The 256,752-nt window shown below is 57.9% G+C and overlaps 2 protein-coding genes and 1 long non-coding RNA gene across 3 annotated transcripts; 1 reads left to right on the plus strand and 2 right to left on the minus strand.

The window, feature by feature from the left end:
• Positions 1 to 37,508: 37,508 nt before the first annotated feature.
• On the minus strand, positions 37,509 to 137,442 carry GTF2IRD1 (GTF2I repeat domain containing 1; the record flags this gene model as incomplete). The annotated part of the gene is made up of 29 exons (XM_080830411.1): positions 37,509 to 37,727; positions 39,069 to 39,205; positions 41,140 to 41,177; positions 42,312 to 42,504; positions 44,175 to 44,252; positions 62,397 to 62,425; positions 62,939 to 63,122; positions 66,471 to 66,554; positions 67,763 to 67,819; positions 68,036 to 68,085; positions 74,694 to 74,877; positions 75,559 to 75,624; positions 76,752 to 76,799; positions 82,537 to 82,626; positions 83,221 to 83,301; positions 83,776 to 83,813; positions 84,783 to 84,891; positions 85,684 to 85,709; positions 89,578 to 89,761; positions 93,752 to 93,835; positions 95,398 to 95,487; positions 96,475 to 96,782; positions 97,213 to 97,396; positions 98,923 to 99,078; positions 101,249 to 101,390; positions 103,584 to 103,712; positions 134,601 to 134,691; positions 135,970 to 136,650; positions 137,396 to 137,442. The coding sequence occupies 29 exons, from the start codon at positions 137,440 to 137,442 to the stop codon at positions 37,659 to 37,661; spliced, it is 3,657 nt and encodes a 1,218-aa protein (XP_080686537.1). The 3' UTR covers positions 37,509 to 37,658.
• A 25,221-nt stretch (positions 137,443 to 162,663) lies between these two features.
• On the minus strand, positions 162,664 to 231,187 carry CLIP2 (CAP-Gly domain containing linker protein 2). The gene is made up of 16 exons (XM_080830933.1): positions 231,026 to 231,187; positions 213,558 to 213,748; positions 199,370 to 199,935; positions 190,302 to 190,426; positions 188,644 to 188,857; positions 187,711 to 187,908; positions 186,713 to 186,816; positions 184,962 to 185,022; positions 175,827 to 176,762; positions 173,753 to 173,807; positions 171,614 to 171,697; positions 170,319 to 170,475; positions 168,301 to 168,460; positions 166,853 to 167,038; positions 166,507 to 166,569; positions 162,664 to 164,667 (listed from the first exon to the last, which is right to left on the minus strand). The coding sequence occupies exons 2-16, from the start codon at positions 213,679 to 213,681 to the stop codon at positions 164,656 to 164,658; spliced, it is 3,045 nt and encodes a 1,014-aa protein (XP_080687059.1). The 5' UTR covers positions 213,682 to 213,748; positions 231,026 to 231,187; the 3' UTR covers positions 162,664 to 164,655.
• A 3,685-nt stretch (positions 231,188 to 234,872) lies between these two features.
• On the plus strand, positions 234,873 to 237,579 carry LOC308359738. The gene is made up of 3 exons (XR_013968450.1): positions 234,873 to 234,998; positions 235,831 to 235,989; positions 236,916 to 237,579. It is a non-coding gene; the product is annotated as an uncharacterized lncRNA (long non-coding RNA).
• The last annotated feature ends 19,173 nt before the right edge of the window (positions 237,580 to 256,752 follow it).

The following is a 256,752-nucleotide window of genomic DNA, read 5'->3' on the forward strand; positions in this document are numbered from 1 at the left end:
TAACCAACTGGTGCCTCACCTCACTGATAGGTGCTGTGTTAATTGTGACTGTAGGGATGAGCCACTTTGAATACTGTGTCAGCCGGGCAGAGTTGTTTTTCCAGCATAGGATCAAATTGCTGTTTTGGGGGTTGGGCAACAAATGATTTGTGTTTAGGGGTGGAATCCTTTGTTAAATCGCACACAGCTTGCTGTGGTCAGAATCACATTCAGCATAACAAGAGGCCTATGGGAAGACTGATTTGCAGCTCTTGGATCCTGCTCACTTAAGACCCAAGCACATGGAGGCCAACAGGTGGCAGAATCTTGCATGTTAATTTATTTTAAATTATTTCAAATATTTCTTTTTATTTATTTGTTTGAGAGAGAGACAGCACACAAGCAGGAGGGGCAGAAGGAGAGGGAGAGGGAGTATCAAGCAGACTCCGGGCTGAGCACAGAGCCCAATGTGGGGCTTGATCCCAGTACCCTGAAATCATGACTTGAGTCGAAACCAAGAGTCAGATGCTGAACCAACTGTGCCATCCAGGTGCCCCCAAATATTTCTCTTTATAATGTTTTGTATGTTAAGATTTTATTTATTTATTTGACAGAGATCACAAGTAGGCAGAGAGGCAGGCAGAGAGAGAGGGGGAAGCGGCCTCCCCACTGAGCAGAGAGCCCAATGCGGGGCTCGATCCCAGGACCCTGGAATCATGACCTGAGCCGAAGGCAGAGGCTTTAACCCACTGAGCCACCCAGGTGCCCCTCTCTTTATAATGTTTAACCTAGTCTATGCAGTCTAGTAGATGAATGTCCATATAGTATGACACCATTCTACTGTATACCTGGGAGACAAAACCCAAGTCTAATGGGCCTTGGCCAGTCAAGAGATGAATTCTAGACCAACTGGTAGGAATGCATCTTCATATAGACTGAGTTCCCAGCCTTGTAGATTGCTTTTTTTTTTTTTTAAGATTTTATTTATTTATTCAACAGACAGAGATCACAAGTAGGCAGAGAGGCAGGCACAGAGGAGAGGAAGGGAAGCAGGCTCCCTGCTGAGCAGAGAGCCCAACCCGGGGCTCAATCCCAGGACCCTGGGACCGTGACCCGAGCCGAAGGCAGAGACCTCGACCCACTGAGCCACCCAGGCGTCCCTGTAGATTGCTTTTAAATACCAAGTGGTGTGGTAATATTGGAATGTCTTCAACAGTCTTGAAAGTTAATCACGTTCTCCCGAGATTTTTAATATTTGGTATCAGGAGTCTGCCTTCTCCTCTATCATGGGACCATTTATCGTGGACCCACCCTGGTTAGGAAACCCTGAGCTCCCATGCTGACAGAATCATGCTCGCATCACTTGGTCAAGGTTACCGTTGTTGAGAGATCATTTAGTGCTCTTTTTTAAAGATGCTCTTTTAAATCCAAACTGACTCATTTAATCTGTCTGTGACTCTGTCATGTATTTTTAAATTGCCCCAAACCATGATTCTGAGCAAAAGTTGAGAAGCTCTTGACATACTCATTTTCACGACACATCCGGTCTTCCTTTTTTTGATCTTCATTTTTAAGTAATCTCTGCACCCAATGTGGGGATTGAACTTAAAATTGTGAGATCAGAAGTCCCACGCTCTACTGACTGAGTCAGCCAGGGGCCCTAGTCTTCCTTAATATTTTATTTTTATTGAACCATAGTTGACACACAATTTACATTAGTTTCAGGAGCACATCCAGGCTTTTGATGGAAACTGAACAGAGGCCTTTTTTTTTTTCCCCCAACAATGGCACTTGATAGAAGCCCAGTATCTTCTGGGTCCAGTTTCTTGGTTTTCTGTATATCGCGAGAATGAGCCATAAAATATGTATCATTTGTAAGGCAGCAGTTTGCTCTCTCACATCAGCGCTCCCAGTTAGGATCTGTCCAAGTCAGTCCAGATCACGGGATTTGGGCCACAGTGACATTGTTAGCTTTTGGATGGGTATCTGCACTCTAGCGGATAAATCCTTTGTTATTACAAGGATGCTTATTTAACCGATTATAAAACACTGTTTTTGGACAGTTTTCCATTTGGATAATTTGAATATTTAGAAGGCTGGATCAGTGACCTTTTCCAGAACTCTTCCAAAAGCGGGGGGGGGGGGGTACTAAATCCCAGTTATAATTTATTCATAATAATTAATAATGTAGATGTGATATAAACAGACTTTCCAGCTCTTGCTGTGCCTTCATGCTAGCATCTGCCCTATGCAATACACCTAATATTCACGAAAAACTCATTGAAACAAACGGTTTCTTGGAGGGGGCTGGTTAACAGGATTTAGAGGAATATGGTTTTCTGTTTAGCATTATGTTCAGATGGATGTAATCATGTAACTTAATTTTTAACAAGTAAAATCTCTATAATATTTTCTCTGCCTCCCTCTGGGATTTGGGGGAATCAGATGATATGTAAACGAAAATACTTTAGAAACTCTAAGTTAAGTGTTCTATAAATATTGCATGGTATAATTTAGCCTTCCAAACATTATTTTTAAATGTGAACAACATGTGCATGTTTCTTTTCTGACTGAAGAAATCTATTGCTCATTTTTTAAAAAAGATTTTATCAATTTAGGGGCGCCTGGGTGGCTCAGTGGGTTAAGTCTCTGCCTTCAGCTCAGGTCATGATCTCAGGGTCCTGGGATCGAGTCCTGCATCGGGCTCCCTGCTCAGCGGGGAGCCTGCTTCTCCCTCTCTCTCTCTGCCTGCCTCTCTGCCTGCTTGTGATCTCTGTCTGTCAAATAAATAAATAAAATCTTTTTTTTTTAAGGATTTTATTTATTTGACAGAGATCATGAGGAGACAGAGAGGGAGCAGGGGTTGGAGGGGGAGGGGAGCAGGCTCCCCGCTGAGCAGAGAGACGGATTGGGGCTCGATCCCAGGACCCCGGGATTATGACCTGAGCCGAAGGCAGAGGCTTTAACCCACTGAGCCACCTAGGCGCCCCAATAAATAAAATCTTTTTAAAAATGCTTTATATTCTAATATCTGAGAAACTACATTTACAAGACTGACTCTTACCACCAGATTAGGGTGGGCCTGACTGATCAGATGATGGAAATAATAAAAAAACGAGTAATATAAGTAGCATGTCCTTCCAGAATATATATCTCTGTCAAAAATATTATAGAGGAGGGTCGCCTGGGTGGCTCAGTGGGTTAAGGCCTCTGCCTTCAGCTCAGGTCATGATCTCAGGGTCCTGGGATCGAGCCCCGCATTGGGCTCTCTGCTCTGCAGGGAGCCTGCTTCCTCCTCTCTCTGCCTGCCTCTCTGCCTACTTGTGATCTCTGTCAAATAAATAAATAAAATCTTTAAAAAAAAATATTATAGAGGAGGGCGCCTGGGTGGCTCAGTGGGTTGGGCCTCTGCCTTCGGCTCGGGTCATGATCTCAGGGTCCAGGGATCGAGTCCCGCATCGGGCTCTCTGCTCTACGGGGAGCCTGCTTCCTCCTCTCTCTCTCTCTGCCTGCCTCTCTGCCTACTTGTGATCTCTGTCTGTCAAATAAATAAAATAAAAAATATATATTTAAAAAAAATATTATAGAGGACTCAGAAACCTGAGTGTACAGTTGTCTGAAGGAAAGCTATTTCCAAACAAAATGCATAACGGAAGCCTGACTTTCATAACACTAAGAGAAGGAAAGTCTCGTTTACATGCTGAAAGCAAATCTCCCCATTCCTTCCTTTTTCTCTGTATGTTTCCAGTGTCAGTTTAACGTCAGTGGTCCAGATTCTTGAGTTTTTATCTGGGCATTTCACAAGCCTTCTCTCGTTTTCTGGTGACTCTTAACCACCCTTTTTTAACCCCCCTTTCATGACCTCGTGTTTATAATGATAATTAAAGTAGAGATCCTCTTGGAGAAATTTTCAACCAAGAATAAAGTGAATTTTTGAACAACAGATCAGAGAGGGAAAAAAGCCAGTGATAAGGAAACTGCTCAAAGATGAAATTAGCCACCATGGCATGGGTGTATCAAGTACTTTTTGTCTTCCCAACTGTGGGAAGGTGTTCAATCATCCTCTTCCTTCCCCCTGCACCTGGGGAGCATCCTGGCCAGGCTCTGGGTTGTACCTCGGGTCTCAGACGAACTTGATTTATTCCAGCAAACTGTGTGTTCCCGTCCCAAATGAATTCAGATTGGCCCTGAGATAATGGGGGAAGTGAGGGAACAAAAAGAACTGGTAAGGGGCGCCTGGGTGGCTAAGTGGGTTAAAGCCTCTGCCTTCGGCTCAGGTCATGATCTCAGGGTCCTGGGATCGAGCCCCACATCAGGCTCTCTGGTCAGCGGGGAGCCTATTTCCCTTCCTCTCTCTCTGCCTGCCTCTCTGCCTACTTGTGATCTCTGTCTGTCAAATAAATAAATAAAAATCTTAAAAAAAAAAAAAAAAGAACTGGTAAGAATCTGAGTATGTATGAAATTCCGGAAAGCTTGTGAGCCTGTCTCTGCTGTCTAGCTAAGACTGAGCCTTCCTTTCTTTGAAGCCATACCCGGTGCTCCCCTCTTAATTATCTCATGTGCTGACAAAACCCCCACTGTGGTAGGTGCTTAAAACCTCCCCATTTAGGAAGCCTGGGTGGCTCCAGGGGTCTGCCTTTGTCCTGGAATCCAGTCCCGCCTTGGGCTCCCAGCCGGGAGCCTGCTTCTCCCTCTGACCCTGCCCACTCTCATTCTCTTTTAAATAAATAAATCTTTTAAAAAAAAAAATCCCACATAATTTAAAAACATTAAAAAAAACCACAACTCCCCGTTTGCTAAAAAGGCTCAGAAAGGTTAAGGTACTTAGCCAAGGATACACAGATGGCAAAATCCAGACTTGGATCTAAATCGGCCTGTATCCAAGCCTGACTGTATCCGAGCTGCCTATCTGTAGGCTCCAGGCATCTCATCCAGGCAGACAGGATAAATGAAATCAAATACAAGGTATAGTCAGGTTGATGCCACCATGAGATCATACCAGAAGGTTAGAGACAGAGACAGGAAATTTTACATGGAGGAGGTCGCATTTGCAATGAATAGTAAAGGTGGATGGAATTCTTAAAAATAAAATAACCTGAGCATTAGCCTTCTAATGCCTAACAGCAAAATGATCACGTCGAAGGACCTGTGCACCTAAAACGTAGATACACACTGCCAGTTCGCCCTTCAGAAAGATTGCGCCACGGGACAGGACAGGGTATAAAAACGTCCATTTCCTCCACACCTGCCCAATTCCAGTGAAAAGGAGCATTCCTTCCCACCCCATCCCCCCGGTTCTGCTGCGCACCTTGATTTTGAACCACGTTGGGTGTCTTTTCATCTTTTTATTTGCCATTGTCATGTATGTTTCTGCAAAGGACATTCCTGGTTGCATCTTCTCCATTAAGTCCTTTGCTCCGCCCCCATCTTTCTCGCCTGTGCCAGTGCTATACAAAATGAAAGAAATGTGCGTTTCTCTCCTTAGGTGTGTTACAATATTTTCTCAGCTTGTCATTAGACCGTGACATTTTTTTTTTTTTTTTGGTGCGTTGTTGTGCTTAAGTTTTATGGTTGGTACAGTCGAATGTATCCATTTTCTGCCTTACGTGTTCAGTGTTAAAAATCAGTGGTGAGAAAAGCCTCCCCCACACCACGATGTGTACAGACATAGATAAATGCACACGGACATGCAGACACAGGCACGCATATGTACACAGACACCTACACACGTTCTCCCCAGGCAAGGTTTCTGCATTTCCACTCCCATCCGTCCCCGCTGTGTGCTTGACGGGCCGGACTCTCCATCGCACCCTGCCCGCAAGGCTGTCCCGCCCTCCGGGTGCGGGTCCCAGTCCCTTTCCCGGTTCTGCCCGCCTGCCCGCCAGGTGGGCCACGGGGCATCCCTCCCGCAGGGCCTGCGGGCTCGTCACTGCCCCTGCAGCCCCCGGGGGGTGGGGTGGGGGCAAGGTCGTCCAGGCGGGGCGGAAGTCCTGCCCCGCGGGTACCTGGACTCTGCCCTCCCCGCAGGCTCCCATCGCGGGCCACGGGGCCTCCTCCGAGCCCGGGAGCAGGCCTGTCCTGGGCGGTCCTGGAAACGCCAGCAGCACGTGGCCGCAGGAGAGCGGGTAGGGCACCTGCGTGGGGTGGGGAGGGGGGAGGTGGGAGGTGGGAGGTGGGAGGTGGCAGGTGGGAGGTGGCAGGTGGGAGGTGGCAGGTGGGAGGTGGGAGGTGGGAGGTGGGAGGTGGGAGGGTCCCCCCCCCCGCAAAGCAGCTGCATCCTACCCCCCCAAAGCAGCTGCATCCTCCCCCCCCCCACCCCAAGCAGTTGCATCCTCCGGGGGCGCCGTCAGCCAGAGCCGAGCCATCCCAAGGCGGGTTAGGGCTGTCCGTGGCCATACAGTTTGCAGGAGGACAGAAACAGCTCGGGCCGCGCCTGTCCGTCTTTAGAAACTGTGCCCAGGAGCCCCCTGTTCCGGTGTCCCAGCTCAGGCCCCCGCTGTTGCTCAGCACGCCGCGGGTTCGCGTCCCCAGCCCTCGCCCCGGTCCCGCGCCCCAGACAGCATCATCGACCCACAAAGCTGGAAAGGCTCCCCTTTTCCACGGTCTGTCCATCCAACTAGTCCGAAAGAAATGCTCACTTTGGTATGCATTTTGGTTCGGTTGTCAATAAAATACGTATAACATAAAACTCACTGCTGGAACCATTTTTAGGGGGACTGTTTGGGACATGAAGGACCCGCACAGTGGGGTGCAGCCGTCACAGCGAGCGGATTCCAGGACTTTAGCAGGACCCAAACACGAATTCTACCCTTAGGCGGTAACTCCCCATTTTCCTCTCCCTCCAGGGCCCCATAACTTCTGTTGTACTTTCTGCCTTTCCTAGATACATCATAAAAAGAGAATCGCACAGTATTTGCCCTTTTGTAACTGGCTGCTTTCCTCTAGCAAGTTTTCAGTGCTATTCGCTGATGCATATGCAACAGAAATTTCTTTTTATGGCTACTTTTCCGTTCTATATGTGTACTTATTTTGCGTGTCCATTCATCTGATGGGAGGCATTTCCACCTTTTGTCTATTGGGGATAATGCTGCTATGAGCATTCATGAACTGTCTTTTTGAGTATCTATTCGAGTTTCTGTTTCCTCTGCTTTTTCTTGTCTTTTTTTTTTTTTAAGATTTTTAGTCGTGGGGCGCCTGGGTGGCTCAGTGGTTAAAGCCGCTGCCTTCGGCTCGGGTCATGATCCCAGCGTCCTGGGATCGAGCCCCGCATCGGGCTCTCTGCTCAGCAGGGAGCCTGCTTCCTCCCTTCTCTCTCTGCCTGCCTCTCTGCCTACTTGTGATCTGTCTGTCAAATAAATAAATAAAATCTTTAAAAAAAAAAAAAAAAAGATTTTTAGTCGTCTCTACGCCCCATGTGGGGCTCGAACTCACAACCCAGAGACTGAGAGTAGCAGGCTCCCCTGTCTGAGCCAGTCAGGCACCCCTGTTTTCCTTTGGGATATAGTCCTAGGAGTAGAATTGCTGGATCATACAGTAATTTCATGTTGAACTTTTGCAGACGCCACCAGACTTTTTTTTTTTTAAGATTTTTATTTATTTATTATTTATTTATTTATTTATTTATTAAAGATTTTTATTTATTTGACGAGGAAGACACAGCGAGAGAGGGAACACAAGTAGGGGGAGTGGGAGAGGAAGAAGCAGGGAGCCCGATGCAGGGCTCAATCCCAGGACCCTGGGATCATGACCTGAGCTAAAAGCAGCCGCTTAATGACTGAGCCACCCAGGCATTTGGATTTTGATAGGGATTCTGTTGGATCCGTAGTCACTTCCAATCTACAGCTGTCAGAATGCCTTCCACAGAGTAGTAGTTTCTCACTTCGGGTAGTACTGTCATTGTGACAATAGTGACTGTTGTACTCCGCGATTGTAAATTATCCGTCCACTTGTTTAGGTCTTTAGTGAAGCTTTCAGTATGTAAAACTTTGCTCTCCTTAGTTAAGTTTATTTATTCCTAAGTGTTATATTCTTTTTCATGCTCTTGGAAATGGAATTGTTTTCTTAATTTCCTTTTTTTTAAAGATTTTATTTATTTGTATGAGAGAAAGAGAGTGCGCACAAGCTGGGGGGGGGGTGCGGGGCAGAGGGAGAGGGGCCAGCAGACTCCCGGCTGAACAGGAAGCCTGACACCACACTTGATCCCAGGACACTGAGATCACGACCTGAGCCCAAGGCAGAGGCTCAACCCACTGAGCCACGCAGGCACCCCTCTTTTCTTCATTTCCTTTTCAACTGGCTCATCGCTTAGTTTATAGAAACCCGAGTGATTTGGAACACCTGGGTGGCTCAGTCGGTTAAGCATCTGCCTTCGGCTCCCACATCGGGCTCCTTACTCAACAGGAAACCTGCTTCTCCCTCTGCCTGATTCTTTAGGACATCCTACATATAACATCATACTGTCCGTGAACTGGAATAATTTTACTTCTTCCTATTCAATTTTGATGCCTTTTTTTCTTCTTGCCTAATTCCTCAGACTAGGGCTTCTATGTGGAAAATAAATGGGGAATTAAATGGGGAAAGCATTTTGTTTTGTTTCTTTTTTAAGGTTTTTTTTTTTTTTTTAATCTTTAAGTACTCTCTACACCCAACATGGGCTCAAGCTCACGAGCCCAAGATCAAGAGTCACGTGCTCCACTGAGTGAGCCAGCCAGGTGCCCCAGCATCCTTGTTTTGTTCCCAATCTTAGGGGAAATGCTTTCAGTCTTTCACTGCTAACTATGACATTTTTGTGGGTTTTTCATCTATTGACTTCATCATGTGGAATAAGTCTCCTTGTATTCCTAGTTTGTTGAGTGTCGTTCCCATGAAACAGTGTTAGATTTTGTTAGATTGGGGCACCCGGGTGGCTCAGCCATTAAGCCTCTGCCTTCTGCTCAGGTCAAGATCCCAGAATCCTGGGATCGAGCCCCGCATCAGGCTCCCTGCTCAGCGCTCCCCCTGCTTGTGTTCCCTCTCTCCCTGTCTCTGTGTCAAATAAATAAAATCTTAAAAAAAAAAAAAAAAGATTTTGTTAAGATTATTTTTCTGCTCAATTGAGATGATCATGTAGCTGTTTCTCCTTCCTTCTGTTCATGAAATGTATTACATTGATTGATTTTCATATTTCAAAGTGAAACGCCACTTGGTTATAGTGCATAATCCTCTTAATGTGCTGCTGAATTCAGTTTGCTAGTATTTTGTTGAAGATTTTTGCATCTGTATTCATAAAGGATATTGACCTCATTTTCTCCTTCTTTCCTCCCTCCCTTCCTTCCTTTCTTCCTTTTTTTTAGAGAGAGAGCACGAGTGAGCACGAGGGGCGGGGGGGTGGGTGGGTGTGCAGAGGGAGAGGGAGAGAGAATCTTAAGCAGATTCCACACCCAGCACAGAAACTGTTGTGGCTCAGTCTCGTGACCCCGAGACCATGATCCCAGCTGAAATCAAGACTCAGACACTTAACCAACTGAGCCACCCAGGTGCCCCTATAGTTTTCTTCTCTTTTAGTGTCTTTGTCTGGCTTTGCTATCGTGGTAATGCTGGTCTCATATAGTGAGTTAGGAGGTGTTTTCTCCTCAATCGTTTTGAAGAGTTTCAGATGGATTCACGTTAATTTTTTTAAAGACTTAATTTATTTATGACAGAGAGATACCGAGGGAGGGGACACAAGCGCGCAAGGGAGCCGGAGAGGGAAAAGCAGGTACGTGTCTACACTAGTCCCCTCCGGTAACCACCAGACAAACCAAAGGGCACAACCTCAAAGTTTTGAAGGACAGCATTCCCCACTGCCCACCCTGCCACCCATCCAGCCTCTCCAGAAACACAGGCTGCTCTGCCCACAGTCATGGTGGGGACCGAGGACAAGGCAATAGCGGCTGCTTTGTGCACGCTGGTTATGAAACAGCAGCCTCTCCCTCGTCAAGCACTCCTCTGGCTGTCAAAGGGCTTGATCAGGCCCCAGAGTTCGGAAGTTCCCCCTCAACCCCCACCGTTGATTACAGTCATTCTTTTCAACTCAGTGTTTACTTCGGTGGAGGAGGGACTGACCCCCAGAGCTGCCTACTCAACCATTTTGTGTGACACCAGAATGGATCTATTTTTTTGGTCATAGGAATTTATTTTTTTTTTATGTTCTTGCCATTTTCATTGAAATATAATTGATGTACCATTGTGTAAGGTTAAGGCATACAACCTGATGATTTTTATGAAATCATCAGGTTATCATGATAAGGTGAAATGGTTATCGTCATCAATCCGTTAACACGTCGACCACTTCCCGTGGTTACCCTGTGTGTGTGTATGCGTAAGGAGAACAAAATGGATTTGTAAAATTAATGTACATACACCCATTTTTTTTTCGATTTTTTAAAATTTATTTTTTTTATAACTTTTCAGCATAACACTATTCATTGTTTATGCACCACACCCAGTGCTCCGTGCAATCCGTGCCCTCCCTAATACGCACCACCTGGCTCCCCCAACCTCCCACCCCCTGCCGCTTCAAAACCCTCAGGTTTAAATACACCCATTTTAAGAGTACAGTTCTTTGAGGTTTGACAAATACATGGTGACCATTGTCATCAAAATGTAGACCGTTTGTACCCCCCACAGTCTCACCTGTACTCCTTCTCATTTGATCCTGACCCCTTATTCCCAGCCCATGAATCCTTCCTACACCATAGATTAAAATCATCAATCTTGGGGCGCCTGGGTGGCTCAGTGGGTTGAGCCTCTGCCTTCCGCTCAGGTCATGATCTCAGGGTCCTGGGATCGAGCCCCGCATCGGGCTCTCTGCTCGGCAGGGAGCCTGCTTCACCCTCTCTCTCTGCCAGCCTCTCTGTCTTCTTGTGATCTCTGTCAAATAAATAAGTAAAATCTTTTTAAAAATCAGTGTTGGGGTGCCTAGGTGACACAGCTGGTTAAGCATCTGGCTCTTGGTTTCAGCTCAGTTAATGATCTCATGGGAGTGGGAGCAGGCTCCACATTGAGCTCTGTGCTCAACTCCAAGTTCGCTTGAGATTCTCTCTCTGTCTCCCTCTGCCCCCCACCTTGCCCTCACTCCCTTGCGGTCTCTCTCGCAAACAAACAAATAAATACAATTGTTTAAAAAAAAATCAGGATTCTGGAATTTTAAAAAAAAATTTATATATTTATCTGAGAGAGAGCACAAGAAGGGGGAGCAGCAGGCAGAGGGAGAGGGAGAAGCAAGTTCCCAGTTGAACAGGGAGCCTGACGTGGGGCTCGATCCCAGGACCCTGAGATCATGACCTGAGCCAAAGGCAGACAGTTAACCCTGAGCCACCCAGGCACCCCATGATTCTAATTTGTTGAGAGCAGAGATCTCATCTCTTCCCTTACTTGACCCACAGTCCTGGCCCAGGGTAAGTGCCTGTCACGTGACAATACCTGATAAACTATGAGTCAGCCATTTGTTCCCAATCAGAAACACAGGTCCCTTGTCACCAGATTTTCTGGATTCAGAGAAGTCAGAAATTTGGATTTTGGTAGAACTCTCCTGATGTTTAATCACCAAATAGAGTACAAAGTGAAAGAAAAAAGAAACAAAAGAGGAAGGCGTTTACCAATAAGCATTACTGATATCGGAACGATGCTAGTTCTTTAGCGTACAGAATGGGCTGGTTTCCTGGGATCTGGGATTTTCTGGGATCTGAAAATGATCCTGAAAATGGCCTCATTTACCAAAGTGGCATTCTTGGGTGTGTTCACGTACTCACATTTAACAGCTAAACATCATTTACTGAGCAAACAAAACAGTAACCAGCTAACTTAGAAATGAACTGTAGGAACATTTTTGTTTCCACATACCATGGAGGTGTTAATTTTTTTTTTTAAGATTTTATTTATTTATTTGACAGACAGAAATCACAAGTAGGGGGGCGCCTGGGTGGCTCAGTGGGTTAAGCCTCTGCCTTCGGCTCGGGTCATGATCCCAGCATCCTGGGATCGAGCCCCGCATCGGGCTCCCTGCTCAGCGGGGAGCCTGCTTCCTCCCTTCTCTCTCTGCCTACCTCTCTGCCTACTTGTGATCTGTCTGTCAAATAAATTTAAAAAAAAAATCTTAAAAAAAAAAAAAGAAATCACAAGTAGGCAGAGAGACTGGCAGAGAGAGAGGAGGAAGCAGGCTCCCCACCGAGCAGATAGCCCAATGCGGGGCTCGATCCCAGGACCCCAGGATCATGACCCGAGCCGATGGCAGAGGCTTTAACCCACTGAGCCACCCAGGTGCCCCTCATTTTTAAAAGGTATTTGCTTTCTAAAGAAATTTATAAGAACAAATTGAAACAATCACATTGGGCAAAATCCTAAGAAGTCCATCAATTAAAATAGCTCCGAGTAATAGCACTCAGCCATAAGAAGAATGAAATCACACCATTTGTGACCATATCCGTGAGCCCAGAGGGCATTATGCTAAGTGAAAGAAGTCATAGAAAGACAGACACCCTATGATCTGATTTACATATGGAACTGAGAAAAGAAAAGAGATGAACGAACAAATAGAGGCAGAAACAAACCTTTACAAAGAGAGAACAAACTGGTGGTGGGCAGAGGGCAGAGGGCGTGGAGAGATGGACAAAAGGGACGGAGGGGTGTGAGGTCCGGGCTTCCACGGATGAAATGGATAGGTCCCAGGGTTGAAGGGTACAGCGTAGGGAATATGGTTGACAGTGCGGTAATCGTGTCGGACGACAGGTGGGAGGTGGACTTGCCGTTGAACCTAGACCAGGGTGCAGAGTTGTAGAATCACTGTGTTCTTTTTTTTTAAGATTTTATTTATTTATTTGACAGAGAGATCACAAGTAGGCAGAGAGGCAGGCAGAGAGAGAGGAGGAAGCAGGCGCCCCACTGAGCAGAGAGCCCGATGCGGGGCTCGATCCCAGGACCCTGAGATCATGACCTGAGCCAAAGGCAGAGGCTTAACCCACTGAGCCACCCAGGCGCCCCTAGAATCACTGTGTTCTACGCCTGAAACGAATGCTCAATGAAATGAAAAAGAAATAACAACATAAAATAGATACAGGTAATCTTATAGATTACTGCAGAAGACCAGGTCCCAGATGTTGACTAACTGAAATGAAACACTGTTACATCTGTGTTAGGAGTTCAAGGAGTACAGTCCAGGGACTCTGCAACTCTGTGCGTCATGCTGGGCCCCCCACAAGCGTGGCTCCCATCTGTCCCCGTACAACACGATCACAATACCATTGATTATATTCCCTATGCTGTGCCTTTCGTCCCCGGGGACTTAGTTATTTTATAACTGGAATCTTGTACCTCCCCCTCCCTTCCACCCGGTTTGCCCATCTCCCCCCCATCTCCCTCCCAAACCACATTTTGTCTCATTGTAACTCTTTGCTGGCTTACAGAAGCTAAAGGGCAAATGATGAAAAGCCTCTCCTTTATTCTAGAAAGGGTGCTGAAATTTGGCTTTGTCCCATTAACTTTTTTATTCGTATATCCCAGGCAAGCAGACAAGAGCACAGACTAGTCAATAGCTTTATGAACTTTAACAGGGGCACCCCTGTGTGCTCACAACTCAGACCAGGACATAGGACAGTGACAATGTCCCAGAAGTTTCCCCACAACCCCCACTGTAATAACCACTGCCCTGATTTCCGTGACCACAGATACATTGTGTCTCTTTCTGAACTTTTTTTTAAGATTCCATTTGGGGGGCGCTTGGGTGGCTCAGTGGGTTAAGCCTCTGCCTTCGGCTCAGGTCACGATCTCAGGGTCCTGGGATCGAGCCCCATATTGGCTCTCTGCTCTGCAGGGAGTCTGCTTCCGCCTCTCACTCTGCCTGCTTCTCTGCCTACTTGTGATCTCTCTGTCTGTCAAATAAATAAATAAAATCTTAAAAAAGAAAGATTTTCTTTTTAAGTAATCTCTGCACCCGACGTTGGGCTCGAACTCACAACCCCGAGATCAAGAGTCATGCGGTCCACCCAGGCACCCTCCCCCCCCCCCCCGCTTTTTGAAGTTTACGTAAACAGAATTATGATGGGTGTACACTCCTCTGTGTCCTTTCTCTTCCCTCCATATTCTGTTTATCAGATTCCCCCGTGTTGTTATAAGGAGCAATAATTTGATTTCATCATACTTGGATGATAGGTTTAATTTTTTTTTTAAGATTTTATTTATTTATTTGACAGAGAGAGATCACAAGTAGGCAGAGAGGCAGGCAGAGAGAAGGGGGGGAGAAGCAGGCTCCCTGCTGAGCAGAGAGCCCAATGCGGGACTTGATCCCAGGACCCTGAGATCATGACCTAAGCTGAAGGCAGCGGCTTAACCCACTGAGCCACCCAGGCGCCCTGGGTTTAATTCTTTTAAAAGCATAAAGCAGAGCATAGGTACCGGTTTCCCAATGGCCCCGTTCGGGGTGGTACCACGGAGTAAGCGCAGTTCTATCTGTTGTACCAATAAACTGGAAAGGAGGAGAAAACCAGGCACACTTGGCCCCGAATCAAAGGTTATGCTTTGTTTTCAAGTCAAGTGAAATTATCTGCAAGCAATTTCCTCGCATGTTGCAGACAGACATAGGAAATTAAAGATTTTTTAAAAATCTGACTAGGAAAGTTGAGTCTCTCAAAATCAAGCTTCATGAAAGTGCACGGACAGAACTTCCAACAAATACTGGAGGAACATTGACTGCATTCCGGCCCCGTTCGAGGCACATCTCCAGAGCCGTTACGTTGATGCAAGGCAAAAGGCAAGCAGCGACGGCATAAACTTTGTTAATAAAATCAAAAGATTTGGGGCACCTGGGTGGCTCAGTGGGCTAAGGCTTCTGCCTTTGGCTCAGGTCATGATCCCAGGCTCCTGGGATCGAGCCGCGCATCGGGCTCTCCGCTCCGCGGAGAGCCTGCTTTCTCCTCTCTCTCTGCCTACTTGTGATCTCTTGTCTGTCAAATGAATAAATAAAATCTTTAAACAATAAAAGATAATAATAAAATAAAATAAAAAGATTTTTATAGCAGAATACAAAACGTAGCTGTGACTATAAGCCCAACGAGAAAGCTGTGAATCTGGGGCGTCCAGGTGGCTCAGTGGGTTAAGCATCTGCCTTCAGCTCAGGTTGTGATCTCAGGGTCCTGGGATCGAGCCCCATGTTGGGCTCCCTGCTCAGTGGGGAGTCTGCTTCTCCCTCTACCCCTCCCCCTTCTCTCTCTCTCTCAAATAAATAAAATCATTTAAAACAACGACAACCACCATGAATCCACTGGCTAAATTAATCCCCAGGGTCCCTAGCCGGCCGCCTTTGAGATGGGGTGTGCTGGAGTTCCCTGGGTTAGGTCCCTCCGAGGAGGCAGGGGAGAGGGGAGCTGCCGCTACACTTGCGGGTTCCTGCTGCTGCAGAGGGCAGAGTGGGGGAAGGGCCACCCGAACCCCTTCATTCATTCACTCATGTTTCCATTCGGTGGACGCTTCCCACTCCCCGTGAGCTGCTCTCCTCTATGAGCTCACGGAAGGCAGGGACTGAGCTCCGCTCTCCGTCCTTCTCGTGCCGCCTCCTGCCTTTGGGGTCTTCCGTATCATCACCTGAAGTCTCGGAGCCACAATTTCCTCATTTGCCTCCCAAGCTGGGGAGAATAACATTCATGGTATTAGGTTGTTGGAATGTACTTGCCGCACTTACGTAGGCAGGGCGTGATGCATAATGGGCATTCAGGGAAGGTGTAGGTGCCTTGGCGGGGTGCAGAGGGAAATCGGGCACCATGCCTGACCTCAAGGCAGTACGGACTGTGGGGGGACAGAAGAGTAACAGGTTATAATACAGTGAGGCTAGCCCCGCCGTAGGGAGAGCCCCGAGGCCATGGGGGAGGAGACACCCGAGTGGAGCTCTCAAGGATGCGTGGAAACTCCCCACCAAAGATGTGGGGGGCATTAAAAGCACGGAGAGGAGCAGGTCAAAGACAGGGAGGTGTGAAGGTACAGGGCTCACAGGGGGAACGGGAACTAGTTCGTGCTGGCCGGGCTCAGGACCAGGTGCAAAACAGGCTGGAGAGAGAGACGCTGGTCCGCTCACAATGGGTCTTCTGTGCCACCTAAGTCATTTGTGCTGGAGGCGTTGGTCAGGATGCCTGTCATTCCAGCCTCCCTTTCCAGGCCAAATGGAGCCACCCACTCGGGCAAGCTGGGTTAAGCTGCTTTTAAAAAAAAAAAAAAAAAACCAAACACACAAAAAAAAACCCCATTATTCAAGTACTTTATTTACACAGAAGAAAATGATTCCTCTTTCCGGGTTTCGTTCAAAGCGTTTTTGACCAATGTGTTTACCCACGCGGAACCCCCGCCATAACCAAGATCCAGAACATTTCCATCACCGACAAAGTGCCCTTGTGCCCCCTTGCTTTGGTTAATCCTCCCCCCACCCCGGCCCCCCGCCCAGCCCCTGTGATCTTTGATCTGTTTGCTCTCACTCGTTTGCCTGTCCCAGAATTTACTATCAAGGGACTCATCCAGTCCCTACTTTCTATGTAGGGCTTATTTCCCTGGCCCCCTCTAATGCTTTGGGGTTGGAGTCACAGAATTGTATGAGTTAGTATCGCATTCTTTCTTACTGCTGAGTCACATTCCGTTGCATGGATTTCTCTAGCCTCGATGATTTCTCCAGCCTCGATGAACATTGGGATTGTCTCCCCAGTGGGGTCATCATGGATAAAGTGGCTATGGTCGTAATACCAGTCTGTGTAAGGACGTGTTTTCACTTCTATGGGGTAAATGGTTAGAAATGGGATTGTGTAGGGGCCCTTGGGTGGCTCAGTGGGTTAAAGCCTCTGCCTTCGGCTCAGGTCATGATCTCAGGGTCCTGGGATCGGGCTCTCTGCTCGACGGGGAGCCTGCTTCCTCCTAGCTCTCTCTGCCTGCCTCTCTGCCTCCTTGTGATCTCTCTCTGTCAAATAAATAAGCAAAAAAAAAAAAAGAAATGGGATTGTGGGTTCTTAGGGTGGATGCTTGTTTCACTTTTAGGAAACCACAGACCGTGAGAGAAAAGGAGGAAACGGAGGGAAGGAGGGAGAGGGGGAGCGAGGCTCTCAGCCGACAGTCAGCCAGCTTCCCTTGGCTGGTGGGGGCTTATGGGGGGAAGGGGGGACATGGCAGGTGTCGCTCAGCCCCACACCCATATCTCTGGGCCACCATGGCCTCCCTGGCACCCTGAGAAAGTCCCTTCTTCCCCCGATGTGCGGGATATCACATCAGACCCCAGGACCCTCCATGAAAATGGGGTGGGTGCGACGAGGCCCTGGAAGGCTGAGGCCCCTGCAGGTTGGCAGGGGAGACGGTCTGGGCTGCTGGACTGAGCCCTTAGGGAACGGGCAAGGGGCTGTGTGGACAAGCAGTGAGTTGTGGGAGATCTGATGGCCCCAGGAGCCCCTGGCCTATGAGCCCACCCGCCAGGCCCCAGAAGTGGCCCACGGTCACACCTGGAGGCACTGGAGGCCAGTCCCTTGTAAGCCTTTATGGTCTAAAAAGGAAGGGTAGAGGGGCGCCTGGGTGGCTCAGTCAGGGAAGCTTCTGACTCTTGGTTTCGGCTCAGGTCATGATCTCAGGGTCGTGTCAGGCTCTGCGCTCAGTGGGGAGTCTGCTTTCTCCCTCTGCCCCACCCCCCTAAAATAAATGAATAAAATAAATCTTTAAAAAAAAAAAAAGAAAAGAAACGGTCGAGCTATCCAGACAAATTGCAGAGCAACAAAGGAGAGGGCCTTCCCCGCCTGCGTTCCGCATCTTAGGAACATGCGTGAAGCCACAGGTCGGGCCACCCATGTCCCCTGGCAGTGGGGGTCACCCCAGCTGCCCCGGCCTGCGCTGGGCCCCCCTCTGGCCCTGCAACCACCGGGGCGGCCAGCAACGCCTTCCACTGCAGAGCAGTTTCCAGAACATTTTGTCAAGTAAGAACACTGTGTTTGTCCGCGTGGAGACGGTAAGAAGTGCTCGCTGACGGGCTTCCTGCCGAAGTCCTTAGGGCACCTGCTCCCCGGCTCCTCCTGGACCCAGCCTACCTTGACCCTGGGCCAGGTTGGCATGGGAAGGGCAGATAACAGAGGGAGGCCCAGGATCAGAGCCAGACCTGCAGAACCAGACCAGGGTTTTGTGAAATTCCCAGGCCAGAGCTCCGAGCCCACAAGGCCCCTCTGCCTACACCTGGCCTGGGCTTGATCCCGGGCGGGGGGGTGGGGGGGGGGGCTCGTCCCTTTGCAACCGGTTTTCATGTCGGGTTTCAGTTCCAGGCTCCGTCCTGAGAAGCCTCCCGGCAGGCCCGTTCTTGTATAACTCGAAAGACCTTGACCCTTGCCAGTTGCCAAAAGCACACTTTTCTGTTCATCCAGGTGAAAAACGTGGGGCGGCAGTTTCGCTGAAGAGGCCCCCCGTGGCCCCCCCAGATGGACTTCGTTCCACGCAGCCCGGCTCTGTACAGCGTGTGTGTGGGTGAGTGTGTGTGAGTGTGTGTGAGTGTGTTTTGCACACTTCATCGTAAAGTTCAAACGTTCAGATCTTGCGTTCACTGGCTGTGCCTCCGGTGGGACGAAGGTGTGGTTGAAAACACCCTGCTACCGGGGGCACGGGGCCGGCTCTGTCACGGGAGCGTGCGACGCTTGATCTCCGGGGTCAGGCGTTCGAGCCCCACGTTGGGTGTAGAGATTACGTCAAGAAATAAACTTGAAAATGTTTTGCTTCCACAAAAAGACAAATGCTGTACGATTCCACTTTTTTGCAATCCTTAGAGCAGTCACGTTCCTGCAGACAGAAAGTAGAAGGGTAGTTGCCAGGACCTGAGGGAGGTGGAATGGGGAGTTATTTAATAAATATGGAGATTCACGGGCACCTGGGTGGCTCCGTTGGTTAAGCCTCTGCCTTCAGCTCAGGTCAGGACCCCAGGGTCCTGGGATCGAATCCCGCATCAGGCTACTTGCTCGGCGGGAACCTGCTTCTCCCTCTCCCTCTGCTGCTCCCCCCTGCTTGTGCTCTGACACATAAATAAATAAAATCTTTTTTATTTAAATAAATAAAATCTTTAAAAAAAAAATAGAATGGGCTATCGATGTGGTTAGGACAGTGTACAGAGGTGTTCCAGGCATGCCGTGTGGTCGTCCCAGGGGCTGTGTGGCCCCCAGTAGAGGAACACCTGTTCCCCAGCAGCCTGGGTTTTGCTCTTGGCCAGAAGCTGTTACTGTGGGCTGCTGCTCTCTGGTTTCCAAGGCTGTAGGAAGAGAGAATCTGTTTCAAAGAGGGGAAGTTTGGCGCACATTTATTTTTTTTAACCAAGACATATCAGGACCACACTTTACAAAAAAGCCTGGAAAGGGAAGCGGTATGAAAATTGTTTTGGTTTTAATACAGAATAATTTTTTTTTTAGACTTAGGACATATTTTTTAAAATGTTGAGTTCAGTTTAAATATATGCAGATACCTTCCAGAAAAAGGTAATATTACAGTAAATTTGTCTTGATCAGGCATCACGGAGAAAATTTCTGGAATAGTTGCATTTGGAGATTCTTATTTAATGAATGGCTTTGACTTAAAATTGATTTAACCAAGGGGCAAAGAAGAGAGAGAGAGAGAGAGAGAAGCAAATCCTAACAGACTCTTAAAGATGGAGAACAGAGGGTTGATGGAGGGATGTGGGTGGAGGGTGGGCTGGATGGGAGCTGGGTATTAAGGAGGGCACTTTTAAAAAGATTTTATTTATTTATTTGTCAGAAAGAGAGCATAAGCAGGGGGAGCAGCAGGCAGAGGGAGAAGCAGACTCCCCACTAAGCAGGGAGCCCGATGTGGGGCTCGATCCCAGGACCCTGGGATCCTGACCTGAGCCAAAGGCTCAGCTTAATGACTGAGCTACCCAGGCAGCTCTATGGAGGGCACAGGTGTTGCATTTTAAGTGATGACTCGCTGAGTTCTACTCCTGAAACCAATATCACACTGTATGTTAACTAACTAGAATTTAAATTAAAATTTGAGGGGCGCCTGGGTGGCTGAGTGGGTGAAGCGTCAGACTCTTGATCTCAGCCCAGGTCTTCATCTCAGGGTCGTGATTTCAAGCCCTGTGTTAGGCTCCTCTTTGGGAGAAAAAAAAAAAATTCTTTTTAAGATTTATTTATTTGGGGCACCTGGTGGCTCAGTGGGTTGAGCCTCTGCCTTGGGCTCAGATCACAGTCTCAGGGTCCTGGGATTGAGCCCTGCATCGGGCTCTCTGCTCAGCAGGGAGCCTGCTTCTCCCTCTCCCTCTGCCTGCCTCTCTGCCTACTTGTGATCGCTGTCAAATAAATAAATAAAATCTTTAAAAAAAAAAAAGATTTATTTACGTGAGAAGGAGCGTAAGAGGGAGAGAGAGAATCTGAAACAGACTCTGGGGCTGGATCTCATGATCCCGAGACACCACATGAGTTGAAACCAAGAGTCAGGCGCTTAACTGACTGAGCCACCCCAGTGCCCCCCCAAAATATTTTTTAAAACATTTTTTTGAAGAAAAAAAAACCTCAAGAGATCTGCAAAATATAAAAAACAAAACAAACTGATTTAACCAAAAACTGCTGATATTTTCATCAGAGGGGCTTTAGAACTAGGTCACAGCAAATAAAGTACTTAAAGTAGTAAAAAAACAAAAAAAAACCCAAAACCCAAACCCACCTGAATTGAAGCATTGTTTTGGGAAGCAACAGAGAAGACGGAAGGGAGGAAGACACTGCAGGGAGGCATTGGATAGTCATCTAGTGCCTTTGGTTATCTGGACATTAATTTCAGAAGTGTCCTTATAATTAGAGTAAATTAAAGATCTTGCAAATTACAGGTCACGGATCTCCACTTTCCCTGCTGAATGAGTGTGTAAAGACGCTCGTGAAAATGCTGCTCTAAGACCACTGATCTCAGTGAGATCCCACGCGATCTGCCAGACCCCACGGAATCTGCGAGGTTGAACTTGAAGCAACTGCTTCCCAGATCCACTTAAGCGAAATCTTGGGTTTCCTGGCCGGCAGCGGCCCTCGCAAGGAAACCACGTGACGGCTCCGGGTAAGGCAGAATCCCTTCAAGGGCATTCAGAGGGTTTAGAAGTGGCAGCCTCAAGTTCACACCCCACCCACGGGGACTGCGGCCATTGCCTCGGGCTGGAGGGAGGGCTCCGGGGTGATTCTGTTGTGCCACCAGGGAGGACGGCCCGCCAAAAAGGGATTGACAAGAGGATGAGGACTTTGATTTTTATTCCTCCGTCTTTCTGGGGTGGGAAACAGGCAAAGGGGAAAAAACAAAATTAAAAAGCCGGCAGGGAAACATATTTGGATGGCCTGGTAAAATATTTGGCTAACTCCCACTAATTTGGACATTCTCCCCTTTGCACTCTCGGATCCCGTGAATAGGTATTGTTGTCCTGCTTTCTAAGGTTGAAAAACACCGGCTCAGAGATCAGGTGAGGGCCCCCAGCTGCTAAGAGGCAGAGCCCGGGCTCAGCCTGGCCTTATCCATCTACCCCTTTGTTCCGGGACAGAAACAATTCTCTTCTGTGAATTCTAGTTTTTGTTCTCCGATGCACTTGAGCTAACTGGGCTCCTCTCTTACTCTTGTCTCCTACTCACAGGGTAAATTGGGATCGGTGCGGATTTCTGGGAAAATAGAAATTAACAGGGCGGCCAGCTCGAGAGCAGAGAGAGTAAGGGACACACTCGCTGGCGGGGGGAGCACGAAAAACTTCTAGATGCCAGAATCACTCACCTCTCGCTTCGCTTACCGTTGCTTGGCGGGGCTGACCTTGAACACAGCTTTCTGGTCACTGTGGTGGGAATCGCATTTTGCATCATTCATTACGACCGCTGGCTCGGAAATGACCTTGAGAGGTAGAAGGAAGCCTCTGTCCGCCTCCCGCGTGAGCTGGTAGAGAATAGGATGGAGAAAATTCCAGAGAAGAGCGACACTTGAAACCAGTTTTGCTCTGTAAATCGGGGAATTATTAAATCATGGCTTTTAGTCTAAGGTAAGCAAAGTTCACATGCATGAAAGAGATACCATTTTAATGGCCAAAAAAAAAGCCAAAAAACAAAAACAAACCCACCAACACCAAAAAACTTGAATTTTCAGCTGAGATCATTTTCCACGACTCCTTGAAGAGCTACTGCCACCTCATGGAAAATTTTTATAAACTCCCAGTTGAGGCAGGAATCCATGTTTGCTGTCTTAGGGGACCTTCTGCTTACGGCCGCGGTGTGATTTGCTCTCACACCAAAAAGCCCCTGGCAGTCTTTGGCCTGCAAACTGCAATTTTTACACCGTTCTGGGTCCATTTCAAAGTGGTTAGAATATCATAGACACATGTGATTAGAGATCAGTAAATAATACTTCTCTTAAAAATATTTTAGGGGATGGGACGCCTGGGTGGCTCAGTTGGTTGGGCAGCTGCCTTCGGCTCAGGTCATGATCCCAGGGTCCTGGGATCGAGTCCCACATCGGGCTCCTTGCTCAGCAGGGAGCCTGCTTCTCCCTCTGCCTCTGCCTGCCTCTCTGTCTGCCTGTGCTCACTCTCTCTGACAAATAAATAAAATAAAATCTTAAAAAAAAAAAAAAAAAATATTTTAGGGATTCTTGATCTGTGGTGGGGGAGGGGGATTGGGAGTTGGAGCCTGGAGTTGGGTGTATAGATTTCTTAAATAAATTTTTAAAAAACATTTTATTTATTTATTTGACAGTGAGAAAGGGAACACAAGCAATGGGAGTGGGAGAGAGAGAAGCAGGCTTCCCGCTGAGCAAGGAGCTGGACGCGGGGCTTGAACTCAGGACCCTGGGATCATGCCCTGAGCTGAAGGCGGACCCTTTAACGGACTAAGCCACCCAGGCGCCCCACTTAAATAAATTTTTTTTTTTTAAAGATTTTATTTGACAGAGAGAGATCAGAAGTAGGCAGAGCAGCAGATAGAGAGAGAGAGGGGGAAGCCTGAGCAGAGAGCCCGATGTGGGGCTCGATCCCAGGACCCTGGGATCATGACCTGAGCTGAAGGCAGAGGCTTAACCCACTGAGTCACCCAGGCGCCCCTTAAATAAATTTTTAAAAATATATGTTAAGTGTGACTTTTTTACATTTAAACTTAATTTTTTTTAATATTTCTGTTTTCAATTAAAAAATGTTATTTTGGTTGTAATTGAAATGAGCAGAGAGGGAGGACATAGTGATTAAGAAAATTGTTCTCTGTAGTTCTTCCTCCTTGTTCTTTTAAGGAGAGCACTTCTGTAACAAGCAGACCAAGGCTAACTTCCCAGAGACTCCAAACGACCTCCCCACTGTTGGGTTCTGGTGAACTTTTTTTTCAAGGCTCCGTGGAAACGTCCTTCTACACCTCCTGGTAGAGTGGACTGTTGCCCTCTCGGGGTCTGCAGGACTCTATGGCCACCTCCAGGGTCATACTTATCATTACCGTATTTCTTGTTACCGTATTTACTGCTGTGGCACTTTGCTTCTGTTGTGACGCTTTTGGAGAGGGAGCAAACAGCAGGAGAGCTCAGAGCTCCAGCTCCAGGTTCAGATCCACCTTGCATGAGTTTTCTCTGCTGCAAAAGGGAGAAAAAAGTATCACCTCTAAGGGATGTTAATGAGCTTTAAATGAGTTCATCTTCTTCAGGGGCTTAGGGCTGAGTTGGGCACCAAGGAGGGAGCACGTTTGACGTGTGACCTCCCACTGCTCTGCTCCTCAAGTAATTGCCCTCACACAGGTCTGTCTGTCCCACCAGACAGGCTTCTGCAGAGAAGGATGGTCCAATTCATCTCTGAAATCTCCTGTCCTTACAAAGAGTGTCAAGCATTGCTCAGTCGTGGTCGGTGAATGCAGGCATACACGAAGGAGACACACTAGTATCGTCACAGTAAAGATCTCAGCAGGGCGCCCGGGTGGTCCAGTAGGTTGGGCATCTGCCTTGGTCTCAGGTTGTGATCTCAGAGACCTGGGATGGAGTCCCGTTTCGGGGCTCCCTGCTCAGCAGGGAGTCTGCTTCTCTCTCTACCTCTGCCCCTCCCCCTGCTTGTGCTGTCTCACTCTCAAATAAACAAATACTCTTTAAATAAATAAATAAATAAATGTCATTCCACAAATGAAATTAAGAAAGCAATTCTACTTATAATAGCAACGAAAAGAATAAAATATTTAAGAATAAATTTTTTAAAGTGAAAACTATAAAACATCATTAAAGAAATTAAGGAAGACGTCAATAAAGACATCCCATGTTCATGGATTGGAAATTTCATATTGTTAAGATGGCAGTCCTCCCAAACGGATTTCTAGATTCAAAGTGTTCTCTGTCAAAATCCTAATTAGTTGTGTTTTTTTTTTTAATCCCCAGAAATTGAAAAGCTGATCCTAGGATTCATATGGAAATATAAGGGATCCAGGATAGCTAAAACAATCTTGAAAGAGGAGCGCAAAGTGGGAGGACTCACTGCTTCCTGACTGCAAAATTACTACAATGATGTAGTAATCAGTAGAGTGCAGTACAGGCATGAGGGTAGAGTGACAGATGAGTGGAAGAGAACTGAGCACCCAGGGGCCCCTGGCTAGCTCAGTCAGCAGAAGCTGTGACTCTTGCTCTCAGGGTTGTGAGTTCAAGCTCCACCTTGGGTGTGGTGCCTATTTAAAAGTAATTAATTATTAAGAACTGAGAGGCCAGATCCAAACTCTCACTTTTATGATCAGCTGATTTTTCAACGAGGGTGAGGGACCATTCAGTGGGAAACAAATGATCTTTTCCACAAATGCCCTTTTACAAGAGATCCCAGAGAGCTCCCTCCCAGCTTCCCTTGCATGAGACTAACAACAAGAAGCTGGCCTCAATGAGGAAGCAGGCGCTCACCAGACCCGAACCTGCCAGAGCCTTGATTTTGGACGTCCCAGCCTCCAGAACCATGAAAAATCAGTTTCAGTTGTTTATGTTCTACCTCATTTATGTTTTTGTTTTTGTTTTTCTAAATAGCAGCCTAAATGAACTAAGACCATATTTATAGTAACCCCAAAGTGGAAACACCCCCAATGCCCATCTGATAAATAGATTTTTTTTTAAGATTTTATTTATTTATTTGACAGACAGAGATCACAGGTAGGCAGAGAGGCAGGCAGAGAGAGAGGGGGAAGCAGGCTCCCTGCTGAGCAGAGAGCCTGACACGGGGCTCGATCCCAGGACCCTGAGATCATGACCTGAGCCAGTTGCAGATGCCTAACTGACTGAGCCACCCAGGCGCCCAGAGATTTTTTTTTTTTTTCAGTGTAATCTATCCATAGGAATCTACAGACTATTATTCAGTAATGAAAGGAAATAAAATACCGGAACACACTAGAACAGGCATGAACCTTGAGGACATTTTGCCAACCGAAGAAAGCCAGTCACGAAGGACCACGTATTATATGATAACGTTTAGGCAAAACACGTAGAGCGAGCGAATCCATAGAGACAGGAAGTTGACTAGTGGCTGCCTGGGACTTTGAGGACCGAACTGTGGCATGGCTGCTGGTGGGTACCAGGTTTCTTTCTGAGGCGATGACAACGTCGAAAAATTGATCGTGATGATAATTGCACAACTCTGGGAATATACTAAAAACCATTGGCTGGTATGGTTTAAATGGGTGAATTGTATCTCAATAAGCTGTTGTAAAAAGTAAATTATGGGGGCGCCTGGGCGGCTCAATCATTAAACATCTGCCTTCAGCTCAGGTCGATCGAGCCCCACATCGGGCTCCCTGCTGAGCGGGAAGCCTGATTCTCCCTCTCCCACTCCCCTTGCTTGTGTTCCCTCTCTCGCTGTCTTTCTGTGTCAGATAAACAAATGGAATCTTAAAAAAAAAATAAATTACGGTATGTAACTTGTTAGATGCTCATATGGCCATTTATTTATAAAAATTTAAACCGTAAAGAATATGTTCAGGGACACCTGACTGGCTCAGTGAGTAGAGCATGTGACTCTTGATCTTGGGATTGTAAGTTTGAGCCCCAAACTGGGTACAGAGATTACTTAAAAATAGAGTCTTTAGAAAAAAATAGAATCTTTTTTTTTTTTTTTTAATTTGACAGACAGAGATCACAAGTAGGCAGAGAGGCAGGCAGAGAGAGAGGAGAAAGCAGGCTCTCCACGGAGCAGAGAGCCCAATGCGGAGCTCGATCCCAGGACCCTGGGATCATGACCCGAGCCGAAGGCAGAGGCTTTAACCCACTGAGCCACCCAGGCACCCTGAAAAAAACAGAATCTTAAAAAAAAAGAATATATTCACAATATGACATTCTGTTGAAATAATAAGGATACGAAATTGTATCATATCAACTGAGTATATATGTAAAGGAGACACTGTTGGTACCTGCCCACCCTCCTTTTCCTCTTCTTCTGACCCAAATGACCATGTGACTCAGGGGACGCTGCCCCAGCTCTGAGGGTGATTGCTCTAAGTCAATGGCACGAATCCCACCTCTTAACCAGGTCTATACGGGTCCGTGTCCGTTAGCCTATGGCCTTCCCAGCGATGGCGTCCGGTTCGGGAGCGGGGCATGAAGCAAGTTGGCCCAGTCGGACTACAAGGAAGACTTTCAGTCCCTCCGGTGATCTCCCTGCCCTAAGGGGTCAATGAGATGCTCCACTTTCCAGAGAAGGCCTCTCGGGATGAAGTCCGGGTTTGGGTGGCCCTGGAGACGTCACCTGGGTCCTTTACAGAAAGTCATTGTTCTCCACCCACCCTAACATCTGGCCGCCTCAAGGTTTCCTGTCCCCTGGGGTCCCGAATAGCTTTCCTTCTATTTTAGCTTGTTTGAGCCAGGGTGGTTTCTGTTATCTGAGGAAAGCATCCTAACACAATGTGCATAGAAGAAAGAATGGAAGGAAATGTATAAAAATGGAGGCTGCCGTTAACTTTCGCTGGTGGGGTTATGAGGCCTTGAGATTTCTTTTGTATATTCTTCTGTGTTTTCAAGGTTTTCTAAAATTAGTATGGATTATGCTTTTTCTTTTTTCTTCTTCCTTATTATTACTATTTTTTTTGTATTACACTTTCAATCAGATAAGTACATTACATTTTTAAAAAGGAAAAGGCAGGGGCACCTGGGTGGCTCACTTGGGTTGTGATCTCGGGGTCCTGGGATCGAGCCCCGCATCGGGCTCTCTGCTCAGCGGGGAGCCTGCTTCCTCCTCTCTCTCTGCCTGTCTCTCTGCCTACTTGTGATCTCTCTCTCTCTGTCAAATAGATAAATAAAATCTTAAAAAAAAAAAAAAGGAAAAGACAAGGCACCCTGGTGGCTCAGTCAGTGAAACATCTGCCTTCAGCGCCGGTCATGATCCCGGGGTCCCCGGATGGAGCCGCACCCTGAGCAGGGGAGTCTGCATCTCCCTCTACCCCTAAGCCCCACCCCCGCCGGCTTGTACTGTCTCTCTCTCTCTCTCTGTCTCCCAAATAAATAAATAAATGAATAAAATCTTTCAATACAATATAGAAAAGTAAAAATTAAAAAAAAACAGACTGTCTTCTGTCTTGGGTGCTTACTTTCTCTCTCTCTCTCAGCTTTATTTATGTGAGAGCGAGAGAGAGAGAGCGAGTGAGCGAGCGAGCACGGAGGAAGTGTAACAGGAGAGGGAGAAAAGCAGGGGAGCCCGATGTGGGTCCCCATCTCAGAACCCCGAGATCATGACTTGAGCTGAAATCAAGAGTCAGATGTTTAACAGATTGAGCCGCCCAGGGGCCCCCCTCCTTTTCTTTCTTAAATCACTCTCTCGTGGGGGGAAGCTCGCTGCCACGTTGTAAGTGGCCCCTTGGTGAGGCCCAGGTGCCGGGAAGGTGAAGCCTGTAGCCACCGGCCACACGAGTGAGCTTGGAAGCTGATTCTCCCGCCCCATCCGGCAGATGACGCTGCCCAACCACAGCCCGAGGACAACCTCCTGGGGCGCTCCGATCCAGAAGCATCATCCATCCAGCGGCTCCCGGATTCTTGACCCTCAGAATCAATATCAGACAGTAAGTTAGTTTATTTATATATTTATTTTATTTTTTTGAAAAATAATCTCAGTTGTTCAGCGTCTGCCTTCGGCTCAGGTCATGGTTCCGGGGTCCTGGGTTCAAGCCCCGCATGGAGCTCCCTGCTGAGCAGGGAGCCTGCTTCCCTCCCTCTCCCACTCCCCCTGCTTGCATTCCCTTTCTCGCTCTGTCTCTCTCTGTCAAATAAATAAAATCTTTAAAAAAAAGAAAAAGAATCTCTATGCCAGTGTCGGGCTCGCACTCGTGACCCCGAGATCAAGAGCGGTATGCCCTACCAACTGAGCCAGCCAGGCGCCCGGGCCCCCGTGAGTTTATTATTCTAAGCTGTTAATTTTCAGGGTCATGGTTCCATGGCGATCGAGAGCAACGGAGATGCCACTCTTTTCGCTCAGTGAGCCACTCCGGGAAAATCTGAACTTGAGAACCAGAAATACCAGCATCAGTCGATGTATCTACAAGGGGCTTTACTGCCTCTGCCTTTGCTTTAGGAAAATATTGGGTATAATTAGAAAGGAGGGTGATGCCATTCTGTGGGACTGTTGTGCCCTTCTGGATAGGTCCCTAAGGTCGACCTATATGCGTGAATCTGGAAAGGTTCATGGCCCATCGAGTGGGGAGCAGAACGGTTGCAGAGTCCCACGTACGGCGTCTGTGGGAGGCGCTGCTAGAGGTGGCTCCCCAGCACCTCTCCTCCCCTTCCTCCTTATTGGCAGGCCGTGGTCCCAGCATCGAAACCAAACCGCAACTTCTCAGCTTCCTTTGCAGCCCCTGGCACAACCACGACAGCGTATTTCTGGCTAATGAGATAGAAGCGGAATCCCCAGGAAAGAAAGTTACCAGTTTTCTAGTAACATGTATACATTTTTTTAAAAAACATTTTAAACATTTTATTTGAGGGAGAGGAAGAGAGAGTGCGCGTGTGAGCGGGGGAGGGGCAGAGGGAGAGAATCCCAAGCAGACGCCGCGCTGAGCGTGGATCCCCATGGGGGGCTCGATCCCAGGACCCGGAGATCATGACCTGAGCTGAAGGCAGACGCTTAACCGACAGAGTCATCCAGGTGCCCCGATCCGTTTTCATTTAAAAGAAGAAAGGGAGGAAAGTCACGGGGTGTGTGTGTGTGTGTGTGTGTGTGTGTGTGTGTGTGTGTGAGATTACTTGTGTGAGCATAACGACGTTGAAGGATGCGTAACCAAGTGTTAACCCTGGAGAAGTTATGAAGCTTTTATTTTCACCCCGTTTATGTCGTTATAGCAAACATTTGTTAATTTGGTGACACATTATAATAGGGTCCACAAACCCTATAAAAAGAGAGGAAGAATCAAATACACTAATATCCACATAGGAGAGGAAGAAAGGCAAAGGGCACAGTGGCACAGCGTTCTGGAATTACCGGTCACCGCTCTGGCTCAAAGCAAGCGGGTCTTCAGGGACGAGCCGGGTACCGAGCCGCGTGCGGGGGTCCGGGAGCGGCCAGGCGGAGGAGATGTAACGACTGGGAGGGCTCTGCTGCGGGATCGAGCACTACCAGCTCCAGATTTGTTCCACAGGCCTTGGTGTGGAGGCCCAGCCACCCCGGAGATCCCCGGGACCCCACCGGGACCCGGGAGGCGCAGAGGGGCAGGTGCAGCCCGGCTGAGAAGGGAAGCAGCCCGAGGGAGCTGGGCTCTGGGATCCGGGGCCGGGGGATGCAAGGGGGGTGGGGTGGGGGCACGGCTATGGCCCCCGCAGCGCAGGTCCTGGGCTCCCCAGAAACGCGTCCTTGCTTTCAGGAGCAGGTGTCTGCTCCCTTCCCTGCTCTGGGGCACCTGGGCTTGTGGCCAGATCCCACCTTACAGGCGCTGAGCAGGGCCGCGGCACCTGGGAGCCCCGGGTTAGACCAAATCACAGTGTCCTGCAGCTGGCTGGGGACATGACATATGTCTTCCCAGTCGGTGGCTCTTTGCTTCCTAGTGCCGCTCTGTGCTGGGCCCCTGGGCAGCCCAGGGGCTGGGGGTTGGGGCAGCAGGGCTGCTGTCTTGGATCCGCCTGCCCACCCCCTCCCAACTGCCTCCCTGCACAATTTCCTCTCTTGCGGCCGCCAGGGGTTTCCTGTTCTCTCCGGCTGTCTGGGCAGCTTCCTCATTTCCCCTTGCAACATCGTGCAGCAGGTGTCTGGATGGCTCCCGCCCGCGGAAACTCCGGCCGCCAGGGACCCAGCCGATGAGCCTCCGGGCTCACACTAAGGTGTGCCACGGAGAGGGACAGCCGCTCAGCCAGGCCGGGCCCGGCCAGGTTCTGGACGCGGCAGAGGAGGGAAGCTGCCATTTCTTGAACTGGGTTATGACCCAGATAACACACGGAGCATATTTAGGCTTGAGAACTCTCTGTCGCTTATCGAAAATTTCCACTTAACGGAACATCCTGTATTTTTATTTGCTACATCTGGCCGCCCGATCCTAAGTGGCTCAGCTTTCAAAGTTCTAATCGTATTTTTCCAGAAAGGGAAGAGAGGGAGGAGAGGAGAGGAGAGGAAATAAGAAATTCCCCGTGGAAAGAGCCTGGGTGTGACTCACCAGCTGCCCCTCCCCACTGCGGGCCGGGGACAGGGGGCCCCGGGAGAGAGGGCAGAGCTGGAGGGGGCACTCGTGCCAGTCCTGGCTCCGCCACCAACTTCCTGTGGGTCACCCGGGGCCGGGGCTGGACCTCTCTGGGCTCCCAGGCTGGAGTCTGTGGCCTCCAGCGCTCACTGGTTCATCACAGTTGTCCCCAGTGCTTCCTCCGTGGGCCAGACCCAGGTCTGGGAGAGGAGCCGGACTCCTGGGCCCGCGAGCAGCTGGCTGGCAGGTGGCACGTGGAGGATATAGACGGGAAAATAGATCCCTGTGATCCAGGAAGATAGAATTTCCACTGCCCTCCTTCAAAGGGAGGGGTACTCCGTCCCCACTGGGCCCTGCACCTGCCGCCTTCTTCCCTTTTTTTTTTTTTTTAAGATTCTATTCATTTATGTGACAGAGACCAAGAGAGAGAGGGAACACAAGCCAGGGGACAGGGAGAGGGAGAAGCAGGCTTCCTGCCAAGCAGGGACCAGCACTATTTGTCCAAAGCATATTTCTTTTCTTTCCTTTTTTTTTTTTTTTTTTAAGATTGATTGGTTGATTTGGCAGAGAGAGACAGCGAGAGAGGGAACACAAGCAGGGGGAGTGGGAGAGGGAGAGGGAGCAGCAGGCTTTCCACCGAGCAGGGAGCCTGATGCGGGGCTCGATCCCAGGACCCCAGGATCGTGACCTGAGCCAAAGGCAGATGCTTAACCACTGAGCCACCCAGGCGCCGCGCCTTCTTCCTCTTCCTGGTGCCAGTGGCCGCTCCGGGGTCTGCGGGAGCTGGCTGCTGGTGGCCTCGGCTGTCACGGCACTTGCAGACCCAGCCATCCTCAACAGGAAGTCCTCCGCAAGGCAGCCCCCAGAGCGGTGAGGAGGGAGCTATGGGCTGTGAAGTGTTCTGGGGGACTTGCTTCCTCTGGACCAGTGGGTTGGGTTGGATCGAGGCAAGCCTGGGTCTCTCAGATGCCCACGTGTGTGCCCAGGGGCTTCACATCACCTGGTGGGCTCAGGATGACACAAGGTGACAGTCCGCTTTTTTCCAGCATGTGTGCGCGGTGGGGAAAAACGGAAGAAGGAATTTGATTTTGATGACTGGGGGCTAATCTAGAAGCCACCATTCTTCACGCAGCAGCCGGCATGCTTTAAAATAGAATTTGGGTGTGGAGGGGGGTTACCTGGGTGGCTCAGTCCGTTAAGTGGCCAACTCTTGGTTTTGGCTCAGGTCATGATCTCAGGGTCCTGGGATCAAGCCCCGCATCAGGCTCTCTGCTCAGCGGGGAGCCTGCTTCCTCCTCTCTCTCTGCCTGCCTCTCTGCCTACTTGTGATCTCTGTCTATCAAATAAATAAATAAAATCTTAAAAAAAAAACACACAAAAAACCCCACACAACATACCATTTACCATTTCAGTGTATAACTCAGTGGCATTAAGTACATTCCCGATGTTGTGTAACTATCACCACTATTTCTAGACCTTTCTCATCATCCCAAGCAGAAACTCTGTACCCAATGAACAGTAATTCTCCCCTTTTCCTCCTCCCCTCCCAGACTCTGGTAGCCTGTAATCTACTTATTGCCTTCCGTGAATTTGCCTGTTCTCAATACGTCATCCGAGTGGAACCATACCCTGTCTGTCCTTTTGTGTCTGCCTGCTTGCATGTAGCCTGTTTTCAGAGAGCTCCCGTGCCGTCGCAGGTGTCAGAGTGTCATTCCTTTTTATGGCTGAATCATATTCCACTGTGTGGCTAGACCACGTTTGTCTTATCCATCCGTCCGTGGGTGGACACTTGGGTTGGTTCTGCCTTCCGGCTACCGTGAATGATACTGCAAATGATCGTGGGTGTACAGAGATCTGCCGTTTGAGTCCCTGCTTCCAGGTCTGGAGCGTCCATACCTAGAGCGGAGTTGCTGGATGACAAGGGTCCACTCTGCTCTTCTCCATTACAACTATACTTCCCGGTCTACGCTTCGGGTCACCAGGTATGTGGGGTTTTTCCAAAACCAGGCCTAGGCATGAATGATTAAACCACAGACATTGGTCATTAACTCAATCTCTAGCCCTCTCTCTTCCCCGGGAGTCAGGATGGGGCCCTTGTTAGGGGCTTTCCAAAAGCCTCTTTAGTAACATAAAGTTGGGTGTGGTTGAAGATTGTTATGAAGATTATTATGAATAACAAAAGACACCCTTGTTGCGCTTATCAGAAGGTTCCAAGGGTTTTAGGTGCTGGTATCAGGCATACAGGTGAAATACATATTTTTTATTAGATGATAGGATCACATGGGGTCATATGACAATTCTGTCTGTTTCCCATAAGAGCTGCACCATCATTTTACATTCCCACCAGCCGTGGATGAAGGTTCCAGTTCCCCACATGCTCGCCAGCACATGTTATCCTGTTTTGTTTTGTTTTATTTTATTTTATTCTATTTTAATTTTTATAACAGCCATCCTGGTGCTAACCCATAACTAGGTTTGCCTCTTGGTGGGTGTCGAAGCCAAAAGACACTACTGAGCCAAAGAACAGGGAAAGGAAGGATTTTGCCTGCGGTTAGTAGAGGATACTGGGGCCATTTCCCAAAGTGGCATCTCCTCGAGCCACAGACAAACTGGGAAGTTTTAAGCGAGGGACGCATACAGATTCACACAGGGGCTTGCACCATAGGGGGTTCAGCATGGAATTAGGGCAAAAGTCATCGTAAGGTGGTCTGTCTGTCCTGCTGGAAGGCAGGAGGACCAGCAAGAGTCCGCATTGCCCATTCCGTGCCTCCATTTGACTTTCCTCCATTTGAGAAAGTCGAGAATGTGTGTCAGGTCATTCTTTACTTTTGAGTCAGCACTGCGAGCTCTACCACGGATTTATTGTCCCCGATATGATAAGGCTATCTCCAGGCGTGACAGTGGCTCTATTTTTACCTTCTGTTCCGTTAAAAATCACGATCTATCGGGCCTATTCTGTAATTTGCAGGAGGGGATGTTTCATTGAAAGGTAAGACAGGGGGCCCCTGGGTGGCTCAGTGGGTTAAGCCTCTGCCTTCGGCTCGGGTCATGATCTCAGGGTCTGGGGGTTGAGTCCCACATGGGGCTTTCTGCCCCGTGGGGAGCCTGCTCCCTCCTCTCTCCCTCTCTGCCTGCCTCTCTGCCTACTTGCGATCTCTGTCAAATAAATAAATAAAATCTTAAAAAAAAAAGAGAGAGAGAGAGAGGTAAAACAGGAAAGAGGCACCCCTCTGAGCTGGGAGGGACGGGAAGCCCTTTTGAAGAAGTAGAAGGACCCCCAACCCCATATGCAGTGGCCCCGAGGATGACCTCTGAGGAGCACGGGGCAGAGACCAAACCATGCAGAAAGTGTTAGGGCCATTGGGTCCTGTTTTAATCCCCACCTCAGCTTCTTCCCCATCCCCACTCGGTATCCTCAGACATCACCCAGGACATTGTGGACAAGAGCGGTGCGTCCGGAGACCCACCAGCCTCTAGCTATGCTCCCCCACCGACCTTGGGCCTCAGTTTCCCCACTGAAAAATCATTACTATTTTTCCAAAGACCGTTCCCCTTCCACTGGGCCACTGCATGAAGCATTACCAAAAAGCAAAAAAAAACAAAAAACAAAAAACAAAAAAACAACCCAAAACCAATCGTCTACTTTCCTCTCCATGTTTTCTCCTCTTCTCTGGCTGCACGAGGTGGCGGGAGGAGACTCTGTATCATGGGGTTCAGTGAACAAGCCTCAATCATTTTTTAACATTTATTTTTTGGGGGCGCCTGGGCGGTGCAGCGGGTTAAGCGCCTGGTTCTTGGTTTCGGTTCCAGTCCTGATCTCAGGTCGAGATGCTCCCTCCCTCTCCTGCTACCCCTCCCACGCGTGCTCTCTCTGTCTCTCTAAAATAAATAAATCTTGAAAACCCACAGAAATCTATTTTTATGTAATCTCTATGCCCAACATGGGGCTTAAACTCACAACCCTAAGGTTGAAAGTCAGACGCTCTAGGGACTGAGCCAACCAGGCACCCTATGAGTTTAGACTCCTTAAAAGAAGACCCTGTCCCCGGAGCTCAGGCTCACCCTGTTCTTTTCAGCGGAAGGGGTGCACCTGGGCGGCGAGGGAGGATGGCGGCTCGGAAGCAGGTGCCAGAGAGCTGCCCCTCCCTCCCCTCCCCTTCCGCCTCACCCTAGCTTTGTCCCTGCGCTGATTATTGCTTTATTACTGTTTTCAGTCAGTTATAATTCCAGCATTTTCTATAATCTTGATCTTTTCACTGATACCAGATTTTTGCACAAAGATTTGTATATAAAATGATTATGTACCCACCAGAATACATTCCCCGGCAATTACAGTGTTTAAGATGCAGCTCCTAACACTCCTTCGGCACATTCCTCATTTATTACTTTTGAAAATGTTTTGTTGATTTTTTTTTAAATTTTTTTTTTGGTGGATGTGTTTACAAATCCAATAACAATCCTCATTTAGAGTTGCAAAACACGAAGCCGTTTTGAACCCAGACAGATGGCAGCTAAATGAACTTTAATTAAAGAATGAGTGCTTTGAATCAAATCACTTTAAAAAGTACAGTGCGCGGAGCCTGGAGAGGCCGCATAAACAGCATCTGGGCTCTGCGGCAGGAAGCCGGCTGCCTGCGGGAGTAGGAAGGCGGCCCCGTCGGATCCGGCTGGGTGGGCACCGCGGGCACCGCGGGGCACGGGTGGGGGGCGGCCTCCAAACGTGCCCTCGGCCGGACACCCCGTCCAGAGCGTAAAGCTCCCGAGACGGGCAGGAACGGCCACAGGCCACCTCCTGGGTCAAGGGCCCTGCCTTGCGGGGGTGCGTGGGGCCCCCCCTCTGCTTTCGTGCAGTGGGGTCGGGCTCCAGGGCGCGGGGCCCCGCCGCACCACCCGCTCACCGCCGCGGCGGCGCAGCGGGAGCGCAGGCAGACAGATGGCGGAGGCTCCGCAGGCCGCGGCGCGCGCGTCCCCGGGCCCTCCCCGGGCGCCCCGCCCCCCGCGCCGCCGCCCGCCGGGCAGGAGCCACTTCCGGCCGCGGCCGCGGGGCTGGGCGGGGGCGGCGGCTGGTCTCTAGGCGACCGACAGGCGCCAGCCGGCCCGGGGTGGGCAGCGGGGGCGCCCGGGGGCGGGGGCCGGGCCCGGGGAGACGGGGGGCCCCGGCGGCGCCCGCTCCCGCTCGGTGGGAGGAGAGGCAGGGGAGGGGACGGAGGGGAAGGCCCGGGGCGCCGGGCGGGCGTGTGCGCTCGGTGCCCGGGCGGGCGGGGGCGGGAGGAGCGCCCGAGGCGCCTAATCCGGGGAGGCGGGATTAGAGGGCGGAGCCCGGCCTCCAGGCGCGGGGGCCGAGGGCCAGGTGGCCGCTGCCAGATTGTCTTGCATTTCAGAGTTTCTGCCTCCAGGGCGGTGGTGAATGTGTGTGTGTGGGGGGGGGCGCCCCAGCCCCGGTCCTGGAGAGGAAGGGGCAGGGGTCTGCGGGTGGGGTGGCCGGCCCTGGTGGGTCCCGGGGCCACCGCGATGGGAGAGGGAGATGGCGGCAGCAGCAGGGCGAGCAACGGTTTGGGCTCGGCGCGCCAAGCCTGCGGCTTCTGGCTTCTTGCATCTTTCCAGGAGGAAACAAGAGTCCGGAAGGCTGGGCCGGGGCCTTCCCTCCCAGGTCTGGGCACCTGGCTGACCCCACGTGTTGGCAGAAGCTCCTGGCCGGTTTTGATCGTGTAATTAGCTGAATCAGGACTCAGGCTCGTTCGAATCCTCGGTCGGCTTCTGGCCCTTGGCTAGACCCTGTGGTCCCCATGACCCCTCCGTGCCCCGGCGCTCCTGTCCAACTGACTTCCAAGTCCTGTTGGCTGACCTCCTTGCTCTCCACCTGGCTGGCACCCGGGCCAGCTCTTCGGGGAACAAGCACAGGAGCCTCCCCTGTGGTCTCCCAGCTTCTCCCCCACCCCCCCACCTCCCTCCAGGCTGCCTCCGACAGGCCCACAAGGCCTTGCACACTTCCAGAAGGCCGGTGGAAAAAGCAACGCAGGCTGTCCCCAGGGTGTCCGGCTCGGCCTGAAACAGCCAGGCTGCATTTCTGCCTCACTCACCGGCCCAGTGGGTCTCCCTGTGCGGGCACAGCCCTCATCCCACCTCCAGCCACTCCTCGTTCCTTGAACGCCCAAGGTCTCAGGCAGCCTCCCAGCCTTGGCACAGGCGGCTCTCCTAGATCACGGTCCTGTCCTCCCCGTCCCACTTTGCCCTGCCAACCCCAGCTGTGTTCTCGGAGTTCCCACTTCAGAAATGGTTCTAGATTGGGCGCTGCCCTGTCTTCCCAGGGCACCCTGCCTTCCCCACCCCGAGGGCATGGGGACGCTGCCCACTGTCAGGCCCTTTCTGACCTGTCCTCCTGCCTTTAGTCTTCCCCCTTTCTTCCTCCTCCTCCTCACCTGCCACCAAGGTGGCCTTGCTGAGACACAGCTGTGACCCGTCACCCTGCTCAGGTGCCCCACCCCTCTGGGTCCAACCCAGAGCCCCCTCTGCCAAGGTGCCTTCTTCCCAGCCATGGAAATTACAAGGCTTACTGGTCATCCTCAACACTTGAGCTGTCACCTCTCAGTCACCAAGACAGCCCCCTGCCACCCTGGGCACTCCCTGAGGCCAGGGGTCCGTCTGTCACCTGGCCTCCCGTGGCAGCTCATCTGGAGGCCGCGGGGCCCCAGCAGCAGAGAAATGAGAGAAGTCTGTCCCCAGACACCAGGACCCAGTGGTCAGGGACACCGCCTCTGCTCTGGCGGGCACCAGCTCTGGCAAGGAAGGGGGACCTTGGCAGGCCGTCTGAGCCGGGTTTCCTGACCTTGTCCCAGTGACAGCTGCACTTGTTAATTCCAAACGAGAACACGCAAAAGTTATGAGCAAGGGCCATGCTTTTTTTTTTTTTTTCTTTTTTTTACTTATTTAAAAAGGCCTTGGTGGCAGGAATATAGTGTAAAAATCATTGGAAAAACTAAAAGGCATCGATACATATCCGAATATACACTTTGTACATAAATTACATTTCCTTTAGTCTTTCTGAGTGAGGTCCTGATTCAGCACTGAGGTCTAGTAATTCAGAGGTCCCGGGAGCTGCACGTTCAGGCCGGCGTAGTCCACCATGTACATTGGCCACTGCTAGAGACAGGGGGACAAAGGGTCTGTGTTAGGACTCCGGGTGATGCAGAAAGACTGCCAGACCACTTAGCGATGCTTTCCGAAGGGCCTTGCCGGATGCTATTCATCTAGGCGGCAGCTGAAGGTCCAGAGAGGGGACATGACCTGTCCAAGGTCACACAGTTCACCAGTGGCCAGGGAGCCCGGGCTGTGGCCTTCCTCCCTGTTCCCACCTGTGTCCCAGGGGCTGTTTCTGTGGATCGGACGAAACTGCGGAGTGGCTCAGAACAGGTGGTCGGCCCTCCAGGCCGCCTCTGCTTGGCCCACAAGACCTTCCGCGCAAGGATCTGGGATGTGGGAAGAGCTAGGGACCCTGTGTAGGCACCCCTAGGTGGGGAGAAAGGGAATGCCAGAATTTTGGGGGGTTTTCCCCAGGAAGGGGTTAAAGGGAGGAACGGTCAAACGATAAATCCCCACATACTTTTCTAAGGTGTTCCGCTATTCTCCCCACTGGACTCAGGATTCCAAAGCTGGTATTTTGTTGTTGTTGTTTGTTTGTTTGTTTGTTTGTTTTAAAGATTTTATTTTATTTGACAGAGAGAGAGAGAGAGATCACAAGTAAGCAGAGAGGCAGGCAGAGAGAGAGAGGAGGAAGCAGGCTCCCTGCCGAGCGGAGAGCCCAATGCGGGGCTCGATCCCAGGACCCTGGGATCATGACCTGAGCTGAAGGCAGAGGCTTTAACCCACTGAGCCACCCAGGCACCCCTCAAAGCTGGTATTTTGAAGTCAGAGAGAACTCCCAAGCGTGTGTGCCCCTCGCGAGGTTTTCCTCTTGGAGGGGAGACAACCCCAGCCAAGCCCACGGTGGGACGGGAGGAGGAGGCGGCTGCGGGTGGCGTCCTCCATCCGCCGCTGACCGCAGCGAGGCCACAGTCAACCAGCGCTGACCCCCCGTTTGCCTCCTGCACGCCCTGCGGGTAACACCTGCGCCTCACAGGGCTGTGGTGAGGCCCCGGGGCCCGTGAGGGGAGCGCAGAGACGAACCCAGCCTCTGCCCGCCTGGGAACCGAGAGTCTGCTCGGGGTCCTGGTCTGGCACCACCCAGGGGAGTCCCCTACCCTCTCCTGGGGCTCCCGCCCACCCACCTGCCGATGGGGGTGTGACTTCCTGCCTGGGGCGGGGGCGTGAGCAGCCGGTGAAGGGTTGGGCTGTGTCTTGAGTAGATCAGGCGGATGCGTCTACTGCCCTGAGGCTGTGGAGCCCCACTCAGGGCCCAGCGTCCCCCTGCACCCCAAACGCACGCCCCAGAGGAGACAGCCATGCCCGTGTGCGGCGGGGAGGTCCGGATCGGTGCCACCTTACCACGAGTGAGATCTGGTTGGTGGACGCCACGGACTCCGGGTTAGAGGACGAGGAGGAGGAAGATGAGGAGGACGAGGAGAAGGAGTTCCCTTCTGAGACCCGCTTTCTCTTGCGCTTGGGAATGCTGCTGTCTTTGGCTGGTGGGAGAGAAGGGGCACTGGGTCTCGGCGTTGAACCCCTCTGGAGAACGCTTTTGTTTTCAGGTTTCAAGCCCCTTTCTCGGCATTCAAGGCTCCAGAACGCCCAGGCCCCTGAGGCCCATCCCTCCAACCTCCATCCTAACCAGGCCCCACAGCCCCTTGGTTCCCCTGCCTTTGCTAACACGAGCCTCACCCCCCGGGTATGTCTCCCCGAGTGGGCTCAGTTCAGGCCCAGGTCCCCCTTGTACCATCCCCGGACCATCCAGCCTTGGGTGGGGGGAGGGGCTGGCCTCCCCAGAACTCCCAGGGCCCAGTATCCCTCAATGAAGGGCTTGGCCTCTGGCCCTGGAGAAAGTCACTTCAAGTCACTTGGCCCTGTGCCTTCATTTCCTCTGTTAACTGTGGACCTGTGATGACTCCGACCTGAGACTGCTGGGACAGGTGACAGTTCACAGCAGGCAGGGCCCCCAGGGGGAAGAGACATCGGTTTACAGTCAGACGTCCCAGATTCCAATTCTCATTACTGCCGGCACTAGCTGTGTGACCCCGGGCAGATCGATTAACCTCTCTGAGCCAAATGGGGAAAACCGTGTGATGTGAGACTCAAAGAAGATTACTGTGTATCAAAGAGCCCAGCATCCAGCCCAGCACGGGGCAGGACTCAGCTGGGGTTCTGCTGCTGCAGAATGAAATTGGTAGGAATACACGAGACTTAGAAAATAGATTTGCAACCGCATGTCACACAAGGAGGGTTTGGTGCTAGGCTGAGCGGCCAGGCCACTGAGTAGAAACCAGCGGGGCCCTAATAACAGCATGAGGGCTGGCTGGGCCCAGGAGGTGGCTGTCTGTGCAGATGGTGAAGACAGATCAGCGGCTGGGGGTCTGTGACTAGGGCATAGACAGACCTCCTGGGAAAGAGAAGATGCTGGAGGCGGAAGGAGCTCAGGGAATGGGAATGGGCCAGAGTAGGAAGGCAGAGGCAGTGGCCCAGGGTCACAGCCAACCAGGGTCCCAGGAAGACCCTAAAGATGGCCATGGTGGGGCAGGGGGAGTGGTGGACGCAAGTCATGGCATCCGCCCTGGGAGCAGCATGTGGCCCCGGCTCTCCTCCGGGGCCGCCTGCATCTCTGCCTTGGACCTGGGAACAGCTCCCAAACCCGTCACCTCCCCTCCCGCGAGTCCGGTGCCACCGCGCCCGGCCCCTGTGAATAGCGTAGGCCAGAGGGAGGCTGGCTCCTGGCCGGGCTGTGCCACCCTAGGCTGTGGCGTTCGAGGGGGACCTGGACCCAGCTGGAGATGGGGCCTCGGGTCTCAGGCCAGGATGGGGGGCCCATGACAGTCCCCACGGGGCACCTGCTGGGCCTGCCGTTCGGATGGATGGCTCGAGGGGGCCGCCAAGGCCCCCACAGGGGTCTGCCAGGCTCTTTCCCCTCTCTGGGCCTCAGCTTTCCAGCAGCACACTGTGGCCAGAGGCGCGCCTCCCAGTCACCCCCGGGAACACAGCCCCGTTCCCGTAGTGCATCTTCTTAGGCGGGACCATCGTCTACTGGACGGTCTCCCAGCTTCCTGTCTGCTCAAGGGTTCTAGGGGAGTGTCTGGCGCAGATGTGTGTTCTGCAAATGCAGGAAGGATGGTGGGGTGCCCCCCACCCCCCAACCCGCAGCCAGTCTCGGCCACGCGGCTGCCTCCCCCTGCGGGTCACCTCCCCCGCGTCTGTCTCCTCCCCAGGGGGGTTCCATGATCCCACCAGCACTTCTCTCCCCACCCCACCCCCCGGCTCCAACCTGCCCGTCATTATCTCCAGTTCATATGACATGTTCAGCCGGGCTGTGGCTGGGCCGCCCCCGCCCCGGCGGGCACCTGCACCTCATCTGCCCTCAGACCCTGGTCCCCGAGAGGCAGAGAGGTGGCCTTTCCAGCCTCCGCCTTACCTGGCACCTTGGCGTCATTGCAGATTTCTGCAAAAGGTCTGAAAGAGAAAGAAATGAGGTGGCGGTTAGCAAAATGGGCTTTCCCCTCTTCCTTCCCACCTGCCCCCTGAAAAGAGGCGACACCTCTCACGAGAGGCGATGCTCCGGGTCTCAGGACCCCGAGATCAAGAGTCACATGCTCTACCGAGGGAGCCAGCCGGGTGCCCCACAACATTTTTCTTGTGATGAGGACTTTTAAGCAATTTCCAAATGTGCAATCAACTATTTTTTTTTTAAGATTTTATTTATTTATTTGACAGATAGAGATCACAAGTAGGCAGAGAGGCAGGCAGAGGGAGAGGAGGAAGCAGGCTCCCCGCTGAGCAGAGAGCCCGATGCGGGGCTCGATCCCAGGACCCTGAGATCATGACCCGAGCCGAAGGCAGAGGCTTTAACCCACCGAGCCACCCAGGCGCCCCTCAACTATTTTTAATTATAGCCATACAGCGACTATGTGGTAACTTATTTGTAGTCTTGACTTCTTCTGATTTTTAATTTTTTTAAGAAATAACTGACTTTTTTTTTTTTTTTAAAGATTTTATTTATTTCACACAGAGAGAGATTACAAGTAGGCAGAGAGGCAGGCAGAGAGAGAGGGAAGCAGGCTCCCTACTGAGCAGAGAGCCCGATGCGGGGCTCGATCCCAGGACCCTGAGATCATGACCTGAGCTGAAACCAAGAGTTGGATGCTGAAGCGACTGAGCTCCCCAGGCTCATCTGGAAGCTAGGAAGTGCGACCTCACTGGACCCTGAACCGGCCACCACCTTGGTCTCGGACTTCCCAGCCCCGCGGAACCGTGAGAACATGTGTCATACTGAGTTCCAGTGAGCTGGATGGAGTGAGAGAGCCTGGTTTGCCTCCCAGCTGATCCACCAGGACTTACCGCCGCCCTTTCCTCGCTCTGGGTAACGGTTTCCTTTCGTTGAAGATAAGAATGTTAAGCTACCTGTCTCCCGGATTCTGGGCAAGTAAGAGACATCTGTGCACCTGTCTGTCTCTGCGTCTCTTGTCCCCTGGCTGGGTCGGCTTTGGGAATCTCCCCACCCTTTCCCCCCACCGCCGTGGTCCCTGCCCTCTCTGCCCCCTCCACCCTGCCCTGGGGGCGGGGGGCGGCGGGGGGGGGGGCACTCACTGGAGCTGATTGATGATGACCATTCGCACGTGCTCGCGAGCCTTCAGGATCTTCTCCAGCCGGTGGATGTCGTACGTGTTGGGGTTCCGGAACGGGATGTCGTCGGGCAGGCCCGTGACCTCCACGGCGTCCGGGCTGTCCCGGATCAGTTTGTAAGGGACCAGCACCGGCCGGTTCAGGCCCAGGGCCTCGCCTACAAGACACGGTGGGTCAGCGCCAGGGGAAGGTGTCCCCCGTGGGAGGCCACGCCCTCCGAGGACAGGGCTGGATCCCGGCGTGGTCCAGCTCCGTGGCCACCGCACTACAGAGTTTAAAAAACCAATAAACGCACTTTTTAAAAATCTGCTTAGCAAAAGCCTAAATCTAATAACCAGCGCTGACAATGAAACGGGCACTTGAGCGCGCCCACCTGGTAAAACAGGTGTGTGTGCCCACGGTAGAATAACTACAAAGTCCTTCCTTGTTATTTATACTTATGTTAATCTATTATAAATTACTTGTGAATGATAGGACGGGGTGTCTTGGGTGTGTTTTCCAAGATTCTGAAGCGCGTACGAGGACGCGGAGGAAGTCAGGTTGGCCAACCGCTGGCGATCACAGGGCCTGGCTCTGGGTGACCGGGCGGGTCACCAGTGCCGTTCTCCCCGCCTTCATCCCTGTTTGAATTTTGATGTCACAATGACAAGTGACAGAGACGACCCCAACGACGGCCAGCAGAGTCGCTTGTCACTTTCAGGACGAAACCCCCAACTCCTCGGTCGGTAGCCTGCCTGCCCCACCCCGCGCATCGGGGCCTCCCCCAGCCTCCCTGCCGGTCCCCAGTCACCCAGCTGTCCCCGCCGCCCCGCAAGCTTTTCCTGGAACGCGTGTCCTCTCCTGACATTTGAGCATCAGCTAACGCATCCCATCCTCCCAGGGGCTTTTCCGCCCCATCCCCCCAGGCCCGGCGACCCTTTATCCCGCTACTGTTTTGTCTTCTCTGTTATCACTCTCTAAACTCGACTTAAAAATATTTTTCATTACTGTCTGTCTCCCTGCTACAGTGCAAAATGGAAATGATACTGAATTCATTACAAATAAAGCATCTAGCACAGCTTGGCACTCAGTGATCTAGAAATCTGGACTATAACCATATTATTATTATTGCTTTAAGAATTTATTTTATTTTATTTTTAAGAATTTACTTTTTAAGTATTCTCTACACCCAACACGGGGCTCGAACCTGCGACCCTGGACCGAGAGTCACATGCTCCCCCTACCCACTTAGCCAGCAAGGGGCACCCAGTAACCGTATTATTAACTGTCGCATCTGGGCTCTGCCCTGGCACCCTGGACGCCTTCCCCTGGCATGGCATGTCCCCAACCTACTCCATGACCACCTCCCTGCACAGATTCCGAGCCCCAGCATGGCAGGGATCGGACCCCTTGCCCCGGAGTCCTCACAGCTAAACGTGTGTTGGGCAGGTGCGCTCACCAGCACTTGGCCGTGGGCTGTGGCCTCTGCCCCACGACGAGCCCTAGAGCAGCAGAATCGCTGACCGCCACCACCGCCCTGGGCGCCCCAGACGGGCTCTTTCCCCTTCCTCTGACGGGGGATGTGAGGGGTCAGCTCCCATCAGTCGTGGACAGGGCAGCTGGCAGGGGCGGGTGGGCAGCCTGGAGGCGGCAGGGCTGGCTGTAGAGGGAGGAGGGGCCACCCAGGGAGGCCGCCCGCAGACCCAGCCCCACAGACCCAGCCCCACAGACCGGGCCCCGCAGACCCAGCCCCGCAGACCCGGCCCCGCAGACCCGGCCCGTAGACCCAGCCCCACAGACCGGGCCCCACAGACCCGGCCCCGCAGACCCCACTCCTCAGGCACTGACCGTATTTCTCGTTGAAGAGCTCCTTCACCTGCTCGCGGAGGATCACCTTCTCCCCGAGTCTGTTGGCGTCATCTTCATCTACGAGAGGAAGACAAGGGGGCCGTGAAGGTCGGCCCGGGCCAGCCCCTGGACGGGCTCCCGTGAGGCAACCCCCCGCCCCCGCCCACCGAGCTCAGTATCAAGCAGCCTTGTTTCTGGCTTCGGTCATCTGTTTTCCAATCCATCCGTCCCCCCGCCCGGAACAGCTTCCCCAGTGCGGCCCCCGTGTCTGGCCCGGAGCACTCTGAGGCCGGGGAGGCAGGGGACCTGCTCGGAGGAAGGAACTCCCAGCCTAGTGTGGGTGGTACACACTCGCAGCGCCTCAAGTGTGACGGGAGACCCAGGGCAGGAGTCAGGGTGCGCACCCCATCTGCAAATCCGGGCGGGCTCCCTGGAGGAGTGGGCTGTTGGAATCTGCTCTCGGAAGGCAGGCAGGGGACTTTGGATGGATGGATGGGGTGAGGTGGGGTGGGAAGAACTGGCCCAGGCCGGTCTGCTGGATGTGGCGGAGGCATGGGGTGCGGACAGGGGCATGGGCTAGACTGAGCTGGGCTGTCGGAAACTTGCCCTGACTGCCTGGGGGATCCTGAGCCAGAGGCTTCTGAGCAGGGGGGCTGCACGCGCTCCCCCCCCAGGGCAGACCTCCGTGGGCACCTGCTGTTGGACCCTCGGCTCCCCTCACCCCTGTTCTGGGTCTAAAGGAGCAGCTGGGAGAGTCCTGAGACGGGGCCCAGGGGGACTAGGCTGGGCTGGGGGACGTGGAGGATGGGGGTGGGACGCAAGGGTCCTGGGCTGGAGATCCAGGAGGGGTGCCCGAGCAGGCAGGGCCTCCAGCAGACAGGGGTGGGAGTAGAGAGCGGAGCGGAAGCAGGCAGGGAGCCAGGGCCTGGGAGATGCGGGGCAGAGCAGACAGAATGGGTTTGTGGAGAAAAACAATTCCTGTTTTAATCCGGAAAATCTCACAGAACTTAGTTCAAGTTCAGAGGCCAACGCAGGCGCTGCGCCTGGCGGGCCGGGCCTCCCTGCCCAGTCTGCCTGCTGTCCCCGCCACCCCGGCCTCCCGATGCCCCTCCCTCCCCCCACCACCCTGTGCCTTGTGCGGTCCCGGCCATGCCCACGCTCCAGACTCTGGAAGGAGATCTGCCATATCTCCGAGTTCCTGCATGTGTCTCTTCAACCATGACCTTCCAGCCACCTGGGTGCCCCTGAGACCCGGCAGACGTCAGGCATCCCAGATAACAACACCCTTTTCCTGTGTCCCCCCTCCCGGGGAGTCACGGTCCCATCAGTCGGGCCAAGGCACTGAACTCAGCCCCCCTGAGAGCCCCCTCCTCCCCACGTCCCCCCAACACGGCCTTTCCAGATAGTCTTTAGGACCTCACGGTGGCAAGAGTCAACGTGACCCTTCTCCAGGTCCTGAGTGGACAACCTGACAGACTCCTGGGCCCAAGGGCCACCCAGAGCCTAAGGAGGGGTGGGCAGACACTGTCCATCTCCCTCCTCCCCCCACCCCGGCATTCCCCTGGGGGCCAGGATTCCGCACAGACCCGGAGGCACCCATGGGGCAGGGAAGGATGGCCTGGATTCCCATCGGTGAGTGTCAGATGCTCTGCGGGCAGCTTTCCAGGGGCACGAGCACGGCCACCTCTCACCCCAGCTGAGGACACAGAGGCTCAGAGAGGTCAAGCAACTTCCCCAAGACCACCCAGCAGCTAAGTGCCGGGAATAGGCCACCTGTCTGACCGAGAGCCCTGGGTTCCCCGAGATCTCGGTTTCCCCGTTTGTAGACAGAAGGGCTGACGCTCAGGACGTTTCCTCTAAACCTCCCGTCCTGTCAGCTCACAGTCTGGAGTCTCCGTCTCCTTGGGGTCCCACAGAGCCGGCTGGACTGAAGGCAATGCACCGCCCCTCAAGGACGGGCCCTGGAAGCTGGGGTCACTGTGGCTGGGGACATCACTGTCTCCCGTGCACTCAGCTGTGTCTCCCCTACCCTGCCCCGTGGGGGTCGTGGGATGTCCCCTCTTGGTGCTTCGGCTCACTGTCTTGACACGGTATTGGTCTTGGCCAAAGATTTCATAAGACCACCCCATCTGGATTTAGCAGAGTCCAGGAAACAGCCCTGGTCTAGAGCAGGGGATGGGGAGGGACACTGGGTGACCAGTGACCCACTGGCCTTGATGACTACCAGTGCAGGGCATGCAGTGGGGGGATCCTAACCCAGCTGAGAATCAGGGAGGGCTTCCCAGAGGAGGTGGTGCTGCTGCTGGGTGTTCAGCACCTCCTACGGGCACAGCGCCAGGCCTCAGAAAGGGTGCCTCTTGGCCCCTCCCTGCTCTTTGTTTTTATTCATTTTTTAATTAAAAAAAATTTTTTTTGGTTTTTATTTAATTTGGAGGAAGGAAGTTCCATGTTTTCTTAAAGGGTACATTTTGGAGTGAAACAGGTGAGGATAATTCTGTCGCGGGCTGGAGTCATGGCGGGGAGCCCCTGCCCGGTCTGGATGCTCAGAGGAGACCGGAGGCAGTTCCTCGAGGAGTGTGGGCAAAGGAAACCACAGGTGGAGAGAGGCCCCCGCTGTGTCCCTGCTCCAGGCCCGAGGGGGAGAGCCAGGCTCCCTGCTGGCCTGGGTGGCCCAGGCAGGTGACCCTCCGGGTCCGCTGTGGGCAGGTCACGAGACACCTTTGTGACAGACCCAGGCTCCTGCGACCACGGCTGCACAGGTCGTACACTCACCATCGCGAGAGGCTGTGGCCAGGCCTGCTGGTCCCCAGGGACTGTCCCCAGGACTGGGGGTGGGGGGAGCAGCTGCCCTTGCTAGCCTGGGCTGGGAGAGGACAGGCCCCTGGGAACCGTCCCCTCTGAGTCAGGTCTGCATGCGGGCAACACAAAGACCGGGGAAACTGTCCCCGAGAACACGGGGTAGGGCGGCGAGCACAGCCACTGTGGGGCCGTGTGGGCCTCGGCCATAAACCCAGTCTGAAGGGCAACCCCTGTGCCCGGGAGGTAAGTGTTTACTCCACTATCGGCCCGCTGGGCTTCAAATCCTCTGTTATTAGCTTGTGACCTTGAACAATTCTCCAAACCACTGGATTTCCTCGTTTGGAAAGGTCTGGCACCAAACCTATTCTGGGGGGAACGGTCTGAGCTCCCCCGAACCCAGACCGGCTATAAAGGACGCCAGTGTCTGCAGACATTTCAGAACGTTCTCCACTTGGAGATGTCACGCTTAGCGACCCACGTGGAGTGTGGGTCCCCCCAGGGCACTGCCTGAATGCCTGCATCGGGGAGGAAGGGGGTCCCCAGGGCCTGTGACGGGGGGGGTCCCTGGCTGAGTAGGCAATCTTGGTTCTACCCCTAATGCTATGGTGATGTTTGGAACGTCACTCAACCTCTCTGGGCCTGTTTCCACATCCCTCAGCCGGGGAACCTTCGGGATCCCCTGATGCCACGTATAAAAGCCGAAGGCTCCGTCACCAGAATCAGGTTGTCGCTGACACTATTTGTAGATCAATGCTTCCGTTATCCTGGGGTATCAGGGAATTAAACTTCACATAGGAGACTTCCGGATAACGGATGCTTACTCTCTCCAGTCCCCCGGGTTTGTCGTACCCATTCTGGGCAGGCCACTTACTAAAATGCATCGAGTACCCCTTTCTTAGGTAGCACGCGGCGGGGCAGAGTGGGGCGGGGAGGACCAGAGGTCCCCCTCGGGATCTCCCGGGCCAGAAAGTGCTGCACCTGCCCCCGCAGAGCAGAGACCTGGACCCCCTCCACCCCTCTCCCCCCGCAGGGACCCCCTTCGAGGACAGGCTCACCCTGTCAGCGTTTCTGCCCCCTCCCCCACCCCGCTCATTCCAGCTTATTGGTCTCCGACACTCCGTCTGCCCCAGTAGTTCTCATCTGGCTGTTTCTAATCTGCCGTCTGTTAGCCTGAGGATTAACTGAATTTTGCCCGGGGGAAGAACGCAACCAGGCTTATTAAATCACCACCAAGCTAGGTGCACAATCAGAGACCAGCAGGCTCCGGGTGCCGACTGCAGGGGCCCCGCAGTGCTCTGCCCGGGAACAAAGTAAGAGAACCCCGAACACGGGGGCCTCCCCCCACCGGCTGGAGGTCCGCGGCTCGGCCTGATGTCTGTACACTGACCGTCGGGATCGTGCGGGGCCAGGAGGAGCCGCAAGGGACAGGCTGCTCAGCGGGGCACGACCCCCCCTCTCTGCCAGGCCTGGGCTGGGCGATGCAGGCATCAGGCAGACCCTCAAGAGAACAGAGGGGGATATCCACGGGGGTCCCCACGTTGACGGGACAGCTGCCCCCGCGTGCCCCCCGCCCGGGCCCTGCTGCTTGCACACCTCCCTTTCCTGGTTCCGGACCTTCACCAGAACGGGAAGGCACGCTCAGCTTCACCTGCTCACCCCTCTCAGCCCGGCGTGCAGGTGCCGCGGGAATTCCATTGGTGGCTCCGAGAGGCCACGCGTGCACGGCACTGGGGAGGGGCCCTCGCCCCCGTGCCCGCTCTCACAGACTCCCGAGAAACTTCTTACACGTGCCAAAGGAAATAGGGTCCAGAGGGCTAACGGCACTCGTATTAACGGAGCAGTGGACGCGAGCCGGGGTGGTGTCACACGTCAGTGTCGGTCACCTTACGTAAGGCCAAGCGAGGAAAGCGAGTCCAGACTTGACACACGAGGGCACACCTTGCTTATATAAGTAAAAAGTGGGGCGCCTGGCGGGGGGGTCTCAGTCAGTTAAGCAGCTGACTCTCGGTTTCGGCTCAGCTCGTGATCTTGGGGTCGTGAGATCGAGCCCCACGTCAGGCTCTGCGCTCAGTGCGGCATCTGCATGAAACTCTCCCTCCCTCACCCTCTCCTTCAGTCCCCTCCCGGCCCCTCTCTGAAAGAAATAAATACATCCTCAAAAAAGAAAAAACGGTAAAAAGCATGCAAAAGGAACAATTTTAGTTTCGGCAAATATTACACATCATAGAGCCCCTTCAGAGGTCAGCCCATGAGCCGTGAGCGAAACTTAGATACACTGGACGTTTTTCTTACACATACAGTCTGACGGGAAAGTTTAACTTAGAAACCCGGCACAGTAAAGAGATGAACAACGATGATGATAAAACCGAATTATAACAACGTACGTTATTGTAATGAAAGTCACGTGAACGTGGTCTTTTTCTGTGAACATCTAATTGTATCGTAGTTGCCCTTCTTGTGATGATGTAAGAGGATAAGACGCCCACCGGGGGAGGAGCAGCGAGGGGAGGGATGCAGACCGTTAGGCTACGGTTGCCTGGGGAACAGTGGTCGACCTCTGGACCACAGCTGACCGCGGGCGGCCGAACCGCGCAAAACAAATCCGCAGATCAGGGGAGCGGCTGTATTTGTTCCGGGGAGAGAGGAGGGCCGGATGAGGGAGCGCACGGGGGTGGGGGTGTGTTATCCACCCTGTTTTGTTTGTTTGTTTGTTTTAAATATTATTTATTTACTTATTTGACAGACAGAGATCACAAGTAGGCAGAGAGGCAGGCAGAGAGAGGAGGAAGCAGGCTCCCCGCAGAGGAGAGAGCCCGATGCGGGGCTCGATCCCAGGACCCTGAGATCGTGACCTGAGCCGAAGGCAGAGGCTTAACCCACTGAGCCACCCAGGGGCCCCTACCTGCCCTGTTTTAATTCTCGGATGGCAGCGGGCTCACGGGGTTCACTGCCGTATCTATGACCAAGCAGACACGTGAGCAGGAATCGGAATGAAAAGAATTAAAAAAAAAAAAGAATGTGTGCTACCTGCACTCTGGCATGTAAAAAACACTAGTGGAGGAACTCAAGACCTCTAAACAGAAAGCCTGCGGTTTAGTTAAGCGTATGCTATCGATCAAGGCTGAATTCTTAGGGTTGACAAAGGTACGCGGTTCTTCCGACCCCGTGTGGGTCAAAGGGTCTATCTGGGGAGTCTAGGCTATCTTTGCAACTCTTTGGTGATTAAAAATGATTTCAAAATAAAAAACTTAAGCAAACCATCGTCACGTGCAGGAATGACCAATGGCAGAGCGGGTCCCGGACCCGGGATCAGGACTGATCGGGTCAGTGCTTGAGGTCCAGTGGGGATGGGGACAAGCGAGGGAGGGAGGCAAGTCTTCTTCCCAGGGTCTCTCGGACAGGGCTCTGTGCTCACATCCTCCACCTCCCTTCCCTGGTTGGGTGCTCCCTGCCCCGCCCTGGAGCCCAGCTTTGTGACCTCTAACTGTACCAAAGGTCTTGAACAGAGGGCTCTCTGGCTGGAGCCTCCCCGGCCGGGGCTGGAAATTTGCCCTTCACGCCCCACGACAAGCTCGACCTCCAGCAGATGGTCCCATACTGAGGCTCGGAGGAGTCAAGGTGCTCCCCCAACATCACGAAGGCCACAAGGTCTGCGATCGGCAGCGCTAACACTAAAACCCCGTCTCTCTGACCCCTGGGTACCGCTTTCCCCTTGGAGAGCTGCCCAGCACCTTCTCAGGGGCCTTCGTACCAACTTGAACCTGCCAGCCAGGCTTGGCAAACACCGGGTCTTCCGGGATCCTGGCGCCAGCCGCGCCCATGGCCCTTCCCAAGGGAAATCACCTCTTTCTCCTTCCTCTCCCGTTCCTTCCTCCCAGGTCCCAGCTACGCGCGCCGGACATCACTGACGTCACTGACCCAAGGCCGGGCAGGCCCTGGGCTGACCTGGGGCTGGGACCAGCCAGGCATAGAATGCTGTGCCCTGAGCACCAGGAGCAGGACAACAGCGTCCCCCCTGGTAGAGACAGACAGATCGGGGCCCTCGGCTGCAGAAACCAGGACACAGGAACGCATTTCTGCGGCATCACCGGGGGTGCGGGGGCTGATTCCCAGGATGCGATCAGTGTTTGTACAACAGCAGCTCAGGCTGCAGCCAAACACAGGGGAACAGTCGTTCCCTGTCGCACGCACGCACGCTAAAACGTGTCGGCTCTCACCCGTGTGTCCAAGAGATTAAAGCCCTAGCGCCCGCGACGATGCCCAACGCCAAGCGACTGATAGAGAAATCAAGGTCTCGCGCGCGGCTGGGCACTGTTCTCACAGCTCCGCCTGGATCCATTCCCTTAATCCTTCCAACAACCCTCTGTGGCTGGCCCTGGGACTACCTCCGCTTTATAGACAGGGAAACTGAGGCACGGAGAGATTAGCTACTTGGCCCCGGTGACACAGCAAGTAAGTGGGGGCCAGGACTGGCCCCCGACTTCCAACCAGCTGGCATGAAGACAGAGTGCCCCAAAGCCAGGCTTGTGCTCGTGCTGACGGCTTGGTGGGGGAGGGAAGAAAGAGCACCCGTCTCCCCGTCTCTGCACCCCCAACCCCAAACCCACATTTCCGACTGCCTCTCGGAACGCCTTTGATTCTGCACGTCCCCGAGCAGCCTCTCCACGGCTCCCTCAAACCTGTCCCTCTTCTCTGGGCTTCCTTTCCTGGGGTCCCCCTCCTGGTCGCCCAGGAGAGACACCTCTGCTGCTTCCAACCCCGGAGCAGGCAGAGTCGTGGCCCCCCACAAGCTGTCCCCGTCCCAGTCCCCGGAAGCCTGGGACTACGTTTCTTTACACGACAGAAGACACTGGCTGCTTCGGGTAAAGATGTCGAGATGCGGAGGTCATGCTGAATTATCCACGTGGGCCCTAACTGTGATCATTAGAGTCCTATCAAGGAGGCAAGCAGGTCAAAGGCAGGAGGAGTTGGGCCAACAGAAGCAGAGGTCAGTGCGAGAGCTTCGGAGCTGGAGGAGGGCCGTTTCTAGAAGGTGGCGAAGACCAGAGCCTGCAGAGGACCTACCCATCGACTCATCTCGGGTTCCTTACCTCTGCAACTCTAATGGGGAAAAATACTCGTGTTGCTTTAAGCCACTACGTTGGGGTGATCCGGCCCAGCAGCCACAGGAAACCAGTGCCAACCCCATGTGTCCCCGTCATCCACCAATGCAGGCGGTCACCGCGATGGGCCACTTTCCCAGAGACACCTCTGGCAAGCCCAGCCCACGGCGAGTTAGGCCTCAGAGCTGCTGCTCTCACGGCAGGGAGAACTTCCTGCTTGGCCTCCCCAAGACCATTCTCGGCTCTGCAAGCCGCATGGATCGCTCCCGAGAGTCTAGGGGACCCCGTCCCGCCTTTGCTTGAAGGCTGCTCAGGACTCTGGTGTAGCTGTCCATGGGGCAAACCCCTCCTCCCTCCCCTGGCAACTGAGACCCTCTGCGGGGACCACTCTCCCTGTTCCCCAGCCCAGAGACGGCACACGGGGAACTCGGGGCTCCCCTACGTCACGGAGCGTGCAGGGGGGACCTTTATCTCCTCCCCCACCTTGCGTGGCATCTGTAATCCTGGGGCGGGGGGGCTGGGTCCTGCTTAGGAGCCACCACTGCTCGATCCCAGGACCCCGAGATCATGACCTGAGCCAAAATCAAGAGTCGGACGCTTAACTGACTGCACCTGCCCAGGGCGCCCCAAAAGTCAACATTCTCATCCAGCCTCCCGCAGTCTGCCTCCTCTCCCCACCTCATCTCCTACCACTTCCCCCACCTGCTTCCTCCGACACCCTGGCAGGTGACCCCAGGGCCTTTGCAGTCGTTCTCTCTGCCTGCACTGCCCTTCCCTGGTGCCCCCCCACCCCCAGCTCACAATCTCCCCCTTTGAGTACTTCCCAGATGTCCTCCCTGAGGGCCCACCACCTAGTTCATGTTGCAACCCCCTAAAAATAACCGCAACCTCCCCCCATCTGCTTCCCCGCCTCCCCTGAGCGCACATCTGACACACTTTTACACTTGGTGCGTGATTCTCCGCAGCCACACCAGAATGGCGGCTCCGTGAGGCAGGATTTTCTTTTTTTTAAACTCGTGTTGAGCAAAAGCCCCGCACCCAGCCCAGCGGAGTGCCCAGCACCTGAGCTCCCAAAGGGGGAATGTCCCTCTCCCTGTGCCTGCGGCTGGCTTCAGGATAGGGCTGCCTGTCCCCTACTCCCACCTCCTACCACGAGGCCTCTTTTGTCCCCAGAGCTGTCCTTAGCAGGCTGGGAAGACCGAGTCCCCCGGGTCAACCACGTGCGCTGAGCCCCCCACGTCTGTGGCCCAGAGACGCGTTTATCGGCCAGCGAGAACGTCTGTTCTGCACGCTGGGGCCCCGGGACCCTTGGAGCCCGTCTCAGTCCAGCCCCAATAAAGGCACTGGTTGTTCCTGTGAGCTTGGGTGGTCCCAGCATGGGAACCAGGTTCAGCGTGGTTTTCTGGAATGTTGCAGAAGAGTCTGAAGCCTCCCCCCTCCCTTGAGCTGGGGAGCCCTCAGCCTAAGGAGCTCTAGGAACCACGGGGTCCCCCTCCCCAACCGGCAGGGCTCCGGGAGGACAGGGGCTGGGGACCACTAGCCCAGTCAGGGGCGGGATGGGCTGTGGGGACCCAGCGGGGTCCTCACGGGCCAGGAAAGGGTAGGGGCCTCCCGACCCGCCAGTGTTCCGGCCTCCCCTGCGCCGCGGGGCCTGGAAGAAAGGAGGCAGCGGGCCAAGAGCGCGGGGGCCTGGCAGCCCCGCCGGGCGTCTGCCCACAAAGGCCTCCAGGCCCCGCCCTGCAGATGCCAGCTCTCCCCGGGAAGGCAGCAGGGAGGCTGTTCCTGGAGCCTAATTAACAAAGAAAAGCAGAGATAATTAAGTGGAGAAACATGTGGCTGGCGCTGGGACGGGGATATCTTTAGAAACGCGAGAAAGGACGGCTTTATTTTGAGCTCTCAAGAGTGGGACAGCATCGGAAGCAGGGAGAGGGGGTGTGGGGGCCCCAGGGAAGGGGCGGTGGAGCCCGAGGAGCAGGTGTGCGTGTGCGACCACTCCGAGGAGGAAATGACCCTTGGGGGGCTAAAGGGAGGGGGTAGGGGACCGCGGAGGGGTCTAGAGACCGGGGGTCACTCATCCACCATCACGCAGCTCAGAAGTGGTGGCACCGGTTCCTGAGGGGGCCGGAGGGGACTCTCCACTGCCTCCCGCTTTGTCCCCGTCCCCTTCCGTCCTGTGCTGAGAGCAGCCCCATGCTGGCCCCCTTCTCCAGGAAGCCCACTGGCATAGCACCTGCTGAGTGGCAGGAAGCCCCCCTTCCCCACCCGCAAACAGGACCCCAGCCCTCTGCGTGAGGGGCCCTCGGCCCACCCCGCCACCCCGCCGCCGCGCTTCTGGGGCCGAGCTGGGAGTGTGCTGGTGGGTCCAGCAGGCTGACTCGTTTCCCTCAGCGGAATGCGACCGAACACCACTGCTCCTTCTAACGGCAGAGTTTAGGGAGCAGATGGTGTGGGGACTTCCGAGATAGAGCGAGGACCCCCCCACCCCCAGCCCTTGGAAACTTCAGCCCTGCCCTGCAGGGGTGCTGGGGCTCCGGCCGCGGGGGACGTCAGCGGAAGAGCTTGCCAAGGCCGGGTCTGCAGGGTCTAGTCCACGCTGCAAAGCCAGGCCTTCCAGGCCCTCCACGCTCCGCCTGGCCGGCCTCTCCGCCTCGCGCCGCCTCCCGTGCGCCCCCCGGCCACGGGCCACCCGCTCCTCCCCTCCCTGCCCTGGCCGTCCGCGTGGGTCCTTCCCGCTTTACAAGTAGGGAAACCGAGGCCCAGGCAGGCAAACCTGACTTGCTGGAGTCACACAGGAAGTCGGCAGCTCTGCTCTGTCTCCGGGACCCGGAGCCCCTGCTCTGGTCGGGGCGGAGGGGGAGTGGGGAGGAGGGGGGCTGCTTCTTGGTTTCTGGCTGAGGGTCCCCTGGAGCCGGCAGGGAGGGCCGCACCGCTGGGGGGGGGGGGCAGGGACCGGAGCAGAGGACGTGGGCCTGGGTCCCCGGGACCCTGCTTTTGCCCAGAGGGCGCTGGGGTTGGGCGGCTGGGCCTGTCCCTCGCTCGTGGTTCTCGTGGTTCCCGAACACCAGAGCGGGGCCCTGCAGAAGCTGGGAGCTGGGAGGCCCCGGGAAGTGATGAGCTGGGTGACCGCCTTGCCTCCGAGCCCTTCCAGGGCTCCCTCTCACCAGGCAGGGGACGGTGAAGCCAAAGGCGGCTCCCGCTGGGACGTGGCGGCTCCCATCTCCACTCAAATGCCCCCGGTGACGGGGAGTTCACCACCCAACAAGGCGCCCCCCCACCCCGTTTTTGTCACTGCAATTTGAGAATAGTTCTAGAATGTTGTTTTCTTGATCCCTCTTGTGTCTCCCAGAAGGGCCGCTCTCAGCTCTTCTTACCAGCAAATTCTTCCACTTCCTCCTCCCACCCCCCCTCCCCCTCTCTCTGTTTCTTCGCAGGCTCTTCTCCTGCAAGGTCTCCCAGAGGTCACTGTGCCCCCGGGCCCATCTCTGCGGGCGACTCACTGGCCTGAGTGGTGGCGGCAACCGCCACCTCCGTGCAGACCGTGCCCAGCCCCGTCGCCGCCTTGCGCTAAAACACCGATCGGGTCCCACCAAGTGTGACAGGCCCCTGGATGTCTCCCGGGGCCGGAGACCCAGCCTCGGGCCTGGGTACCACCATCGCTCTTCCAGAACTTTTGGCCCGGCCTCCCTCCCACACTTCGGCCACCTCTAGATCCTAGCACCACCCACCTCTGGGGCCTGCCGCCTCCCGCCTGGGGTCAGCCTCCTCAGCCCTCTCCTGGCTTCACCACCCCAGTTTTGCTTTTCCAATCCACCCCTGGTGGGCGGCAGCCTGGTTACCACGGTAACCGTAAGACAATGTGAAGCTGATCCTATCATTTCGTTGACTCAGAAAGCAAGCCTCCAGGGCCACCAGATAGAGAGCCTGAATCACCGGCAAAATTTCTGGCCCAGGCCTTTTCTAATTCTGGCCTCACTCTTTGCCCCCACCCCGCCCCGCCCCCTGCCCCGCCCAATATTTCCTGCTGAGGCTCCACAAGAGCCCAGACCTGGGTATGACTTGGGCCGCGGGCGAACCCAGGCTGCCGCTTGCAGCCTCAGTGTGCTCAGCTGTGAAATGGGCATGACCACAGCATCAACCCGACGGGCTTGAGAAGGGCTCCTTGTGGCCGTGTGAGAGGCCTTTCCTAGGTCTCCAGGGGGAGAAGGGCTGGTCTTCGCCGCAGGTGGCACTGAGCTCATGGCCTGGGGCTCAGGGACACCCACCCGGCTCCCATCACATTTCCTGGGGAGCAACGCATAGACAGACGCACCTTCCAAGCCCCCGGCCCTCCGTGCCTCGACGGCCACGTCTGAACCTCTTGGTCACCCACAGTGGCAGCCCCTCCATGGCAGCCCACATCAGGATGGACGGGACTGTCCCCTCCCATCTTTCTAGCCGTTGCCTCTAGGAACTGACTCCACCAGTCTCATCCACACTGGGACCCACAGCGTCGCCCCATCACTTTCCTGTCTCCCTAGGGGGAGTCAGCAGGGGCTCGGGCACCAGCTCTCAGCTCCCCTCTTCCACCCCTATTTCTCGGGGGGAGGGGGGCAGCGGTGTCCCTCCTTTTGCCCCTCCCACCCCCATCACTCATTTCTCTAGAATCACGCTGTGGTTCTTCTTACCTCTAAAACCCACTTCTGTCCCACTGCAGCCAGCAGACCTGCCCCATCTCTCTCCTGCCCCTGGTGCGATCCATTTCTCTACTCTCCGTCCCTCCTGAGTCGGCCGCACCACCCAGGTCCCCTCCCTGGAATGGCTCCTAACCCCGCTGCCCACGACCTCTGGGGGTTGCTCAACCCCATGGGCCAGTCTCAAGTCTCCCGTACGTGACCTTGTACGCAGCATCTGGCTCAGGCACTCGGCTTCGGGCCGCCTGTCTCTCCTCATCTCTCCAACACCTGAGTGTGGGAGGGCCCAGGGCTCACCCTTGGGCTCCTCCAAACTGTCCACACTCATCCCCATGGTGATCCAGCTTCACGACCAAAACACACGGCCCGCGGAATCGTCCCCACCCGCATGTCTCCAGTAGGATGCTCTCTCTTTGCTTTACAGATCTGCCTGTCCAACCCGGCCACTTGGGTGTCTCATGTGCCTGACACACCCCGACCCCTCTCGTCCTCCAGCTGTTCAGGACAAAATCTTTGGCTCACACCCCACGCTCAACTGCATCAGCAATCCTGCTAGACTTACGTCCAAAGTATGTCCAGGGCCTCAGGGCCTTTGCACTGACGCCCTCCCTAGACGCTTCACCTGGGATTTCTACATGGCTCAGACCCTCATTTCTTTCAGGTCTTAACTCCCGCTGGCCTATCTAAAACTGTCCCTTTGACAATCCTACCTGTGTTGTATGTCCCCATGGCATTCGTCACTATCAAATACCACGCTCTTTGTTGTTATTTATCTTCCCCATTAGAAAATAAGCTCCACGAGGGCAGAGACTTTGTCTATTTTGCATTCCTAGATTCTGCTTGGCACAAGGCAGGCCATACACACATACATTTAATATACATACATATTTTATATATATACAAACATGTACCTTTATATATATATTTAAAGTTTGAGAGAGAGAGAAAGCACACAAGCAGGAGGCAGGAGCAGGAGAGGGAGAAGCAGACTCCCTGCTGAGCAGGGAGCTCGCCGCAGACCCCAAGATCATGACCTCAAAAGAAGGCAGTCGTGCGCCCTTATATATAATTTTTTTAAAGTAATATCTACATCCGACGTGGGGCTCAAACTCACAACCCCGAGACCAAGGGCCGCACGCTCTTCTGACAATATATTTTTGTTGTACGGATACATAAACCCAAAGGATTAATTAACTGTGAACCTGAAGGGTGAGAGGCAGGGCCCATGTTATGGATGCTGGCAGCCAGGAGGGGGCAGCAAAGAGCCACCCAGCGCGGCTGAAAGCCCGGGGAGGCACCGGCACAAGCTGTGTGACCTCTAGCAGGTTTCTTAACCTCTCTGAAACTCACGTTCTTCCTGTAAGATTGGTTACTGGGGGAGACCCCGTGTGCTGCTATGGGAAGGCTTTGTGACTGGCCGGATCATGCGCACGATGTAGAGGTCAGGTGTCCACAGTATGAGGAGCTGTCCAATGTCCCCGGCTGGGGGACGGGACAGTAACTATGACGCAGCCTGACCGGGGAATGTCATCAGGCGCTTTAAAAAACATCAGAAAGTGGTTGTTTCCAGCGTGTGTGTACGTAAATTCATAGAAAGAACAACAGCGAGATGTAAAGTTAATAAGCTTGGGAAAAATCTGGAAGAAATGTATCATCCTAAAAACGAACAGCCATCTGGGCACTTAGATTTCTGTATGTTCCAAACTTCCACCATGGACACATAGTCTGCATGTCCCTTCAGGTTTTTATGACCTCCTAGAATGTTCTGCGGTTGTTCCTACGCCAGCCCCCTGGGCGGAGGGCCTCTCCTTCCTGGGTCACCGCTGCTGCTTCCCAGCATTACCCCAAAGAGCCTCTGCTGCCGTGCTGGTGTCCACAGCCGGGGGCCCCTCTGGGTCTGGCTCCAGGCTCACCCAGATCCCCTCCACAGCAAACACGCCCGCTGGGCTCTGTGGGGACCGGTGGCCTGAGGCTCCTGGAGCACATCTGTGCCCGAGAGCTGGATGCCCTGGGCTTTGAGGGACTCCGAGCGACTCCTAGTGCCGTCCCCAGGCACCTGCGTCCCAGCCCCACGGGCCCAGCCTCCCTGCTTTAACGCAGTTCAAGCCCACCGAGGCAGCCAGCAGCTCCAACAGTGTGGACCTCTCCTGGCCTCACTCGCTACGGCTCCTGAGCTCACGCCTGGGTCACCCGGGCCCACTGAAGCAGGACTAGAGTTCACACGGGTTCGAGCGCAGGGCCCGGCCCCACCGCCCTCTGCAGCCCCAGGCCTCTCCACCAGGCCCCTCCAGCCAGCATGCCGACCCCCTAGGGGTCTGCCAAGAGGTGGGCCCACGGCTCCCCCCACCACCAGAGCCCCGAAATCCCACTCCCTGTCCTCTGAGACTCAGTCCAAGTCCATCATTAGCCAGGTGCCTTGCCAACACTCAGCAGGAGAAACGGCTACTAGACACTGGGGGGGAGACTGAGGCCCGGAGGGCAGATGTGATGTACCCAGTTGGGATAACGCTAAAGGCCTCTGGTATCATCTCTTTTGCCCCAGAACAAAGCTGGCTCAGGAATGGCCATACCCTCGCCCCACTCTGGCCCAGCCCACGAGTGTAGGAAGCATCATGAACGCCCCAGGTCTAACGACCCATTTATCTTTAAAGTGTCATTTTCTTTAGAATTCACTTGTCTCGGATGGTTCTTGTTAGGAAAGGCTTCTGTGGGAGCCTTTGCTAAATCACCTAGAAAATCCCAGAGCTAACCTTAACAGGCCTCCCCTTCCCAAGCCCCACAGCCCCGCACCTCCCCACCGCACCCGTGATCTGCCCTCCCCCACCGCCCGTCCCGCCCATGGACCAGGCCCTTCCCCAGTCACTGGTCTGCTCGCACTCAAACTCTCTGTGGTAGGAAGTGGCTACACGGGCGGGCTTCTTAGAAGGTTCCAGGCCCTGGGGGAGCCTCCACGGGGAGGAGCAAGGGGCATCTCTCCAACCTTCTGCATGGACAATTGTCCATGACGTCTTGTAGGCACCAATGGGGACACATGAGAGTCAAGACTTGGTGGCCCCGTGACCCTAACTCTTGGCACTGTGAAGCCTTCTGAAACCTGGACACCAGCCCAGGGAAAAGGGGAAGAAAATGGACTCCGATTCTCCCACTACGCAATGCGGCCCTTCCGTAGAAATCTGGTTTAATTTTACATGTCTTGCACTTGAGTTTCTGCTCCGTATTTCCGGAAGAGGACGGAAGGAACAGGAAAGTGTCTTGACGGCCCTGCTATGCCCAGGATAAGGCCTGTGTCTTTGCCATGACACGCCACATCCTCCAGGCCATGCTGGTTTCAACTCTGCCCCTGCCCCTGCCCCCAGCCACGGCCCTCGATGTCCCCTGTGTGCCTTCGCTTGGGCTGGGCCCTGCGTCTGTACCACATGCTGTTCTCCTCGTCTCCGAGGCCCAGCACAATGCCACCTCCTCCAGGAAGCCTTCCTAAACCCCAGGAACAACCGCTGCCACCGCCCCCCCCGGACTGAGCACTACCCGTCACTGCCAGCCCGGGCCGAATGATGCACCACCGTCTCACTCAAGCGTCAGGATGAAGCCCCCAGGACAGCAGGGGGAAAACAGCCCTCCACAGCCCGCCCGTCACTGCCCACCATTTACCCAATTCCGATCACGTAAGGAGGCAGGTACGCCTTTCCCCATCACACAGATGAGCAAGCAGAGGCTCGCGGATGTGAAATAAGGTGCCCAAGGTCACACGGTCAGTACGGGGGGTGGGGCAGGGATTTGAACTCAGGTCTGTCTGAACACCAGCCTGGGCTTTCCCACGGTCCACAGTCCACGCGGTCCACGTGCTGCCACCGGCCCCCAACCCACACCTGCCATTCATATGCCCTGGGCACCCGCGTCCGGTTCAGCCCACCTTCCTCCAGACTACGGCACCTGCCGACGTCCCGCCTCCCCCAGACACCTGAGCTCCCGCTCCGGTTCTCCCGGGGACCCCAGGAGCTGGTCTGTGTCAGGCTTCGGCGACTGTCTGCTGGAGGGCTTGGGGACAGGCTGTGACCTCTAGTGAGCTCTCGGAGGCCCCCGCGAGCCTGGACACCTTCCCCGCGCAGCGTGACACGTGGCATGAGTAAGCTGTCCCGGCCCTTCCCGGGGGCCACCCAGCCTGGGATGCCAGTGCCTGGAAAGGCGCCGGCGGGTCCATCCCTGGGCGCTGGGCCAAGGGCCACTTTCCCATCTCGTCTTCCAGGCAGCCTGCCACCCTCGTCCACACCACATGGGCAGAGAAAGCATTTCCCAGGGCTCTCTCCGTGCACGGAGGAGCCAGAGCACAGGCCGAGGGGTGGGTGGACAGGCTGAATGGCCCGGAGACGTCAGGAAGCTCCTCTAACTGCCAGTGGGCCACCGGGCTCCCTGGGCTCGAGAGACTTGTCAGCGGGATGGCCCAGCCCTGTGGTCTGCGGGAAGGTCGCCGGCGGACCTCTGCCCCGCCGTGTTCCTCCGCGAAGCCTGACTTTCCTCTGCTCGGCGGCTGCTGAGTTACGGACCACCCGCATCATGGGGCCCGCCTGCCTGCCCCGAGCCAGGCTTTGGACCCAACAGTCCCTTCAGTAGAGGTGGGCATCCGGGCGAGTCACTGATGTTCCCTTGGCCTCCGTTTCCTCCTCCGTAAAAAGGTCACAGGGCAAAGCCTTGTAGCTCAGGTCAGGTGTCAGAACTGAATTCCTTTCCTGCTCGGCAAGCTCCTTAACGATCGTGTCTGCCCTCCACCCCGGGGGCAGCTACATGCTCAGGCCCCCACGGGGACCCTGCCTTCTGGAAGGAGGGGCTGGGAGCACACAGACGCTCCGTGCATTTCTGCTCTCCCTCTGCATCTTCTGGGATGGGGCCTGGGCCTGGGCAAGGCCGCAAGGCTTCCCGTCTCTCCATGCACAGGCTCTGGGGTCAAGAATTCAGCACAGGCAGTGTCAGCCCTGGAGACCCTGCGCAGCCCAGAGGGCTCCCGAGGCAGTCATGTTGCCCCCGCAGGGACGGGGACAGTCTCTGCTCATTCAGGGTTTTCTGGTCTTTTTTTTTTTTGTAATCTCTATGTCCAACAGGGGGTTTGAACTCACAACCCCAAGATCAAGGGTCACGGGCTCTACCGACGGAGCCGGCCAGGGGCCCCTCTCCTTCAGGCCTTGGGAGGGCCAGGACACAGCCCACGGAGGAAATGGAGGCAGCGGCAGCCTTGAAAGGTGGCCAGGAGAGACAGCTCGCCACCTGAGGCCGGGGAAGCACTCACCCAAGTCTGGGGGTCCTTATGCAGAAACCCCTCCCTCTGCGATTACGAACCACCCGCCACTAAGCTCACCCCCACACTGAGGTCAACCAGGCCCCTTCATCAGGCGCGGAGGGCACGGACCCGGCCAGCCCCTCCCTCCCGCACCCTGGCCGGGTGAACACGCGAGTCACCGCGCCCCGCCGTCCCCCTTTTCTCGGCCCGAGGTTCCGGTGTGGCCTTCCTCCTCCCGCCTGGGGCCGGTGCCCAGAGGAGGTGGGAGAGCAGAAGGGCAGGGCCTGGCGTCCCCCAGGAAGCCGGGGCTCCGGCCTCTGGCCCCCAGCACGGCGGCCGGCCTCCCACGCCAAGCGGCCCCCCCACAGCCAGCGCCTCTTACCAGGCTTTGGGATGAGTCCTTGGAAAGGCCTGGAAGAGAAACGGAGATGGGAGTATCAGGGGGGAGCCTGGGCGCTCTGCAGACATGTCTGGGGCCCACACCACACGGGCTGCCTCGGGAGGGCATTTTAACAAGCTGCCTGGGGACTCGTTGCTCGGGCCGGACACGGTGACAGTGTGGCAGTGTGCTGTGCCGGAGGGTGACCGGGGCCTCCTGCTGGCTCCACGACCCCAGGCAAATCACTTGCCTCCCTGTCCTCCCCTCCAAAGCAGGCCGACCGCCTCTCCCAGGGGCTGGGAGGGCAGTGAGTGGGAGCTGCGGGCGGGTCGGGTAGGAGATGACAGGAAGGCCACCGCTCTGCTGTGGGGGCTGACGTGGGGTTCCCTGCACCCTGGCTGGCCTGCAGTCACCCTTCTGCACCCCCTCCCCCAACCCGGGACCCAGGGTGGCACCGGAGAGCAGAACGAGGCAGGACCAGATCATGTGAAAGGCTCAGGGCTCTGCTTCTACTGGTCTGGCCTCCTCACCCTTCCCCCGAGTACCTGGTGACCGTGAACTTGATCTTGTCAGCCACGGCGAGGATCCTCTCCAGGTTCTGGGAGCCAAAGGTGCAGGGCTTTCGAAATGGGATTCCCGGGGGGAGCCCCTCGATGATCACTGAGCCGGGGTTACTCTTGATCCGCTTGTAGGGGACCTGGACGGGGTACTTGATGCCCAGGGCCTCTCCTGCGGAAGATGGATGGAGTGTGTGTGGTCAGGAGCCAGAGCAGGCCTGGCGTGTGGACGCGGGGGTGCAAACGTGATGGGAAGGCGTGCGTGTGGGGTTGGGGCGGGTAAGCAGGCTGGCGTGTAGCCCCATGGGAAGGGACGATCGGTGCGGGGCTGGGAGTTAGGGGGCGGGTCGTGCAGGGGTGCCGAGTGTGTCCGGGTGGGCTGAGGAACAGGCAGGCACATGAGGCTTCAGCCACGGGGAGGACAGTGGCTCAGGTACCTTGGTATCTCCACGGGGAGGATGGGACCTGTGGGCGTGGCTGGCCCTTCCCTATAACGCCTGACCCTCCGTCGGCAACCCCGGGACCTGCCCCACCCGAGGGCAGACTGCATTCGGGGTCCCTCCTGGTCAGAGGGAAGGAACTCCCTGCCATCCGTCCAAGGGGCTCACTGAGCGCGCCATCCCCTGCGTTGGCAGGGGGGATGACGTGTCTTTTCTACGAGGACACGATGCAGAAATCTCCACCTGGCTCAGTGTGAGGAGCTGAGCCTTCTCTGGGCAAGGAACTGGTTTTTATCTCAAGGATACAGGGACTGGTAACACCGGGCTCATTTCCCTTTTTGCTCTGGCTCCCAGGAAACTCAGAGCCTCATCTGTCATCTGTATCCACCACTTACAGAATCTCGGTGGCTTCCTAGGATCCCTGACTTCTGGCCATCGTTCCAGCCTATTTTTGTTTTTTTCATTGAGATATAATTTCCATACCATAAAGCTGACCATTTTAAAGTGTATGATCCAGGGGTTTCCAGAGCACACACGAGGTTGTTCAAGTCTCACCACCAGCTAGTTCCAGGACACATTCATCACTCCGGGGAGAAACCCTGCGGCCATCAGCGGGCTCTCCCCGTCGCGCGTCCCCGAGCCCTGGCGACTGCTTCTACTCTATCCTGATGGATCTGCAGCCCGTTTTTAATTCTTTATCCTGACTGTGCTGCTGACAAGGTCATATGCGATGGCTACGAGATCCTTTTTGAGATGACAAAATAATTGGACACACAGGAAATTTTATACCCGTGATCCATCAAGGGGGGCAGCGCTGTCTCCACTTCTTACCTCTCTGCCGGCCCTTGCTATAATGACGGATGGCCTCCGTGTGGCCAAATCCAGCAGACACCCGCCCTTCTCTCGACACAGTTCGGCACAGATGACCACGCTCCCCTCCCTGAAGCCCTCTCCTTGATGTCCATGACCCTGTACTTTCCAGATTTCCACTCTTTCCGGTCACTCTGCTCCTGCCTAGACCTGACCTCTAAATACCAGGGCTCCTTGGCCTTGGTCTGGGTCCTTTTTTGCTGCTCTGCCCCCCTGGCCTAAACAGTCGACTGGATCCCCACTTGCCTATGGGTCTTGCAAGACATCCAAGATGGCACCCATCCTCCCCTGTCAGGCTTCCCCTCCTTGGTGAGGGCGCTGCCCCTTCTCTCGAGCTGACTGTGTGGGTGTCCACCTGTCAAGCCCATGCTCTAACCCTGCCTCTCTCCCTTGTCACCCTGATAGGTCCCGATCACCCAGTGAGCATGCGGTGTTTCCCTGCCATAGGGACTGGATGAGGAATGGGCATGTGACTCAGTGGGGGCCAATGAGAAACAAGGGAGGGGCTCAAGGAATTCCAGGAAAAAACCCCCTGCTCTCTGGAGAAAGCCTGTGAGAGAGCCAGCCCTCTCCTTCCTTCCTCAGGGTGTAGGTGGGATAGTGCAACCTGCTGTGGCCATTTTGCCACCAAAAGGGAAGCCAGCCTGAGACTGATGTCCATCCGGTGGAAAGACACCAAGGAGATCTTGGAACTGCTGGATCCAGCGGATCCTGAAGGCAGATCTACTGCTGGAATTTCCAGGCTGTGAGCTCTGGCCGATGATACTGCCCAGAGACAGCTGCACCAACATTCCTCCCAACCCACAGGCTCCTTTTAGTGTCATTGTCGACACTCCCTCATGGAGAAATGGACCTATGTCCCCTCCTCTTGACCCCAGGCAGGACTTCGTAATCACCTCCACCAAAAGAGGACTGTGGAGGCTCTCAAAGGCGACGGCTCCCCCCTGGCTGGCAAATCCAGCCACCTTGGAGTCGCTGGACTGGGGAGTCCACGTGGGGAGATGGCATGGAAACAGGGACAGAGGCCTGAGCAGCCCCGCTCATCCCGTGCCAGCTCTTTCCCCGGCCCAGCGGTCACACGTGAGCAAGGAGCTGTCAAGGTGACCCCAGCTTCAGTCACCTTCCAACTACGACCCCAGGCCAGACTCTGAAGGACAGCCACCCCGAACCGCTCCTAGACGCCTGACTCACGGACACCACGAGGAAGAATAATGGCCACTGTTCTTTAGGCGGCTCGGTCTGGCCAGGTCTGGTCTGTGGTCCTAGGAGCTGAGCCAGGAGCCAACCAACACCCTTGGCTGGGGCAGCCGGAGTGTTTGTTTTTGTTACTTGAGGCCATAAAGCACCTGAACCACATGGGCCTGTTTTCTTCAAGTCAAACTCAATGGGAGGCCTTGGGTCCCTCCACCGCCCTGCTCCCCACCAGCTGGGCACCTCCGACTCGACCTCTGTAGCCTGCGTCCGCTCCATCCATCGTCCTCCGGCACCCCTGCCGGGCTCCGGCCAGCCTGTCGTCGCTCGGGCTCTGAGCCGGTCGCCCAGCCCTGCCCTCTTGCCCCCGTTCACCTTCCTCGTGGGCAGCCAGGAAGACACTTTAAAACTAGAGTGCTTTCTGTCGCTTGAGTCCTCTCAACGAAACACAAAAGCGAGACCATCGTTCCTTCGAAGGGCCTAGGGGACGGGATCTGTGTCCTGGCCGCCTCTACAGGGCCCCGCGCCTCCAGCCCCACATCCCTACTTCAGCCTCCCCGCCCTTCCGAGGACAAGCCCCAGGGCCTTTGCACATGCTATTACCTTAGCTGGCCTGCCCTTCCTTCTCTGCGAGATGAACTCCTTACCCACCCTTCAGTTCTTTCTTTAAAGAGGCCTCCCTGGCTCCCTCCCTAATCCAAGTTAGTCTCTCCTGACCAGCTTTGCTCTTTTCCTGTGATATCGTAGAATAGGCCCTTGTCGTTATCAGATTCTGTGCGTAGTGACTGAAGATCTGTCTCACCTCCCTGGCCTACGGGGGCCCAAGAGGGCAGGGTCTCTGTTTCCTTCACTGCTGTTTCCCCAGTGTCTGGCACATAGTAGGCGCACAAGAAATGTCTGTGAATGAGTCACTGGTTTTCCCAGAAGTGACCACCGCTACGAGCAGGAAGTTCCCGCCTCTCCTCCCATGGCGGGCGGGCGGGCTGCCCTCCCCCCTGCCCGGGCACCCCGGGGCTCACCGTATTTCTTATTGAACAGATCCTGGACTTGCTCCCTCAGCGTGTTGGCGATGTCGATGCGTGACAGTCGAGCGTCATAATTTTCTGCAAAGGGAGAAACGATTCTGGGTCGGGCTGTTAAATTAAAAGGCACTTGGGGACTTTTAAGGGATGTGATTTTCTAAGGATGGGGAGGTCCCTCTCGGGCAGTTATCAGACCCTCAGAGTGGGCCCCTCAGAGTCCCTCAGAAGGAACATCTAGACGGAGACGTGTTTTCTGGAAGGACGCACACAGTTGTGCCAACAGCCATGAGTGGGGAAATGAAGTTAACTGTTGGCATTTGAAAACCACCAAAGCAGTACATAAGCCTGGGAGACGAGAGGCCCCACGAGCGGGGGGCAGGTTCTGGGGTTCTGGGGGGCCGGTGGGGAGGGCCACCCCAGGTCACTCCCTCAGCTGGGGGCACTGTCTAAGGAGCCCACGTGCCAGCCATGCCATGACCTCGAGAGACTGCAGCCTGGCACTGCCTGGGGACAGAGGAAGGGGAGGGAAGGGTCCCCAAGGCGGCTCGGGTGGGCAGGTGTGGTGAGGACCCCTGTCTGCTGTGAGGCCACGAGGAGCCGCGGGTGGGCCGGCAGCCAGGGGGTCCCTCACGGCAGCCACTGCCAGCTGCCCGGGAGGCAGCAGAGCGAGCGACAGGGCAGGGAGAGCCACCCCTCTGGGATCTGGGTACCACCTCTGGGCGCCCCGCTCTCTGGGCTGGCCCTTCCTGTCGCTGGTCTCGCTGACCTCTCTCCCTCTCCTCTGAGCCCCAGGGACCAGCTGGGGGCCACTGGGGAACGACCTGGCCTCGGGGACGCGTGGCCACCCCCTGGAGCTGTCCCCCCCCCGACGCGGACCTCCTGCTTCTGTCTCTCCTGCCTGCCCACCTGCCCTGCAAGCTTCTCCTACCTTCCATCCATCCTTCTCCCTGCCTCTCCGCCCTTCCTGGCCCAGCAACGTTCTCCTCCAGAGACCCCCCCCGCCCCGCGGGGCCCTCGCCCGCCTTTGGCGTCAGGCCTTCAGGAGACGCTGACGGCCCGATGCAGAGCGGGCCGGACGGACAGTGGGCCAAGTCCTGCGCCCCGCCGCCCCCCAGGCCCTCCTGGAGCCTCTTCCTCCTGGCCCACCTGCCAGCCGGCCTCATTCAGACCCCCAGGCCCCGGGGCCGGGGGCCAGCCCCTCCCCCGCCCCCAGTCTGGCCCTCCAAACCCAAGCCAGGTCGAGGTCATGGCGCTGGGACGGCTGACCCCATCCTGAGCTGCAACCTTACCTTGAAAACCCTGTCTCTTCAGGCTCTCGTCCACAAGAGGGTCCCCGGAATCCCTCTCTGGGGGCGGGGGAGGGGGAGAGAAGCCAGGGTGAGCAGCCAGCTCCGGGGACCCCCGGAGGGAGGTGGTATCTTTGGGTGGGGAAACCCGACAGGGAGGGCGGCGGGGGGCGCCGGGAGGCGGGACTAGGCTAGAGGAAGGATGAGGGATGGGGGCAGAACTGGGACCCCTCCCACAGCCGGCTGGCGCCTCGCCCGTGACCCTGCCCCGGGTACCTTGGCTGTCCGTGATGGGCTCTTTGACTCCCTCGGTGAGCAGCTCGGGCCTGGAAAACACCCCAGAAGGGACAATCGCTGAGGCCCCTCCAGGCCTCCCTGTATAGGCCCTCCCAGCTCTGGGGTCCCCCATCCCTTCCCTCCTCCACCTGAGCCCCCACACCTGTCCTGCAGACCCACGCCTGAGACTGGGGGGCTCTGAGGACCGAGCCCAGAGGGACGGCGGCCCGGCCCAGACCCAGGGGATGCTGCCCTCGGTTCTGGGAGCGCTGCCCACGGGGCCGGGGTGAAGCAGAGAAGCGGGCAGGGCCGACCACGTGGCAAGATCTCGGAGGGGCAGACATGGTTCGGGGTTTCTGGGGGACACCTCAGAGCTGTCATGTCACTCGGAGTCGGGACCTTGAGGACCAACCCCCGCTTTCCACTCACAGCTGTATCGTGAGGCCACACAAAGCCCTTCCCAGACGTCCGGTGCCCTCTTGACGTGCTGGAGGCGCGACCTCTTTCCATCGCCCCATTTACCGGGTGAGTAAGGTGAGTGGTGAGTTGAGAAGGTGAGTGAGGTGCCCAAGGCCACGCAACAGGAAAGGGCAGGGGTCCCTCAAGGCTTGGTCCGCTCCTGACTCGCACGGGGGACAGTGGGGATGCCAGTCTCTACTTTCTGGGCCTCAGTTTCCCCACAAGGAGAAGGGGGAGAGGGAGTGTGTGTGTGGAGGGTTCTACACGCAGTCTGAGGCCTTTCCCAGCTCCTGAGGCCGTGCTCCAGGCCGGGGCTGTGCCTCCTCCCTCCTCCCTCGGGCCCTGTGAGCCCAGCTCTGGGCAGATACCCAGGTGCCAGGTTCCTGCTGCCAGGAGAGGCACCAAGTCCTCATTCACTGGCCCCCTGGCCTGGGGGAGGCATATGCCCTGAGCGTCTGGCCTTTGGTCTCCCTTCTAGGCCCGCTCTCCTCTGCGCCACTGCTCGGCTACACCGTGACGGGGAGCTCATTACCTCTCCGGCAGCCTCACCCACAGACCCTAGTCCAGCACCCCTGTCCTGCGACACCCTTCAGGAGATCTGAAGGAGTGGTTCGGCTACCGGTCCCACTCCATCGTCCCCTGTCCGCCTTCCTCTGGCTGCGTGGCCCCCCCAATGCCCTCAACCTGCCACAGATTCCAGACCACGCCTCCCTCTCTTAGAGCGGACAGGCCTACCCTAGCTCGACAAGTCTGCGGGGAAACAGGGCACTTAGAGTCAATACTATGTAATAACGAGCTTCGTCCTGGTCCCTGTGTCCTGGGACATAACCTCTCACCTTTGGTATTTCTTGAGGGGCAGGAATATCCGAGTTCTTATTCCTGGTGGGACCCTGGGATCACACCTAAGTTTATGTTACTGAGGTGACTTGGGATTCTGGAACCCAGACCCTGCGATCAGAGGACTGGGGCTTTAAGTCACCTGATGTCCGCCCACCCTCCTGATTTCTGGGGTGGGGAGGGGGCCCCAGACGGAGCTCAGTCACACAGCCAATGACCCAAGCAAGCGTGAATCCCAGTAAAGACTGTGGGCACGGAAGCTCGGTGCTCGAGGGTGACATGTCCTGATACCGTGGGGACCTTGACTTCCACGTCTCTGTCTGGCTCGTCTTGATTACAGAATCCTTGATATAAAACTGTTAACGGTAATACAGCGCTTTCCTGAGTTCCGTGAAGTGTTTTAGCTAGTTACTGAGCCCCGGGAAGGATTCCGAGACCGCTGCTCAGAAGCGTGGGTGGCCCAGGGAACCCTGAACTTGCAGCCGGGGCCTGCTAACGCCCGGTGGTCGTTACCGGAACGCGCGGCAGCACCGCACGACCTCCACCTCCACCACGACCTCCCTGGGTAGCCATCCCCATCCGTGTGAATCCACGCATGATTTTCAACTTCCAAAGGGTTTCTTAACTTCAGATAACTGAATGAAAGCAAGGGCCCCTCCCCCCAGGAGGCACAGAAGATGAGGCTCAGTGGGTTAAGCCTCTGCCTTCGGCTCAGGTCATGATCCCAGGTCCTGGGATCGAGCCCCATATCAGGCTCTCTGCTCGTGGGGAGCCTGCTTCCTCCTCTCTCTCTCTCCCTGCCTCTCTGCCTGCTTGTGATCTCTCTCTGTCAAGTAAATAAAGAAAATGTTAAAAAAAAGAAAGAAAGAAAGAAAGAAAGAGTGACAATCAGGGAGTGATGTCTCCCGTAGGAGTTTCTCACACACATGAACACGCAGCTGACCGTTCAACACGGGTGTGAACTACGCGGGCCGACGTACAGGCATGGTTTCCTCGATACGGGACTGTAAATGCATTTTCTCTCCTTTATAGTTTCTTTTCACGTTTCCTTTTTCCTAGTTTACTCTATTGTAATAACACAGTACGTTACATACGTAATATATAAAAGACGTGTCAATCGACTGTGTTATCGGTAAGGCTTTTGGGCAACAGTAGGTTATCAGGAGTTAAGAGGGTTTTTTCCTTCTTTGAAGATTGATTTATTTATTTTAGAGAGAAGGGAAGGGGCAGAGGGAGAGAAGGAATCTCAAGCAGACCCACCATCAAGCGTGTAGCCCGACACGGGGCTCGATCCCAGGACTCCGGGATCATGACCGGAGCCGAAGGCAGACGCTCAACCCACTGAGCCCCCCAGGTGCCCCTACTCTGCTTACAGTAGACACACAATGTTACGTTCGTTTCAGGTCTAAGTAGCTAAGTTTGTGGGGAGTCAGAAGTTATACGTGAATTTTCAACTACAAAGGGGCTCGGGGGGGCAGCACTCCTAACCTCCATATGGTGCCAGGGTAGATTTTATTTATTTGTTTGACAGAGAAAGACACAATGAGACAGTGAACACAAGCAGGGGGAGAGGGAGAGGGAGAAGCAGGCTTCCCGCTGAGCAGGGAGCCTGATGTGGGGCTCGATCCCAGGACCCTGGGATCATGACCTGAGCCAAAGGCCGATGCTTAATGACTGAGCCACCCAGGCACCCTGGGTCAATTCTATATTTTTACAGGCTGAACTGTGTCTCCTCCAAATTTCATATGTCAAAGCCCTGACCTTGGAATGTGCCTATATCTGGAGATGGGGTCTTTAAACAGGTGGTTAAAATTCAATGAGGACAAGAGAGGGGCCCTCATTCCGGGCCGGGTGCCCTTCTAAGAAGGGGAGATTAGGTCCCATGGAAAGAGACACCAGGGATGTGTGCACACGGAGGAAAGGCCACTTAGGAGGCACGGTGAAGGGGACTGGCGTCGGGAGAGGCCAAACCTGCCAGCACTTTGACCCTGGACGTCCAGCCCCCAGAACGGTAAGAAATATGTTTCCGTTGTGTAAGCCGCTCCTATCCGTGACGCCTCGTTACAGAAGTCCCGTCAGGCCAGTATGCGCGTGCACATGTGTATATAGGAGATCGATGCATATCCCTATTGAAATGGAACTTACGTGCCGCAACATTCAGTCTCGAAGTACGCCCATCCCTGGTTTTCAGTACACTCAGGCAGTAGCGGATACAGCTGTGCTTCTACCTGATCCCAGAACACTTACGTCACCCCTGCCCAAAGGTGCCCTTCTCTAAAGTAGGATCAGTGATGAGCAGCTCTTTTGTGCCAAATATCCCTAACAGTATTTTCTGCTGGTTTTTATTTTATTTTTTTAATTAAAAATTTTTTAAGATTTTATTTATTTATTTGACAGACAGAGATCACAAGTAGTCAGAGAGGCAGGCGGGGGCAGGGCGGGGGGAGCAGGCTCCCCGCTGAGCAGAGATCCCGATGCGGGACTCGATCCCAGGACCCTGAGATCATGACCTGAGCTGAAGGCAGAGGCTTTAACCCACTGAGCCACCCAGGTGCCCCATAGTTTTTATTTTTTAAATTTAATTTCATTTTTCTGCTGGACTTTATTTTTTTTTTTAAAGATTCTATTTATTTATTTGACAGACAGAGATCACAAGTAGGCAGAGAGGCAGGCAGAGAGAAAAGAGGGGAAGCAGGCTCTCCGCTGAGCAGAGAGCCCGATGTGGGGCTCGATCCCTGGACCCTGGGATCATGACCTGAGCCGAAGGCAGAGGCTTAACCCGCTGAGCCACCCAGGCGCCCATCTGCTGGACTTTAAAATGAGAAATAACAAAATACACGAAGGGCCCAAATCTCTCAGAATCACCCAGCGAGGCCACTCCCTTCCCCCACCAAACACCGCGCCCGGCAAAGCTTATGCGTTTTCCTACGTGAGTCCTCGTCCTTGCCTGGCTTTCCGGAGGCTGGAGTCCGTGAAACTTACTCTTTAAAATGGATCTATTTTTAAAGACACGAGATCCTCATCCAGGCAACCACACGAATGAATCTCAAAAGCTAAGTGAGAGAAGCCAACTCAAAAGGCAGCAGCCGAATCACGGCACCTGTAGAACGTTCTGGAAAAGGCAAAGTGACGGCAGAAGAGAGATCGGCGGTCGCCAAGGCACACAAGGGAAGGTTTGGGGGGGACAGGGCTGTCCCGTATCTTTTCATCTTTTTTAAATTAAATTAAATTTTTACTGATTTATTTTAGATCATGTTATGTTAGTCACCATACAGTACATCCTGAGACTGGCCCGTATCTTCAGGGCGGTGGCGGTTATAGGAAGCATGAGCTCGTCAACGTTTAAACGGGTATGTATAACACCTAAAACCGGGGCGTTTTACTGAATGTCATTAAATAAATCCGATGTTAGGAAAAAAAAAAAAAAGCCATCTGGATGGGGTACTTCGAGCGTGCCCGGCCCTTCGCTGAGCCGTGACCTCCACTGTCACTCCGGGACGTGCTACGGCGCTTCCCGGTTATCAGCCCCTGAGAGCAAGCTGCCCAAGGTCACGGGGAAGAGCGCGAGGTCCGGACTCGGACCCAGGAGGCGGCCTCTCAAGTCCGCCGGAGAGTCCCCGGGCTAACCCGCCTCCCTTTCTTTTTTTTTTTTTTTTTTAAGATTTATTTATTTATTTATTTGACAGAGGTCACAAGTAGGCAGAGAGGCAGGCAGAGAGAGAGAGAGGAGGAAGCAGGCTTCCCGCTGAGCAGAGAGCCCGATGTGGGGCTCGATCCCAGGACCCTGAGATCATGACCTGAGCCGAAGGCAGAGGCTTTAACCCACTGAGCCACCCAGGCGCCCCCCCGCCTCCCTTTCTAAGTATAAAGTGGTGTGAAAAAAATGCTCGTGAGCACAGGAGAGGGAAGCTGTGCCTTCACTGAACGATGAGAGAAAGGTCAGCCCACGAGGCGATGCGTGACCTTGGCTCCTGCCGCCGGGCCGCCCGAGTGCTTCTGATTCTTGGTTTGGAGGACAGATGAGGCAGGCGGCCCCCAAGTGGCATGTCCCCCCTGAATCTGGATGTTCAGGACATTCCGCTCCCAACGTCCTGTCCCCGCCCCAACCTCTCCCATGAGCAGGGGGGTGAGTCCCATTATCCACTTGCCACCCCTGCTGTCCCCGGAAGGCCCCAGGCCCCGCAGGCACAACAGACATCTGACCCCACTCCAGATCGTGGCCTTCACCTGCACCCCCCCATCTCAGAGAATGGCATCACTGCCACCCCAGGTGCTCAGCCTCGACCCCGAGCCATTCAGAACCCCCTTTCTGGCACACCCCATATCCGATGTGTCAGCGAATTCTGACAGCCCATCTTCAGAACACTGCCTGAAAGTGACTTCTCACCGCGCCGCCAGCCTATCGCGGGGCCAGAGCAAAGCATCCTCCTTGGTCCTTGCTTCCGCCCTGCCCACAACCCCAAGGTCCCCTATCTCACAGCAGAAAAAAAAAAAAGACCAGATCATGTCATATTCTCCTTGGACTCTTTCAGTGAGTTCTCGTTAAATGTAAAATAAAATCCAAACTCTTGCAGCCAGGCCGAGACCCTCCGTGATCCGGCCCCTGCTCCCTCCTGGGCTTTACCACCCTTCCCTCGGTCACTGTGCACAGCCATACCAGTGTATCACGGGTCTTCAAACACGCAACCATGCCCTGCCCCAGGACCTTTGCACCTGCCCTTCCCTCTGCCTAAATGCTCTCTCACCAGATATCGATATGCCTCGTGATTAGATAGGTTCCTCCTGCCCCTCTCTGCTCCCAGACCCCAGGTTCTAGCATTTATCTCTCCCTGACATTATATGGTAGTCTTAGCCCACAAAACGGGCCAACTCAAGACATGTTAGCTGCGGGAAGGAACCCCAGGTGCATTATTTGAGTCTCTTGGAGCACCCTCGTCCTTGTTCCTCCTGGTGCAAACCAGGGCCCCGGGGGGACAGTGCCTGGCCCCACGCCCCATCACTCGCCATGAAGGTATGCCATGAATCTCCCAATTTGGGGGCCACTGCCATCAGCAGCACCCCGACGCCCCCGGCCCTGGATACCCACACACGCCCAGAGAACGTGCAGAACGGTCCAGGAGAGGAAGCCGGCGGGCAGATTCCCATTCCATGTGGAGACCAACGGGCGGGTTGCTTTGGGTCCGGCAGGCCCAGGCAGGGTCCGGGCAACCTCCCGCCGGCCCAACTGGGGCCAAACCCTACCTAACACCCCACTGCTCCAAAACACCAAAGAAGCCTGCCCCGAGGTGAAGACAGAGATGGTGCTCTGGCGCTCCTCCCCGGCGCTGGGCCCGCCCCCCACCGCGGACACGGCCAGGCTCACCTCTTGATGACGAACTGGATGCTGTTGCTCGCCTCCAGGATCTTGCGGAGCTTGGCGATCCCGAAGCAGTTGGGCCTGCGGAGGGAGATGCCTTCAGGCAGCCCCACCACAAACAGCTCCTCGGGGTACATCAGGAACTTGGAGTAGGGCACCTTGACGGGCTCCGAGATGCCAATGGCCTTGGCTGCGGAGACACGGCTGCTGTAGGGCCATCCGGGACTACGGGGGCCACAAGCCCCGGCTCCAGCCTCCCGCGTCTGTGCGGGGGTGGGGGTGGGGAAGCAGGTGCCAGGGCTCCCTCGAGAGTCAGTGCTGAGTTGACTCCCCCCAACCCTGAGAGGTGGGTACCGTGACCCCAGTCTGCGGGTAAGAGACCGGGAGTTTAGAGGGGATGGGACACGAGGACGCGAGCTTCGTGAGTTGGGAGAACGTGCGTGAAGCCTCCGGCCAGTGCCCAGCAAACCACTGGGGCCTAATAAACGAACAGCCTCCCCTGCCTGCCCCGCCCCCATCCTCTTTCCCGGACTCTCGAGTGGGAAAGGTCTTGCTGGTATGTGTCCTCCTGAGGACCCCAAAGGAGGGTGTCCGTGAGGGCAGAGGGACAGCTACGGCGGTGGACAGAACAGGTTCTCCAACCCGAGGCCAAGGCCGACTGCGAGTGGGCAGGTGGCAAAGGCCAGGGCCGCGTGGCAGGAGGAATGGTTTCCCTGGGTGTCCCTATCCCCTTCCCAGTGGGCCCTGGCCCGTCGGTCCCCTCCCTGCCTTGTCCCAGGGCAGGGAGCAGGGGGGACCCAAAGTCCCTCAGCAAACAGGGCCGCTGCAGGGAGAGTGCGCTGCCCCGGGCCCCGGCCGGCTCCTGGCTCACCGTATCGCGTGTTGAAAAGCAGTTCCACCTGCTTCCGCAAGGGCCGGATCACGTCACCGTGGCCGTCTGGAAGGCAAAAGGCAGCCTGCTGGGCCTCCCCGGGGGCAGCAGGACCCCGCTTCACAGCACATGTCCCAGCTCTGCCAGTGCCAAGAAGGACCCTGCATTGGGACCTTGGAATGGGGGAAGGCCGGGGCCGTGGTGGTAGCAGGAAAGCTATTTCCTCAGAAATGGCACCCCCAGACGGGTCCACAATTTCTGAACTCAGATGTCTGCTTCTAAAACCAGGTCTAGGGGCGCCTGGGTGGCTCAGTGGGTTAAGCCTCTGCCTTCAGCTCAGTCATGATCCCAGGGTCCTGGGATCGAGCCCCGCATCGGGCTCTCTGCTCAGCGGGGAGCCTGCTTCCTCCTCTCTCTCTCTCTCTGCCTGCCTGTGATCTCTGTCAAATAAATAAATAAAATCTTAAAAAAAAATAAAAAAAATAAAACCAGGTCTAAGGTATAAAGATTTGGAAGATTCTGCAGCCTAAGCGGAACCACAGATCTTTCGAAGTGTGTGTCATTCTAGACCGGCTCAGGAAGTGACTCAGCCAGTGGGTGAGCGGCAAGCCGGCACACTGAGTACGCTGCCACCAGGTGGCGGTGGACTTTTCAACCTCCCCCACACGGAGGTCAGGCCGGGTTGAGGGAAAGGACCCTTCTCTCCTCGCACACCCACTCCCATTCCATTCCGGGGGGCAGGTCCTCCCAAGAGGAAAGAGACCCATCCCCACTTGGACCTCTCTTCCTGCTCAACTCTCACTCAGCAGGAAGCGAAGGAGCGCTGTTCCTGAGAATGAGTAGGGCTGTTGGACACAAAGCCAATTTTGTGCTTTCCCGCCTCAATACAACTTGCTCGGACTCCAGACTTAAAACCTTTGTGAAGCTGTGCGTGTCTAAAAATAAAGATGGAAAATGCTCTGTATCTCCCTTACCAGAAAGAGCTGCGTGTGCCTCCGACCAGGTGTCTCCTCGTTCTAGAACACGGGTCTATAAACCTCCTCCCACTTTAGGCAGCCCACGGGACTCCCACCTCCAAATGGGGTGCTGGGGAGTGATGGCGTGGATAGAACCAGAAACAGTGGGGAAAGGAAGCGCGGGGGAGGGGAGGAGAGATGGGGTGATGGGGTAGAAGGAGGTGGACGGCGCCTCACCCTCCACAGGCCTCTCCTCGGGCCGCGGGTCCTCGCTGGGGCCTTTCTCTGAAAGAGAACAGAGGATGCCAGGAAGCCACGGGCATTGTCTCCCGGGCCCTGTGCTGCAAAGGTCAGGCCGAACCACTCTGGGGCAGAGCACAGCGGCCCCCTGGAGGGGGTCAGCGACCTTGATTCTGTACAGGCAGCCCACCCTCGTCTTCACACAAAGAAGCCAAGTTCAGAGCCACGCGTGCGAGCACGTTCGGTTCATACCCTCTGGAGACCAGACCCGTGTCGGTCGGTCCTTCTTTCCGGGTGCAAGGTTCTGCCCTCGACACGAGGGCACGCAGGGACAAGACAAAGCCCTATTCTCCTGCTGTGACACCAGATCGAACACGGACGGCCGGTCGGCAGGGATGCCGCAAAGAAAGACGGTTCGATACGGGGAGAGCAAACGGGGGCAGGGCCATGGAGCTACCCCAGGTCACGGGGTCCGCGGGGCTCTCTGATGCGATGGCACTGACTTTCGCCTGAGCTCAGAGCAACGGACCCATCCTTGTCCCCAGACAGCCGGGACGTGGCAGGTGAACAAGGAAGGGGACTACTGAAGCTGTGTGGGGGTTGGGCTCTGCTGGCCTGTTGTTAGGGGAGCAGAGGGAAGGCTTCCTGGAGGAGGGGAGCACCTGGGCTGGAGATGAAAGTCTAGGAAAAGCAGTGGGGGAGAGGGACGCAGGCGGGGAGGGAGGAGCAACGTGGGGGGCCGTGGCAACAGCCACGCTACACGGCCTCCCTCAGCAGCAGCCCTTTATGGCCAGGGCTGGGCCCAGGAAGGCCTCGAGCGCTGGTCAGCACTTGAAACCACCAGGAGGAGGGGGCTCTAACTGGGAAAGCTCGCTGGCACTGTGTCTAAGCACCTCCAAGGGCCTCTCTCAGCCCAGGACGTGCAGCCGAGCTAAACGGTGGCGGGACAGGTAGAGCCCAGGTCTGCCAGACTCCCGGCCGCCGGCCCGCACCCATGTGCTCTCCTGCTACCTCCTGGAGGGCGCAGGTGGGGACGAGGGGGACAAGGCACGGTCCCCTGTCCCAGGCAGGACGGTGCGCTGGAAGAAAGGTGCTGATCCCGGGAGAGCTGCCAGCAGTCCGAATTCGCTCTGGATGGAGGGAAAAATGAGCCTGCACCTGGGATCCCCAGACAAGCCTGAGGCTTGGGGCTCAGCATAGAAGGTGCTGCAAGGTTCTGGAGTACAGGAGAGGACCCGCCGAATCCAGGTATCCTCAGCCTCACGAAGGAGGGGCTTCTGTAGGGCTGGGGCCACTCCTGGGGGGGCTGTGACCCATGTGCTTTGGGGTCCCAAATTCCAAACGTGGGCAACCTGCCAGATTCTCCACCCAGACGCGGGGGCTGGGTTATTCACCGGCTCGCCACGGCCCCCATTTTCCACTGTGAGTAAGTGGCGACACCCTCCAGACATGATCGAGGGCACGCCAAGTATCCCTGTGCTCTAGAGATGTCCACGGCCTCTGGGAAGGGAGGGAGGAACAATGTGTGCAAAATCGTAGCCACATGCATCCGCACACATGCAGAAAAAGGACACGGGAAGGATGAAGGATGCGACACGGGCGGCGGCTCCAGGAGGGGGCAGGGAGTGCCTCCTGTTCAGGTCGCGGAGCCCTGCATCATTTATTCTATAATGCAGACGTGTCAGCAGAAAAAGCACACGCACGGACACACGGACACACACACACACACACACACACACGCCCCGTTCTAATCCACGGTGGTTCAGAATCTTTCCACTTTGTCTGTTTCGAGTGCGGTGCTGGGAAAGGCACCTCAGCGCGCAGTCAGCGAACCTGAGCTCCAGCCCAAGGCTGGGTACCACTGGGGAGGTGGACTGGCCAGACGGGACCTCAGGTTCCCACACTCTGTCACGCCAAAGAGGAGAAGCCATTCCCGTAGGTCTGCTGGTCCGCGGCCGCCCAGCCCCCTGCGGTCCGGACGGAAACGGACATGCACGATCCTCTCTAAGGGGCACTGCGACCTGGGCGGCCAGGCCCCTCTGTCGGCCCATCCCGAGCCTCGGGTCACCTGAACGCCCCCCACACCCCATTTCTCCACAGACTGTCAAGTCTGGTCCAGTCTAGCCCAACGAGAACAGTCTTTCTTCACGACCAAGGTATCAGAAGCCCATCCCGACCGAGGGGAGCAGACAAAAGAGAGACACGCCCCTTCACCTCCCAGAGCTCCCGTTCCAGCACTTTCTTCCCTCTTCCTACGCTTTCCACAGCTGCAAACAGAACAGCCCAGCGCCTTCACGGGCTCCCCCCTTGCTGCCGATTTTGGGGGGCTGCCGGCAGTCCGTCAGGGGGATGCCACCAACAGGTCCCCGTTCTTTGTTACCAGTGACATGGTTGCAAACTCCTCCGTGCAGAAGACGCTGTCCGGGTTTCAGATCATTTCCAAGGACCGGACCCCGGGGACTCCCAGGGGGTGCTTGTTCTGACACCTCGTCACGTTGACCAATTTCTGGAAAAAGCAACTTGGCACACTGCCTCCTCACCAGCACCAGAAGGGCATCCCTTTCCCAACACGCACACCAGAGGTCCCGCCCCATTCAGGGGTGCAGAAGTGTTCCCCTTTCCGCTCCCGAGGCTGTGCGTCGTCACGATGCCCGCTGTCTCTTCTGCATGCGATTATCCATCCGTGTTGCAGCGGACACTGGGTTGCCCCACTCGGGTCCCCTCCTGGGGCGACTCCCGTCCCACGACCGATCGAGGATATCCCAGGTCAACTCCGAACAACGCCAAGGGCCCATTCTGGCCGCGGAGTTTCCCACGGGGTCGGCAGCGGCTGTCGGTGCGGCCGGGTCATACCTCCGCCTCCCTCTGCGCCCCCCGCGCTCCCATCCCCTATTAGTTAAATGCTGAGCCCAAGGGCAGCCCCTAGGAACCCCCACCTGTTAAACGCCAGCTCCGAGTCTGTTCCCTGGGGAGCACTACCTATGCGACACGTGTCCTCGGGCTGTGAATTTTTCCTGTGGGTTCCAGGCCAGCGTTCTGGTCTCTGAGGGCCACGGGGAACGTCATTCCTGGGTGCACCGCCTGTCCTCTCCCGAGGCACCTGCTAGTGTGGGATCTTGCCGCCTGAACTTCCTTTCCCCGACTGACTCATCCATGTAACAGGAAGGACTGAGTCCCCTCCCGGGACACCGTGGGAAAGCTCTCCAGAGCAGGCTGGGGTCCCCGTGGCACCCCGCTTCTCCAGTGCCCGCGATCGGCCCCAGATCCTGGGGTCCCACGAGCCGACTAGGTCCTGATGAATGAGTCTCTTCTCACGGTTTGGTCATCCGTGTGGACACTGAATCCAGAACCGAACTCGGAACGGACACGGGCTCTGCCTGTCTGCAGTTTGAACAAACCCCCCTCCGGAAGTCGGTTTTCCACGGTCGTCGGCTCAGGCTCTGTCCCCCGCGACCTCTCCGGTGCTGCAGGTGGGGGACCACAGCCCGCAGACCCCACACATCGCCTCACTGAGCAGGACTCCCGGGTCCTCCTCCTGCTCTCTTGTTTCCAGAACATTCCCCCGACAAAGACAGGAGCGGACGAGGAGCAGAGATGTTCTGCTTTTACTCCACTGCCAATGAACACGGCGCCACTGGCCTGGGCTTGCAGAAAACCTTCCGTTTTTCCAGTCATGAGTCTATTTTTGGTGTGTGTGTGGGGGGGTATGGATTTCTCAAGTGCAGCAAAGGACGCAGAAGACTATTGCAATAAACACCCGGGAGCCCACCGGCCGGAAGGAGTGTGTTATTACTGTCTGGTCATTTCTGCACCTGATTTTTTAATGAAACATGAAACAACACTGTTTTGATGTTTCCAAACTTACATCAGTGTCATTCCTGCCCTTTTGCAGGTGCTTTTCACGCTGAACGTCCCGTTTCTGAGACCTCTTTGCCCTGTTTAATTTTACTGTTTTCAGGGTAATCTCTATGCCCACGTGGGGCTCGAACGCACGGCCCCGAGATCAGGAGTCCCACGCTCCACGAACTGAGCCAGCCAGGCGCCCCTGCGCTGGTCATTTAAATGCCACCTGCTGTATGCTTCTGAATGCTATGCCCGGGCACCCCTGCCTTTCGCTCCCAATCGGGCCCAGGCCGGCTATCGTGCACACGGGAAACAAACAGAAGCCAGTCCAGCCCCCTTCTTCGAGTTTCGTGGCCTGGCCCTGCCGGCGTCCTGTATTTGCAAAGCTCTCCAAATTTGAATTCTTTGAGTCCTAACGTCATTTTCTAGCCTCTCTGTGAACCTTGTGTCCCACACGTAACATACTATCCGTCTTCTGGATCACCAACTTCTAAGAAACTTCACCTAGGGGTGCCCGAGTGGCTGGGTCGGTTGCGCGCCCAACTCTTGATTTTCGGTTCAGATCAGGATCTCAGGGTCGTGGGATCGAGCCCCGTATCGGGCTCTGCGCTCAGCATGGAGTCTGCTTGAGATCCCTCTCTCCCTCTGCCCCTCCCTGCGTGCTTGTTCACGCTCTCTAATAATCTAATTTTTTTTTTTTTTTAAGATCTTACTTATTTGTTTGACAGCGAGGGAGGGAACACAAGCAGAGGGAGTGGGAGAGGGAGAAGCAGGTTTCCCACGGAGCAGGGAGCCCGACATCGGGCTCGATCCCAGAATCCTGCCTGAGCCACCCAGGCGCTGCTCAAAGAAATACTCCTTAAAAAAAAAAATAAAGACCTTTACCTAAAATTCTTACTTTTATTGTCCACAATAAATACAGAACATCTGTTGACAATGGCTGGAGATGGGAGCTGGGTGCATGAAAGCTACTGTTTTCAACTTTGCGTGTTTTTGAACATTTCCAAAATGAATTTAAAAACACAAGACCTAGAGAGGCCCACACCTCCTCTGCCGCTATCTACCTGCTGGGCCAGTCTTCTTGGCTAGGATGCTGCAATAGTCCGTTCCTGTCTTTGTCCTCTGTCCCCTGCGGTTTATCCTGAACTCCATGATCAGAGTAAACATGGTTAAAATGTCACTCATTAGCTCCAACCACCATCTACCCCATGAGGAGGCTTCTGTCTCTACGGAGTCAAGCCCCCATTCTTTCCTTTGACATACTTGCCCTGCATAACCCACACCATCACCTACCTGCCTCCCTGACCTCGCTCTCCCCACCTCACTCTGCGCCAGCCACCCCGGCCACCTTGCTTCTCTTCGGACATGCCAGGTACAACCCACCACAGGGCCTTTGCACATGCTATTCCTGCCACCCGCAAAGCTCTTTCCTGACATCCAATGGCTCCTACCACCTTCAGGTCTTTGCTCCAAAGTCACTTTCTCAGTGAGGTCCCCTCTGACCACCTAAGTCCTATCATAACAACTGTACCCCTGGCCCTCACACCTCCCCCTTCTGGCTTTGTGCCCCCCACTGCACTTACCACCCTGACTTCCTATTTCACCTCTTGATTTGCTTACTCTGTCTCCCTGCACTAGAAGCACATGGACCTTGGTTGTCTGGTATACTGCTCTGGCCCCAGCACCTCGGACAGGACCTCCTGGGACACAGTAGGTACTCAGTCAACAGTCACTGGATAACAGAACAAGTTAACGTGGGGGTTCCTGGGAAAGATGCCGAAGCTAAACTTCATATAAACCAAGGCCGACTTCAAGTTTCCAGAGAGGAACCCAGCCTGCGCGGGGAGTCAGGCACACACTGGGTTTTCCCTGGGGGTGTCCTGGCCTGCCCCTCTCCCTGTGACGCCCCCGGGATGTGGGACCCCAGCCCATTTCTTACCAGTCAGCATCTCCATCCCGTAACCAGAATCTTCTGAGGGCAGACGCCCAGGCATTGAGTCTGTCATCTCCTCGGAGGCGGGCGAAGGGTCTGGAGACAAAATGACACCAGCATCTTCTGCCTTTTCCGCCCCGTCATGGTGCCTTGGGGACCCCCAGCCCCACGTGCCCGCAGAGGGGGACCCTTCAGGAAGCCGTGCCCCCGGAACTCTGGGAGGACAGCTTTAGTGAACGGCTGTGTCAGAGGCCTGGCGGGGGCCCGAGGGGTGTGGGACCCCATACTAAGCCTCCAGGGACCACGTATACCCTGTTTTTCACAGATGTGGAGACTGAGGCTCAGGAACCTTCAGGTCTCACCCTCCTATTCCCACACCTCTTCCTCTCCTCCCTCCTGCCTTATAAATCCCAGGGGAGCCAGGCCTGAGAGCGGGCTGCGTGCGCAGGGGGCACCTTTAAAAAGGCTGGAGCCGAGAGACGGGATTGTCAGCGCAGAGGGGAGACCCAGCTGCGGAGAGGGCATGCCGGACCCACCGCTCTCGGGACTGACTAGAGACCCCTTCTTGGCCCCGGGGAGACAGAGGTGATAGCCCAGGAGGGGACACGGTGGTTCTGGCCAACCCGGGGGTGGGAGTTGCTGGGTTCCTGGGGGTCCACGTGGGGCACCCTTCAGACACCTGTCCCTTACCTGGGACGGTGACCTGAATAATATCTAGATCCTCTGGCTCAATTTTAATGGGCCTCAGCCCACTCAGCTCCCCAGAAGTTCCTGCGAGGAGGGAATGAGGGATCCAGTTAGGTGCAGGCATACGCTTGGCTGGGCAAAGCCAACCATGCTAGAACATTCTTCCGTCCGCAACTTATTAGTAACGCCCCAGGAAAAGTCATGCCGGCCCCCAGTTCCCCCCCCAGCCCAGGAGTGGAGGGTCATCAGGCAGGCCCTGAGTCCCACAGGGGGAAGCCACACTGGGAAACAGTGGTGATACCGGAATCCAGGTGTCCCGACTCCCCCACAATGCCACCCACACCCCACCTGGACCTCCAGCCCCCCGGTGAGCTCCCAGCATGCTCAGAGGCCTGGGGCGTGGGGGGCAGGGACGGACAGTGTAACTCATCAGTACTGCGGGCGCATGGTCTGAGCTGGCCTGCCTCCTCCCCAAGGCTGCTGGGAGGGGAGACGGGGGGTGCGGGTGGACGCCCTGTCACCCCGGGACACACACAGCGGGGTCCTGCTCCTCCTCACCTGGCCCACAGTCTTCAGAGACACCGTTCTTGTCTGACCTGTGGGAAGGAAGGAGGCTAAGAAACGACCCAGCATCAGCCCTAGCCCCCTCCTCCAGGCAGCCGGGAGCCCGCCGGGGCTGCCAGCTCCACGGCCCCCGCCCGGACCATGTTCACCCCCCTGGTCCCCACAGGACAGTCCTCCCTACGGGAAAGATGCCCAGGGTAGGGGTCTCCCAGGCCAGCAGTCACCCGCTGCCCCAGCCAAGATGCTCCGTATCCTGGGGTACACGGTCTGGGTGTCCGCCTTCCCCACCAGCTGGGAGCGCGTGAGGCCCGGCTTGGGCCAGAGTGGGAGCCCCACAGCTGAGCACAGTGCGGTGCAATCAGTGCTTGCTGGGGGCGGACTGAGAGCGGAGGGGGTACAGCCTGGACGGGTTACAGGAGCCTGGGAGGAAGGGTGGGGAGCAAAGGGGCGCAGGGCCCCCAGACGGATGATCCAATGAATTCATAGAACACTGTCGGGGAGGCCTGGGCTGGGCTTGGTGCTTCTGGAATGAACGAGCTGTCCCCAGCCCCCAGGAGCCCAGAGCCTGGGTGGGGGGCACTGGCGGACAGTGGTGACCAGGCCATGAGCTGAGCACAAAGCCTCGTCAACACGCAGGGCAGACACCCGACCTAGTCTGGGGGCCAGGGAAGGCCTCCGAGACACGAGGCAACATCTGGAGAGATCCTGAGAGGGGACAAGACCTCTCCAGGTGGAAAAAAAGTCAGCAGAGACTCTGTTCTCCTGTTCCTTCGGGTTCTCCTTGGCCCGCAGCGGGTGAGGACACAAGGGTGTGTATGTGCGGGGGGTCGGGGGGTGGGAGGGTGTCTGTGCGGAATGACCCTGTGCTTACACGGGGCGAGCGGGTGTCAGGAGCCGCTGGGCATGGCATCCTCCAGCCAGCCCCAGGCCCTGCTCCTCCCGCAGGTCACACCACCAGCCCCGAGTGGCGGAGGCAGTAGGCCGAGGGCAAGGGGCCTCACCGAGCAGTCCCGGGCAGCTCAAGGACGGCAGCACGCGAGATCTCTGCAGAGGTATCCTCTGGGGGGCTGGCTGGCTCCAGCTTCGTGGGGTCTTTGGTAAACTTGTTCCCTGGGTGGAGATGCGGGGGAGGGCAAGGTCAGAGCCAAGGGCCTCCGGCCTCCGTCCGCCTGCGGGGCCCCTGGACAGGGGCCTGTGGGAGGCTCTCGGGGTACGGTCTGGGCTCTGCCAAGCCAGGAATGGGTCCTGGGCGGAGAAGGAACGCAGGCCCCAGTGCCGGAGGAGGCCAGGGATCTAGAGGATTGCAGGACAAAGCGGCAGCCGGAAACGACTGTCCTGACCTCACGTTCACTAGGAACGCTGAGGGCGCCCTCGGAAAAGAGGCCAAGTTGCCCCCCAAGGCCGAACTACGCAGCCATTCTCTCACGTAATTATCCCAGGAACTCGGAGGAAGATGCGTCTTATTACCATCCCCATTTCACAGATGCGGAAACTGAGGCCCGGAGGACCCTGGCCGAGGTCACAAAGCTGGGTGGATGGAGGACCGGAACCGCGACCCAGGCACGTCACACCCCAAGACCTGTGCTCCCTTTGCTGCACCAGCCAGAGCCCAACTCTCCCTCCCGCGGGGGGGTGCTGCCCACGGCGGGGGCCCCCGAGCCCTGGGTGTGCGGCCAGGCCTCACCCCGGACTAGCTGGGCTTCGGGGAAAAGAGCAGAGCCCACTTCACAGCACGGCACGTTAGCTTTGTTATTCCCGAGGGGCTGTCCGCACCGGGGAGCTGGGGGCTGTGTGCCCCGCAGAGGCGAAAGCCACATCCAGGCGCCCTCCCCGCTCCAGGCTCCCGTCTGACAGCACGACTTACTCGGCCACTTCAGAATGGCCCGGCTGCTCCCCACATACCTGTGAAAATTCGCTCATCAAACATCCTGGGGAGAGAGGAGAGACTGGCGTGAGGGCAGTGCAGGCCTGGGGGCCCCCCAGGCTCGGGAACAGGCCCCCATGCCCCTCGGGGACGCTCACTTGAGTCCCACACACGGCTACCGCTACAGAGCTGGGTCCCGGGCCGGTCACACGTGGGGGCAGGAGACGGCATGTTCCAGAACAGCCAGGCACCCCAAACCACTTCTCCGCAGTCCCCGGCTGGTCCTGGAGGCTCCAGCCTGTTCATCATGGGGCCCCGGGGACTCTCTCCCAAGAAGCTCTCTGTTTTCTGTGCAAGCCAGGCCTGTTACCAGATCACAGCCGCTGGGGGGGAACGCACGGGACCCCGTCACACGTGTCTTGGAAGCCAACGGAGCCCAGTCAGGGAGGCCATCGGGCAAGTGGGCAACAGGGGAGCCCCCGAGGGCCATGCCATCAGCACGCAGACCGCGGACTGGAGGGATGGCTGGGGGCCTGTGGCCATTCGGGACCCCTGCATCGTCCTGCCAAGATGCCTGGAAGTCTGGGCCAGGAACGGGAGCGGGAGAGGGAAGGTCGGCGAGGAAGCTGGGGTCACCCACCCCTCCACCTCCGGGGGTCGCTCTGCGGCAGCCCCCCCGGACCGGCCTGGACTCAAGAACCAAATGGTGCCCAAGGCGGGCCCAGCGGGAAATGTAAAGGGGGCCACAGAGTCAGCGTGGGAGGCAGAGGTGGGGTCCCCTGCTGCTCCTGGGGGCCTCCGTTTATCCAGGGCCCCTGAGGCTGAGCAGCAGTCATGGGACCCACTCTGGGGAAAACCGACTTTCTCTCCGAGGCCCGCTTCCCCTGCGGGGGACGAGGAACCGCCGGCCTCGACTCTGGTTTTACGATCAAGTCACCTACGTATCAGCAAGCCCGAGGGCCAGGGGTCGGGACAGCGCGTGGTCTGCCTGGTTTCCTGGGGGACAGGGAGGTCTGACGTGGCTCCAGGCCTGTGACAGACGCCCTCACGGGCTGCCCGGCCCGGAAGGCCCATTTGACGGGCGCAGGCGGGGGTTTGCTGTCCCTCTCCTGACCCCACCCCAGGCTTCTAGAATCCCCTCCGGACACTCGTCCCCCTTAAGTCCTGCCTTAGCTAGAAGTTGCGTGTCCGCTCCTCGGGTGGAAACTTGGATCCTCTCGCTGGGGGCTGGTGCCCTGGTGGAACTGGGGTTTTGGGGGCCGGGCAGCTCGCCGGCCACTGCTGACAGTATCTTCAGGCCTCATCGAGCAGCTTCTCCCCTCGACCTCCCCCCAACCTCAGACACGTGGGTCGGGGCAGAGACTCCCCCCGCCGGCTGCTCCTAAGCCCTTCCTCCCGACTCATTTCTGCCTGGACCACCTCACAGGCTCGGCTGACCAGGCCGGGCCGAGTAACAGCCGAAAACATCTGGAGGACCCGGGACGGAGCAGCCGCTGTTCCGTGTGTGTCAGTCACGTCCAGTCCTCGGGTCTCCTCCCGTCAGCGGGGTGAGGCGTGGACAACCACGAGCCCCGTTTCACGGAGGCGGAAAGGGAGGCACAGAGCAGTTAAGTAACTTGCCCGAGGACACACAGCTGGAAAACGGAGGGCCAGGACTGGAACTCGGGCTGTCAACACTTTACCGGTCTTTTATCCACGAGGGGGAGGAGGTCAAGGGAAAGGACTCGTGTTTCCTGAGCATGAGGCGTGTTACGTCTGCCTCATTTTATGTCGAGAAAAACGGGGAGGGGGGCCACGTGGGCGTGAATACATCATTGTCCTTATTTTTACAAATGAGGGGACAGGCTCAGAAGAGAGGCGCTATTCAAGGTTATCATGCTGCCAATGACTTTAGGCCCAATCTGCCTGATGCCAAGGCCGCCTCCTCCAGGAAGCCCTACAGGCTTGCTGCTCAGATGCCTACTGACTCGACAACTGGAAATCTGCTGTCCTCTCATGCCCTGGACTCATCACAGGAGTGAAACCCTCGCCCCTCCCCACCACCAATGACTGGTAGTGGCCTCTGGGGACCGGTGGGGACTCTGCCTGCTGTTTGTGAAGTCCTCAGGAGAGCCCGGTGAAAGGCGGGGCCTGTAGGAGCCACGCGGCAAATACTAGTGAAGAATCAAGTACGGTACGGTTTAGACTGAGGGCGGTCAAGGTCAGCCATGGTGAGGACCCAAATACCACGTTCAGGCACATACGGGGACACCAAGGTGTCCCTGCAACTTTCTTCTCACCTAGGCCCCCTGTCCCCCCTCCCAAGAGTCAACTGAAGGAAACACACTTAGGCAGCACCAAGACAGAGTTAAGCTAGACAACAGTGGGCACTGCCTGACTACGGACTTCAGCTCACTCCAGAATGATCTGTCAAGTGGGACCCCACAGTCGGGGTCGTGAGGGCACAGGAGACGGCTCAGACAGCTCACTGCCACAAGGGAGCAGGCGAGAAGCTCCTCCTCCTGTCAGTGGGGACCCCCTTTCCCACCGCTATGTCCTCCCTGGGGAGCCCTTCCTGGCCAGGCTGACAACGCTCAGATCCCATCCCCGGAGCATCTCCAAGTCAGCATACCCCACGTGGACTTCCCACCGCACCCCTGCTTCCCCCGATCGTACGCTCAGACCCACGGGGTGATCCCGGCCTCCGTGCTCCCTTCCACACTCCCACATTCAGCCGGCAAACCCGGCTCAGCTCGGATTCCAGCCCAAATGCAGCCGCCTCCTTCCCTCCGCCCACCACACCAGTCCCCACCCATGCCAGGCCTCCTCCCGAGTCTCCCCACCCCTGGGGTTTGCTGCTCACCCCCCAACCTCTGCAGCCCCGCTCTGGCCTCCAGCAACCCCGCAGAGGTCCTTCCCATCACTGGAGAACAGTTCTGTGCTCTCGGAGCAGATCCCCAGCCCCTGCCCGGCCCAGGCTCCCGCAGCCCCGGGGAAGCAGCTGCGCATTCACTCGCCCCGCACGTACACACTGGGCATCTGCCGTATCCCGGGGGCCGCTCTGGGCCCTGGGGATTCAGCGATGAGACCAACACAGTCCTTGCCCTCGGTCCCGGCCGTTAGTCTAACGAGCACACACGTGAGCACACGACACGCCGGGAGCGCGCCCTCAGAGCTCCAGACACATGCCTGCGAGGGGGCCGGGGCGGCGCTGCCCGGAGGCAGGGGGCTGGCCACCCCTCCGTCTCTAAGCAATTAGGAGGAAGCGTCCCAGGCAGTCTGGGCATTTCCTGGAGACCCTGATGCTTCCTGGGTGGTAGGTCCAACCAGCAAACTCCCCTGTCGGAGTGGGGAGCAGAGGCTGGGGGATGGGCGGTAGCAGCCTCCCTCCTCCACGCTCACCCCCTCAACCAAACTCAACCAACATGGGGGGCTGCTGCTCCAGACTGCATCCTGTCTGCCCTCTCCCACCACCCACCCCTACACACCAGGGGAGCCGGCTGCCTGGGAGGGCGGGGAGGGCATCCAGCCACCAGCAGGTAGGGCAGCCCCGTGCGGGTGTGAAGGGGAGAGGCCGGCCCGCCCCACCTGAGCTCAGGCGAGCTCCTTTCCAATGGCAGTAAGTTTAAAGGCCTCAGGTCTTCATTAGGGGGAGGAAAACACCTCTCACAAACAACCAGTGGGGTGCCTGCTCGGGCCAGGCTCCGTGCCTCTGTTTCCCGATCAGGCCTCAGAAGGGGCCAGGAAGTGGGGGGACCCCGCACAGCTGCCAGGTTAAGGAGCCGGACGCCCCCTCCCAGACCCACCTGTTCTGTTGGCTGGGTCCGAACCCCTTCACTCCAGCCCTGTGCAGGTATCGCCTCCTGGGGGCCCCTGCCCCCTCCTCACCCCTGTCGTCCCCCCACCCAGACACCCCGGCACCCCAAGCTCGGGCCCCGCCCCCTACCCCGTACCTCTTAATGACGAAGTGGATGCTGTGTCGCTCCTCCAGGATCCGCTTCAGCTTGGGGACCCCGTAGGTGCAGGGGCGCTTAAAGGGGATCTTGTCTGGGATGCCCACGATCTCCACAGCCTCCGGGTCGCAGGCGATCTTCCTGTAGGGGACGGGGACCATGTGGTCCAGGCCCAGGGCTTCCGCTGGAAGGGCAACGGCAAGGCTGAGCGCGGGACGGAAGCGGCGGGACATGCGGGGCCCCGGGGCCGCGGGCTCCGTGCCCTTCCCCCGCCCCCTCCCCTGCACGGAGCCGGCCATGCAGCAGCACGTCGCTTCCTCTTGGAAACTGCCCACAGGCTCCCACCCCCCTCAGCGACAGCCAGAGTCCCACCTGGGCTTGTGAGGCCCCATGTGGCCGGGACGCCATCACCTCTGACCTGAGGTCCCTCCTTTCACCCCTCAGCTCACCCTGGTCTCTCCAGCCTCCCTGTTGCTTCCCTAACAGGCCAGACACACACCTGTCCCAGGGCCTTTGCACATGCATTTCCGGCTACTGAGACGCTCTTCTCCCAGCTCACCATTCACTTCTCTTCCTCCCCTTCCCCATTCAAGCATCCCCTCCAATGGCCCCTCATCAGCCGGCAATAGCCCTTCTATCTCTCTGGCGTACCCTGCTCTGTTTTCTATCCCCCATTTTATTGTGACCCAACACCATAAACATAATCATCTGTACGCTCGTCCACTGTCTGGAAGTCAGCTCCACGGGAGCAGGGGGCGGTCACTGCTCCACGCCTGGGATCCAGACAGGATGGGACACAGGCTAGCTGCTCCCTGCACCGCATGAGCGAAAAAAAGGCTGAAGGAAGCTTCTCGGCAGGAGCCCTCCGGCCCCCCAGATGTGCTCTTTCCTCCAGGGAGGTGTCTGGCTTTCCTCTCACTCATCACGGACAGAAACGAGACACTGACAACCTTGCCAACGGCAGTGTAGACAGAATCCGGGCTTAGAAAGTGGTGACTCGTTCCTTTCTTCCTTCCAGACACGGCCAGGTTTCCCCCTGCCTCGTCCCTCCCGATTCCCACAAGGGTCCCGCATCCCCGGGCCCCTCCCCATCCTGGCCTTGCTTCTCTGGCCACACGGCGCTTTGCCTGTGTCCCAGCGAGTGCCAGCCCCGAGCTGGCCTCCCCCGCGGCCACACCCTGGCCGGGACGGGGCAGAGCTGCCCAGGGCCCTCCCTGGCGCGCCGTCAAGACTGTTTTCCTGTTGATGCAGCCAGGTCTGCGTCGGCGGCTTTGGCAGCCGGATCCTACTGTGAAGCCACACTTAGCTCGTTGTCAAATTAAACCCTCGAAATCTCAACAGCTGTCAAACCACGTCTCCCCCCTCACCCCCCCAGCCCCAGCCCTAGCCGGCGAGCGACGGCTCCGGTGAGTCTGCGTGCTCTCGTCTCCACTCGGGCTCATGTCACTTGCTGGGCCTGCCTCTTCGGCCGCAAGGACGCCCGGTGGACAGAAGGTGACCCCGCCCGACCCCCAGCCTCTGCTCCCTGGGAAGGTGAAGTCACAGCCGCCAGGCGGGAGCCTCTGCCCCGCGTGGTCTCAACCTCCTCCCAGGTGACAGGGTTCTGGAGGCCTCCTGAAGGCGGCGGATCCCCCGTTTCTTCCCTGTTTTTCCCCCCCGCTGCACCCCCAGCCCCACTGCTGGCCCCTTCACCCAGAGCTGGTGACCAGAAGGGCAGATCTGGGAGCAGGATCCGTTAGTCTAGGGTCTGCGGGACGCCGCAGGCTGCCACACGAGGTCCTCACCCCCGGGGACGTCCCCAGGCCTCCTGGGGAACTTCCTTCTCCCCAGCACGGCTGCAGGGGGAGCTCTGGCCCAGGAAGGGGCAAGGCCTCAGCCGCTCCAAGTGCAGTGCTCCTCCCTGGATGGGGACGGGGCGAGGCCGGGGCTGGCATGGCGAAAGGCTCAGCGTTCTGGACGCATCCAGAGTACACAATAGGCAGGAAGGCTGGCGGCTGCTGTGCCAATTTGGCCGGGGCAGAATGCTCCCAAGGCAGCCGGAGGCAGCCCTCCCCAGATTCCCATCCAGCTCGCACCTGCCTAGACGAGAGGAGGAGGGGAGGAGTGGGTCCCTGGAGAGACCACATCAAAGGTAATCAAAGGTGCTCAGCCTATCCCAGACTCCTCACTAGGCCTCCGGAGCCTACATCCTGCTCAGCCCCACCCAACCCAGAAGGCGCAGCTTGCCAAAGCCCCACGGCGGCTCAAAGGGCACCTCCTCCAGGAAGCCATCCCTGACTCCTCAAGCCTGGGGAGACCTCGCTTTCTTCTGAGCTGCCCTGTCTTTCCGAGGGCCCCCACCCCTGCGTATTACTGTACACTACTCCGTCCTACTGCATGCGGCTGCACACACCCGTAGACACCTCTCCAGACACCTGCCAAGCACCTTGAGAACAGCGGCGGCCTCGGGGCCTGGCACAAGGTAGGGAGCGGAGCGTTTAAAATTCGTGACTGATAAGTGAGCGAATCAGTAAATGCGTGAGAAGAGAAAAGAGGGGAGGGGGCAGGTGTGACAGGTGACCTAAGAAGTCGCATGGTCTTCAGCGTTCCCAAACCCCCGGTTGTTTCCTTGAGTGACAGGACCGAGGAGAGAGCCTGTTTTTCCTAATAAGCCCCCTTCAACCCACCAGAATTTATGATAAGGAGGGGCGGGCCCCCAGCGCCCTCCGGATGGGGACCAGTTGCCGGGGCAACCAACCACCTGATGAGAGTGGGCACTTCCGGCCTCATCCTCTACCTCCTAGGAGGGGCAAAGACTGAGCTAATCGGGGGGGGGGAGGTATTTTAATCAATCCTGCCTATTTAATGGGACCTCTGTAAAAACCCTAAACGAGGGGCTTCAGAGAGCTTCTGGGTTGGTTGGCCCCTGTGCCAGGAGGGTGCACCCCAAACCCCCCCAGGACAGAAGCTCCGGTGCTCGAGACCCTTCTGGACCTCACCCTACGTGTCCCGTCATCTCCCTGCTCATCTGTATCCTTTATAATAAACTGCTAAGGACAGATAAAGCGTGTCCGGGTTCTAGCTGCTGTTCCAGCAGACCGTCTGAACCTGGGAGTGGGGTGTGAGTGTCGTGCGAACCGTGGATGTGGAGCCAAGTGGGACAGCAGTGCAAGTGCCCTGGGGTCATCTTGTGGGACTGAGTCCTTAACCTGCAGGCTCTGCGTCACTCTGGGAGGTCAGCGTCGTGACTGAACTGTAGAGGACACCCAGACAGAGCACTGCTTGCCGTGGAAAACGCCCTCTTCGGGTGTCAGAAGTATTAGAGAGAGGGTTTTCCTTTAGCAAGGCAGGAGGGGAGGGAGGAAGAGGAGGAGAGAGGAGAGAAAGACGGAAGGAGAGAGAAGGAAGAGAGGGGAGAGCCCCACCCTGTCCTTTCTGCTTCAGGTGAGGAGGCCAAGGCTAGAGGGGGAGGCAGCCGACTCCTCTTGGTCGCCTGGGGCAAGCGGGTGTGGACTCCCAGCACAGTGCTCTCCCAGACCATGCGTGTTCAGGGAGCTCCCAGGGTCCCTGCCCCTCCTCTCCGCTGGCAGGCCTGGGTGGCACCCGTCCCTGCCCTCCCTTCGCCCCACGGGCAGAGAGGGCTGACAGGCGCTCGGAGCCGGGCGCTGTCCTGGGTGCTGGGGACACACGAGGGGCCGGCGCCGACGCAGGAAGACACAGACGAGGCATGTCAAACGCGGGACACGTACAGGGAAGAGCCCACTGGGGCTCTGGGAGCCCCACGGCGCGGGCTGAGTCTCGAGGAACCAGTGGCAGTCTGCTCCCCGAACGTGCAAAGGGCACGCCAGGCAAGGGGGCCCCGGCACAAAGGCAAGGGGGGCAGGGAACGGCGCAGTCTACGGGGGACCTGCGAGTGTGAGGCCACGGCCACTCTCCTGGGTCTCCCCTGCAGGGTGTCACACCCCCCTCACCCCCCCACCCGCGACCTGCAGGTGAGTCCAGCTTGGGGCTCTGCCATCAGTCCCGCCCCCTGGAAAAGTCTAGAAGGGAAATATTGACACAACCGCCCCCTCCCCAGACGCCGGTACCAGCATATGGCTCCCGCTGTCATGTTAGGGAACACGAGTGATTGCCACGTAATGAGATGCTCAACACGCTGCCGGGGGCCACACGGCGGGCCGCGCCGCCCACTCACCATATCTGCTGTTGAACAGGATCTGCACGCACTCCCGGAGCGTGTTGATGTCCTCGGTTTCCTTTATGAAGGCGTCCCACTTCTCTATCAAAACACAGGAGGTACGAGTGAGGGCGGGTCCGGGCGCGGACGCCGCGGCCCCCGCTGCCTCCCCCTCCCCTCCCCCACGGGACCCTCCTAGCAGGGATCGGGCCCCGGAGACGGCCACCCTGGAGGCCCCCAGAGTCCCACAGAGGGGCTGAGCTCTTCTGTTCACTGCCACCTCAGACACCCAGCCTCCTCTGGTAGGCGACCCTGCCCAGATCCAGGAGGCTGAGGGCCTCCGCGCCGCCCCCCCGCCGCCGTCTTCTCTTGCCTCTGTCGGCCCCCGGGGTCGGTGCATACGATGCGGGCTCAGCCTGTCCCTCCTGGGTGTCCCCTGCCCCACACGGGCAGGGGGGCTGAGGGTGTGCTCCCTGAGAGGAGTCGCCCAGTCCTGCCCTCAAAGGCACTAACGCTCAGGGCTTGCACATCCGGGGTCTTCCCTGGCCTTGGCCCCGTGGCCTCCCTCAAACCCTCAGCTCTGCTGGTCTCTTCCCCAGACACAAAGCCTCTGCCTCCGTTTACTATTAATAACTAGAACCATCATTTGGTTCATTGTAACACCATTATAAATGCCCCCTTTAATTTATTTATTATTTTCATTTTTTAAGAGATTTTATTTATCTGTCAGAGAGCGAGCACAAGCAGGGGGAGCGGCAGGCAGAGGGGGGAGCAGGGTCCCCGCTGAGCAGGGAGCCCGATGCGGGGCTCAATCCCAGGACCCGGAGATCATGACCTGAGCCGAAGGCAGACATTTCACTCACTGACTGAGCCACCCAGGCGTCCCCCATCTTTAATTTGTTAAGGGCTTATCTGTCTTGAATACTTTATATATTACATCCCAGTTCATCCCTCATGGCGGCTTTGAAGCACAGACAGTATTCCCACCTCTCAGGCCGGAAAACCAGGCTCAGAGAGGCTGAGCATTTCGCCTGAGATCACCCAGCGAGCACCCAGCACGCGGCTGGTACCCCTCGCCCACTACGGCCTCCCGTGATGCTACTGCGCCAGGGATGGACCCCGTGTGGGGCCGTGGGGGTCTCCATTCTGATCTCAGGGGGTGACATCTTCTTAAAGAGCCTCTCATGGAAGGTGAGGCCGAGACCCCCACCATGTGTCACTGCTGGACAATCTCGCTTCATCCCTATCCACGAATCCCAAATAACGGGGTGGTACTTGTAAAACCTGTCCACATAGTTCTGTGGTCCTCCCGTCTTCAGGAGGTGGAGTTCAGATGGCCTTCAGCAGCCGCTGCCGGCACCCCGAGTCCAACCTCGTGGCACAGAAATCCTAAGCCAGAAGCGCCCAGCTAAGCTGTTCCCGAATTCCAGACCTGCCCAAACTACAACGTGTAAACGCCTGATGGTTTAAGCTAAGTCCTGGGGCAGTTTGTTACACAGCAACACCTAACTGTTACACTCTGGTTTCACTCCCAAGCCCCTGGTGCAGAGCCGTCCCTCCCTTCTCTCGCAAAGGCCCAGAGGACACATCTCCATTTCGGGAAGCAGCACCCTCAGCCCCGGACCCCCGCTCTGGTCACGGCACTGCTGTGGGCACCACCCTACCTGACTTGTCGTGGACGATGGAGAAGAGGATGCGCTTCGAGGCATGGACGTTCTGGATAAGAGGACCACCAGGCCCGGGGGGCTTCTGTCCTGGACAAGGGAGAGGAAAGGCACAGGTTCGAGGGGGGCCCCCCTGCCCCAATCTGGCCTGGGTGCAAAGATGCTGATTCCGGGGTAACAGTCTCATCTATCAAGGAGACCTCAGAGCTCTGACCTAGGGTCGTAAACTCAAGGCAAGTTCCCTGCCCGGAGGCCCGAGACATTCTTCGGCAGAGTCTGCTGTCCGAACGACAGATCAGGGAGGCCAGAGTCAGGACGCCCGACAACAGGCGGGGACCCCAGTTTAGGCGTGTAAGTCCCATCCCGCTGCTCAACTCACCGTTTGGCCGGGGGTGAGGAGGAGGGGACGGAAGTCCTTTTTTCTCCTTCTCCTAACAGTAAGTGCAACGTATAAGCACCTACTATGTACCAAGCACTGGGCTGTGCCTTAACACAGCAGCGGTCAAGCCCGAGCACCCGTTGGAGCCACTTGGCAGATTTAAATACACAGACGCTTGGGCCCCCAGCTGCCCCCAAAGCTTCAGATCTAGCAGGACGCCGGCAGGGCCTGGGAATGTGCATTTCTAATGTGCCCTGTCATTTGACCACGATTAATAACCTTGGGAGGGGTCCTGCTGGCATCTCGACTTTAAGGCCGAGGAAACAGAGGCTCAGGGAGGTAGAGATTTGCCGTGCGGCACGGCCACTAAGCAGAGGAGCCAGGATTGAACAGAAGTCTTCCTCACACCCAGCTGTCCCTTCTCTTATGCTTTCGGGACCCCTAATCCAGGCCAGGTCTGTCCCAGGTGCTTGTTAAATGCTTGCGACCGAGTCGCCCGTTTACTCCCTCCATAGGCTCCTCTGTAGGGGCCCCTCACACATCTCCTGGTCTCAGCCCCTTGTCCCGACATGCCTCCTTCCTCCTGGGGGGGGCCTGAGCACCCCCATCTGCCGAGGGAGGGTGTCTCCCCCACCCCACCCCCCGCAGGAGTGACCTCTGTGCCACCCCCCGGACACAGGGTCCCGGCAGCAGCTTACCACAGCAGTCGGGGAAGTCCTGGGCCCCAGAGGTCTTGGGCTCAGGCCCAGGCCGGCCAAGGCCCAGGTCGCTGGGGGCAAGTGGGCAGGCGGGCGCCTCCTGCTTGAGCTCTCTGGTGGTGTGGTTAGGGAGTGCGGGGCTGTACAGGAAGCTGGCCACGGAGGAGGTGGCGGTGGGGGGAAGGTCCTGGGGTGGCCCCTTGGGGGCTTGGCCGTGCAGGCCGCAGTCCCGAGAGCCCTTGGCTATCAGGGAGACACCGTTCAGCTCCACGAGGGCCTTCGAGTCCCGTCCGCCCTCCTCGAGCGGCCTGGGGGATGGAGAGGACACGGGTCAGCTTCCCTGACCCGTGGTGGCCCTCGGAACAACAGGACGGCCTGTGAGGTTCACCGTGGGGAGCCGGTCCCCATTCTACAGGCGGGGTGCAGACCCGGGGCAGGGATGTGATGTGGCCAGGGGCACAAGGCTGGGCCACTGGAGGGGCTGGGCCCTGCCCCTCGGCCCCTACCTCCCCCATACCCCCCACCCGGGGCGTCTGCCTCACCTCCATCGCCGGACTGGGAGTTTGCCAACTGGGGTCCCTCATGGGTGTCTGAAGTCCCCTCCCGTGACGGGGTAAGTGGCCTCAGGTGGCTAAGCCAGCATGGAAGCAGGTCAACCTCCCACCCCACCGCCCGTGCTGGCCCTCACGGTCCAGCAACCAGGCTCTGGGCCCACTTCAAGGCTGACCGCTCCCTCACCTCTTGAGTTTGAAGCGGATCCGGTGGCTGTGCTCCAGGATGGCCATGAGGGCCTTGGGGTCATAGTCGGCCGGCCTCCGGAAGGCCAGGCCCTCGGGCAGCCCCTGCACGGCCAGCAGCCCCGGCTCCCTGAGCAGCCTCTCGTAGGGCAGGGGTACCACGCTGGCCCTTCCCAGGGCCTCGCCTGTGGGGGAGGGGGTCGAGGAGAGGGTCTAGTATGAGAGGGCAGCCAGGCCGGGGTGGGGGCCAGGCGTGCCCCGGAGCTGGGGCCATGTGGAGTCCCTCCCTGGGGCGCCGGATTCCTGGGAAACTGGACCCCACGGGCCCCTTCCCTGCAAACTTCACACAGAACAAGACCCCGCAGGCCAAGCGGGGCAGGTGGGCGCTGGGGACGGGCCCCTCTGGGTGCCCTGAGGCCCGGGGCTCCCCCTCCCCGCCATGGCCGGGGTTCCCGGTCCTCTCTGGGTACCCGGGTGGAGGGGAGAGCGGGGCTCAGGGCCGCGGGCGGGAGCTCAGGAACAAACCCGGCAGAGAGCAAGGAGGGCGGCACGGAGACCGCAGCGGGGAGAGCCGCAGGGAGAAGGGAGGAGGAGAGGGAGGAGAGAAAACCTGAGAAAGAGGGGAAGCGGACAGGTAGGGATGAGGAAGGGCTGAGTGTAGGGGAGACTCACTGGGGACTGAGGGGGAGGGACAGCCAAGGGGCCGGGGCTCAGGAACACCTGTTGTCACTCCCACACTGCAGCCCTCCCGGAGCCAGAAAGAGGCCATTCACCTCAGATGCCGCCCGAGGTGGGCCACGGGGGTGGGCAGGGGCAGGGCAGAGCGGGCAGGGGTGTGGGGAGGGGGAGGGTTGAGGGCACGAACCCTGTAGCTGGCAAAGCCAACCACATGTGACAAGCCCTCCCCTCCCGGGGTGGCCAGCGTGCCCGCCCAGGGCCTCTGGGCCTCCGTCCCACCTGGGCCTGCCCTTTCTCCTGACAGCAGGAGATCGCTCAGACCTGTGCTCCACAGAACCAAAGGCTCCAGTACAAAAAGGAATAAAGCCAGAGCTGGGACCCTTAGGGACCAAAGGGACCTGCCCAAGGTCACCGGGAGGCCATGACGGCTACCACTGGACCAGAGATTACACAACTGGGCACTTCGGAGGGAGGCCAGGCCTGCCCACCTCCCCCAACCCCCAGAGGAAGGACTTGGCTAACGAGTTAAGTTAGCGCTCACCCAGTCATTCAACAAACACCTAGCCCCAGAGGGCACTGGGCCGGTGAGGGGTCAGAACACAGTGGGTCCCGAAAGGGGGCGCGAAGCCAGCAGCAGGGGCTTCCCAGAGCTGAGCCTTAGGGAACAATGCGGGGTCTGCCGGACCGAGGGGAAGGCAGTCCCGGGAGGCACAGCGGCGCAGAGGCGAGGTGTGAGACGGAGCCGGAGCGGGCCAGGGATGGGGAAGTGGCTTCGCGAGGCAGGGCGGCAGGGCTGGGGGGTGGGGCAGAGCCCAGCTGTGGCAGGGAGGGTGACGGGGAGCCCCCGAGGCCATGGTCAGAAGATGCCCTTGGTCACAGGACAGGTGGGTACAGCAGGGAGCTGGCGAGACCAGGCCAGGGCGGGCCCGGGGAGGTGTGGACGGCAGGGGGCCGGGAGGGGCCTGCTCCGAGGGACGGGGACTGGGGCTCCCACCCGCCTGGGGGCCCCAAATGGAATGAGGAAGGATCTTACTATAAAGAACATCAAACACCTCCTCTACCATCTTGCGCAGAAGGTACACGTCCGAGCCATGCTCCAGAGAAGCCCGAGGGATGCTCCGGCCGCCACCCTCGCCCCGCGACACCTTCTTGGGCTGCTCTGCCTCCGGCTCCTTCCAGGGGGCCCCGCCTGTGGGACACAGAGCAGCCGGGCCAGGATGAGCACCTGTCTTTCCCCCCTGCCCGGCAAGCTGAGGTGTCCCTGCCCCGTGCTGAACCCTGTGGCGGACACTCAACGTGGAGTGGAAATGAAGGAAGGAAGAAATGGATGAGGGATGAGTGAGCGGGCCCGGCCCCAACCCCTGCCCAGGGCCCAGGCTGGTCATCTGGGAGTTCCTGGAGCCTAACAGGGGGCTTGGGTCTCAGCCTGGTCACCTCTAACTCGCTGTGTGCCCTTGGGCAAGTCCCTACCCTCTCTGGGCCTCGGGGTGTCAGCTCTCACAGAAGACCAGCTGGCCCGGCTCAGAACTGGGGTTCAACCACTGCTGGTTCCACGCGTCCCTTTCCGTGCTCTGACACTGACGCCGCCTTAAATAGTCTGCTGCTCTGCCCCGTGAGGAGATGATGGGGACCCCACCAGGAGGCCAAGGGGGCTACAAAGAGGCAGGTTCGTGCCAGGCTGGGCCAGGGAGTGTCCGTGGACCCCTGGATAGGGAGATGCTGGAAACTTCATGGGAAAGGGGACGAGACAGGGGCCTGGAGGCCCCCTCGCAGCCGGGAGTCTGATTCCCTCCCGGGATCTGCGGAGCCTGAAATAAACCAGCCGAGCTCCCGGGGCTAAAAATAGTAGCTCTGCCGGGCTTGGGAAGCCAGGTGCACCTTCCCCGGCCCCTGCCTGGCAAACTGGGGGCCACAGAACCCTGCCACTGTCTATTCTACCCTGGGCCAGTCCCCTCCCACCCGTGGAGAGGGGACAGGCTCAGAGCTGAGTCGGGGTGGGGCTGGGGCGGCTGGGGAAACCTCTGGACCCCAGTGATGACCTGCCCGGTGCTGGGGGGCCAGCCTTCCCTGAAATGCCTGATCTAGGCTCCAGACCCTGGGTGCCCTCCCCTTTCACAGACAAGGAGGTTGAGGCCCAGTAGCCGGCAGGTGGCAGAACCAGGACAGAGCCCAGGGGACAGCCCCGAACCCTGTAGGACCTAACCCACCAAAAAAGTGAAGCTGACCCGCTCACCAGGGGCACGGATGGAAATTCAGGGCATGAGAAGCTGGCACAGCGTGGAGAGTAACCACAGGGGTTGGGGCGGTGTGGGGAGAGGGTTGGCGTCTAGGGGTGGAGGATGCAGATAGGGGCCCCGGGCGGGAGGAACGTGGACACGGAGGCTGGCCAGACATCTGCTGGCCAAGGAAAGGAGGGAGGGCCTCCCGGGTCTGGGGATAGCGGGCACGAGGCAGAGGGGAGAACGTGTACCGGTAAGCTGGCACTCAGCCCGGTGCCGCCTGCGGTCAGGGTGAGGGGTGCCGGAGGGGTGACGCAGACGGAGGGGCTGGGTTACGCGGGTCTACAGGCCCCGGCAGAGCGTTGAGGAGTTGGAGACTTCGGAGCGACCCCCTGCTTCGGGGCTCCCGACTCTCAGCTCTGAGTGCCACTCTCCTTTTCAAGTGACCAGGACCCCCCCCAACCCATCCCCGGCAGGGCTCCTGGCAGGCAGTAGGGTGGGGGGTGGGGAAGGATCCCACTGTACGCACCCCCCCCCCGATTCTGAAGGAGTGCGGCAGAAAGAGCACAGGTTTCAGAACAGAAGCCTGGCCTCCGTCACTTGTCACTTGGGGGCTCTGTCTCCCTGGGCACGCGGCTAATGCTCACTGTGCCTCAGTTTCTCCCTCGTACACTAGTGCGGCTTCCGGAACCTGCTGGGGAAGCAAACAGAGCACAAGGCCTCGCCCAAAGCGCTACTGATCACCACTAACCGCTCGTGCTACCGGTGTCCTCAGTCCCTTTGTCCCCAAGAGCCACCACGGGCCGCACACAGCCGGGGCTCAACAAGTGTCAGTTGAACAAGGACACTTGGGCACTGCGTCAGAGACGCACGGGAACTGGGCAACACTGGGCCTCAGTGTCCCCTTCTGTCAACGAGAGATGGACGTGTCTGGGTCTGGCCCACCCCGGGCTGGAGTCACCCGGTCTCTAGGGGCCGAGGGGCTGCTGGAGGAGTCACGCCCCGATGATGCCCCATTGGGAAGCCTGCACAGCCCCGGACACAGGGCACCCTGGCATTGCTCTGGGGACCCAGAGACACGCCAGAGCTCTCGCCCTCGGGGACCGCAGGCCCCACCCAATGGAGCCCCGGGGTACTCACGGCAGAACCTGAGGAAATCTGACTGCAGCTCCTTCCGTGCGTTCAGGAACATTCTCCCCTTCTCGGTGCCCACCACGAAGGCGCTCTCCTCGTGCACGGCGACACAGGCCACCTCTGCGTTCAGCTTGGACAGCGCTGAGCACTGCGGGAGGGAGCAGGGTGTGTGAGCCTGGGGGAGGTCCCCCCGCCACGGTTCTCAGTCGGAGTCTGCAGGGGGAAGGACTGAATGCCCCCCAACCCCCAAAGCTTGCCCAAGGTCAAGGGAGAAGTCATGTCAGGGAGCCCCGAGAAGAACAAAGACACAGGGCCTCGCCTTTCCCTCCTTCCAGGTCCTCCTAGCTCTAAGGGGGCTTCCTGCCTGGGACCGGCCCCAGCCCCAGGCACGACCCTGTCTTCCGTATTCACAAAGTCCTAAATGAGAAGGGTGGGGGCAGGAGAACCAAGGCTCGGGCAGATAAAGGTTTCAATCGCCCATCAGCCGCTTCTTGCTGTGGGACTGACGCATGTCCGTCCCCCCCTGGGCCCGATCTGCAGAACCGGGACCAGCAGCCCAGCTCCCTTTCAGTGGGCTTGGTTGTGGGGATTCAGCGAGGCCCGGCAGGCAGGAAGGATTCTCTAACCCGGGGCATCGCATGTGGGTCCACAAACAGAGAGGTCATTCCAGCAGCCCGAGTCGAGGGGTTGACAGGCCTGCTGCATGGGAAGCCTGAACACGGGGGCCTTGCAACCAAGACCACCAGCATTTCAGCCCTCCAGACCTGTCGGCAGAAGCTCTCTGCCTGCCAAGCTCCCAGCATGCACTCAGCACATAAGTGCTGGGTTTTATGTGAATTTGGTAGCGCTCGGCTGGCAGGCGGGAAGTCTGGCTTCTCATCCTAGTTCCGCTGCGGTGTGACCTAGGACAGGTTCCTCAACCTCTCTGGGCCATAATCACGCTCCCTAGCTCCAGCCCAGAGTCCCTGTGCGGAGGAAGCCGGGAACATCGTAGAGCCGACCGGCCTGTCCCCTGGGATCTCCTACAGTGAGGGGGTGTGTGATTTCCCGCTAAGATTAAAATAAAAACCTGCCGCTCACTTCCCCCGGGGCAGTGCTGCAGAACGTCACAAGCAAAGGAGACAGAGAGTCAGTCGCTCCCCACACCGGAGGGCCATCGGAGCTGGAGGAGATCCCTCCCTCCCTGTGTGTCACTCCCCAGGGAACCGGCCTCCCCGGAGGCACAGAGAACGGGGCTTGGAGGAAAGGCGGGAAGAGGGTCTGGCCCCACACCCCAACCCCAGAGGATGCCAGAGTCTAGTCGCTGCCGAGCGAGGGTCATTGCTGCCCTGGGCGTCCCTCAGGAAACCCAGAAAGGGACCCAAGGGGAGGGGAGCATGCCTTGTCCACAGGTCAGCTACGGGGGCATCGCTCCGCTGAGAAGCCTCTGTATCACCCTCTGGAGGACCGAGTCCAACAGAACTTTCTGGGAGGATGGAAAAGTTCTGTCGGGGCGCCTGGGCGGCTCGGTGGGCTCAGCATCTGCCTGTGGCTCAGGTCATGATCTCGGGGTTGGTCCTGGGATGGAACCCCGTGTCGGGCTTCCCCCTAGGTGGGGAGCCTGCTTCTCCCTCTGCCCTCTGCCCCTCCCCCCTGCTCGTGCCCTCTGTCTCTCCTTCTTTTTCTCTTTAAAAAAAAAAAAACAAACAAAAAACTGGTCGTGCTGTGTGACTCCAGGCAAGGTGCTGCCCTCTCTGAACTCAACTTCACCATCCTAACAGGCAGGGGTGCAGCTAACGGACGCCAGACAGCTTCCAACACCCGCCTACCCACTGTCCCAGAACCTTCCCCCAAGGAAAGGCTACAGTAAAAATGACATTATCATTTCCTCATCCGGGAGAAACCACTACCGGCTTCGGTACGTAGGCAATGGTGCCAAAGGGATTACAAGGCCCCATTCCTCTCTCCTGGCCCTGAGATGTCGTTACATCTCTCGCTGTAACATCGGGGGTGACAGCTTCCTCATGAGTCACTGACCACACAGGTCCTGTCCTCGGGGGGCCCTGCTGGGGGTCGGAGACCTGGGACCTTCCCAGGGATGGGACCGGAATGGCAAAAGGTGATGAAATGAGGACGAGGGGTGAGGGGACCAGGGGACCACGGGACCAGGGCCAGCGCTGATTTCCAGGGCTACATTTTCACATCCTTGGCCGCACCCAAGCTTCTCGCTGCCCCCCGCCCCCCATGTTGGCAGATGGGGACAGTGAAGGTCCCCCGAGGTGGGAGAGGTGGGACTCGAGCTCCCACGTCTGCTGACAAAGGCCGGGACTCCCACCCGTCCGGGGCAGACCAGGGCACTCACCATGGAATCTAACGCTGACACGAGGCTGGTGATGATCTCGTCCTTGCGGGTAAAGGCCGAGCTCCAGCGGTCGGGCCCGCAGCCGTTGGCGGGAATGTCGCAGCGCTTCCCCAACAAGGCCATGGTCACCTGGATGGAAGGAGGAAGCGGAGGTGGGCAGGTGCTCCCCGCAACCCCGCCAGGGCCCCAGACCCCTAGGGCCGCCTCTCCGTCCCAGGTGGGACGAATCAGGGGCTGGCCCCCCTTTCCCCGAGGGGTCACGTGCATGAAGGCGTTAGACCCCCGGCAGCCCTAGACGGGGAGAAGCCTGCACACAGCTCCGGACAAGCACGGGCGCACGCGGCAGGCAGCCGGGGAGTGTGGCCCGTGGCGTGTCCCCCAGATCTGCAACTCCAGGGCTGAGCCCAGTACCATGGCCAGTCTGCCTGGCCTACCTCGACTGCCAACTCTCCCCTGCACGTCGCTCTGGCCACGGCTCTCTCTCCCCCTCGCTCACACACCCTCCATGGCTCCCTACTCCCCACGTGAGCTCTGGACTCCGGCGCCTTGTCTAACTCGCCCTTCGCAGCCCACACTCGGGCCCCCCAAGCACACCCACGTCCTTCACGGTTCCCCAGCTGTGGGAGGTCCCACCCTCCGTGACCCGAGTGGTCTTCTGGCCCCTCTGTCGTGTGCCGACCGCCCACTCAGTTTTTAAAGGTCACCTCTGCTAGGAGGGTGCCCTCGACGGCCCCACCTCCTCCTGCCCCTTCCCGCCCTGCCTGGGCCAAGGGTCCTGGCTGGCCTCCCACCTGTCGCCAGGCTCCCCCGTCACAGCTTTCAAACAGGCTATGGTGGGCAAGGCCACTGCCCTGAGGCCCAGGAGCCCGTCTCAGAGGTTCAGAAAGACAATGGAGGCCACTTCATCTCAGGACAGGGTTTCCCCAAGACAGGACTTTGTCCCCCTGTCACGAGGCTCCTGGAGGACAGAGGTGCGCCCTCCCCTTGCTGGAATGCCCGCAGACTGGGGCCCAACGTCAGGGCTCCCCCAGGCAGGGGACAGGCCTACTGCCCGGGCACCACCTGGCCCGGGCCGTGCACCCATGAGATGAGACACAAAGGTCACCCTCCCCTGCTTCCAGTTCCGTCCTGGCCCTCCCCAGCAGAACCCCAGGGGTCAGGCCCAGGGGCTGCCCCAGTGCCAGAGCCTTCCTCCTGCCAATCCAAGCAAAGGGGAGGGCAGAGGGTGAAGACAGGGACCCTCAGTTGCCCTCTCGGGGTTCGGCTCCCCTAATGCCCTGTGCATGGACCCCAGGCCAGGTCAGGGGCACAAGCAGGGAGCAGGGCCACAGGCCTCAGAAGGAGCCTGGGGGTCCTGGCCTCCGGGCTTCCTGCAGACGGGGTCACCGGGCAGGCTGATGGTGCCAAAGCCGGAGCGTCTTCTACCACCGCAGCTGCCTGCACCCCCCAGCCTGGACCATAAGCTCTGCCACTCCCCTGGGTCCAGCTCAGGGCCCGCCGCGCACGACCACCCGTGAGTCATGAGACCGGCCATACGGAATGAGTGCCAGAGAGCATCACACACGACAAGGTAAGGAATGTCCCAGCTACAGCTGTGGGAACGTGCAGAGGCATTAGGAACGCAGTCGGGCCTGGCTCCCGCCTCCCGTCTGGCCCGAGTCTGCTATTTGGCTGTGAATAAATATCGATTTTAACAGCTGGTCGGTCAGCAGTCGGCCAACATGGGAATTGGGTTCGCTCCGAAATGTTTACAAAATGTATTTCTTCAACCGGGATGCAACTTTATGTCTGAAGTCCGTAGTATTAAGGGACGCAGAGAGCGTGACAGGCCACGTCGGGGACATCCTCACGGGAGCCGCAGGCAGCCGCTGGCCAGAGCCTGAGGCCTTGTGTGGTTTGAAACCCACTGGAGGGTCCCCTACGTGACCTGCTGCGAGGCTTGCCTGCCCGGGGCGCGCGAAGGCTCCTCCCCACCCTCCGGCCACCCCCTCGAGCCATTCCCAGAAAGACCTCAGCCCACCAGCCTCCTGGCCCAAATTGAATCAGGGCAAAGCTGCAGGCACCAGACAGCCCTGGCCTCCGGGTGGCCCCAGACAGCTGGTGGCTCCTTCCTGCAGAGTCCTAATCCACTTAGGAAGGAACGAGGGACTCAGGCAGGGAAGGACGGAGGGAGGGAGGGAAGGCGGGTTCCGTGTCCGGGGAAGGTGGGTGCACTTTGGGGAACGGGAGGGAGCAGACCCTCCTGCGAATGCCCGGGGCCTCTGGGAGAGGGGCAGGCTTCATGTGGCCGGAGGCACGAGAGCACGGGGCCCGGGAAGAAAACCACCCAATAAAGCCAACAAACAATTCAGAACAGAGAACAGGAAGATGAGAGCAGTAAACCAGGAGGCGAGGGGACAGCTCAAACAGGACAGCGTCCCCGGGGCCGGCGGTGGGGGTGCAGGGGGAGGGCGGTGAGGACAGGAGCCACGGCCGGAGCCCCCCCGTGCACCGCAGCCCAGAGGCCAGGCCTGGGCAAGGCCGGGGGTACCCAAGCCCTGCTCTGGGGCCCCCAGGGGAGGACACAGAACCGTCACATCGGGGAACAGGCAGCTGGTTCCTGAAGCAGGGGATAGGTCGGGAGGGACTGCCAGCCGCCCTCGGGCTCCTGGGTGGACAGGCCTGCAAGGGTCGGGAGGCAAGTAGCAAGCAACCTCTCCTCCCCGACAGATGTTTCTCCTGAGGCTGCCAGGGGGCCACCCACCTGGTTTACCTCCCACCTCCCGGCCACTCGCCCTGCTGGCACTGATCGCCAACCCCACCGCCAGCGCTGACCACCAACCCGACCACTGGCACTGACCGCCAACCCAACCGCCGACACTGACCTCTCATCCAACCGCCGGCAATGACCGCCAACCCGACCGCCGGCACTGACCGCTAACCCAACCTCTGGCACTGACCGCTAACCCAACCGCCGACACTGACCGCTAACCCAACCGCCGACACTGACCGCTAACCCAACTGCCGACACTGACCGCTAACCTGAATGCTGGCACTGAACGCTAACCCAACCGCCGACACTGACCGCCAACCCGGCCGCCGACACTGACCGCCAACCCGGCCGCCGACACTGACCGCCAACCCGGCCGCCGACACTGACTGCCAACCCGGCCGACACTGACCGCTAACCCAACTGCTGGCGGCTGCGGTTCTATCCTGGCCTCTCCTCTTCCCCGTCCAATTCTTGGCTTAACGTCACCTGGAGGCTGGTGACTCTAGCTTTCTCTCTCTCCTCGTCCTTGACCACCACCTCCTCCTCTTCAATGTCTAAGAGGCCTCTCGACCGGAGCAGGCCCCCCTAGTTCCCGCTCAGGCCGGCTCCTCCCCGGCCAGCCACTTGGGTGCTCGGGCTCCGACCGAGGCCTCGTCCCTGGCTCCCTTCTCCCCTGCTTCTAAAACGATGTGGGGAGAACGCCGCTCGTGCGGCTCCAGAAAGCAGCCAGATCTGCCCACCTCTCGTCACCACCAGGACCACCTCCCCATCCAGGCCACCATCCTTGCTCGCTCACGCCGTGGCCGGGCCTCCCTGCCCTTCTCTTGTCGCCACAGTCCCCTCCGGCCAAGAGCAGCCACATCAGTCTCACGCCCCTTACCTGGAAGAGTCCAGACGACAGCTCCCCAGCACAGGTGCTGGTGAGTGGGGCCCACCAGCCTTCTCTGGTCCATCTCCCCTCTGCGCCGGGCTCTGGCTCCATTCCCCTCTTGTCCCCCACGTGCCACCCGGGCTCCCCTCTCTGGCCACAATGACTGCGGTGCCCCCGTGCAGCGGGCTCTCCCAGGCCTGCCCCTCCTGCCGCCGCCGTCCCCGCTGTCCCAGCCCCCATCACGGCTCCCGGGCACACCATCCCCGACCGCATGGCAGGCCAATCCGCACGCCAGCTTCCCATCTCCTCCGCACAGAACCTGCTGCCGTGCGAAGGGACCGGTTCACAGGCTTCTCGCCCGACGTCCCCAGCAGGAATGGGAGCCCTGGGGGGCCGGGGCTGTGCCGCCTGCCAGGGTCACGGGGCGCCCACTGCCTTGAACGCCTGCTCGGGTTTTCACGGATGCGCAACAAATATTCGGGGAACCAGCCGGTGCGATGGGCGGCAGGAACCGGGACGGCCACAAGCTACACGCAGAGTGACAAGTTTGGGCTTGGAAGGCTCTCAAAAAACAAATTTTTTTTTTAAAAAGAGAGAGGCAGTGTGCAACATGGCAAGTGTGGCTGCTTTTGGATCACGGAGGAACAGTCCAGGAACTGAAAGCGACGGAGGGTGCTGGGTCAGGGGTCCTGGATGGGCGCCCCGCTGCGCGGCCCAGGACCCCAGCACCGGAGCCCGCGGACACCTGTCTGGGGTGGGTCACCAGCATGGGAGACGGGCTGGTTGGCTCCCGGGGGAAGGGACAGGACTTCCTTCTCCACAGAGATCTCAAGGAAAGAGGGGGGATGCCACTCTCTTGACCTGTCTGGAGACCAGATGTGGGCCAGGGTCTTGTTTCACGAAGCACTAAAAGGCAGAGCTGGAGCGGGTGAAGACGCCGGGTCCCCGGTCCGCGGGAACCCTCCTGTGTGACGTCAGCCCCGTCCCTCCGCACCTGTGAGTAAGAAGGCAGGTACCCCTGCTCGCTGCCCGAACCAGCCTCCAACTCCCAGCTTCCTGGGCCCCGCCCCCTAGAAGCCCGGAGGTGACAGGTCGGCGGCAGGGCCCGGGACACTGTATCTTCAAGTTCGGGGGCGGGGGGGGAGCCTGACACACAGCCAGGCACAGCTGGGAGGATCTCTGGGCACGGGTCCAGCCCCAGCATCCCGATTCCCGTTTTCGAGCAGCTCTCCTCTTCCTGCCCGCAGCCCACCTCCCCCCCACCTCCCCGGCTGGGGACTCCTTGCCCAGACAGCGGCAGCCTTGCTGGCTGCCGAGAGTTGGAGGCCAGCCCGGTATCTGAGCCAAAGATTAGCCAAGTGCTTGTGTGCCCGTCTGAGTCACTAGGGCCCCGACTCAGGGCAGACCTGTTCCCCAGTGGGAAGGCACCCATGGGGACCAGGCCCAGAGAGCCCACTCTCCAGCGACCCTGGACAGCACCTCAGCTGGGGTCTCGAATCCCAAATGCCGCACACTGGGCACTCCAGGCCAGCTGGGAGGCTCAGCGGGGGGTGTCCCTGTTCCTGTCCTTTCTGCCGCCCATGGGCTGCATGCCTGGGGAGACAGGTGCTGGCCCTGGCGGGTACCTGATCCCTACCAATGACATGTGGCCCAGCAGGACACGGGAACGGGGCTGATGGGATCAGAGGTGGGAGACGGGGGTGCGAGCGAAAAAAGCTGGGGCTGCAGAGGAAGCTGTCGGCCCAGACCATCTCAGACTCCCCTTCCCCGCCAGCACCTGGCTGGTCCCTCATCCAAGGGTTCAACCTCCTCCCTCCTCCCCTCCTTGCCCTGCTTTTACGGGCGGCTCCCTCCTCCTCTCCCAGGCTGAAGAGCGGGCCTCATGGCCACCAACCACGGCTGTCCACCGGGGTCCCCTTGGACACGACTGTCCCATTCATGAGCACCCTGACAGCTGGGACCTCTGTCCAGGGAGCGGGCAGGATGGAGGGGACTTCGCCCCTCCAAGGGTGAAGAAACCAAGACCCACGGGACCTTCCTGTTCCAAGGGAGTGACAACGGCAGGATGACCGGTGGGACATCTGATACAACCAGGCCTTTTTGCTCCTACTTAGGGCAAGACTCCTCGTTCTGAGGCACGGGGCTCACGGCCGAGGGCCGGGCGTGGTGAGACCCCCGGAGGCCAGCGGAGAGACTGAGGCAGAGCTTGGACGTTCGATGACAGGAGTCCAGGAGCCAGTCCTCCACACCGTGGGTCCCGGGGCTCAGGGTGACACGCAGAGGAGACCCAAAAGGGCCCAGGCCTCAATCGGCAAGTGCCAAGGAGGTGGGCTCAGCCAGCCGTCCAGGGACCTGGCTGCCCCTCTCCCTGCCAGGGGCTCAGCAGAGGTGAGTGAAAGAGGGAACGACATGGCCGTTTCCCAAGGACCCAGGCCTGGTGAACCCCGATGTCTGGCGAATCCCCCCAACCACCCTCACTTTTCAGAGCAGGACTTCGAGCCTCGAGCACCCTAACCGTAAACCCCCGAACCAGCATGTGGAAAAGGTGGGATCTCAGCCCAGATCACCCCGACGAACCGGGGTCCCTCCGGGATGCCAACCGATCAGCAGGCTTGGCCTGGCCGGCAGGGAAAGGGTAGCCCGCCCAGCACTTGGCTTCCTCGCCCATGGGGCCCAGGCGGGTGCAGGTCAGGAGACCCCAGGAGACCCTGTGGGCAGCGGGCCTGTCCCCCGAGCCCGGGGCCACCCCTGGCGAGTGCCTTTCCTGCCCAGGGACCTCACTGGGAATCCAGGGCCCGCCCCCCTCTCCCCCACACGTCTACTAAAGCCTGACACGTACGTGCTTAAGGAGGCGGGCGTGTCAGTGGGCATTTGTGCGCGTGTCCATGGAGCGCGCAGGTGTGACCGTACGTGCGTCCGAGACGGCAAGCGCCACGGTGGAAGGCATGGGGATGGGTGAGAAAGGGGAGAGCGTGTGCACGACCCACAAAGAACAAGAGCAGCCCCCCCCCCCCGCCACAGTGACAGCGCGTGGCCTGGCCCACCAGGCTGGGGAGGGTCCCTCGTCCCCACGGCTTTGGGACCGAACCATGAACCCAAGGCCGCCAGCTCTCCTAGGACCAGCATGCTAGGGAAGGGCGAGCTGGGAGCCACCCACGAGCTGGGTCTGCTCCGCCCCCTGCGTAGCAGGGGTCGGGGCACCCCTCCCTCCCTCCTTCCCTTCCGCACACTTGTTGATCCCTGAGGGCTACACCGGGTGTTCATGGGCCACCCAGCTGGGCTGCGCTGGGAGAGAGCACACCTCCACCTGGCCGTCGGCCGGGCCCTGGTCCCCAGGCAGGGAGCTCCGCAGAAGCGGAGGCCGGGGTACCTCTCAGGAGGTCTCAGGCAGGAGGCTTCCCGGGCCTCCCTTCACCCCAACCTGTTTATCCAATCCTCCTGGGGAGCCTGTCCCGGGCCAGGCAGACTTGGAAAGGACTCAGATGACCCTGCCGGTCCACAGAGAATGATCAGACCGTGAAATGAGGATAAGCGGGGAAGCGTGTCTGAGTTACAGAGCCTGACACCAGGGAGAGAGGTTCCTCGCATCTTCTGTTTCTCTAGCTCTGGGGAAACAGGGTTCTCTAAACCAGGGTTCTCTAAACCAGGTTTCCCGGAGCTGATGGATACGGAGATGGGCTTTGAAGGGTGAAGAGGAGTTCTCTGGGGGACACACATGGAAAGGTGGCTTCTGGGGGACAGCAGAGACACCTGGCTTGCGGATTCACAACCTTCACTCTGTAAGCAAAGGGAAGTGCTTGGTAGTACTCGCCCAGGGTTCGCTCTGCAGTGTCAATCCTAGCGTTAGAGTGGATGCTTGGTGGCCTCTGCGGAATGGAGCAAGGGACACAGGTGGGGGAGGGTAGTACCCGACAAGCCTATCTCTGACCCAGAGATGAGTGTGAGCCAACATGCTTACACGTTCACACACATGCACAGGTGTATACACAACTGTGGTCAGTGCAAGTCTTCCCGAGGCCAGTCCCCAGGCACGGTCACTCGTGAGTGTGGGGGAACCCTCACAGAGACTTCGCACAGAGAAGATGCCAGCCCAAGCCCGGGCAAGACAACCTGCTGGCACACAGACGAACAGGAAACACACCACAGTCCTGTCCAGCTGACCTGCCTCTGCCGCCGGCCTCACTGTCCTCCCTCAAGGGCCCCCCACCCCAGCCTGCAGGGCTCTAGACACGCCTGTCCTCTGGCTTCTGGAAGCCGACACCTCCATGTCCATTGTAAGAGACACCCTCCCCTTTTCCTGGCTTGCTCTTAGTGTCAACGTGTCAGGCACGTTGGTGCCTCTGATCCTGACCCCCCTGGCCAGCCCGCTGCCCCTTGGCTAGACACCCACAGCTCCTTCCTCCTGCCCTGCGACTCTCCCTCTGCCAGGACGCAGAGGCATCTGGGCCCCCATGAAACTTCCAGCTCTTGTGCGCCCCCCGGACCCGCCAAGAAGCAGTCGGGTACACAGAGCCGGGCCAGCAAAGGTGTTCGGTGGGGAGGGGCCGCTTACGCAGGTTTGAAAGAATCGGGTGGGGGAGGTGGACGGGATATTCTGGACAGGGAGCTGCACTAGCAAAGGCCCTGAGGCCCCAGCCAGCAGGGAGTGGTATGGGGTCCTCGTGGAGGCTGGAAGGGGAGCTGGGGCAGATCCCTGAGCCCTGACAACAGAGACCGAGGTCAGATTCTGAGACTGTCCGTGCTCCATCCCACCCTCAGCCCCCCCCAAGGGACAGCAGTTTGCAGGCCCACGAGGACACACTCCACTCAGAGCATGAATCTGCCCCCAGAACACCTCCTGGGTGCTCAGGGCCCTGGGGTCCATTGGGCAAAGAAATCCCCGTTCTGGGCCCCCGGGGTCCACTTCTCTGGTGTGTCCTCCCCTGTGGCTCTCAGTACAACAACAAATTACTGGACACATCTCCCCACAAGTGGAGGCATCCAGTTTCCCCCCTCTTGAACACGGGCCTTCATAACCCACTTCTAACCCACACACAGCGCTGGCATCGCCACCACGTGACCTCCGAGGCCCGGTCCCCAAAAGGCAGTGGGCTCCTGCCGGCCTCTCATTCCCTCCCCGAGACACTCGGCATGGGAGCTCTGAGCTGACACATCAGCGGTCCAGCGATCCCGAAGCCGCAGTGATAGATGGGGCAGGGGGCAGGGATCTAGAGATGCCTGGGGAGACCCAGCTCTTTCGTGGGCCAGCGGCCAGCAAGGAAGAAGTCTCTGAGAGAGCCCCAACCCCAGCCATCTTCTGATGGCCCGTGCAGGAGATCCTGAGCAAGAACCAGCAGGCCGAGGCCAGCCAAGCCCCAAACTGAGAGATTAAAGCAGGAAATGACTGCTGTTGCATAGTTCTGAGTCTGGGGCTACTTGTTACACGGCGATCGGTGACTGATACACGCCTGGGGCAGATTGTGCCGAGCAGGTGCACCTCCAATGGGCAGCTGTTTGGGAGGGTGGCTAGAGCCTGCAAAGATATTTGGGGTGTCCCATCTGTGGGTGCTGGGGTGCACTGGAGGGCCCCCCAGCGCCGACACAGCTGGGTCGGGCAGAGGAGCGGAACCCCCACGCACCTTCGTCTTCCTGGACAGCACGTACTATACGAGCCCGTGTCTGAGAACAGCTGCTCTAATTGCCCTTAGAGACTCGTGGGAGGCCCCAAAGTGGCCCTGAGAAGACACTCCTGCCCTAACCGCTACAGCCTCTGAATGTCACCTTATATGGAAAAGAATCCCTTTCACAGAGGCAGCGACCGAATGAATGACCGTGACACGGAGGGATTATCCTGGATTATCAAGGGGGGCCCTGAAAGCCATCACACGGATCCTCGCAAGGGGACGGGTTTGACACGCCGGGAGGAGGAGGTCACGTGAAGCAGAGTGCAGAGAATCTGCCGGCCTTGGGGAGCGGCGTGGCGCGGCCACAAGCCAAAGGATGCCAGCGGCCACAGGAGCCGGAAGAGGCAAGAGGAGGCGGATTCTCCCCGACAGCCCCCGGAGGGCGCCCGGCTCTGCTGACTCCTGGATGTCGAGCCGGCGGCCCCGATCTGCGTTCCGGCCTCCAGAACCGGAGAGAGTAAGTTTTGGTTGCTTTAAAGCACCATGTTTCTGCAATTTGTTACAGAAAATGAATCCTGGACACTGTCACGCCTCACACCCCCACTCCCGAGTCACGGTCCACGTCCTCAATCCCCTGGACCCACGTTCCTCAGCTCAGACCTCGCAAGAGCTCAGGCCTGGGTCTGCAGGGAAGTTCTCCGATCCCTTCCTCATCAGAAACCCCAGAACCACCCCTGGAAAGGGCTGGATTGCTCCGGATGCCAGGGGGACGCCTCTGATTCAAGTCTCAGTGCCCTAAGAACCAGCTGGGCTCAAGAGCTCGTTTAAAAAAAAAAAAAAATGCACTCAACCACGCAAAAGGCAAAGGCAAAAGCACACACCACCCAAACACGGCCCCCGCACCATCCGCCGCCATATGCTTGTGTTTCTGGAAAAAGAAGCTTGAGAGAACAAACAAAATTCTCCCCCGTGGGAGAATTTTCTCCTCCCCAGCAGCCCCCCTCCCCCCACTGGATACTTCCTCTCCTCTCCCGGGGGCTCCCCAGTGGGGATGGAGACACCCGGGGCCCTGAATTCCTGTCCCCTCCCACTGTTCACCATCACGGCGGCTGGCAGGGAAGACACCGGACCGAAGCCCCGAGTTCCACTTCTGTCTGCCAGGGAAGGATCCAGGCAGGGTGGCTGCAGTCTGGACCCTGAGCGCCATCCCCGGCCCTGGTCCCTTCTCCCTGCTAACAGAGCCCTCTCTGTGTCCTGGCATCTCACGGCAGGTGCCTGGGGCAGCGAATCTTGGTGATTCTCTACTGCTTAGATCCAGGCAATCCTGGTCCCTTACCTGGGGTTGCTTTCAAGAGAACCATATGACCCAATCCTGGCTACTCCGACTCGAGGGGCTCCTAGGGAAGTTCTCCTTGGTCTTCAAAAGTGACTGAAACCAGGGATGTCCTCCCTCTTCTGCCTGGGGCTCCCTCAACCATGGCAGCCACGTGGGGACCACAAGAGGAGCCCGCCCGGGAGGTGACGGGGAGGACATCCCGTGGAGGAACCTGGCCCTTCATGACTCGGAATCTGGGCTTCGGGTCAGACAGTCAATGTCCACATTGGTTAAGCCACCTTTTCTTTTTCTTCTTTTTTTAAAAAAGATTTTAAGTAATCTCTGAACCCAACGTGGGGCTCGAACTCACAACCCGAGATCAAGAGCCAGGCCCACTTAAGCGACATTTAACGGAGGTTTCTTTTCCCTGTGGCTGTCCACGCAGGTGAAAACTCACCACACTGGACACTGCACTTTTTTAAAGGTTAAAAACAAAGTGTCCCAGGAAGTCAGCATGTACTGGTTATAAAGTCACCTATTTACTTTTGTGGCCTGGTCTGTTTTATAACAGACCAGGATTCCCTTTCCAGGGACACCTGCATGGTTCAGTTAAGCGTCTGCCTTTGGCTCAGGTCATGATCTCAGGGTCCTGGGATGGCGCCCCGCATCGGGCTCTCTGCTCCGCGGGGAGTTGGCTTCTCCCTCTCCCTCTGCCTCTGCCTGCCGCTCCCCCTGCTTGTGCTCTCTCTCTGACAAATAAGTGAAAACTTAAAAAAAAGATTCCCTTTCCAATTGATGGGTAGAGAGCGCAGGTCCCGTTTGGTTCCCACGGCAAGAATCCAGGCGTCTGTAGCAGGCCCCCATGTGACCCTCTTCTCCCCTGCACATGGAGCAAGTGCCCGCTGCCCCTTTAGGCCGAAGGGACCAAAGTCACCACTCAGGACAGAGCACCAGAAGACAGGTGTCGGTCCCTCTGAACGGCTGAGCAGGTGCCCAGGGCTGGGCCACCCACACCCAGATATCTTGTTAATTTCCCTGAACCTTGCTCTTGTCATCTATAAAATAGGGCAACAGTACAGACCTACCACAGCGCACTGGTCGGGGGGCAGGTAAATAACATTAGTTGAAACAGACCGTTCGAGGCCAGAAGTCTCAGCTGGCTGCTGAATGAATGGACTCGGGCCCTGGGTAAGGACTAGAAGAGGTGACCTATCAGAAGCGTTCCCAGCTGGAGATCTTATAGCAGTGTTGGTGGTAATAAAATAATAGTTTCAAAGAGATATTTCTATACCCGTGTTCACTGCAGCGTTGTTTGCAATAACCAAAAGGTGGGAGGACACCCAACGTCCACTGATAGAGGAATGGGTATAGAAGATGTGGTCTTCGGGCGCCTGGGTGGCTCAGGGCGTTAAGCCTCTGCCTTCGGCTCAGGTCATGATCTCAGGGTCCTGGGATCGAGCCCCGCATTGGGCTCTCTGCTCAGCAGGGGAGCCTGCTTCCCCCTCTCTCTCTGCCTGCCTCTCTGCCTACTTGTGATCTCTGTCAAATAAATAAATAAAATCTTAAACAACAAAAAAAAAGAAAATATGGTCTAGACATACAACAGAATATTATTCAGAATATTTATTTTATTAATTTATTTCAGGGAGGGTGAGGAGCAGAGAGAGGAGACAAGCAGATACCACGCTGAGTGTGGAACCCAACACGGGGCTCGATCCCATGGCCCTGAGACCAGGACCTGAGCCGAAATCAAGAGTCAGATGCTCAACCGACTGAACCCCTCAGGTGCCCCCCGAGAATATTATTACTTTAAAGCAGGAAGGGAATTCTGGAATATTCTACAACATGGATGAACCTTAAGGACACCATGCCGAGGAAGATGAGCCGACGGCAGAAAGGCCGCTAGCGTATATTTCCACTTACGGGAGGTCCCTAGAGCAGTCGTATGCACACAGACAGGAAGGAGCATGGTGGGGGCCGGGGGCTCAGGGGGAGGGGGAGGGGGACTTTGTGTCTACTGGGGAGAGAGTACGGGCAGGTGAGAAAGTTCTGGAAATGGCTTGCATTGCAACGTCAATGTATCTCATGCTACTGGGCATGTGAGGACTGTTGTGATGGTCAATCCGATGGGATGGGTGTTTTACCCCAACTAAGTGAGAGCAGCCAATGACTGAGTGTTATCATGGGACCCCCCAACACTAGGTCTGGGGATGTGCATAGCCTCCCCAAGCCTTGAGCCCATGACAGGCTCTGAAGTCCCACACGAGCCCCAGGCTCACAGGCGTCACAGGACAGAAGTCATGGGGGGGGGGCGCCTGGGTGGCTCAGCGGGTTAAGCCTCTGCCTTCGGCTCGGGTCATGATCTCAGGGTCCTGGGATCAAGTCCCGCATCGGGCTCTCTGCTCACCGGGGAGCCTGCTTCCCTTCCTCTCTCTGCCTGCCTCTCTGCCTACTTGTGATCTCTTGTCAAATAAATAAAATCTTAAAAAAAAAAGAAGAAGAAGAAGTCACAGGGATACGGGCTTTGGTTCGACCCAAGGAAACACTTCCCAGCGGGGAGGGCTCTCCCCGGTGAGGGCAGAACAGACGGCCATGTGGGCACTGAGCTCCCCGTCCCTGGAGGTCTGCAAGGGGAAACTGCCCATTTATCAAGACCTTTTGAAGAAGGAGTGTGCACGTTTCTTGAAGGAGAGACTTCCACAAGTCACCTGGCAGGGAGTCACGGGGGCAGAGGTCAAGGACAGCTCACCTTTGCTTTGGGTAGAAACTGAGGCCAGACAGAAGGAGGACACAGCGAGAGGAAGCTCCAACCACTTCAGATAATAAGCTCTGGGCACTTCTAAAGACACAAAGTCAGGGGGTGCAGAGCTGGACGGGCCCCTTGCCCAACCACCTCCCTGTGCATGTGGGGAAACTGAGGCCGGCCCGCGCCCCAGATCTCCGGACACCCAGCGCATGTTCGTGCGGTAATGCGACGCACGGCCACGCCCCCCACCCCAACTGTGCGTAACTGCTATGCCGTTGCAAATTCTCTCCGATTCACTGGCATGGGTCCCTTCGGAAACACACTTGATTTCTTTGTACCTGGGGAACCACTGCAACGGTAGGCATCCTGGTTTTAGCACAGTGCCCACGTGCGCTGGCTTCCTGGGCCTTCGCCCCGGCCCCCGGTCCATTGAAAAAGACATCAGACACGAACACACCACAATGACACAGAGCAACACGGCCGAGTCCCTCCAGTGTGATGAAAGCACCCGGAAGCCCAAGGTCACACCGCAGGATTCCACTGATGTGCGGCTCAAACACATCTGAACTCCGGTGTTCGAAGTCAGGACGCTGGTCCTCTGGCTGGAAGGGCGTGAATGGGGCTTCTGGGGGCTGGGAACATTCTGTTCTCGATCTGGGTTGTGACTTGGGTAATTCGGTTTCTGAAAACTTCCCAAGCTGCTGACTTATAACGACTCGCTTTCCCACCCCCACCTCAATAAAAAAGTTTTAAAAAGACGTCAGACGCTGGGATCCCCGGGCAGGCAGCAGACACCAGCAGAGCTGGCCGTGACAGACCTCCAGAGGGGGAACTGGGTTCCCACCCCGGGACCAGCCCTTTCAGTCCCATCACTTTATCCTGAGAAAATTCTCGGCAACTCGGTGATTTATGTGCAAAGGCATCTCGTCAAAGCGTGTCACACATCCACAAGAACACACAGCACCCAACACACCAAAGGGAAGCAGGAGACCACCCAAGAGCCCCCAGGGGGCTGGAAGCAGTGTCGTGGGAGTCACGACCGGCCCCCGGGACACATGGACACCGCACAGGCCCTGCACGTTGCTGGGGGGGGGCTCCATGAGTGACCCACCTTCCCCGGGGCTGCTTTTTGGTCTTTTGCACGTTCTCTGAGCTAAGGACGTTATCACTTTTGCGCCGAGCAAGAAAGAAGAGGAGGCTCCCTCCTTACCGCCTCCCCACCCCTGGGGCAGGAAAAGCGGGCCCAGGGGCCTGGCAAAGGGCAGGCCCAGGGAAGCACATGCCTCCTGCCGCTTTCCTTAACGAGGGAGGCCTCCCGCCTTCTCTGAGGGGGAGCTGGGGGAAGGGGCAGCTCTGTGGCCCAGGCCGTGGGAAGCCGCCTCCTCTCGGTCCAAGGGTTCCAGAAGGTATGGCTTTATGTCTCCGAGGTAGAGAGGGGTTCGTGAAGCGGGGCAGACGCCTCCCGGACGGGGCTCCCCAGGGCCAGGCTGGGGCCAGGCCTGCGTACTGGGCACAAGACAACAAGGGGAGCCCCTGTGTGTCAGCCGTGTGTCTGCGCCCTGCAGAAGATGGGGTGCTGCGGGGGGGGACGGGGTGGCCGGGTGGCCCTGTGCCTGCCTCACCAGGAGGGGAGCCCGGGCTCCGGGGGACAGACGGCTCTCCGGGGTCAGGTTTCTGACCCGTTATTTAAAGCCCCGCTGCTGGCTCCTGGCAGGCGGGCAGGGGCAGCCGCCGCCTGCGTGACTAGGATGAGAAATCGCGATCCTGACTGGGGCCGCGTGCCTATGGCAACTGGCGTGGTGGCCTTGGAGACTAATCTCCAGGCTGCCAGGCCGCAGGGGCCTCCCCGGGCGGGGCCCCAGCTCCCTGCAGAGGCCCTTGGCTGGGAAGGAGGGGACCAAACCCTGTCCCAGCAGAGGACGGGGCATCTGATCTTGCAGGGTCACAGCCCAGGCCACAACCCCCCTCGTGGTCACACGCGTGGGATGTGGCCACCACACTTCGTTGGACACCCCATGACACCCACGGCAGGCGCTCCTGCCCTTGAGAGTCCCAGGTGGGGGAAGGGGGGGCTTGGACAACGACAATAAAATAGGCTATTAAGAAAAAAAAGATTAAAACACTGTGATACATCTTAATTGAAATGGCGGTTGGGGGGGTGTCTACGCAGGTAGAAACTCATCACGCTAGACACTTGCGATGTCCGCATTTTACAGTAAGTTACACGTCAGTTAAAGGTAAAAATAAGGAACTTGCAAGAAGCCCAGGCTAGCGCGTGGGGAAGACAGGGGAGGCTCCTTGGAAGAGGTGACACCTGAGCCGAGCAGGATGTCAGGCCACAGGGGAGCCGGGCCCAGGGAGGATGGCCACGCTGCCCACCCCCGACCCCGGCACCCCCGCCCAGGCAAGAGATGCTGAGCAAACACGGCGAGCCCCGTCTGAAGGCGTGCCAAATTACCGGCTGCCCAAGAAGCCCAAGCAGCAGCCCAGCCGCCCACGTGCGTCTCGGCTAGGCCTGACCGGGGTGCGGGGGGGCGGCCCCGTGTGGCTGGAAGGGCCGGGAAGGAGCAGGAAGTGGTGGGCAGAGAGCCAGCCTCTGCCATGGGCGCCAGGTCCGGCATTTCAGAAGGTTGTCACTGGGGGGGCAGGATCCATTGCAGAGTTTGGACCAAGGGCAAGATGTGGGCAGTTTTGCGGGGGGGGGGGGTCCTGGCAGGACTGGGCAGACGTGAACCCACACCCGGGGAGCGGGTAGTTCTGAAGCTTCTGCAGTGGTCCGGGCCAGAGATGGGCAGGTCTGAGGCCGAGGGCAGCAGCAGGACGGAGGAGAGGGGGTCTGTGACCAAGGGAAGGGCAGAGGTTTGTGTCAGCGTGGACAGCAGAGCCCCAAGGAGGGGCCACCTGGAGTGATGCCTAGGTTTCTGGTTCTGATGATGGGGTGGCTGATGGTGCTCCCGGCTCAGCAGGGAACAAAGGTGGGGGGGCCAAGAGGCAGCGTCTCGGTCAGGAGGGCCACCTGTAACCTGATCGGGGCTGGGGGCTAGGTGGGGGGCTCTGGGCTCAAGGCTTGAAATCTGAGAGGTGCGGGAGCAGCAGAGGCCCCGGAATAATGCAGAGGAGAAGTCAGAGGGCAAGTGAGGATGAGGGAATGTCAAAGATCTGGGCCTCTCCGCCCAGGCCCTCTGGTGGTCTAGGACGATGGAGGGTCCCTGCCCCACGGAGGCTTCCTTCCACTGGACAGGGAGGTGTGCACAGGACAGGAGAGGGAAACCACAGGCCAGCCCAGGGAGGGGGTGGTCTCACCCGCAGGACATGCCGACGCAGGCTGTGCTCCAGAACCACAGCACCCGCCCCACACATCCTTGCTTGGTGGACGAACAAGGAGCTCAGAGGAAGTCAGAGGGGGGACCGCAAAATGAAGCCACGCCAAACCAGACCATCCTGGGCCTCCACGGCCCTCCCCAGGCACTTCCAGCTCCACTACGTGGGGTCCCCCGGCCGCCCTGTCTGCCCCAGGCTGACCAGCGGCTTGTGACGTCAAGGGAGGCCGACATGTCATGCCTCAGTTTCCTCGTGAGCAAACCCGTGCCACCAACTCTGCTGCCTTCAGCATTTCGAGGACGGCACGCCGATGTGAGAGGAGCGTCGGGCACGGAGCCCGGAGACCACAGGCGCTCATTAAAGGCACGGCGGCGGTGCTGCTGTCCCGCCCTGACATCACTGGGTCCCGTGCACTCCGGGTGAGCTCACGCAGCCCGAATGACAGGCAGCACAGGGGTGCTTCTGTTCCTCCGCGGGAGGGGGCCCGGGGGCGGGGAACGCAGGCCCAGCACTGGGCTGGGAATCAGGGGACCCCGTCACCTGTCCCCCACCCCCGCCCTGCCCTGTTCGGGCTGACCCTTGGCCGTGCACGTAGTGAAAGCATGTATGGGTCCTTAAGCACCCAGAGCGCTTGGGGGCTGGGTGTCAGGAGATGGTGGGAAGGAGCCAGCACTGGGGTGGTGCCAGCCCCTGGGGCGATCGCGTCTCCCGAGAGCCCCTTTTGCCAGACGTAAACAGGCCTTCTGAGCAGGATGAGCAATGTGGATGGGGAGCATCAGGCCCTTTCTTGTCGGGAAGAGGCCGGGCGGAAAAAAGCTAATCACGGTGGGTGATCTAATCCCAGGGCTCTGGCTCCCAGGTTCCCACCCCAGCCAGCCAGCTCCCTCCCTCCCCCTGCAGCTGGCTAGCCCCTTAGCCCAGGCGGCCGGGGGTGCGGGCAGGGGTCCCAGGGAAGGCTGTGCCCTGCTGCAGGCTGGCGGGGGGCGGATTCTAACTCCAGACCCCACCCCAAAACAGGGCTCAACTGGCCCTTTGGCAATTTCTCCAAGGACCTTCTTATCCTCCACCCCAGGTGAAGGGACCATCCCACCCGCTCCCCTGGCATCTGGCCCCCACACCTGGGCACCCCACGGCAGTCATCACAGCTGCCCTGCCCCCAACCCCAATGCCCCCAGCCCCCATGCCCTCCGACCCCACACCTCTCGCTCCTGGCTCCTTTAAATCCCAACGCCGCAATCTGCAGGACTCCTTCCTCCCACGGTCCCCATTCCAGGAGCTCCCCTGCCAGTGCCAGTCCCGGGCCCGTGCATCCCCGGGGGCGAGGGCGGCATACCCATCTGTCGGACGCGGGGGCACCCACTCATCACACGGACCCATCGGGCACCTGTACGCCCCAGGCCCAATCCGTGCCCCGGAGCTCCCAGGTGGGGAAAGAGAAGCTGGAAGTTGTAAGTGGTGGTGGCCCTTAAGCGAGGAGGCTGCCCCCGTTCAGAGGTATTTGTCATATGTACCTGCTGCCTGGACCCCCTCCAGGCCCGTGGGCTGGCAGTGCGCATGCGTCACAGCTCCTGCCCACCTGCGGCCCGCCCTGCCCCAACCCTTCCACAAATACTTCAGTATCCATGCAAGCCCACCCGGTCTGTCCCAGGGGCATCCTACTGAAGTCCCCGCTGCCACCTGCTGGGTCGGGGGCTGGCTCACGTAATGACCTGGTCCCTGGGGGATGACCCACCTTATTTTGTGGCTGGAGGGTCTCGGACACAGACAAGAACACACAAGTGCACCCCCGGCTTCTATCACAGCTTTCACACTCCATCACATCGGTCGCCCCAGGATCCCCAGGAGAGAGGCAGGACAGGGCAGGGACCACCACCCCTCCCGCGCTGGACGTCGGAGGCACGGTGCGTAGGTGACCTTCCTGGGATTACACAAGAACCCCAGTGGCGGAGCAGGGCGCCGTGGCTATGTTCACGCCGTCTCCCTGGCCTCCCACCCCAAAGCCTACATGTTCATGTGTAAACACTCACTACGGCCCTGCTCTGTGCTCACCACTCCCTCACGTGGGCGAGGAGAGCCTGACCACCTCAATCCACCAGGGCAAGCCAGGCCCGCCAGGTGGTGGGATTCTGCAGAGCCCTCCTGGGGACGGGAAGAGTCTGGAGGAGCCCAGCCCCGGCCGCACCATCTAGAACCCGGAGACCCAGGACACAGCAGCCCCTCACCAAAGCCCAAGGGTGCAGGCCAGTCCTTGTGAGATCTGGGTCTAGTTGAGGCTCTGCCAACCCAGGGGCTGTGTGATGCTGGGCAACCTGCTTCCCCTCTCTGGGCCTCAGTCTCTGTCTCCAGTAAGGACGGACATCCACAGCGCCCTGCCGCTTCCTCCCGTACAGAGCAGCGGTGGGAGGTGAAAGCAAGGCCCAGCAGAGACTTTCTAGCTAACCCTACCTTGGCCTTGGGCGAAGCTGAGACGCCACGTCACGTTAGGCTCACGTCACCATCGGCAGCCACACGCCTGCCCAGTGCTGCGCCGTGAGCATCCTTTGAGGCCTCTGCAGCAAACCTAGAGCCCAGCGGCTTTCTTGCCGTTTGACAGGTGAAGATGGGGATGCTCAGAGAGGCTGAGTCACTTGCCCAAGGTCACACAGCCAGAAGAGTCAAAGCCAAGTCTGCCGGAAGGAGCAAAAGCGTACCCAACCCATGACAACACCCCAAAGCGGCACCCCCAGACCCCCCCCCCCCCCCCGCTGTCCTGCAACGGCACGCAGATACTCTCGGAGGGCCTACTTAACACAAACTCCTTTTCTGCCTCCCCCCGAGGGTGAGGAGCTTCAGGAAAGGGGCCAGGCTTCCTGTCTGGGGGCAGAGGCCTTCCGGGAGGCCCTGGGAGTCCTAAACCAGAAGGGACCCCAAAGTATGGAGACCTCATTTTCCGAGCCACAAACAGGGCTGAGGGCCCAGGAAAGGGTCCTGTGCTGCCAAGATCATGGGCCTTCCAAGACAGTGGGGTGGTTACAGACACAGGATGGCAGGATTCCAGGAACTGCCTGCCTGCAACACAGACCCCAGACCCTCAGGGTCACCCACCACCCATCTGCAGCAGCACAGAGCCCCACACGTGGGAGTAGGAGTCCCTGGTTTCCTGCCCCAAAAGGACCCCCATCGAAGCCTGGGATCAGAGAGCCCGTCCTCTTCCAAAGCTGTGGCCCCCGCAGAGGTGCGGCTGGGTGGGGAGGGGTCTCAGGCCTTACTCCTGGCATCCTCAAGTCCCCCTCCAAGGCAGCTGCTGGCTTTCCGAGGCCTGCAGCGTGAGAACCCTCCTCGTGGGGCGGACACAGCTCTGAGCTGGTTCTCTGAGGCGGGTGACATGTACCTGGCTAGGAGCCAGCTCCAGCTCTGTGTGGCAGGCCGACCTGCCTGTCCCCTCCCCCGGGCCCACCCTCCCAATAGCCTCCAGACCTCTCAGCCGTGCGTCGAGGGGGGGACATGGCCCACACAGCAGTGACTCAACATCAACGCCAGAAGAAACCTGGGGCCTGCCTCTCTGAGACCAGGCCCACCCACTGGAGGAGGGCCACCACCCACGACATCCCACCTGCTCCCTGTCAGGGTCTCCTGGGCTCTCTCCTTGAGAGGCCTGTCCCCACTGTCAGCCTCACCCTGCCAACCCCAAGGACCGGGGCTGCTGGATTTACCTGGACCCATAATGGGGCTTCAGGGTTACCCCGATGTCACGGGTTTCCAGGGCAGAAGCCAGCACCCCTGTCTGTTGCCTGTCCCTGGGGGCCACCGGCCAGTCCTATGCGTCACCGTTCCTCCTCCAGCCACCCTGTGCGACACTCCCTTCTCTCCTCATCTGCGGTGTCTTAGAGGCCCTGACCCATCCCCCAGCCCTGCCTCCAGCCACGCGCTGCCCCAAAGCCTCCCGCCAGCCGTCTGGCCTCGATGTGCCCGCCCAGTCTCCAGGAACCCGCAGACAAGGGAGGCTCCAGGCGCACCCCCCAGGAGGGCAAGGAGTCCCCGCCCAGGAGTCATGAGATGTGGTTTTGGATCCTGACTCTCATAATCCTGGAACTGGCCCAATGCCTTCCCAGCCCTGGCCTCCGCTCCCCCCTCCGAAAAGGAAAGGTCATTCCCCTCTTCCGAGGTCCCTTCCAGTTCTAATGGTTCGCGGATCTAAGGCGCAGGGCACGGCAGATGCCATCCAGGGGGCTCGTGAGCAGCAGAGGTAGAAGGGGGCCCTAATGAAGTCCCCGGCCCCAGCCCTGGACATAAGTTCCGTGAGCCAATCCGAAAGCCCCAGACCCAACAGGCACGTGGCTACGGAGGATCGGCACCCGCTGTCGTAGATGGCAGGGCTCACCCTGCATGGCGGTTGATGGGGAAAGGCCAGATCAGGCTCAGGTTGGCTTTCTGAAACTGAGCGGTAACATACACACACTGAAATTCACACTCTGGCAGAGTTGGGTGAGTTTTTACAGATGCGACCTCTTGTGACGGCCACCACGATCAAGACACAGGGCGGGCCCATCAGCGCCCCAAGTTCCTCCATGCCCCCCGTCAACCCGCCCCTACGCAACTCCGGGTCCCTTGGTTTTGCATTTTCCCAGCTGTCACGCAAACACCACGGGGCCTGGCCTTCTGGGTCTGCCGCCTTTCAGCACCCGCGCTGTGTGCTGCTTTGTAACGCTGACTCGTACCCCACAGGCTGAATTTGGGGTTTGCTTATCTACGCACCCCCGGCTGGACACAGTGTTCCCGCGTGGGGCAAAGATGAAGAAAGGCGCTTCCGATTTATTTCTCTTCTTCAGGTTCTTATGTAAACCTTAGTTTTTGTTTCCCTTGGGTAAATCCCGAGGACCAGAATTGCCGGGTCCTATGGCGAGCCGTATGTCTGAACTTCACAAACAGGTGCCCCCAAATCCACAGAGACACCAGCAGTGATTGCTAGAGGGCTGGGAGTGGGGGGGAGAGTGGGGAGGAACTGGTAATGGGTATGGGGTTTCTTTCGGGGGTGATAAAAGTTCTTCTGGAATGAGACAGTGGTGACAGTCGTACAACTTGTAACCGTACGAAAAACCACTGGGCAGAATACTTTAAGATGGTGAATTTTATTATGTGATTATATGTCCACGAAAATAATAAACAGACTGTTTTCCAAAAATGGCCATACCACCTTACGCTCCCACCAGCCGTGTCTGGGGTCTAGCCCAGGCCAGACATTCCATAGCTGGATGCACGGAGGGGAGGAGCAAAGGCCCCAAGGCAGAATCGAGTGAGCCCTGGGCTACAGGCCTCCTGGGCTAAGCAGAAAGGAGGTCTCTGGGGTGAGGGCACCCACTGCCCTCCACAAAGTGGGATCCCCGTAACCCCCAGATGGGCAGAGGTAACTCTGGGTCGCATAAGAGCCAAGCACCCATGATCTAAGTCGCTGCCCTAATTGTTGGGGGCGGGGGGTGCTCCATATCCCTCTTCATGCTCCTGGAGAAATGCAGATGTCCACACCAGTCTGGGCCATGAGGGGCAAAGAGGGGCAATGCCTGCCCACTGGCATTCCCAAACCCCTTCCTCCCCAAAAGGCATGTCTCTATCTTCCCAGTTCCCTTGTAGTTAGGCGGCACCTCAGGACCAAAGTCTGACCTGTGCAAAACTGGAGACGCCCCCGAGGAGAGCATGCGTGAAGGCAAAGCTTTGGAGAGAAGCACTCTGCCCTCACTCCTTCTCTCCATCTGGACCATGGGTGTGAGGGCCGGAAGGGATGCAGCCATTCTGTGACCAAGAGGCATATGCATAAGGACAAAATCCAACAAGCTAAATCAAAATCACATGAGAGAGCACTTCACCCTTCCTAGGACGGCTAGAATCAAAACGACAATACCAAGTGTTGGCAAGGACGCAGAGGAACCGGAACCCGCAGACACTGCCAGTGGGAATGAAAAACGGTGCAGCCACTTTGGAACGCAGCCGGGCAGTTGCTCAGTATGTTAAATGCCACACTGCCATCATAACCCAGCGAGTCCACTCACAGTTCAGCCAAGAGACCAGAGAGGACAGTTCACACAAAAGCTCGTACACAACCGCTGGCAGCAGCGCTATTCACAACAGCCAGAAAGGGAAACGACCCTGGTGTCCCTCAACCAATGAATGGAGAAGCAAGAGGTGGTCCAGCCTCACAAGGGAATATTATTCAGCCATAAAAAAGGAACAGATCTCTGACACCGGCCACAACACGGGTGAACCTCAAAAACGTGATGCAGAGGGAAAGGAGCCAGACACCGAGGCCACGTATCACGGTATTCCACGGACATAAACTGTCCAGAAGAGGCGAGTCTGCAGGGACAGAACGTGAGTCAGTGGTTGCCAGGGGTTGGGCGGGGGGAGCGGAGGGCTGACTCCTCCGTGGGTCAGGATTTCTTTTCCGGGTGATGAAATGCCCTGAAATGAGCGGTGGACAGCAGACGACTGGGAAAGCACACTTCAGCGCATGCTTCCAAGAAAATAATTTTTAAAGGCGCTTCGACAATCCAACAAGCTAAGGGCTCATTTCTGAGCCCCCATCCCAGCCTCCGGCTGCCTCGCCACGGGCTTTTCCTTGGGGTGGTGGGGGGATAAATAAAGCCCCCGTCAAAGCTGGCCAGGTGAGGTTTTTGATGACCTGGAGCCAAGCATGCTCCCAACCGGCAGCCGCGTCCCCCAGTGCCATCTGCCGGGACTCGAGGGGCTTTGCACACGGGCAGCACCCATGACCGGCTGGTGGTTGGGACTCAGCGAAACGCCAGGTTATTTCTCCTGGTCACCCCCGGCGGCCCCTGGAATGCCACACACACGTGCACACGCACATACACACCCACGTGCACACATACAAGCGTGTGTGTCTAAACAGCCCAGGGGATTAACTGTCCTGACGCTCCACAGTTGTGCTCCCTCCACACACACACACACACGCACACACCAGCTGCCCTTCGCAGAAGGGACCCCCCCCCCGCCAAGACTGGGCTGCACCCGGCCCCGGGAGACACAGTGTCGTCCCCTCCAGGGAGGTGGAGGAACACGGGACCAGGGCACGGACCCAACGGAGGGTGACAGACAAGTCCAAGGACGGCCGGAACACAGGGCGTGAGGAGGGCCGTGCTGGGGGACGTTCAGGGACTGCAGGAACCCAGAGGAGGGGCACCTGGCACAGCCCTGGAAAGGGGCACAGGGAAGGCTCCCAGAGAAAAGGGCCACCCGAGCCGAGACCCGCAAGTAACAATCGGCCTGATGAAACGGACAGGGAGCACCACATCTGTTCCCGGGAGGAGCACCAGCACACGGGCAAGCCAGACGGAAGCGCCGTATGTTCTAGAAACCCAGGGAAGCTCACGGGCTCCCACGGAAGCAGGCCAGGGCCTGGCCGTGCCCAGTATGGGAGTGAGGCAGCCAGAGGAAGGTCTGCCTGGACCCCACACAATGCCCCGAGCCGGGCCCCGCCAGGGAAAGGGTCACCTGGCCACAGCGCCATCACCGACACTCCTGCCTCTAGACCCATACGCTGTTGCGCCCCCCAAACCTGCACTTGCGATGCCCGTCCCAGACTACTCGTGGGTCCAAACCCCACCCATCCTCCAGGGGCCAGTGAAAAGTCACCTCTTACAGGCTGCCCTCAGGCATATCCCAAAGGGAAAGGAGGGCCCTCCAAAAACCCACCACAGGGCCGCTGGCCTGCATAGCCCCAGCCCCAGGGAGCGAACCAGGTCCACCTGGGTTTTCCCAGCTCACAGAAACAGAAACTGAGGCACGGCACGCTCCAGGCCCACGGGCAGAGGAGGTAAGAGCACAGCAGGGAAGGACGGCATCCGGCTGGTCTCTGGGCAGAGCCGGGGCCCCCAGAGAGCGAGACCCTGGGGTCATCATGTGACAAGGTGAGAAAACACTCTTGAACGGAAGGGTACCCGGCTTCCCCCAACCGATCATGCTGATCCTCCCCGGAGCACCACAACGCAGGGAGAAGCCCCCTCATTCGTTCTGTTGAGGCTCAGAGAGGTCAAGTCACTTGCCTGAGATCACACAGCAGGACCGCAGTCAGAACTGGGACTTGAACCCATGTCTACCTGGCTTCAAAGGCCCTGCCGGTTCCCTGGCGTCCCTGGTGGCAAGTAGGGAAGGCCTGAGGCAGGTAAAGGAGCCCCAAGGCGGGGCACTGGCCTCTGACCCGGGGCAAGGAAGAGCATCCATCCCTGGGATGTGCAGGAGCATGGACCAGGACCGGAGGGAGGAGGTGGTCAGCTCACCAGCCGGAAGCCAGGGCGCACGCACACCCCTTCTCAAACTGGGGAGGGGGCAACCACCCCTCTTCTCAAAGGCCCTAGCTCTCCCCACCTGGGCCTCTGCCAAAAGCCGGCACACCTGAAAAACCAGCTCCTGGATAAACACGAGAGAGACACCAGCCCGGCCCAGTTGTAAGACTCCCCTGGAGCCCGCGGGGACCACCTTGGAGCTGGGTGGGTGGGCGGGCAGGACCAGAGCCACCCAGGAGCACCGCGTCTGGGCCTCGCCCGCTCCAGTCCTCCCAGGCTTCCCACCAAGGACAGCCCAAGGGTCGGACTGAGGGGTGCAGGCCTCGAGACCAGGGGAGTCAGGGGCGGGCCGGGGGAGGGGGAGGGGCTCCTGGGAGCTGTCGAGCTCCCCAGGAAAAACAAATGATTTATTTACCAAAAACAAAGTTAAAACCCCTCCAGTCTCTCCAGACACCCATGCAGGCCACGTTCGCACCCCAGGGGCTCCCTCTCCTGCGGGGCGCACGTGCCCTGGGGGGCCGCCAAGCTCCTGGTGGGAGACGCCGCCGTTCATGCCGCCTACCCACAACCCCGCAAGGTACTGCCGTCCTCCCCCTTCTCAGATGGTCAAACCGAGGCTCAGCCGACTCGGCAGCTGTCCACCTCACACGCAGCGGACGCGCCGCAGAGCTGGAATCGGCCGGTCTAGAAGCTTCTGTGACCAACCGAAATCTCAGTGATGCCCACGGAAGTGTTCAGAACGGCCGCTGTCCATGCCGCGCGGACCACGGGCAGAGGTGGACGGCAAACGTCTTTACTTAGAACCCTAACAGGTAACGTGGCTACAAGTGGCCCTACTCCGGCTCCAAGAGGGACACAGGGAACAGGAGGCCTGCCTGTCCCCACCCCCTCCCAGTCAGCAGCCCCCCCCCCATGCCCTGCAGGGCTCCGTGGAGGCCCACCGGCTTGTGTGACCACAGCTGAGCCCCCCACTGGCCCCACTCTCCCGTTTACAGATGACCAAACCCAAGCAGATCAGACGTCACTTGCCTGACGTCACACAGCCCCCTTCTAGGGGACCCTAATCACGCTCCTGACTGGGACGCCGGCCTCAACGTCCCCTCCTGCCCACCTCCCCTCCCCGAACACGCCCTGGCCTTGCTTCAGGGAAACAGAGACGTTCTACCCCAAGCTAAAAGAATGCAGGAGTGGAGATCGGGGACACACGGCCAGGGAACCCGGACGCCCGGAGATGGGTGAGACACCACCGGGCCCAAACGGCTGCCCTCGCCCACCCCCCAGCTGTCCCCGGCCTCAGAGCATCATTGTCCCGGGAGCCCACCTGCACGGCAGAGGGCTGTGTGGATGGGAGCGCGGCCGCGGGCAGGCTGTAATTTCATCGGGGGCTCGCTGGCCGGCTGCGTCACCAGACCCGGAGGATGAAATTCTAGCTCGGCGGATAGAGGGGTGCACCTCTCCTGGCTCCGGGTTAGCTCTCAGTGGGGGTGGGGATGGGGCACAGGCCGTGCCTTTGCGAACATGAGCCAAAGGTGCCCCTGCCTCTGGGTTGGTCCCCGGTGGGGCTCTGCCAACCGGGTGTCCCTGACCCCCGCCACCGCCGCCACCACAGAGCAGGCAGAGCTATGAGGCACAGCCGAACGGTGGGACCTTAATCAGCCACCGAAAGGTTGACGAAGCCAGACTCAGGCTGCATTCTGTGTGACTGCATTTAGGTGACATTCTGGAAAATGCAAAAACTACAGGGACAGAAATGCACAGTGGTTAAAAAAAAGAGAGAGAGAAAGAAGGGCGCCTGGGTGGCTCCGTGGGTTAAGCCTCTGCCTTCGGCTCAGGTCATGATCCCAGGGGCCTGGGATCGAGCCCCGCATGGGGCTCCCGGCTCAGTGGGGAGTCTGCTTGTCCCTGTCCCTCTGCCTCTCCCGCTGCTGGTACTCACTCTCTCTATCTCAAATAGATAAATAAATAGAAAAAAGAAGAGAGAGAGAGAGAAAGGAAATAGAAAACACACAGTGGTTGCCAGGGGCAGGGGAAGGGTAGGAGGCTGACTGCAAAGGAGCTCGAGGGGACTTTCAGGAGTGATGGAATGTTCCACGTCTTGACAGGGGCCGGGCTGCCTGAATGCGGACAATGGTCAAACCCCTTGGAAAGCACACTTATTAAAACTTGGGCTTTTCCCTGGCTATCCCTCATCCCTCGACAAAACACAGAACAATGTGTGGGGTGAGCCCCTCCTACATGCGGGCCTGGGGCCAGATGCCAGGGCCTGAGACCCCACAGAGCTGGGGGGCAGGGGGGGCATCTGTAAGTTTCCCACTGGCTGGTGGAGTGACAGACAGACGGATGGACAGATAGGGACTCCCCTCTATACTGCTTCTGTCAGAAGCCAGAAAATGTACCTTGAACCCCCCACCACCCTTAGACCCCACCAGCAAACAGGCCTGGCGCCGTCCAGGAGAGAGGCCGCCTGAGGACTATCTCCAGCTTCTGGCCTCCAGCTATGGGCTCAGGTCCTCCATCCCCAACTACACACCCCTGCTGGGCACCTGCTGGGGCTGCCCAGGACCCCAAGCCCCTGAGCCAGGACCACTCACCTCTCTGGCTTCCTGCACCGTCTCTACTCCAGACCTGCACTGGGGTGATCCACATTTCCACGTTCCGGAAGGCCCCCCCCCCCATCCCAGCACCTGAGGCTCGGACAGGATGATGGGGATATCCTCCTCATTTTACGTGTGAGCACATATCCTGGACTTGGGGGCAGGGGACATGGCCCACAAGACCCTGCCCCTTACTTCCTGGCTATAGTCAGTCCACACTCCCAGGGCCTCAGCACGGTCCGGAGGCTGGTGTCATACCAACGAGGCAGCCCCCCAAGGGGACGGGCCCACATGCCTGTGACGCAACCCAGCAGAGACCCTCCCCCGCCAGCCCCCCACTGCCCGAGGCAGGATCTCCGAGCCTTGCAGGGGGAGAACATCAGACCAACGGCCTCCCGGTGCTCAGGGCTGGCTCGGCATACCTTGATTGCAAATCCTAACTTGGGTGTCTGATGCAGTGTACCCCACAACTTCCCTTCCCCCTCCTCCTCCTGCCATAGTGGCAGAGAAATCTCTGAAAACCAGGGCTTCCCAGACTGGGGATCCGAGTCCCCCCACGGCACCCAAGCCTAACAGGGGATCCGGTCTAGAGAAAGTCGACCAAGGAAACTAGATTCGGCGCTACCTGATTCGAACTCACCCAGACCATCCCCGGAGCTTTAGGTCCAGCCCTGACCCCCCAGCTCTAGGCCCAACCCCGCCCTGAGCCTCTCCCCAGCCCACAACGGTCCCATAGCTCAGAGGTCACGGCTGTAGGGTTCCCAGATAAAATACAAGACCCCGGCTCAGCTTCAGAGAAACAAACAAGTAAGTCTTCGGTGTAAGTTACATCCTCAATCCTGCATTATCCGTGGCTTATCCGAAATCCAAATTTAACCGGGCATCCCTATTTTTATTAGCCAGATCTGGCAACCAGAAGCAGGTGGTCCTGAAGGAGGGAGACAGGTGGGGGCACACATAGCTCTGGGTTGGCCGGGCCCAGCGCCGGACCCAGAGGAAGGGGGTCAGGAGCCAGAGCTCTGCCTGAGACACACCCCCCCCCACCCGTCCTCCCAAGCCCGGGAAGGGACAAAGTACAACCTCACTCAGTCACGCAGCAAGTCACCGTGAAGGAGGGCTCAGCCCCCCCGTAACCCTCTCCCCCGGGGCTCGTGCCCCTTGCCCATCATCAACCAGAACGCCCCGAGCACTGGGTGTGAAATGACAGAGCAAACTCCCTGCTGAGCACGAGAATCACACAGTCCCAGCCAGACACGCCTGCCAGTGAGGGCGCCAAGAGGGGGAGCCGCCCCCCCCCGGGGCCCCGCCTGGACACCCCCACCACCCACACACAGAAGTCGCCGCAGAATGGCGGGCATCTCACTGCCCTCAACCATTTTCATCTCTTCCTGCTGGGAATGTCCTTGCAGCTGCCCCAAGGGTCCACGTCTCCCGGAGCCCACACCCTTCCAGAAGGTTCCGCAAGCCCCTGGCCCCGAGTCCTGCTCCGCTCGCCAGTGTTTGCGAATTAACCTTGCAGGTCTCTTTCCCGGGGGGCCCCTTGAGGCCCCTGCAGGCCCGCGGGGCTGGGCACGCTTTCCTGCTTGTCCCACAGAACCCGGCTGTGAGGCACCACAGAGGTGCCCACAAACCGCCAAGAGACGGAGGACTGAGAGCAGCAGGACAGAGGACATCAAGGGAGCAGAGCCCCAGGCTCGTGGTGTGAGGGGAAGACACAGGCTGGGGTCATGGGGAGAGGGGGGGCCCCGGGAGGGTGCGGAGCAGGAAGCCCAGGGGAAGATCCTGGCGTTCTCCCCACTGCGGGGGGGGGGGCCTTCCCCGGAGACGGGGATTCAGGATCACAGGACGAGCTGCTCAGCCATGTGGGCCAAGGCCCTGAAGTCAGACTCCATTCATTCCCTCAAGCAGCCACTCGACAAGTACTTGGGGACCAGCCCCAGGACACCACGGAATCCAAAGCAAGCCTTGATCTCTGCCCTGTCCCTAGTGCACTTCGGGGACAGATGTGGAACTTTTGAGCAAGATCCCCACTGGGACAGGGGAAGGACAGGACATCATGGGGGGACACAGAGGTAGCACCTTGGCCGGCCCTGGGATTCCGGCCCGAGGACACGACAGCCAGTGAAGCCTTCACAGAGAGGAGACGAGAGGGACAAATCCTGCCACCCCTACCCCTCGCGCTAGCCCGGCTGGGCCATCAGAGGAAGTCCCCCACTCCCTCCGCAGAAAGATGGGAAGATCCTTCCAGGGAGGAGGAACAGCCCGTGCAAAGGCCGTTCAGGAAAACTGCGGGATTCAAGGAGCCAGTCGAGGAGCGGGGAGAGCTGGAGCCAAGGAACCCCAACCCGGGACGGGGATGGACCGGGAGATGTGGTCTGTGCCTCCAAGGTCACCCTTGGGATACGAACGCCCCAGGGCGTCATCACCCACCACGTCGCCGTGAGATCCTCACCTGGGGCTTCCAACAAGCCGACTGCCACCAAACTGTGCAGGCCCTGGCTGCTGGAGACAGGCTTCTAGAACAGCTGCCTCCGAGACCCCTATCATTACGCCTGCCTTCCCGACTATTTCCAAGCATTTAATGCTAACAACCGCCACCGTGTCGGCAGGCTAGCCTAGCTCTGGGAGACTGCCTTCAAAAAACAGATAAGAAGTATTTGCGATTAACGCGCTACACGGGAAATGACCCCTCCTCCAGCACCTAGAGAACAGTGCCCTTAAGTGGGTTAAGCCCGCCCCTACAACGCCGTCTTCCAAGACCCAGCTGCCCGACCTCCGGCCCCAGGTCTCCCGCAGTTTCAATGTGCGGGCAGCGAGTGGCCGCAGAGTTCCCACCCTTGCTTGGTTCCTCTGCAGGGGTCCTCTGGGACCCTCTGAGTCAGAGCCTCAACTTTCTAGGTCACTGGCGGAGCAGGCGAGGGAATGGGGTGTGGTCTTACGCCTCTCACATCCCAAAAGCAGGCCAGGGATTCCGACATCCTGTCACCTTGGAGCCCGGTCTGTCCCTTGGTCCAGCAGTCCCTGTTCAGAAGAGGTCAGAGCCTACCTCGCAGCCTCCTGAACCCCTTCCCGCCATGGGTGGCTTGTGATGGGCAGCGGACCACCCCCGTCGCTGCCTCCCCTGTACCCAGACCTTCCCCGCCAGCCACCACCAGCAGCCACCAGCCTCCCAGTCACTGCCACCTCCTGCTCCGAATAAATAATCGATGACCATGCCCTTTCCCTTTGGGAATGACGCTGCTGAAATAAATGGCTGCTTGGAAAGGCACCTCCCAAGCCCCGAGGACCGGGGCAGTGCCAAGAAGCACGCAGTCCCAGCCACGGGGCAACTAAATCCCGCAGGAGGAGGTCAGAGCAGCTTCTGGCCGCCCCTTCCTCCCCCTGCACACAAACGCCCACTCCTCTAGCTGTCCACGCCTGCCCCTCCCCGCCGCTCCTGGACCGGGGCAATCCCAGGGCAGTCCCACGCCCCACACCCCCAGTACCACACTCCATCCAAGGCGGACGCTTCCCCCGCGGGCTTGGCAGGGAGACCCCCTCACTTGGGCTGTGGTGGGGACACAGGAGCCTTCCACCCCAGGCCTGGTGTCCTGGGAGGCTGGGTCACACGGCCAGATGTCCAGGGCTCCAGCACTGCCAGGAGGGCAGAACTCTGGGCTGCAAAGTCCCCCCTCTGACCTGGGCCCAGGCCAGGGCATCGTTCCTCTCGCTGGCGGCAGGCCGGGGCTGGAGCCCAGGACAGGCATCAAGCCCATCCTTTCCAGGGACTCAGGATGGGGGGGTGGGGTGGGCATCAAGCACCCTGGGGCGCTCCACAGGCCTCCCTGCCCAAGTGCAGGAACTCGGAGACCACCCACATGCGGGGCACCCCCAACTTGCTCTCCTGGAAGCTCCGGGGCCCCCACGGCCGCCCTCTGAGACTCTTCCCCACCCTCCCCCAGAGGTTCAGCGGCCACCACTCAGGCCGGCCCCCTCCCGGGGGACCCCCGCCAGAAACCACTGTGCCGGGGCAGTCCGCGCAGTGTTGGACTCAGCCCGCGAGCGGGGGGCGCCGGCCAGGAGAAGGCCCAGCCCGAGGGAGGCAGAGGTGGGGGGGGCGGGGACCCGCGGCCTTCCCAGCCCCCCTCCGCTCCCACACTGGCACCCGCCGCCGCGGGCAGCACGACTGACCTCATTCGCCAACCGCAGCAGCCTGCGGGCGCCCGCCGCCCGCCCCGGGGCGCCCCCCACCTCCGGGAGGGCCGGGGGTGGGGGGGGTGACAGCTCCCGGCTCCCACCCCCTCCCGGCAGGTGGGGGCGGCCGGCCCTTCCCTCCCACCCCCACCCCCCCTCCCCCTCCCCGGCCCGAATTATAATCCCAGTCACGTGCCTCCCCGGGCACCCAAAAGCCGGACCCGGATTCTGGAACACCTTGAGGGGGAGGGGCGGGGGCCACGGGGGTGGGAGGAGAAGGGGAGAAGGGCCTGGGCGCCCGCCCCCCGCAAAAGTTTCTCCTACCTTGGAGGATCCCCAAGCGCTCCTGCCAGCGGCGCCCCGGCCCCGGCCCGCGGCCAGGACTCAGCCTCCTGCCGCTGCCTCCTTAATTAATCCGGGAGAATGGGGGAAGGCGCGGCGGAGGGAGGCGCGGCGCGGCGCGGCGCGGCGGGGGGGCGGGGGGCGCGGGCGCGGGGCGCCGGCCGGGGAGGGGCCGCGGCGGGGGCTCTCGGGCCGGCCGGGGGGCTGGCGCTCGGCGGCCCCCACCCCCGGCGCGGGCTGCGGCGGAGGGCGGGGCGCGGCGCGGGGAGCGGAGCCGAGAGCGGGAGCGCAGGGAGGCTCTTTGTTCTGTAATCCCAGTAAGATTGCCAGCCATTCGCCCCGGCCCTAATCCCAGCCCCGCGCAACACCACCCTCCATTGGCTGCCATTTACATACGGGATTAGCCCGCCCGGCCCGCCCCGCGCCCCGGCCTGGGCACCGCGGGGGGAGCGCCGCGCCCCCCGCCCCGCCCCCGGCGCCCCGAGCGCGCGCCGCCGCCCCAGCGCCCGCCGCCAGGGGGGCCTGCGGGAGGGGCGCCCGCGGCCTCGGCGCCCCCTGGCTGCCGGGCGACGCCCCTCCGCCTCCCCAGCGCCCGTCGGGGGCCGGATTAGGAAGCCGGGGCGCGGGAGGGGGCCCCCGGGCGCGGGGTCAAGGTCACCCGGCAGGGCGCGGGGAGGCCCCCCGGGAGCGGAGGCCGGCGCCCGGCGCGCTGGCGGCGGCGGCGGCGGCGGCTGGAGGACTGAAGGCGGCGGGCTGGTCACTCCCACCTTGCCCAGGTTAGCTTCCGGTGGCTGGTCCAGGCACCTCTCCCAGCCTTTGTCCCCGGGGATGGGAGGGAAGGCAGGGGCATGCCCAAGGTCGCCGTAGACCCAGCCGGAGGCTCCCAGGCCCATCTCGTCGGGGCAGCCCTCCTGCTGATCGCGGGACTCGGGCTTCGGCCACCCGCTTCCCTGCCGCACCAGCCGCCCTCCGGCATCCGGAGCGCACTCCCCATCCTCTCCAGAGCCAGGCATCCTAACTCGCCACGAGGAATGGTGCGCCACGTCCTGCGGCGGGCCCCTGCCATGCTGGGCACTCCTGGGAGGGGCAGAAGCCAGGCAAGGCCCCAACCCCAGGGAGCTCCTGGCCTAGATGGAGAGAGCCAAACAGAGACTGAGAATCTTCCAGGTCCCAGCAAAGCCCACGAGGTCCTTGCCCAGCCTCCTGCGACCCTGCTGGGCACACAGCCGGCCTTGGTAAAGGATAAACTTCGGGGACCAGGTCTAGCCCACAAGCCCATCAGACAGAGCTCCTTTGGGGCAGGGCAGGTCCACAGTGCACAGCCCGAAGCCAAGCCCAGAGGGGCTCGGGTGCCCCCCGAATGCCTTGCCCACAGCATTGGCCAGAGCAGTGGGGACTGGGAATGAGGCCATGATGCCCACCCCCACCCCCCACTGTCCTTTGCCCTCTTGGGCGTACCTCCCCAACCCCGCCATCACCAGGAGGCCTGCGGACACCTTGACAGGGTGTTGCGCGGCCTGCCTACGACCCACATCCCCACCTGCCCTCTGCTGGCCTTGGTGCGGTAGCATCACCGAGGTGGGGGAGCTAGGACCTAGAGACTGTGGGTTCAAATCCTGGCTCTTCTTCTTAGCGCCATGTGTCCTTGGGCGAGGTACTTCACCTCCCTGAACCTCCATTTCCCCCCCTTTTTTTGCAGCCTCTCAGTAAACCGCGGCGTGGCCCCTCGGTGGATGGTGGTGATGACATCACTGAGCCTGTGGGGGTGTCTTGTATCAGCCTCCTTATATGATGAAGGGAAGTGACTTGCTTAGGGACATACAGCATGGGCACGGCGTGGCTGGCCCTGTCTCCATAGCCCTGGTTCATCGCACTGGCCTACTGTGCCGCCCTCCATCCCACCTGCAGCCGCCCACCTGCAGGAGGTAAGGCGTGGCCTCCCTGCTGCCCGCTGGGGCACGCTGGTCCCCGGAAGGGCCAGCTGGTTGGGCTGTTGGTTTCTAGAGAGAATCCTTTCCAGACCCCAAGTCCTGGGGCAGAGAACCCAAAGCCTCTGCAGCCCGGGGCCACCACCCCCTTCCCCCTGGATCTGAGCCCTGGCGGGGTGGGAGCACCTTTGTGTGCTCAGTACTGCCCTCTGCAGGCAGAATCCAGAGCAGCAGTAAAGCGAGGAGAGTGTTGGGGGTCGGAGCTCCCTTCCAGCCTCTGGGGTGCTCTTCTAGTCCAGAAGCGCCAGCCTGAACCCCACCTTGCCCAGGCAGACTGGGGACAGTGTGGTGCAGTAGAAGGCTTGGCCCAGCGTGTCTAGGCCCCACCCCACTAGTGGGACGGCGGTAAGACACCCGGGCTTGACCTTCACCGTATCTTCCTGGCCAGTGGACTGACCTCTCTGCGCCTGAGCGTCCTCATCCATAATATGGAGACAAGATAGTCCTTTCTCTGTAGGATGACTGTGGGGGCTGAAGGACCTATGGCACGGGAGAAATGCTTGGTGTCGTGCCTGGTGCACAGTAGGAGCGCGACGAAGGGTGGTGCTCAATTTCTTAATCTGTCGACTTCATCTAGGGGCTAAGTCTCGGTCACCGTCTTTGCTTGAGCTGCCCCTCCTGAGGAGGTGAGAATTCTAAGCACAAGGTCATGGGCATTCCACTGTTGTCAAGTTCAATTCCTTCCCCTGGGAAGGGCAGCAGAAGCTCCCTCAGCTGGGAGGGGAGTTTGGAGGAGGAGTCCTTGCTGGTGGCTGCTCCCCACCTGTTGGGGCTTCTACCGGCTTTAAGAAGCCCATTTGCAGGCGCCTGGGTGGCTCAGTCGGTTAATCGTCTGCTTTTGGCTCAGGTCGTGATCCTGGGGTCCTGGGGTCGAGCCCCAGGTCAGGCTCCCTGCTCAGCTGGGAGTCTGCTTCCCCCTCTCCCTCTGCACCTCCACTTGCTGGTGCTCTTTCCGTCTCTCTCTCAAATAAATAAATGAGATCTTAAAAAAAAAAAAAAAGGCACATTTGCACGGGCCTTCCCTCTTCCCTCATCCTCCCTCAGGCCTGACTGCAACCCCCGTATTGCACAGACCTGGAAACAGCCTCTGCTCACTGCCTCCCCTTACCAACCTCGAAGCCAGAGGACTCCCTCCATCACAAAGCCTCTTCCGTGCTTGCCGTCTTCCCTAGGACCCTCCCAGCAGGTGGGCTTGCCAATCCCCATTTCACAGATGGGGATCAAGAATGCCAGGGATTTGTGGAAGTGAGTGTGTCCTTGGGGCATCCTGTATCCCCATCCATCCAGAGACTCCTTGGCAGGAGCTGGTCTCTCCCTCCTGGCCCAGTGTGTGTGCTCCACGGTCTCGAACCAGCAGACCGGCCAGCAGGGAGAGCTGCCCACAGGGACTCAGCCCCCGTGTCCCCCTGGGGTCGGGGCCCAGTCCTGGGTCCCTGACCTCCCGAGTGCATCATTTCCTTTTCCACCATTGTGATTCCACCTCTCCTGGCTCCTTGCTCCTTGGAGGTAAGACTCGAGGGGACAGAGGGAGGGACGGTCCCGCTGCCCCCAACAAGCTAACCCTTAGCTGGGGGCAAGCCTCCGGGGAACCTGGGACTAGGCTACCCTAGACGTGACCGCAGGGGCCAAGGGTGAGGACAGTGAGCCCAAGCACTTCCTCTTACAAGTAAGCAGCCCGATTATGGAGAAGGAAGGACGGACTCAGCAGCCCCACGGTGCGGGTCAGGGTGGACCTCAGGACTCCCGATCCCCAACCTGCCACGCCTTTGTGCCATCTCCGTGGCTTTCCTTTGCTTTTCAGGAAGTGATTTTCTCTGATAATTAGTATTCATCCTTTAAAAATAAGACTTGAACAGCTTCTGGAATGAGCTACCCCTGTTTCTCCTCAGAGACCGTCTCCTGTTCCGTCGTGGAAAGCAAAGGGAAAGTAAGATTCAGTGTATGGGAACGGGCTTTGGAGGCGGCCGGCTGGGTCCCTACAACAGGGGCAGACGAGGCGGGCGCAGAGTCTGGAACCTAGCTGGGGCGCTCAGGCAATGTGGGGCCACGTAGCCCCCGAGGGTAGGTGATGGGCTCATTGGGGGCGGGGTGGAGGGGCCTCCTGAGTCAGTGACCCAGACCCCCGCCCCCGCCACAGATGGGCCATTCTCCAGGCCGCCAGCAACTCCTTTCATTCCCAGATCTGTTTCCGTGGCCACTAAGGACAAAATCATTTCTTTCACTGGGGTGTCTGATCTGCAGAGGAACCTCTTAGAGTCCTCCGAGCCTTCGGGACCCAACAACATAAAGCCCTCGCTTTGGGATTTCGGGCCCCGCAGCCGGCCAGCCCAGCCGAGGCAGGAAGCAAGGAGGTCTGCCATCGGGGCACGGGCAGACCTGTGGCCTCCGCCTGCCTCCCGGGTCCCAGGGTTTGGCCCTGGCGAGTAGTCTAGGGCACCGCTGGCCCACAGAAGTCGAACGTGAGCCACAAAATGCACGCCACAGAGGGAATTTTAAATTTCCTAGTAGCTGCGTTTAAGAAAAAAAAAAAAAAGTGAAGAAGAAACAGGTGAAATTCACTTCAACGATAAATGTTATTCACCCCAGCCTTGTAGTCAATGTACGCAGTCCAAACGGTATTCGTTTCAACGCGTAATAGTATTTTCTTTTATATGGAAATATTTTCTATTTTGTAGTCCTTGCCTTAGACGAAGTCTCTGATATCCAGTGTCTGTAGTACACTTAGAACACTTTCCAGTTCGGCCGAGACAGACTTTTCAGATGTGGCTAGTGGCTAAGGGTCCCGTGGGAGCAACTTCTAGCTCAGCTCACTGCTGACTTTGGGGAGCCCGGGACTCAGTTTCCTCACCTTGGGAGCTTGTTAAAGGTGCAGGCCCAGGCCCTTCCAGGAGATGGGTTGGCTCGACCCTGGAGCGCTGGGAGGGAGGCCCGGGACTTGGCTCTACAGAACACAGTTCCTAGCTTTTTGGACACACTCAAGTTGAGGGGGTAGCGTTCAAATTCTGGGGCTCTCGATGCTGGCCCCTGAAATGGGAGGGTCTGGGAACCGCACTAAAGTGCCCTGTCTGTCCCGGGTGTCACGCAGACCTGGGGGCCCTGGGGCAGCTGCTGTGGCGTGTGCAGGAGTGAGCTGGACGGTATATCCACCTAAGCTGAGACCATGCCCCTGCCCCCCCCCACCGCCGTGGGGAATGGGGAACCCACTGGACGGTCCTCTCCGGCCTCCATGCCTAAGGCCCCCCTGGACCAGGGTCTCAGCGCTCCCTAAAATATTTCTCTCCTGTCCTGGGATTTTCTGGGATCCCAGGGCCCTCCTGCAGCCCCTCACCCCCAGGGGAAGAGTCCCCCCTTCCCCCTACCAGCCTGCCCTGCCCCTCACCCCACCAAGGAGGGGTCTGCCCAGACCTTGGAGTCAGAGCTTTTGCTCTTGCATCATGGAAGGAAGGCCGGGCTTGGCACGGTGTCCTGAACCTAGTGTCCTGCCTGCCTGCCCCCCACCCCGCCCCCAGCCAGGCCAGCCCCTCATCCTCTAGGTCTCAGCTTTCCCCACCTCCCTGGCTCCCAGAGCCCTAACGCACTCTTGAGTCCTCTGGTCGGTCGGTTTCACATGGGGTGAGTGATGACTTGATTCCCATTTGACTCACCCACTAAATTCAGGGGAGGGAGGAGGTGGGCCAGGGTTCGTCACGGTCCTCCATGTCCCCGGCCCCCAGGGCTGGCGCACAGAACAAACGTTTGCTGAGCGATCGGAGGAAGGAAGGAAGGAGTGGACGGACGCGGGCCTCCTCCGTCTGCCGTCAGGTGCACCGCCGAGCTCTGCTTTCTCGCCGGGTGTTCCCTCGTCTGTCGGTGGCCGCCTTTGTCGGCAGCTCTCTTGAGCAGGACCCCTGGCTCTGTGCACCTCCCTGCCTCGAGCCTCCTCTCCGTGGGGCCTCCTCCCCCGACTTTCCTCCGCGGGAATCTGTCAAGAACAGAGAGAGGCATGTAATTGAGTTGGGGCCGTCTCCATGGCTGCAACCCGGGAGAAACTAGAAGATCAATTTGGAAAGACTATCTCGGTAATAATTGCGCCTTAATAGTTTCTGCGAGGCCGAGCACGGCTTGGTGCGCGGCGGTCGGGACAATCCCGGGACCCTGGCGGGAAGAGCCCCCCCCCCCAGAGGCCCCCCGGGGATCCCTGGGCCGGGCTCTGGAGGAGACTTGGCCTTGGCCAGAAACAGGAGGGGAGTGGAAGCCGGGGTGGGGAGGGGGAGCGGGGGGCAGGCCAGTTTCTCTCTCACTCTCACACACGCACACGCACACGCACACCCACTCACACACACGCACACGCCTCCCAGAGGTCGCCCCGCCCCCGCTCTTCCTGGTACCCGCTGTGGCCCGCTCCTGTTTATAATTTATGCTTATGATCGGAATTATCAGCAATAATGATAACGTGATTATAATTGCCAAGCTGCCAGGCTCAATTGCAGCGCTGTTGGTAAATATTATGATAGAGAGTAGCGTGAGGTCACTGCCTCCCGGAGCTTGAGGGGTGGGGTGGGGGATGGGAGGGTCACGAGGGGTGGCGGGTCCCTCCCCGCCCCCCCCCCGCCCAAGCCCGCCCACCCTCTCCAGAGAACTTGGCGCTGCTTGACCCTTCACTCATCCATTCCCCCAACAGCCCTACCTGCTTGAATCGAACTGAAATCACTCCTTTGGGCCCCACTTGGAAGCAAGCACTTGGAAGCCCGTGGGGTGCGGGAGATGCCATCTGTCGCCCCACCAACAGAGGGCACTCCAAGGCGTGACTCCCAACGGGGAGGTGAGGAGGCCCGAGGACCGTCCCTTCACACCCAGGTTGGTGTGGCTGGTGACTAAGTCCTGCAGGAACTCAGAGGTGGCCCCGGGGGTCTTAGCGGGGGGCTAAGGGACAAGGCACACCGTTCCTGGGGGACAGGCGACGTTTCTGGCACCCAGAGGCCTTCCTTTCTGTTCAGGAGAAGCGAGTCTAGAGCCCAGGGTAGGAACAAGGATGGGGGCTGCCTTGGACGTAAAAAATGGCCCCTTCGAGAAACCCACTAAGATAACTCAAGGACGGGGGCGAGAGGTGCCCCGAGCAGCCGCCGGCCGGCCGCGCTGTGAGCTGAGCCGGCTGCATCCCCGTGGAACCAGGCCCTCCCTCAGCCTGTGCCCCCCCAGCCCCGGTGCCTGCTCCCGTCCGCTGTCGATGTGTTCAAGGATGTGTCCAGAAAGGCTCGTGGCGCTGAGAGCCAGACAAAGGCCATGAGCTAGGACAGCAATGCCCAAGGCGGTGAGGACGGGATCCACGGGCCCGCCCGTGGTGAGGAGAGGCTCAGCACCCCCATTTATAGCTGGGGGCTCCGAGGCCCCGAGAGTCTCCCCCAGGCTCACCGAGCAGCAGGTGGCGGGACAGGATCCCCCTGGGCCCGTGTGTGGCGGCTTCTGGGACAGGACCAAGTGGAGCCCCCGGCCCCCCGGTCCCTGACTTGCTGCATTATTCATAAGCCCGACATTCCCCCAGGGGTAAACATTCAGGAGGAGCGTTTCAAATCCACTTTCCTGCTCTGAAAATAAATAAATGAGCAGAGAATGCCAGCGCACTTGGACAGGTTCGGCGGAGCCCTGGGAAAGCTCACAGATGGCCTATTTCTGTCCCCCCTACCCCGCCCGGGGGCCCTTGAGTGGCAGGCCCAAAACCCACAAGGTGGGCCAGCCTAGTGTGGGCCAGATTCAGCTCCCATCTGTCCCCTTGGGACCAACCACCCCATCACCACCGAGGCATCACCTGCCAGGTTCCCTGAGGCTGCCGCCTGGGACCCCTCAAGATCTCAGAAGGGGAGTGTCCTTCAGGTGACAGAGTCGGGACTATCTGCTCCCCTAGGAGATTCCTCTCTCCAGTGGAGGGAGTCAGGAGTTGCTGTTCGACCCAGGCAAATCTCTGCCCCTCTCTGGGTTTTCATTTTTAAATGAGAGAGGTCCTTTTTTTCTTTTAAGATTTTATTTACTTATTTATTTATTTGACAAAGAGAAAGACACAGTGAGAGAGGGAACACAAGCAGGGGGAGCGGGAGAGGGAGAAACAGGCTTCCTGCCAAGCAGGGAGCCTGATTCAGGGCTCGATCCAAGGACCCCGGGATCATGACCTGAGCCGAAGGCTGACACTTAACCGACTGAGCCACCCAGGCGACCCCTCTAACATCCTAATGAATTCCCCTCAGCTGCATCCTAAATGGTGGCCATCTGCTCCAGAACCAAAGAGAACCAAGCGATCAAGAAGGAAGAGGTTGTTCAGCCCTAGTGGCTAAGAGTGCAAGTTCCAGAGCCATGGGGGGCTCAGTCCATTGAGTGTCTGCCTCCGGCTCAGGTCCTGATCCCCAGGGTCCTGGGATCGAGTCCCATATAGGGTTCCCCAGTCAGCGGGGAATCTGCTTTACCCTCTCCCTCCGACCCTATTTCTCCATTGAAATATATATACAAAAACTTTATTAAAAAATAATAAAAGGAATAAAGAGAACCACACTAGACACACTTCTCTTCCTCCTGGCCCTTGAATTGTTCACACCCAGGGCCCGGACCAGCTCTATAATTGCAAAGTGAAAACGGGGTGTGTTTTGTTCAAAAAGCAGGAAAGGGCGCCTGGGTGGCTCCGTGGGTTAAAGCCACTGCCTTCGGCTCCGGTCATGATCCCAGGGTCCTGGGATCGGGCCCCGCATCGGGCTCTCTGCTCAGCGGGGAGCCTGCTTCCCCTTCTCTCTCTCTGCCTGCCTCTCTGCCCACCTGTGATCTCTGTCTGTCAAATAAATAAATAAAATCTTTATAAAAAAGCAGGAAAAATGTGTCTTCAAAGGGATTAAAATAAACTCTTTTCTTTGTTCCAAGGTCTCCCACCAGATCATGGTTTCTTAACAATCTGCTACTGCATGTCATTCCAAGTAAAGCAGAATTAAAATTTATGATGGCCCCTTACCATCTCATCTTTACCGTTCTTTAGAATGCTCGAGATCAGGTTTTTTTTTTTTTTTAAGTTTTTATTTATCTAAGTCATCTCTGCACCCATCATGGGGCTCGAACTCACGACCCCGAGATCAAGAGTCGTATGCTCTTCCGACTGAGCCGGCCAGGTGCCCCTGAATACCAGTTTTAAGCAAAGCTATGAGAGCATCTGACCTCTACGTGGAAATCCCCGAATTTACGTAGTTTATATCACTCCTCGTACGTGCACATGCACAGGGGCCCCTCAGAAACACTGCGGGTTCAGTCCCCCACCACCGCAGTAAAGGGAACGTTGCCACGGAGCGAGTATGGCGATAGAGCCGGTCAAATGACTATTTTGGTTTCCCGGTGCACAGGAAAGTTACGTGCATTCAATACTGTAGTTTAAGTGCAATAGCGTTACGTCTCAACAAACGGGCATACCTTAATTTTAGAATACTTTATTGCTAAAAAAAAAAATGCTAAGCATTATCTGAGCTTTCAGTGACTCATAATACTGATCACAGATTGTCGTGACAAATATAATAACAATGAAAAAGTTCGAAATATTGTGGGAGACAGAGCCCCAAACTGACTCAACTCTATTTCAGGGTTTTGTTTTGTTTTTTTTAAGATTTTATTTATTTATTTGAGAGCGAGAGAGAGTGAGCATGAGCCGGGGGAGGGGCAGAGAGAGGGAAGGAGAGACTCTCCACCAGACGCCCCGCTGAGCGCAGAGCCCACGACCCTGAGATCATGACCGGAGCCGAAACCGAGAGTCGGCCGCTTAAAGACTGAGCCACCCAGGTGGCCTTCTATTTCATTTTTTGATACACACCCATTCAACCAACTGCCTCTGCCTCTGGCTTATGACATACAGGTGACCCTTGGATGCTCGCTGAGAAGGTCACTGCCTTCCTACTGTATTCAGAACAAGCTTGAACAGAACTCGCGGCCTCTCGAGGCTGTCCGCGGCCCCTGGATGGGACATGTGTGCCTTTTACTTGCTTCGACACTAGTTACCACCTGCAGCGCTGGCTCCTTTGGGTGACCAAAGGAGTCTGCTGTGACCCTGGGGGTCCTGCCCAGGCCTGCTTGGGGCCCCCCCATCCCAAAGCCAGTCAAAGCCATCACCTCCAGCTCCTCTCCCTGATTAATGGACCCATACTTCTGCTTCAGCTGCCCCCCAGCCTCCTAGCTCTTCATCCCACCCAGAAACCAGAGACCTGCCTCCCCACACCTGCTGCCCCCAAGCTGTGCAACCTTGAACAGGCGCCTCCCCTCTCTGAGCCTCTCTCTCTGGGTGACGGCGGCAGTACGGTGGGCTGCCCCGATTCCCCAGCGCAGGGGAGCAGTGGTCCTCCTGCCTGGCCCACCTCTGTCACACTGGAGACATTTAAGGGCACTTGCAGCGTTCACAGTCACCCAGCCTGGCCCCCTTCTTGGAGTGGGGGTGGAGGTGTTTGTGCAAAGTGCATGGGTTTCCTACGAGGTAGGAGTTTCTGCTGACACAGCTGTATTTGCAGCACGGGCATTGTCTTCGTATTTGGGTCAGACCTATTTTAACTCCGCTGGGACCAGAGCTGAGCTGAGACAGCCTTCTGGGGCTGACACAGAGAAGAAGTGGTTGGTTCAGCTCAGCTGGGCCACCGAGGGCCCATAGGGTCGGGGGGGTGGGGACGGCAGGGAGGAGGGAGGTGTGAAGAGACCCCACAAGGGGCAGAGAGCCTTGACCCCTAAACCCTGGCCCGTGTGGGGCCCCTTTGCCCTCTCCCTTCCTGAGAGACCCCCCGACACATACTTAGCTGGTGAGGAGGGGAGGGATCCCCGGATGGAGCCTCAGGGGACAGGGTTTACGTTCATCAACGGACAGATGTGACTGTCCTGCCTCGATGTCCCCACCTGTGTGATGACGGGCCACTTCGGTGATGCTAACCAACACGTCCAGTTTCTTGTGTCCATGCGGGTAAGAGGGGCCCTGACTTGGGGTGACTGGGTGGCTCAGTCGGTTAAGTGTCTGACCTCCCCTCCGGTCATGATCTCAGAGTCCTGGGATCGACTCCCGCATCGGGATCTGCGCTCAGCAGGGACTCTGCTTCCCCCTTTGCCAGCCGCTCCCCCTGCCTGTGCTCTCTGCCTCTCAAATAAATAAATAAAGTCTTAAAAAAAAAAAAAAAAAGAGCAGTCCTGTCTGGTGTCCTGGTGTAGTCGTCACTAGCTGTGTGACTTCTGTCCAGTTACAAAGCCTCTCTGTGCCTGAATGTCCACCCTGCAAGATAGGGATGAAAATAGGAGCGATCTCACGAGGGTGTTGGGAGTGGGGTGGCAGATGGTTCGTGAGAAGGGGCGGGTGGCCCCCGCCCGGCACTGGGTAACCGGGGGTGCTGGCGGTGGCTTCGCCTCCATGACCGGTCGTCCGGCCAGGGTGCCCCTCACCTCCCACCCCTCCTCAGCCCTGGCCCGAGCCTTGGAGACCCGGGCTCATTGACATTCCAACCACCGGGGTCCTTACCCGGCCTGAGCAAACCTAACCCGCATCTATCGCCCGATCTGGTAATTAATACCCTTGACGGTTTTTATGGGAATGAAGCGCGGCCTGCACATGACTTGCTTTTTAATTAATAAGCAGTCTCTCTCCCCACTCTCCTTCGCTCGCTGCTGTCCTTGAGGACAGGCTGGGGCGAGGGCCCTGGAGTCACCCCGGCCAGTTCAGCCAGCTACGGAGGGAGGGGTGAGTGGTTGAGCACAGGGAGATAACCCCGTAGCCGCCCCCCTGCCTAGGTCCCAAACATTCCCTGGGCCGGACAGGAGAGCCCGGGGGATGCCCCAGACGTGGACCCCGATTTATAGCCTGGGGTGGCCAGACCCTCAGGCACATGAGCTCCAGAGCAGGGGCTGGAGAAGTGTCTGAAAAGCAGAGCCAGAAACAACCAGCTTGGCCCAGAGGCTGCAGGAAAGTGGCCTGGAAAGATCTGGAAAGATGACGGAGCTCTCCTGAATGGAAAAGAGGAGACACCGGCTGTCCCAGGCAGTGGGAGTCGTCTGTGCAGATGCCCAGATCAGGGTGAGGCGGGAGCCCTGGGGAGCACTAGGGATGGGGTTGGGCAGCGGGGAGAGGCGAGGAACCAGGCGCGCCAGGTCTGGAGCGCGCAGGACTGAGACTTTTACCCTGGGGGCAAAGGGCAGCCACAGCAGGTTATATACAGAGGAGTGGCGGGGTCAGATCTGATATGTAGAACCATCGCCTGGGGGTCCACGGTGTGCAAGGGACTGGGGAGGTCCCGGGATGTGGACACCAGGGTCCAGGCTGAGGCTCTAAGGCCTGGCCACCATGCCAGGGTCCCGGCGGTCTGGACCTTCCCTACCATGGTGCCTGGAGGCGTCTTTCCAGCCCCAAACGGACCTCCTTGCACCTGCTGGGTTTTTTTTGTTTGTTTGTTTGTTTTTTTAATTTGAGAGAGAGAGAGATGGAGAGAACACAAGCAGGGAGGAGGGGCAGAGTGAGAGGGAGTGGGGAGCCGGATGCCGGCTTGATTCCAGGACCCTGGGATCATGACCTGAGCCAAAGGCAGACACTTAACTGAGCCCCCCAGGCGCCCACTCCTGCTAATTCTGACGCAGTCAAATGCGCATCTCTAAACTAGGCTCCTTAGTATAATTTCTCTCAATGAACATTTCCAAGGTGCCAAGACGATAGCACACACACAGCCCCAGGTGGGGACCCCCAGCTCAGTGCCCCCTGAAGCACCCTCCCCTCGTCCTAAGAGCTGGGCCTGGGGTGGGGACTGCAATGTACACGCACTTGGGTGGGCTCTTGGCTTCTCTGGCTCTCAGTTTCCCCATCTGAGAAGTGAGGCCGGGTGGTGTGATCCATATGGAGATTTGCTCACTTGTGGCTCCAAATTCACACATAGAGTCTCCTTTCCTCCTGGCAAAGGTGTGAGGGTAATGGGGATGATGAACCCATTTCACAGATGAGGAAAAGGAGACCAGAGAAAAGGAGGGATTTGCGGGGCGCCTGGGTGGCTCAGTGGGTTAAAGCCTCTGCCTTCGGCTCAGGTCATGATCCCAGGGTCCTGGGATCGAGCCCCGCATCGGGCTCTCTGCTCTGCAGGGAGCCTGCTTCCCTTCCTCTCTCTCTGCCTGCCTCTCTGCCTACTTGTGATCTGTCTGTCAAATAAATAAATAAAATCTTTAAAAAAAAAAAAAAAAGGAGGGATTTGCCTGTGGTCCCTCAGGGCTTCAGTGGTGGAATTAGACCTGGTGCTTTCATCTCACCGAGTGGGGTCTCCTGTGTGCTGTGGGCTTCCTCGGTATTTGGGGAGATCACACCCTAATGGGAAAACCTTGTAAGCAAAAGCGAGGCAGGTGAGCTACGGCCACCGTCTCTGAGGGCCGAGGCAGCCAGGAAACCTTTCCTTTCGTTCTCTGGGTCTCAGCTCCGATTTGCCTCCTCCAAGAAGTCTTCCCAGATCTCTGGCTCATCGGAGCTACTTCCTGCCCCACTCTCCACATTACCCGCTGTCACCTGAAGCTCTCCGGTGGTCCTCTTCTCCCAGGATGCTCCGGGGTCCTCGCTGGACCATGGCTTCACTGAGGGCGGGGATGGAGTCCCCTTCTTTCCCTGGCCTTCCTAACCCCCTCATTCCACCTGTGGCCTGGCTCGAGCCTGGACAATCAGGATCGGCCGATCCCGAATGCCTGCGTTTCTAGCACATGGCAGGACACTCCACGCCCGCTGGACGTGTGAATGAGCCACGTTCCCGGACGGCTGGGACCACGCTGTCTCCTCTTCTTCAGCCAAAGCTTCCCACCCCAGGATTTCCCTGGGTGGGGCTGAGTTTCCCGTCGGTGCTCAGTGAGGCCTTTGAGAATTTAGGTTGGTTTACTTCTCGTCTGCAAACAGAATCCTTGGGCATTTTCTGGAGCCCCTGCTCCGTGTACGGCATAGCGGCAGACCCTGGGCCCTGTAGAGGACGCAGATCTGCCCACCCCTGTCTGCTCAGAGCCCAGGGCTAGCTGGGGAGACTCCCAGCACAGCTGGGAAAAAAAAAATACCAGTTAATTAGAGAGAGAAAGAGAGAGGAGGACAGAGAGAGAGGGGGAGAGGGAGAGAAAAGAGGGAGACGGAGAGAGACACTGACGTCCGAACTGGACATCAGTGGTGGGAAAGGAGCAGGACACTGAGGGGCGGGAGCTGGTGACCCAGCCCCCAGCTGTCTCCCTCAGTGGGACAATCCTACGGTTCCCAGCTTTCAGAGGGCCCCTAACAAGACCAAACCCCCAAATTCACCTGCTCCCTGGTCCGTTCTTTTTTTTTTTTTTACTGACAGAGATCACAAGTAGGCAGAGAGGCAGGCAGAGAGAGGAGGGGAAGCAGGCTCCCCGCTGAGCAGAGAGCCCGATGCGGGGCTCGATCCCAGGACCCTGAGATCATGACCCAAGCCGAAGGCGGAGGCTTAACCCACTGAGCCACCCAGGCGCCCCAAATAAATAAAATCTTAAAAAGAAGTTTTAGATTTTTCCATTTAGTCGCACTTGTCAATATTTTCCTTTAACATTTATGCTTGCTGCACTTTGTTTCAGAAAAACTTTCTATGGCCAGTTTCTGTTGGTGGCCTCCAATATCCATTCTATTCTTCCTTTGTAACAGAATTTCACTTTTTTAGCCAGATGTATTGCCAATCCAGCTGAAAGATTACATTACTAGTCTCCTTTCCAGCTGGTTGTGGCCATCACACTGACATCTGGCCAATGAAATGTGGATGAAAATGTTTTGTGGGACTTTGCAGGACACGCGTCCCTCCCTTACCTTCCTCATTCTGCCATCCAGAAGGCAGATGTGGGGCCTCTGGCTGGCTTAGTTGGTAGAGCAGGCAATGCTTGATCTTAGGGTCGTGAGTTCAAGCCCCGTGCTGGGCGTGGAGAGTACTTAATTAAAAAAATTTAAAAAAAAAAAAAAGGAAGAGGAAAAAATTTAGGAGGCAAATGTGATGGCCGGAGCTCCAGCAGTCGTCTTGAATGTTGAGGTCATCTCAATAGGGAAGGAACATGCTGAGGATGGCAAGATATAGAACTGGAAGCTTCGGGGCGCCTGGGTGGCTCAGTTGGCTAAGCGGCTGTCTTCAGCTCGGGTCATGGTCCCAGAGTCCTGGGATCGAGCCCTGCATCGAGCCCCGCATCGGGCTCCCTGTTCAGCGGGAGGTCTGCCTCTCCCACTCCCTCTGCTTGTGTTCCCTCTCTTGCTGTGTCTCTCTCTGCCAAATAAATAAATAAAATCTTAAAAAAAAAAAGAACTGGAAGCTGCTGCTTCTTCTTCTTCTTCTTCTTCTTCTTCTTTTTTAAGAGAGAGTGAGTGCATAGGAAAAGGACAAAGGGAGAGGGAGAAAGAGAATCAGCCCCACAGGGGGCCTCAATGCCATGACCCCGAGATCATGACCTGAGCCAAAATCAAGAGTCAGCTGCTTAACCGACTAAGCTACCCTGGTGCCCCAGAAGCCTTGTTCTTGATATCACTGTGAATCGGTTACATTCCTGGTTTCATTTTGTTTTGTTTTATTACCTGCCCCAGCGTGATTATACCTGAGATAAAGATGATCACAAATGAGTTTACTTGAGCCACTGTGGCTCTGGGTTTTTCCAGTTGAATCCACCTCCCTAGCCTACATTTTTTTTTTAAGATTTTATTTATTTATTTATTTGAGAGAGACAGAGATCACAAGTAGGCAGAGAGAGAGGGGGAAGCAGGTTCCCTGCTGAGCAGGGAGCCCGATGTGGGGCTCGATCCCAGGACCCTGAGATCATGACCTGAGCTGAAGGTAGAGGCTTAACCCACTGAGCCACCCAGGTGCCCCTAGCCTACATTTTCTTTTAAAAGTTTACAACTTTACTTTTCCCACATAGTTCTTTAATTCATTGGGAGCCGGGTTTTGCGTATGTGGGAGGTGGAAATCTAATTTTATTTTTTTTCCATATGGACAGCTAATTGTCCTAGCATCGTTTATTAAACAGTCCCAAACAAAATAAAAGGTGTTTTGGAAGAAATTTAGTACGAGTTGCTCCGGACCTTTATAGAAAACGTTGTAAAGTTAACGTACATTTTAAAAACACTTAGATAAATGGAAAGTCATACCATGCTCACGGATGGAAAGATAATTCCTGGTGTGCCCAGCAGGCTCAGTCAGTTAAGTATCCGACTCTTGATCCTGGCTCAGGTCTTGATCTGGGGGTCATGAGATAGAGTCCTGTGCTGGGCTCTGTGCTGGGTGTGAAGCTTACTTAGAGAAAGGAAGAAAGAAAGAAAAGAGAAGATAATTCCTCCCAGAATGAATTTATAAATTCGATGCCATCCAACACAAATCCTGATGATGTAGGTTTTTCAAATTATATATGCAAAGATAAAATAAAAACAGGGCGCCTGGGTGGCTCAGTGGGTTAAGCCTCTGCCTTCGGCTCTGGTCATGATCTCAGGGTCCTGGGATCGAGCCCCGCGTCGGGCTCTCTGCTCAGCGGGGAGCCTGCTTCTCCCTCTCTCTCTTCCTGCCTCTCTGCCTACTTGTGATCTGTCTCTCCGTTTAAAAAAAAAAAAAATCTTAAAAAAAAATTAAACAAAAACAAGCTAGGAAGTTAGGGAAAATAGGACAGGAAAATAAGAGGCTGGCCAGAGGTGAGGGCTCGTGAATTTGTTAGAGGCGGGAGCCACACATTTCCCTTTGAAATTTCTGGCAACCAGTACACAGGGAAACAATCTGTTTTTATCTAAAGGATTAAAAAAAAAAAAAAAGAGGTACCTCGTCACCAGGTAAACACGACTGTTCCTGGGAGCGGTGGTGGGACCGGAGGAGGCCAACTAAGGGACACAGGGGGGTTTCTTTTTGGGGGAAATGTTCTAAGACCTAGCCATAATGGTTGAACACTCCGCAAATATGCGAAAAGCCATCGCATTGTGCACTTCAAGTGGGTGAGTTGTACAGCAGGCGAGTTATATCTCAAGAAAGCTGTTAAAAAAAATAAACGGGGAACAAAGAAGAGCTCCCAGTGAGGCATCCTAGATGTGTGGGTGGGAGCCATGTGGCTCGCTGGCAAACCCTCGGGGACGGACTGACTCTGCACCAGGCCCGGGGAACTCAGCGGGGGTGACTGGCTGAAAAATGAGTTATTACCTACACGTCTGTAAAAGGCTGGAGCATTTCCAAGCCTTGGGACCCCGGATCGAGGGTCTGATGGAGATAACGAACGACCGGGCCAGATCTGGTCCAGGCCCTTGGAAAGTCCTATCCTCGGCCTGAGGCAGAATGCTTCCTTTTTTTGTTTTAAAAAAAAAAAAAAATTTTTTTTTAAATTGAGGTATTACTTCCAGGAAAGTATATAATCATCCGTGTGCAGCATATTGGGTTTTATAAACTGAATGCTTCCATGTGACCAGCACCCAAGTGAAGAAATAGAATATGCCAGACCCCCCAGAGGTCCCCTTATACCTCCTGCTGGTCATTACCTTGGAAGCAGATCACCCTGTCTTCGATGACTGTTGTCTGTTTTATTCCTTATCCACGGGGAGCCCTCCAGGATGTGCTGTTTTAGCTGGCATCTTTCATTTTGTTTTTTTTTTTTTAAAGATTTGACTTAATTATTTGTCAGAGAGAGAGCATGAGCAGGGGGGACGGCAGGCAGAGGGAGAAGCAGGCTCACCTCCTCCCCCGCGGAGCAGCCCGATGCAGGACTCGATCCTAGGACCCCAGGATCATGACCTGAGTCGAAGGCAGTTGCTTGATGGACTGAACCACGCAGGCGCCCCGTGTCATCGACACTTTCGTTCTAATGGAAGAGTATTTTATTGTATTTATTTATTTATTTTTAAAAGACTTTATTTATGTATTTGACAGACAGAGATCACAAGTAGGCAGAGAGGCAGGCAGAGACAGAGAGGAGGAAGCAGGCTCTCTGTTGAGGAGAGCCTGATGCGGGGCTCGATCCCAGGACTCTGGGATCATGATCTGAGCTGAAGGCAGAGGCTTTAACCCACTGAGCCACCCACATGCCCCACAAGAGTATTTTAAAAAAGAAAACAAAAAACCTGTCACCCAGTTACTTAAAAAATAAATAAGGGGAAAAAATTTTTTTAATGGGCAAAAAAATAAATAAATAATTAAGTAAAAGAAAAGGAAAAACCCTATGACTTTTCTGTTCTTTATAGCTGGGGGTGAGGGTTGGAAAGTAGGTGAGTTAAGCCTGGAGGAGGGATGTTCTAGGGCATCCCGGTGACAGGGCGGGAAGTACTGGGGAGGGGTGTCCCACTGGCTGGCCTGAGCCATGAGCCCACATGGGAACCAATGCTGGCGCCCCCAAAGATGATCCCCGTTTGGGATGAACTCGACAGGAGTCCTGTGCTCCTTGACCCTCAGCCCGCTGGGAGGATCCTTGCACGTGTCTCGCAGGGACCCATGTGAATAGGGCCCCCTGGAGTTGGGCAGTATGATGACCCAGGTGTCACATGGTCTTCTGGAGGTCTTCAAGGAAATTGGCACGTCAGGGCGGCCTGACAGCAAGCTGGGCCAGGGGTAACCTGGCGGCGACACTTTCCTGTCCTGTCCTCCCTTGTGCCAGGTATCAGCACTGCAGCGTCTGATCCGACCAGCGTCCCGCTAGAGGGTGGTGGCACAGGACGGTGGCATGGGCTGGGCCTCCTGCCCAGCCTCCCCTCCAGGTTGGCATCACGCTAGTGGCAGACTCTGCCCTGTCTCCCAAGGTGTGGGTGTCAAAAGACCACAGATTCCAAGACATGCAGGTCTTTAAACAAAGCCCAGGTGGCATGAAGCTCTAGGCAGCCCCATGCTTGGGTACCAGATGCACCGAGGAGCCCGTGAGCCTCTTGAGATGAGGTTTTCGGGACAGGGCGGGGGAAAGCAGTTGAGAAAGGCAGGGAGATTCATGGGGCAGCCTGAGGGGCACCTGCATGGACAGTGAGGGGGATGAGCCCCATCCCACCCTCCCAGCCTCCTGGAGGGCACTGGGAGCCAGGGAAACAGCGGGTGAGAGTCTGGACCCAACCACGTGGCCTGGGCTCGCCACGCCTCCCGCCACTCACTCGCCAGCCGCGTGACTTGAGCAAATGCTCACCCTCCTTGGGTCTCATCTGCTCAGCTGTAAAAAGGGATTGGCGACAACCCTTGAACCTGATTGCACGGGGGCAGGGTGGGGGGCATTGAGATCCAGGCGGCTTTTTTTAGGCAAAGAGAAAAATTTCAGGTGAAAAGAACTCAAAGATAGGCCCAATACGTTGGCGACTGTGAAATAGAGTTGTGGGAGGTAAATGTCATCAAAGTCACAATCCGCACATACGAAGCTAAAATTTAAAACCAGGAAGTCGGGCTGAAAAGTTACCCTGAACGAGAGACAGGAGTTAAGAGGTTTAAAATAACGGCAAAATAAAGTGACAAAGTGAATGTGATTTAAGGGGGAGATCAAAGCCTAAAGTCCGAGATTAAAAGATTAAACATGTGAGCATAAAGATGTAAGGATTTAAGAAGATCCAGACGACCACCCACGAGTCGAACAGAGATTTTCCAGAGGACAGGACCGTGGATGAACCAACCCCAAGAATGGAGATACTAGGGATGTTTATCTTCTCAACAAGACGTGCACTTTCTTATTTATTTATTTATTTGGGGGAAGGAGAGGCGGAGAGAGAGGGAGAGAGAGAATCCCAAGAAGGTTCCATGCTCAGCACAGAGGCAACTCGGGGCTCGACCCCAGGACCCTGAGATCACCACCTGAGCCGACATCGAGTCGGACGCTTAACCCACTGAGCCACCCAGGCACCCCACAAGATGTAAACTTTGAAGAAGACTAAGAGAAAACCTACTTTAGGGGCGCCTGCATGGTCCAGTCGCGAAGCGTCTGCCTTCGACTCTGGTCGTGGTCCCAGGATTATGGGATCGAGCCCCACATCGGGTTCCCTACTCAGCAGGGAGCCTGCTTCTCCCTCTCCCACTCCTCCTGTTTGTGCTCCCTCTCTCACGGTCTCTCTCTCCGTGTCAAATAAATAAATAAAATCTTTAGGAGAAAAAAGAAGAGAAAATCTACTTTATAAGACACCATCGTCAAAAGCTCGGCGATCCCAGATATAGCTGGTCAAGTAAACTCAGATCGCAAATAAATGAGGACAAGCAGGTGACTTGGAAAGGGGCCACCAGAGGAAGAATTTTATTTATTTACGTCTTTATTTATTTTTAGTAGGCTCCAGGACCAACGTGGGGCTCGAACTCATGACCTCAACATTAAGAGACACACACTCTGCTGTCTGAGCTAGCCAGGTGCCCCCGGAAGGACATTTTTTTGTTTGTTTGTTTAAAGATTTTATTTATTTATTTGTCAGAGAGATAGAGTACAGGCAGGCAGCGTGGCAGGCAGAGTCAGAGGGAGAAGCAGGCTCCCTGCGGAGCAAGGAGCCTGATGTGGGACTCGATCCCAGGACGCTGGGATCATGACCTGAGCTGGAGGCAGACACTTAACCGACTGAGCCACCCAGGCATCTCAGGACATTTTTTTAAACCGGGGTTGAACCTGCCAAGGTTTGGAGCTCAGGGGAGTCAGCAAAGAGGAGGGCAACGTTGAAGATTTACGGTATCTGGGAGGGTTGATCCATCGGCCCACTGTTTATTTTTTTAAAGATTTTATTTATTGACTTGAGAGAGAGAGAGAGCAAGCATGAGCGGGGGCAGAGGTGGGCAGAGGGAGAGGCAGAAGCAGGCTCCCTGCCAAGCAGGGAGCCCAACGCGGGACTCCATCCCAGGACTCTGGGATCAGGACCTGAGCCGAAGGCAGACGCTTGATCAACTGAGCCACACAGGCGCCCCCCCCCAACAACTATTTATTGAGCACCTACTATGTTCCATGCACTGGGCTAGGAGTTAGGGCTGTGGGAGCTCACGGCCAGGCCTGTCCCCGGAGAGAGACAGGTGTTAGACAAGTTCCCTCCAAGGATGTCCCTTCAGACTGTGGTGTGCCCACGAGGGAGCAGAGGGAAGGCGGGGGGAGGAAAGGGTGTGTGTGGCGTCCCTTGGGATGACTCCTCGGAGGGTGTGGGGTCGGAGCCCGGATCTGAGAGCAGAGCCGAGAGAGGGGAGGAGGGTCCCCTGCGAGGGGGATGGCGGGCAGGAAGGGATGAGCATACGCAAGCTCAGGCGTGTTTATCCGGTGAGGACGAACGACGATGCTCCTGGTACGTTTCAGGCTCGTGACCTCTGGGAAATCGGAGGCGAATTTGTCCGTGCGGGTCAGAGGGCGGGAGGCCACCGCAGCTGGGAGAGGGAGCCTGTAAGGGGCGTCTGGGGCGTCTCGAGGGTGTTGGGGAAGCCCTGGAGACAGCAGGCCCTTCCCTCTGCTGGTTCGCTTGAGGGAAAGGGCAGAAAGTTTGCTCACGGTGCCAGAGAAGATTCTAGAACTTAGCTTCCTGGTTATTTGCCCCGTCCCAGGTTGCCTCCCGAATTTACTCAGGGCCCCAGACTTCAGTCTTAAGACATTTTCCAGCCACTCGTGGGGAGTAGGAGAGGGACCGGGATGAGGGCCCGGAGCTGGGGTTGGCGCCGGGGTGGGGTGGGGCAGTGGTGACAGAGCTTGGGGCAGAGACTCCAGGCTCAGGACGCAGCTCCGAGGATGGGGGCAGAGCCTGGAGTCCGGAGGGCAGATCGGTCCGGGATCCTGCAGGGGTGGGGTGGGGGGCACCGTAGCGGGAGGAAGGAGACTTTAAATCCCGGCCCACTGGGGTCCTGGTGATAGAATAAACACCCACCCCCTACCGTCCCAGATGGACACTCATAAAGAAGCCACATCTGGGCGTCCACGGGGTCAGAGAACTCTGGGCCTGTTGCTGAGGTATCTGGGTCCCCGTGGGGCTCTGGCTCGGGATCTGTGCCATCTTCGCCCGGAGCGTCCGGGGCGCCTCCCGGCCGCGGATGGGGCTTGGGAGGGCCGAGGGTGACACCTGGTGGCGAGCAGGCGGCACCACAGGTGCGAGGGCCAGACCGGGCTTGCACAAAGCTGCGTGGGGGTCCCGCTTTCTGGGTGAGGCGGGGGGCTTCGATCTCCTAACTGGGACTAGGGGTGCAGGTGGCACCCACCCTCCAGCTTCCTCCCAAGTTCCCTCAGGAGGAGAAGGCCAGGGCCTCTCGACCTACCTGGATGGGCGGAGCAGTGTCCCCAGGCAGGCAGAGCAAAGAGGGGGAGTGGGACCAGAGTGGCAACAACCCCGTGCGATGTATCTCATTGTCCCAATCCTACTGGAGATGGGAAGGCGGGGGCCCAGGGACTTTGGGGGCTCTGGTGAAGATCATAACCAGGTGAGTGGCTGGACTGGGAATTCAAACTCAGACGGTCTCACTCTCAAGCCCGCTCAGGTTCCTTTCGTGTCTCAGGGGGCCAGGGCCGTGTGCATCAGATGGAGGTGTTGTGGGGACCCCCGATCCCCGCAGCAATCCACAGCAGCTCACCCCTGCGCCTGGACACTGCTGTTCCAAGTTCTACTGAATCCGCCCAAAACGGGACCTACGGGGCCCCCCGACCCCATCCTAGGAGGAGTGACCCAGGGAAAGATGCTCAACTCAAAATTGTCGCCATTTCCCTCTGTGACCCCCCCCCCAGGCCTGGGGATTACACTCCCGACTTTACAGATAAGGAAACTGAGGCTTGGGGGGTTCCCCAAGTCCAAAGGCAGGTTAGGGCCAGCGTCAGAGGCGGAACCCCGGTCTCAGCTTCGTGGTGTGACTTTGCAAATGCGTCAAATGGGGAGCCCTGTGAGCTCTAAGGCACTGTTAGGTGACTCATGCACCATCAGGAATATAAAGGGGGCGGGGTGCCTAGGTGGCACCTGGGGGTGCTCTGGTGTCTGCTCTCGGCTCAGGTCATGATCTCAGGGTCCTGGGATGGAGCCTGGCGTCAGACTCCCTGCTCAGAGAAGAGCTCGCTTCTCCCTCTCCCTCTGCCCCTCTCTTTACTTCTGTGCTCTCTCTCTCTCACTTTCTCTCTCAAATGAATAAATAATATCTTAATTTATTTTTTTAAAATTTTATTTATTTATTTGAGAGACAGAGATCACAAGTAGGCAGAGAGGCAGGCGGAGAGAGAGGGGGAAGCAGGCTCCCCACTGAGCAGAGAGCCCGATGCGGGGCTCGATCCCAGGACCCTGAGACCATGACCTGGGCCAAAGGCAGAGGCTCAACCCACTGAGCCACCCAGGTGCCCCGTGAATAAATAATATCTTTAAAAAAAGAAGAAGACGAGGACGACGACCCCAGGGAGAACTTTTGCTGTCCTCGAAGTTGGGGGACACGACCCAACATTTTAAGTTCTGACTCGAGACTGTGTTTGTAATCAAAGTGACCTTGGAACTCTCTTACCTGTGAGAGCCCCTCGGGGCGGGGGGTGCCCCAGCTTTCGTGGAGAGTTGAAGAGGTTCTGTGACAAACTGGGAGACGAAAGTTAAGTCAGGATCGTATCCTGGGAGTCCTGCCTGGCTCTTGGTCTCGGGCGCTCTGCACGTGTAATCGAAGCTATGTGCAGGTTTCTTTTCATTTATAATGTTCGGGAGACAATGTTGGTATCTCACGTGCTTATCTTTCATCAATTCTGGAAATTTCTCAGCTGTTTCTTTGGATAATGCCTCCTGACAGGCGCCTGGCTGGCGCAGTCAGGGGAGGAGCAGACAGACGACTACTGATCTGGGGGTCATGAGTTCGAGCCCCACACTGGGTGTCAAGCCCACTAAAAAAAAATAAGATAAATCATGCCTCTCCACAATTCTGTTTTCTTCCGGAACCCAAGTAGACATGTATCAGCCTTTCTTCTTACTCTTTTCGTCTCTTGTTTATCTAACAAACATTCACTGAGTACTCTGCCAGGCGTGACTTGGCGGGTGATTTGGCAAATGTAAGCTCCGCCGGGGGCCTCCTTTTTCTTTTCTTTTCTTTTTTTTTTTAATATTTTTAACCACGGATTTAAGCGTTTTCCTTGAACTTTTCTATTTCATTTATTTATTTATTTAGATAGAGGGATGGGGAGGGGCAGAGAGAGAATCTTAAGCAGACGCCACGCCCGAGGTGGGACTTGAACTCACGACCCTGAGACCATGACCTGAGCCGAAGCCAGGAGTCAGATGCTTTACCCTCCTTCAGAGGTTTGCGCTGGTGCCTGGACTCTCCCAACAGCTGCTTGGTGCTAGGTTCTATGCGGTGATTGTATCCCTTTGTCTTTCCTGACCCCCTGGTCTGGAAGGTGCAGACGGACGGAAGGCAGGCTCTCTCTTTGTGCACTGGTTTGGTCCCATCTGGATTCCCAGCTGGAGACTGTGGGTGGGGGCCTCGTCCGCAGTGGGACCCTCAGTGTGCGGCTCCGCTCGGCCTCCTGCGGGGCTGCCGTTGTGCCAACCCACATCCCCCAACCCTCCGTGCAACTCCCCGAGACCTGAGGCAGGGACACGGCGGGTCAGTCAACGGGGACAGACCTCCCAGACCCTGGCGTCGGGTCGTCTGTCCGTCCCCTTGTATTAGCAATGCTATTCCCGACGCTCCTCTCTTCACGTGTCACCATGGGTAGAGCATACATTTCTCAACCCACCTGTGCATCCAGAGAAGACGGGATAAAGGCAAATGCTGTAGGATCTCACTTACATGCAGAATACATGTTTTTAAGATTTTTAAATTTTTTAAAGAATTTTTTTAAAAATTAAAAAAAATTTTTTAATTTTTTATTAAGAAACCCCTCATAGATACAGAGAACAGATGGGTGGTTGCCAGAGACGGGGGTGTTGGGGAAGGTCGGTGAAATGTGTGAACGGGGTCGAAAGGCACAGACTTCCAGTTATAATGTAAATAAGGACATCTGGGTGGCTCAGTGGGTTAAGCCTCTACCTTCGGCTCAAGTCATGATCTCAGGGTCCTGGGATCGAGCCCCGCATCAGGCTCTCTGCTCAGAGGGAGCCTGCTTCCCCCTCTCTCTAATGCCTGCGTCTCTGCCTACTTGTGATCTCTGTCTAATAAATAAATAAAATCTTAAAAAAATATTCAAAACACCCAAAACATTAAAAGGGATTGTATTTTATTTTTAAAGATTTATTTATTTATTTGACAAAGAGAGAGAGAACACAAGCAGGGGGAGTGGGAGAGGGAGAAGCAGGCTCCCCACTGAGCAGGAAGTCCGACCTGGGGCTAGATCCCAGGACCCTGGGATCAGGACCCAAGCTGAAGGCAGACGCCTAACGACCGAGCCACCCAGGCGCCCCAAAGAGATTATATTTTTAAAGAGCCCTTTACATAACACCAATTCAGTGACACCCACTGAAGTCTGTGGTGTTGACACATGCCTCTCCGGCTCGGTCCCCACCCCTGGCGAGCTCCAGCCTGCAAGAGTGCTGAGATCGGGGGGCTCCTTCAGGTCCATGGGAGCAGTCTGCGGACCCCTACGTTGGACCGTCGGGGGGCCCACCAAGAGGGTGGCTGGGGCCGCCACGTGCCTGCGGATGGAGAAAGGGGACCTCCCCGTCTCGGCCAGGAGAACGGGAGAAAGGACCAACGGAGACTTTAACCTAAGGGCTTCTCCTGGGGTCACATTGCGATCCGCTGTCACTCTCCCTGTGACAGTGTCTGTCTCTTCCCTTCTTCCATCCTCCCGGCACCAGCTCCTTCATCCTCCGGACCACGAACACACAGGGCCACGCCGACTGCTGGCTTGGAAGACGGGAGTGGGGTGGGGGCTTCGATCTTTTCTGACCACATCGTACGGTTTCCACTGCAGGCTACACGGGTCAAAGAAACGCTTTCCCCCGGGGGTCAGGGCGATGCATTTAGTGCCCTCGGTCACCACCTTATCAGTCAGGGACTGGGCGTCAGGGACAAGGAAAAGAAACCAGAAATCACAGTGGTGTTTGATCAGCCCCCAGAGAAAAAGAATCTTGTTTGCAGAAGCTCTTTGAATTTCAGAATGCTGGGAAGGGCAGAGCCCGTGTTCGAGGCAGCCAAAGCCCAGAGACCACGCGCTGTTGAGCTCTAACCCAGAACCGTCTCTTTCTCTCTCTCTTATTTTTTTTGTAAAGATTTTATTTATTTATTTGACAGAGAGATCACAAGTAGGCAGAGAGGCAGGCAGAGAGAGAGAGGGAAGCAGGCTCCCGGCTGAGCAGAGAGCCCGATGCGGGGCTCGATCCCAGGACCCTGAGATCACGACCTGAGCCGAAGGCAGAGGCTCGCCATTTATTCCCACCCCAGCCCCATTCTGCTGCCCCTCTGTCTGGGCTGAGTGTGCCCAGCGGCTGCCAGTCTGGGCTCTGGCTTGGGTTCAGCCTCCGGGAGGGGCAGCTGGAGGAGGGCAGAAGAGAGCCGGGATCATTGTCTCCCGATCCTTTCCGCCAGGTGTGGGGTCCTCCAGACAGCTCCAGTCCCAGGCACAGCGCCTTTGCTCTGCCCCTTTGGGGTAACAGTGGCTCCCAGAGTCCCCCGTGGGCTCCCTTAGCTCACCTGTGCCCACGGCCCCCTATCCCTAAACTCCTCACCCATGCACGGCCCCCACCGCCTCCTCCTTCTCTGCCGACACAGTACCTGGGAGCCAGCACGAAGCTTCCAGACGCATTCAGCTGTTAACCCCAAGAGCCTTGATGGGCTCCCAGGACAGCAATGTCAAGTGCGAAGCCCGTAAGATGACCACAGAGCTTGCAAACCCTTACCGTTCATTTGATCTCGAGAGAGCTGGCTGCAGGAGGTAGAATTCCCTCCCTGAGGTTGCAAGTGTTAGCGCAGAACTCACTGAACTCGTTTTAGTTATTCTGCACATCAGGGAGATGTAGATGTTTCATTTTCTTCTTGTGGGCCCCCTCCTTCTTCTAACAGAGTCAGGTCCGAACCCCCAGCCCTCTCCCGGCAGCCTTGCCCGGCCTGCCCCTCCCTGCCCGCTGTCTCTGGTCCTCGGACGGCCCCTGCTGGGTTCCTGCTCCTTGGACGGGGCCTGGTCCTGGTCTCTTCAAGCCAGGCCCTGTGAGGCCCTCATCAGCCCTTCACTACTGAGTAAGAATTAGCCGGCAACGAGCAGGAACGACACCCACTCCTGGCACGCCGCAGCGGGCACGCAGAGAAAAGCAGACAAGTGTCCTGGACGTCAGTCACAAGCTTTATTGTCTCGAGCACGGACTCGCCACACTTCAACAATTCCACTTCGGGGAGGACAAGGGTTGGGGAGGGCTTAGGGACGGGGCACAGGCTGAACCCACACTGGGCAGGGGGAGGCGCTCACAGGCAAAGGGCTTCTTGCCACCTGGGGGCAAATGCCCTGGGGGCTCAGCCCCTCCTGGTGTGGGCCTTTGGCTGTTAGTAGACTAATCGGTGCCTTCTGTAGGCGGGGCGAGCTGCCGGATTTTGCTGGAAAGAGTAGTCGTTAACTCCGGGTTAGGCCACTAAAGCGTCGCTTCTAGACTGTTGTTAATAAAACCGCATGCGAGAGCTACCGGAAGCCAACGGGGAGGTGGCGGGCCGACGGGACGATCTGGCTAACCGCCCCCCCCCCCAAGGATGGGCTGCATTTGGGCAGGAATGGGGGCCCCCTGGGTTGCTCTCAGGGCACAGACTGCATATCCGTCCTGGTGCGCGGCAGGAACGCCTCGATGGGCCGTCGGGCTTCCCCCTTGAGCTCCTGGGAGGGGAGGGCCCCAGAGTGAAAGCGCTCCCTGAGCTGGGGGAGGTGGAGGAGGGCCCGCTGCGGGGACACTGAGGCAAAGGCAGTAACCTACAGGCCCTCCAGTTGTAAAGGTTTTTCTACTGGCTTTTCCCACCACCCACAGGCCTGGAGTAACCCAGACGGGCTCGCCGGGCATCGGGGAGAGGCGGTTAGATCTTTCTTCTCTCCAACGGCTCTTGGGTTCTTTTCTTGGCTGCGGGGTCGGGGTTTCCAGAGCTCGGAGCAGGTGTCTGGTAAGCGAGGGGGCTGTTGACAGGTGCGCCCTCCAACGAATGTGCCCGGCACACACGTCCCTGAACACTCGCCCACGTGTACCCGGGTGTATACGCACACAGCGCGGCTGCAGAACCGTGTGCGGTGTGTCTGGGCACAGCCCCGCCAGGCTGGGGGTTCGACCCCAGGACCACAGCGGGGCATCTTCGGATGGCAAACGCCCCCGCCCACACGGCTGCGCATGCGTGCGAGACCCCCCGGTGCGCAGGCCAGGGTCGGTGCGTGTCAGGGTCAGAGCCTGCGTGAGTGTGTCCTCGGGGGAGAGGCCCAGTTCTGGAACAGCTAGTCCACACCGGGGACACCACGTGGCGGGCCGGTCAGAACGTGCCTGGAGCCCCCGGTCTGGGCTCCCCAGAGGCCCCGCTGCCCCAGCTCCCAGCCAGGTCCGTGAGGGGGATGAGGAGAGGGGCTTCCAAACTTTCCTAATACTGTGGCTCCTGGCCTTGGTGGTGACCGTCTGGCCAGCAGCTTGGAGCTACGTGTATGAGCTGGTGTTGGGGGTGGGGAGGGGAGGACCTTGTCCCCACAACACCTTGAACTTGGGCCGAGCTGGGCAGAGGGGCTGAAGGGGACTTGTACCACTGTTTGTGGGGACAAGAAGCCTAGGGGCTGCAGAAAAGGGGGTCCCCACCTGGCTCCCGAGGACCGGACTGCCCTCCTCGGTGCCTAGTGGGGCCTCCTCTCACCCTTTCCCGGGACAATGGCTCTCTGGGGTGTCAGGGGAACCCGGGAGAAGGAGGAAAAGAAAGGGAGGGGAGGGACACGCCCGGGGTGCCAAGATGGTGCTTAGGGCGGCTCCTTCTGGGGGTGGAGTGGGGGGCCTGGCCAGATCACCTCAGCCTCCCCCAAACAATTTCCAGAAACTGCTGGGGCATCCAGGCTGTCCAGGCCGAAGGTCCCGGGGGCCAGGCCGGGACTGTACCGCTCTCTGTGGGAGGTCGTGCTTGAGGAAGCCTCCTGGTCCCGCAGGGGGGTCGGGGATGGGGGATTGTCCGAGGCAGTGGGCACGTTATTGTTACAAACACTGTTCTTGTCTCCAAAGTGACAGTCCTGGCCCCTGCCTGGAGGGGTCGCCGCCGGGGCAGGCTGCAGGGGCTGTGGTGTGGACCGGGCCGCTCCACGGTGTCCCTCGGGGTCAGTGCTTCTCCTGGAGAGAGCAAGGGCCTGATCAGCAGGTGTCGGACCCTAACCCGCCCCATCTCGCTCTCCGCCCCTCCCCCACAGGCCTCTCCCGGGCGAATTCTGCGGCCCAGGTTCTCCCATCTCTGGACGACACAGTGGCTGGGGGGGCTCCACGGCCCCAAGATGAAAGGAGGAGAGTTCCTTCCCCTGCTCCAGTCTCGCCCCTGCACGTTCACTGAGCCTCCCAGGCACCCCGAACATCCGACTCTTGATCTCAGCTCAGGTCTTGATCTCAGGGTCGTGAGTTCAAGCCCTGCCTGGGGATCCACACTGAGCGTGGGGCCTACTTAAAAAAATATAACAGGGCGCCTGGGTGGCTCAGTCGGTTAGGCCTCTGCCTTCAGCTCAGGTCACGATCTCAGGGTCCTGGGATGGAGCCCCGCGTCAGGCTCCCTGCTCAGCGGGGAGCCTCCTCCTTCCTCTCCCTCTGCCGCTCCCCCTGCTCGTGCCCTCTCACACTCTCTCTGACAAATAAATACAATCTTTTAAGAATAATAATAAAACAGTGCTCGCTTCGGCAGCACATATACTGAGAGTAATAATAAAATAAAATAAAATACTCAGTGAAAAACCAGGAGGGAAACTTGACCGTGGAGTATGCTACCTACTCTGTCACAGGCTGTCAGGGGCGCTACTGAGCAGTCACCACAGGGAACACTGCTCAGGCAAAAGCCATCAATACGTGCTCAATCCGGGAGGTGTTCCGGGAAGGCGCAGGGAGTTTATGTGATCGTGAAGACTCTCTCCCTAGACCGCCGGTTAGGAAAAACCAGTAACTGTATAGCAGAGAAATCAGACAATGTCTCGACCCGGTGATCAAAATTCCCGTCGGAGGGAAGGGCAGGTGGACGCCACGCCTGGCCAGCGGGGAGGCCCAGAGGACACCACGCTGAGGACGTAGTCTAGCCTGAGATGCGTAACCTGGCTCGAATCACAAGGAACCATCTGCCAAACCCCAAATGAGGACACTTCGCTAAAAAAAAAGAAAAGGAGGGCGGGAGCACCTGGGTGGCTCAGTCGGGTAAGCATCTGACTTTGGCTCAGGTTGTGATCCTGGGGTCCTGGGATCAAGACACCCAGTGACATCCAACCTGGGGCTTGAACTCACAAGCCTGAGATCACGAGTCACACACTCTTCCAACTGAGCCCGCCGGGAGCCCCCGGGGTCATTCTGAACAGCGAGATCACCAAGAAAAAGCACGAAAATGGGAGAAACACGGCACCAAACGGAGCGTGGAAAGGATAGTTATTGACCCAGAGCTGGAACCGGGCGGTGAGCATCGCCCTGTGCAGACCTCTGCGGGGACTGTGCGCAGCGGGTGACTCGAATTTCTCTCCACGCTGCATGTGCCCGAGAATGACCCAAAAGGGCCGTGAGTGCTGATTTTGGGGTCACGAATTTCATGAAGTTGGTCGGTTTGCAAACAAGGAATCAGCAAATAATAACAATTCTGTACATGTGCGCACACACACGCAGAGGAAAGTTCCACAAAGAGATCATCTAAAAGTTGTCAACCTAGGTCCTCTCTAAGAGTACGTTCTATTTTGGGTTTTTTTTTCCCCAGAAGTTTCCCAGTGGGCACGTAGAACTTTTACTATGTCAGTGTTTGGAAAGAGAGAAACAAGGTGACAGGAGCGGAGGACGGCCGCATGGAGAGTGGCCGCCCTCCCTGGGGAGACTCTGGCCCCAGGCACCTTTGTAATTGGGGGGGCTTTTCCGTTTTTTTTTCTCCTGAGAAGTCAGCCCGTGTGGGAGGGCCGTGGCTGTGGCAGGGGGTCCCCCGGGGGCCAGGGCGTCCCTTACCTCTTGTTTGTGGCCCTTGTCTTGCTGGTGGGTGCCGTTTGCAGAACTGGAATTGCTGACGGCCTGCAAAGAGTCCCGGGCACGGGCTGAGTGCGGGTCACCAGGCGGCAGGTCGCAGTTCCCGGGGCGACCACTAGAGGCCACCAGCGGCTCTTCAGAAAGCGGCCAGCTCAGTCTGAGCTCCCCACGATCAAGCCTTGTATTCCCTTGGGCTGGGACTCCCGGAGGACGGGGCTGAGTGTCCCCGCTCACAGACCAGGGTTCCCAGGACAGGGCCATGCTTCGGACGACAGGGAGCGCCCCGCGGCTCGCCGCCCCGTCCCCCCAGGCCCGGCCCGGGGCTCACCTGGGACTTGTCCGGGCAGCTCCTCATGGCCTCCATGAGCTTCTCCACCCGCTGAGCCTGGTCCAGGGCGTCCCGCAGCGCGTCTTCCGTGCTCATGAGCTGGTGCTGCAGCCGCTGGAGCTCGGGCGCCGAGGACGGGTCAATGAGGGAATAGCGCCGCTGGTCCGCCAGGGACTTCTCTTTGTCCTGCACGCAGCGGGGGAGACGGAGAGCACGCGTGTGAGCCTGTGAGCGCTCGTCTGCACGTGTGCACGCGTGTGCTGGGAGAGGACGCGCCTGCCGGCCTCCCGGCTCATGCACAAACCTGTATCACGCTGTATCACACCGTCCCTGGGCCGGGTTATTCTAGATCCTTCTGCTCCGCTCTGATCCTCCACTCAAACCTCCCTCACCGCGGGGACTTTCTAACCACCGAGCCCTTCCCTAGTTCTCCTGTGGCACTGGGGACAGCGCTGGGGGACACATGAGAGGCTGCCCTGGGCGAGTTCCCCAGAGAAACTCGACCAGCCTGTGCCCCACGGAGATGAGCCAGAACAGGAATACCCCCCTCCACGAGGCTCTGGGAAAGCCTCAGGGAATTAAAACTTTGAAGTCCCTACGGGCCCCAGGGCCTTGGCTTCTCCCGAGTTATGCCCGGATGCAGAGCCAAGGGCCCTGGAGTCCTGCCTGCGGGCTAGGCCTGCCAGGATTGGAAGGGTGTGGAGTGAGTGAGCCCCTGGCCCTTGACCCCGCGGGCCCCCCAGCTGCGGGCAGGTCCTGTCCCTTCGCCCTGCCCGAGAGGCCTCCCTTCTTCCGTCTCCTCCAATGGCTGAACCCGTGCAGCTGAGCGGGAGGGCACTGGGGGCTTCGGAGCCGCATCCCACGGCAGCTGGCCTGTCTTCCCAGAGCCTGTCCTGTCCACACCCTGGGACTGACGGGGCCCCACAGCTGGCCACGGGGGGACCGGTAGGGACAATTCTGTCCTGTGTTCCCAGCATGGCCCACCTACACCAAGCCCCACGTCTGGGGACTCAGCTCAGGCAGGACTCCTGCTCCTGATGGAGGAGTCTCTGCTCCCAGAAGCTCGGGGTTAGAAGGAGCCCTGAGGGGTCCCATCTCCTTCCTGAGACAGATGTGTGAATCCCTGCGGCAAAACCCTGAGGAAGGAGCTGGTTTCTGGCTGATTACTGCCCCCGATGGGGAGCCCACCACCCCGCAGGAGCCCATCCTAGATCTGGACAGCTTGGGGTCTTCGGAAGTCTTCCCCTCGCACTGTGTCACCCAGACTGTCACACGGCCAGCCACGATGTCTGCAAAGGGGTTGCCCACGGCCCTTCCGCCAGCTACGTCGCTGACCCCGTCTGCGATTCTAGGGCCTCCCAAACCCTCCCTGTGACTTGACTGTCCCTGGGGTGGCTCCGGGACATCGCCAGCCTCGGCCCACCGTGGCATTCCCCTGGCCCACGCACCAGCCCGGTCAGCTTTTCCCGCAGGCCCCGGATGTCGTCCTTGAGCTTCTGCTCCTTGATCCTCCACTCGGCCTTGTGGACCTCGCGGCTCAGGTCCCTCTCGGGCCCCGGGGAGTGGCGATTGGCCTCCAGCAGCAACACTCGAAGTTCGTTCAGGCTCCTGGCGGGATTTGGCGGGCGGGCACAGAACAGCCAGTCAGCCCTGGCCCTCGGCTCCCACATCCCGGCGATCCGCCCGCTGCCTACGGGCTGGCCACGCTACGGGAGGGCGATGGCGGTGAAGACAGCGCCCGTGCCAGGAGGGGCTGCCGTGAAAATGTGGGGCATGAAACCGCTCGGTGGCAGCCCGAGAGGGGCCAGGATTTGGGGATGGGAGGGTCAAGAGGACTGGGCGTTTTCTAGAATGTTCTTCAAGTTTTAAAAAAAGGAGAACAGAGTATCTGTTTGATTAAAAATTAAATAAAACAGGGGCGCCTGGGTGGCTCAGTCGGTTAAGCGTCTGCCTTCCGTTCAGGTCATGATCCCAGGGTCCTGGGATCGAGTCCCACATTGGGCTCCCTGCTCAGCGGGGAACCTGCTTCTCCCTCTGCCTCTGCTCCTTCTCCCTGCTCATGCCCTCTCTATTTCTCTCTCTCTCTCAAATAAATAAAATTTTTAAAAAATATATAAAAATAAAATTCTTTTAAAAAGTTTAAATAAAACAAAATATTCATCCAAGAGAGCTCGTGTGGCGAGACTTTCTATTTTTTTTATTTATTTTTTAAAGATTTAATTTTTGGGGTGCCTGGGTGGCTCAGTGGGTTAAGCCTCTGCCTTCGGCTCAGGTCGTGATCTCGGGGTCCTGGGATAGAGCCCTGCGTCGGGCTCTCTGCTCAGCAGGGAGCCTGCTTCCTCCTCTCTCTCTGCCTGCCTCTCTGCCTACTTGTGATCTCTCTCTCTCTCTCTCTGTCAAATAAATAAATAAAATCTTTAAAAAATAATAAATACATTTATTTAAAAAAAAGATTTAATTTTTAAGTAACCTCCACATCCAACGTGGGGCTCGAACTCACGACCCTGAGATCGAGAGTCTCATGCTCTCCCGACTGAGCCGGCCAGGCGCACCCACGTGGTATATTAATAATACTCTGCAAAGGATATTAAAATACTCCTCTCTCTTTTCCAACTACGTTATCTACGTGAGGTCAGATTTTCGTAACATACTTCAAAATAACAACTGCAAAGACGGAAAGAAGAGGAAGATACAAGAATCCGGGTGTCTTCTACGAAATCCGAGACCCAGAAAATCTGCAAAAATGTAACACGATGCCACTCTTTTCCTAAAACAATTTTTGTTTTGGAAAATGGTCACTTTTTTAATTAACTAATCAATTATTTATTTAAAAGATTTTATTTATTTATTTGCAGAGAGGGAGAGAGAGAGACGGCTACAGAGGGAACAAAAGCAGGGAGAGAGGGAGAGGGAGAAGCAGGCTCCCCACTAAGCAGAGAGCCCAATGCGGGGCTCGATCCCAGGACCCCGGAATCACGACATGAGCCGAAGGCAGACACCCAATGACAGAGCCACCCAGGCACCCCAGGAAAACGGTTACTTTTTATCAAAAGCATATTCATTTATGCTAAGCTAAAAAAAAAAAGCATATTATTTACACGTGATGCAACTGGCTTGTTATAATTTTTAAGTGGATTTAGAAAGATTTCTAAACTTCTGTTTTAATTGGTAATACGGTAATTACAGAATAAATAAACAAAAGCTCTTTGGGAATCCTCTGTCCTTGTTAAGAGTTTAAAGGGATCCCAGAGACCAAGAAGTCTGGGAACCACCAGTGTTGCCTGCAGGCTCTGCTTGGAGATCTGTGTTGAGAAGGATTCTGAGGTTTCATCGGAGCAGAGGATGGCGATCGCCCGTGATGCCAGGCACCTGTCTCACCCGCCCCACCCCTGCCCTGCCTCCGGAGAAGACTGGCTAATGTCCGGTGGAGTGGGGTCAGGGTCAGGACGGCCCACGGCGGACTCACCGCTCCTTCCGGAGCAGCTCCTGGCTGATGAGGACCAGCTGGCCCGAGGCGTCGTGGGTCTTTCGGGACACGGCCTCCAGCTCTGCCTCCAAGCGCCGCTTCTCCTTCTGGAGGGCGTCTACCTTCTTCTCTCCTGACTTGCACTTTGTCTCCAGTGCTGAGGGTCAGGTGGCAGGGAAAGCAGAGAGACGGTCAGGCTCTCCCACGGGAATCTGTCTCCTCCGGGGGTCGGGGAGCCAAGTCCGGGGCAGGGAGCTGGTTTTCGCGGGGGACCAGGGGGACACACTCCACGGAGCGGGTCTTTCTTGTCCTGGCGAGCCAGCAAGGGGCCGAGAGAACAGCCACACAGAGCAGGCCACAACCCCAAGTTCAGGCACACGGGCCCTTTGGTGTGGGGAGAAGCAGGCCACCTTCCCGAGACAGGACCTGGGCATCGACACTGCGACCTGGACAAGGGAAGGCTAAATCTTCCCCTTAGCCTTGGAGAGGTCTGAGGTCAACCGCCCTTTGTGGGGACCAGTGAAGCCACGTGAGCGTCATGGGAACTGGACAAAAGTGGGGGTGGGGAGCACTTCCCGGGACGGGGGCCGTCTCACGGACATCACCACTGGCGTTCTGGAGGATGAGAAGCACGGCCAGTTCTCAGAATCACAAATTCCAGACCTGTGCCTCTCTCCAGGCTCCCCTTCTGTCCTCGTGTCCCCTGTGTCTCGCTCCCTGCTGTGGCCAGCATCCTCCCTGACCCCCAAGTCCGAAGGCCCGTATTTCATCTAGAAAGGAGCCGGGGGCACATGCACTCTATGTGCACGACCAACGTTAAAGTCAAGACGAGAGATGGGGCGCCCGAGCAGCTCAGTCGGTTAAGTGTCTGCCTTCGGCTCAGGTCACGATCCTGTGGTCCTGGGATCGAGCCCCGCATCGATCAGTGGGGAGCCTGCTTCTCCCTCTGCCTCTGCCGCTCCCCCTGCCTGTGCTCTCTCTCTCAAAAAAATATTGTTTAAAAAGGAGTCAAGAGGAGAGAGAAAGCTGATGCAACTTCAGAACACAGAGAACACAGAACTGGCTCTGTGGGAAGGCGGCAGGGTGCTCGGTCAGCTCACAGATGATGTGGGGGCCACAGTCTTCCGCTCTCCGCTGCTCAGGTGGGAGTCCGAGCAGGGGGACTGGCCCACGTCGCCCTCTCAAGGCAGAGTTGGAGAGGGTGCCCGGACCCAGAGGCCAACCCAGTCCACGCCCCACGGGCTCGAGGCCCCCGCGAAAGCCCCCCGCATCTGCCCTGCGGGAGGGAGACTTACCACTTACTTGGGTCCTGAGCATCTCGGTCTGGGACATCAAGGCTGTCACCTCTTTGTCCCTCTTGTTCAGCTTGTCCTGCAGGCCTGGGGATAAAGGAGAGACAAGGGGCCATAATGTTGCAGGGGCAGTGGGTGAGGGTGTGGCCCTCCCACAGGAATCTGAAAACGAGGCCACACTTGGCCTCCAGGGTCCACAGCCTTCCCCACACCAGCCCTCTCACTGGGGGACCCGCCCTACAGAAGGCTTCAATGCCGCGCAGTCTCAGGCCATTTAACTCTTGGGGAGTCTGTTTCCCTGAGTGAAAAATGGGGACAGTCACGGCGCCCACGTCACGCAGCTGTGTGTGTTCGAGAGCCTCAGAATGGTCCCCAAAAGGACAATCTATGGAAAGTGCTAGAAACACATCCAGTTCCCATAAGTTAATAAGTGCACATAGGATACCCATAAAAATAACAAGATTTTCGCTCTGACAGAGCTACGTTAGCTGATTCTGAAATCACTTGGAAGACAAGCAAGACCAGCCAAGAGGTTCTAGCAAATCCTTCCTCAGTGCGTTAAGACACAGAACACAGGGGCACACCCCCGAAAACGGGAACAGGGCCTCGCCGTGAGTCTCCTTGTGCGTGTTTACAGCGACACCACTCCCAAGAGCCGGGAGGCAGAAACAGACCAGCCCTCCTTCAGCAGGTGGAGGAGGAGTAGGACGGGGGCACACGATGGCATACTACTCAGGCATGAACAGGAACGGAGCGGTGACACATGCTACATAAGTGAACCTTGCTCATAGTGCGCTAAGGAAAAGAGGCCAGGCGTCCAAGGCCACCGATGGCATGATGCCATCTGTATCGGACGGCCTGAATGGGCAAATCCATAGACAGAGAGCAGACCGGTGCTTGTCAGCGGCTGCGGGGAGGGGAGCCGCTGGGGGAGGGACTGACGATGGGCACGGGGATTCCTTCTGGGGAGACGAACATGTTTTGGAACTAGATGGAGGTCGTGGTTGCAGACCACTGATTGAATATACTAAATGCCCCCCGAATTATTCACTTTAGAACAGTTAGCTATGTCTTAATGTTGCATCTAAAAAAAAAAAAAAACCACAGCCAAAAGAATTTATAATTTTGAAAAAGCAGAGCAGGAAGGACTAGCCCAGAGGGATTAAAACATAAATAAAGTCTGGGTGGCTCAGTCAGTCCGTCTCTTGATTTTCGGCTCAGGTCATGATCTCTGGGTCATGAGATCGAGCCCCACGTCAGGTTCCCTGCTTGTCCCCTTCCCTTCCCCTCTGCCCTTCCACTTGCTCTCTTTCTCTTTCTCTCTCTCTAAAATAAATAAATAAAATCTTTAAAAGAAATCTGCATGGCACACATGACCATAAGAAAAGTCAAAAGACAAACCAAAAATGGGGGAAAAAATGTTTGCAATGTCATATATAAAGAGTTTCTAAAAATCAACAAGAGGATCAACAACCTACTAGGAAAAAACGAGCCAAAGATGCAAGTAGAACACAGGACATGAAGAAAGAAAAGGGCAAGTTGAAGTTACATCAGGTAACATCTTTCACCACTCAGACTGGCAAAGACCACAAAGTGTGATGAAGTATTTTGCTGGCGAGGCTAGTGGGGAAACATACTTTCAACCTCAGCTGGTGGGAGTTGAAGTTGTTTGAGCCCCAAAGAGCACAGGGTAATTTACTGAAGCGATGTTTGTAATAGACAAAGACTGGAAACAACCCACAGTCCATCGGTAGGAAACTGGGTAAACACATGACCGGGCTCCAAGCAAAGGATCATTCTCTGTCATGGAAGAGACTAGAACAGACTAGAACAGTCTCCAAGAGGCACTGTGAAATGGACGAGAGAAGGGTGGAGCGGCACGGGAGGTGTGGCTGGGCGACCCAGGTGTTTGTGCACAAACGTCTCTGGAAAGGAACCGTAAGTCGGCCAACATGGTGCCTTTAGGGAGAGAACTCAGGCGACAGGGCACCCTTTTCCGGATGCTGCCCTTTGACCCACTGGAAGTTTATATATTAAAAAAAATAAAGTTCAAACCAAACAAGTAACAAGGGGTTTAGCCCAAGGCCCGGCACTTCATAAGCCCAAAAGCCCAGGGTCCCGCCCAGCCCCGCGGCCACTCACCCTCTATAGTCTCCATCCTGATCTTCTCCCCTGAAATGTCGTTGGACTCAATCATCTGAAAGAAGAGCCTGGTAAGGGGGTCGCTCAGCCCCCACCCCCGCCAGCAGAGCCAGCACCCCTCACCCCCTACAGGCTGGTTCTCAGGGACTTGGTAGGGGGGCAAGGAGCACAGATGTTCTCCATCCTGCCCCCCCCACAACAGAGGACCCCCCTTCCTGCTCCCAGTGCCCCCCAAGGCTGTTCGTGCAGCTTCCCCGAGAACGCTTCCCACCCCTTCCTTTGTTGCAAATGTCTATTATGTTAAACAGATGTCTCCTCCCCTGGGACACCCACAGAGATCAGTCCTGGAAATCTGTTTCCATCATTATCCAGAGGCAAAATCCCCGGCTTGGTTTCTCATCCATAAAACAAGCATCAGCCGCCACAGGGCAGCTCCCAGAGGGACTTCAAGAAAAGCTACTTCCTCTCCCTCCAAGACTTCTTTTTAATAATAAACCCAGAAGCCAAAGAATAAAAGATCCATTAAGAAAAACAAATCCGGATGGCAAACGTCAACAGGATGCCCGCGGCTCCTCGGAAAAAGTGTCCAGACTCTGCCCAAGCTGGCTGTCCTCTGGGCCTGCAGTTTGCCAGTCTAACACTGAGGGGCAGCAGAGAGCCAAGCAGGCAGTCACCTCCATCAACCTGCCCCTCATACTTCTGTTCATACATCCCAAGCCCCCTTCTGAAGTCTCAGCCAATTGTCCCTGCACTTAAACCTCTGCATCTGGGAGTCATGTGGGTCCAGACCGAAGCTCCATGTGTGTGGGAATCAAGAGACGGGCCTTCCTGAAGTCACTGCCCACTCCTTGGCCTAAGGTCTATGACTGAGGGGAAGGGGGCCGTCCTGTGGAACCACAGCCGTCCCAAACCGCCTCTGCTAAGGGACTGTCCCTATTCTGAGCAGCCAACCGGGCCTCGGGCACATAAGCGACTCTGGGGGCTGTTCCTTTCCCTCTGCCCAGGATCCTGGGAAAACACTTGCTAAAAATGGTCCCTCCCTAGGAGAAGGGGGCAGAAAGGCTGCCGCAACGGGCCTCCAGGCGGGACCCAGGCAGAGGTCCCTCTACAAAACAGGCACCTATCCGTGAAACTCCGGAATACTGACAGCTAGAAGTTACTCTAGTGTAAACGCCCAAGGAGACTCGAACGCTCAAGGAGGCCCAGGGCCTGTTTAAAGGCAGCGATCACGCCACTCGCGGTCCCTCATCTGGGATTTGACCGGTGTCATCCCAGGCACCCTCCGTCGGCCCTCCAGCAGTGGAGCTGGGCCTGACCTCCACCGCTGGTGGGCAGGAAACCCCGTCTCAGGCTTGCTTTGCTCATCTATGAGACAGAGCCAACACTAACCTTGCTAGGGTTAAGGTAAGAAAAGGCAACACAGGTCCCGGCACAAGGGTTTGGTGGCCAGAGCTACCCGAAAGGCCCTTCCCGGCGGGCAGGCTCACAGCCCACACCACCCAAGGCCTGGGCCTCCCCAGCGTGCTGAGCGGAAGGGAGACGAGCTAGATGTTTGGAGGACTTCTAGATTCGGACCAGAACTGATACTGCAGCAACAGCTGCTCTAGAACTATGCCCTTCCAGCCTCCCACTGCCCACTCGGGAGACCCCCACACTCTGGCCGTGACTGTTGTTCAGGCTCAGCAGGACTGGCAAAGGGGGCCGCCCTTAGGTCACCTAGGTTGGTGCCCGTGTTGGGAGATGGGGACACCCCCCCCGCCCCGCACCATGGAGTTCCTGGTGCTGGCGCCTTGGGGAGATCCAGGAGCCCGCAGGGTGAGGCACGTCTGGGAGAACCAGGGGCCTGAGGATGGGGAGGAACCCTGTGCCGAGGTACGCATCTCCCCAGGCCCAGCCAGGTCGGCTCTGCCCACCTTGGGTCCCCACGGTCACCCTGCCCTACCGATGGAGGGATGAGGGGGGTCCTCTTGTCTTGCGTGGGCCTGGCTGGGAAGAAGGGGTCTGCCAGCGCTGGGGCCCCCGTGGCCCCGTCCCCCCCGCCCCCGCCAGCCCAGCCGGAGAGGCGGCTGCCTACGTTGCTGTGCTGGGACGAGCACAGGGACTCGACGGCCTGCAGTCTGTTCTCAGCCACCAGAAGCCTCTCCCGCAGCCTCTCGGCCTCCTGCTTGCTCTGGGCTTCCGACCGCTGCAGCAGCTCGTGGTCCAGCATCTTCTTCTCGGCCAGGGAGATCTGCTCCTTGAGGAACTCGATGGCCTGTGCCTGGCCGCGATACTCCGCGTCCAGCTTCTCGAGCTCGTGCACCCGCAGCTCGGCATCGCGGCGCCGGTCCTGGGCCTCCTGCAGCTCCAGCCGGTGCTGGCCGGCCTGCACCTCCAGCTGGGCCCGCCAGTGCTGCCGCAGCCCGGCCAGCTCCTCCTGGGCCTCCCGCAGCTTCTGCCGCAGCCCCTCCTTCTCCTTGGCGTGCAGGGCCGTCTCGATGTCGTGCCTGGCCCGCAGGTTGCCCAGCTGCAGCTGGTGCTCCAGCTTGATGCCCTCCATCACCGCCTTCAGCTCCCCGATCTCCTTCTGCTGGGCGCCTGGGCCCGAGCTCAGGGTGGCCTTGAGGTCCTCCAGGGACTTCTGGTGGTCCGAGGCCAGCGAGTCCAGCTTGGACTTCCAGTTGTCCATGAGGCCCATGTTCTCGCTGGTGGCCTGCTGGACCTTGGCCTTGAGGTCCACCACCTCCTGCGCGTACTTCTCGTTGGCCGCCCGGAGCTTCTCCACCTCCGCCTGGTAGGCCCGCAGCGCCTTCTCGTACTTGTCGCGCAGCGCGCCGCTCTCCCGCTGGTGCTCCTTGCTGGCGGACAGCAGCCGCTCCCGCAGCCGCAGCGTCTCGGCCGCCTCGGGGTGGTCGGCCGGCGGCGGGCCCGAGTGCCGCAGGCACTGCTGCAGCTCCTCGATCTCGCCGCGCCGCAGGCTCAGCTCCTCCTCCAGCTGCAGCACGCGCGACTGCTCGGCCACCGTGGTCAGCTGGCGGGGAGAGAGGCAGGCGGAGGTCAGTGGGCCGGGGGCAGGGCGGAGGGGACGCGGCCGGGGCCGGGGAGGGGGAGCTCCGTGGAAGGGAAGGGCGCCCACCCCACCCGAGCACCCCACCCGAGCACCGGCTGTCCTTGGGAGCACCCCCTGCCCGACTCCCGGCCACAGCCTCCGGAGACACCCCCCTGGCCTGCAGCCCGGTGACCCAGGGACTTGACTGTCCCTGCGGCCCTGGGTGGCTCGGGACAAATTGGTGGTTAAAATAAACCACCTGTTGGAGGTTCTGATTTCCTGAGGAGGGAGGGTTGCCTTATTTGGCTCGGGGAGGGTCCCCAGCCGGAATGGGCGTATTCACTAGAAGGGTGGTCTGGAGCGGGCGGCCCAAGAAAGGTCTGGCTTAATGCCTAAGGCAGAACAAAACTAACGCTCCCAGACGCACCTCCTGATGGATAACTGAGATCAGAGGCTCATCCCCACCTCCACCCTGGGCAACCCCACCTGGATCACGACAATCACGGTCGTATTTGGAAACGATACATTTACAAGTTTTAAATCTCTTCGTAACTGGGAAAAAAAAAATTTGTTTCTGAGGGTGACCTTTAGTTCTGTAAATCCAGTTTGTCTTTCTAACCAGGGTGACCCCCAGATCAAGATGCCTCGGGGTGGAGGGCTCCAGCCCGTCCCTGGTGACTGGGTCGGTTTCTGCAGGCAGCCTCCTCGCACGCGTGCGCATCCCGCACAAGCACACACAGTCGCCTGACCGTGGCCGGTGTGTGCAAAGGGACCCCCGTGTGTCTCCAGACACGCACACACATGCACACGCTCACTTGTGTGCCGAGACTGACCTGCAGAAACGACTGTGGCTTGCCCCGGCCCCCACCCTGCTCAGACAGTCTGAACGGGTCTCCGCTGGCCAGGTGTTTGGCTCCGTGGCCAGACCTGCAGCCCGGCTGGGCTGGCCAGCTGTGTGGATGTGTGCACCTGCTCAGGGGCCGGCCCTGGGGCAGGTTGGGGGGGGCATAAAGGGGCCAGCGGGGCCCAGACCTACCCCCCCCCCACCAGAGGGTCTACTGTATCTCAACGGCCCCACCCCTGCGTCTGAAACAGAGTCTTACGCCCCAGGGACACTCCCACACCCCCAAAGCGCCAGGTCCTCCAGGCGAGCCCCTCCCGCCACCCGAATTAAGACCCGTTAGGCTAGAGAAGCCGGGATCTGCACTCCCTGACCTCTGGCCTTCTTCAGCCTCCCGAGCCTGGGGAGAAGGGGAGAAGGGAGGCGTGGATAAGTTTCCCCTGCACCTGCCCATTTATATCTATATAAGGGGCAGACCGTTCCCAAGACCCCCCCCCCATTTCTGAACTTGACAAAGCCTGGCGTTGGCAATGCATGGGGAGGCACGGAGGGGGAGGGCCTCGCAGGACACCCCCAGCCAGTGGGACCATGAGCTGGGCGCACGGGCTGGGACAGCCAAGACCCCTCCTCCCCAAAAAGCGTCACGTGGCAACGGCATAGAAGCATCCCTAACCCTTGACTTCCCTCCTAGAAGGGGCGCACAAAAGGCGAAACACAACGAGGAGAGCAGCCAAAGACGGAGAAAATAATAAAGCAGAAACGCCAAGGAGGCGAGGAGGGGCCGAGGCGGGCCGGGGGCGGCGTTACCCTGTTGTCGGCTAATTCGCGGAGCAGCCGCTCGGCCTGCGCCTTCTCCAGCAGCAGACTCTGCTCCAGCTCCCCAATGCGGGCGTGCTCCAGCTGCGTCTGGGTCTGGTCCGCCCGGGGCGGGAGGGGAGGCGGCCCAGGGGAGAGGAGTACAGGGCAGAGGAAGCCGGAGGACGAGAGAGAGAGAGAGACAGAGAGAGAGAGAGAGAGAGAGAGAGGCGGCGTCATCTTCTGTGCACAAGACAGGAGAGCAGGTCAAGGAGAGGTGGCTGGGGGACAGCGGAGGTCTGGGGACGGGGGCCGGGCCGGGCTTGCCAGCTGCCCCTCGCCGCAGGGTCCCCAGGTGGGTTTGTTTAAAGGCAGGGGAGAGGCTGCGGAAACCCTGCCCCCCAAGCCACCCCACCCCAGAGCGGGTGGTAACAGGGCACCAGACTCCCGCCTGTCACCCCTTGGCGGCTCTGGGGAGGACCCCCTGCCTGCTCCTGCTCCCCATTCAGGTGACTGCCCGTTTTACACCCAGGATCCCGCACGCTGCAGGGCCCCGGGTTGGACGGATCGGTAAAGGAACCCAGGACTCCCGGCCCCCCAGGCCTGAGCTGAAGGCGCAGAGCCATTCGAAAGGGAAGGTTTTACAAGATACCTCTACCCCGCGGGTAACGCCTGGTCTCCGCAAAGCACGAGAACGCCGCTATTCCGGCTTCCCACGCTAACAAAGCCCGACTTTCTCGGGCCATCCAGCCTGGCATCTGGGCTGCTCAGAACAGATCTGCAAGTGTGGCCGGGGCCAAGGGCGCCGGATCCAGGCCCCCCGGGGCCAATCTGGAGACCAAGTTCGTCTCGGGGAGAAGCCAGGGGACCTCCTCAGCCTCCAGCCCCCGGAGAAGCAGTTTAGAGCAAACCTGGGGGCCAGTCTGAAGAGGCAGCCCGTGACTCAGGGACTTGACTGTCCCTGCAGCCCGTCACCAGCAAGGCTGATGCAGACAGCACAGACCCACCCAAGAAACACGCATGCGGTTCCTACACAGCTAGAGACACCTGTGTCGTCTGGCCTAGGATCTGATCTCTGCGAATGTTCCTGAAGGAACATCCGAAAAGCTTCTCTGTCCCTGTGTCTCAAGGCGGCGGCGTGCCGCAGTGCCAACGAGCTGCCAGGCTCAGGCCCTGGGTGGTGGCCTGGGGGGCTTGTCCCCACCCTCCTCTCCTAGAGGGTGGGCCCCACAGCTCGGCCGGGCCCCACGCTTGGCGGGCCCAATTGTAAATGATTACTGGTGGTCCCACAGACAAGAAAAAGCCCCCAGCCTCACAATCCCAAGTTTCACTCGGTGCTCCCAAAAGGAAAACCCCTCCTGCCCCGCATCAGCCCCATCCCAAACTTCTAGCCTCCTGGTCTGTAGGCTGGGGTCTCCACGGGGGGACAGGGGGACCCAGCGGACTCGCTTCAAGGGCTTAATTAAGATAAATTCAACCACAGAAAGCTACAGGATGGAGAACAGCCTCTCAGGCTACGTTTTGGGGGGGGGGCGGGGACAATCTGGCTTTCCATCCGCTCCAGGGGCACTGCCCAGGGTGTGAGGAGTGGGACCCCCAGGCTCCTGCTTCTCAAGCTCCCTGGAGCTGCTGTTCATCAACTGTGCCCACGGTCGAGGCGCTGGAGGCAGCGTGAGTGAGGGCGGACGCCACTTCTGTCGCAAGCACTAACTATAGGACCCAACCCCCGCGGGGAGGGTGTCTCGGCCGTCTCCCCATCCCCCAGGCAGGAGCGGCTACTCCAGACAGACGAAGCCTTGGCCGGGCTCGGGATCACACAGCAACCGGGGGCAGCTCCAGGTCAGGAACTCAGACCCCCCTGGTGCCAGGACTGGTGCCTCTGCCTGGAGCCAGCCGAGCTCCATGGGGGGGAACGGTGGCGGGGGGTGGGGGGGAGCCACAGACTTCCAGCGGCAACACGGACCATCAAAGGGGGCTCCTGGAGCGGGGGACCCCACTTCCCTGCCGCAGCTCAAATCCGGGAGCTCGGCCAAGCCTTGCCTACGCCCTGCACCTGCAGCGTGGCCTCTCCCCACAGACACGGGGTCCGCACCCCTGCAAAGCACAAAGCCACCGCCCCGAGATACCCCTCGGGTAACTGAGGGCTGGGATCGTTACTGGGGGAGGAGATGCCCCACCCGCACTAGGGGCCCCTGGAGGTCAGAGGCACGTGTCACCGCTCTTGACCTCTCTTTAGTGCTCACAGCGCACGAATCGACAGGAAGCAGACTCTGAGTTCACGAGCCTGGCCCCCTGCTCCCTCGGGTCCTCCCAGGCAAGTGACCAAGTGACCCAACAGGTGCTATTTAATTAACAAAATTGTAACGTTTTAAGCCCTGGATGATTGATTAATCAACAACCACCAAACCCCAATAAGGTCGAGTCCCCACCGGGGCGGCAGCGGGGAGAGGCACGCACATTTTCACGGTGCAGCGTGGCAGACATCCGTTCAAGAACCAGAAAGCCTGGCCCCAGCCTGCGACCTGGGATTCCCACCTTCTCGGGGCTCCTGGCCTGTTCCAGCAGTAGGGACTTACAAGGTGCACGAGACAGACAGGGTCCCTGCCACTCAAGGGCATACGCTGCGGGGAGGGACGGAAATGATCGATGATTTCAGGTTGTGGGTGCAGCTGGGAACAGGGCTCAGGGTGGGGGGCGCAGGGGACAGACGTACTACCAAAGAGGCAGAGGGGGCGTCTCCGAGAGAGACCGTGGGAGGTGAGGCCCGAAGGAGAAGCAGGAATCAGCACACGGAGTAGCTCAGAGGCAGACAGAGCTTGGAGCGTCCAGGAACAGAGAATCCCCGGTGCCTGCAGCCCAGGGGCAGGGGGCTGGGTCCCTAAGGGGCTCCTCTGGGCCCTTTACCTGGGCTCGTGGTGTCAGAGGTGTGAGCACGGCAGTGGCAGGGGCTGGTTAACCTTCTTAAGAGATCTGGTCAGTTTGCTTTACGGTAACACTGAGAGGGGGCCGGTTTGGGGGGGGGTGGGCACTGGAAGAAGAGCGGCCCTGAGCTGACGGTCACTGAGCCCGCTGACCGGCCAGCGACGCGGTCCCTATTTATGTGTAGCCTCCAAATCTCCCAGCGATAAAACCTGCAAAGCTCCGGTGAGGAGAGCGGGTAGCGGAAGAACACGGGAGGTGCCAAGGAGGGGCTAGTGTGGTTGTCTGAGGCAAGGTGCTGGGGGCCTGCCTGGCCCAGGAAGGCGGCCCTTGGGGAGGCAGAGGATTTCAGAGGCAAGGTCAAGGTCAGGATTTCTGAGAGGGATGACGGAAAGATTCAAGATGAGTCAGCTAAGCAACCATCTGTGGGATTGGGCGGTGGGGGGGGGGGGGCGACGACAGGAACAAATGCTCCGGGTTGAACGGTGTCCCCCCAAACCTCACCTTCACCTGCAGCCTCCGAATGGGACTCTGTTCTGGAAGAAGGGGTTGGCACGTGACTTGTTAGGATGAAGTCATGCCGGATGAAGGCAGACCCCAACCCCAGTGACCGGTGTCCTTATTTGAAGGCAAGTCAGAGACACAGGAACACACAGGACAAACGCCACATGGCGACAGAATCAGTGACTCAGTTTCAAGCCGAGGGATGCCAAGGGTTTGCCAGCAGCCTTACCGGAGCTGGGAGACAGGCACGGAACAGGCTCTCCCTCAAGCCTTCCAGAGGAAGGAAGCCTGCCGACCCCTGGATTTCAGAGGTCGGGCTCCCAGAACAGCGAGAGAGTGCATTTGCGTTGTTTTAAGCCACCGAACTGCGGACATTTGTTACGGCAGCCCCTGGAGGCCGCTACTGGCACCGTCCTCCCTCCTCCGGGGGGAGATGTCCTGTAGGCAGGCCAGTGTGCGCGCAGGGGGAACGAGGGACTCGTGAGCTCACAGAGGACACTGAACGACACAGACTGAAGCTCTCAGAGACAGTGTAGGTCGAGGGACAAAGGGGCCCTGGGACAGGCCGACATTTAGAGATCTGGAAGGAGGCTGAGGTTGGAACCAGGAAGTGAGGCCAGGAGGGGATGCAGAGAGATGGGGTGACAGCTGGTGGGAGACCAGGAGCTCACAGGAATGCGCTGGGTTTTATTTTTGACTCCCGAGATGGGTGGGTGTGAGCAGAACTTTGGGACCATTTGCGTTCTGGTCGTCATGAATGTGGTCACAAGGAAAACAGCAGCAAGGGGACCCCAGGGCCCCCCGACCGGCTGGCTGTCGCTGTCTGTCAGGGTCTCTCCCAGCCTGTCCCAGCTGGGGCTGAAGGCGCCAGGATGGACACCGGATCCAAAGCCGGCCAGCTCATTGTCTAGCCTGGGGCCAGAGGACAGGGGCACCTGGGGGTGGGAGGTGAGTGCTGGACCCTCGGTAGGGCCAGGAGGCAGTGGGTGGGCGGGGCCAGAGGTGGGTGGGCGGGGCCGGAGGCTGGCAGGTGGGCGGGGCCAGGAAGCTGCAGAAGGCGGGCAGGAGGCTGGGGGGTGGGGCAGGAGGAGGGAGCAAACCTGCCTAGAGCCCAGGAGATAGAACGGGCTAGAGGAGAAAGGGACAGAGAGACAGACGTGGAGACCGACCACGAGTCAGGAGCAGAAGGAAACCTCTGAGCAAAGAAAGGACTTGGCTCCTGATGCCATTTCTTGTGTTGGGTCCTTGAACTGCCGGTGACAGTTCCCCGTAGTCTTTCAGTAACCCCCCTCGAATGATGTGCGCAGGAGGGGTCTCCGCCCCTTGCAAGCACAGGTGCTTTTTCCAGAAGCCCACCCCAACTCCTGCAAAGAGGGCAGCCGCCCGGCAGGAGAGCCAGCCACGTGCAACCCCACGACCTGCCCCCTCGGCTGAGAGGGGAACCTACAAGACAACGTCGTAGCGCTGGGCTGGGGTCCTACGCTGGGGTTGTACCCCGATATCCATCCTTAAAGCTAGGTGGTAGAATCTGCTCCATTAGGGGCAGCGGCCAGGAACCCCACCCCGGTCACACGCACCCCTCCCCCAGCCGGGGTCGCCCAGGGACAGGACAAGCACAGGCACAATTCTGCTGGGCAGCGAAGTCACGGGCCCTTAAGGCAGCTCTTTCACAAAATCGGAAACTATAGTTTCCAGTTTGGGCTCAGAAATGATCTAGTATAGGGGCGCCGGGCGGGCTCAGTCAGTGGAGCCTGCGACTCTTGATCTCAGGGTTGTGAGTTCAAGCCCCAACCTGGGTGTAGAGATTCCTTAAAAATAAAATCTTAAAAAAATAAAAAAAAAAAAAGATCGAGGGCGCCTGGGTGGCTCAGTGGGTTGAAGCCTCTGCCTTCGGCTCGGGTCATGGTCTCAGGGTCCTGGGATCAAGCCCCGCATCGGGCTCTCTGCTTGGCGGGGAGCCTTCTTCCCCCTCTCTCTCTCTGCCTGTTTCTCTGCCTACTTGTGATCTCTGTCTGTCAAATAAATAAATAAAATCTTTTAAAAAATTTAAAAAAAAAAAAAAAGATAGAGTGCAGTGAGTCCCCCAAGTACGGTCCCCAGACTGGCATCACCTGGGAACTTGCTGGAAATGCCAGTTCTCAGATCCCAGACCCATCGAGTAGCGAGGCTGGGCCCAGCACCGGGTCTGAACACACCCTCGAGGTGATGAATTCAAGTCTGAGAATCACTACCTAGTTCAACCTCGTTTTGCAGATGAGAAAAGGGAGGCCTGGGGAGGGAAGGGACTGCCCAGGGCCAGTTAGGGCCAGGCCAGCGTGTGGCCCCATCTGATGGTTCCGGGAGCCCCCCTCATCCCTGTCACCTCCCAGGGAGCTGGGAGGACCACAGCAGCACGGCACCCCTGTGCACCCAGCGTTGGCCGCGTGAGCCCTGAGATCTGTGTGATGTGGTGAGGAGCGCTGGGTCCTGGGGGTCCTTCACTGACAGATGGGCTCAGAGCAGGTGAGGTGAACAGGGACTGAAAGGCTCACCTTCGCCCAGAACACCTGTCCAGGTGTTGTAACACGGGAGGCCCCCTAAGTGGTCCTCCTCCCGGCGGAGCTCGGGAGCCAGGAGTCCCGGGTCTTGGCCCCAGGGGCTGCAGCCTCGCTCCCTGATTGGGTGAGTCCCTTTGATTTTCTGGGGCTGTTGTGCCACCCCTAAGCTCTGAGACCCAATAACAAGCTACTTCCAGCCCAAACGTCCCCTGGAATCCCAGACAAATGAAGGACCCACGGGACACCTCTAGGGCGACTGTCCAACAAAGAAGGGACAGGGGAGTCCAGCCACCATGTCCTAAGGCTACCCTAGTCCACCCCACCTGGCAGCCAAACAAAAGGAGGCCTGCCCCCCCCCGGGGCTCCTGGAGCTGAGCCACTCCCCGCCCCCCAACACCTGAGTCTCTCATGACCGGCCCTCCCCATCCTCCCAGGGGCCTCTTCCGGATTTCCCCCTTGAAATGTCCCCAGCCCCCTCCCGGGGAGGCCAGACCTGCCGCTGGCCCTCAGGACCGTGTGCCCGGCAAGGGCTGGGCCGGGGCAGTGGGGAGTGGAGCTAGGGCAGGGGCGGCGGGGGGCCGTTACCTCCAGGTCTCCTTTGGTGATGGATTCCTCCTCCACCCGGAACTGCAAGTCCTCCACCTTCCTGCAGGGGGAGATGGCGCTGAGCGGGCTGGGCTCAGAGCGGTGGGCCGCACCTCAGTGAGGGCAGGGAGGGGTGAGGCCAGGAGCCCGGGCTCGGGCCCGGAGAAGGCACCGTCCCAGAGTCATGGTGATTGGGGCAGAGCCTCCTGGAAACCTCTACCCCTCCCAGCGTCCAGCCCGTGCTCCACTCTGAGACCACAGGATTCTCCAAAACGGGGGCAAGTCAGGCACCATCCTTCCGACCTGGGGTGGCTGTGGGACGAGGGAGGATGGGTTGTCCTGCTGCTGCCCTTGGGGCGGGAGGGAGTGCGGGCTTCTTCCCCTGCTGACCACTCTCGCGTTCCTTCCCCACAAAACCGGGGTCCAGAGTCATGGAGCTGCTCCCTAACAAGGGCCCCCACTGCCCTGCCTCCCTCGGGGACACACAGTCACCCACCCACGTGCCAAGACAGCACAGGGGAGACGCGGGCACGTAATGGCACACGGAGCTGCCCGTCCTGGGACCTCCTGACAGCTCCCGGCACACAGATGGGGGGACGGGGGCTCCAAGGGCAAGAAGACCTGCCCAAGGTCACCCAGCAAGCCCAGGGGCCCGCACGCAGGCCCTCGGTGAACACAACCCCCGGGACAGCCTCGAGTTTTCTGTTTGTCGGCCTCCGGCGTGTCACCATGGGAACCAGATGTGTGGGCCCCGAAAACTGTCTCAGGCAGATATAAATAAGCCCTTCGCTCTCCCAGTCAGACAGTAACAGCAGCCTGTGGCTCACAGGCCTCGGCTGAGAGCTGCAGAACCGCCCAGAGGCCGAGCCTGGGGGCCACCTGAGGCCTGGGGGCCGCCTGAGGCCTGGGGGAGGGGAGGGAGCCCCAGGAATCTGGGTGTCGGGCGTGTCGTTAAGCGGGTGCCTTCGGCTCAGGTCATGACCCCAGGGCCCTGGGATCGAGTCCCCCATCGGGCTCCCTGCTCAGTGGGGAACCTGCTTCTCTCCCTCCCCCCTGCTCAAGCTCTCTCCCTCAGTCTCTCTCTTTCAAATAAATAAATATAAAATCTTTAAAAAAAAAAAAAAGAAAGAAAGAAAAGAAATCTGGGTGTCGGCTAGGGGACAGGGAGAGGACCCTGGGCCAAGAGAAGCCCTGTCAGCTCTGTCCCGCTCTGACCCAGGACCAAGTCAGGCCAGAGGTCCCGCATGGTGGGAACCACAGTCCCCACTGGCTGCTGGCGCAGGAGAGAAAGAATCAGTGCCGTCACCAGCAGACCGGTGGCCTCAGGCAAGTCCCCGCCCGCTCTGAGCCTCCGTTTCTTCATCGGTGACATGGGGGCGACAGCCGCCTCCGGGACTCATGGTAACGCAGGGAGCCCTCAGCCTGGGCTGACACCGAGAAGCAAGGTGCTTCGAGGGACCTCTTGGAGCCGCTTCTCTGAGCCTCGGGGACCTGACCCAGCCCAGCGGGGTGCTCTGCAGGTGCAGCCGGCGTGGGGGGGCCACCCTGCCTGTTCCCCTTAGGATGTGCTGTCCCGGCCGGCAGGTCAGGTGCGGCGAACCCCCCGCCCTCCCGGTCAGGAAGGAGAGCAGCGGACGGATGTGGTGACCCCTCGAGCCTGCAGAGATGCAGACCATCACCCCACTTGGTGGACGAGGGGCCGGCCTGCGGAGCTCAGACATCCCCCGGCCCGGGGCAGGGGTGCCCCATACCTCCTCTCCTCCTCCAGCTGGTTGGACAGGTCCACCTTCTCCTTCCGCACGCTCTCCACCAGCAGCCGGGCCCGCTGCAGCTTCTCCTCTGTTTCTGTAACATACTGGGCCCCGAGCAAGGGCCAGCGCGGCGTCAGCCCCCTCCTGGGCCCGGGGTCCGGGTGGGGGCAGGGATGCGAGCGAGGAGCCGGGCCTGCCACTCTAGCCAGAGAGGCACAGCCTCTCTCGCTGGCGAGGCACAGCCCATGGGCCTCGCTGTTGAGGGAGGACGGCCCAGCTGAGCGCCAGGAACAGCAGAGGCTGGCCTCAGACGGTGGGAACCTCAGGCCCACCTGTCCCCAGTACCCAGCACTCCAGTGCCTGCCACGTCCCTCAACCACCAAGGGCCTAAGACCCGCTGTGTTGGGAAGGCCCCTGTCCCAGCGCACACAGGAGCCTGGCCTTCATCACCACAGTGGAGGCCGGGCGGAGCCAGGCTCCCAGTGGGGATGGGGACCCAGGAGGGATCTGTCACACAGGAGACAAACACCTCCATAAGGGAAGAGAAGGCAGGTGACAACAGCAGACCCAAGTCGATGGGAGAGAGCTCCCCGCCCTGAACCCAACACACGGATCCACCTGAAAGCACGATCTGGAACATGGACGGGGGTAGACCAAAAAATGTGTACGTGAGTATATTTAGACGACGTGAGTAATTGGAAATAACTTGAGCCACCACAGGGGACTGGCTGCGCGGGTAAGGACACAGCCCGCGATAGACGGCCATGCAGCCGCAAAAACAGGGAAGAATTTTCCATGACCTAGAAAGTGCTCCCACTCTAGTTAAGTAGGAAAAAGCCTGCTAGAGCCAGGCTCCGGATCGTCACGGAGAGGAGGGGTCTTAGGATTCTCTGTGTGAGGGGGCCCGGCAAGGCTGACCTGGGGGCGCCCCACCCCGACCCCACCGGTCCAGCCACCTGACCCGGGGGCACGCCCTGCAACCCCACCAGCCCAGCCACCTGTTCGTGCTGTGCCTTGAGCAGGGCGATCTCCTTCTCCACTTCGCAGATGTGGCTTGTGGCCTTGGCCACCTCGGCCCGCTCCAGGTCCCGCTCGGCCAACAGCTGCTCGATGTGCTGCTGCTTCTCCTTTAACGCCTCTTGCAAGGCAGTGGTGCCAGATATCTTGCGGGCATAGCGCGAGGAGGTCTCCGTGAGCTGCGGGAAGGCGCGGGTGCAGGCGGGACTCAGGGGTCTGGAGCACTGTCCAGACAACGGCTCGAGCACCTCACCTCCCAGGCACCTGCTCCTTCTGCCCGTACCCTAGACACTCTACGTAGGGGGAATCGTGATGTTCAAGACACAGGGAGCTCCTGGCTCTCGGGAGAGCCCGACTGGCCCCTGAAAGTCACAGCACCAGGGCTCTGCCTCACCTGGGCCACTTCCTCTGCACACATCCTAGACTCCCCGCCTAGACTCGGATTGCCCAGAAGGCTCTGTGCCCCCAGCAGGGCAGCGTCGCCTTCTCCCCTCACCCAGGGTGCCTGTGGCAACCTGGAACCCCCTGCCTTCGACCTGTCCCCCGTCCACACTACTTCTCCTGTATCTGTATGACCTTCCTTAACTCCCAGGAAAGGGGTTAGGCTGCTGACAAATCCGCAATGTAAAAATAACAATAAATGTAAATGGATCAATCTTTCCTAGTAAAAGATTTTAATTTTCATCTTTTTTTTTTTCCTTTCTGAAATAAGCTCTATGTCCAATGTGGGGCTTGAACTCACGACCCTGAGATCAAGAGTCCCATACTCCACGGACTGAGCCCGCCAGGGGTCCCTAAGCTTTGGGATACGTGGAACACAGCAAGTCAGGGGAGACTGGGACACCCAGATCCTTTTGTCCCTACCCTCTCGCCCCCCCACACACCAGGGTACCCCTTCCCCGCTCCCCCCTCACCAGTCCGCTGCGGCTGGGCCGGCCCCCCACGGAGGAAGCCACAGAGCTGACAGAGCTGATGGAGGAACTGCTGGGGCTGTGGGTCAGTGCCGAGACGCCCATGGCCATGCGCTTGGTCTTCTTGGCCTTGGCCGGACTGGTGGATGGGAAGCCGATGCGGATGACCTTGTGGATGGGCGCGAAGAGACCAAACTTGGGTGGGCACTGGAAGTACCTGGGGGAAGCAGGAGAGACTCACACTGCCGTCACGGCCCCACAGCCCAGAGCCTAGCGGCCCCCAGCAGAGACGCTTGTCCTTGGGGCCCCAACACCCTCACCCCAAGACCAATAGATGGGACTCCCAGAAAGGGAAGAGAGGGGAATAGGGCCTGAGATTCTCTGTAGCCATAAAGAGCCACTGGGCATACGTGGGAGGGGTCTGGGGGAATAACGATTATCGAGTACCCACTCCGTGCCCGTCCCTTCAGGTGAGTGACCATTCCCATCCCCCAATCACTCTACTCTCATCCACGTTTCACGGATGAGGAGATACAGGCTGAGAAAGGTTAAGGAACTTGCTTACGGTCACACAGCTGGTTAAATGGCAATGCCAGCATCGGACTCCCCGGTCTTCTGGGACTGGCTCCCGCACACCATTCAGAGGCCCTCCCCAGCCCTATCTACAGCTCCCACTCTCATGACAGCCCCTAGGTCACCCCAGACCCAAGGAACCCCACTGACATCCTGCTCGCGGAGCTCCCACGGTGCAGCAACCAAAGCCTGAGGGGGACACCTTGGAGGTGGGAGGCTGCTGCCCCCCCGCCCCCGAATTCCGAAGGCAAGAGTGAGTTGAGAGGAACACCCAGCTTGCCGATGGGAAGGCACAGTGCTGTCACGGGAACGCTGGCCTATCTTCTCTCAAAACCTCTCAGGGTACGGATTCCACCAGGGCCGGGGGAGCCGGTCCCGTCCAGTTCCCGCCTCACCTTGAAAGTGCCTCCCCGTCCCGCCTCTTCCTACAGGCGGGTCTTTGCTAGGACTGGCCCCCCGCCCCCCCGACCCAGCAGACCTTCCTCAGAAAAAGCCTCCTTTCCTGCAAGAGCTGGGTGAAGGGGGGCTGCTCCCCCAGAGCTTGACCGGAACCCCAGTGACCGCTCCTTTTCAGAGTCGCCACAAGCCAGCCTCAGGACAGCCAGTGCACAGTGGGGCGGCCGGGCCTTAGCCCCATGCCCCTGCCCGACTGCTCACCCAGAACCTCACACCCCCAGCCTCCAGGCAGCCAGTTCCCTCCAATCAGAGAGGGCGTGAGACCTAGAGCCCAGCTGTGACCCTACCCGGGGCTGTAGGCCCGGGACAGTGTCGGATTATTTCCCTTGTCAGCCCTCCCTCTCGCTTCCACGGCTCCCGCCCCACCTAGCCACACGTGGCATGCAAGAGCGAACACAGAACCGACAACTCTCCCAGCACTTGTCCGTGACTCTGTGTGACCCTGAGCAATGACCTCTCGGGCCTCTGTTCTCTCATCTGTAAAATGGGGATGCGATTCCTCAGCCAGAAGGAAGGTGGCAGCACCTCTCCCATGGAGCCTCGATACCGGCTTCCTCAGATGCCCCAGCCCCTACTCCCGTCCCAGGGAAAGAGGAGCCCCTCCCAGGCACCCCGGGGGAAGTCTACCATACCTGGTGCCCGCCACCGCCCCATCGTTCTTCCCAAGGGGCTCATCCAGCTCCACGCCACACCACTCGCCCTTGGCAAAGTCTGTCTCCCCGACGTACCGCACCACGCCAGTCTTCGTCCCGCCAACCTGTTGGCACACAGACAGACTCCAGTCCGGAGGGTGCACTGAGCCCAAGCCGAGCCGGCGTGGGCACCCAGGTGCTCATCCCACCCTTCCCTTCCAGTGTGCAGGGGACAGGGAAGGTAGGGGTGAGAGGAGAAGAGGCCCAAGGGCACCGGGGAGAGATCACAGCTATCACCAGGGCTTCCCGGGGCTGTCCCATGCAAGAACTTTGGAGACAGACAGACAGACCTGCATTGAAACTCTGCCACGTACAAGCTGTGTGAGCCTGGGCAAGTTACCTGACCTCTCTGAGCTTCAGCGTCGTCATCTGTAAAAAGCATTCATTTTATTTTTCTCCCCAAGGATGAAGTACTTATGTCTGCCCCATACTAGAGTGTCAACAAACATTATCCTTAAACATTGTTAAATCTGGGTCGCCAGGGGGTGGGGAGACAGGGAAATCGGGAGCTGTTTAATGGGAATCGAGTTTCAGTTTTGCAAGAGGAAGAAAGCCTGTGGGTCGGGTCGGGTGCACAGCAACGTGAATGCACTTAACACTACGGAACGGTACGTATAAGGACGGTTAAGGTCGATTTGCGGGACGCCTGGGTGGCTCAGCTGGTCAAGCGTCTGCCTTCGGCTCAGGTCATGATCCCGGGGTTCCGGGATCAAGCCCCGCATCGGGCTCCCCGCTCAACAAGAAGTCTGCTTCTCCCTGTGCTTCTCCCCACAGCTTGTGTGCGAGCTCTCTTGCAAAAATAAATAGATAAATCTTAAAAAAAAAAAAAAAAAAAAAAAAAGCCCTAGAAGTTTCTCAACCTCACTCCAGAAGCAAACACGGCAACTCTCTAAGCTGAATTTTTTGGCACTGACCTCCTTATTTCTAACACTTACAGCGCTACTTCTTGATTTCCCAATTTTGGTGACCCCCCCTCTTCGACTTCCCATCAAGGAAGGGGAGGCGTCAGCTCCCCGTCATCACTGCCTCACACGCATGTGCACACACACGCCTCGGCTCTGTCCGCTCTCCCAGGCAGCGGTGTCTCAACTTTGGTCAGGTTCCAGGTTTACAGTTCTAGAGGCTACGACACGCCGCTCACGGAGAAGTACGGGAGGCTGCAGGCGCTTTCCCTTTCTGGCACAAACTTTCCCCTCCAGGTACCAACTGTCCCTTAGATCATTCGTCCGCCTGGCCTTTACAGACAAGCCTCATTCCATCTCAAAATTTCTCAATTAGGAAAGGTCTGGGGAATCCCATCCAGTTCCTTCTGAAGAAGACGTGACCTCAGCCTCGTGACCCACTGGGAGGCCACCAGCCTCGTGGCTACCGTCACCATCACCCTGAGGAGTCCCTTCGCCTCTCTCCTGGGCTAGACCCCGTCTTGCCTGGATCCTAGGCCTTCCATTTTTCTTGGTTTACTTCCTTATTTTTTTTAAAAGACTTTATTATTTATTTATTTATTTATTTGACAGACAGAGATCACAGGTAGGCAGAGAGAGAGGAGGAAGCAGGCTCCCTCTGAGCAGAGAGCCCGATGCGGGGTTCGATCCCAGGACCCTGAGATCATGACCTGAGGCTTTAACCCACTGAGCCACCCAGGCGCCCCAGTTTACTTCCTTATTTTTAAGAGCAGGTGCCCAAAGAAATAAACTCTTCGAGCCTCTGCAATTTTGGACGTCATTTTTCATTCTAGCCTCCCTTTTGCTAATCGAGATGAAAATTCTGCTAACATCAAAATTCACCATTTTAACCTGTTTAAAGTGTCCAATTCCGTGGCTTTTAGTTTGCAACCATCACTGCTCTGGGATCCTGGGACAGTTTCATCACCCCCAAAAGGAAACCCCGCCCCCAGGAGTACCGCCCCAGCCCCAGCAACGACCCGTGTACTTCCTGTGTCGCAGACTGCCTCATTCGGGGCGTTTCCCATCAATGGACTCACCAGTAGGTGACCCTTAGCGTCTAGTCTTTTTCCATCTGGCATAGCGTTTGCAAGGTTGCCCCATGTCTACCACCGTCAGGATCACTCATCAGCATCATTCCTATCTACGGCCAAATAAAACTCCAGCGTATGGATTACACCAGATTTTGTTTGTCCGTTCTCCCGCTCTTGGACATTCCGGAGGTTCCCACATTTTGGTTCGTTCGAACCACGTTGCTGGAAACATCCACGTGTAAGTCACTGCATGAACAATTGCTTCCCTCACTCCGGAGTGAGGACGGCTGGGTCCCTTCCCTCGGGATTTCGAAGGCTCCCGTCTCGCAGGGCTGTTGTTAAGACATTTCAAGTCCAATGGAGTCCCGGTCCTACAGGTGAGCCCGTCTGCCCGTCCCAGAAACCCCCAGGGCTCGCTCTCTGCACCCGCGGTTGCCCAGATACCCAGGGAGGTCCGCTGGTGGGAGCCTCTACCCCTGGGCTCCCCTGGGCCCTTCCGACTGAGAGATACTTGACTTCCATCCTCCTTTTCCTGTTTTCTCTCTCCAGAACCGCTGCGTTTAGATGTTGGAGGCGCTGGACGGGCTCTCTGGGAGTTTTGTTTCCATCTGTCTTTTCGTTCTACTTTCTGGGAGATTTCCTTAAATTCGTCTTCTAAGACTTCGTGGTTTCTTACGTGTGTCATCGGATTTTTTTCATTTCCCAGAGCTTTTTTGTGCACCGAAGAGTCATGCTCATATATTCACGGGTATTTCGTCCAAATTTAATGACTGTGTGACCTCCCCTAGCTTCCCAGAGGACCAGCCACCATCCCCAGCAAAGCCTCTTGTGTTCGCCACCGAGGGGGGCATGGGCTTGGCAGCCAGAGTTCTAGAAGCAGCCAGCCGGGAAGGGGGCTCAGCCTTCAGGATCCAAATGTTCCCTGAATCCTCCTTTTTAAATCCAACATGCTTGGGATTCCCTCGCCCCGCCCCCCTACCCCCATCCAAAGACTCTCCCCAGCCCACTCAGGGGAGGAAGAGAATTGGCTGAAGTCTCCTGAGAACTAAAGTCCGCAGTTGACATCAGGGTTTCCTCATGGTGGTGGATATTCTGGGGGTTCCGACAAACGTATAACAACCAGCACCGACCATCACAGCATAATAGAGTAGCTTCGCTGCCCTAGAACTCCTCCGGGCCGCACCTGTTCATCCCGGCGGCCCCCCAACCCCTAGCAACCACTGATCTTTTTACCGTCCCCGGAAGCGTGGCTTTTCCAGAATGTCAGTAGTTAAAACCAAAGCCCCGTATGGAGCCTTTTCAGATGGGTTTCTGTCACCGAGCAATTTGCATTTAAGGTTCCCCCATGTCTTTTCATGGCTTGATAGGTTTTTGGTTTTTTTTTTTTTTTTTGAAGATTTTACTCATTCGAGAGAAAGAGAGAGAATGGGGGGGGGCAGAGGGAGAGAGAGAACGAAGCCCTCCCCTTCTCCACCACGCGTGGGTTTTCGGGGCCCGGAGTCCCTGCCCACCTGGGCCGAGCACCAGCTAGATCTGGGGTCCCTCGGAGCAATGGTGGGGGGCAGGCCGAGTTCCTCTGTTCCTCGGGGACTTTCCTCTGAGGAAGTCAGACCTGTGACTCACTTAAAACGTCTGCCTCTGCAGCCGGTCATCTGTCCAGCTCTGCCGTCAGGAGGCAGGGGTGAGCCGGCCCCCCTCGCAGGGCTGCAGGGGGGACAGTGAGGGGCTCATGTCCGCGGCTGGAGGGGTACCTGCCGGGGGGCCGGGGGCGGGAGGGGAGTGTGCAGAAGCAGGGGTGGGGCTGCTGGAAGGAGGAAGGCTGGCCGGGGAGATGGGTCGCTCCCGGGAAGTGGAGGGGGCAGAGGTGGGCGGCCCCTCGGTGGTCTTCTCTGCTGAGCTGAACAGCAGCCAGTGAGGGGAGCCTGGGGCCCGACCAGCCTGGAGCCCCGACACGGTGCTGGCGTGGGGCCACCCATGGGGCCCTGAGTCATTCACCCAGCCGGTACGTTCGAGCACCTTCCTGGCCCCAGGGTCTGGTGCAGACACTGGGGGCCCGGCCGTGGCAGGAAGCAGGCAGCAGGGGAGGAAGTGAAAAAGCCAGGTAGCCGGCCGGGGCTCGCAGAGCGACACCAGAGTCCTCTATCCCAGAGAGCCTGAGGAGCGCAGCCTAGCGGAAGTGGGACAGTGAGCTGTGGGACGCCCTGGGGGACGGTGTCCCTGGCGCAGGAGCCGGCCTGGGACGCGGGAGGGAAGGAGAGCCGGCAGGTGCAGCTGGGCCCGGCCAGGACGGAGGGAGGGAAGCCACGTCCTCTGACAGTGGGCTGCGGGCCACGGGAAGGCAGGTGGATTTTATCCCAGGTGAGATGGGAGCCTCTGGGGTTCTGGGACCTGGGGCGGGGGGAGTGACAAGGAGACCAAGGAGGAGGGAGCTCCTCTGTCCGAGAGAGGGCAGCGGGGCCCAGGGATGGGGGACAGATTTGGGTGTGTTTCGGAGGTCAGCACCGGAGACCTCCCCGTGGGTCCCGTGGTTGGGGAGGAGATGAAACAGGGAATGGCGGGGGCCCAAGTTCCTGGCCTGGTCGGCGAGAGACGCAGGTGCACGTTCCCAAGGACGGGCATGACGGGGAGGAGCAAGTCAGGGACGGGGCGCAGGGGACAAACAACTAAATTCCGTTTTGGTCACGTGGGACATGTTGTGTCCCCAAAAAAGACATGTTCATGTCCTGACCCCCTAAGGTCCTGTCGATGGGATGCGGTGCAGAAGAGGCCATCAGGGTGGGCCCTAAGGGATGTGACTGGTGTCCTTGTAAGAAGACAGACGGAGGGGAGAGTGTGAAGGCGCCCGCGGATGCTGGGATGATGTGGCTGCCGGCCAGGGACGGCAGCAGCCGCCAGAACCGAAGGAAAGGGCACAGGGATGCTCGTCCCGATCCTTCAGAGAGCACATGGCCCCGGGGACGCCTCGGACCCCAGATTTCTAACCCCCAGAGCTGTGGGAGCGGGCACCTTTCCCTTAAGGAGCTGCCTCATGGTCCTCATTACAGCAGCCACAGGGAAATAACACGCTCGGGGGGGATGTGGCGTGAGAGCTTCATGTAAGAGCCCAGCCAACGCGGGAGCTCCAGGCCTGGGCGGCAGGACGCCCCCAAGTGCCTGGAATGTTCTAGGTCAGAGGCCCAGATGGTTCCATCAGGGAGAGAGCACAGGGGAGACAGGCCGAGGCCAGGGGTCTGACCTGACCCGAGAAGAGGAACCGCAGGGAGTGGGGGCCGGAGAGCTGGCAGCGGGCCAGGGAGCGTGTGGCATCCGAGAAGTGGTGGGAAGACGGTGCTTCCAGAAGGAGGCAGGGAGACGCAGCGGCCAGTTCTGCCGGGCTGGGGGGGTGGGGGACAAAGCCAGGACGGAGAACTGGCTGTCGTGTTTGCAACGTGAAGATCCCTGGCAGCCTTGGGGGGCAGTGGTCTCCCCAGAGCACGGGGTGCAGGAGAGCGGGGGTGGGTACAGACCGTGTGCACAGATGGGCCTTTCGAGGGAAGACAGAGGTGGGCACGGCTGAAGGGATCAGGGATCGTTTGGTTTTTACGGTGGGCGAAGGCAGGGGCAGTGAGCAGAGCCATGCAGGGAAAGGGGGACCATTAGGGGAAAAATGAGGTCCTGCACAGGGGTGGGGGGGATGGTGACTGGGGCCCCAGTTGGAGTCCCAGACCGAGAGCCGAGGGCAGTGGGGAGTCTGGGGGGCGGGGGTCAGAAAAGCTCATTGCTGGAGGAATTCCAGGCAGCGGTGGGAAGGTCTTCCGTGTGTACCGGGGCAGCGGCGAGGTGCCAAAGGACAAAAGCGGGGCCACCGGTCACCACAAAGTGGGCCCCAGCCAGGGCTTGACCAGTGACAGCCAAGGACATCAGGTCATCACGGGCCGCTGTGTCACCTCAGGGAGGCTCTCTGAGCTCTGAGCCCCTCACTGCAGCTGGGACCCCGGCCCCACCCCGCCATGGCCAAGGAGAACTTTAAGGCAGATGAAGAGACTTGAATGCGGAAAAGAGCTAACGCTCCGGGGCGCTTACTCGGAGCCACACACCTAAACACTGCGCACGTGGCCGCGAACCACTAGCCCATCTCACAAGCGGGGAGACCGAGGCACAGGGAGCCTACATAACCCGCCCACCAGTGTTTAGCTAGTACGTGGACCTTGGGGGGTAGCCCCCCGTGAAACCAGGATCCATAGGTATCTCTGAAGAACAGCTCCACTTAATTAAGCTCCACTTAAGGAGCATGAACACGGCTCATGCCCCGTTCAGAACGGCCGGGGAAGCTAACAGCTTCTACGCCGGCCGCTTCCAAGTGCCTGGGAGGGGCCCAGCTAACGCACATACAAGATCACGGGGTTTAGAAAATGTGCAAAGCAGTCTTTTCCTGGGTACTGTTTTTCCTAGAGTCCCTGACCTCAAACAAGTTCCAGCCTCTATAGTCACCCACGTCCAGCATGTCATTTTTTCAAGGGCGCGGTCGGGGCAGGAAGGCGACGTGGCAGGTGTTTACAGCAGGCACAGGGAAGGAGCAGCACGCGGGGGGGGGGGGGGGGGTCAGGCCAGCTGGATCCTGGCAGCGAGCAGCGGACCGGGCTACAGGACCCACCCTGGAGAAGCTGCGGACTAGGGTGCGATGGGGGGCCCGCGGGGCTCTATCCTCTCGGCGGAAAGCAAACCCCAGGTTCTGCTCTTCTCCCCCACCCCGAATCCAAGGATATCCTGCTTCTAGAGCAGCCGCGGCTGCTGAGTATAGAGGACTGAATGGTCTCTCGTCCCCCGGCTGCGTGACCCTGGGCTGAGCTCAGTTTTCTCCTCTGTAAAATGGGAGGTAACGCCCACCTTCTAAGGCAAGACCCCAAAGACTAGGTACAGAACGTGCTGGGAAGTCAACAGGGCCTGCGTGCTCTGGCTGCTGCCAGCCCTGCTGACGGGCTAGGGCCCGGCGGACCCCTCTGGAGTAACGCCCGCATTGTGCAGGCTTGTGTGCCTCCTGTCCCGTCCTGCACGTCCGCTTCCCACTCTCTGAAGGGGAAGCAGGTGCAAGGGGAAATTCCAGACAGGATCAAACTGGGGTTCGACCTCCCTGCTCCCCCAGCCTGGGGACCAAGCAGAGCTGGCCGATAACCCCCTCCCCGGAGCCTCCACGTCCTCCACCAAAGAGATCACAGACCACACCAGGGCAACTCACGTGACACTAACCAGACCCTGAGAGTCCAGCCTCCTCGTCCCACAGCAGCCCCCAGACTCTCCGCTCCCGCCTCCTCCCACCCTGTCCCATCTTGTGCTTAAATCATGGATCTGCTTGTGCTGCTGCATAGATCCTTCCATGGCTCCCTCTGCGAACAGAGCAAACCCCCTCCGCTCCAGCCCCGGCCCCAGCCCAGCAGAGTCAGCCCACACCAGCCTCATGGGCACTGTCCTGCCCCTGCTCCCTTGCTCTGGGCTCAGCTCCCCACCCTTCTGCTTCTCTCTAGTCCATTCCCAGCATCTCAGTCCTAGCACTGGCCTCGGGGATGCAGACGACCAGGTCAAGCCTCCGCGATGGGCTCTCAAAGCGTTTCTTCACGGCACGTATCCAGATCCACAAGGAGACCCTGTTGTCTGCAATCACGTGGATCACCGTCTCTGTCCCCTGATGGACTGTAAGCTGCTGGAGGGCAGGGACCAGGTCTGGCCACGCCCACCACCAGATCACCGCAGCCAGCGGTTCTGTCCACAGGGCAGCGGGCTGGCAAAGTGGCCCCGGGGAGGTGAGGGGCAGATCCCAGACAGATCAGCAGGGTAGACACAGTCCGGACGGCAGGCTTCGAGGGCTGGTTCACATCTTGGCAAGTTACTACACAAGCTCTTAAACTTCTCTGAGCCTCAGCGTCTCTACCCTCTAAGTGGGGATAAAATTGTACCCAGTGTGGGCTTGAGAATCCAACAAGGCAATGGGCATAAACATTTCCTCTCGTGCCCCTGCCCCAGCCCAAATGCTCCTCCCATATGCCTGCAGGGGGAACCTCGGCCTTATGGGAGGTCCTCGGAGTAGGGAAGGAGAATCCGGGACAGCGATACCCTCCTGCGGTCCCCACAACGGGACCCCGGAGCCCCGGAATCCCTTCTCCACTCAGCCTTGGAGCTCCAGACACGTGGTCACCCCTGTCCCACGGGAAGATTCACTGACAAACACAGGGGCCTCTCCCCCCAGCAGACTACCTCCCACTGGTTCCTCCCACCCAAGCCCAGCGACCCCCTTCTGAGACCGTCCCATGTGTTGTGCTCTCCTTCCCCACCCTGTGGTTCTGGGGGCCCCCCCAGCCCTGGGCTTGGTGTAGCAGGACGAGATCCCGTCCCGTCATCACCTTGCCACCCCCAGCCCAGGCCTGACCGCAGCAGGTGACAAGGGAAGCACTGTCTCGCTGCCTCATTCAGACTTCTAAGGATCGGGGGGCCACTGCCCCCCTTTCAACCTGGCCCCAGTCCCAGGGACTGCCAGAGAAGAAGAGGGTCCCTGGCAGGAAGACTCGGTGGGCAGTCCCTCAGGCTCCCGCGACCCAGTTCTCTCCCCCACAGCAACCGCGGTCTCGCGTCACAGCGGATTCGGTGTCTGAACCACCCGCCCCTGGGCCGGAGATGCTGAGCACGTCGGGTCTCAGACTGTTCCAGGACAGGCCTGGCGTATCCACACCGGGGGACTGGATCGGGGGAGGGTACAAGCAAGAGCTACCACTCAAGGAGCACTCCCTAAGCAGCCGGCACCGTCCGGGGGCATCACGCGTATTCAGGCATTTCAACCCGTTCTACAAATGGGAAAACAGGGGCCCAAAGAGGTTAAGACACTTGCCCAGGGTCACACAGCGGCAGGCTCCAGAGCTCACTTTACTTGCATCCCCGATCACTCTGCAGCTCTGACGAGGATGGGGAGCCCCGGCCCGGGCCCCACCCCAGCCCCCCAAGTCCCCTCCCCCCGGGGTCCAGCCTGCAGGGAAGGCGGGTGGCGGGGGAGGGGGAAGGAACTCACCAGCACGCGGTCTCCCAGGCGCAGGTCCTTGTCGCCCCGCTTCACGGAGCCGCTGTCCGAGAGGTTGGAGCCCGACTCGTTGCCGGTCTTGACCGAGCTGTTGAGGACGCTCTCCCGCAGCGGGATGACCCGGCTGCTGAGCGGCGGGGTGGCCGTGCCCGAGTGCAGCGACAGGTTCTGGGCGGTGAGCGACTCCACCGAGTGCGCGTCGCTGCCCGAGCCCTCGGCCGCGGGCTGCCGGGTGAGCTTGGAGGGCCGCGTGAAGATGCCCTGCAGGGCCGGGCACTCAAAGTAGCGCACGCCGCCCACCGCGCCGTCGTTCTTGCCCACCGGCTCGTCCAGCACCACGCCGGCCCACTGGCCCGGCGCGAACTGCGTCTCGCCCAGGTACTGCACCACGCCCGGCTTCACGCCGTTCACCCACACCCGCTCGCCCACCGCGAAGTCCCCCAGGAAGTCATCGCCCACCTCGGCCGCCTTGGGGCCCGGCTTCTCGGGGGCGGCGGCGGGGGCGGGGGCGGCGGCGGGGGCGACCGGGCCCGAGGCCTGCTTGTGCAGGGGGGAGCCTGTGGGCGGGAGAGAGGCTGCGGTCAGGGCCCCGGGGGGCGCGGCGTCCTGGCCGGGAGGTGCCCGTGCCGGCTCACGGGTGGGGAAACTGAGGCAGGCGTGGCCGGTGGGGGGGCCTTGGGCAACCCGAGGTCTCTAAGTCCCAACCCCGCGCCGCAGGCCAAGGATTCAGAAGCTCGGCAAAGGGCCTCCCTGGGAGCAAAACCTTTCACTGCCCAGAGTCACTCGAGATCGAGGGCCCTGAAGGAACCCTTTCTCGAAGGTTCCAAGCTGCTCCCTCCCCATCCCCCGGTGGCCATCCCCCGGTGGGCTCCAACCCCAGCTGTTAACTCCGCGGGACTCAGATCTTGTGACTGGTCCCTATGTCCCCCACCCCCCGCCCCAGTCAGCTCAGGGCCCCACAAAAGGCTCTCAGACTGTTCCCGGACAGCTGGCCACAACCACAAATGCCTTGGGGCAAGGAAGGGGCCAGAAAACGTCTTGCTGCACTCCTGAGTCTCCCCTCCCTGAGCTGCAGCTCCACGCGGGGGCGGGGGGGGGAATCCTGGGGCTGAACTCCAGACTCTCTGGGCTGCCCCTCCTCAGAGGAAGCACGACCCTGAGGCTCGGAGAGGCAACAGCCTTGCTCAAGGCCACCCAGCAGACACGGGACTCAAACCCAGGGAAGGCGCCTGCCGCCTAGGCCTGGGCTCTGATGGGCTACAGACGAGGAGGTGGGAGGGAAGGGAAGCTACGAGCTCGAGGTCACTCGTAGCAGACAAAGCAGGGCTTGAACCCACGTGCCTTCTGTGCATCTGGCTCCTGGGCCCCACAGAGGGCCTCCTGCTCAATGAGGCCCAGGAAGCCCCGCCCATTCACCCCACGAGGTCTGGAAGCTGCCCCCCAACTTCCCACCAGATGCAGAAAAGGCCTTGTCCTTCTCGACTCCAGAGGCTGAAGCATGTGGGATACAGAGATGGGGGACAGGAGGCATGCAGATGCGGCCACACCCCAGCAGAGCTGCCCGTGTTTCAAGTCCTTCCCGGGGCAGCCAGTGGCGGGGCCACAGGGCAGCGGCACCCCCCCGCCCCGCATCTTCCTTTCAGCCCAGGCCTGGCAGGATGTTGTATCGAGACTAGATTCCGGAACTTCTGGGGGCTGGAGGAGCCACACGGCCCCCAGGACAAGCTGGACCCACGAGACCAAGCACAGGGGTTCTCTCTCTGGGACCCCAGCAGTGGCACCGGGGAAGCATGTGGCACCCAGGGCCTTGGCAGCCAGGATGGGGGGGGTCTGACCTAGGGGCTCCTGGGAGGTCAGCGGGCTTTGCTGCTGAACTTGACTGAATCCACGGTAACCACACCCATGCTGCTAAGAGACAGACACACAGGAGCTCATCTGACCCTCGTGGTTAATCCCGTGAAATAATTTTATCTCCCATGGACAGAGGAGAAACAGGCTTGGAGATATTGGGTGGTTCATCCAGGCCCCCAGGCAAGAGGCAGCAGAGCCCTCCGGCCACAGGCCTCTGGCTCTTGGTGTCGGGCACATTCATAAGTCAAACCAAACCATGGCGCTAAGCACTTGCCGTGCCAAAGCCTCAACCTAGAACCACCCCCAGTCCCTCGGGCTCCCCTGAATGGACCCATTTTCCAGAATCTGGCCAAACCCTGCAGCTCCTCACAACCTCGCCTTTTACTCCAGCCTGTGTAGGGATGTCCCCTTCCACGTCCCATCCGGGGAAGACCCCTGGGGTGGGGGTGGCGGGGCCCGAGCCTCTGTGCCACCACCGAGATCCCACCAGGCGGAGGCCACTGTGGCTGAGGGGGCAGGCCCCGTAGCCCCAGAGGCCCGCAGCTCCTAGCCCCCCGCCCCCAGGACTGCTCCTCACCTGCACCCTGGTTCTGGGGCTGTTCCCCGTGCCCGGCACGTACAGGCACACAGTGGGCACTGCCTGGTGTTATTCTGATGAGAATGATTTATACAAAGACTGAAGAATTTAAAAAAAAAAATTAAAAACCGCAAAGGGGTCCCAGGAGGCCAAAGCAAGGCTTCCAGGCGGGTTCCAGTGACCCTGGGCAGGGGGCTCTACCCCTGAGTAAAGCGAGGCGGCCGGCGGGGCCTTCCGCAGGTGACATAGAACCCAGAAAAGTAATCGTCAGCTCACAGACCTTGTCCTCATGGTCCCAGTCAGGCCCTAGGACGGCCCCGTATTATAAGGAGCCTCTGCAGGGCGCTGGGAACCCCGTCCATCCCCCGCAGATGAGGCGGGCACCGTCCACAGGAAAAGCCGCTCTGGAAAGCAGCCTTATGTGGAGGAAGCCATGAATGAGAGTATGGCCCAGCCCGTGCCCCCCTCGTAACGCGGCCCAAGGAGCCGTGGCGCCCATCGCCAGGGAGCCAGCGTGGCAGCGTGAAGACCTCAGCTAGGACTGGACGCTTTCTCTACGTTATGTTCTTATCATGCAGATCAGGAAGCAGAGGTCGTGCCTCTTGTCCAAAGCTACCCAGGCAGGAGTCGGGCTCAGCCGGTCTAGCTCAGGGCCCTCCCCTTGCCAGCACCCCCATATGCTCGCATGCGCGGTACGTGCCTTTCCCATATCCGTTTCTAGAACACTTCTGTGCACCCCGGGGCTCCGTGATGCCCGAGAAGTGACCCGGGCAGCTGGGAGGTGGGTAAGCACCTGGGCCTACCTGGCCTCTTTGGCTGGAGCGCAGAGGAGGGTCCCAGGCCGAGGGGCACCCAGTGTGGCTATTCCTGGAAAGAAGCTGCCTGCCCAGCTGTCCTCCTCCCCAGCTGTCCCGGGCCGGGCAGCCCCTCAGGTCATCTTTCTGCCCCGTCCCGTCCCGGCCCTTCCAGGGTCACAGGCCCAGAGACCAGCTGTTCCAACAGCTGCTCAAATCCAGGTCCCAAGCCTGCGGCGACGGCACTGGCTTGGGGGGGGGGTGTGTGGTTCGCCTCATTTTTCCTCTTTGGTGCCCTCAGCTGCCCCAGCCTCCCGGGGACAGACCCTCGTCGAATCCCCGACGCCAGCAGGGAAGCCTCTAGAGGCCTGGGCTCGGGAAGGCAAGGAAAACTGGGACAGAGCCCCCTTCCCTCCAGGGAGCCCTCAGTCACACCCGGGCTGGGCCGGGCCAGGCTCCTTCCCCTGTCTGGGCCTGTCTCCCTGCAGGACGAAAAGGGCTACAGCAGAACAGCCAGGACCTCATGGTCTCCCGCCCTATCCATCCTCCCAGAGCTATGGGACCTGGCTGGCTCCCCCCCAACCCCACCGTCACACCCCCAGGGCTCGGAGGCAGGTTCCCAAAGCACCCTGAGGGTAGAGCCTGGGCCCCCCTCCCTCGAAAGCCCCCCCCGTGCAGCAGCCGGGCCCAGCGAGCCCCCAAGAAAGCAGAGGGCAGCACTTGACCCTCTCTTGAGCACTTGGTCCTTTCCCCAGACTCCAGGCACGAGGGAATTTCCTGCTGGTTTCAAGTTCAAAGCAGGACTTTGAAGAAAAAGGCTGTGGGGCCTGGTGTGGGGTGGCGGCAGCTGGCGGCCTGCTGCCGTGGAGGTGGGGGCCGGCGGGGGTGCCCGGGGGGAGAACGCACCCGCCCGTCCGCCTCCTGCGGGGGCCTGGACCCCACCCTGCCCAGGGAAGTGGGGACGGGCCTTGCCCATGCCTGCCGGATCTCAGCTGCCAGGGGGACCCCGTTCTCCGAGCCCCCAGGGTCAGACACTGGGGACCACAGGCACAGCCAAATGGGGACCCGGCAAGGGGACTCAGCTGGTCACTTCCCTGACAGGGAGGAACCTGGATCCATGGGGGCCTGGGGCTGCGGAAAGAAGGATCCCTGGGAACGGAGATCGAATACCTTCCAGAACCTCCGCCTGACAGTCACACAGCTCACTCCTCACCTCCTCAGAGAAGCCTTCCCTGATTGCTTCTCCTAAAAGCCAGTCTTCCTGCATTGCCCAGCACCCCCATCCTTCCAGAGATGTATCCCATATGTGTGTATGGTGTGTATGTGTATGTGTGTATGTGTATGTGTGCTCCCCATGCTTGAACAGACGCTCAGGAGGGCCCTGTTTCCACTCCAACACCGGGCTCGCAGGCCCTCAGTGCAAGCCGCCTGCTCAAAGCCCGTCCCACTCCCGGGAGGAGGGGCCGCCGTGGCTCTGTGCTGGTGCACGGACTCTTCACATCCCCGAGCCGCAGAGAGCCGTTCCCATTCCTCCCGTCGAGGACAGAGGCTCACTGCAGGCCAGCTCCTGGCTCACCTCGTCTCCCCCCACCCCCAACCTCCATACCCCCGTGAGTCCACTGTTAGCCCCATGTTTCTACAGGAAAGCCACCACCGTTCTTCTCCTTTTAGGAGCAAACCTCTATCCCCTTTTGGTCTCCCCAGGGACCCGCCTCCCCACTATCTCTCGCTTCTGTCCCTTCACTGGCTCTCCATGTGTGCCACCAATGCCCCCCAGCCCACAAAATAACAGCTTCCCCCACGGACACCCCTCCTGCGGTCACCCGCGGTCCTTCCCCGCCAACTAACTTTTCCTCCTTCTATGGACGTCCACTGCCGAAAAATCAGAAGGCAGAGTTACTGATTTTTCTTTTCTAAATGAAACCACCTCGAGTTCCATCATATAAACACAATTACATTTACTGTCTTGGAGTAGGTTTCTCCAGACTTTATCCGTGCGGGGATGTTGCGTACACAGACTTCATACTAGCCTCCTCCACCCCCTGCCCCCGCCCCTGCCCGTGGTCCTGTGTTCCAGCGGGTGGGCTGCAGGTCAAGGCTTATCCAGGAGCTGTCCGGAAGGAAAGTAAGAACCCTACCCACCACAGTCAATTTCAGGCGGCCGGCCCGGTGTTCCTCTGAACACGGAGTTGGAAAGAAATTATATAGTGTTTCCACCACAGAGCAATAACCTCAAACACACAGACGTTATAAAATCCGACGACTAGTAAAACAGTAATATTTTACCAGTCATAAAATGACGGTATGAACACTACTGTAAGTACGACCAGAATTCGTGAGTTTTGAGTATTGCTTACGGATGTTTTTAAGGGAATTCATTACACTGCAAGTTGATACGATCTGGTTTCTTAAGTCAAGGCTGTGTTTCACATCTGGCTTGTAAAATTCCTGACAGTTTCGCCACTGGTTCTCCAGAGCGGACAGCACAGGGCTAGTCCCACTCCAGCCCAAACCCTGCCCAGGGGGCCAGTCTAAGACCCAACAGAATTCTCGACAGACCCCCTGAATGACAGACAGGAGAGAAGACGGAGAAGCACCAAGTCTCTGACCCGTCTCCCACGCAGGGAAGCGGAGGGGAGGGGCGAGAGGCAGGAGGGATGTCCTCCTTCTGTGGTCAGTACCCGGGGAGCCCTGACCTACACTGTATGCCCCCCACAATCTAACCCACTCCCCCACCTTGAGCCGCTGCTTATCCGTCACCACGTCCCTGCCGTTTTAAAGACACGAATACGTTCTCCTTGTAAAAGATCCGAGTGACAGCGAAAGATGCAGAAGCTGAGCCCCGATGGCCCTCCCCAGTGCTGACCGCGTCCCTGGCCCCTGGACCCACCCTTCCAGCAGCTGCCTCCTCCTGGATGTCCCGAGGACCTCACACTTGATGCTCTAGACCGCAGTGACCCCCTCCTAGGGCTCCTCCTCTGTACTGCCCAACTAAGGGGTGCAGCCCCCCAACACCCACTTACTCAAACCACAAATCCTCATTGTTCCTTCCCCTCACCGTGGCCCCCCATCCAGTTGTCCGGCAGATCTAGCAGTTCCACAGAAGAAATAACTGAAACGCACACTTCCCTCCAGGGTCCCCGAGGCCCCTCTGGTTAGCAGGCCCGTGAGATTTCACACCACCTGCCACAGCACCTGCCACGGAAGGGTCCCTCCCAGCCTCCAGCACCCCTGCCCTGCTTCAGCCCCCTCCGGAGACATCCAGGAGCCCCCCCTAAACACAAACCCACTCACATCATCACTCCCCACCTGGGTCATTTCAACTCTAGGCAGGGAACACCTTCTAGGTTAACGCTGGAATTTTATAAGAAGCCTGTGTTACTTTGGTTAAAAAATGTCAAAAAATGAAATACAATAGGGGCACCTTCGGCTCAGATCATGATCCCAGGGTCCTGGAATCGGGCTCCCTGCTCAGTGGAGACCCTGCTTCCCCCTCTCCCTCTGTCTGCCCCTACCCCCGCTTGTGCTCTCACACATGCTCGCTCTCTCTCAAATAAATAAAATCTTTAAAAAAAAGAAAGAAAGAAAAGAAAGAATATTTTTAAGAAGAAAAAATTAAATAGAGAATGTAATCTTTGGCCCATTTCCCAAAGAAGGGATCCAAAATTTAATTTTTTTTTTTTTAAGATTTTATGTATTTGACAGATCACAAGTAGTCAGAGAGGCAGGCAGAGAGAGGAGGAAGCAGGCTCCCCGCTGAGCAGAGTCCGATGCGGGGCTCGATCCCAGGACCCTAGAATCATGACCTGAGCCGAAGACAGAGGCTTTAACCCACTGAGCCACCCAGGCGCCCCATCAAAGAAGTAATTTAGACAGAAAAAACCCTGACTGTCTTATCATTCACAAAACAAACAACAACAACAAAAAACCCTGGGGGTGTGTGGCTGGCTCAGTCAGTAAAGAGTGTGACTCATGATTTCGGGGTTGTGAGTTCAAGCCCCACACTGGATGTAAAGATTACTTAAAATTTAAAAATCTTAAAAAAAAAAAAAAACCCAAAATGAAACCCTGAATCTAAGTGCCCCCAAACAGGGGAGCATGACATGAATTATGGTCAAGCCTTTCAGATTGCTTACGAGCAACTTTATTTTTTAAGATTTTATTTAATTTTTTTTAACTTCTCTCTACACCCAACATGAGGCTCAAACTCACAACCCCCAGGTCAAGAGTTGCATGCTCTACCGACTGAGCCTGCCAGGCGCCCCCTAAGCAACTTTGAAAATAATTCTTCGAGGTTATGTGGAAAGGTGTTTCTGATACGACAGTTGGTCAGAACGCAGGGCTCAAGAGTGTCCCAACACGGACACAGGGACACAGACGCCTGGGTGCAGGGCGTATGATAAAAAGGTATCAATTTTACGAAAACACAAGAGGGGACTTGCAGGAACCACAGTGACGACATGCTCTAAACTGAGGAGTGTCTGAGGCGAGTCTGCCCTCTGTCCCCGAAGTCCGGAGGGAAAAAAGCATGCCTATGCTAAGACCCTGTCCCTCAAGGAAGGAAGCAGTTCCTTAAATGTTCCACAGAACACAGTTCCAAGGGGATTCATAGGTATTATGAGAATAAATAATCTCCAAATTCCCACAAGCTTGAGAAATAGCAGCTTAAACAAAGTTAGGGGATTTTTTTTTTGCTGCAGGACTTGTCAGAGCATTTAGCATGCTAATGAGCACCGACCTCGTAGGAGGGGCTATAAAGAAGGTGACCACATGATTCGTCACCCAAACCAGACACCTTGAAGAGAAGGGAGATGCTGTTAATACAGCGTCACGCCAAGACCACAGACATAAACTAGGGCTGTCCCAGATAGAACGGTCACCCTGGCATTTTCCTCTCCGTGTCACCTAAGGAAGCCCGGCCTGTCCATCAGACGAGCTCCACCCCCCGGACTGGCACAATCCCACTGCAGGACTCTGTTTCCCTTGTTTCAGGCAGCCCGCCTCCCAGGCTGCTAAGGTGCACATCCGAGTCCCCCTTGGAAGCAAGCCCTGGGAAGGGAGGCCCACACCGACTCCCCTCTCCATCCTCGGAGCCCGTGACCAGGCTGAAATGCAGACTGGCCACGACCCTGACCTCCCCTCCCCGGTGGCCCCAAAGCAACACACATAAATGTACCATGAACCCCAAGCTGCCCTCGGCTCTACGCCCCCTCCTGTCCCCAGCAGGTGCTCAAGGCAGAGGTCAAGGAGGGGACAGGGTCTCCATCGCTCTCCTCAAGGCAGCCGGCTTTCCTACAGTGCGGTCCCCAGCCTGGCCACTCTCCAGTCAGTCCTTCTGATCACTGACTGAATCCACCCCAGGGCCCACCCTGATCAAGGCAGGGCCCACCCTCTGTGGCTGCAACAGACCCGGCGTCTGCCCCCACCCCCCCACCCCCGAGGCTGCACGGCCTCCAGTCCACCAACCCTGGAGAAGGAACCCTCTATCCGCCCACGCTGGGGTGAGCCCCGTCCCAAGGATAGCTCGGCGTCCCTCCTGAGCCAAATGGGACTCAGAAGTCCCCTTCCGTCCTCCCTATTCCCAAAACCAGGAGGACAAGCCCCACCCGGCAGAGTCAGGCGGCGACAGGGGGAGAAAGATGTGCGAGGCTTACCCTGGAAAGAGCAGAGCCAGCTCCCCATGGAGAAGCCCTGCTCCGGCCATAGCATGGGCCGGCCGGCAGGCAGGCAGGCGCTAGCAGACGGGCCCCTGCGCCCCCCGGATCGATACTGGGCGACGTCAGGAACATTAGGAGGCCGCCCTGCCCCCCACCTGCTCTGCAGCCCAGCCACAGAAATGCTCAGCTTGGCTTTCCCCATCCTGATGCCATTAAAAAGTTTAGGATGTGGTTAGGGGAGGAGGGCCGGAGAAGTTGACCTTGAAGGGGGCTGGGTGCCGCCTGGGGCTCGGCAGGCTGTGCAGGCGCAGAGGCTACGAGGCTGTCCTGGTTCTGCCCACATGTGCAGGGCAGCGGGGCCAAGGCACTGAAAATGGGGATGCTGCCGGGCGCCCTCGCGGGGAGCGGGCACCGCGGTGAACGCCTTCCTCCAGGGGTGCAGCGGGGCAGGGCCAGGGTCTAAGACTAGGGGCGGCTGCAAGCTCTGTGGGCTCCACCTGGGCCACATCAGGCTGGTTCCGGGGTCTGGGGCGCCCACCGGGTACGGGGGGGCATCTGGGCCCCAGTTCCGTAGCCAGAACGGAGAAGCTCTGGGACCGGCCCTGTGCAGGCCCTCTGGGCGGGGATCATGGTACGGGCGGTGGACCCTGCCCCGAGTGGCCAGCTCCTCGCCTGAGGGGGCGCTCCCATGCCCACTCTTCCTGGATCTCCATATCCTGGTCCCCAGCAGGAGGAAAGGCCCCAGGCAATCTGGGGGACACTGGTGACCAGCCTAATAGAACTGATCACTCGTCCCACCTGCCCAGGACAGGACTGAACCAGGGGTCCCAGCCACCCCACCCCTGCAGCCGGGTGGTAGGTGCCCATGGCCTGAGCCGGACCCCCCTCCCCAGCCCCGCCACTCTCCGGCCTTATTACTCTGGGCAGCTCCGATGACAGCCTGAGCCTCGGTTTCGTCAGCTTGAAAATGGAAAGAACAGCTCTCTCCCTAAATGGGACACCTCTGGGGTGGGACCATAGTGCCAGGGAGGAGGGGTGAGGGCCCCCCCCCCCCCCGCGAGGACCTGCCTGCCCTGGAGGAGAGGCAGAGGGAGCGCAGTGGTGGCCTGTGTCTGTCCCTTGGCCTGGCAGCCCTGAGCCCTCCCCATGTCACCCATGCTCGTTAGGGCCAGGAGGGACCCCTACCACCAGGCCTGGCCTGCCTCCCCGAGGCCCAGCAGCAGACCCCAGGGAAGGGCTGAGGGCTCCTGTCCACAGCCTGCCGCCGTCCCCTCCTGCCCACCATCACAGGGCAGTGGCAGACCCTGCCGACCCCTCCAGAGGGCTCTGGCCTCAAAGGGAGAGGTATACCCCGGTGGCAGTCCTGGCCGCCTGCCTGGAAGCCGGGACCCCCATCTCCTCCCTCAGGCCCAGGATGGATTCCAAAGCCCCAGGCGCCCCCGATCCCGTGCCAGCTCCCAGCTTCCCCCGGGGGCCCTGGCACCCACCTGACCCATTCCCAACACCCCCCCTTGCCCACTCGCGCTGCGCAAGTCTCGGGCCCTTGGCAGTCACTGTCCCCTCTGCCCGGATGCTCTTCCCGCTCGGCTGGGCTGGCCGCTGCTTGTCTGTCACTCAGATCTTTGTACCAATGTCACCTCCTAAGCAAGGCCCTCCCTGACAGCCTGATCTGAAACAGCTTCCGGGGGCGGGGGCGGGGGCTCCATCCTGCCTGGCTGGGCTGCCCCCCGCCTCATGAGCCTCTGCACACTGGTGGGCCCTAGACCGCCCTCCTGTGCTCCCCCTGCTCCGATCACCTCTGGGCCTCCTCCTAGTAGGACGGTCCCCCTCCAACGGCCCCTTGTTCCTGCCACTTCCTGTATGTCCCAGCTCTGGGGACTGACGCAGCCCCCCTCTGTCCCCACAGAGTGGGGGGCAGGGGCATCGGTCCAGGCCCGGCCCTCGGCCAGACCCTCTGCCCAGAGGCTGAGCTCATACTTTGGGAGACAGCCACTGCCCCGATTCCCAGAGCAGGGGCCAGTTTATTGCTGCCACTTCCCCTGCCCCACCCCCGGCTCCGGAGTCCGCCAGACCCCCTCTGGGGCCCCAGTGCCCCTCACACAGGGTCCCGGCCTCCTCCAGGGGTGGGCACGTCCGGCACCTCGGACAGCAGACAGCCAGGCCCGCGGGGTGCGTGAGGGAGGCAGAGGAGCCAGCAGGGGGGAGGGGGTGACCCTGACCTTCTCTGGGGCTTCCCCCCGCCCCCCCTCCTCTCCTGAGACTGGTTCTGAGACCCGGAACAAAAGCAGCTGTGGGCCCCAGACATCCTCCTTCCCCCTCTGGCCCGGCCAGTGGCTCCGGGCCCTCCGCTCCCTCTCCGCCGCCTGCAAGTCTTGCCAGGACCTGCCCAGGCGGAGGGAGGGGACATGGAGCCCAGCTGCAGCCTCTGCCGCCTGCGTGCCCAGCAGCAGGCACGGGGGTGTGCCTCTGTCATCAATCGGGCATTCACAGCGTGGTACCTCCTCTCTCTGGAACCATCCTGTTGGGGGGGGGAGGCGCCCCGGCAGAGTCAGACCACCCAGCCCCCACCCTCATGGGCTCTGCCCCACACAGTGTGACCGGGAAGCAAGCGGCAGGCCACACAGGACAGCAAAGACACCGCAGCGGCTCAGGGGGGCACTTCCTACAGAAGGCAGTAAGACAGCGAGACGGAGATCGGGGCGCGGCCCATGATGGAGCCGCTTCCAACTGGACGTACCATCCGAGAAAAGACCAGAAAGAGCTCTAAGGGTGGCATTAAGTAGAAGGGAAAGGTTGTGGCTACTTCTCTTACCACCTGCAAATTTTTCTCCACTGGGACTAGGGAGGGATGCGAGGGATGGGGAAAGGAGAAGGAAGGAGTCTTCCGGGAGTTTTGTACCTGCAGGCACTTCACACTGTTAACTCTCTGGATCCCATCTGTGGCTCAGAGAGGTTAAGTTCCTCTTCCAGGGTCACACAGCAGGGGCAGTTAGAAGGGGCACAGAGGGCTGGACCAGAGCCAGAATTCAGACCCCTCTAGATCAGGGAGGGAGCAGTGAGGGCCAAACCCAGAAGGTGCTGCGGAGCTCTCTCCAGGAGGCAAGAGGGTCAGGTCGGGCTGGTGACCTTCTCCCAGACAGTGGCCACATGACCCCCACCTGGGCCAAGCTCAGCCGGCTTAGTGCCTTTGCCCCTCTGTGCCACTTCCCCCACGGTCGTCCTCCTCCTCCTCTCCACATTCCCATTCCCTCCATCCTGGAGGCGGAGCTCGTTCCCGCTTCCTCTGGGAAGCCTTCCCTGATAGCCCACTCCCGGTGCTCAGCCTCTGACCACCCCTAGCCCCAGCAGCAAATGCAGGCATCCTGACCTGGGGGGCCACACGCCTCCTCACTCCGTCCTCCCCCAGCTTCTAACCCCACAACACGTTCTCCACACAGCGGTCTGAGGGATGTGAGCGTCCCACCACTGCTCTGCTAACACTCTCCCACAGCTCTGGTCACCCCGAAAACCCACCCGAACCCCTGCCCCTCACGATCTGCCTCCGCCACCTTCCCCAACCTCATTTCATACTCTTCTCTACCCAGACTCGTCTTCCTTCTTTCCCTCTCTCACAAACCAGGTCCATTCCTGCCTCAGGGCCTTTGCATCGCTGCCTTCAGTCCACATGGAACATCCTTTCCCCTTTGTTTTCTCTCTCTGGCCTCTTCCCATGGCTCACCAAGGTCTCTCATGAGTAAAGGAGGATTTGCCACGTTGGAAAGGAAGCCTGGGCCTCCACTGGGGCTGCTGTGGACAGGCCTGCCTGCCCAGGTCCGTCCAGCGACCGCACCACACAGCTTCCTTAACCTCCCACCCTGGCTCTCTGGCTGTGGCGGGGCCCTGCTTCTGCCAACTGTCCACACCTTTGGCTCAGACTTTCCATGACTCCACCCAGGGCCCAGATTACCTAATCTGGCCCCTGGCTACTTTTCTGTCTCTCCAAACTTCTGTGCCCGTCAGTGTCTTACCCTGGACAGCGTCTTGCCTGCTCAGTTGGAATATAATCAGAAAAACCAGGATTTGTGCCCAAAGACATTCATCACAGCGTCATTTATCAAAGTGAAAAAATAGGAACCAGTCATGCCCAACCACAGAGAATCAGTAAAGAACATGTTTCCAGTCCTTTTTATATCATATTCCTTTCGCTTTAAAACTCTCCAATGGTTTCCCAGTGTTATTCCAACAGAAATGAAATGCCCTGGACAGCCCCAAGCTGTCCCCACCACAGCCCACCCTCTCTTACCAGCACACTTGTCACTGGCCACATGCCAGCCACACTCTCTTTCTTCCCTCCCTTACATCTGCCATGTGCTCTCCTGCCACTGGGCCTTTGCAAGAGCTGTCCTCTCTGCCTGGAACACTGTCCCCTCTTCAAGTAATAGGCTGTCACCCTCCGGACCTCGGCTCACCTGTCCCCTCCTGGGGGCTGACCTCCCGGACCTGGTCAGGCCCCAGCTCTAGGATCTCATGACACTCCACCTCCCCCACCAGACCAGCAGCCCCGAGGGAGGGCTGGGCCCACATCCGGTTTTGCTCAGAACGAAAGCTCCCGGGGTCTGAGACTGTCAATAAAGCAGGCCTTTGATTTAGAGTCGTTGGATGGACCGGATATCTTACATCCATTAAAAATGACGTGGAAAAATCCACTCGAATCATATTAGAGGGAGAAAAACCAGATTTTCAAGTCGTAGATGCAGCACAATTGCAAGTAGGTAGGAAAAAAAAGAAAGTAGAAGGATAGAAACCAAAATAAAGGGTACCTCTAGGGGGATGAGATTATAGGCAACGTCACCCCTGCATCAAACTTCCTAAACATTCCACCGTGGGCTCCCTCACTCTCATCTTCAGAAGAGCACGTGCCTAACAGCTGTCCCCACCCCCCGCCCGGGTACTAGGACAATCCCAGACCCTGGAAGGGAACACGTCGGGGCAGGGAGGCTGCTGGAGGCTGGAGTTTGAATTCCAGCTGAGTGACCTTGGGCCCAGGGCCATGCCCGCCCGGATCCCCACTTTCTCGCCCCCAAGCGGAGTCCTCAGTAAGACCTGCCCCCCAAGGAGGGGAGCATGAGAAGGAACGACACGCATAAAGCTAGTTAATTAGGAAAGGGATTACAGCCAGACAGAAGGAAGACCTTCCGGATGCTGCCAGCCCCCAGGCTGGTCTCAGAGGGGCTCTTCTGGAAGGACCACTCCCCACACCCGGCCCTGCACCCACCACCGTCGGCCCCAGCCCTGCACCCACCACCCTCGGTCCCGCGCACCTTCCTTGGAGCTGGTGGCCGCCGCCGCTGCGGACACGGAGGCTGACCCGGTGGACGTCCGGCCCACGGGGCTCGAATGCTTCCCCCCACGGCCGGGGGGCTTCAGGCCGCTGGGCTTCTGCATGGTGGTGCCAGTCGGTGCGTGGAGAAGGGTCCGTGCGGGTCACGTCCTCTCCGCCATCGCCCCTCACCTGTGGGCAGACGAGAGCCATCACCTCATCGTGTCATCACTGGCCAGGACCCCCAGTGGTGACACAGCAGGATTCCTGCACCCCCTACCCCGTGGGGCGGACCCATGGGGAAACTGAGGCACAGGGCAGCGGCAGCAAGCGTGGGTCGCATGTGGCCACAGTGTGGCCTGGCACGTGTCCTGGTCTGCTGGACCCCGAGGCCGGGCGTGCTGTCTCTGCCCACCTCCTGGGCCCGGGAGGCGAGATCAGGAGCAGGCTGGTTTGGGGGTCTGCTGGGATAGCTGCATTGGCCTCAGCAGCAGCCCTCCACCAGGACCCGGCAGGTCAGCGCAGCCACCAACGGCTGAGGGGGCCTCCCCGTGAGCACAGGCTGGTATGGCTTCTGACACGCATGGGCAGCCTGGGGCAGACAAGACAGGCCCACCGTCCCCCGGCCCTCTCCTCCACCGCCCTGGCACACACCCTCTTTTGCACCAGACGTTCACGGAAGGCTCGCCAGGGGCCAGACCCGGCCCCGCCCCAGGGCTGCAGGCCTCTGTCTGGCGAGGACATTGTCCAGCGGGGAAAGGGAACACAGAGCTCCAGCGGACGGGCAGAGGACTCTGGCAAAAGCATCACCCCCGGGGACGCCGGGAACAGGGGCAATCTGTGCTTTCTGGGTTCTCGGCACATGACCCAGGCCTGCCCGGAGCCCCCAGGGTTAGTTAAGGAAAGATCATGTGACCCAAAGAGCGCCAGGGCCTGGACTCTGGCTGGCACCTTCAGAAAGGGTTATTTCCTTTCTCTGGGGCTGCCTGGGTGTGGGCTGGATGCCGGGGGCTACAGGGAGATTCCAGTTACTGCACGGAGGAGGCTGCCAGGGAACAAGGCCAACGTGGAGCAAGTAGGGCTGAGTTGCCGGATTTGGATGGAGGGCCTGGATCCAGCTGAGCCTGAAGCTGGTCCCTTGAGCTCCTCATTTACACCCGTCAACGCATCCTCGCACCCGGGCATCAGTTTCTCTTTTTGCCTACACCTATTTGAGGCGCTGTCGCTCGCAACCCAAAAAGTTGTGACTAATATAGAAGCCAAGCCACAAGGCGCGCGGCAGGGGTCTGCCAAGTGCCCTCCGAATGGCGGTCACGTGAGCAAGCGGACCCGGTGGCTCCATGTCAGCACAGTCGATGGGACCAACGGGCTGCCGGCCCTAAGGGCAGAGACAGATAACCCCCAAGGTGCATGGAGTGACGCATACATGCCCAGGTGAGCCAACAGGGACATGGGACATGGCTGCCAGCCTTGGCCTGGTCCTAGAGCCTTCCAAAGCCAACATCTCACTCCTCCGATGGACGACTCTGATGCCCCCCGAATTCCTAGGCCCCGGAGTTGCTCCATCAGCGGGTGTATGAGGGGCTCCGTCTCCCCCAGAAACTGGCCCTCCAGCCAGCTCACCCCCCAGGGAAGTGCCTGCGGCTGCAGGCATCACTCTCTGGTTTGGTTAGGACTTGCGGGCCTCCCCCCCAAGCCCAAAAGACTGGCTGAGCCGGCGGGGGGGGGCGGGGAGCGAGCTTGTGAATTCCCCTCCCCAAGGGCTAAATGGCTTCCTGCCCCAGCGGCTTAGCAGGGGAGCCCTTGGACCCAGGAAATCCTGATGTAAGGAGCCCTCTCCCCATGCCTTTTGTGGTCCCTCTCTGCCTGAACCCCCGCCCGGGAAAAACATTACAAATCATACACCTAATAAAAGACTTATATCCAGAGCACATAAAGAACTCCAATCACGGGGTGCCTGGGGGGCTCAGTTGGTTAAGTATCTGCCTTCAGCTCAGGTCATGATCTCAGGGTCCTGGGATCAAATCCTGCAGGGGGGGGGTCCCTGCTCAGTGGGGAGTCTGCTTCCCCCTCTCTGCCCCTCCTCCCACTCATGGTCTCAATCTCTCTCTCTCTCAAATATACAATCTTTAAAAAAAAAAAAAGCTGGGGCGCCTGGGTGGCTCAGTGGGTTAAGCCTCTGCCTTCAGCTCAGTTCATGATCTCAGAGTCCTGGGATCGAGCCCCGCATCGGGCTCTCTGCTCGGGAGGGGGGGGGGAGCCTGCTCCCCACCCCCCACCTGCCTCTCTGCCTACTTGTGCTCTCTCTTTCTCTTTGTCAAATAAACAAATAAAATCTTAAAAAAAAAAAGTTACACTAACTGCAAGAAAGCAAACACAAAAGACTCCATATTGCATGACTCTTATTTATAGGGAATCTCGAAACGACAGACACAGAACGCAATCAGGGGTTGCCTGGGGGTGGGGGCTGGGACTGACCAGAAACAGCCATGAGAGAACTTTCCAGAAGGCAGAAGTGTTCCCAAATCGGATTGTGATGGCCCCACAACTTACATCTATACTAAATATCAAATGTGTCACCACACAATGTTTTTTTTTTTTAAAGATTTTATTTATTTATTTATTTATTTGACAGAGAGAGAGAGATCACAAGTAGGCAGAGAGGCAGGCAGAGAGAGAGGAGGAAGCGGGCTCCCCGCTGAGCAGAGAGCCCGATGCAGGGCTTGATCCCAGGACCCTGAGATCATGACTTGAGCAGAAGGCAGAGGCTTATTAACCCACTGAGCCACCCAGGCGCCCCATCCACGCAATATTTAAAAGGGGTGAATTTCATGGTCTGTAAGCTAAATCCTAACTTCTAAAGATTACATAAAAAATAAAGCCCTCGAAGGCTCTCCGTAGAAGTTAGTGTGCCGGCCTTCAAAGCTCCCCTCATCTCCTCCCTGCAGCACTGTGGCCCTTGCCCACCCCACTCCAGCCACGCCTGGATCACAGTAAGCACGCCCCAGCCTCAGGGCCTTTGCACCTGCTATTCCGACGGCCTCAAATATCCAAATTCTCTGCTCGTCTCCTCCAACTATCTGCTCCAACAACCCCCTACCCAGTCCTCCCCATCTTCAGCCAGCCTTGCTTTTTGCTACTGCTCTAGGAAAGGGACTAGGGTCTTACTGGGGTCTCCTTCATCCTGACAAGAGGCCAAGGAGCATCCCCCACCCAACCCCAGCCCCGCTGAGGGTCCGATGCTGTGGCTTTTCACATAGCCAGTCTGACCTTCCCACTGGCCAGCATGTCCTGAGGCAGGGACCAGGCATTGTAACAGCGATCCTAGCATCAGAGTCTCCCCAGCCAGCGCTGCCACGGGCGACCCTGAATTCCCTCACTACTCACCTGACAACCCCCGCCTCCCAGATCCCACCGGTGCCTTTGCTCCCACCTGCTTCACTTTTCCAACCACCTACATGATAACCCAGCCCCACGCCTCCTCCTCCGTGAAGTCTTCCCAGACCTCTGGCCCACAGAGACCTCAGGCTGGCACGCTTAGCCGAGGAGAGACGATACTGTTCTCATTTATCATCTCACCTCCCGGGAGCCCGCGGGCAACCCCAGCCGGGGCCCCAGCTTCTCTGAGAACCCAGCCCCAGCACAGGACCTGGCCCAGAGCCCGTGATCCGGAAACCCCGTGTGAGGGCACACCTGCCACTGCCCAGAGGACAAAGGCCTCCAAAGCCACAAATCTCCAGGACACTCTTCCCTGGGGAGGACTCCGGAGATGCCCTGCTCCCTCCCGGACCCTGAAGAGCCCAGCGGCCTCCGGTTATGAGGGCCTCTGCCAGGCCTTGCAGGAACGTGGCCTCGCTCACCCTCCCGAGCCCTGATGAGCCAGGAGCTGTCTCCGGAGGAGCATGGAAAGCCCAGGAAGGCGCAGGGACTCACCCAGCGTCACACACTGCTGGCTCAACCGCTGTGCTGGACCCAGCCCCGGGCCTGGCCCTCCCCTGCCTCCCTAGGCTGGCCAGCCTGGGCCGGGACTAACATTTGCAAGACCCCTGGCCTCTGGGGACAGCCCCCTCGTGCCTCACTGACAAAGGAGACCGGAGGAGCCGGTGCACTCACTCCGGACTCCGGGCCACCGCCACTGCTGGGGTGGGGAGGGCTGGGCAGGAGAGGCCAGCGGCCACCCCCACCCCCAGGGTCTCCGAAGGGGGTGGGGAGCTGAGTGAAGGGGAGAGGGGAGGAGAGAAGAAATGGTGAACAGGAAAAGGGGGAGGAGACCTGGGGCCAATGACCCCCTTGTGACTCAGCCCTGCTCGTGGGATAGAGGAAGGAAGGGCTTTCTTGGGAAAAGCCGGGATGTGGTGATAAATTGGCCACCGGCCACGCCGGCTGGGGGGGCTGGGGGGGGGGGAGGGCAGGCCCAGGAGACAGGGAGAAGGCTGCAGGCAATGTGGGTCCAAGGTGGCTATGGGTCCGTGGCCCGGTGGGAGCCTGTTGCATCGCCAGTAAGATGGGGTGACAGTGTGGAGGTCCCACGGGGAGCAGGGACAGGTGAGTCCGGACACACACACCCCACGGGCGCCCCTCCACGCCCACAGGCGCCCCCAGGGAAGGGAAGGCCCCGGGGGCACACGCCACCTCCCCCAGGGACTCCGGGCCAGGAGAGGCAGGCAGGGCGGGGGCGGGGAGGGCAGGCAGCATTCAGACCAACAGGCCCCCTTTGTGCTGCCCTCAACTGCCATTTACCAAAGACAACCCGGGCTGCATTTCAGGGTTTCCATTTCAGCTGCCCGGGGGCGGCGGGCCGCGGGCTCAGCGGGGAATGAGGCCCAAGGACTCTCTGCCAATCAGAGGCCCGGGGTATGCGGCCCCGACGGAATGGGGGGGTGCCAAGCAGGGCAGTGGAGAACGGCCATCTCCCGGCTGCTGCCAGGGCCCGGGGGTGAGGGAGGCGGGCACAGGGAACCCCACTGTGGAGACCCGGGCCCCTCTGGCTGGAGGGAGGCGCTCTGGTAAGACCCCGCTGCTGGATGCAGCCCAGCCTTCAAGCCCGGGCTCGCCACCCCCAATATCAGGGGCTCCCCTGGGCCAGTCCTCCTCCTCCCGCCTCGCCTCCCGGGTGAGCAGGCAGAGGGCCCAGGCTCCCCTGTCCTCTCCCAGCCCTGTGGCCTGAGTGCTGGCCGATGGGGAGCCCTCGGGGTGGCCCGAGCTCTCACCAGCAGCCCTAAGGCTCAGGCCAGGCAGCATCGCAGGGGTGGGGCTGGGGGAGTGTTCCAGAACAGGGAGCCCAGGGCATGGGGGCCGGGCAGGCAGGCGAACTTCAAGGCAGAGGTCAGGTTCTGCCAGGCCAAGCAGAGTTGAGGATTTACTAGGCAAAATGTACGTGTGTGCGGGGGGGGGGCGGTCATCCAGAGATGGGGGGACAGCCGGGTCGGGGAAGGTCTCCCAGTCCCTCACAGGCCGTCAGCCTGAGTGGATGAGAGGCCCCAGAAGGTGCCAAGCAATGGGTGGGACAGACCAGATGTGCCTGTGGGCAAAGTCGCTCAGGAATGGAGGAGGGCACTAGGGCGAGTGAGGGCAGGGAGGCCGCGGTCCCGGGGCCGCTGTGACAGACAAGGGACAGGACAGTGCGGCCTGAAACACCACAGAGGCGGGGGCTGGAGGGGACAGGAGGGGAGAGGTGCTGAGCGGCATTGGGTGGCCAGTGGTGTGGGTGTGGAGGGAGCACCTAGGGGCCCAGCGGGAGAGGGCATCTCTCCACGCTGGGAGGGACCTCGGGGAAGGTGGGGGCTGGGGGAGGGAGCCCGGTTTGGGACGCGGCAGGTGTGAGGTCTCCAAGGGACCCTGGAGGGGGATGCAGGAGGCCAAGTGACAGGGCGCTTGGCAGGGTCACCGGGGACAGCGAAGACCAGGGAGAATCACAGGCGGGAAGTACCCCCCAGCCTGTGACATGAGGGAGGAGGACTGGAGGGCACCCCAGACGGACAGACGGGTGAGAACAGACCGCTTTCGAGGAGAGGGTGCCCCTGGACAGCCACTGGGCCTCCCAGCCGGCAGGGAAATGCAAATCCGAGCCACAAGGAGATCCCGTTTCCCACCCAATCAGATGGGCAAAGAGTCAAAAAGCCAGGCGACACCCGGAGCCTGAGGCGGTGCAGTGGGGGCTGGTGGCCGCGGTGTCCAAACCTGGACCACGGGGCCTGGGAGGCACCAGGAGTTGTGCTGATCGCGACGGCCGGGGGGTGCGAGTCTCGGATGGGAACGGGGCTGGGGCGTGGTAACCGGGGGCTCCGTTTCTATTTCTAAGATTTGTTTCTTAAGTACTGCAGGACGCACGTGGGTGGTGATCAGATTCTGTTTATTCCTTTTTCTGGGTGCCTGAAATATTCCTAATTATTTTTAAAAAAACACAGAACTCTACCTCTGAAACTAATAATATACTATGTGTCAATTAATTAAATTTAAATAAAATAAAATTTTCTAAAGCTGTACAGACACGGGTGAGGGGGGAAAGCGAAGAGTCCCTCCCCTCCCTGAGCACACCCACCCAGAGGAATGGGGGGGCAGGCCCCAAACGGAGCGGACCCCCCCAGGTGCTGACTGCCGGGCCGAGGCTCCCCAACACTCCCGCCTGCACCACCCCCATCCCTGAGTCCAGCAGGCGGGCGTGACCACCATCCCCAAGGGACTGCTCCCACCTGGCGCTTTGTCCCATCCTGCTCCGGAGGGAGGCTCATTTTGTCTGCACTTGACCCAAGTTGGGGACTTCCGCCTGGTGCCCTCCCTGTGAGTTCAACCAGCTTGAGAGGACAGTCCGAGCCGGGAGCCTCCCACCAACTGCCCATCAGGCCTGGGACAGCCGGGGAGATGGCGCCAGCCTACCTGTGCCCCTGTCCCCACACTCGCCCCTCACTCTCACCCGGTCAGCGGCGCCCCACAGAGCCGGCGCAGGCCGGGCAATCCTGTCACTCACGGGGTCGCGGGCCAATGGCAGGAGACGGTGGCCCCAAGAAGGACAGGGAGCTAACGGGGCTTGCTTGGGGTCCTGAGTCCCCCTGGGAGTACCAAGGGGCCTAGCAGCCATCCAGAACCAGCCCGGGAAGGGGGCTGGCCGGAGCCTCACAGCAGAGCTGGGGCCTGAACTCCACCAGCCGACGTGGTTTCAAGGAGAGGCAGGTGGGGGTGGGGAAGATGGCACGGCGGGCCAGCGGCATGGCCACAGAGGGCAGGGCACACAGAGGCTGAGCAGAGGACAACCCAAAGGTCCCAGGGGACCCCAGCTTCTCTGGTACCTGAGGCTGGGGGACAAGAGGGGCAGAAAACTGGGGTCCAGTCCCACTGGTCACCCTCCTCACGGCCTCTACGCTCAGGGCCAGAGACCCCAGTTTGTAAAGTCATCCTGCCCAGGGCCTGGGTGACGGCAGAGCCCCAGGAAAGCCTGGGCTCTCTGTCTTACCTGAGCCGGACACACTGGAGCAGAGCCATCTTCCCCCAGGCCGGGGGTGGCTCAGATCCCGTCTCTTAGCACACCAAAGGGGAGCAGGGCTGTGTTGGGTCTGGGGAGGGGAAGGAAGGTCAAGGTCAGAATACTTCCCTTGCTTAGACACACACACAGAGTCGGCACACTTACAACCAGGGGACAGCCGCGGCTCCAGAACCCGCTCCGGGCCGTGGGGCCACCTACACCCCGTGACGGGATGGCTGGGGCCCTCCTGCCACCGGCCCACGATGCGGGGCAGACACCGGCTGACTCAAGCTGCCCTCTGACCCACCTTTATTCCCATCTCACAGAATGGGAAACTGAGGCCCAGGCTGCCAGTCATGGAGCAAGGGACCAGGACGGTGAGGTTCAAGTGACAGAAACTGGTGCTGGGTAAAGGGGTCCCTGCGACCAGATGGGAGTTAGAGGCCGAGGGAGGGGTCTGCTGAGGTCACCCACTGATGGGGGCAGAAGAGGAAGCAGAGGGCTCCCGTGTCCGGGCCTCCCGGTCCGTTGCGCCGTCCCATCCATCCAGGCCAGGGAGTTGCGGGAGAGCACCCCACCCCTGGGCTCCCTCCCTGACCCAGCCAGCCACACCTCCTCTCCAGGGTCAGGATTTGCACAAGATACAGTTAGGGGTCTGCCTTCAGCTCAGCGTGTGATCTCTGAGGGGTCCTGGGATGCAGCCCGGCCTCTCGGGCTCCCTGCTCAGTGGGGAGTCTGCTTCTCCCTCGCCCTCGCTCGTCCCCCGCTCCATTCGTGCACTCTCTCTCTCAAATAAATAAATGAAATCATTAAAAAAAAATACCCCTGAGCAAAGGACAGTCTTTACAATAAGTGACGCTGGGCCAACCAGATGACCACAGGGGAAAAAAAAATCATGATCCCGTCTACAGCGGGTAGAAATGACGGCCCCCTCATGGTGCTCGTGTCCCCATCCCCGAAGCTGTTACCACGTTAGCGTCCACACAGCCAAGGGGAGTTAACGTTGTAGACGGAATCAAGGATGCTAGTCGGCTGACCTCCAGACGGGAAGATTATTCTGGACTACCCAGATGGACCCAAAGTGATCGCAAGTGTCCTTCAAAGTGCAAGAGGGAGGCAGGAGGGACAGAGTCAGGGAGAGGGCAGCGTGCCAACAACTCGCTGTGACATTGCTGGCTTTACGACGGAGGAGGGGGCCCCCAGCCCAAGAATGTGGGCAGCCTCTAGACGCTGGAAAAGGTCAAGAAACAGATCCTTCCCCGAGCCTCTAAAAGGAACGCGGTCCTGCCGGGATCCTGGTTTTAGCCTGGAGTGATCCATTTCAGTCCAGGATTGTAAGATAAAATACATTTGTGTTGTTTGGGGCTGGCACATTCGGGCTCCCTTGTCAGAGCAGCAAAAGGAAACTAATACATCGACTTCACGTGGTACACAAAGGTCCATTCCAGGGGACAGTGCATCTAACCGAGGAAGGCAAAACAATACAGCTTTTAGCAGAAGACACGAGAGACATGACACTGAGGTAGGCAAAGATTTCTTAACCAGGACCCAGGGAGCGCTGGAAAGCGGGGAGAAGTTAGATAAATGAACAAGATTAAGATTAAGAGCTTCTGAACGTCAAAGGACAACATGGAGAGACAGAGTGTGTCAAGAGTTAACCACAGAACAGGAAGGATATGTTTGCAATTCCTACATGCCACGAAGGATTCCTACTCAGAATACAAAAAAGCCCAACAAATCAAGACCAGCGAAACACCTGGCCAAGCACTACACAAAAAGAGGGCATTCCAATAACCAGCAAACAGGGGCGCCCGGGGGCCCAGTCGGTTAACCTCTGGCTTCGGCTCAAGGTCATGATCCCGGGCTCCTGGGATCGAGTCCCCCATCGGGCTCTCTGCTCAGTGGGGATCCTGCTTCTCCCTCTGCTCCTGCCTGAGCTCATTCTCTGTCTCTCAAATGAATAAATAAAATCTTTAAAAAATAAATAAAATAAAATTCTAACAAACAGACGCACAAATGCAGGACAACTGACTGGTGGATGCCAGAGGGGAACGGGGACAGTGGGGAGGGTGGGCAAAAGAGGGGAAGGGGATTAAAAGGCACAAACTGGCAGTTATAAAATAAGTAAGTCCCGGGGACGAAAAGCACAGCATAGGGACCACAGTCAGTGGTATCGTCAGAACCTCACGTGGTGACAAGACGGGACCACACTTACTATGAAGCGACCCGAACAACGTACAGACTTGTCAAGTCACTGTCGTATGCCCCAAACCGATAATGTTGTGTGTCAAGTACAATTAAAAATAAAAATACATGGGGACCCTGGGTGGTTCAGTGGGTTGAAGCCTCTGCCTTTGGCTCAGGTCATGGTCCCAGGGTCCTGGGATCGAGCCCCGCATCGGGCTCTCTGCTCAGCGGGGAGCCTGCTCCCCGTCTCTCTCTGCCTGCCTCTCTGCCTACTTGTGATCTCTGTCAAATAAATAAAATATTTTTTTTAAAAAATTAAAATTAAAATTAAAAAATAAAAATAAAATAAATAAATAAAAAGCAAAAATACAGCGGCGCCCGGGGGGTCTCAGTCAGTTAAGCATCTGACTCTTGATTTTGGCTCAGGTCACGATCTCAGGGTCGATTTCAGGGTCACGATCTCAGGGTCATCTCAGGGTCACGATCTCAGGGTCGTGAGTTCAAGCCCCCAGGCTGAGCCTGGGGCCTACTTAAAAATAAACAAATAAATAATACAATATAAATATAAATAAACAAACAAATAAGTAAAAATGAAGATGCCAGAAATCAGGGAAGGGGTCCCCCTTGGGTCAGGGGTACTGACTGGAAGGACAAGCCCCGAGGGGCCCCGGGGAGCCAGCAGGTTCTCGTTCCCAATCTGGGCTCCGTTACACAGGCGTTTCGGTTGGAGAAAATTCAACAAGCGCCATGCACACTTTTCTGTATGGATGTTGTATTTCCATAAAAAGGTTTTAAGGAAATATAAACATTTTATGGAACTACCTATATGTTTCTAATATATATATATATATATAATTTTTTTTTCTTTCCCTAATTACCTAGGCTGGGGGAGGGCAGCAGCGGAAGCAGAGGAACCAGGGGTGGTCCCTGCCTCTGGGGCCTCCCCTGCCACCAGCCCCAGGAGGTGGTGCCGAACCACGGGGCCCATGGGAGCTCCTGTCTGCCACCACCTCTCCCCTCCCCCACCGGGGCCTGCAAGCTCCCCGCGGGCAGGCCCAAGCCCCATGGAGTTCAAGCACCCAGGGCCTGACATGCGGCAGTGCCGTGCTCGCTGGACAGCCTTCCAGCACGCCCACCTTCCCCCCGAAACAAGGCATGCAAGTCAGCACCCCAGCCTCCCCTCCCGAGCCTTCCCCTGCAGGCGAGGGGCAGGCTGGAGGCTGAGACCACTGAGCTGGGCCTGTCCCCTCACGGACACAGCAGGACAGAATGCAAGCAGGGGCCCATGTGGGAGCCTGGAGAAGGGATGAACCAGCTGGGGGCGGGCCAAGGGGCACCATCTATGCCACTAAAGGGCAACCCAGGGCTATTGGCAGGGGATGGGGAGGGCTGGGTGGGGAGGGGCAGAACCTGGTGGCTCCAGGGGTGAGCTCCGTCCCTAGCAAGCCCTCACAGTCAGTGTTTTCTTTTAGTGCTTTCAGAAAAGCAACGGCCACCCCCAGCCACCAAATGCTAGCTGAATGCCGCAGACGCCGGCCCACCCACACACATTGTCACATCGCTGGGGCCTCACACATGCCGTTCCCTCTGCCAAGAATGCCCTTCCTCTCCTCGGCTGGCAAACTCCCTCACCTCTCGCCGAGAGCGGCTCCAACAGGGCAGGTCCTCCGCCTCTGTCGCTCATTGCCGGGCTCGGTACCTAGGACAGCGCCCAGCAAACAGCCCCTCCGTGGTGAACACAGGCGTGAAGGAAGGAAACAGGAATGAACAGAAATGCCCTCCTCTGCCCTCCTCGTCCTGCCCGTGTTTAGCTGGGGGCCCACAGCAGCCTGTCCACACACCATCGCTGCACTCGCTGGCCAGCTTGGAGCCGTCTCCGGGAAGGGCAGGACGTTCCAAAACAACGAGCAGCCGGCGCACAGAGTGGATGCTAACCACACGCGGGCCCCGTGAACAAAGAAGCTGGCAGTGAGCCTCCCGTCACGGGAGGGGATCAAGCAGAGACTCGGGTCTGTTCTCAGAGCACATTTCTGCTCCAGTTGGCACAGCTGCCCTGGGAGGCTCTCCCGAACCCACACAGCGTCGGATACCGTCAAGAGCAACATTACCCGTTAATGGACCACGCTGAGCACCCGCAGCCCCCCAGGGCGGGTCCAGCGCAGGGAGAAAGGTGACCCCATGTCCGCACCACCGCCATCACAGAGAGCCTGCTTCTTCACTGTGCTGCACTCAGACCCTGTGTGGCTGTCCTGGGGGTGGGGTGGGGGGCTCAGGTGGGATGGGCCCCCCCCCTTCCTCTGAGCTCCTCCAGCCTCGGGAGCCACAGACCTGCACATTCTGCTCTGCTCCAGACTCCGGTCCCGGTGCTCTACGAATACCAACACAGCGAACCTTCGCAGCAGCCCTGTTATGAGCCCATCCACTTTCCTAGTGGGGAAACTGAGGCCTGGAGCGCTCCACCTTTTGCCCACAGTGACAAGGCTGGTCGAGAGCAGGCGTGGAATTTGAACTCAGACCCTCTGGCCACGGAGCCTGAGCTCTTCACCGCTTTCCTGACTTTCTCAGAACCAAGACCGACTCTTCTCCAGGCACCCGGGATAAGGTTTAGGCAAGAGATCAGGAGGGCAGCCCAAGGCCACGGCCTGCCACATCTCTGCCCACCGGCCCGGGCACTGCCTGCCTCTGGCCTCATTTCCAGCCCCGGCCCCAGCAGTCTTTGTTCCGGCCCCCTTGAACTTCCCGTTGCTCCTGAAGGCATCTCACCCCACCGCTCGCCCTGCCCAAATGCCTCTCCCCTCTTCTACTCCTCCGCCCACTCCTGGGGCCGACTGGGCACCCAACCTGGGTGCCGCACGTCCTGGCCCCATGCCCCCTCGTGAGACAGGGATCCCTGGGCAGAGAGCAGCGTGGCTCCTGGTTCTCACCCACACCTGGGACCGGTCAGACCCCGGGGGAGGGGACTGGCTGTGCACATGAGCCCCAGCTCTCAGCTGGGGGCAGGGACCCTCCAGGGGGAGGTTTCGCAGAATCAAGGGGCGGCGGCTGCCCCTCTCTGTGTTCCAGACCGAGGGCATACCCGGGACCACGCTGTCCAACCCTCAGGCTTTGGCGGGACACACAGCGGGGCTCACGCGAGCGAGGCGCCGTGCAGCCCCTCCAAACGCCTGCTCCTTCCTCAGATCTGGCTGCTAGACACCTTGGAGTCAAATTACCTCCGGGAGAAGGTCCAGTGGGCCCCCTCCAGCTCCGTTTGATTTTTGACCTCCCTCTTGCTCAACTTTCGCACGCCTTTTCCATCCCCGTCATACCGCGTTCCCTTTGGCAAATCACCTCCCAGCCCTTTCAGGGGTCAAAGAGCACGCGAGGCCCTGGTGAAGGTCTTCCCGCCTCTGCCCTGAGCGCCGTGTGCCCCAGCTCAGCCCCTGGTCTGAGGGAGCTGTGTCAACGGACCAACGAGTTTCTGCAAGGAACAGACTACAGCAGGAAAGGGAACAGCCTGAGCGGAGTCAGGATACGGGGAGGCAACCCCCCCCCCCCCGGACACCGAACGTCGCTCTCTCCCTCCCTTGTGGCCGGTCCGGCTTCACGCCGCACGTGGGAGAGTGGTGGGCTGCAGGCTGAGCCCCCAGCCGGAAAAACAGGGGCCCCGGGGAGCCTCAAATTCCACCCCCTCACGGCAGAGAGGCCGCGAGGGCAAAGAAGGACGTGGACTCGGAGCGGGTGTTTTCCTGGGCAGACAGAGTCCGGGACAGACTCCAGGGACGCCCAAGAGCTGCCCAGAGAAGACGGCAATGCTACGTGGACAAAACCCCACGTGCACGCCTCGTTAATAAAAGCCACCCGACATGCTCGGCTTCCTACTCGGAAGGGAAACGTTTCATTATCATCTTGAATCATTTCCTCTGAAAACATGAGTTTTGTATGACTGTTTCTGCACACACACACAGACACACGCACACCCCGCAGCCCCGCACGGGAGTGGGGGGACAGGGCGGGCTGTGGGGTTGCCAGGGTCCCGGGCTGGCAACCGGACCTCCAGTCTCCAGGTCCTGAAGGGAGGCACCGCATCGGCTTCTGAGCCACAGCCTGGGGTGCCGTGATTCACCTTCCCCACTGTCCCTCGCCATCTCCCACCATCCCTCCCTCCCCACCCAGGTCAGACTGGTGCACTCAAGCTACTCCCAAGAAATCACCCAGTCAACTGGCCTGGGTCTGCCTCTCCCATCAGATCCTGAGTATCCAAGGGGAGCAATGCCCCATTCACCCGTCCTCCCCCAGCACGCGCCCCCAGCACACACCGGCACCATCACGGCAGGCGATCCCGAGGCGGGATCCGCAGCCCCCAGCCCCGGAGCCCACGTGGCCCGCCCCCCACACCAGCTGAGCAACAGGGTGGGTCCCCTCACCCAAGCTGGGCCAGTCGGTCTCTCTAGCACCCCCAGAACAAGGGGGCGCCCCACAGGAGGTCCTGGGGCCTCAGTTATAGTCACCGTGCCGACAACCTAGACAGAACCAGCCTACAGGGAGAGGGGCAGGGACAGATGCAGTAGGAGAGGAGAAAATGAAACCCCGGTCCAGAAAGGAGCAAGCCAGAGGAGGGGCTGCCTGCCAGCATCCCGGGTCCTGGGGGACCCTGGGGCTGCCTGTAACTGTCGGCTGTACCAGTCCCCCTTCCCTCCTAACTCCCCTCTCCCTTAATCCAACTGAAGGAGTTTCCTGAGCCCTGCAAAAGCAGAGAATCCCGAAAACACGGGTCAGGACCCTCCCTGCCTTCCTGCCACCACCCCCAGTTTACCAAAGCTGAGGCTCGTCCGGGGTCAGGCCGTCTGGGGTCAGGCCAGCAGGGGTGGGTGGGGAGAGGAAAGCTGGGAAGGTGAGGGTCAGCCTGGCTGGGCCCCCAGGGAGCCAGAGAGCAAGCGGGACTTTGGACTTGGGCAAACTGGGGTGGTGTCTGAGGAAGGCATGTCCCACACGGAGCCCTGGTGATAATGCACATAGTACAGTAGCCTGTCTCCCCTGGGAAAAACAGTTGGTGCTTAATGGATGCACGAAAGGCAAACAGGGAAAGCTCTCTGGATCCTGATTCCCGCATCTGTCAAATGCAGGTTGTGCCCAATAGCTACACATGAATACAAGCATTTAGAGAGCTCGGGAAACGGTTCCTGGCACAGAGCGAGGGCTTGGGTATGTGCTGTTGTTGTTTTAAAAACCTACACAAAAGCTGAGTTCTCCCCAAGGACCCGGGGGCAGGCGCTGGGGTCTGAATGTTTGTGTCCCACCCCTCAGATTCATATGTTGAAACCTAACCCCAATGTGATGGTATGGGGGGAGCTTTGGGAGGTGACATCTGTCCTGAATGGGATCAGTGCCCTCATAAAGGGGACCCCAGACAGCTCCCAAGTCCCTTCTGCCAGATGCGACTATAAGAAGTCTGCGTGCTGGAAGAGGGCCTCCCCCATGCGAGCTGGCACCCCGATCTTGGACTTCCAGCCTCTAGAACCGTAAGAAATCAATTTCTGTTGGACCCAAGTCACCCAGTCTGTGGTATTTTGTTCCAGGGGCTCCGACGAAGACAGTAGGGGCCCAGTGGGGTCAGGAACACCACCCCCACTCTGGGCATGGAAGCAGAGGTGGGACACATGGCATCAAGAGGACCAGGGACCGGGGTCAGTCTTCAGGGTGGCAGGGTCAGGGAGGGGAGGCCAGGAGGGGAGTGTCTCCCCCACATCACAGATGAGAGCAGAGGGAGCAGTCCGGGGAGGAAACTGCGGTGAGCGGTTGGATAACAGGCAGGACTGCCCCGTGGTGGACAAACAGCGGGGGAGGGGACGAGCCACACGGTTGTGGACGGAGGCTAGACCCAGGGCACTAGCAAAACAAACACTGGGTACCCTCCCTGTCACTGGGCACACACTTCACACACATCCATCCATCAGATTCCCACAGCGACCCTAAAAAGGCAGAGACCCTGAGCACCCGCATTTTAAAGGACAGGGAAACTAAGCCAGAGAAGTACAGTAACTTGTCCGAGGTCACACAGCTAATAAATAACAGAGCTGGAACCCAGGCTGTCGGGTGCCAGCCTCCCAACTCAACCACCAAAGCAAGCAAGTAGATATTGAGAAAGGCCTGCGGGGTGGCTGGATCCCCAGCTTGGGATTTCAAACTCAGGGGCAGAATCCCAGACACCACCAGCCTCCCTCTGCCAGGTCCTCTGGCTTTGAAGCTCTGCTCCACCTCTCCCCCCAACCCCATGCGACCCAGAACCCACACCCCAACATCTCTCCTGGGCCAGGCACTGCAAATGCCAGTGCAGCCTGGGCTCATGGCTCATGGGGGAGGGGGCGGGGGGGGGGGCATCTGCAAAAGTAGGAAGGGGGAAACAATCCCTTCCTTTAGCAGAAGTTCCCCTGCCTTAAACCCCACACCCCAGTCACCTAAGTCCTTCGCCACTCCTCCAACCCAACAGCCACCAGGCCTCCTTTTTGGACTCCAAGCCCCTGCCCATGCGACTTCGTCTGCCTGAAACCCCCTTTGGTATCCTGGCAGCAACTGTGGCTCGGGGTTCTAACCAGCTTCCTGCTCCACCCCATCTTCCAGGGGTCCCTCCTCTCTTCTCCCAGCTCCCCCACCAAGCGAGCCATCAGTGCTGCTGGGCTGTGCTCCTCCAGGGCAGCGAGGCCCGGTCCGGGGACCTGCCCGCCCCTGGCAGTGCTGGGACAGGTGACAGCAGCCGGATGAATGAAGGGCTCATTGTTTACATTACAACTGGTGGGGTGTCTTGCCCCACGTGGCGTTCCCAGCACTCTCCTCCGCTGCCTGCAGCCCTGGGTCAGTGCTACCCCCACTAACCTCCCTTGGGCATCTTACAGGGGTGAGGACACCCCCCCCCCAAATTGGACTCCTACTTCTCACCCACATGGGAGCGGCGGGGTATCAAAGGTGGGGGATGCGCTGCTCGGTGTGTGACACTCCCCAAGATGCCCCCCTGCCCATGCTGCCCGGGGCGGGGCTGGGGCCTGGTGACAGCGCCCAGGGGGCACCCGCCCCGCCCAGCCCCCCCCCCCCCCCCGCCTGAAGGGCCCAAGCGGGCGCGCCCTGGAGGCCAGGGCGAAGCATCTCGGCGGCGAAGGCCCCTCCCTACGGGGAGGGCTGAAAATCTGCTGCCTCACCAGCTACCAGCGCCAGCCCTGGGGGGGCACCCCTGCGGGAAGCCGCCCGGCCCCAGCCTCCCCCTCACCCCTCCACCGTGCACTTCAACCAAGTTTTGCGAAGGCAATGGGCCGGCCGACCCCAGCCGGCGGGGCGGAGGCTCCGAGCTCTCCCAGAGCCGGGGGGTCTGGACAAGGGGGCCGCGCGGCCGCGCCCACCCGGCTGGGCCCCCCCGCCCCGCCCCCCACCCCGCCCCCCACCGTCCGGGAGCCCCGAGAGCCCCGCGGCGTCCGGCCGCCGCGCGCTGCCCTTGACGGCCGGGCCGGGCGGCCCCCCGGCAGCTGTGCGGAGCCCGGTCTGCGGGTGCGGGCGCCGAGGGTGCCGGCGCCGCCTCCACGCGCGGACCCGCGACCCAGGGAGCCCCCCAACGCCGGCGGCGGCCCCTCCTCGCCGGCGGGCGACCGGGAAGTTGGGGGTGCGGCGGGAGCACCTCCCGCGCACGCCCACCCGCCGGCCCCCGACCCTCCGGCCCGCCCCACGCCCCGACAATGCCTGCGGGCGGCCGCCCCGCTGCAGCCCAGGCCCGGCCGCCGCCGCCTCCCGCACGCCCCGCGCCTTTGTTGCCCGGCGAGCGCCCGCCCCGGACCCCCCCCAAGCCCGGCGGCTCCTACCTGCGCCCCTCCGGCGCGGGCTGCACGCGGGCGCCTCGGAGCCCGGCCTCCTCCGCTCCCGGCCGGGGCGCCGCGGGGGGAAGAGGATGCTGCGGCCCCTCCCCGCGCGCCGCTGCCCACTCGCCCCAGCCCCTCCCGGCGCCCGGGCTCCGCGCTCGCGCTCCGGGCCCGGGCCTCGCGCCCGGGTGGCGGCGGGAAGGCGGGAGGCGCGGACCGAGCAGCCCCGGCCGCCGCCTGCGCGCCCCGCGACCGAGCCGAGCCGAGCCGAGCTGAGCGGGAGCGGAGCGAGCGGCCCGGCTCCGGGAGGGAACAAAAGGGGCCGGCGCTGGGGCGGGCGCGGGAGGGCGGGGCCTGGCGCGGCGGGGGTCAGGCGCGCGCTCACGTGGCCTCGCGTTTCTCGGGCCGCCGCGCCGCGCCGCAAGTGGGCGGGCGGGCGGAAAACGTAGCCTCGCCTCCTCCTCCGCCCGCCGCCGTCAGTCGTGGGGCGTCGGGGGTACCCCCACCCCCGCCTCGTCGCTGGTCGCCTACAGGCGCTGAAAGAGCCTGCGTCGGCCTCGCTCTGCGCCCGAGGATGTCCCAGAGCCCTGGGAGAGGTGGAAGCTCGGGGTGCTGGGGGCGGCTCCTGGAGTTTCCCGGAAGGCTCCACAGAGGAGGTGACGTTTGGGCGGGACAGGAAGGGATGAGGAGGAGATGGTGTAGTGGAGCTGAGACCTCCAGGCCTCACCGAGCTGTCCTGAGGCCAAAGCGGGTGGGGGGAAATGGCACGGGTGTCTTGGTGATGAGGTTCCCAACACGTCTTTGGAAAAAGTGGTACCCAAGATCCGGATGAAGGCTGCGCCCTCCTCCCCTGGATGGGATCTACCTCCTGTGATATCAGCGGAGTTTACAGCTGCCAGCCCTCTCCACCCCCAGTGCAAATTCATCTCCATTTCCCTAGAATATGGGAATGAGGATGTGTTGGGGGAGGTTGTGGCCTGCACAGTGACAAGGACACCAAGGAGGACAGGCACCAGGCAGTCTCGTTCATATCCCGCAAGGCACCCAGTCCAGTGCCTGGCCAAGGGCAGACACTCAACGACACCAGAGTGAATGAACTGGCTTCGTCCCCACCACTGTCCCTCCATTGCTCTGGTTCCCATAATCTTTGAGAAGTGAGTTCACCTCTTGAATTCCCCACCTACAAATTGGGGGTAGTGTTTCAGTTCACTTCTGCTAAGGGGTAAAGGTATGATGAGGGAGGCTGCACGCTGGCCAGCCCTGAGGAGGAGGTCCCCAGCTGGTGGGTGGAGCCAGAGCTGGAGACCAAGGGGTCTTGGTGGCCGCAGAGTGGGCCCAGAGAAGAGCTGTCTGGAGGAGACGTCAACCTCATGGGAGGGATGGGGTTCCAGGTGGGAAAGGCTATGTTCAGGAACCAAGAAGCTAAATTGTATCCAGGTGGCCGGGGGGGGGGGGGGGAAGGTCTGGAAATTAAGAGATAAGACACAGTGCCACCGTGAGAATTCAGCTTCATCCCTTGCCAGCTGATGGGCAATCCTCTCTGGGCCTCAGTTTCCCCATCTATAAAATGGAGCTGATGACAGGCCACCTCCTAGGGTTGTTGTCAAGGTCGAGTACCTTAATCTACGTGAAGCACTAAGAGTAGTCAGCACCGGGGCACCTGGGTGGCTCAGTGGGTTAAGCCTCTGCCTTTGGCTCAGGTCATGATCTCAGGGTCCTGGGATCGAGCCCCGCATCTGGCTCTCTGCTCGGCAGGGAGCCTGCTTCCCCTCTCTCTCTCTGCCTACTTGTGATCTCTCTCTCTCTCTCTCTCTCTGTGTCAAATAAAGAAATAAAAATCTTTAAAAAAAATTAAAAAAAAAAAAAAAGAGTAGTCAGCACCTAGTACGCGGTTAGCATTCCACACGCGTGAACTTCGGGGCCCCTGGCTGGCGCAGTCTATAGGGCATCGACTCTTGATCTTGGTGTCGAGAGTTCAAACCCCACAGTGGGCATAAAGTTTACTCTAAAAAAAAAAAAAAAAATTAAAGAAAAGAAATGCGAACTTTTTTCAAGAAGAGCCGGGTCATCTGAGGAGGTGTTAGGAGCTTGGATTTCCTCCTGTGAGCGGAGGATTTCGGACAGGGTCTTCTCTAACCATCAGAGCAGAGGATGCACGGAGTAAAGGGCAGGGCTCTGTCAGGTTGCTGGCCTCCTAGATTCTGTCACTGCCCTCCCTGCAAAGGCCATGGGGGCTCTGAAGATGGAAAGCAGGTGAGAGCCGGTCAGAAGCAGCTCAGAGAGCCACCCGGATGGCTCAGTGGGTTGAGAGCTAGACTCTTGGTTTCAGGTCAGGTCAGGGTCTCGGGGTCCTGGGATCGAGTCCCGCATTGGGCTCTCTGCCCAGCGGGGAGCCTGCTTCTCCCTGTCTGACTGCTGTTCTGCCTACTTGTGATCTCTCTCTCTGTGCCAAATAAATAAATAAAATCTTTAAAAAAAAAAAATAGAGAGAGGCAGGGCTCAAAAAATAATAATTAAAAAAATAAAGAGAGGCGGGGTTTTTCCAGGGTGCAGGGTCCGGCCTGCTGTGATGTACCTGAGCTCACCTGGTCCTGTCCAGGTTCCATCCACGCCCCCTCCTGCCTTCTGCCCACCCCTGACCCCCCCCCGCCCCCAGCAGCGTCCTCCCTCACTGACAGTCCTCACTATTATTCAGCCCAGCAGCATTGTCAGGTCCTAGCTTCCCCCTGCCCTGGACTCCGTGGGGCAGAGCCTCAAAGGGGAAACTCACCTGCCACACTCAGTTCTAGGTGAGAAAAGAGCTTCTGTCTTGTGGGAGCTGGGATTGGGGTTTTCTGCTTCCAGGACGTCAGGCCTGGGGAGGGGCAGATGGCGGGTAGGGGCGAGGACCAGGGGTGCAGAGCCCTCCCAGCTGCCCTCTCACCCAACGCTTTTGTCTCCACCAAAAGTGCTGATCTGGACATTTTCTTGCTGACACCGGCCCTGACTGGCAGCCCCATAGGAAAGGGGGTGGGGGGGCGCGCTTTCATGGGAAACACGTGTTGGGAGCCACAGGGGCTGGGCAGAGCTCTTGGAGGCCTGGGGAGGTGACAACCACAGGGGAGGCCTGGGGGCTGCCTCTCTGGTGTACTTTTTACTGTGGTTATTTTATTTTTTAGGACCAACAGGACATCGGCGTGATGGAATATTTTGTAAACTCTGAATTGCTTTTTACGAGAAATTTGTAATAACATGGGAAAACAGGTGCACCTGGGAGGATCAGTGGGTTAAGCATGGGCCTTCGGTGTGGGTCATGATCCCAGGGTCCTGGGATGGAGCCCGCACCGGGCTCCCTGCTGAGCAGGGAGTCTGCTTCTCCCTCTCCCACTCCTCCTGCTTGTGCTCCTTCTCACAGTATCTCTGTCAAATAAATAAAATCTTAAAAAAAAAAAAAAAAAGAAAAATCCCCATCACAGACACCCTGAAACTAACATAGAACACTGTCATGTTAATTATACTTCAATTTTTTAAAAATTGCACGCGATAAAAACTGTAGATATAGTAGATTCCCTTTTTAACTACAGAGGGGGAAAAAACTAGTAACGGTGGGGGGGCTTTGGGTGGAGGGAATCCTTGCGATTTTTTTCTCCCCTTTTCTGCATCTTTCCACGATCAATGATCAACATATGTGTTACTTAACTCACAAAAGGGGGTTTAACCCAACCCAACCCCCCCTTCTGTTAAGAGGATTGTTCAGATGTTGTGTTTCTGTTCAACACACACACAAAAAAATGATTGTTTGGATGTAGTCGTGGGCTGGGGCTGGGAGTGACATCACCATGGAGATAGCAGGACTGAACGTCCCTCTCAAGGCCACACCCTTTCTTGCAAACACTTGGACGCTGCCTGCCCTCCGGGATCAGATGGGATCAGATCAGATCAGAGGATCTAGGATGGGATCGAGGCACCTCCCCCCAGGCTGATAACACCCCACAGGGTAAGGAGTCCCCGCACTGAAGGAAGGTCTCTGCTACTGGTTCCCTCCGTGGGGAGTTTTCAAGGTCCTGGGGGCTTTGTCCGCGTGGCTCCCCAATTTCCTAAGGACAGATGGCAAACTGAGGCTGGCCGAGTGAACTGAAGGCTGGCATTGCCGGGTGCTTACTAGAGGGCAGGTTTCAAGCTAGGGACCGTGTATGGGTTGCAGAGATAAGTGAAGACCCCTTTGATGAGAAGAAGCAAAGGGAGTTTATCCAGAGCTGGCAGGCTATGGAGGGAGGGGGTCAGCCACATCGCTTGTGTTTCGCAGACTCCAAGCTGGCCAGGGAGCGGGGGAGCCTCCGAGTGGGCAAAGGGAAGGGGTAGGTAGGTCTTGATGGGAGGCTGTTGGCACAGAGAAGCCGGAGGCAGGATAACTAAAATCAGGGTATAGATCGCCTCTGTGATGGGCTAGGGAACATACTCAGTTATTTTCTTGTTGGTCCTGAGTTGGAAGTAAAGGCAAAAATTCGGGAAGTGGGCAGTTGCCGATGGAGTCCTGGCCGCCTGGGGTCGATCGCTGTGGGGGTCATCATTTGTTCTCCTGGAGGACAGGCTGCAGACTGTGGGTCCGTTCTTTTTTTTTTTTTTTTTTTAAGATTTTATTTATTTGTCAGAGAGAGAAGGAACACAAGCAGGGGGAGTGGGAGAGAGAGCAGGGAGCCCATGTGGGGCTCGATCCCGGGACCTTGGGATCATGACCTGAGCCAAAGGCAGACGCTTAACCGACTGAACCACCCAGGCGCCCCCCAACTCCGTTCTTTTTTACATGTGGTCTGGCCCTTGTGTTTCAGAGAGGAGGAAACCGATCACGGAGAGGTAAAGGGACATGCCCGAGATCGCAGCTCGTGTGGGCAACGTGCTGGGCGGAGAGGGAGCAGGGAGAAGCCGCCTTGAACTCTAATCTGAACTCTGCTGCCTTCGGGCTTTGTGGGCTTTGTGACTCGGAGCAGGTAACGTTGGGAAACCCGCTCCATCCCTCCCTGGCCAGAGCCACCCTGAGAGGAGCCCTGTGCAATGTGCCAGGTCCCACGTGCACCTTTTGAGCGCCTTCTGTGTGCAGTGGTGTGTCCTTTACTGCGGTTCTAAGCAACCGAGAGTCTATAAACTCACGGGATCCCCAGGCGGCCCCGGGAGCTGGGTCTGCTTCTGGCCCCATTTACCGGTTTACTGGTGAGGGTGTGACACTCGTTCACAGGGCAGGTAGGGAGTGGGGAACCCAGCCTCCCCGCCTATGCCCTGGGCCGGAGTCAGTCATCCTGCTAGTGCCTCCACTTCCCGCCCCTCAGACCATGTAGAGACTGGGAGGGGGCAGCCGGGGTTCCTGTCTAAGGGCTTTGCTGCCGGGATGGTTCTTGCCGAAGCCGAGATGCCCCTCTCTGGGAAGAGGCCTTAGGTCCTCGTGCCCCCACCCTCTTCCTGGCGTTAATTCCTCCTTGAGTCCGGACCTGGGCCGAGTACCTGGTCTCCTTGCCAAGGGAAGTCTCTAGAAGGTGCTGGTGGCAGGTCCCACTGCTCCCCACCCCGCCAGTCCCTTGGTTTCCAACCTTCACAGCTGCTAGTCCTCATTCCTCTCTCCCTGTCCCCAAGTTTGCACATCTGTGCATTGCATCACTGGGCCCGGAGTGGAGACACGCCCTGGGGAGCGTGTTTATCCTGTGTGTCCGCAAGCCTCTTGCCCGGGGAGACCGCCAGCATCTTTCTCCCTGGGACACTGCCCACCAGCCTTTGCTTCCCCGGCGCTGCCCACGCCCTCCCGGGTGCGCCGGGGACATCTCTGGGTCCTTGGAGTCCTTCAGAGAAGGCACACCCATCACCCCTCACCCCAGTCTCTGCCGTGGAGACCGGGAGAAAGTTTCCTCGTCTGTTTCTTTACCAGGAAAAGTCACTGGAAAAACACCGCACCCGCACCGTTTCCTACGAGCAGGGGTGTTTTGGCACCAGGAACAGGTGAGGGCATCCTTTGGAATCAAGATCGTCCCTTTAAGTTAAGCCCATCCAGCTTTCTGGAAAGTTCCTGTGTTGCTCACTTCACCGCGGATGGAGAACACTTGGCCAAAGTTGGCAGCTGTTCCTGGAACATTTGGGACCAGTGTCCTCCGGAGGCTCGCTCTGGCTTCGAGACCCAAGGCGGTGACTTTCTCGGTCCCCCCCGCCCCCGCCCGATCCTGGTGTCCTAACTGAGTTTCCTGACTGAGTGACACTGCCCAATCTGGCTTTTCTTGGACCAGCTCACGCGTCCTTCCACTCCCCACTGCCTTCTGGGGCCCTCGGAGCCTTGGATATCATTATGCCCCTCAAGGGTCTTTGAGCGAGATGTTTGGGGAGAAGCGAGGAGGTCGGTCATTCGTCCAACTCCTGTCGCTTTTCGGCGGCAAGGATGAAGTGCCATGAGGCCAAGCGGCATCGGGAGAGCTCCCAGACCTCCTAAAAACAGTGACCTCTTTCTCTACAGCTTACCCTGTGGCCTCATCTTTCATAAACCAGCCCTGCATCCCACAGATGTGGTCCATGTGTGCGTAATATACAAAAGCGAGAGCTCATATTCAAACTGCTGTTGTCCCAGCCACAAAACCCCTTTTACTGCTTTTAAGCCTCCAGCCCCCTCTCTGCCGGGTGTGTGGCTACAGGATTGCTTGGCGGGCGCACACACGGGCATCCACCGTATAAAGCAAGAGGGGCTCTGGTGGAGGTAGGGGCAGGGTGGTTTGGGGCACGCCTAATGCTCCATGGCGGCTTCCTGGAGGAGGTGACAGCCCGATGTGTCGATGTGTCTTAAAGGGTTAGTGGGTGGCAGGCAGAGCGGGGCAGCCGGACGGGCACGTTGGGAGGAACCTGGAGCACAGGCAGCAGGACACACAGAACCACGGCTCACTTAGATGAGGGCGGAGGGGCGGCTGGGCCTGCCCTCACAGGGTGAATTTCTTCTTTTCCTTTCTTTTCTTCTTTAGGATTCTATTTATTGATTCAATGGGGGTGGGGAAGTGAGAGCCGGGGGAGGGGCAGAGGGAGAAGCAGGCTCCCCCCTGAGCAGGGAGCCCGAAGCAGGGCTCGATCCCAAGACCCTGGGATCATGACCGAGCTGAACCCACTCTTAACCCACGGAGCTTAATCCACGGAGCCACCCAGGCGCCCCGGGGTGGGCTTTTAGCTAAAGACAACAGGGAGCCCTGCAGGGTTCTAAGCAGAGGGTTCGGGAACGTGAAGTTTAGACCTGAAGCCTGGCTCCCTAGGCCATGTGGGGCCAGCACAGTGACAGGTGGACAGGCGGGAAAAGAGGGCGCTCAGGGACAAGGGGGTGGGGCCGCGGTGGGGTGGACAGAGAGGCGTGGCCGCTCAGCTTCCCAGGGCCTCAACCTCTGGCCGGGACTGGGCTGAGAAATCACATCATCGAGGACGGAAACCCCCCGACTTCGGGCTCCCCCCCACCCCGGCTCCTCCCAGCCAGAGGAGGCACCCCAGCCCCCCATGCCTCTGAGCAGATGGCGCGCAGGGAGGGCCCCCGCTGCCCACCTAAGAACGCTCCCAGGGGCCTGGGCATCGTGAGCCCCGCCTGGCGGGGCAGGGACAAGGCCACGCTTGTTTTTCTGAGCCTGCTGCCCAGGCCGGCCGTGACCATCCTGGGCCCAAGGAAATGTGGTGCCCCAAACAGGGATGCTTCAGCGGGGGGGGGGGTCCCGACCAGGGTGATCGAGGTGGGGAGCTCCTGGCCCAGTATCCCCAGGACACCCTTCACTTTGAGACGCGGCCCTGGGGCGGGGTGGACGGTGGAGGACAGAGGCACAGGCCTGGGAGACCTGCAGGACCCGAGGGACTTGTCCCGCCAGCAGCCCAGCCGCAGTGTGACCCTGGATGAGAGACACAAGGCCCGGCCTCAGTCTCCTGGTCTGCAAAATGGGAATGACCCTGGACAGACAGACTGGGACCGAAGCTGTGACCGTTTTGGTGGAGAGCTGGAGACATAGCCTGGGTGGGTGCCCGGGCTCTGCACCACGGCGCTAAGTCAGGGGGCCCGGGGGCCAGGAGGGACGTCGTCACCGCCGTCCTTTCATGTCGCGGGGCGAGGAGGGGCAGGAGCAGAGATGGGCTGAAGCGGTCAGCGCGGACCAGGGATGTGGCAAGGGAGGGGGAAGGGGCCAGAACCAGCGTTCTTGTCTCTGGCAGGAGCGAGTGTGTCTGTGAATGTCATCAGCAAGCGGCTTCCTCTCCTCCCCCAGCCTGGCGAGCTGGAAGCTTCTGCATGGTAACTCCCATGGGGCTCCATGCGAGACAGGAAACCGCCCCTGACTCAGTTTCCCCGGCACTGCGTCCCCTTTTCCTCTTTCAGTCGAGCTCCGTGGGGTCTCGGGGCTAGTGCCCTGAGTAGCTGAGGGGGCTTTAGCCCAGGGCGGGGCTTGGGGGGGGGGATGCTGACACGGAGTCTGGGACCCACAGCTCCCCTGCACACCCCACTTCCCCTCTGCCCCTCACCCCTCCCCTCAGGCCAACCAACACCGAACTGAAATTTCCAGATACCCCGGAGCAAGTCAGAGAGGCTGCCACGGATCTGGAGGGGATTATCTCTCAGGCCCCCCAACCTTCTCTACCGAGGGACCCCCCAATGTGTTGAATCATGGGGTACCTGCCTGCCCACCCCCAGCCTGTAGCCAGCCTTCAGGGCCACCGGGGTCTCTGTCTGAGGCCCAGAGAAGGGGGCCGGGTGGCCTCTAGCCACTGTGGTGCCTGACAGCTCCCGTGAGTAAGGGACATTCAGGCTGGAGTCTGATTTGCGCTCAGGCTGGGCACCCTGGGGCGGGGGTCAGACCATAGACCCTGGTCTTCTCCCTGGAGCCTCCTGGAAACATCTGAGATGAATCACAGTGGAGCTTCTAAATCAGGGTGGGGGGGTCCTTCCTTCAGCGTGGGGATGAGATGGGGGTCTTTGGATCAGGGCAGGGGTGCAGGTAGAATCCTGGGCTCTACCCCCAACTCCCTGTGTGATTTGGGGCGGGTTTCTCCCCCCACCATCCTAGTCCTTGGTTCCTAAGATGGAGAGAAGTGTATGGGGGATAAAATGTTTTCAGTTTTTTGTTGTGGTTTTTTTTTTAATAAGACTTTATTTATTTTTAAAGATCTTATTTATTTATTTGACAGAGAAAGAGAGACCACAAGCAGGCAGAGAGGCAGGCAGAGAGAGAGGGGGAGGCAGGCTCCCTACGGAGCAGAGAGCCTGATGTGGGGCTCGATCCCAGGACCCTGAGATCATGACCTGAGCCGAAGGCAGAGTCTTAACCCACGGAGCCATCCAGGCGCCCTGAATGTTACATATTTTTAAAAGGGTGGCGTTCAGTGTTTAAATAATCCAATCTTGGGGTTGGATGAGCGTGCGACTCTGGATCTCGAGGTCATGAGTTCAAGCCCCACGTTGGGTATAGAGATTACCTAAATAAATAAAAATTAGAATAAATGAATGAATGAATGAATGATGAACAAATGAACCTTTGCTGCAACAGTAACAAATCCCAGACCGATAAAGACAGGGAAAGAGAAATCAGTGAGGACCACAAACTCTGCCCACGGTCACCCAGAGCTCTTTCTGGCAAAGCTGGCGGCTACCAAGTGTCAGGCCAGGCTCCAGGAACCCCCTCATCATGGGCCTCATTTTTTTAAAAATAAAATTAAGTTGGGGTGCCTGGGTGGCTCAGTGGGTTAAGCCTCTGCCTTCAGCTCAGGTCATGATCCTGGGGTCCTGGGATCGAGCCCCGCATCGGGCTCCCTGCTCAGTGGGGAGCCTGCTTCCCCCTCTCTCTCTCTGCCTGCCTCTCTGCCTACTTGTGATCTCTGTCTGTCAAATAAATAAATAAAATCTTAAAAACAATAAATAAATAAATAAATAAAATTAAGTTAATTTGCTTTACAAAATAATTTTTTTTGTTCTGCAAAGTAATTTCAGAATATTAATAAATAACAGGCTTTGCTTACACATTTAATTTATACATTTTTTTAAAGATTTTATTTATTTATTTGACAGAGAGAGACGGAATAAAAGGGGTGGTAGGAGAAGGGGGAGCGGGCTTCCCACGGAGCAGGGAGCCTGACGCAGGGCTTGATCCCAGGACCCTGGGATCATGACCCAAGCTGAAGGCAGACGTTTAACGACTGAGCCACCCAGGTGCCTCTAGTATATACTTTTTTAAAAAGAAATCTCTATAATCGCTTCTCGGCCTTTTGGCTAAGATCCAGTGTAAAGAAATCTCTATGCCCAAGGTGGGGCTCGAACTCACGACCCCGAGATCCAGAGTAGTGTGCTCTACCAGCTGAGCCGGCCAGGTGCCCCGAGGTTTATTTTTAATTCATGCTTCCAGGAAAAGCAAATTTGGAAAGCTTGTTACTTGCTTTTAAAGGACAAATGTATAAATAACACAAAATCACACTCTTCGGCAATGCTCTACACCTCGGAATATTTTGACCCGATTTCCATATTTTATGAAATTGAGGACTAAAGTTCATCTTCTGAGGGTCTTGTGAGGCTAGAAACCAAGACGGAGAGTTGCCTGGGGGCGCCGGGCTGGCTCAGTCATGTGACTCTGGATGTCCGGGTCGTGAGTTCGAGCCCTGCATGGGGTGTAGAGATTACTAAAAATACATATAAATAAATAAACTTAAAAAAAAAAAAGAGGGGCGCCTGGGTGGCTCAGTGGGTTAAGCCTCTGCCTTCCGCTCAGGTCATGATCCCAGGGTCCTGGGAACGAGCCCCGCATCGGGCTCTCTGCTCAGCGGGGAGTCTGCTTCTCCCTCTCCCACTCCCCCTGCTTGTGTTCCCTCTCTCGCTGTCTCTCTCTCTCTCTCTCAAATAAATAAATAAAATATTTTTTTTTTTTAAAATGGGGGTTCGGCCGTTTGTCTTCCCGCGGGATGGCTCACCCTCCGCGTGCCGCTGGCCGAGGGGGTGGCTGGAGAGGACACCTGCGCGCTGGGGCCCCTCAGCTTTTCAGCCTTGAAGCCGCAGCCCCGGGAGCCAGGGCTGGGAAAGAACCCGTGAACCCTATTTCCCCAGGACGCCCCCTCCCATGGTTCTCCTGAGTACTCCTTCCTACAGTCCAGCCAGATAGAGGCCCCAGACATTTGAGAACCCTCACTCCTGCTCCCCGACTTTTGCCTCAAGTGAGGGGATGAGATGATACCCCAAGTCCCGGGGTGTCTGGGACCCTGGGGGGGTCTTTCTAAAGATAAAGGTCAGTAGGGTGAGGTCATGCAGCCTCTGGGGCTCAGCCTCTGTAGAATCCTGGTGCTGCCACCGTCTTTGCAACCTTGCACAACGATTTGCACGGCTCCCTGCCTCAGTTTCCCTCTCTGGGGGAGCAAAATGAGATAGCATTTTCTCTGGAGTTCACAGGGCACCTGGCACGCTTTGAGTGCTCTGTAAGACAGTGACTACGCTCTCTCGCGCTCTCTGAGTGGGGGTTCACCAGGGATGTACACCAGAGGCCGGAACCAAGGGGCAGGGCTCCCTGAGACAGAACATTCCAGTGCACCGGAAACGCTTACCAGCCCCAGCCAGGCAGGCTGTCCAAACGCCCCCAGGGTGATTCACTCACCCCCCGGGGCCTGATGTCAGCCCCCACCTAGAGCCCTGGTCCTCATTAGCACCATGGCTGGGTCCTCAGCTCCTGCCTCCCTGGCTTGTCTCTCTCCTGTACCCTGTGCTCCAGTCCGAATGTCGCTCCCTGGCCCGCCTCCAGACCCCAATTTCCAGCCGCTGGGACGGCAGGTGGGCCCAGGGCCGTGGGTAGCCTTGGGCTCCCTCCTCCCTCCCCTGAGCCCAGGCCGGAGCAAACTGCCAGGCCCCTGGCAGGACTGATTCTAGTAGATTCCCAGATGGTCCATTTAAGCCTGGAAGTCTCGACTTCCTGTTTGGTTTTAGGTCAGCAGTTCCTAAACCAGAACTTTCTTTCCCATAAAAAGTATTTCTTCAGGTTACTGACACTGTTACGCCGCTGTGAAAACCAGGGGAATGTGGGGCAGTTTTTTAAAATTAGGATCAAAATGAAAATGAAGGTCTGCTCAAGGAAGAAGTCGAATTTTAGAGCTCTGGTCTGGCCTGGTGAGCCGGGTTCAAATCCCCCACCCGCCCCCAGCACTTGCTGGCTGTCTGGCTTTGGACACATGGTTCACAGCCTCGATGTGCTGCTCTCGAGTGTCAAACACAGGAATAAGGATTTCTTCGCTAATGACGTGTAAAGATGAAATAAAATATCACAGGAAATGGTTTCTTTTTTAAAAAAAATATTTTATTTACTTATTTGACAGAGAGAGAGTGACAGCAAGAGAGAGAACATACGGGCGCCTGGGCAGCTCAGTGGGTTAAGCCTCTGCCTTCGGCTCACGTCATGATCCCAGGGTCCTGGGATCGAGCCCCGCATCGGGCTCTCTGCTCAACAGGGAGCCTGCTTCCCCCTCTCTCTCTGCCTGCCTCTCTGCCTACTTGTGATCTCTGTCTGTCAAATAAATAAATAAAATCTTAAAAAAAGAGAGAGAGAGAGAGAGAGAACACAAGCCAGGGGAGTGGGAAAAGCAGACTGCCCGCTGAGCAGGGAGCTGGATTTGGGACTCGATCCCAGGACCCCAGGATCATGACCTGAGCCGAAGGCAGACCTTAACGACTGAGCCACCCAGGCACCCCTAGAAGTGGCTTCTAGCACACATCCAGCAGAGAAGAAACACTCAGTGTCCAAAGAAACAGAATTCCTCCCTGACCCAGGGCAACTCAGCTAATCCCCAGTGAGAATCGGTCAGGGGTTCCCTGCCACCTGGTCCAACTTTCTCTCCCATCGAGGTCAGAGTGGTCAGAAGAGAGAACAAGACCAACCGAGAAGCAAACGTTCACGGGGGAAATCATTGGTGGAGAAATTGTTTGAAGAGGTGTCAGAAGGACTAAGGGAAAAAAAAGTCTCGGAGTTTCCAAGAAGCAACGCCAGGCATCGACCTGAATCCTCTAATGATAATTAAGAAAGAAATTTGCATCGTTTTCCCGGAATTTCCACACCTTTGGAAGGAGCACGATTGGACAAAGGATGTGAAATGTTCAACCCACCTCTAGGGTCTCCATTACTCGTGATGGAAGTTTCTTGGGGTCCTTGAAAAATGTCTGTAATGCATTTTGCTAAGTGCAAGAAGCCAGTCTGAAAAGGCCACATACTGTTTGATTCTAACTGTATGACGTTCTGGAAAAGGCAAGACCGTGGAGAACATACAAAGATTAGTGGTTGCTGTGGCTGCGTAGGGAGGAGGAGGTGGGAGGGATACACAGGAGAGCAGGTGATTTTTAGGGAGGGGAAACTATTCTGTATGATACTGAAATGGGGGGTTATGCGACATTATGCATGTCTCAAGATCCATAAAAGTGAACGTAAAAGGGGAACCTTAATGGAAACAGTGGACCTCAGTCAATACTAATGTACTGATACTGGTTCATTTATGCTAATAAATGGGGGCACCTGGGTGGCTCAGTCAGTTAAGTTTCTGAATCTTTTATTTTTTAAAGATTTTATTTATTTATTTATTTGTCAGGGAGAGAGAAAGAGCACAAGCAGGCAGAGAGGCAGGCAGAGGCGGAGAGAGAAGCAGGCTCCCGGCCGAGCAAGGAGCCTGATGCAGGACTCAATCCCAGGACCCTGAGATCATGACCTGAGCCAAAGGCAGCGGCTTAACCCACTGAGCCACTCAGACGTCCCTAAACCAAAGCATTTCTTAAAAAAAAAAAAAAAAAAAATTGTAATAGATGTTCCATATTCACCTGAGATGTTACTGATGGGGGAAACTGTGTGCCAGGAGAGGGGGTCTGTGGGACCTGTACTACCCCTGTACTATCTGCTCAATTTTCTGAAAATCCAAAACCATTCTGTAAAATGCTGTCTATGAATTCCAATATTTTCCAGTATTGGAAATACTGGAAATAATTCCACTATTGGACCCGGCGACAGGGAACACTGACAGCTTATCACTGATTAGCCCAAGGGGTCCCAGGCAAGCCTCCTGCCCCTCTCAGCCCGAGTTTCCTCTTCCTTAAAAGGTGGCTCAGTCAGTTAAGCATCTGCCTTCTGCTCAGGTCAGGATCCCAGGGTCCTGGGATGAAGCCCCTGGTTGGGCTCCCTGCTGGGGAGGGGGCGTCTCCCTCTCCCTCTGCCCCTCCTGCTCACGTTCTCTCTGTCACTCTAATTAATAAACAAAATTTAAAAAAAAATTTTTTAAAGGAGCCCATTGGGCCAGATTATCTCTAAAGTCAGCCTCTGCCAATAAAAACCTTGGACTTGAACTACATTTTGGAAGGACAAGAGAGTGACAGTCTGGGTGTCTCAGGAAACAGCCCCATGAGGCAAGTTCAGGGGATGTGCACCGCCCCTAGTTCAGTTCCTAGAACCCCCCGAAGATCTAGAAAATGCCCAATCTCCCGCCCGGGTCACCTTGATGGGCCAATTCAAACTTCCTCCAAATACCACGCGGGAGGCAACAGCAAACGAAGCACTAAACTGCCTCTGGTCCCTACCAGCAGGCGGGGGTTTCTTCCCTCCTTGGCTCGGCCTAGAAACTCATATTTTATTCATGAAAATTGGAGGCCCTGGGAGGCCTCGGCATAAACAGGATGTAAATATTTGCGGGCGGTGGGGGAGAGGTGGTATCGGAGCAGGGGCTGTCCTGAGCGGGGACCCACCCACCTCTAGCCCCTCGGTCGGTCGGGCGTGGGGGGCATGTGCAGACCCGGTTTGGGACTCCAGTACCCTCCAAGCGAGACGGGGTGTGGCCTAACCTTCTGGTGTCCACACCCCCCCCCACCCCCAGCCCAAGCCATCCCCCTGATCAACAGCGTTCCTTCATCCTGCCTGTCTCAGTTGGGGACTCGGACTGGCTTTCTGGCACTTGCAGGGGTGCGTGGCCCCCCTCTCCAAGCCCCTCACCTGCCCTCCCCGCACCTGGACACCCTTTGTCTCAGCTCTGCGGACTTCCCGGCCATCCCCCAGGCTGTACCTTTGCTTCACTCGCTGCTGCTCCTGCGGTGAACTTAGTCTTTGAGCTTTGACGGGTCTCGGAGACCCCCTCCCCATGTTTGCGTGGACCACGCCCTTTCCTGGAACCTGGGGCCAGCAGCGCCTCTGGGCCTCTCCGGGAGAATAACTCCCGCTCCCTTCTCAGGGCCTGGCCTGGGCATCCCTTCCTCCAAGAAACTGTTCCTGACGTTTGTCCCCAAGGTCTGGGCTCAGAGCCGGTCCAGTCCTCCCACGGCACGTGCCCTGGGGAGAGGAAGCCCTGTACCGTCTGTATCGCACATGCCCACAGGGCCCTGACTTTGGTCCCGTTCACTAAATACTTGTTGAATAAATGAACGGGGGCGTGGATGGGGGGGGACGAATCAAGGCATGGCCCGACTACCACCTGTGTCTCTGGGCATTTGTCTCTTGCTCATGTCCCCCTGCCCCACCCCACAGCCTGTGTACTACCTCCCCACACGGAGGATGCTCCCTGGGGCGGAATAAGCCACAGTTTTGGTAGAATCTTGCAGGGTATCGAGGATTGCCGAGGTTATACCCTGCACCCCACCACCTTTGGTGTGGGGCAAACATTTCAATCCGGGATGCGCACCTTCTCGGAACTGATGCCCTCGGGGCTTCCAGAAGAATGCGGTGTGCAAGTGGGCATGCTGGGACGAGGCCTCCCTTCCAGATGCCTTCTTCAGATAGGACACACCCATGCTTGGCTATCTCTGGGATTCGGGGGAAAAAAATACACCCCCAAGTTGGACGCAAGAGAAGCACCCCGTTTGCAGTGGAGGTGGTGCGGAGATGGTGGGCGTGACCCCACCCGGAGAAGAATGTCCTGGGGGGACTGGTACAGAAAGAACCGTCAAACCGCCTAGGTGAGGTTTTTAAAAATGCAGCCAGTCAACCCCTAATTGATCCTGGGTGGTCACGTAGGTTTTCTCCGTTGTAGGGCTTCTTAGTTTAAAGTGGGCTCCGGGATCTAGCTGTCCAAGTGCTCCATGCCGCAGAGAACCCGAGAGGAAGCGGAAGAAAGAAAGAGAAGGTCCCACAGAGCAGCCTAAAGAGCCTGGACTAGCGCGGTTCTGCGGGGAGAGTCCCCGCGCCCCCGCTCACACTGGGGTCCCTGCATTTATCCCCTTATCAGGGTCTCAGGGCAGAGCTTTGTTCCTGCTGTGTGTCCAGGCCCCCAGACCTACGACGTCTGAGCCTTTGTGGTGCCTCCCCTCCCCCAGGCTCAGCGTCCACGTCCCACGTTCTAGGTGATTCTACGCAGCCAGGCTTGAGAACCCCTGACCGCTGCTTCCTGAGACCATTTGTGTCCTGCTCCCAGCTGAAGCCGAACCAGCCCCGACACAGCAACACTTCGGATACGATGGTTTCGCTCCAGGGGCGCCTGGCTGGCCCAGTCAGTGGAACTGCGATGCTTGATCTCGGGGTTGTGAGTTCGAGCCCCACGCTGGGGGTAGAGATGTCTTTTTTTTTTTTTTAAGATTTTATTTATTTATTTGACAGACAGAGATCACAAGTAGGCAGAGAGGCAGGCAGAGAGAGAGGGGGAAGCAGGCTCCCTGCTGAGCAGAGAGCCCGATGCAGGGCTCCAACCCAGGACCCCGGGATCATGACCTGAGCCGAAGGCAGAGGCTTAACCCACTGAGCCACCCAGGCGCCCCTGGGCATAGAGATGTCTTAAAAATAAAATCTGAGGGGCATCTGGATGGCTCAGTGGGTTGAGTGTCCGACTGATTTCAGCCTGGGTCATGTCCTCAGGGTCCTGAGATGGGACCCCCGGGCTGGGCTCTGAGCCGGGTGTAGAGCCTGCCTAAGACTGTTTCCTTTCTTCTCCCTCGGTCCCTCCCCCTGCTCGCACGAGAAATAAATAAGTCTTAAAAAAATAAATAAATAAAGCACTGCCAGCAACTGACAAACCGTTCTCCCAAAGAGCTTTACAATTTGCTGGAACAGAAAACCAGGCAAACAGATAAGTCACAGAAGAGAAATAGAAAAGGTCAATGCATTTATTAAAAGGTGCTTATCAAGAAGGTGAAAATTATGAAGCCAATATAACATATTGGCTTAACATGATCTATGTTAACGAACTGAACTCAAATGAAAACCTGGGGCCCCTGGGTGGCTCAGTGGGTTACGCGTCTGCCTTCAGCTCAGGTCATGATCTCGGGGTCCCGGGATGGAGCCCCGTGTCTGGCTCCCTGCTCAGCGGGGAGCCTGCTCCTCCCTCTCCCTCTGCCCCTCCCGGCTCTCATGCTCCTGATCTCTTTCTCAAATCAATAAATAAAATCTTCAAAATAAAATAAAATAAAACTTGGGATGCCTGGGTGGCTCAGTGGGTTAAGCCTCTGCCTTTGGCTCAGGTCATGATCCCAGGGTCCTGGGATCGAGCCCCGCATCGGGCTCTCTGCTCGGCGGGGAGCCTGCTTCCCCGCCCCCCTCTCTGCCTGCCTCTCTGCCTACTGGTGATCTCTCTCTGTCAAATAAATAAATAAATAAATAAAATCTTTTAATAAATAAATAAAATAATACTTAAAAAGAAAGTGAACGTTAAAGCAGTAATGACATATACATACATGTTACATGTTACATACCACGTATGTTACAGCTAATGTGCGCACATGTGTGTAGATTTGCACACCACATCGACAACCAGGCGGAAACATGCGTTCCTGGGGAGCCTGGCCGGCTGTTTCGATGGAGCACGCAATTCCTGGTCTTGGAGTTGTGAGTTCTAGCCCCACAATGAGCGCAGAGATGACTTAAAAACAATAAAAAATCTTTTTTTTTTTTAAAGATTTTATTTATTTATTTGAGGTGGGGGAGTGAGAGAGAGAGCACAAGCGGGGGGGGGAACAGGAGAGGGAGAAGCAGGCTCCCCGCTGAGCAGGGAGCTTGACACGGGGCTCCATCCCGGGACCCTGGGATCATGACCTGAGCCGAAGGCAGAGGCTTAACTTACTGAGCCACCCAGGTGAACCGAAAATAATCAAAAATCTTAAAAAACAGAAGTCGGCACTCCTGTCTCGCACCAGCCACTACCAGAGGGGTAAGTGGACGGAGCTGGAATGAGCTGGGTGCTCTGGTCCCCCCTTGTCCCTCCGCAGATGAAGCAGCCGCAGGAAGGCCAGGCCGGACCTGCCCACGAGGACAGGAAGAAGGGCCGGCCTGGAGGACGAAACCACCAGAAAATCAGAAGTAAGGAACCCCAACAGCCTAGCGGTCCAGGCTCCACAGTGTGGGCCAACAGCCTGCCGGTGCTGCTCGCACCCCTGGGATCAGGCCCACAGAGCAACATGCATCGATCCCATGGTCCCCGGGGCACTAGGAAAAATTCTGCCCCCCTTCTTTTCCCCAAGAAGGCAAGGAAGTGTGGGGAAGCAGTTTCCAAAGTTTACCCATTATTAACATTGAACAAAATCGTTAAAAGGACAAACTTTGCATACAGAAGGCACTTAAACAGAACGGGTACTTCCCAAGAAGGACACATTTGCTCAGGCGTGACGGATTTAAGCTTGGGCCGGGGTTCCTTTGAAGACCTAGCTTTCAGGGCATCTCCCTGCGGCGCTTGGACCACTCCGGCAGGTCTCCAGGTGTCGCCTGTCACTTGGGGGACACCTGTACACCTGCCAGGATTCTCGAGCCATGAAGCTCCTGTCAAACTCACTTTGCGTCACCCGTTGTGGTCAGAACAGTGCTCCCAGAATAGTGCTCCCATGGGAATGGTCCCTTGTGAACTTTCCATGAGGGAGTCGCGTCCCGGCTCCAGAGGGAGGACTGTCATTGTCAAAGGGGCTGCCCTCTCTGGGACGCCTGTGGACAGAGGCCAGGTGGAGGTCACCCAGTGACCTCGTTAACCAGAATGACAGCAGCAAGCCACACACTGAGAGACACACGCCAGACTTGGGGAGAGACTCCAGGAGAGGCGGAAACAGGCCCAGAGGGAGGGTCCTTCGTGGTAGGTGTGCCTCCTCTGTGGACAGAGTAATGACCTTAACCAAGGCCCCAGGAAGCTCCTGGAGAGGCCAAGGTGTCCTCAGAGGGGCAGAGATGACAGCAGCTGCTCGGACGCAGTGGGGAGCACCGGCTCTGGGTCAGGCCACCAGGCTGGATCCGGGCTCCACCTCCCACTCCCCAAAAGACCTGGGCTACCAGGTGCCTCAGTTTCCACGTCCGTAATAAGGATGACAACAGCCTCCCAGAGGGCCGTATGGGGTCCGGGTAAAACCCTTTACCCAGGCCAACTACTAGTTACTATTACCGAACCTCAGCAGGGCCCGGAGATGGTCACCAGCCCACATTCACTCTGGGGACAGCAGGCAGAGAGGCAGCTGCCCACGGTGGGGAGCTGGGATGCTTGAGCGGCCATCTGTGGCCCAGCCACAAATCTCAGTGGCCCGGGGTTTTCTCATGTGCAATAATAATAGTACTTGACCACTGAGTGGCACTTTACTTTTTATTCTTCTTTTAAAGATTTTTCATTCATTTGAGAGAGAAAGAGCACGAGTAGGAAGAGGGGCAGAGGAGAGGGACACGCAGGCCCCCCACTGAGCGTGGAGCCCGACGGACACACGGCTCAATCCCAGGACCCGAGATCATGACCTGAGCTGAAGGCAGACACTTAACCAACTGAGCCACCCAAGCGCCCCACGATTGGACATTTTGAATTAGAATCATAAAGTTCCCTTGACAGACACCAGTATGTCAAGTTCTCTTAAGCATTTCAAATCCTTAAAAGACCAAATATGTAATGATTATACCTGAGTGCTACGGAAAAATATTAATGTAAAATTTTGACTGACTTCATCATGTCTGTAATTCTGAAACTCCCCGGGATTATTCATTTATTCCAAAAATATTTCTTTTTTTTTTTTTTTTTAAATTTTTTTTAATTTTTTTTAAAGATTTTTATTTATTTATTCGATAGACAGAGATCACAAGTAGGCAGAGAGGCAGGCAGAGAGAGAGGAGGAAGCAGGCTCCCTGCTGAGCAGAGAGCCCGATGCGGGACTCGATCCCAGGACCCCGGGATCATGACCCGAGCCGAAGGCAGAGGCCTTAACCCACTGAGCCACCCAGGCGCCCCATCCAAAAATATTTCTAAATGACACCTGAAACTAAAAGAACATCGTGCAGCAACTATACTCAAAAAAAAAAAAAAAAGAAGGAAAGAACATTTATTGCCAAAAATTATCTATCTACCTATCATCTCCGTCTGCTGAATGCTGCCATTATTCAAGGCGCTGCTACAGCAGCGGCTAATATGGACAAAATCCTTGCCATCATGAAACATACTCTAACGGGGGACACAATACACAATACATACTTAATACGTATTTATCAGCTAGAGTTATAAGTTGTAGGAGAAAAGGGAAAGCAGGGTAGGGAAAGGGACAGATGGAAAGAAGGGAACAGGGAAGCCTCAACGGAGAAAAGACCAGAGTGAGGTAAGAGTGCCAGCCACGTGCACATCTGAGGGAAGAGCACTCTAGACCAAGGGAATAGCAAGTGCAAAGGTCCTGGGGTAGGGATGTGCTCGGCCCTTCTCACTGAGCACAAGGAAGCCTTTGTGCCTGGAACAGTGTATGAGGGCAAGGGCGGTAGAAAGGGAGGTCAGGGAGATGGCCTTGTGGAGGTAAAACATACGAGGCCCTGTAGGGCTTGGGGTTTTCCCTCTACCTTGACGCTGAATATTCTGGGAGGATCTGCCTGGAGACGGACTCCATAAAGTCATTCTAATGACCCTAATTCAACTGAAGAGTCTCTTGCTTGGAACCTCGCGTTCTTTTTCTATTTCTACCAGTCTGTTAAGTTTCTGCGTCTTGCTTTCCGCTCAGGTCATGATCTCAGGGTTGTGCAATCAAGTCTGGGTGGTGGAACCTGCTCAAGATTCTCCCCCTCCCTCTGCCCCTCCCCGCCCCCACCAGCTTGTATGAGCTCTTAAAAAAAAAAATGTACAAAAGCATATAAAACAGGCTCAGGGCTCAGAACACCCAGGGTAGATCCAAGAGATCCCCCTGCTCGCCAAGAGGTCTTGGGGACAAAGCTTGACCTCTCTGCCTCAGGTTCCTCTTCTGTAAAGTGGGGGTAAGAGGGAGAAAAGGAAAGAATGGGGTAGAGAGCTTTAGCGGTATCCATAATGGTTTTTTCTTTCTTTTTTTTAAAAAAGATTTTATTTGTTCATTTGACAGAGAGAGACACAGCGCGAGAGGGAACAAAGGCGGGGGGGGTGTGAGAGGGGGAAGCAGGCTCCCTGCTCAGCAGGGAGCCCGATGTGGGGCTCGATCCTAGGACCCTGGGATCGTGACCTGAGCCGAAGGCAGACGCCTAACAACTGAGCCACCCAGGCGCCCCTATAATGTTTTCTTTTCTTTTAAAGAGATGCAAAATTTTAACATCTGTCTTGGTAGATGAGTATATGAATGTTGATATTATTATCAGTATGTTTCACATGTTTTATAATTTTAAATTTAGAGATAAAAAGATCACAAATCAAAACAAACCCTTCGGGGCGCCTGGGTGGCTCAGTGGGTTAAGCCTCTGCCTTCAGCTCAGGTCATGATCTCAGGGTCCTGGAATCGAGCCCCTTCTCCCTCTGCCCGTCCCCTTTCTTGCACTCTCCTTCTCTCTCTCTAATAAATAAATCTTTACAAACAAAAACAAAAACTGGGCCTCGCTGCTTTTACCTAACCTCTCCTGTCCTGCACAGTCTGGCCCCCCCAGGCCCCCTTCCTCTGCAGCCCGGATTTGCGCTCACCCTGGATCCTCCAGGCACTGTGGACTCGTCATGTCTTTCAGGTCTTGCCAGGCTACAGGGATGCTGTGGTGACCAGGAGGGAGGGAGCGCCTGTTCTCAAAGAGCTGTCATTCTGGGGGGCGGAAACGAACAGTAAATAAGGCAGTAAATCCAGATAACCGTAAGGACAATACAGAAATAAACGGGTTCTTGGGGGAGAGAGAGCAACGGAAGGCAGGGAGGGCGTTGGGGGCCACCTTCCAGGCAAAGCCAACAGGCACTCAGCTCTCGGATGCAGGGTTCAGATCTCGGGTCAAACACCCCCTTGCCAGCAAAGCCCTTTCTGACCTCTCAGGTGGGGTGGTATCCCACCGCTGCTCTCCTCCCAAGCATTCAGTGCCCTTTCCGACACTTAACCGTGATTATAATTAAAGCGACGTAGGACTGGCTGCTTGGTGCCTGTTTCCCTCCCTATGATTTAAGCTCCTTGGGAGTGGAAGCTTGCCCTGTCCACACATCCCGTGCCCATCGCGGTGGCCGGAGGCACTCAGTCAATATTTGTTAAAGATGGAAACCCAGAGTCAGGCTAAATGATTTCTACCAGATTCCAAATTCCACAAACATCAACAGAGCAACTCCCGAGGACAAATGTTACCCAAATAACAATCCTTATGGTGTAGATATGTTTTAGGATATATGCTTTTTTACTACATAATGAGCCTTTTTAAAAAAAATATTTTATTTATTTATTTGACAGAGAAGGAGAGATCACAAGTGGACAGAGCAGCAGGCAGAGAGAGGAGAAAGCAGGCTCCTCACTAAGCAGGGACCCCGATGCGGGGCTCGATCCCAGGACACCGAGATCATGACCTGAGCCCAAAGCAGAGGCTTAACCCACTGAGCCACCCAGGAGGCCCCCCATCTGATAATTTGATGGGAATGTTCTGGCTTTTGGTAAAAGTTTTTTGTTTGGGGGCGCCTGGGTGGCTCAGTGGGTTAAGGCCTCTGCCTTCAGCTCAGGTCATGATCTCAGGGTCCTGGGATCGAGCCCCGCATCAGGCTCTCTGCTCAGCAGGGAGCCTGCTTCCCCCTCTCTCTCTGCCTCTCTGCCTACTTGTGATCTCTGTCTGTCAAATAAATAAATAAAATATTTTTTAAAAAAGTTTTTGTTTTTTTGTTTTTTTTTTTTTTTTGAGAGAGAGAGCAGGGAGGGGGCAGAGGGGAGAATCTCGAGCAGATTCCACAGCCACATGGAGCCCGACATAGCTCGATCTCATGGTTGTGAGATTATGACCTGAGCTGAAATCAAGAGTCAGAGGCTTAACCAAATTAGGTACCCAGGTACCCCAAGGACTTTTTTTTTTTTTTAAGATTTATTTATTTATTTGACAGAGAGAAAGAGAACAAGCCAGGGGAGCAGCAGGCAGTGGGATTGGGAGAAGCAGGCTCCCCACTGAGTGGAGATCCCAATGCGGGGGCTCGATCCCAGGACCCCGGGATCATGACCTGAGCCCAAGGCAGATGCTTAACCAACTGAGCCACCCAGGCGTCCCAGGATTTTGTTTTCTGTTTTCTCTGCTTTCCATGTCCTTCCTCTTTTGTATAACTAATTGCCCTCGTGCCGTAAGAGTCAGGGGGCTTTGCCTAGGTGCAGATTCAATTTCCTGGGATTTCGCCCATTTGTTAGGAGAGAAGAGGAGGAATTCATTTTGGCTTGTCCTTGACCTTTCCTTTGGTTTGTTCCTTGACCTGTGGTTTCCCCAACACACCTGGGACCCCCAACGCGGCTGCTGAGCGACTCTATAGCAATGGACAGAGTTTTTAAGCTCTGAGCTCTGTCTGGGACCAAGTTCAACGAGGCACAGACGGCTCAATATAAAAAAGCCTTGTTACAAACAACAACAACAACAACAAAACCCTATCACGAAGTTCTGCCCTAAAGGTCACCTCCTTCTCTGATTCTCCTCGCGTTCCAAGTGCAACAGCGAATGCAGAGTCCTGGGGGCCCCCACAAGCCTCCTGTAGAGTGGGATTTTGCGAAAAGAACCATGAAAGGGTTAAGAATTACACGCTGTTTTCTGTATTTACTGAAAATATTTTGTTTTTAAGCTGTGTATGTGGTTGAAGGGGATGTATGACTACAAGGAAAATATTAGTATTACCACATGGAAAACACCCCAAGGGAAAACCACGAGAAAGACGTTTCAAAGAGAGTTTACGTTTTGAGAAGATTTGTATCTTCTCCTCCAGAGAAGTAAAGGATCTGTGAACAGGGATTTTCGAAACAGGCAAGACGGCTCTCTTAGTTCAAAGGAGAATGGAAGAAGGAGAGTCAACTTCAAGCGTTTTTTTCTTCCCCCAAAATCATATAAAAGGGGAAAAGAAAAAACACTGAGTAACTTCCCCACCTGGAGACTTTAGGAATCACCACCAGGAGAACAAACAGTTTCAGAATCTGAGTCATTTGTGGTTCCTGCCCAACTGGCATCACGTGTTCCCGTCCATCTCACAGGACACAATTGCACATTGTGCCCACGGCTTCGAACTCGCTAGCCTGGCTTCGGAGCTGGGATGAGCAATTAGTAGATACGAACTCCCTGTCTGTCTGCTGTGGGCAAGGGGAGGAACCAGGAATCAGGCGGCAGGCACCTTGGTCTCAAGTTCCCTCAGGTTGGGAAGATGACACACAGACTTGACACACTTCACACAAAAGTGAGTATAAGAGGGGCGCCTGGGTGGTCCCGGGATCCAGCATGGAGTCCGGCTCTCTGCTCAGCAGGGAGCCTGCTTCCCTTCCTCTCTCTGCCTGCCTCTCTGCCTATTTGTGGTCTTTGTCTGTCAAATAAATAAATAAAATCTTTGAAAAGAAAAAAAAAAGAGTATAAGAGCAATAGTGTATTCCCCAATAAATATCCATAATTGGGGAAAGAAAATGGAAAGGTCAGGATAAAAAAACTGAACACAATCACTTGGGATATAGCCTCTGGAGTCCATGTTTACATCAATCGCCCCAAAGACAAGGTCTTCGACTGGTAATATACAGAGACTTTAACTGGTGATGGAAGGAAAACAGCCAATGGGGTTCTGATCCGGCTTCTGGGGAAAGCAACCCAGTTCCTCACAGCTGATCCAAACTGTTCTGGAAACGGGGATCCCCACTGTTCAGGAAAGACACTCCAATGAGAAGATCTACAATGCGCCAGGCCAGGCCTTGTGCTAAGCACTAGGGATAGAGGCTAACGGGTCCCAATTCCTACCTTCGATCTGGACATGAAATAATAGTATATATTGTATTAATACTGTAATTATAATAATGCCCAGTTTTTATCCCAAAATGATGACGCCATACGGTTAAGTGCACTACCACGGGATTTTATAGGAATTGCTTTGGCAAGCCTGGTGGGGAACGGATCCCGGCTCCCCCACTTCCCCTCAACGACGCTGGACACACGATTCAATCATTCTCAGGCCCGTTCCTGCGGACAGTCACGAGTACCCACCCCAGGTCTAACGCACAGTCAGTGACAGTCACTGTTCGTTACTTTTATTTATGGTTAATCACTATTCTGACACTCGGGCTCTGTGAGCGAAGATCAGTCCAGCAGGGAGGACAGGAGCCCCAAACACGGCTCGAAGCACTCGTCAGTACGGAGCGTCCCGGAAGGACACCGAGGCCCACTTACAGAGGGGCAGCTGCCTCCTCCGCCAGCCCCGAGCGCTTCCCGGCCCTCGGCACCGTGAGACCTCCCTGACCGCAAGCACCCAGTCCCAGGGCGCTGGAGCCCACCCCGCGGCAGCCGGCGTCTCCACCCGCGATCCGGACGGCTGGGCGCGGTCAGGTCCCACAGGTCACCGCCCAGACCGCGGTCCGCGTCCGAGTCCGCCGTCCGCCCCGCACCTGGGCGGCGGCGGGACGCTCCCACTCGCCTCTCCCCTCGCCCAGGGATGCCGGGGCGCCC

This window comes from Martes martes (assembly GCF_963455335.1).
Source record: "Martes martes genome assembly, chromosome: 18".
Taxonomy (NCBI): Eukaryota; Metazoa; Chordata; class Mammalia; order Carnivora; family Mustelidae; genus Martes; species Martes martes.

What these genes read in the sequence shown, in the direction of transcription:
- CLIP2 (XM_080830933.1), bottom strand. Translation starts at nt 213,681, where the DNA reads ATGCAGAAGCCCAGCGGCCTGAAGCCCCCCGGCCGTGGGGGGAAGCAT. An exon ending in CAGGATGGAGACTATAGAGG is followed by an intron (nt 171,698 to 173,752) that starts GTGAGTGGCCGC and finishes CTTTATCCCCAG; the next exon opens with GCCTGCAGGACAAGCTGAAC. An exon ending in GCTCAGGACCCAAGTAAGTG is followed by an intron (nt 170,476 to 171,613) that starts GTAAGTCTCCCT and finishes CCTGACCCTCAG; the next exon opens with CACTGGAGACAAAGTGCAAG.